The following is a 288,358-nucleotide window of genomic DNA, read 5'->3' as shown; positions in this document are numbered from 1 at the left end:
TCAGAGGATTCCTGGCTTGCAAAAACAAGGAGATCTCAAGATGATTAACTAACAGTTTCCCTGAAGAGTTCAGTGCTGAGGAGAGGGCTGAAAGAGGCAGCAGTCACAAGGCTCATGGCTCAGCCTCCCCCATTTGGAGCCCACTGGGCTGCCAGTGGGGAGCAAAGGCAGTTGTCAGAACACTTTCCAACTACTGCTTCTCATCTGGTGGAGTAAGCCAAAAATATTCAGTGCCACTAAGGTCTGCTAGTATTAAGGACAAACTAAGCATCTTAGCTTTCCAGATTTTAAAGACATGTGAATTCTTGTTTTTAAAAGCAAAGTACTAAGAAAAGTTTGGATGTTTCTTTATAGCTGAGGGGAAAATATGACCACCTGATTCCAATTTTTCCTGAGAGTGTTGGGTAATTTGGAAGCAGAAAATCTTCTTGCTGAATTCTAGCAGAAAAGTGACTTTGCATCAGATTTAACCCCAAGGCTCCCAGACTTCTCATAACCAAGAAGAATTACGATGCAACATTTCTTCTAATGAAATAAAGCATAAGTTTGCCTTGTTGTATAATCTCCATTGCATATATTGGCCTTTTGAATGTATGAAACAAAATTTAGATACGGTTCTGTATCACATTTTTTGCAGTCCTTGGTGGTTTTTGTGTCTCCATAATTACTGTGTTGTATATTGTATATTTTATTGTATATATTGTATAATTACTGATGTTGCAGGTCTGAGAGAGTTTATTTACCACTTATTTTGTTTACTGCTTTGCATGGAAAGACAATCAAGAACCAAACACAGAGACACATCATGAATGAAGGAATAGCAGAGAATAAGAGCAAGAAGAGCCACCATCTCCCTAGTCACAAGCATCTCTCTTGTCTTCTTGAGATCAGAGGCTTAAATGCTTTTTTCAGGTGGAGTTTAATGAGACTCTCCACCACACATTTAATTTCCTGGTTGCTAGTTCCTGACTGAGGGCATTACAGCTGAGTCTGTAGTAATTTGGCAAATTTCACCTTCTTACTGCTCAGAGCATCAATGAGACAATTGTTGACCCTGATTAGTTGTTTGCATTCTATTTCATGGGTCTTAGTGTAAAAGTTCTCCCTGACCTGCAGCTGGCTCAGCAGCACACCTGCAAGGTGCCGCAGTTTGTACCCCTGTTTTGAGGTCATAGGCTCCATTTGCTCATCAGCATCCCAGCCAAAGATCTGAAGGGAACCTTCAAGCGAAATCCTGCCAGCTGAAAAATCAGACTCCTGCCTGTGTTTCTTAAGCTGAGGCCCTAAGCCCTCACTTACAGGTATCCAGTAAAACTGAAATGCTATCATAACAATTACATCATCTGAATGTTTATGCATGGTAATTCACATAGATGTTTGGTTTTGAAGTTATTCAGAAAGAATCTACAGAAGAGCAAACAATACTGAAACAGAACTGCCACTCTGAAGCATGAAAATCACCATTTCAAAAGTTTTGCTTCTTTCTAAAACACTTTCATCCTAGTCAAAGAGCTGACTAGCCATACTAAATCCTCAAGTGCTTATCCCTGCTCTTCTTTCTGCCAGGATGGCTTTTGTAAACTATCTGCTAAGCTGGCTCAGGTAGCTGAAGCAGCTGAAAAATGAATGGGGTTCATTGACATGCTTTTATTTGGGTTTGGGAGAAGAATCATGTGACTAACAGGATTTCTGCTGCATAAGAAAGTCAATAGAAAAACCTTTTCTGGTAATCTATAGATAGGGACAGGAGCAGAGCTAATCCTTAGGCTGCTGCACAAGCTTTGGCCAGATTATTCAATTTTGTAACCCCAAAACAATATAACCCAGCAGCTTTTGGAGTACAGGAATTCTTCAGTTCTGCCTCTGCAGACTCTGCTGGCTTGACAGGTGATTTTCAAAAGGTTTTGACATCCTAGCAGTGGAAAGACTTAGAAAGCTTTGCCTAAAGTGTTGGCCCCACATGGCTTTTATGAGATCTCCTATGCAGCGTAAGTCTGACACAGCCAAGAGCCAAAACATTTCCTGTGGTCAAATCAACACATAATACCTGTGCCAAGAAAAAAACATGACTGCACAGGGCCAGCAACCAGGGCAGAAGGCAGTGTCTTTGGTGTAGAGACAGTAGGTACTCCTTTCAGTGATCTTTCTTAAACTGCTGTAACCATGCAGGGCTAAGCTTTCCCCCTGAAAAGGCTCTGGTGGTTGCTTGATGGTGTAAAGCTACATTTATTAGTGCCTCAGCTGAGCTATGGAACTGAAAATGAAATGTATCTATATTCCGTTAACACCATCACATTAACCGAGATAATTCATCCATGGCTGTTTGGCTATAGAGTGAAAAATATTAAAGAATTGCATGAAACCTAAGAATGAACTCTGCTGTGGTTGAGGTTTAAAGCGGAGTGATAAAAGTGTAAAATCAGTCTTTTAAATAAGCCCATTGTAAAATAAAGTAAATGAAATAGCCTTCTGTTCCAGGCATATTCTGTTTTCACAAAGGAAGAAAGAAAAAATTTTTTAACAAAAATCACAGGTTTAGAGACAGAAGGTTCCAGGTTAAGGTCCTCAGGTCCAAGCTGCTATTTGCATAGCTGTTTTCTGGTTAGAACACATCAAAATCATGCATGTGGCTGCACACTTGAGGGTCTCCTCTGTATCTTTAAAAGAATCAATTTCATTCATTGGATCCTAGAAGAAATAGCCCTATATAACTGCTATGGTTTTAATTTTCTGCCTTGGGAATGCTGACTTTAGCCTTTTGCAATTGCTTTCCCAAAACAAGAATTGCTTAGCTAAGGAAGAATACATGATGAAAATATTTCATTTTAAAAAAAATTTAAACCTCACATGATGATTAAATATCTTATTACAGGATCTGAATGCTTCTAGTTTCCCTAGGAACTACTCATGGAACATTTTATACAGGGTTGTATTCATTTTCATTCTGAATTGCTTGAATTTTTTTCTTTGCAAATTTTTGATTAATTGTTCCATCACTTTCAATCACCCTTAGGGGAACTTGGCCAGCAAACTCAGTAGAGAGCTCAAACTGGGACTTCAAGCTGACAGCTACTGAAATTGTAAGAGCAGTGAAGTAAAAGTAAACTGAGCTGGAGCCAGTAAGCTCTGAAGTTCTGGTGAAGGTTTTGGCTTCATATAGTTTAAAATATGCTTAAAAGAGCCATTTAATTGTATTAAAAATACTATTTTCTTGTGCTTCTAGAAAGTGTTACTTTACAAATTGTGTTAGGACAGACAAGGGTCTAGACAGGAGAGACAGACAATCTTGTAAGAGAGGTAGGAACCCAGAAGCCAGAACTTTAAAGGAATGTGCATTTAACATCAGCATTTTGGAAGAGACAGCATTTTTACAAGAGGCTAAAGAGATAGAGAAGTCATGGGGGAGAAGTGGAACTAAGGCATGTGTCAGGAAAATTACGCCAGCCCTGATTAGAATTTTATAAAAACAGAAAAAAAAAACAACAGCTAGAAACATGGATGTGTTTCTGACAGAAGGGCTAAAGCTAAACCACAGTGGTACTGACACAGAGGACAGCTTCAGAGTGGTAGCCCTTCAGTTAATTTTTGCTTGAATGCATAGAAATCCTTAACTGACTTGCCATTTGGATTTTTTAATCCTTAGTTCCCCTGCACCCCTTCATTGGAAAAGCTTAGGTGGGGTGCTGTGTTTCTTCAGCTCGGCTATTCCCTGAGAAGTGGCTGATGCCTAGAGCCAGACAGTGGGAATTCCTAACAGAAATATCAGCTGGAAAAAGCACAAGTGGAAATGTGAGTGTGAAAGTGATACACATTTGTTGCTACAGAGCCTGGTCTGTGTGATTTCATTTGAATTAACAGATACAAATAATGAGGCAGCCTAATGGTGAGAGGACAAGAGGATGAAGAAAAGGTAAGGCAAAAAGAATGAAGAAACACAAAAATTTTGCCCAAGGCTTAAAAGGTCTGAAGCAAAATAATGAACTGAAAGAAATCCAGACATCATCCACACCTATGGGGCATAAACATTCAAAATATTGTCCCAAAAGAAACAAGAGAGATGAGGATGCAATAGTCAGCACTCCTTGTCCAGGCCAAGCCCGTGGGTATGTCTTGGCAAAGCATGAAATCCAAGTGGAGTGAGACTGGTTTTGCTTAAAGTAGCTACCACACTCCCCTTCCATAGTGTCTCACACTAAATTATTTTGTGCTAACTCCCTACAATATTGATCACATCACTGTTATACACCGTGGGACCTGCAGAGCAGAGGTCTCACCACAAGTTGTAATGATGCCAAACTGCTTTTTGCTTTTATATATATTTACAGCCCTGTAGACTATTATTGTACAGTTACATAGTTCTTAGATAGTCCAGTACTGATAGACAAAAAGAACACATTCCAAGGATCCCAATCCTATCTTGCTGCTTTTTCTTCTGGGAATCCAGAATGAGCTACTCTCCCAAAACACGGTCTCATAAAAAAAGCACAGCTAGTAGCAAGAAAGGAGGGCTGCAGAAGAGGCAGAACCAAAGGGGAGAATTACCTCATTACTTGTGCTTCTAATTGGGAATTCTTGGTAATTATGCCAATTTGTTAAACTTACAAAACTGTATTCACCCTCTGTGGGCTGGGCATTTTTCCATACCTGTCTCTGGAGACATTTTCCATACCTTTCCAATTAAAGACCAGCTTTTGTATTACTTCCTGTATTAACACAGTCTCCAAAGTGTGTTGTTTTATGTCTAGATCTTGAAGGCATCAGTGTCTGCAGCTCCTTGATGTCTGATGGGGAACTTGGCACCAATTTAATGCAGAACTAGTTCCTGACAGCATCAGTAATTAGAGCAAAAGAATAGTTTTGCATCAGCTGCCAATGACATATTTTCATTGTTTTGTTCCTCTCACCACCAATCAATAGTGATTTTGTTAAGAGCAATGGGCTCAGACACTGCTATGCCTTTGAAACTATGAGAAGCCATAAGGAGCAGAGCTATAAAAGCAAAGGCTTCACATTGTTGGAAAAGAGCACAATTAATGTGAGCGTACAGTGTTTTATAGGACAGTAGAGCCCCCATCCTATGCCACTGCTGCAATTCCAGTTTTATCTACTTTCAGTGGTGATCCAAAGAAAAGTCTGTGCTATTTCTCAAGTAATAAAGGCAATTGGCAAAGAGTCACATATCTTAATTATCACCCAGGTGCTATTGTAAGGGGATTTTCAAATCTATGTAAATCCCATCACACCTAACAATACACTGAAGGGAATTTTACAGGCCAGCCTGAAGCTGTGATAGGGAAAGGAATTAAAAGTGGGAAATAAAACCCCTGTGTGCAGCAGAGTTATGGAACATTTTTATGCCAGCTGGTGTTCACAGAGAAATAATTGGCTGAAACTCTTGGCTGTAACAGGCCAAGCTCTTAAACTCTGCTTGCGTGAGAGGTATTGCTGGTTACTCTTTTTGGTTATTTAAAGCGAAACAATGACCCGTGTGCTCTAAGCATATGCAAGTATGTATTTCCAGTTTTTCAAAATATTTGAAAATAAAATCTAGATGTTATTTTATATGTTCCTAAGGGAGGTCAAAATCGAGCAAATGCTGCAGATACAGGTGCCATTTCACATCAAGCTGTTTGTTTTCTTTTATGCAGATTCATCAAACTTTGTTCCTTGAAATAAATCCTACTTAATTTTTTAAATGCTCTTGCTAGAGTTTTGGAATTAAAAAAGAAAAGGAATTGTTTTCTGTATTTGTCTCAGCTGAACTTGTGTTAATTTTAATGTGCATGCTCTGTTTTAAAGCCTTTCTGAGTACTGAGCAACAGGTCTTAACATAACTAATAACAGTACAACATAACAGTTTTAGTTACATTTGCTCCTTGATACAAGATTATTGCATGGCAAAATCTGTATTCCTTCACTCTAATGTGTCATAGTTGCAATGTGTGGCATCTCTCTAAGCTTGACATTAATGTCATTTAACAGTTTAACTTTTTGGTTTTTTGACCTAAATTGATAGCCCAATTTTGAGAGTCTTGGGTCCCTTAGGAGGAAAAACTGAACAAAGACTTTTTGATGCAATTCTGGTCATTTAAATTGCCAATTTTTTTCCTTACCATATCCAGGACAACAAAAAGCAACAGCAGTTTATTCACATTTCTAGGCTGGAGCTGCCATAGAGAGGCTTTGAACTTGTTTCTGAGTCCTCCTGAGCTCAATTACTGACCACCCTGAGCTCTCCCCTCCTGTCTGGATATCTCATTAACACTGGTCAGCTTTCAGTGGCCAGCAGTGGCTTCACCTTTAACTCACTGCACCATTGCTTTGATCAGTTACATGTGCTCTAGACCAGGTTTCAGAAGGGAGAAGGTGACCTTTAAAAATTTGACATTGTGTTCAAGCAAGAAAAATAAAGGAGAATGAGCTCTGGCAGGTTAAAAACACAAGGCAGGCCAAAGAGTTTAAAGAACAAAGTTACAAAAGCTGAAAAAAGTAATAATAAAACCTTTTACAGAGCCATCAAAAGCCCTCTAGAAAGGCTATACAACAGTAAATGGTAAAGGCAAAAAAGAGGCATTCAGAAGATAAGACCAGAGCAGATAAATTAAATGAATTTTTATACACAGTGAATGTAGAGGAGTTCAGAAAATTCTCTCATCAGAAATGTGCTTTCTCCCCACCGCACAAACACACACTTTTTAAAATAAATGGTGTCTCAATGGTCCTTCATTCAACTGAAGTTCAGAAACAGTTTACAAACAGGTTCATCATGACCAGAGGATTTATACAAGATTTAAGAAGGAATTGAAGCAGGAAATAACCTAAATAACAAGTGCAGTGTATGATTTTTTTTTTTGTTTGTTTAAAAATGCATAGGATGGAAAATGGGACAGAATTTAAAAAAAAAAAAACAAAACAAAACCAAAACAAACTCCCCTACATGGCCACTGGTTTTTGCACTGTGGTTTGAACTACAAGAACAGCATTTGTGGACATGTTTTTGTTTGTTTAAGAATTCATCCCTTTTGTGTTTTAAAATGTTTGCTATCTCACTACTACTACTTACCAACAAATAACCCAAAAGCTTTATGCCTGTACTAAAAAATTTGACATTTTTTCCAGCACATTGTCCCTATAAAGAGATCAACATATAGTGGCCATAAAATCTTCTAGAAGTTAGTGGGATTTTTTTGCAACCCTCAAAAAAATTTATTTTAATTCCACTCTCATTTCCCTTTTACCTCACTATGGTCAAATCTCCCTTGCCTGCAATTTGGCCTCAGATTTGCTTACCTCTGGTCTTTATTTTTCCATACTATTTGTGAAACTCTAAAAAATCCTGACAGGGCTGCCTCACAGGGGCTCCTAAGGAGGGACAGAATTTTACAGGAGCAGTAGAGGCAGATGCAGACACACCACAGATTAATGACTTGGTGGTACCAGCAAGGAAAGGAAAAGAATTTCTAGTTTGAATCCATTTAGGTGCCACAAGGACTTCAGCATGACTGTGAGCCTCTGCTTCTGGCAAGGTCAGTTTTTGCAGGAGTGATGTGCTCAGGGAATTTGGGCATTCCTGGAGTTTAACCGCTGATGTTAGAGGATGCCAAAGTCATCTGAAGGGCAGGGTTTTCACTAGGAGCACAAATAGTTTTGAAAATGTGGAACTCTTGGGCTTGGTTTCCTTTTTGGAGGAGCTTTTAGGTGAGATTCTAGCACTTAGAGCCCAAAGCATCCCAGCCTGTGCAGTGATTAGCTCTGTAACATGCCACCCTGCTTTGTGATGCAGCATGTATGCACTGTCAGAAAAGCAGCAATATTCCTCATAACAGAGACAGAAGACACTGCAAATCAGGGGTAGACCTTTATCTCAGAAGCTCAAATAAAGAAAGAGCACACAACCACAGGAAATTTCTTCACAGGTCCAAATGATTCATAACCCTACTGCCTTACTGTGGTGATGTTATCACAGCTGTGCTTTTCTCTATAAAGCAATAGAGAAGAACTATAATTTAAGCAGGAGACTATAAGATTTATGTTGTATGCACATCCAAGCAGGAGCACCTAAGAGCATGCCTTTGTGCCTGCTGCAGGAGCCTCCACCTCAGCTTGCCCTCAGCATCTCCCCTGGGATACTCTCAGCAAGGGCAGGAGCACATCTGGACAGACACTGGCAGGGCTGTGCATGAGGATGGGCAATGCCCCACCAAGGACTAAAATTACTGCTGCCATCTGGCTTAGGGAAAATATCTGAAGCTCATAAATCATTTCACTTCACATGAAGATTTACTTTCATTAGGCTGTAAGAATATTTCTAGAGAGGGGGGACACCTATAGGTTAACCAACCCAGTTGTATCCTTGTATTCCAGAGGCTAAGACTATTTTACATTAAATTTGACCGTATCCAAGTTTTTACTGGCCTAATAACAGACTAGAGAATACTAGAAAGCATTGACTTCTCTTTTGCCCTTGTGCAACCCAAATGCTTCTTCTGGTGAACAGATTTAAATCTTTTATAAAGAAAAGTTCTGTAGATCAGATTTTGGTTACTGACATTAAATTATTAAAGTGAACGGAATACTGACGTGCAACACAAACACGTACAGAGTAACACACAATAGAAATGAGCAGCAGCCTTAGAACTGGCAGTTTTAATGCTCAGCTTTAGAACACTATGGAAATCTTGCATAGTAAAAGGAAGACAACATCCCTAGGATAGTACATAGAAATACTGCATTGATAAAATATTTTTACAACATGAAAATAATTGCCTAGACTATAAAAATTACCAGTAGAAATAAATTCAGAAGCAGAGCAAGTACCTCTACTGTTGTGTTTTTTTTTTTAATACTCAGTTATATATTTGGGGAAATCAAATTAAGTACTTGAAGATAGTTTGACATCTGTTACATGATCACAAAAGTTGTAGAGTGGTTTAAATTATTTCAGTCTTGTCTATATATCATCAAATACAAATATGCAAGTTGACCCCTCAGCAGATCGAGTGAACAAATTTAGTGTTTTAAATAGCTAATTAAAAACATAGATATAAAACTCAAAATGGGGGACATAATACAAATCTGCTATGAATAGTAAATTATTTCCATCTTTAGATAAAAGAAATAGTGAAGATTATAGAAGGGAAAGGAGTATTCTCAAGATTGAAAAAAACCCATAACATTCATGAGGCTAAATGAAGACTGGCAAAAATGCACAAGACTTTTAGGGAATAATAAATTCAGATTCATAGAACAGGTCCTGGGAAGGTCATCGTGGTCACCAGACTCCTCTGCCTTCAAATACCCAAAAACCCACAAGACATTTTTATGCAACATAACAAGATATCTATGAGAATTACTATGTAATCAAAAGTCAATTATCCTGAGATAACTCATCTAAATAGGATCATAGGCTCTAGAAATAGTAAAGTCTGTAATAATTAATCATTGGGTTGCCTGGTGATTTCCATTATAAATTCCAAGGAAATAACTACTTAAAACATGCATGTATCTATTATATGCTAGCTTCTGACTTTATTAAGTAGTGACTACGGTAATTTTTGGTTGTATGTAGCAATCAAATAGTGCTGAAGAAATATTTAAGGGTTTTGCTATTTTTAAACTGTAACTTTCAAAAAAGGGAAGAGTGACATTGCAGAGGTGTTAAAAGCAGAGTGCCCCTGGAAGTATAGCCCCAGGCATTGGGAACAACTATAGTTCAAGGTTAAAGCATCTTAACAGAATGATAAAAGACCATCAGAACAAATCTTCTAAAAATAATTTGCATAATTTATCGCTGCATTAATTGTGAGACAGAAAATCTTTAACTCACAGTAACCAAATTTATCAATATAATATTTAGAACTTCAATATTTAAAATCTCTGTTTCAGTTTTATTTCTGTTTGCTCTAGCATACTACCTAATATTTACAAATTTAGAGAGTCATGGATGCAGGATAGAGCTAAGATATTTGTATTGGAGTACAACATCTGGAAAAAGTCATAGTATTGCCAACAGTTACAACAAACTTCTTAAAACTTCTCACAGATACAGCAATGTGCATGCACCTCCTGTTTTCAAGATGGATTTTTAAACCAGAATATTCTCCTTGGTGTAGCAGGGATGAGCATACATTCACCCCAGAGTAAGACAGACTCATTCTTTGATCAGAGCATGCCAATATGCTAGCACAGGCAGAATGAGCCCACAACGCCTTTCTCTGGAAAATGATTTATGCAAAAATGTGATAATGCCAGGAAGTAAACTAAAATGAGTAAACATCTACTCCCACTGAGTACAGCATAGGGAAAGAGTGAGGAGGCCTTAACAGCTCATGAACCCCATGGAAAAATATTTTAAAGCCCCAAATAAACTCTTTCACTTTGGCAAAACTAGAAGTCCCAAGTCACAGCATTTCAGGTTATAGTTGTTTTCAAATTAGTTTGAATCTCTCTACCTCAGTAATTTCCATAACATTATTCATAATTCTATTTTTGCTTCTATATCCTGTGCTACATTATTTATAACAGCACATTATGAATTGTGAACAGCTACATTTAACTTTTAACTGACTTGGTACTCGCAATCTACTTTGGATGCAGCAAAAATGATCATTTCCAGAGAAGCAAAACATATTCTGAGAGAAATTAAAACTATTCTTAGCCCTCATTCAGTGAGCAATCACTTTTCAGGGATAACTCTTGGAACCTCTGCCTGCTGGTGCCTGGATCTGTGCTGGTGCTGTGTTGCTGTACAGGATTACTCACTTTTTGCTGATGTCCAGTGGCTGATTTCAATAAGGTTTGGTCAGCATGCAGTAATCCACCATTTCCAAGCACAGGACACACAACTCACCCCCAACACAACTGCATTCCCAGCTTACTAGGTGGGTCCCTCCTATTTGTAATTTTATTCAATGGAGGAGCAAAACAGGTGAGAGTCTGATAATGAAAATTATGTCCTCCACCTGCTGTATTTGTGTTTTTCTCTAAAAAGAAGAGGAAAGTAATGGAAAAATAGAAATGTGAAACTAATGGAAAAGTAGAAATGCGTCAATAGAAATTTACACTATATACCATGTGTGATATATAGTGCCAATTTCACAGTAAGGATTTGAAGGTCTTGCATGTTTGTTTCCGGTAATTTTTAATATGACCCTTAAAATGATTGTGAGAGCAAAGCAGCACTGCAGGAATGTTCTTATAAATAGTTCTTATAAAATTTGGCATATTTTTTCTTATAAACTGCCTAAAAGTCTATACATCAAACCTTCATTCATCCCCTGCAAGACACAATCAATAGAGGGACCAGAAGAAATCCCAGGCTATCATTGAACCCCCCACCATCCTTAGGCTACAACAGAAACCCTGCTGCTCTTTGTCATTAAAGACAATGGCCAAACTCTCCCATTCCCCGGGCTTTTTGCCCTTCCCCTATCTCTCCACCAGCTGCCCTTCTGCATCCTACTGTAATAATTTTTCTCATACTTTGCAACACTGACTCATAAAAACACCTCCCTGCATCCTTCCAGGGGATTTCAGCACAGTTACTGTGCTGTTTATGCACTCACTGTGAGGGTCTCCCATAACATAGGAGTATGTGTTCATCATGACTAGCATTAACTACATGAAATAGTTAAAAGATGTATTTTCCCACCAGCACTGAGTGAATCCAATGTTTTACTGTGTCACAGCATTATAAGATTCCATGTCTATTCACTTTCCTTACTGCAGTGGGTAAGGTACAGCGTTCATCTCATACTGTGCAAACACTTCCTATTTTATAGCAGTCTGAGAAGGCAAGATTTATTCTTCTGTGTGTATGTCTTAAAAGCAAACTACAGAAAAGCTGGGAAATATGCACATAACTTAGAGACATTGAAATAGTGTTTGTTATACCAAGCTGAAGCTAAAATTTATGAATTGCCACATGGCAGAGCAGAGGCAGAACTGCAGTCAGTGATAGCTCTCCCCAGCCCACGCCATTCACATCATCTCACCCTTCCATGCAAAAGAAGCTTCCTTTATGCCATGGATCTTTGTTAAGATTTTAATTCTGAATATACTCTACAGCTGTACACACCAATAGCTGTGGAAGCGTCATAGAGACAGCAGCCTTTGGGACAAATACACTCTATTGAAAATTATGGTTTGTGGCTTAAACAAGCATCTCTTCACAAGACCTGTCAAACAATTGCAGATTATTTGGTTACAGATGAAAGCTTCAATCTTTGGAAACTCTTACATAAAACCAATATTGAGCATTTTGTTCTGTCAGATGTCTGAATTTATTCTTAGCATTTTTGACTTTTATCTAGCTATTGAAACAAGAAAACACATAGGCAGGACAGTTACTTTCTAGGAAGTAACAATATCCAAAATTAATGCAAAGGCAATGGTAAAAGGAAGCAAAAAACATTACTGAATCAAGCCAAGCTGGTTTTCATGGTGAAAGTAATCAACAGTTAATGTATCTTGGTTTTAATTCTCTGCTCTTTAATCTAATCCGTTTCTTGTCAACTGCAAAGTGACGCAAGTGCTCACAGTGCAGAACTGGAACTGTCAGCATCATTCAGACACAAAACCAAACCCCAGAGCTCGTGGGAGATTTTGTGGGAGATTTTTTGGGGGGATGGGGGATTGTTGATTGATTTTTGGGGGATTTCTTACTGTTCTATGACTGTAACTTGCCATTCAGTTTGTATGAAAGAGTTTAGAATATTTATGTTTCCCATTAGCAGTGGGAAACTGACCTTCAAATAATGTGAAACTTATTTTGTTAAAATTGTGTTCCACGGTTATTTTCTGTATATTCCCCTCTGTGGCAATAAAACTGTAAAACCAAATGTGTGACTTCTGGGCACTTCTTACTTGCCATAGGCACAACAAAATTTGCAAGACCCCAGACTTTTCTGAAGGCTTCCCAGAGAGGTCTCAGAGTAGCAGAGGATCTCCTCTGCCCACATCCCAAAGGAAAGACCCATTTTAGAGTGCCAGCAGGACACTCCAAGTTCCTTAGCCCTGTCACAGCTGGGTGACACTGGGCAACATCCACAGCCATTTATGGATTTTAAATTTCTGTCAGTAGCAGGCAGATGATCAGCTGGAAGAGATGTTCTGTCCATACTGGACCAGGCATCTTATTCTGCTTCTGTTATGTTAAGCAAAATATATCTTAAAATGAAAGTTTCCTAAATATTTTGTGCACCTCAGATTATTTCAACTGAAAGCTCAGAAGCATTTGTGCCAGACAAAGTGATTCAATCCCTTTAGTTTAAATACATTTATTCTGCATAAAGCAATAGAAAGACCATCAGGGTATAAAATTACATGCTGATAGTAATATTAGGCCTGAAAAAAGCCTATGATTTGAACAAGAACAAATCTAAGTTTATGTTTCAATTACATGAAATTGCTGCATGCTTCATTGTCTCTACAATCAAAATGATTAATTGTTACACACTTTGGAGATCTATTTGAATAAGGAACCCAATGGTGTTATAAATTTATCTTCATGGTCAGCAAATAATTTTATACTCACTGAAATTAAATCCTCTGTAAGATGTTAACTCCCAAGTGCAGGGGTGTTGCTGTTCCTCATATTCCATACTGACCAATTAACAGGATTGATAGCAGTTGTAAATTAATTTAACTGAAACTATAAACTGATTTTATAGTTCAGATGACAGATCATTGCATGCCTGAGTGCTCTAACAGTCATCAACTGCAATAGATATTCCCAGGCCATTGTACAATCCTTATTTTCTTGTTTATGTATTTCTGCTACAGGCTGTATTTTAGGGTTCTCAGTCACCTTTTAGCTCTGTTAGAAGCTATGATGCTGTTTATGTGGTGTGCTTTTCTCCCAAAGCACAAAAAATACAAGAAAGACTCCTCCACAGGACTTCAGTTGGCCTTGAATTTAATGAGGAGTGGTCAGGAGGGATTACTGTGATGAGAAAGTTTTGCTGAAATGGTTTAAATAAGCTTTTTTGGCCCATTAGTTGCAACATGACATTGAATTTGCAGTGTATCAATAGGGTATTAGCTGTTTGTATCTCCTGTGCCTTGATGGAGGATATATGGACTTTGACACTTCTGAAAAAATTGTTTAACATTTTTTTTCAACAAACCAACTCTACTTGTAACAGGAGAAGCTAAACCCAGAAATCTATATCAGATTACCAATCATAACACTCCATGATTTAAAATTCTAGTGGAGCCTAGATGATTGAGAAATTGCTGAATATGTTGCATTGTTGCTTTACGCATATTATAACAACAGTGTCAGCTTCACTCCAGGCTTAGACAGTTAGCAGAAACCTTTTTTTGAACTGAACAGTAAATACTCTTTATTGTGGTTGAGTTTCTTTTGTTGTGCAGTTTTCTAGTTTTCTTTTCATGGTATTATTTGCATTGAGAAGCCACAGAGTTTCTGTCAAGGAATAGTGATACACCAAATAATTTTTTTTTTTTTCCTTGCAATTCTTGGTAGCTGATACAGGCTCCTAGAATTAATTGCTTGCTCTGAAGGCCCAGTACAAAACCATCTCAACTGGCACAAGGTCTCAAACATTTGCTAACCTTGAAGCCCTTTTGCTTATGTATTGCTGTTTACATTCAAGATATTAAAATTAATTTACAAGAGTGCCATAAAGCATGGAAACACCCATCTGTTTTAATGGTATCTCTACTCAAAACTAAAACCAGACAAATTGCTTGATAATTCCAGCTTCTGTAAAAAAATAAGCCATAACGCAATTCCCTTGAGCCTTCTCTCTTTACTGCAACTATTAAAAAAACCCTTTTATTTGCTTTTCATTTTCACAGTAAAAACATCTTGGAAAAGCTCCCTGTCAGCAAGAAGTATTTTCAGCAGGATGCAAAACTGGTCCATATCCTTAAGAACCCCTATTTAGCCAACTTACTTCTGAGCCCAGTATTCAGCAATAATGATCACAGAAACACAGAGCCATAGCACTGTCAAGGTTGGAAAGGACATTTCATACCATCTCATCCAGCCAAGAAGTTAACTCTGCCATGTCCACTGCCAAGCTATGTCCCTAATTGCCACATATAAACATCTTTTAAATTACCTCCAGGGATGATGGCTCACCCATGTCCCTGGGCAGCCTGTTCCGTGCTTGACAACCCCTTTTGTGAAGAAGCTTTTCCTAAAATCTGATCTAAACTGGTCCTAGCACAACTTGAGGCCATTTCCTCTCATCATTTCCCTTGTTACTTTGGGGAAGAGACCAACCCTCTTCACAACAGCTACACACCCCTTTCAGGTGCTTGTAGAGAGAAATGAGCTCTGCTCTGAGCTGATCAGGCTGAACACCCCCAGCTCCTCAGCTGCTCCTCATGGGACTTGTGCTCCAGCCCCTCCACCAGCTCCATTGCCCTTCTCTGGGCTCACTCCAGCCCCTCAGGGTCTTTCTTGCAGCGAGGGGCCCAGAACTGAACACAGCACTCGAGGTGTGGCCTCAGTATTGTTGTGTACAGGGGGACAATCCCTGCCCTGCTCCTGCAGGCCGCACTATCGCTGGTACAGGCCAGGATGCCATTGGCCTTCTTGGCCACCTGGGCACACACTGGGTCATGTTCAGTCACTGTCACCAGCACTCCCAGATCCCATGTGCAGTTTCCAGCCACTCTTCCTCAAGACAGTAGTGCTGCCTGTGTTTGTGGTGACCCAAGGGCAGGACCTGATACCTGGCCTTATTGGGCCTCATACCACTGGCCTTGGCCCACCAATCTGACCTGTCCAGGTCCGTCTGTAGACTGTTCCTGCTCTCCGGCAGATTGACACTCCTGCCCAGCTTTGTGTCCTCTGCAAACAAACTGAAGGGCCCACTCAACCCCTGGGAGAGAGGGAAGTACGAAGAGGCATGATTTATCTTCACATCTGATTACCAATTTTGGTACTCAGAACCTGAGAGCCTTTAATCCTTACCTGTGGCATTCACATTCTCTGAACAGAGACAATTCTCCCTCCCAGGATTTTTCCTGGGGAAGGCAGTGAGAAGCACAGAGGGAGAAGAGCAATCAATTCTTATCCCTACTTGCTGCTCCTGTTGCTTGGCACATGTGGAATGTGTCATGGAGATTGTTTACCTATTGGAATCCAGGACATCCTTCTGGCTGTCCTGGATGGCTCAAGACCCTGCCAGGGGGCTCAGACACCTTGGCACAGAGCTCAATATGCCTGTAACTTTGATTTTGACCCATGGAGCAAATTACCATCTTTATATGAAGAATTACAAGTCAAGAGAGTTTAAGTAGAATAATAGTTAGTTTGTCATGGGGTGATAAATAGATTTTTGGGGTTTATAGAATGGGAGCTCAGGCTCCCAAAATGGAGGAATTTGGGCATATCCTGTCCTTTTTCCTTCTTCTTCCTAGCCTCCACCTTCTGGGTGATGGTGGCACTTTTGGGTTGGTTTAAGGTAGAAACTCACCGTCTAACATAGGTGACAGGTATTGGGACGTTATTGTAAATAATGTACACATAGTTTTTAGTATAAAAAGATAAATCACCCCAAGGCAGTCAGTGGGCCTCAACCTGACCTTCCAGACAGACCTGCAACAGGTCAGAGAAAGAATTTTATAGATAAGAAACAATAAACAACCTTGAGAATGAGAACAGAAGAATCCTGACTCCTTCTTCAACTGCCAGGCTGGGAAAAAGACATTTGTATGTATCTCAGAGTCACTCTGACCAGCAGAGACTCTGAGATTTACCAAGAGTGATTTTTTAATTGGACTCTGCTGATGGTTGTTTGGACTGACTGACCAACTGGGTCAAAGCTGTGTCGTGACTGTCTGGAAAGGGTCACGGGTTTTTCTTTACTATTAGTAGTAGTATCTCTTTAGTATAGTTACAATATATAGTATTAGTGTAATGTAATGTAATATATAGCAATGTAATGTAGTATTAAATTATTATTATTACAAAATTATAGTAGTGTAATGTAATATATAGTATTAGTGTAATGTAATTAGCTTAAGAAAGCAATTGTTCAGCCTTCTGAAACCATGGAGTCAGAGCACATTATTGTCACCATTAGGTCAGAGGTGACAAACACAGAGATCAGGGTCCAAGAAGAAAAAAGTTTTTTATTCTGCATGTTCTCCAGTTTCTATACTCTTAAAGCGTGATCTTAAGTCATTAACTACATCATAATAACTTATATTCATTGGTGCAAAGCAATTAGCGTCAATATAATTGGCAAAAGTTTTACAGAAATTTAAAAAGGCACATATATGCATCTACTTATGCACGTAGTCTAGCTTACAAAAATGTTCATGTATCTTTTTTAATCTGTTTCCATGCTGACAGCCTTGTCTTCTTCCTTGCCATGGATACACTCGAAAATCATCAATTGTTATTTCTTCTATTAACTCAGCTTTGCTTGCAGGCCAGCTGTCAAGCCCCTCCATACACTATTCCCTACACTGGGGTTGCCTTGCATCGACACTTACCTGCCTGAAGAAGAAACAGCATCTATTAGACACGCCATAAATTGTGTTATGTGTGCCGCAGATGGTGTGAACATCTCCGTTTATGAGGTGCTGAACTTAGAATTTTAGGATGAAAGATTTGATTAAGAGTTATTTGCCTATTTAAAATTGTCTTAAGTAGAAAAAAAAGTAATTTTCCAGGGACTTTATTTGTCATATTGTCATATTATTCTTTCATTTAATAATTTAAATGTTTAGTAAAATAATAGCCTGTGTCAAAAGTTTAAGCCTGACAACAATAGATGGTAACCTCAAGTCTGCCTTGGTAATGAATCAGAATGGCTTCTATGCATATAAATAAGAATAATGTCTGCATGTGTTGCAAACATTGATTAAAACCATAATTAAAGCTAGCTGGAAAAGCTGAGATGGACTAATTTTAATCTTGAGATAGCATGAACACATCATACTAATATAACAGGGGAAAAAGAGGATGAGGAGGAGAGCATACAAAGAAAATCACCTTATCCTTCCTCCTTTTGTTAACACAAAGGGAAAGAGAGGGTCTCTTAGTCTTTAAAGGCTGCCTCCAAACTTCATAAAGATATATTTAGGAAAAATTCTCACTGTGAGAATGAAGACAGAACAGATTGAAAATACAGATGACTTTTTCTTAGGTGAACACTGCTAGACTTGAGAGTTACCCCTAAGGTGTGCTCAGCCTGTTTGTCCTTCTGCAGGGCTTCACAGTCACCACAGTTGTAGGCAGCAAGGACAAGCTGAGGAGCTGATCTCTGCAGGTCCTCTCAGGAAACAGCAAGGGAGAGTTTTGGCCTCCCCTCTTATGTTAGAAGACATTTCGACAGTCTGACTTCTAACTCAACTGCAGATTCTGGCAGGCATCACTGCCTGTCATGGAGTAAAGGGAATTTTTTCATCTTACCTTCTGCTTTTTCATCTTGACTCCCCTAAGACCAGATGACCCATTTTTGATAAGTAAAAAGCTGAAAATCTGCAGTACAATGCAAAGGAAATAGAGGGAAAAGTACTAATGCAAAGAACTACAAGTTATTCAGTCAGAACATTCTCTGAATGTGAGCCAAGGCCTGTCTTTGCACCTAAAACCTGTGCCTCCCAACTTCAGCCCCACAAGATTCTAAGGCTGAGCAGAAGCCAGTGCCTACTCACAGCATTTCTTAGAAATCCAGTGACCTTCAAGGGAGTGGATTGAAAGAAACAACCCCACACTCAGCAACTGCTTCTATGAACTTTATATATGTGCTGAAAAAGAGAAAACTTGCAACTTTCCCAGTGAGCTGGGTGAGACAAAAGCCTCTGTGGAGGAGGCAAGTTCGGTGTTGCTCAGGGAGCACAGCAGCTCTGCTTTCAGTCTCTGGTTTCAATGAGCGTCTGAGGAGAAGTGTCTGACCTGAGCCCAGCAGTGCCTTTCAGGGAGAGAGGAAGTGTGGCTTCTGGCTCTTGCTTAGATTAGATTTCTGTTGTTACAAGGAGGAAATTTGCTGCTAATGATTTGAAAGTAATCCGTGCTGTAATTGAGTCTTTGTGAAAGTAAGGAGATAATGAGGTGCCCAGCTCAGGCAGAGTGTGGCACCACTCCTCACACATCTGTATGCCAACCTGCAAAGGGTGAGGGACAGCTTCATGCCAAGGACAGCCACTTCATCACTGCCACCCAGCCCCTGTGCCTGGCCAAACACATCTCATGGCAGAGCAGTTCCCACCAAAACTCACCCCACTGTATCCACCTGCCCAGGGAAAGCCAATAGCACTGTCTGTGCTGTGCCAAGGACATTCTCCTTCCAGAAGCTGGTAGAAGAAACTTCAGGGACTAGTTCTCATAGTTTAGATAGTCATTGGTAAAATATTTCCTGCAGATGACTAACATCAAGGGAAACAGAAGTAGGAAGAAGCTTAACTTCCTTGGGAACACATAAAAATGACTAGAAAAATACTCCAACATATTATCTCACTTTATGAGGCCACGAATCTCGGTAAACACAGAGACACTTGAGTGATACCATTAATTTCTAAGCATCTTGGCACACATGGATATCTTTTTTTTTCCCCAGAGATGAAAATTTTGCATCATGTGCCTTTGCACAGAACAAGATGAAGCCTGAAGTGACTTTCCACACTGTAGCATGCAGATATTTGTCATCTCATTTTTACCTCTTCAGAGACACATCCACTTTTATAACAAAAAATAATGCAATCTGAAATATGTGGGAGCTATAATGAGTAGAGTAATAGTAGTTCTTTTCCAACTATTTTATCGCAACTATTGTCTTGGAGAAAAAGGATGACGGAATAGGACTCTGAAGGAAAATGCACGGTTTAAGCTCAGATGTTTTCTAACCCTATATAAAGCCTCTCATAAAGAATCCTTCCTAGTATTTTTACTCCAACATTAAGCACATTAAAAATCAATTTTTCCTTAATAGTGTTCAACTGTAAAAGCACACAAGAATTTGGTCTAATGATGAGTATCTGTTGCTGTGTTCTTCTGAATTTGAACCTAGAGCTTGGAGCACACACCAAAGCTTTATACACTTATGCAAAAATCACAGAATATTCTTACATCCTTTAAAATTGTGAATATTTTGTTAATCCCACCTTTTCATATTTTAGACACCTAGGTAATTTTTTCATTATTATTCTAACCTGGATCTAGGTTATTTTATTCACATATCAGATGCTTTAATACATGATTTAGCTGAGAGTTTTAACCTAATAAGTAGATGGGTTACAAGGCTGGTAGTGGAAATCACTACTGTTGGCTAATCTCAAAAAAGGTGCCATGTTCAGTTGTGTATGTTTAGAGCATTTTATCTTAAAACATCCCTTATTTAAGAACTGCCATTTCTTGTATTCCTTAGTAACTGAATATGAAATAAATATGTTAATCCCATAAAATGTGGGCCATGCCCTGAGGCTGGCTCGTGGTCAGTGGAACTGCTGTAAAGTGATGTTGAAGCCAACACTATGCTGGCTGAAAGCAGCAGTCTTCACCAGGCTCCAGAGATCAGCTTTTATTACCCATGATTTAAGTAAGTGCTGGTTTTGTCCTCATTCACCCCTGAAAACCAAGAGACAATGAAGCGACTTCTGCAATAGATTGGATGTTAATGAAGAACAAAAATTGTAATAGAGTCTAATGACTGACAAAGACCCTTGTCCTAGAATGATTGCAGCACTACACTGGTCAATTCCCGTGCTGAGATCAAAATCAGAGCCAACATGAATGTGTTAAGCATGCTTCTAAAAGCTATTTTAGGAAGAAATACTGTGTATGCAGAACAGTTAGTAGTAACGTGGTACTTTTTTTTGCTTGTTTGCTACTATTCAGGTTTTTTTGGGAGTTGGGGGTTTGAAGTTTTTTTAGTAGTAGAAATTATCACACAGATTTATTCTTTTTGCCAAGGTTCATTTTTTAAAAACAAAATTTGTTTTAAAGACAAACTAATAAAGGCTTCCGTATGAAGTCATCCTGCTCTTTCCTGGGTCAAAAATGTCTGTCTGACATCTTCAGATTATGAGTGTCCAGAGATGTATGGTGCTACATAATGGTTTAACTATTTGACCTCAAGTTCATAAAAGATTTTCCAAACACATTTTAAACTCTCTTTATAAAGTGATCCTAGGATTAAATAATCCAATAACACTTTGCTAAGGTAGAGAAGAGAAATTACATGTCACATTACTGGTAGAACTTGAACTCCCCAAGGTTGCACAAATTTCTCTGAAATATGGCATAGCAAAATTCATGAGGACATGTCACTTTATCAACACCTACTTAGAATTATTTGCCCAACATAACAATGCCCTTGATACCTATGAATAATGTGAATATTCCTCACCCACAACAATAAGATCTTTGTCTAATAATGTGTAATGAGCTGTCATCAGCCTGTTAATATCGTAAATCTGTTATGTGAAGTGCAGACTTAAAGACACAAAGGTGATAGCAAAAAAATGTCCAATTACATTTTTTTGGGGCCAAACTCCAGGGAAACAGAACTTCAAAAAGACTAGTATAGCATTAATATTTCTGGGAGACATCTGCCAGCTTCAGCAAAACCCAAGATTTACAAATCTCACAGAGGTCTTATGAAGACATTCAATTCACTTATGAGGAGACAGACATCTCCTCATAAATGTGCAGATGCTGTCCTGGCAAAGCCACATCCATCTGCCTTTTCCAGCCCCCTGTACATCCAGCTCCCATATGCTCTGTCCTTTTTCCTATTTTCAGACTAGTTTCCTTGCTAGATTACTCTCTACAGATTTTGTTTCAATTGTCACCTAGCCCCTTTCCTTTCATTTTCCATGCATCTCTTTTCCTTTCCCTGAATTACTTCGTATTTTTCCATATGAATTTTATTGCTCAAGGCTCAGAGGAACTGTCTTCTGAAGTCCTTCGTGAGGTCTCCTGGATCTCAGCCCTCCTCTTCAAACTGTTCTCTCCTTTTCAATTTCTATCCTGTCCTTTCTCCTTGATTTTCTCCTCTCTTTTCCCTGTCATGCTCTGACCTTGGTTATCTTCACAGATTTCCTAATGGGAAAGAGTTTTAGTACATCACCACATTGGACATTTGTTGATTTTCCAGGAGACACATTTAACTACTATGCAGGAAAGCTTAGAAAAAGGAAATATTTTCGTTTCAGAAAGGCTGTTTCTCAAGCTTGTCCTACAGACCTGGGTACTTTTGAGAGGAGCACTGACTCATAAGAACAGTGGCAGAGGATCTGGTCAGCCTGATGGACAAACACACAAATTCCTGTACCATCGCAGCTGAAAGATCACAAATAATTCATTCGTAAGTTCCTTTTTATGTCTACCTGTCTCTATTCAGTTGAGCAGCTGGCATCTTTATCAGGAAGTACTCCCAAAATGCCATGGAAAGTAGGTGGTTCTCACCCTTACTTTCCCTTTTCCCTGTGGTGGGACCTGCCAGATTGGTGGGTAACCCCAATCTGACACACAGACACACATCCTTTCCCTCTCTGAACAAGTCTAAGATTTTATAATCTCACTCTCTGTGATAACTCTGTCTTGCAGCTCAGCAAGATCCATCCCAATTATTCACTGCTGGATTTCAATTTACCAGGAGAAAGGTATAAATTAAACTATAGGAGTATTATATATGGTTTCCTCCAAAAATAGAAAAATTTAAACAGCCTCTACAGCCTCTTTATGGAGGTGGAGGTTGTCAGCAATTTCAAAATGATATCTGGTATAGATGTAAAGAGACAATAAAAATGCAAACAGAAGAAAAATAATATTTTATCTAGACAGATATTACAATGACTTTGAATTATTAGATTCCTCTTGGAGGGTGGTTTTGGTATTCAATAAAATTTTCACTGAGTCTTGTTCCACCCACTCAAGTAGTAATCTGTCACCAGAGAAGTAACTTGTTTCATTTCTATGTAAAGAGGACTTTTAAAGATGTCCATCATGGACAATTGCCCCTTGTAGGAGGCCAAAAAATTTCTTCAAACTTTTTTTCTTGTAACTTCCAGTCTCTCATTTTGTCTCATGATTAGTCTATTCTTATAGTAGAACTTTTAGGTTATCCTGTGCTTTTCCATGGGATAGCCATGAAGGGAAGTAGCCCTTCCATGGAAGCACTTGGCATCAGTCACTGCTTTTGAGAACCAGATCTTTCTCCTGAGGAGACTTCCAAGTCTCCCTAAAAACTATAACAAAAATATCTGCTTATATGTAGAAAGATTTTAAAACAGATATTGCACTTAAAGCAGCACGTATTCCCTTCAGCAGTTTAGCAGTTTTCCTCATCTTATCTAAATAAAATACTTATCACTAAAGATTAAAGAATAAGAATCTGTTTTACAAAATTGCCATTGTTCATATTCACTGTCATAGAAGATGAAAATTCCTGCAGAAAACAAAGTTTTAAACACCTATAAATTTTAACCTCTTATTATATTCTTTACAGTGTTAACAGACTTTAGGAAATATTTGTACTTTCACTCTAGGCAAATAATAATTTAAAAACTATAAATTTCATGCTTTTATTCTACTAACATGGAATAGAATAAAAAACTATTAGCAGGAGAGTTTTAGAAACAAGTTATAGAATTCAAGTGGAAATTCAAACCCAGCAAGAGGTGTCTATGGGTAATTAAATATTAAAAAATATAACTCCATACTCTGCAGGAATAGGTCTATTTCAGCTTCAGGTCCTTGTGTAAGCTATTTACACTTCATGGTCACCCAAAAAATGTGTGCATTGGATAGTTTTCTGTTCTGGTTTCAATCACCAACTTTCCCTTGCAGCAAAACATTGTTGAAACACCGTCCCTGTCATGCATTGCACAGCACCATACCAAATGATTTATGAGTATCCAACAGTGATCTGATGCTTCTAATTTGTCAATCAAATATGCAAGCTGTGATAAAAATCAGACATCTCTTGGAAACTGGAAACACACCTGGAGAAGCTCAGTCATATTTAGTTACTTTGCATAACCATTGATGCACCTAAAAAATTGTAAGGAGAGTAGAAAGATCCTTTCCTGACAGCCTGTAAATTTATCTGAAGTCCTTCTACATGACTTCTGGAAGTCCCTGCTCCAGGGAAACTTCACAGAACTGGGGCTCCTCATTCCCAGCTCAGGCTGAGAAGTTTTACACTGGTACCTCTTTACCAAGCAGTCAGGAAATTTATGTGCTAGTTTTCTCTTACACATCTAGAAAATTCTTTTCCCTCTCCATCCTGTTTTCAGAAAGAGCAAGGAAGATGGTAAAACTGATTCTTTGCCTTCACCGTCTCTTTTTCAGCTCTTTTCCTGTCCTCCGTGTGACTTTGTGCCAGTATAGGAGCAATATGGCACATGGCTTAAGCCAGGCTTTATTGATTTTTGAATAATTTCTTTCCCTTAATGAGAGAAATTTAGCCTTTGTTGACCATAAGTCTAGCCTTATCATTATGTAGTAATGTTTGCTCAGTGTTCCCTAATAGCTACCAGCAGTAATAACACATATTCTTGGGGGAATCACGAGGCCTTGCTATTAAAGAAAATGCCATATTTCCAAAGTACTCTTATTTACAAGGTAATTTCCTCTCAACATGTTGTCTATACTACTGCAAAAGACCAAGGAAGGCTCAAAATCCACACAACTCTCCTTTCATTCACAACTCCAAAAATTAAGAGAAGAAAAACAGAAGAAAATCCACAAGGAAAGCAACGTCTTTAAAGATTCCCTGTGGAGCAGTCATAGTTTAAACTAGAAAATACTTTCTGAAGAAGGACCAGGAATAGGAAAAGAATGACTAGCATGATGGCCTTCCCCACTTTCTGAGAAGTGTGGCTCCTTGATAATTCTGACTAGGTCCTCTCCTCACAGCTATCTCTACACTGGGCATGGAACTCTATTTGTGCCAGTGCAAACTTATTCTGTGGAGGCCTCCATGTATTCAATATTCCTGTGTCTGAAGATTCCATCTCTATCATCAGAAGAGTTTATTTTCCAGAGGTGTTTCAATGGCAGAGGGTACTTTGTCTAAAAGTTAGAATCTTGAATTTCATAACCAAATTTGATTTTCTACTTCCAAATAAATGTGGAATTAAGACCTCTGCACTTGATGCCCAGTAGGAAATCAGGAAGAACCCATTAGAAAAATGGGTTTCTAATATGCAATCCTAATGACCATTCACGTTTTTCATGGGATTTTTATCTCACACAGGGAGGTAATTTCACAAAACACTTGGTGATACCTCACCACACTGCTGAGATAAACTGTTGCAAGTGGTACTAAAATTATAGTTCTATAATTTGTAGTTGGAAAGAATAAGAGATACCAAAGCTATTTTACAGTGTCTGAAAGCAAAATTATGGCTTATTTCTGGTATTCTGAGTAGCCAGACAGCATAATCACAGTCTTGTTTAAACCCCAAAACTAAGTGGATTTTTCCTTGGCACTTCCCAAGTTGTGGGCTCACTAATATGCAGAAATATACATAAAGCAGTACTCAATCCTTTCAGACCAGAATATTGTAGAGATGCAAATGCATACAAAGAATTTTCTCCATTTCAGAATCAAGTTGACTTTAAGACAGGTTGACTAAGGTTTTGCAAGGAAAAATACTTAGATTTCTGATTCTTTTATGTCATACACTTCAACTTTTGTAACCTAAGGCTTGCATTATTATCATGAGTCTTATGATAGTGCATTCTTTAAATACCTAATATATCTAAAATTATCAACTTTTATTTCAGAGAAACAGAAATCCTAGTGCTTATATAAATACTATAATGGCTAAGAAAAGAGCTTTTTAAAGAAAAATTATCCTTTTTTTTTTTTTTTTTTTTTTTTTTTTTTTTTTTTTAGTTTTATGATTTGGAAGGTGACAAGTCAGAATCATGATTTCTGAAGAGCAGCAACTCATCCATTGCAATGGGTTACAAGGAAGACCAGGAAGACCACTAAAACTTTCAGATAAGAAGTGTTCTTTCAGTACCAGGATTACAAGTCTAATAGCAGTAATTCCACATTTCTTTTGTTTCTTTTTAAAAAGCATGGTGTGTTTCTACCTAGAACTGGTTAGTGCAGGGATTTAAGTTTTTTGAGGAATGACTAGATCAGGAAAGACAAAGTTGCAAGGACACATTGGTTCAAACACTAAGCAGAAGGCAGGCTCCTTTTGAAAGGTAAGTAGCAGAAGGTTTCTTGACACCTTCTGTGGGCACACACACACATGCTGCTGATAATATCTCAGTAAATCTGTCATCAGATCTTGCACTTTCTGCTCCAAGATCTTGCCTTAAGTTAATGTATGTTCAGAAGACTGCCACCACCTCCACTATTCTTCCCACTGCTTGGGCCAGAATCTCTCCCCCTGACGGATCATCCTATACTTGCTTCTTCCCCATGCCAAGGAACCTCACACCTGCCCTCTTCTGTTCACTGGACCTTTTCTATGTTAGTTCAAGAGTCTTTACACATTCTCCTTTATAGCAGCACACCCACAGCAGCTTTCCATTTACTGCTTTTTTTCCCATTGCTTAGCCTCTTACCCTCACCCAGCTTCTTAGAGCTTTTCAACACTTTCTCCCCAAAAAATTTACTAGGGCATGTGTATACTCTTTTGGGACATATAAGCCTGATTTCAGCTTAAAATAACTGTACTATCACTAGCACCCTACTTGAAGCAATATAGAGTCCTCCACATAGAATAATTGCCTATATATTGACTGACTTCCCAGGCATCTGATCATCCTGGGCAGTGTTATCCCTGTGGTACAACATGTCCTGGAGGCAGCTCACTGTGAGCAGGGCTGCCAAATCCACACTGGGGCTGGGGTGAGTAAGGGTGGCATAGCAGCAACCACAGTGCAGGCAGACCTTCAGGACTTGATTATAATTTCACTGCCCAATAATCAGATAATTGTAAAACACTGCAGTCATCACATCCTACATTGGTTCTCATGGCTAATGAGCCAAGGAGTGCAGCTGAGGTCAGCCTGCAAGCCTGAGCCAAACCCAGCCATTGCTCAATCCTTGCCATATGGGAGCCAAAAACTGGAGTCTTTCACCAGTGCAAATTGCAGACACTCTTTTTACTTTCTCCATATTCCCCCTCTCTCCACACATAACTCCAGACAGCACTGCATGGATTCTGAGCTTCTTCTCCTATTTTTAACAGTGTGAAGCACTTGGCTGGGAATTCTCCATGCTCTAACATGTGTTTGATCAAAAATTTAACTACTTCCTATCATTTAATTGTAAAATGAACACTTTCTGTGCCCACAAATTATATTTCCATAGAAACTGCTCAGTACTGTTGCTACAAAATGAAAGGGGGCTTACTAATGGTATTTTTATTTTTTTCTGAATTAAAAAGAATATAACTCAGAAAAACACATTTGGAGAATGACGTGTACAAACCAATCCATAGGACTACAATTTAGTAGCTGAAATTCTTGGTTACACAGAGATTAATTAGAGATGAGGTAGCTGAGGTGGATTTTTTTTTAAATTGTTCATACAATCTGATAAAAGATATCTATTATGGGATGATATATTTGTAATTTCAGAAGATAATTGCAGGTTGTGCCAATTTGGAACATTTTGAATACAGCTGAAGGCTCCTGAAAAATTAAGTACTTCATTTCAGTATCATGAATGTAATCCTTATTGTAGGAAAAGCTACTCTGGACCCACCTCAGAGGCTCTGTCAGCAAGAGGGAAGCATCCAAGATAGCATCTTAGCCTTCTGATGTAGATAGATAGACAGTAAACTGGTGTGCTTGACACTGCCAGGAGCTGGTGGAAATTAGGCAGCAGATAGACCCTTCTCAGCTTTCCCTGAGGCAAGAGATATGGCATTTGTTCTCCAATTAGGAAAATTCTAAAGCAAAGTCTCTCTCTTCTATCTGGTAGCCTGTAAAGAATTGTTGTGGTGTTGCTCAGGGTTGTTCAGAGTCAAGAAGCCTGACATGTCTCCTCTGTCCACTGATTTCTAGTACGTAAGGGAGACTTTATTAACCACCTGAAAGCACCACTCTCTCTCTCAGATCCACACAAGGTGGTTTCAGTTGTGGTAATGCTTCACACCTGAAGGTCACCTGCAGTGGAAGGTGACAGGTAAGCATATGATTATCCTTAAACTAGTCTAAGGTTTATTTTCTTCAGCAAAAGACATGTTTTCTTTAGTTGGAATGCCATGAAAGGCAGAAGTTTTACAATGGCCATGATCACCTTGAAGTCTACATAGACATCTAGTCAGTAGGTCCTGGATGATGAGTAAAGAAAACCATGTGCAAAACCAGTTTTGTTGATAGAATTTCATCTCCAAAGGAGAGAGAGCAAGGCCTCACCCAGAAGTTAAACGAGGATTTAAACCAGAACTTTATCTATGTCACTGAATGCAGACATGACAAGTTTACTTACTTTTCTCTCACTGAATACAAGTCTCCCACTTCCTTTGCATTTTTGCTCCTAATTAGCAAGCTTAGAGAAGAGAGAGCATATTCAAAGGAGTCAAAAGTGGGCAACTTTCTGATGATATAAAAAGATGCCATGGCAGTTGTTAAAGAAATCCCAACACAACTCAGCTAATTATATCTGGAGGTCTCAATTTGTTAATTTTGATCTAGGATTATATAGCTTGTTTTCCTCTTGTTAGTTGACTAGTTCAGAATTTTCTGAACATTGTATCATTTTTGATGTTCCTGCCCTTGTTCCCTTTCATCTATTGGCAGAACTCCACTTAACAATACTAGCAATAGTTGATGACATAAGAAGTTCCAATATTTCTGAGTGAGTGTCAAAGTCTTCTTTGACAGTAGCTATCAGTCACAGCAGCTTCTGCTGAGACATAAGGCTTCCTCAGTTGGTCTTTATGTATTGCAAAAAATGCTGGAGATAAGATATGTCATGTTTTCTTGATCCTGATATCTAAATTTTACCAGGTAGCAAATGGCTCACAGTGAAAAAACTACCCATAGTGTGCTGTCAGGATGAGTCTAAGGTGGTCAGTACAAATTACTGGTGTCACCCAAATTGGATGACATGGAAAGAGCACCTTTAGATGCCTTTATTCTTCTCTTCCAGTATGTTGTCATGTTTTCCAAGGCCTTTCCTCTTAGTTTCTCTCCTGCATGATGACACGAGTATTTGCCACACAACCCAGTTTTGGGTTAATTTGTATTCTGAGAATCTTGAGTTTTATAACACCTGTATAGCTTGCTGCATATGAGAAAGTGTTGCTTGACTACTGGCAAACAGTGTCAAAAAGTATTGGAAAATTTCAGGCAAGAGTTCTTTTTACTTTCTTGCAATGATTTCAGTTTATGGGACAGTTATTTCAGCTTACCCTGCTGATTTAGAAATGAGGAGAGTTAGCAGCACTTTACCAATATCCCAGACTTTATTAATACACTTGCTAGATGAGGAGTTCAAATAGCTTTCCTTTGTGCTCTGACTTTTACAGCTTTCATGCCCAAAGAAAAACCCACACCTGTCTGAAAAAGCTATTTCTGTAACCCTGTTCAACCCACATAGAAGAACTAGGATTTATAGCCCAGCAAGGAGAGAATTAAAGCTGGCCTCCCCTGCTGCTCAGATATTCACTTCTACTTCAATAAAGCTCTACTCCTCTGGCCATACAATCCCTACCCTGGCAGGATGTAAAGACAGAACTTGTTTTCACCATCTCTAGGTATTGCCAGTCACTTGTTAAATTAAAAATTGTCAGGCAGTAAGTATGTCCTAAATGCACTCCCTTCGCATTGTCCATTCCCATGCTTCTCCCTCCGCGGTGGCAGTGAAGAAAGGATTAAACACTCAGGTAGGTCTGGTGCTGAAAATGAACCTTTATCTCCACCAGACATAGTTTGATAGGCCACCTGCCAGCTATGGCACCGCAGGGGTTCCTTTCTGTGACCACTTATTGCAAAACAAAAAACTAAGTCCACTACTACCAGTGCATAGAAAATAATATTCAGAGACAGATACAAGGATTTGATGGATGTCCTGTTAATTTAAGACCTCCAATTATTTTATATGGGAGTCTTTTAGGGAATCAGTCTGCAAGACCCATGCTTTTTTGCGTTGTTTCTCTTGTTATCTAAATGTAAAATGTAATAACTTAGAGACTGACTGAAAGGCATTTCATAATGAACAAAAGAAAGAAAGGTTTATAATTCTATTTTATCTTATCTGGACAACAAAACTCAATTAATTCTTAGTTTCAGAATTTGTATATACTATTATCACCATCATATTTTCAGAAAAATCCTCTTTGCCCAGGATTCTTCTCCTGGGAAGCTGAGACGCCTCAGAGAAAGAGGAAAACAATTGTTATCTCATTTGCTTCTCCTCTGTTTTGCTGTTTTGCAATGTGGTTTGGAGATTGTTTCTCCAAGAGGTGGTTCTTTGATTGGTTTCATGTGAATTGTTTTGACTTGATGACTAGTCACGGTCAGGCTGTGTTGGACTCTGGAGAGAGAGGCATGAGATTCATAATCATTCTTTGTAGCCTTCTGTAAGTATACTTTCTCTATTCTTTAGCAGAATAGAATAGAATAGAATAGAATAGAATAGAATAGAATAGAATAGAATAGAATAGAATAGAATAGAATAGAATAGAAATAGCCTTCTAAAAACATGGTGTTCGATTCATTCCTTCCTGCCACGGGGGACCCCAGAAAATTCCACATACTATCATTGACCCATAACATCTCAGCTTGGTTCTTTTCAGAAATGAAGGACATTAAAAACTGCCCTCCTCACACTCCCTGCATCGATTCCACTACAGACAATAGCAAATACAGACTACAGCAAATATAATATTAAAATAGGCAAAGAATTAATGCTTTCAGAGCATATTAGGGCCTGGATGCTCTGGCTCATTACACAGATTTCAGTGGCAGTCTGTCTCCAAGGCATTGGCTGTGCCAAAGAGGTAATTGTGAGAAGCCAGGGAACAAAGGGTCAACTCCTCCTGAGCGAGCAGAAGCAGCTCCTGTGCTTTTCCTTTAAGATCAGAGCAAAAGCAAACAATTTTTTGTTTGAATCTCTGACTCTGTTAATCCTGTTTGCTCCTGCAGAATGACTGTTTTGTTCAGTCTTTTATTGCACTTCCCTTTAGTAACTATCCTGTTACTTGCCTTGCTCTTTTAAACTTAACATCCTTACCTTCTTTGTTTTGGACTTGGATAAGGCATTAGGCAGATGTCATCCAAACCTGGAGATAAAAATATATTTAGGTATTACCCAGCGTTGCTTACACTTTGTTCACTGTTAGGAATTTCCTTTTTTCTTATGACACTCTAATCAGAGTTAGCAATTCCAGAAATGTTACCTACAGCATCTGACATCTCAAAAGATGGCAAGATTAAGAACAAGGCCTATCATACATGCACAAATACAGTTGTCACATGTAGAATAGAACCTGAAAATGAGGACGGAGACACTGCACACGCAGGCAGAGCCTCCTAATGGCTCTGGAGTCCATTAGGAGGAGTGCTTTTGGCAGCAGCAATTGCTATCAGCTGTCTTACCCCTAAGTATCATGTGATATACAGACCGTGTTTGGCTCTTAAAATGGCACCATGGAACTTCTTCAAAAAGCCAATCACTGATGACATTCCAGTGAGACCTTTTTTACTTAAAGTCTTGCTGTAATGAATTTTAAAGCATACAAATGAGGAGTTACCCTGTTTTGTTGAATGCCAGAATGATGTGAATCAGCTCTGCTGGCAGCTACTTCCTTCTGAAGATTGAGTCAATTTACAGCTTCAAAAAGAGCCACCAATAATGACCAATGTGTATAAATTGTTTCTTATATTTTATTGATCAGTATGTCTGAATAGTGATTTCTCACTGTTTCCCAGTTCCAACAACTAATAGCTTGAGAGTGTTTAAATATTAAACATAGCTGGAAAATCTGTTTTCCACAAGCAGGGGAATCCCATTGTTTTAGCCTTGCATGGTTATTGTATTATGAATTATTGAAGAAGCTGAATTGCAAGGTTAAGTCTCCAACTCTCACATAGATCTGAGAAGAGCTGGCTAAAAATTAACAGGAAAAAACCTCAACCAAAATTTGACTGTTTGTTTCATTAGCATTCAAAAATTGTTATTATTCTCATAACCAAATTACAGCATATAATAAACAAATCATGAAAGCAGACTCCCCATGTACTGATGCCATCAAGATTTCCAATAGTCTGTTTAGTTTTCTTGGCACAAAACCTAGGAACAAAAGCGGTTCTGAATATAAAGGGCAGAGGCATGGGCATGGGTGGATTGCTAAAGCAAGGTTTCATAAGGACACCTAAAGCACTTCAGAGAAAGTCAGCTTTTCTAACACAAACACTGAAATCAACTTAGTTAGAAATAGAGACTTCCAAACATTTCCTGATTAATTTATAGCTGTTGACTAGATGCTTGAGTGTGTTTTCCCCAGTCTCAAATACAAGTCTGTGCTCAGAATTGTTCCACTGTAAACAAGGATGTGTTTATAATACCTTTTAGGACATGGGTCCCATGTTTATCTGAAGATAAACATATTTATCTGAAGAAACTTACTTTTTCTTCAAGGAGATGTCTATCTATGAAATACCAAAACACAATGGTAAGGTGCCATCTCTGTTGCATCATGTGTAAATGTTAAGAAGAGGAGACCACTGGTGCTTTGAGCTTGGCAGTTGTTTATTTCCAGCACTAAAGTGGCCAAAAATCCTCTCTTTCCTACACCATAGACCAAGGAGTTTCAAACTTTGAATCAGTGCTGAGAAAGCAAACACTTTTTGTTTAACTATCATGAAGAAAAGCAGACCCGGCTTAATTTCACTGTAAACAAATTTTATTCACCAGAATTGTGTTTCCTTTCTTCCAGCCAAGCTTCATTACTCACTAGAACAAGAAAACAGCATTGGCATACCAGCCATTTCTTTAAAGTAGAGACACATTAATAACATATTAAAGAAACCTAACTCTCACGGGCAACTTATCTTCTTTAAGGAACAAAAAGTCAAGTATCTAAAGTATCTTGTTTGTCCTGTTGGAGCTGGATTTTAATAGTAAGACGAGTTCTAAACTACAAAGTACCGTACACACCAAACCAGGTTCCAGGTATAAGACCTCATAGCAATCACAAGGAAATTTTGGAGTTCAGAGCTTGAAAGGTACAGAAAGCTCCTTCCTGGAAGAAACCATGGGGGCTCAGATTACATAAGTGTGCTGTTTCTTTTTGAATTTTTTGTTTTTGTCTTTTGGTGCACAAATGAAGTGTTCACATAAATAATAGCTGCCATTGTCACCTAATGCTAGGTCCTAAAGTCTCAACTTCCTTTTGGATTCAGCATAAGAGTCTCCCAGTTCTCTGAAGAGTGTTGAGACCAAAGATTCAAAAAATTAACTTCTATTGCTCTGATCATTTACAAACCAACTTTGCTTCTTTCTACAAATATAAACTTCTATGTAAAAATGCAAAGACTCTTCCCATGATGTTCTCTGCATTGGAAAATTCTTGTATTACTCACTGTAGGATATGGAGATTTCAAATGAATACAACTCTTGCTAAAATTCAGCAACCTATGGAGGAATCAGACTAGACTATGGCACACAAACTGCATGGAAAATGTTAACAGGCAAATAACTAAACTTTTTTTTAAACTAAATAAAGAATGTTTTTGTAGAAACCCTTTCTGCCCATGGAGGGTTTAAAAGCAGCATTGTGATTGCTGATGACTAAACCAGCTTGCCCTTTCTGGTTTTGTGGAAATACATTGAGAAATTAATAAAATCTCAAACAGAATAATTCATCCACCAGTTCTGCCTTGTGGGCCAGTTTGTGCAGTTACTTTTCTGTTTTGGAACAGAGCCTGTTGGTTTGCACAATGACCCTGTATCTTATGGAACATCCCTGTTCTGCCTGGCTTTCCCCTCCCATGGAATGACAAGATGGGTCAGCCTGGAAGGGACTACAAGTGGGCCATCTGGTCCAACCTTCCTGCTCAAGCAGGGTCATCCCAGAGCCCATGGCACAGGATTGCTTCCAGATGGTGCTTGAGTATCTCCAGTGAGGGAGACTCCACCACCTCTCTAGACAACCTGCTCCAGTGTCTTGTCATCTGCACAGTAAAGAAGTTTTTCCTCATGCTCAGGTGGAATTTCCTGTGCATCAGTTTCAGCCTGTTGTCTCTTATCCTATTGCTTGTTACCACTCCCATCTGAAGCACCCCTTCTGGTGACAGACATTGATGAGGGTCCCTCTCAGTCACCTCTTCTCAAGGCTGAACAGGCCCAGCCCCCTCAGCCTTTCCTCCTAAGGGAGATGCTCCAGCTGGACCTGCTCCATGTCTCCCTGCGCTGAGGAGCCCAGAGCTGGACACAACTCCCCCATGTGCTCCCCAGGGCTGAGTTCCCTGAATTTGATTGCCCCTATCCATTTGGGGGTGAGGGAAGCAGATGGGCTGTGTGTGCAGAGCACCTCTGTATTAATCCCCAGACTACTACAGAGATTGAATGTCCAACATCAGAGGAACAACCTGGGGCCATGAGCATTGGGAATGAGCATTACTGAATGTGAGTCTATCCATTTCAGTTAATATACTGGACTCATACAAATAATTTGCTGTGATGCTGTGAGAAATAGCAAGGAACAGTTCTGTTTGAATAACAAGTGTGTTCTTTTCATCTTAATCTCTGAAAAAAAATTATGAAGTAGGCCCTGCAGGCAAACCATGGACGATAGGATGCCATTAAACTAATTCTTTGCATTAATGTTTAAAATGCCAATGAATCTGTTGTTTCGTTTAGCTCTATGAACTTTTTTGCACATCACAGCTGCTGGATACTGAGATTAATTGATATATTATTATGTGTCCTCACAGTTTCAAACTATTAAACTTCAGTAGCATTTTACAGTTAATCTCATCTGAAAAGGAATAATTCTGAGGACTTTTTTATCCTGTCTTCATTTATCAGACGCTGAATTAGAAAATATCTATGTTTAAAAGAAATTTTACTTTTCTTCATTTAAATGAAATGAAGAAAAGTAATGATGTGACAAACTTTTCTTCATTTAAATTCTTCATATGTTTATAGGTGACTGTGTTCTGGCTAGCTTAATTTTTGTCAAGAGAAATATTTTGGGAAATACAGCAACTGTAAAACATAGACTAAGCATCCAGATATACTGCCTAAATACTGGCACACCCTGATTTTTTGACACGTGTTGGCCCCCAGATTGAGAATACAGTAAGGTCATGGAGAGCCCCACATATAAACAGAACAGAAATTCAGCTTCTTTTGCTTTGTGGATCACCAGAGCAGAGAAGTAACCTAAGTAGTGTCCCCAGCCATCACAGGAAGAGGGAAGACCAAAGAAAATAATTTACCACTTTGTGACTTTACTGGTCTCCTCTTGTCCAATGTTTTTAGCCAAATAGGTGTTATGGGAAGGAAAGGCTTCAGGAACTCTAGCTTGGTGCAATTTACATTTGTTCTGATATATGGATTAAGCTATTTTAATATTTCTAGTGACCATTTTCCTATTGGTTCTGCTAACGGAGTCTTAGAGTCTATAAAAATACCCTGGGTGTTCTTGCTGTAGGTCTTGGGTGTTCTCCACCTGAGAGCCAGGAGCCAGAGTGCTGCTAGAAACAGGAGCAAATCCCACCAGATTCACCAGCACTGCACTGTGGGGGCCTCCCTTGTTATATTCTACTGCCAGGTTGGCGTTTTCTTCTGTGTCTTCTTTCTGTGTCCTGCTGTGGATTCACCTTTGTATCGGGCCCTGTAAAATTATCCTTGTCAGGAAAAGTCTTGATTCCTCCCTTTCTGTCACCATGATCATAACTATACCCATTACATTACATGTAATGTGATTTGGACAGCAGAGCTGAAGAATGTTCTTTTAAAGAGTTTGAGGCAGATATTCTGCTCAGAGCTTGCTCCTGGCTTAATTTCTCAAAGTTAAAAAGAACTGTTCCTTACTATAATCAGACAGAAATTTCCCTTGCATAGGAAAAAGGATTCTCTGAGACAGCCTGCCTTCCTTTTATAGCCTCCTTCCAGCTGTGCAGGGGATTCTTCACAACCCCTTCTTTTTCCCCATGTGCTCCCTACAAGCACAGCCCCTTCCTTCAGTCAGGTATTTCTTTTCTGTATATGATGGCTTCCTCTGAACTCCACGAAACTCAAATATTTGTGGTCACCTCATGCTTTATTGTGTCTTTCTCAAACCAGTAGAATTACAAGTTCTAAAAAACATTACAGGTATCTTCTCCTTTTGAAATGCTGCATTGAAAATGACAGCACATAATTTCTAAATGTGTGACTCCTGCAATAAATGTAGTGTGTTTTGTTTTCTTTTTGTTTGTTTTTGTAGAAAATACAAAACTTGCTTGACTTTCAGTGCCTTGGAAGGGCAACAGACATAACTATCAGGACACAGCTATCAAATATGAGCTGGTACAGATCCATTTGTGACTTTCTTGCTGTGACTTCAAGACTGTGCCCTTTTTTCTCTGGAATCTGTTTTCAGCTGAAAATGCCTTGTGCAGAACAAATAACAGTTGAGGCAAACATTTTTATTGCCTGATAACCTTCCCTAGCACCCTTCAAGAGCTAAAAGAGAAGATCTTCATAAAACCTGGATGTAAGTTATGTGACAAGCATGGAGGAGAGGGCATAAAGAGGTGATTTAGCTACAGCCTCTTCTCCCTTGGGATTGTCAGCCCTTGATGAAGAGACACAAGTACTATCTCTGAGCTGCAGAGCAAGAGAAGACAAAGTATGCTGTCCACAATCTCCTAAGTCAGTGATGGAAACATAAACAGAGATAAACATTTAGGAATGCTTTCCTTGAGAGAGAGCCAGAGGATTGCATGCTGTTGCCTCTAGGGGCTCTCCTGTGTTTACCTCCACACCTTAGAACTACATCTTTATCTTTTGCTTGAACCTCAGTGCTTCCTGCAAGTTTATTTTATTAAAATTATTTTCTATTGTTCAGTGTTCAGATGGGTGTGAGCGATCTTCAGTGTCTATCCTTCTTTACCTATGAATGCAATGGCAAATTTCTTGCATATGGACCACTTGGACAGTTTTGAAAAGTAGAAAAAAATCATATCTCCTTATTAGGAGCTATATTTTCTTTGCTCTGTTAGCAAAGAGAAAAATATATTTCTAAACTGATTGTGATAGAGAGACAGCTCCCACACTGTATCCAAACTGGCTTAGAAACTAATTTATAAAAAGCTGGTGACACTTCACCTGAGCACTGACTACCCCATGTGTTAAAAGTCCCACTACATAATGCAAGAGAAATGCATGTAGTGTCAGCACAATTCTGAGGACTCTGTTAAAGATTTAAGAGTTTGTCTCTGCAGGAGCTGAGAGAGCACAAAAGTTACTGACCAAGAAATTACATCAGAATGCACTTAAAGAAAAAGATAGATTGGTCTGCAGTCCCCTTTTTACTGACTTGAGAAAGCTGATGGCACCTTTAACTGCTGTAGTATGAATAATATAAATACAGTAGAGAAATATATTTACCTTGTTTAGTAAGATCCAGAGAGAATTCCAGGGCCTCTTTCTTCACATAGCCAGTTACCATCTCAAAGTTGTCATAACACTTTTAAATGGAATTCCTTTAATTTATGTGGATAAGGTGACAGAGCAGGATGGACTGAACTCAAGGATCTGGTAATTGGGCACAGCTTCTCTTTTGTGATCACTTGGGCCGTCAGTATGCTTTGTGCCCAGCCAGAATAGAGAGGAGGAAGCTGTCTGCTCACACAGGCTTGGGTACTTCCATCTGCCACTTAGAATCCCTGGAATAGTTCAGTTTTCACAGCACCATCTGCACTGAAACATTTCTAGGAATGGATGGCATTTTGGGACTACTTGGCATCCCTTTGTCCTCCCCCGTTCAAAAAGCGAGTGCTATTTTAGGAGGAGAAGCACAGTTACTGAAGGCTTTCCCATCCTACTAGACAAAAACATCTCTCTCTTCCTGCTTTTGAGCTGTAAATAAGCTAAATCAAGTATTCCTGGGTGCTGGTCAACTGCATGGCTTGAACTCGTAGAAGAGGAGATTTCAGAGACCATGACAGCTCTTTCAGTCTTCCTGGAATATGAAAGGCTGCTTGAATTCAGAAGGTCAGATGCAGAGGTTTCTGTCCTGCAGTTTTTATTGAGGTATTCTGCTTCTGTAAAGTGTGGAAAATACATCCTAAGGACACGGTCATCAGCAGTACATCAGCACTCTCTTTCTTTTCTGCCATAAAAGCATCCTCAGAAGGTGCATGGATCGTTTTCCACAGTTACCAGAGAGCTGGAAGTAACTTGGAGAACCAAATGGAACCAATATGTCCCCATGCCTCTCCTTATTGTATCAGGCAACACCCAGCTGGGGAATAACATCCTTGACTCCACGACTGCAGAAGGCTGAACAAATGCTTTATTAAGCTATACTATATTATATTATTCTCTACACTAATACTAAACTAAAGAAAAACCCATGACCCTTTCAGGCAGTCACAACACAGCTTTCACCCAATTGGTCAATCAATCCAAACACCATCACCACTGTCCAATTAAGAAATCCCCCTTTAGTAAACAATCCCCATTACACATTCCACATGTGCCAAACGACAGACACAAGAAGTAGAGATAAGAATTGTTCTTCTCTTTCTCTGACTTCTCTCACAGCCTTCCCCAGGAGTTTTCCTGGAAAAGTTGTGCCTGCTGCCCTCTGTGAAGAGAACTGCGGCCACAATTCCCAGGCTGGGAGCCCCCTGGGCACTGTCAGCATGTGGTGGGCAGCTCTTTGCCCTGGATGGAACCATCTTGGTGGTTTCCTAACCTGGTCTGAGGTGCTGCTGATCACAGCCTGGCCAGAATAACACATGAAATTTTGTTCCTTCTATTTGGCCAGGTGGTTAATTACATTTTTACTGTACCTGTTCATGTGCCATTTTTAAAATGCAAAATATCTATGTATAAGCTTTTCATATCAAGGCACCTGTGTGCTGTTGGTTTATAAACAATTTAAATCTGTTTAAAGAGAAAAGAAATAAAAGCCTTTCTGCACGACTGTTGATTGTAATGCCTTAAATTTTGCCTCAAATCAGGAAAACACGTGCTGAAGAAGCATGCATTAATTATAGGTGAAATCTACACACTTTGGCTTAATCAGCATCTCTTGTATTCCTCTGATAGATATCATAGTGTTGACACTTCTATCTGCATAATGTACAAAGGAGAATGTGAAATATTCCAACACAGGGAAATTAATAAGATTTCCAGTTGGGCGTATGAAGTCTATTGAACAGGCTGCTAATGTATTTGGATTTATTTCAGAGATATTCATTATCACTGGGCAGACAATACTAAACTACATTTAAACTGATTTTTATTTCACAAGCAGTAAAATATTATGAAAAAATAATAAAATGCCATCATTTAGACTAATACTTCAGATAAGTCCCACAAAGGCTATGAGTGTTTGCAAAATATTTTCTCTTGGAAAGATATTAATTTTAAGTTAAATTAATTTACTTGAGTGTCTGAAAGACAGACAAATGAGGCAGTCAGGAGATGATCCAAGATGATCAATTGCTATGCACACAAAGAGCCCACAAATCATGACTGCTAAGGTACAGGTTTGAGAGAAGTGGAAGAGGGAACACCTGTGAAGCACACAGGGGCTCACCGCTCTCTTAAAGGATTGGAGGAGATGAGTGGCAGGTTTTTCCTATCTTCTCATCCATTTTTTTACTATATTCCTGTCTGCCACACAATCACAGTTCAGCAGTAACAAAAGGTAGTAACCCATGAATTTGCCCAGCACCTGCACCCACTGAGGCCTCTGGTTTGAATTTCTTTTTTAAATTCTGCTCACCCTCCATCATTCTAAATACCCAATGTGTGTTTTGGTATCTCCTGACATAAATATAATTGAAAGTGAACAAGAAGCTACTGTGGCTTAGAGAATTTCTGTATTTGATCTGAAGCTGAACCAATAGTCTAACAGTTGGACCAAGGCTGTTTCTGATAGGAAAGAAGAAAACCAGCTGTCAAAGGCACAAGAAAATTTCTCAAAGCTTCAGAAAACAGTGACTGAAATCTATCCTGACTAGCACTAGAATACATTATTAAATGCAGCTTTGACTTTGATTGCACATCCCTTCTTAAAGATGTTTATTTCAGAATATCAGCTTCAGAATTTAAATAGATCCCATTTTATCACTTCTCCACAGAAGTGGAAAAAATTCCAAACATTTTTACAGTATCTGAAAAATCATTATGATCACTATTTGAACAAGCTGGTTGCTTCTGCTTTATCTGTCTGAAATCAGGGAATTTACTTACATTGTCTTAGTGGGTTGTTGATTTCTGTAATGAGCAAACCATCTGGGTTTTGCAATATCTTTCTGAAAGCTCTGCCTTTTGAAGACAACTTGTTTCAAAATTTAATTTCTCTTCTAGGAGATAATCCTGCATTCGCCTTTACATTAACTTCAAGGCAGTCTATTCAAAATGTTGAAACTGAGAGGACATAAATCTAACTTTACTTTTTCAAAATTTGTTGTGACTTTTCTAACAGGCAACAGAGCAATCAAGGGGAGGTTTCCTTAACAAACTTGGTAATAAAGGCTATGGCTGACTCGAGAGCCGCAGGAAATGCAACACAGCAGGACACAGATGTCCTCAGATTTACTAATTTGTTTATGTATTTGAAGTTCCAAGAAACAATTAGGTGGGCATTTTTTCATTCAGTGCTGACAAATAGGCAGGGAATGCCTGAGATCCTCAAGGCAGAATGCTTCACTTTGGATGAAACACTTTGTAAGCAACAGGACTCCATGCCAGGGCAGGCAATCTTGGTGGGTTTTGCAAGGAGAGCAGAAGCCATGGAATGCTGCAGGGAGAGGAATCCCTTCAGCAGCCTGAGGACCTGCCACCCTGAGGGAGCAGGCAGTGAGCACATTAAGGGATGGCAAAGACAAGGCTGAATTGTCCCCAGTTTTGTGCATGCTAATGCAAAAGGGCAGGCACTTAACACAATTAATATTAGCAGGTAGGTACAGAACAGGGCAGAACAGTTAAAGGGCACAGCAGAGAATGGATAATTTGACTCTGTTAAAGCCAATGGGGCATGCTCAAATGTACCCTAAAGCCAAAGAAATCTCTGAATCATTACCCTTGAGAAGTCACAGAGAGCTGGTGGAAGGCAAGCACTGTGCTTTGCTTAGCATAGAAAGAGCCCAGGGAATCATATATCAGCTTGCTTCACACCCTGGAAGATGCCAGAGCAAATGTTAAATGATCAATTTGTAAGTACATAAAGGGTGGAAAGGTGGTAAGCAGTCACAGCTGTTCTCATGTATCCCAAAATTGTTTAAAAGTGGTATAGAGGTTAACTATTCTCCAAGGTTGTAAAGAGTGAAACAAAGAATAATTGCCTTGTTTCACAGCAGGAAAAGGTTAGAGGCTAGACTGGAGTTTAAGGCAACTTCCAAATTAGTCACAAGGACAGCAAAGTTCTACAGGAATGCCTATGAAGGTTATGAAAATTAAACTTGAGGTTTTCGATAATATGTCCAGTAAATATTTGCTAAACAACACTTCAATGTGACCTCAGAGCAAGAAGGCAAAAGTGCAAAAAAATATATTCCAGCTCTCTGTTTGTCAAACTCCATGTCTCATGTTTTGAGGGCATTTTCCTCACAGTTTTCAATACATCCATATTTTTCTTATAGATTTTCACTTATTGTTTTCAAAGGTAGTCCCAGATATCGATCATAATTCCCACCAGCTCAGAACTCTATGAGGACCTTCAATGTAGTCCAAGACTTGAAGACCTAAGGTCATCATCCATAAAATTTTATGAGAATTCTACTTTTCACTTTAAATAAATAAATAAGGGTGGGAGGAGGGATACAGTTCCCCTTTATAACTTTATAGTCCTAAAATAGAGATAAACCTTTGCAATGGGACCAAAGTGAAATCTGACCCAGAAAAAAAGAGAGTGAGAATTGCTTTTTTGTAATTTTGTAATTTGATATTCAAAAGATTAATGAATTATCTTTAAATTCAGGACTGGTCATAAGACAAAGAATGATGGATATTTTCTTGTAATATCAAAAGCAACTTAAAAATGCTGTTGAAATTTACTTCTCTTTGTTGGGTTTTAGAACATCCTGTTCTTATTTTGCATTAAGGAATTTTGCATGATTTACATCAGAAAGAATACATGTAACAAAGTAACAGGAATTTCTCAATCATACAATTCAAGAGATATTTTTGCTTTACTGAAAGACAAGAATGAATGCAAAAACTTTTAATTGGGCCTCATCTTCCATGCCTTCCTGGACTACCCTTTGTCACTTTAGAGACCTACATAAGAGCATGAAGCTTAACTCCAGCCTGTTCCTAAACCAAGCAATTATTTCTGTAAAACCATTACACTCATTAATAAACCCAGAATAGCTGTAAATCATGCCAGAATGCATCGTGTTGATTTACAACAGCATGATTGGAAAAAGGCTGTGATCCATGATTATGACAGAGCTTGGGTAAGTTTTGGATGTTTCCTCACACCTTTGTGAGCAGGCTTTGTTTCATATCTCACACATGACAGGAGAATGCTGTCATCACACTGCTGCCACAGTTGTATTACTGCATGCTGGATTTTAGCAACATATATGTCTGATCTCCATTCAGTAAAGTGAAAATGCTTTCAAAATCTAAAGCCCTTACACTTTTTCTTTCTTTCTCTTATACTAATTTTTAATTATTTTTTCACAGTGATAAGTGCTCATGATTTTTTTCCCTTTTGTCCCGTTTAAATTGTGAACACTTGAGTTTCAGTTTGTCAGTACCTAAACCCAGATTTACAAAACAACCTCAGTCTCTCACTCCACTGACCTTGTTTTGCATCTACACCTACACATTAAATTTTACTCATCTAAATCAAGATTCTCCTAAACATAATTTGGCCAATCTCTTATCTAGGCATGTATTCTTACCACAAATACAAATTATGAAGACTCTGACTTTGTAAATAACTGATGTAACAAAACATCTGGATTCACAACCTACCTCTGCACTGCACACCTAACATCCAGTGTTTTGCAGGACTATGACCCAGTGACTTACACAAACCATAAGATTTGTATCTGCAATTAACTGTTGCCACAGAGAAATAACCCATGCATGTATTAACAACATCAAAAGTAGATGGGTAGAAACATTTTGAAAGAATAAGGCTCATTTCTGCTTATATTTGTGAAGTGTACCCTGTCAGAACCCATGGGACTTATGTGTAAAACTGTTTTAGTCCTAAATCAACTCTTACTCTGCAGAACATGAACTATGGAGCAGGTTCCAACTTAAAATCCATCTCTCAGTGTGTTTTAGCTTCACAGAAGCACAGTAAATACAATTCTTTATATGCATAGAATCTGCAATTCATGTGGTGCTTTTTACACAGCTTGATTATCACTTGCTGAGGTACTGCTATAAAAATGTTAATCTGAAAATAAACTTAACTGTGCACAGCAGAATGAGAATGGTCATGAACTGTATTTTTTTCCCTTTTAATCTCAACAGACTATATGACAATGTTGTTTTAAGCCAGGTATTGTAGGAGAGATTGCTCTTATTCTACATGTGGATGAATTAAAGGGCTGTTCTCTTATAGTTATGCAACATGGGAAAAGATTAATTAAGACCTTTTATTTTGAACCATAACACTACTTCGGAAATTATAACATTGTATTAATTGTGTGAATATAGTTAAATTCTATTAATTCTTTTTAATTTCAAACATTAGGTTTTCCCTTCAGACAAGGAATACAGACAAGGTATCTTGGCTGCTTGTTCTGCACTCAATTCACTCCATGCTCTCTGCCTCCTAATCCTCTTTTTGAGAGTATTATCTTCGTCAGTTCTTCATCAAATGAAATAGAAAGAGTGTTTGACTTCAGTAAAGGAAGTGATGAAAACAGATCCTTTTAGCTCTTAAAATCAGTATTTTTAGGTGTTCTAACCATTTTGGAAAAGCAGGGCTCCTACAGCAAAATACTAGTACCTGAGAAGTGTCATGCAGAATGAGGGGAAGTGTGCTGCTGAAATCTCATTTAATTCTCCAGCTTTCATAACGCCACAGTGCCGTAGCAGGACCGCTGAACTAATCAATTACTGCATGTAACTGTCTCACAGGAACAGCTGCACAAATAGATTGAACACTGCAGAGATCACAGGTGCTGGGGTTTAAAGTCAATCATCTGTGCTAGCACAAATATTTGAGGCCAGCCTCTCACATAACACCCTCTCAGACAGCATGGAAACAGGCTTAGCACAGCCACCTTAGACTTTTCTTACGCTCACAACCTACGCTTTCCAAAAGTCTTATCTGCAGAGCCAAAGTGTAATGCTAACAAATCTCTCTAAAAATCAATTAAGGCTAGAGCCCAATACTGTAAGAATTATTTGTGTAGGAAAGCAACAACTGAAAAAACAGGAAGCAACCTCCTATTGAATACCTTCTCCTTGCTCTCCATTTTTTTAACCATCCAAGTACCCTGTATTTCTGTAATGAAACTGTAAAAAGCCAACATGGCTGGTAAATACTCCATAATATGATATTTCTACTTCTAATGATATAATGATAAATAATAGTAAATAAGTAATAATAAATAATAATATAATGATAAATCTACTATTTCTACTAAAATGCAAACAAACTCTCTTACATTTATAATCAATGAACATCTTGTGTTAAATGATGGAACTAATTAAGGAATTATTACTTCTTTTTTACTCTAAGTGGAAAAGCAGAAAAACCCCATCTCTCAGAAGAAGGAAGAGCTGCAAACTGTCAGAAGCTGTTTGCTCCTCAAACCCTCAGTTCAGAGGAAGAAGTCAGCCTGGGTCTCAAACCATGCATATTTTATGCTATATTCCACAAAATTTGTAGTCTTTTGCATTGAAAAGCATCATGATGGGATGTATAAAACAAGAGAGAACAATATTTGAGCAAGCCAGTGCTGATCCTGACAGGACACATCAATACTTGCAAAGCAATTGGTACCCACCAAGGATCAGACATCATCCACCATCTGCCATAACAGAGAGGAGAGGGGAAATTTCTCTGCAAGAAAAGAATAAAATAAAGAAAAGAGCAGCAAATGCCAGCATGCCTGCCTGACCTCACAGCAGACATACAGAGAGGGTGAAGGAACACAGACTAAGCCCTAAGCAACTCACACTAATATCTAGTGAAATTGATGTTTTTATTCCCTGTGTCTACAGAAGCAGGCAGTGAAATCTTGAGTGCCAATCCTTCTGAACACACCCCAGTGTATTCCCTGAGAACTTCACAAGTAAATCGAGTTCTACTAATGTTTTGGAATTTGATGAACTCTTCCCAAAGACCTGAACTGTATTTACTCACAATTTACAAAACACATTTGGGATACAGGAGATGTGTCATATAATTTCACAAGACTGCCTAATCTGGGACTAATCTGGAGCCAGGTTTTGACACTGCTGAAGTCCAAGACTGCAATCTTATACCCTTCAGAATAAGCTTCATTTTGTCTGGCTGAGCACCACAGGAGGTTGCTAGAAAAGCCACAGCATGTCCTGAGAGGAGGAAACTAAACTGGGATCATTCATGGTTCTGCTTCAAGGCCAAAGTGCAGCCAAACTCTCCAGAGGTGCGACAGGTATCTGAGGAAAATGTGCTGCAAGACAGTCACCAGGGTTTCTCTGATTGAATCTGAGTCCACATGGGACTGACCTTACGTGTAGCTTTCTTATTATTAATTAGCTAATAGGTACCATAAATGAAGGCAGAAGGGCAAAGGTTGTAAAAGACAAGTCCTAAAAGCATTGCACTGAGAGAAAATGGAGATTTTTAGAAAGAAAGTCAAATATTGTGTTTTCATGAAGTCTGTTTTCATTAAACCTGTTGTAATTTGTCAGCATCACGATCCTGAATTTAAACTTCATTTTTATTAGGAATAAGGATGACTTGTTCTCTCCCCCACAACCACCAGTGTTTGTTGACTGTTAGAGGAGAAAACAAAACAATTTTGCCATTTTTGTCCTGAGGCTGCACCCAAATGTTCAGCAGCTGTGTCCTCCTCCTCCCTCTTATCTGCTGAGCTGGAGCAAGTGCTTCAGCAGCTACACTGCAAGAGAGACACGTGCAGAAAAAAGGATTCCTTGAGCACATCATGGGGTTTTTAATTACTCCATCTCTTGCCAGCACAAGGTAGGATCTATGACTGGACTGGAAAGCCTAACAGGGGACAGGAACAAAGTGGCAGCTGCCTTAACCCACTTTGCAGCAAAAGTTATTTGTAATGCTGATGTGAATCACCAGAAGGCAATGAGGCAGAGACTGAGCTAGATTAGGTAAATGGAATGACATTACTGAAGGCAGATTTAGCTGGTCCATCTGAGAGCACACAGCTCATCACATATAACCCTGCAGGTTGCCCTAGATTTTATTATCAATACGTTTGGACACCTTTTGAAATACCCATGAAATAGAACTCAGGGAAGCTCTTTCTTCCAAAGTTCCCCAGCAACTCCCAACGCCCAAAGCAGAGGAGATGAGGTGTTGGTGAAAGGGTTCCTCATATCCTATAGGAAACATTCTTGGGCAAAAATGATTGGGATAGGACAATAAAGCCAAATCTCTTGCCATTTTTCAATTTTACTGAAAGAACAAAATTGCCAAACCACATGAGAGGATGAAGGCTTACATGCTTTCAGGAAGACTGAAGTAAAACCACAGTAAATGCTTCTCTGACAGTAAATTGTTGAAAATATTGAGTCATCATACCGGATGAGGAGCTGTACTTTTCCTTTAGTGCTGCTTGAGTTCACATTCCCCCTGAATTACTGGGGCAGTCCATTTGTACTGCAAAATGAAAAAACATCCAGTATATACAGGATTAGAAGTAATGAGATTAGAAGGGAGGAATTGCTATGCACCTAAAAGCAAAGAGCTCTAGTGAATATGGCAGGTAAGCTTTGGCCAGTTTCTCTGTGACCTGCCTGTATAGTTAGAGATTTTAGGAAATTAGAAACCCCACCCCCCCTTAAGCCTGAAAATATCTAGATTAAGATTTTTCTTACTGATATTCACTAAAATCTGAATTTATTTTTGCTATGAGGAGTGAAAGGTTACACCAGATGAGTTGGTGTATCTTCCTGCTCAAATTGATGATCCCCCATCAACTGAGAAGTGGTAGCTCTCCAAACATTAGTGTCACTTAACCTCAGAGAGTAACACCTGAGTTCATCATGAAGATGCTGTTTAGTCTCAGTGCAGCAGCACTCACACAGAGTTTGGAACAGGTACCCCAAGAGAAGACCAAGGGCACTGCAGATGCACCTGCTCCTTTCCACTGACTTTAATGTGAATTTAGACAATCAGCTCAGACACAGCTCTCTGACAGAGAGATCTAAATTTAGAGCAGTGAAACCCTCCTGATGCACACTCCTAACCCACTGCACGCAGGGAGTAATTTGATGTAATGAGTTAAATAACATTACTTGGTATTTTACCTGTCAAGCACACAAATGAACAATTGTCACAGCTCAGCTGACACATATTTGAGTATTTTACTTGCTGAGTTAACTTAACTATGAGACTGAGATGTTAATTAAACAATATCCTCCAGCCACTCTAGCCCCACAGGAAGACTAAGGGAGACAAAATCCTTGGACCTCAGTTTGTGTTTGTGGGGTTTTTTAGCACCCTAATATTGTCATAGATTTGGCAGGGAGAAAATATAATACATTGGTCCTAAAGTAAGCAATATTTCACAACATCATGTTGTCTCTTCTGGTATTTCCCCCCAAACACATCTGAGCAGCTCAAGCTGTCCAGAATCTCAGCACTTCTTAATTTCTGTCCTATGGGTGCATGGGAAGTCATGACCAGATCACACTGATGTTGATTATGGCTGAGCAGACAAGGTTTGGATTCCCAGCCAAGAGCAAGGTATCATATGTCCTGTCTGTTCCATCTCTCTGTTTCTCCGTGGATTTTTCATATGGCATTTTGCAGCTGTCTTCTTGTATCAGCTTTTAAAGTATTCTGTTATTTGTATTGCACCCTTGTACGTACTGTTGTCAAAGTATTTTCTTGACATCAATTTTTTCTGAGCTATACAATGACAAATGGTATCCAGAGCCTTGCTTTACCTGGCATTCTAACCGCTGGACTCACTCAGTGCTGTCTACAACCATCCTTCAGGGCTCAGCAGAGAATTTTGAACTTAAGAGTAAAACTACCATGCAAAAAGCATGCACTTCCCAGTCTTAATACCCATTCCAAAATAATTCAATTGATTTTCCTTATGAATCCTCACTTCTCCTTTCAATCACTTTTTTCCCTTTTGTACTCATCTATTTGATCCAATCCAAAACTTGTGTAACTAAGCAATAAAGCTATAGCATCTTCACACATAGACACATATATATGTACATACACATATTGGTCCTCCGTGTGCCCAAGGTGATTTTTAATATGTCCTCACATAAAAGCACATAAATGGCAGTTTGGGTTTGTACACCAGTTGTTATAAATGAACAAGGGTACTGATAGAATATTCTTTATTAGTTTTTGCTGGATCAGATCTACAGGTGGTGAAGACTGAAGCAGGCCTGGCATAAAATGATAAAATTGCTTTTATGTCATAGGAGCCATGTGAGTTTTAAGTCTGAAGTCTCCATAACACTTTTTTTCATCAGTACACGAAGAGCCTTCAAGGGTTATTCATGCTGAGAGAAAGAGACAGTCATAACTTCTCAGGAGTTATAAACCCAAAATGGGCTTGATCATTCAATATTCACAGCAAGGTACTATTCCTAGAAACATTTAACCCTTCTGGAGCTTACCTGCTCCTTGCAGGATTTGCATGGAGATGATGAGTTCACAGACTGCCTAAATGGGCAGAGCCCTGCTGGGATCATTGGAACTGGGTCTGGAATCACTGCTACTGGGGAATACTGGCCATATAAAGCACCTTAACGAGCTGTCAGGAAATGTTTGCAGTGAACAAAGCCATGAGGTCTTTACAAGAACTCACTTTGCCTGTGCAGTCTGGTGGGAACTCTCCTTGGAAGGAGGGCACATGCCAGGTATGAATGGGGGTTGGGATAATGAACCAACACCCCTCAGCTGTGGCACTGTGCTCCTCAGCAGGGCCAAGGCAGCTGCTGTTCCCTGCAAGAAACCTGCAAGCCACTGCAAGGACACTGTGAGTGCCCCTAGCAGGATTGTGAGGGAGGTCATGACCCATTCCTCCTCAGGAAATCCATCCAAGAGATGAGCACAGCATGTCAGGCATCTTCAGAAAAGCCTGATTTAGGGAAAACTTGCCTCACATGGCAAGGGGAAAAAAAAATCCCTCTCCATTTGCTAGAGTCAGCAGCTGTCTAAAGAGCCCCAGGGTGAATTTCCCAGAGTAGCCATTATGCAAAGTGCTCACTTCTGAGCATCAGAGGAAAAGTTCAGCAACTTTCATCCAAAAATCTGCTTCCCTAGGGCACATCCCACCTCTTCTGACAAGCAAGCAAAATGGGCTTCTTTTACCAGCTCTCTGTGTGTGTTCATCACTTTGTGCAGCTCTGCTGTCCTCCCACCACCCCTCATGCTCCCTCTCAGGGAAAGCTGTCTGTCACAGTGAAAGCACAAAAGGGATGTGGCAAAACCACAATTTCCCAGGTTCATGAACATCGTCTGCTGCAGGACACATAAAAAGGAACAAAGTAATAGGACTGCCAAAGCTTTAGGTACTGTAAATGAACAAGAACATGGATATATTTACTTTGTCATTTTAACCAAGATGCCATCAAGATGTCATCTTGATTCAGACTGAAGTAGGAAATTTTAAGGACTGAAACTCCAAGAACAAATAAACCCCATCATTTTGAGATATCAGATCCCAACTTAACTAGTTTTTCTCAAAGCACATTTCTTTTATAACATCCTGGCAGTGAAACATTTAAAGAAATGTACTTTAAAGTTACTCAAGGGCACTACTAGATCATCCTTGCCTTGCTGAAACAGCCAGAAATAAATTTTCAAATGTCATGTATCAGAAAAAGCATAGTTAATAGGGCAAAAGACATAACTTGTTTTGAAGATGCTGCTGCTGAATTCAAAAATCCTCTGACCTGTGCTCAAAACTGTGTATGACATTTCAGCTTAGTACTGAGAGGCCCAATAAAAGAGGTAGTGTTTGCAATAATAGGAAGTTTTGAAAATGCTTCTCCAGGGGCTTCAAGGAAATGAGCATTTTTGTCCTGTATTTAGCTGTCAAGACAAATTACAGTGGAACAATCTCAGTACTAATGGTACTCCTACTGCACAAATCTTGCTTAAGAAGTCAGTGACCTGCAATTTTGGGCTATCAGGGACTGCATTTAAATGTTATTTTATTAAACTATTTTAAAGTTCTGTAAGAATGCAGAAATTTTTGTAGTCATGCATCACATGATTTGAAGCAGTGGGCAGATAATGATTCCTGAATGATAATCTTAGCACTTGAGTTTTCCTGAAGCTGGATGGTTAAATATTTTAGTGTTATAACTGAGTAATGCCAGGTAGGGCTTATGTCTCTATTTGAGTCACAAGCAAAACTATGAAGGCATATAGATATATATGTAATACCTTAATATATTGATTAGTGCTACTCACTTTTTGATGTTCTTGGTCCACACATGAACAGTGTTGTGCTGAAACCTTAGGTGAAATTTCTTTTCTCAGCCTTGATGCAGTTGCAGCAGAAGTGTGGCAAAAAAGGTGCATTTGAGCACGATTAAAATCATAATAATTGGTGACACTTGGTGGAAGATGAGAGATCTTTGCAAGTATAATGGAAGCATTTAAATTCAAATATCAGGTAAATACTCACTGAGAACAAAACATAGCAATCAGCATGGATAATGTCCCACTTAATAGTTTCTAAGAGTTTGGGCAATAAAATTGCTTTCTAAATTGAAAACCCACTACCTGTATGCTGGAGCCAAAAAAGAGCATCTGAGGGCAAGGACCTCATTATTGATGTCCCGAGACAAGAGAAATCAATAAATAGTGCTATCATATTAAAAATAAGGTAATTCAATATCCAGAAAAAATTGCAAGGAGTGAATATGCTGCTTGCAGAAAAGGTAAAGCAACTTAACAGCCATACCTCTACAATAATCAGCATGGAGAGCACCCCACATTTGGAGGTAGCAAGTAAGGGCAGTCGTAAATGTAGCTGGGGCAAACTTTTTTTGAAATGACAAATAGTTTTAACACCAGAGAGCCATGCTGAAGCCATTTGAGGCTTTCAAGGTTTATGTTAAGAGAGACATTTTTTTTAAAAAAACCCATGGTTTTATGGCATTTTCAGCTTCGTAAAAGGCTTACAGAGATTTCCAATCAGTTTCTGTAATTTACAAAACACTCCACAATAACACAGTCTTCCTGTCCAGACTGTGCTGCAACTGTGGAAAGGCAATTCTTCATGCACAATTTCTGTTTGATAGTGCTTGTAGAATCATAGGAATCATTCAGGTCAGAAAAGGGATTTAACATCAAGTCCAAGCGTTAACCCAGCACCACCAAGTTCACCACTAAACCATGTCTCTAAGTGTCACACTTACATATCTTTTAAATACCCACATGGATGGTGAATTTGTCATATACTTGAAAACATTATTCTTGCATAATTTTTTCATATACAGTAATTGTCTTTTTCAGCAGGTTTGCAGAAGTTATATGGGTAAAGCTGCAAATATGCATTTCTACAGCATGAAAATTTACCATCTATTGACTGACCTCTAGTGGAAATAAGGCAAATTTTGGAAATTTTTTTTAATTGTTGTTAGATAGTATGATGATTATGGGATTTTGGGGTGCTAAAATTTTATTTTATTTGTATTATATGCTTGCCTGTACAAAATAATAAGTCTGGATGCATGTAACTTTTCCTCTCAATGTATACCCAAATACATTACTAGAATAACAGGAGGAAAGCTGCTGCAGATTCAGAAACCAGGTTTTATTTTGATTTAAACCAGGTAATTCTAAAGTGGCAATGTATGAAATTCACCAACAACCCAGACCCTGGCAAACAATGCTCTGCAACAGGAGACAGACCCTGCTACTTTCTCTGCATTGATCAAAACCACATGACCATTATAAACAATCACAAATTCTTACAACAGTCTCATACGTTTTCACCTTTATGCATCAGTTTTTTCCATCCACAGATATCACCTGGTCCACTGCAATTCCACTCTTGGACAGATGATGGTTCCTCCCAAAATCAATGTTGAGGCATCACCCAACTGTAGTGATATGTGTTTTTTCATATTTTATTTTTTTCCCTAATTTCACCTCTCCTGTAAGAATTCCTGGCTGGTATTTAAAGACATAAGGGCTGAATGCATACGTGTACATTAGACACCAATTTCATTCCCCTATTTGTAGGACCTGGAAGTATTGAAAACCTGATCAATAGAGAGAATGCTGAGCATATTTCTTCATTATTTATTCATCATGCCTGTGTTTCTTTGCCTGATTACTAATGAAATTCCCTTTCCTCTCCCCTGACTCAGTTGAATTCCAGCTTTGCAATTAAGCCTTTGGTTCTGTAGCATATGGTTGTTGATATTTTTGAATGAGAAGAACACAGTAGCATCTGGAGGGCTCTGATTAAAAAATATATTAAATATAAAGTAAGCCAAAACTCAGTCTTGTAAAGACACCTCGATCAATCAAAAATCCCTCTTGGAGAAGACATTAATGCATTATGTGTGGGGTAGCAGCACCTGAAAACTTTGGGCTTGCTCTCTGCTCAGCTCAGTCAGATTTGTTCCTTTATTTGCCATCTTTTGGAAACTTGGAGAAGCAGCCTTGCATTGCTGTGTGATGGGATTAGAGGAAATGTGAGCAGGCTGTGTACTGGAGTCCTCTAGGAATAACGGGACAAGTCTGCAGCATGTAAGCATTTGACTTACAAATGAGGAGATATTTTGACTTCATACACATGGATTCCACCAGTACCATTAAAAATACATAACAGCTTTCAGTTCAGCTGTATTTCTTGGTCTGGGCTTACCTTTCTAGGGAGTACTCTGAACTATTCCCCATCCTTACACTCCCCATATGCCTCTCAAACATCCTCTGTCCTAAACTGAGCCAGAGTCTCTCCTCCTCCTATGGCTTTTGTTTACTGGGGAGGCTCTCTCTGATTCCCATTAGTCCAAGTCAGCCTCACCATCCTGACAGCATGACTTGTATTTCCACTTCTGTCCCCCAGCTCCCACTAATACATTTACACAAAAATTTCCTTGACTGATTGATTTTACCAGGCTTTAGAAATACTTACATGAAGGGTGGAAAACAAAGATAGCTTCTACATTGAAGCTGGATGGGATACACTCTATTACCTAATCTTCTTCACATATTTCTTTCTAACCTTTTTGATTACATTTATTTTATAAGTGGAGTCTGCAAAGTTGTTTTGGTTGATATGTGATAATATAAGGAGAATGAAATGGCTTTGTTTTGTTGAGTTTATTAAGGAGCTTTCATACCATTCCTAGAGATATGATCATATTTCTGATAATTTCTTCTTTTTTCTTTTTTTAATGTTGGCCACTCTTCCTATTAGCAATAGGGTGAAACTGTAAAAACTAGAACACCTCAATCTTCAGTAAAGCTTTTAACAATTCAGAGAGAGGCAGGAAAGTACTGCTTTAATCCTGACTGGAGTACTGTTTTATACAATGAAATTCCACACCAATTGTTATTCACAAAATAGAGGAAAAATATGGGAATGAATGTTCATTTAATCACTTTACCTTTTTAGCTCTCATTTAGAACTTTACCAAAATTAGACTTGCCACAGGATTTTATCTCAATTTTTTTGGTCTTTTTGCCCTGTTCTCATGATAGTTGTTCCACTCTCTATAAGAGGTTAGATTTCAAGCTGCCCGACCTAAGTGAGATATCCTCAGAATTTTCCACTGGATCATTAATGTCCTAATCTGGGTTTGCTCAAGATTTAAAAGTACATTTTTATTCTCTTTCACTCCTGGATAACAAAGAGGAGAGGAGAGGAGAGGAGAGGAGAGGAGAGGAGAGGAGAGGAGAGGAGAGGAGAGGAGAGGAGAGGAGAGGAGAGGAGAGGAGAGGAGAGGAGAGGAGAGGAGAGGAGAGGAGAGGAGAGGAGAGGAGAGGAGAGGAGAGGAGAGGAGAGGAGAGGAGAGGAGAGGAGAGGAGAGGAGAGGAGAGGAGAGGAGAGGAGAGGAGAGGAGAGGAGAGGAGAGGAGAGGAGAGGAGAGGAGAGGAGAGGAGAGGAGAGGAGAGGAGAGGAGAGGAGAGGAGAGGAGAGGAGAGGAGAGGAGAGGAGAGGAGAGGAGAGGAGAGGAGAGGAGAGGAGAGGAGAGGAGAGGAGAGGAGAGGATTCTTCCATTGAAATGAGTAGCACTGTTTTTAATGAAAGAGATTTGTGAGATTTTAGTTTTTCACTAAAGCCTTTTCACATACAACTTTTTTTTAGTTCCTAATCTGAGCTTTATATAGACAGTTTAATCACTCTTGATAGAAAACCTGGTCTCCAATCCTATTTGGCTGAAAACCCAAAGCTTTACTTGCGGCAAGATTAGCTCTCCAGAGACCATCCTTTCTTATGCTTATATATCAGTCTTGAAAGCTGTTCAACAGATTGTAGGCAATTTTAAGCTTTAGATTAACTACATTTTTTTAAAAAAATGAAAATGTGTCATGGTCTTTATAGAACCATTCAGGTTTAGAAATGTGAACTCTTATTTTCTACAGACAGAAAATATTAGACTACTCTGGACCTAAATATAAAGAAGGTTTTGGGAGAAAAAAATAGGGATTTTTTTTCTTTTAACCTTTCAAATGTAGTTTCCAAAATGTCTTTGATAAATAAACACCTCAGGAATGTTTTAAATGGTGATGTCACAAATAGAGTGTGTTCCTTCATTTGTTTACTCTGCATTTGCTCTTTGCATTTGTAGCCATTAGATGGAGATTAAAGCAGGGATAACACCAGGCACACTTTCAGATCTAATGGAAATTCTAAATTCTATAAAGAATGAGAATTTCTAAGTTTAAAAACCAGTAAAAGGAGTACTTCCCATCCTTCCCCAATAAAGCATGCACAGAGTTACATTATAAACCTCATTGTGTCAGAATTTCTAAGTTTAAAGAGAATTGAACATTAAACTGATAAGAAAAGTACCAAATGTTATAATGATAAAATGACATTATGAATTATATTAAATATCATGCATATTTCATATAATATGAAGAGTATAATAAATGATAATGAAGGACCGAATAGAGGCTGTCGGCTATGATGGGATCCACTACAACCACACGGATTGCTGGATTCATTGCCCTGCCCTCCTTCAATTTTCTGCAGTACATATTTCACCTTCCTCCCGTGCTCAGAGCTAGCTCTGATGACAAGTGAGGTTTCAAACCAGACAAATTCCTGGCCTGAGCCAATCTGAGCATCCTCTCACAGGTTTCTCCCTGGGAACCATCACACTGCCTCCAACAGCTCAACTACTTTATCATCCAAGTGGGAGATATTTCATGACCTGAGGTGTTCTCAGAGGACAGGTGTTGGAGAATTCTGCTCAGAAATGGCCTTAAAGGCAGCTGTGAGGAGCAAATTCTCACAGCCTGTTTCTGTAAACAGCTAAGTTCTCAAGCCTGTCTTCAATAACATGGAGGCCTTGAGAACTTTCATAACAGGGTGAGAAAATAAATCTTGGTTTCAATAACAAACCACAGGTATTGAAAACAAAAGGAGGGGTTAATGTGTAATCTGTGACCTATGGTGAGCTCAGGTTTGCAATATGCATGAGCCTAATTAACACGGTTATAAAAACCTGCATTTTGGATCAATAAAATGGAGTTCAATGCTGATCAAAAAGGATGGGTCGTCTCCCTTCGCTTTCAACAGACAGGGAGTTAAAAGAAGACAGAAAGAGGGTCCATGGAGTCTCTTGGGTGGGATATAGCCCTGCTCAACCAAACCAGACGTTAAAATTGAGTTTACCTCCTTGACTGCTCATTGCAAAACTTCTTTTGAACATCTTTTTTTCACCCACTCTTTTTTGCTCCTGTCCTGTCTGTACATCATCGTCACCACTCAGTCTCTGCTTGGAAGGTGGTGCCTCATCTTCCCTCTCATCTTACCCACAAGCTCATGAGGAACATGGGAGCCACCCATGTGTCCCAGACAAGCTGGATAGAACTTTCTGCTGGTCACCATCTGCTGGGCTGGGTCATATTAAAAGTCCATTACACCTCTGGATTTACATACATGCTGCTGCATTCACATGCATAAAAAAAAATTGTTTTTTTTAGCAGCCTATTAAATAGAGGAGGAGTTTCTTAAAAAAAGACCCCAACCTTTTCTGAAGGTGCTTAAAAGATTCTGAACAGAAGTATGACAGAATAAAAATATATATAAACATATATAGATATAGCTCATTGTATTTTACCTTTTAGAACGAATATTTTTACCCTTTATGGCAAAAGAGAAATTTTTGGCACCTGGCTTTTCCCATGTCACATGTATATGTCTGGAATTGTTTCACTGTACCTGAGGGGCTCATTAATTTCAAGGGCTGTGATTGCACTTTGTGTCTGTCACGGGCTGAGCTGCACAGGAATCCAATGGATTCAGACAGGCTCTTCCTCAAGAAGAATCAGACACTCCCAGAGAGTGGAAAAACATTGTCACCTGGCTCCTGCTCACACTGCTCATCCTCTGCCTGTGTCCCTGCCATGGATATAGTGCAGGTTGTGTGATAGCAAGGTCTAGAAAAGAAAAGGAAGAACAGAATTGGCTTTCTTTTCTCTCCAAGTACAAACATGAGAATGTGCATCAGCCAGCTGCTGCAGGATCTGTCTCAGATCTCAGGAGACACACCACCAGCACAGTTATCAACACAGCAACTGGGTAGCTAAAGAGCAGCTCAAAACTGATTTATCAGCCACAAGGTCTCAACATTCCAAATCTGCCTTGAATAATACAAGATTTCTTTTTAGTGTGTGACAATCAAAATCTATATTTTCAAACAAAACAGATTTCCAGGCTCTGTTAAAAGCAAGAAGTGAAAAACACAGACCAGCTGAAAAACAGTTTGACTCAAAGCCTTATCCTGTGTCTGCTACATGCCAGGAGTATTTACAAGAGCAGTGTTAATTCATAAGTAAGGCCAGAAAAAAAATGAACATGGTCCCTTTCAATTAAATCTATTTATATTAGCCTATAACAGGAGGGGAAATTTTGATACTAATCTATAAACTCCCAGTAATCTGCCATTACATTAAGTATGATTAATTCAGTTATCTCTTCTTTAATAATTCATCCAAGTACATTAATCAACTTTTCATTAATAGAAAAGGTAATCAAGACTTTTTTATCAAGAAAAAAAGTCATCTAGACTAGAAGCATAATTATCTTTACTAAGAAATTCTTTTGTTTGACAAAATATTTGGCTAGTTCAATCAAAATGCAAATTATACCCCATGGAGAAAAAAAAAGACAGTACTTAACAGCTAAATGTTCCAGGATTGCACAGACCTTACTGGTAACAATTTATTTTGGAAGATCTCACTCTCAAAGTTCAATCTCATGCGTCATAGATTAAATTGCTGTGTATTTTTCACAACAGCATCTTAAGTCTGGGAGGAAATCTTCCCAAAGATTCAGTGCCTGGCTTGCTGAAAGCACAGTCCTCATATTTTTTGCTGTACCCACTATCCATTCCTATGTCTCTTATACCTACCAAACACTAATTCTCTTGGAATTTCTGTGTCTGGTCATGGCTACAGCACAAAACCACAGTATAAATATTTAAATATTAGCAGCCTCCTCAGCCAGAAGCTGCCAGCTTTTTTTCCACAAGGGGGTGAAGGCAGTGTGTACCCCTCACATTTCCTGGTGGTGCTAGAATACCACCTTACAGCTGCACCTCACCTCTCTGCTTGTGTTATTCACTGCATGAGGCCTTGATTTTGTCTTCTTCCAGCCGGTGTTTTATGTGCCCAGTGTAATGGGGCAGCTCAATCTGTACATCTCACAGCCCATGTCATTTCTTGTCAGGCACATCACAGCAGTAGGACCTGGACTTTTCTTGAGTTTCCCCAGCTATCTCATGGCCTCTCCTGCAGAAATCAGTTCCACATGATTAATTTCAACATAGTTGTCCTTTTTTTCTGTATACTTCTTACCAAAATAAATAAAGAGATCAGGGAAAAAAATACCTATTACCATGCAAGTTAGATACCCTCCTTCATTTTCTCTCCAAGCCCTTCAGGCTTTCAAATGCTTAGGAGGTGATGTTATACTTGACAGCACAGCAAGGTCTTTCTGCATTCTGGGCTTTTTAATTTAAAAACTGAACTTTGGCATCTTAGAGCTGTACAGACTTTTTTTTTCACAATCTATATGGGTAGTTCAAAAGAGAGGGAACATATTAGAAAGAAAATTTGCCTGCCACATTTACAATAATAATTAGGCTAACTGCTGAGCCAAGAATCAAAGAGTAAAATTTCATTCCTCAAGCCCCATGTTCCCCTTCCTGTGGCACTTGAAGAGCAAAGCTCTGGAGAGGAAAGGAAGGGAAAGGAAAGGATTTGCTTCTGGGTATCCACAGGCTGACAAGCCAGAGCAGCACAGCTTCCAGCTTGATCTCAAACCCTGCTGGGAACTATGAACTTGTTACTGAGAGCTCTGGCTCTTCTGTGAAGCCTGATCTGATAGGAATTCTCAAAGCACATCTGCTGGCTTGGGCCCTGCAAGGAAGAAGAGCAGAGTACTCTGTTTTTATGGGCTGGCTTCATTGCCAGCCTCTGCATCAGCTTGCCTCTCCATTTGTGTTCCTTCATCCTTGCCATCTCCCTTTTCTCCCTCCTGATTTACCACCTCAAGTATCAGCCCCAGCATGCCTGTGCTGAGCCACACCTGTAACAGCTTATTACATTTATTAGTGTCTTTGGAAACAGTTCAACTTCAACAGACTATATAAATATGCCTTTGACAGAGCATGATCTTGGGCACCATTAAAAAGTGAGAGAATTTTCCTTCAGCAGGAACCTGTCTCCCTGCACCTGTTTAGGTGTTTTGTTAAGCATTCATTGGAAAAGGAGCTGAACTCCAGTCCTTCCTCCACAGGCCACAAGTTACCAGTCTGCAATGACCCCTTCTAAGTCAGCCCATGCTACAGGAACTATGTAAGTGAAGTTTATGGAGCTCCATCTCAAAAATACAAACAATCTAGTCGCTATTTCAGTCTGGACTATGGGATATGAATCTACTCAGGCAGAATTCCAGTTAGAAAGTCAGTGGTGACCAATTTCTGTACAACGCAGTTGGGAAATGCTTTGCAATTAATTCAGCCTCCATTATGACCCTTTGAAATCAATAAATCTTAGACAGAGGGAGACAGAGATGCTCTTTTATGGAAAATTTTAGTTTGTATAGGGACTCTAGATGATATAGGAACATTGGCTTTCTTGTTCATCATGTGCCTGGGGACATACATTTTCACTGATCACACACCAAATGTCACCATAATAATAAAAAAAAAATCTCACCTAAAGCAGCAGTGTGGAAGACAACATCACTGACACAAGGTGAGACTCAGCAACTACAGCCATCAAAACCAATATCTGGATGTGAGCTGACACGCTGGATGGTGGGAGGGGACATGTGGACTAAGCCCAATGCAGTCTGCAAATATTTAAGTATACCTAGGGAATGAAAATGCAACCTATATTTAGATGCTCATGTAAAAAATATTTTACAAATTTACAGTTTGATGATGTATAACATTCACTTTGGCAATTTAGCAAAACTGTTGGGGTTTTATTGGAAAAAAAAAAGGCTCCCAATATTACCAGTTGGATTGTGCCTGGGCCAGTCTGACCCTCGCTGCTGGGCCAGTCTGACCCTCGCTGCTGGGCCAAAGGCAGCAACTGCGGTGTATTACCCCAGAGATACCTTGGCTTGCTGGTGGTTGCAGCTGGGCACTGAACAAGTCCAGGCTTGTTGGAACCCCGTTACCTCAAGAGGAATAGCTTCAGGCGATGGTGAAGAGAAAAAGGAGAGGATTCTGCTGGAAGGTTTAATGTCCAGAGGTTTATTCCATGGTTACAGAGGTCTGAACGTGAAGACCTGCTCCAACAGAACACGGCCGCATGGTCTGATCACCTTTTTAAGCTCAGGGACAGGGGGAGGGGAGGTACAGGTGAGCCACCAACCAGGTGAGAGGGGCAGGGTCTCAGGGGAAGATGACACCCAGACAGGCCAATGACCCCCAGGCCTGAGTGGCATCCTTTGAACTTGACCAACCACACGACGCCTTGCTGGAATGTTAAGTCTGAGTGACAGGACTCACTCAGCATGGGGGTAAGGGGGAAGGGAGAGAGGTATAGGCACACTTGGGAAAGTGACCTGGAAGGCCAAAATGGGACAATACAGCACACCACAACAGGGTTTTAGGGATTAAGACAGATCTTTGCAGTCAATACAGAATGCATTATCCAACCACACACCATTTTCTACTCCTGATTTGCGGCTCTTTCATTAAAGCAAACCACCCATCGCTGCATTAGCTATTGTTTATGGACCTGTAAGGGACAGGAAATGACCTCTTCTATAAATACCCTATTACTAATAATTCTGGATTTAGTTTTAAGATTTGCTTCCCTGGCAGATACAGCTCAATTCAGTTTAAAAAAGAGGGAAATTGAAAATCAGTCCTAAATAAGAAGTGACAGAGCAGAGCTGTAGGAAATATGGACTGAACATGATCCTGGAAAAGACATTGGCAAATGAAACAGGTTTGCCAGGTCTCCTCATTGAAATATCACCTTTATTAAGGACTATTTATGACAAAATTGTGTTTGCTGAAAATCTCCTTTGCAACATAAATCCAGGAAGGACAAGTTAGTCAGACAGCAATTTGTAGTACATTCAATTCTGGAATATTTTCTGTATTCTGAATTTACTTTATTCTGCTGTATGTAAGTCTTGGCTCATGCAAATTAACAAATAGAAGATTTTTCATTTGATTTATCTAATAAACAGGTGATTTCTTATGTTAAGAAATATTAATATTCTTATGTTAAGAATATCCCCCCCCTTTTTTTGCCTTTTTTTAAGAAACAAACTCTACTTTAGTTTTAAGTCTTTCCACAACAGAAAGGAGATTTTTGAGAAACTTTGCTTGGAGATTATAAGAATCTAGGAACTATTTCTATCTGGGTGGAAAGAAGAGCTACATGTATCAGTGCTTCTTCCTTCTGGGGTTGGATATAGGATAAAGTAATATTTATCTAGCCTTTTGGACACGACTTTTTATAACTTATTCCTGATGCTTGACATCACCACACCTTCTTCAGTGCTGCTCCATCTCACTGGCCCAAGAAGGGGATTAAGCAGACTCCAGCAGGGATGAGTAGCGAAAGGAAAAAATCTGTCCCAGATGATGTTAATGGCAAAATTCCTGCTCTCTTCCAGAGGGAGCCAAGATCTCACTGGCATTATTTTGCCAAGCTCCCCTGAGTCGTCCAGTGGAATTCATCTGGTTTGAGTTGGTCCAAACCAACACACAGGTTGGTCTGAAGTCTCACAGTCCTGAGGAAAACAAAGAGCTACCACCTCAAGGCATAATATGTAACCATAAATCAGGCCCCAGTTTTGCCTGATTTTTGTAAATTTAATTCAAGTTTAAAACCACAAGAGTGCTGCTTGATATTAACTGTGCTGAGAAAGCCAGCAACACAGGTCTGCTCTGCATTTGAGCTGATTGAACTAATATTGCATTTTGCTACCTAGAAAAGCAGAAGGACTCCAAAGAAAAGCATATTGGCAATTCAAAGCAAACATTTAAAAGGCACACCAGGATTTCCAGAGAGACACATTAATAATTCTTTTTCCACCATAAGAGGATAGTTATTGGTAGAACTTTTAAGTTAAGCAAAGATCTTTTAAAAGGGACACTTCTCCCATTTTGTTTAGAGTTTGGTAGCAGGAGAAGTGCTGTTATACCTCAGAGTTATGAACTATATAAAATGGTTAGCATGAAACATGCTCTGCCTACCTTTGAAAAATTGCTGGTGATATTGTGGTCTTTCCTGATTGCAAGCCACAGGACATTCAGAGTTATTTTTTATTTTAAGCTGACGTTGTTACCTAAAATGTGCCACCAGGTACCTCATACTGATGGCAGAAACAGGACAGATTATTTTTTGGCAGTAATGGTCATTGAGTTCTATCTCCCAGTAATCCAGGCTTTCAACAGCTTTGACTTGTGCATGTCTGATTGTTTAATGTAACATTTGGCAAACCTAATTTAAAACCACAGACTTCTCATAAACTCAGTATTGTTCAGATGTTACTGAATAAGCAGATGATCAAATCTTGTATTTAACACTGTGTTCTATATGAAAGAATGTTATTGTAAAAATCAGAAGGAAAAAATCTGTAATTTCATTTGCATTAAACATTAAAACATTAATGCTGCAATGCTGCCACCATTTCTCATAGTAGTTTAATTTATGAATTGCATTTGTGTTTTCTTCTATGTGGCTCCCTTGGACAAATCACACCACAGATTCTTGCTTATCCTATTTAAACATTGGTTTTACTCTTGTAGATGCACTTTAGTCTTTTTAACTTCTGGGCCAAGTGAATGCTTGGAGATAGTAATGCCCATGTTCAGCTGTCAGGCTCATCATATTTTGTGCAAAACCATTTGAGTAATCCTCCTTTAGCCCATCTGTGATGGAAAAAGAAAAACAAAGAAGAGATCCTTCCAGTAATCCAAGTTCAGAGGGTAAAAAATGACTCCAAATTCCTAAATCAAAGTTGTTTGCAGTGCTGCATTTCCTGTGCACTCTGTAGCATCCCGAGCTTCAGAATGGATGCACGTCAGGCCTCCCGAGGGCAGCCAAAGGGCCACTGCCTGGGAAGTTTGAAATCAAGGTCGGGCTTTCATTCCAACTTCCTTTAGCAGGCTTTTGGTCACTCTGATTACTTTTTCCTCCTCATTTTTACTAAGAAATTTATACTACTTATATGTAACTGTACATTCTATATTTTCATGTTAATTGTGAAATAGATGCAGAAAATACAAAAACTTCATTCATGGCACTTTTCTGAGGACAAAGGTAGGCACTCTACAGTCTTAGAACATCTATGTTTATGTAGATTATAATGTAGTCCTTTTTTCCTTCAAATTTTGTGAAGATGTAGCCTCTTAAAAGCAATTTTCTATTGCTAGACTGTTCTGAATTAAAGTTCCCCCCAAAACTTAACAACTTATTTTCATACTGCTTTCACACTTTCTGATTCATTAAAATACAAATTCAATCCTCAAAATAGAAACGTGAGCTTTCCAAAGAAAATGTGCGAAGAGCCTTAAATTATGAATGTAAAAAACATACATTCATAGTGCCACTGACATGATTCATTTTCTGTTTCCAAATGCTTTCTTTAATCCAGAACTTTTGAGTTGAGAAAGTTCTGTTGGTATGAAACAAAATCTCTCCAAAACAGTGTATTCCATGACTAAAACTATGAAACAACAGATTTATGGAGAACATGGGTCAAAATACCCACCTTTGTTAATTCAGTGTAACTCCTTCAGTATTTATATGGACATGGGAAACAGGAATGGACATGACCCATTCCTGTGGTGTGACCTGCTGGGAGGTTTCAGACCATGACAGTGTCAGTGCCTCAGGCTCACCCACAGCTTCCTGAGAGGGTTCCTGCAGGCTGGTTTGTGGCACAGACATCCCTCCTCCCCACAGCACAGCTGCAAACTGCTCCAGGTCGTGGTCTGCTCCAGGCAAAGCCTAAGGCTTGTGTCCTTGCCCTTGTTTGCTTTCCTAAAAGCAAGAAACATAATAATAATAAAGCACCATTTATCCTGAACATTCCAAAACCATGGAGTCATCAGTTATGAAGAATGAAATATTTTTTTTAAAATAAAGGTATCTCTTTTTGTTTTAGGCAGCCTTGCAGAACCCAGCACAAAAAGAAAACACACAGAGAATGCATCTACTCTCTGAGGACACAGTTAAGTGCAAATAAATTATCTTTGTGTTTGTGTGTGTGTATTTACAAACACTGAGAGTCAACTTTTCAGCATGAACTTTCAGTCCTGTCTGTTGTAAATTAAAAGATCAACAAAACCTTGCAGCCATATTTTATAATCTGTATTACTAATGTCAATAACAAATAGTTAAGAATGAGCTCAACTAACTGACTCCATCTCAACATGAAACTCAGTTTTACAATTCAATGAAAAAGAAAAGAACCAGACTACCACAATAATAAATTCTTCTTATAACCCCTACCATCTTCCTGTGGATCCATAACATTTTCCTACAGATACTTTATGGCAGTAGCTAGTAGTTTCTTTTACCATGTAAATCTAGACTCATAGCAGGCATTAAGGTTTCTTTCCAGGGAGCTGATGCATTGTTTCCTTCCAGGGCCAACAGTGCCTCAGAGCTGTTGCTGAATTAGCTTGTCCCCAGGAGATGTGTTGAAGGTTGCAATGCAAGATGTTTTCCATTACCATCTGTATGGCAGATTACCTCTGTCAAGTGGGCAGTTTGCTTTATCTCTCTCTGAGTGACCACAATCACTCCTCCCTTGGGAGGGGACATCTGCTGATAACAGGCTATTGAATGTCACTGCATGACTGATAAGACCTGTAACATCCCATTGTGAGATGCTCCACCCAGAGGGAAGAGCCAAGCATTCCTACCCAGATATAATCCAGAGGTTCTGGAACACCAGCAAGGCTTCTCCACGGGATTTCCCAGAGGAACAGCAGCTGCCTCTTCTTCCACTGGACCTTCAGAGGAAGAATACATCCTTCTCTACAGATTCCCCTTGCTCCAACAGAACCACCCCTGACACTCCAGGAGGGCTGCAGCCACAATTCCAATTGGACTGCTACCAACACCCTGACCCACAGGCTGTCAGGTTGAGTTCTGACTCTGCCAGTGTTGTTCTAGTGCACCGCATTGTTTATTTTACTTTTTTCATTTCCCTATTAAAGAACTGTTATTTCCTGCTCCCATATTTTTGCCTGAGAGCCCCTTAATTTAAAATTTATAGCAATTCAGAGGGGTGGGGAGGGTTTACATTCTCCATTTCAGGGGAGGTTCCTGCCTTCCTTAGCAGACTCCTGTCTTTCCAAACCAAGACAAGATGCTGCTTCGTGCTCTGAACTGTACCATAGCTCCTTGAGTGCTGGTGTTACCAAATCTGAAACAAGAATTCTGTGGAAGAGAGAGAAAGGCATCATGCATTAGCAAAGAGCTTTGCAGACAGATTCTGAGCCCAGCCACACAACTGACAACAGGTGTGCTGCACGTCATAATCAGAGCAAACTGTGGAGCAGTTTCCTACAGCATCACTGCTGCTGGAGGCAGCAGCTCCCAGACAGTGCCTGGGAAGGGGCACTGAGGTGGGAGAGGGGCATGACCACCCCACACCACTCTTGCCCTGGCACATCCACCACAGGCTAGGGAGGGAGGGACCTCAGGGAGTTCAATGCAAGGTTGAAGGCAGCTCCCACAGGCTGACATGATGATTAATGCCTGTGCTGGCCACAATGGATTCACACTTAATTTACACCTGTGTAAACAACTGGAGATGCAGCCTGAAGGATCTGATCCTGCTGGAGAGGAACTTTGGCAGGTTTGCACTGGTGCCAGTAGGAGCGTGCAGCAGTCAGGTCCTGCCTGTTCTAAGTGTCTCTAAGCCCCTGGAAAGCTTGCTTTAAAAATAATAATAAAAAAAAGCAAGCTGTCTATCATTTATTGACATGTGAGATTCTTTTAGCCACTCGCACAGAGGCTAAAGCTATATTTCAGCTTGGAGAGAGAGAGAGTTTTTCCAAAATCCTTGCCATTTTATTCAGCATGATATAAATAGATAATCTACAGGAGTCTGTTCTAATCTCATTGCTTTTAAAACAAATCCAAGGACCCAAACTTCAACAGCCTGTGTTGTGATTTACACCCCGTCCAAGGTATAACCTGTGCTTCAGACCCCTCTCCTTGGTCTCTCTGGGCAATAGGAGCTGAGGTCTCAGCCCTGCCCCATGTCCCTGGCTGAATTCTCACCTATCACCCACCTTCAGCTTTCTACCACTGGCAATGGCAAAGCAACTGGAAAACTTTGCACCTCTGACTTTCAAATATTCACCTCTGTGTTTTCCCTTGAAGCTGTGGTACTGCTTTTGTGCTGCTTCTTCCTTGGCCCTGGTCTGTCAGATCAATGCATTCATTAAGAAAAGCCTCACTGCCCAGATGATGAACAGACATCATAAAATCGTTATATTTGACAATTCTTATTACAGGTTTTATATGGTGGCTACATTTCTGCCACAAAAAAGACTCAGAAGACTTTCCCTGATGTATTACCTTTCCAACAAGAGGAGGAATGTAATTAAAGTCTATTTTCTAGGAGTCTGCTTTGTTCAAAGACGAATCCAGACCTCATTCCTTACATTCCCTTAGTTTTATGGTAATTGTGAATAAAATGAAGGGAGCTGCAAATATCTTTACAATTGTTTTATATTACTTGGATAGATAATTATTTGGTTGTGCCAACAAATGCATACTCAGCCTTCAAACAGTGAAAGAAATTATATGCATTTTTCTTGACATAATTGTGTGCAGATGAAAGAGCAATAATAAATTCTGAGAGCCAAACTGAGATCCCTTTGAAAAACCAAGAATTTAACTCTTCTGACACCCCAAAAATTAAGATTTAATTTTAGGATAAAAAAGTTTTAGATTTTCATTTTCAATGTGATTAAAGGAAATTTTGAGGCTGAGAGTTGATGGGGAAGGAAAAATTTCCCCTTTCTAATGAACAACACTTAGGATGTATCTTAGCGCCTTGGAAACATCATGTTTTGCCCTTGGCATAGTACAAAGAATATTTTTCTTCTCCCCAAGAGCAGGTGGAATACTTTCTGTCTATCATCTCCCAGTAATCATTGAGGTATTTTGGAATGGGAACTCAGCACGCAGTTAAACACAAGTATTCTCATCTTAGTTTTCTGTACTTTCCAATGCTCATCTCTCAGGAATTCAGGGAAGGATGAAAGAGGTAAAAAATTCACAGTCTCTGATGCATGAAATGCCACTACATAGTTAAAGTATTTCCCCAGGTTCTCCTAGTTTACAGATTTGGAAATATCCCCTACAGACACCACAGTGGCACCACAACAGGACAATCCTCAGGGCTGTTCATCCCTGAGCCAGGGTGTCACTGAGTGACATCTCCCTGCTTTAGCTGGGAAAAACTGCTCCTACAAGTATAAGGGACTTAAAACAATTCAGTCACAAAAAGATATGTGACCCAGATGTCTCTATCACTGCAGCAAAATGCACCAAATGTCTTGAAATGTCAATGGAAAAAGGTACATGCTCCTTTTTCTGTTTGAATGATCATCATCATATCCACATGCTCATCTATGGTATTAACCATCAATAAAAGGCAGCTTTTAGGGAGTTCCTTACAAATTTTTTTTCATATCATATTTCCAATGAGAGAGAAAATCACCTCCTGCATTGTCTTGATGCATCCTTGTTCTGGAAAGACAACTAAATGAAGCAATAGAAAATAAAACTTGGCTTAAAATATTTTCAGTGACCAAATCAAACCTTAGGCGAAAAACTCTTCTGTGTAATGACATATGGATTTTCCCTCAAGTGACAGTGATATTTCAATGTGCTAGGTGCTGGATGAACAGACAAATTCATACTAAAATCCCATTTCTTGACCTGTTACCCTAAGAAAAAACGTGTAATGCAAAACTTCCATTATACTCCAAATGCAGTCTCCTAGGTGGAGAGAAGGATGAAAAACCTCCAGCCCATGGTTTGTTTGTGACAGTCCCTGAGCAGTGCTGGGTAATGAGTTATTCTGTGTGACTCAGCAGGGTGGCAAAAGCCAGGGCTCGCTGCAAGGCAGGGCTGCTGAATTATCTCCTCTCACCTGTCACAGTCACCACCTGGAGATTTGACATCCCCAAACCCATTAGCGCACAATCCTCCCCCATGGTCCTTCCAGCAGCCATGGAGCACCTGTTTCCCTGCCAGCTCAGGTAAAGTGCAGATTTTCTGTGTCATTTAGTCATTTCTTGTTCCCCAAGGCCAGTGGTACATGTGTTCTGGAGAGGAGCATTCCTGCTAGATACAGGGAGGATTTATGACAAAAATTGGGCGGCTGTGCTCTCAAGTGGGGAAAACAAGCCTAAGCTTGTTTTCTAGCTCACCTAAGCTACAGACTAGCAAAGACAGCTTCTAGGCAGCAGGAGAGAGATAAGAATTACATGTAGGAGCACCTTTTCCAATTTATTAAGGTTTTGCAGGATGTCTTCCCATCTTTATGTTTATCTCATAAGTTACCATATACCTGTTGCTAATCTGAAATAAAATTACTTAACACAAAATTTAATAATAACTAATTCAACCTAATATTTGTGGGGTGGAGTTTTTTGCAATGAACATCCAAAAAGCATGATCATCCAAACAGGAGGTTTCTTGCCCATCACTGTCTGCCTTCAGTTTAAACAGGATGAGATTGCAGAAAACCACCAGAGATTGGTCAGTCCAGACAGTTCTGCTCCCTACCAAGAGTTTCACTCCAGACTGGCACATGTGTGCATCCCTCACTCTGCTCCAGTTACTCCACTGAATTTATGGCAAGGATGAATTTAGGCTGATGTGTCTAATGCAAGAGAAAGCCCAAAGCAGTGGAAAAAATGAAGAATGTCCATTTAGGGACAGTATTGTTTTACTTATTAAATTATCTCTGTTAAAGCAATATCATTGACATAGTAAAATGTTGGAGTTCAGGAGTCTTTCAAGATCTTCTAATTCCTAATCATTACCTTCAGTAACTGTGTATAATATATCAATTTTAGCCCATGTGGAGAATCATTACCCTTTGACTCTGAATTTGCAGAAGAGAATTTAAGAACTGCATTCTGTTTCCCACATGATAGAAGACTAAATATTTCCATTAAGATTGCCTAGTCTGAGTGATATTTTTTGTCACTGCATTATATAAATACTAAAATATTGGGAACTTTAAATGTTCCACAGTGCTGAAACCATTCCTTCTGGATTTACTGAGGCATCCCAGAACCTTTCATAGCCTTCCAGTCACACAACACAGGATAGCTGGTCTTCCTGTGCATATCTTAAAACATTATTCACAGCTGTGTTTGGACACACATTTTGAGACTGCTATAGACAGGGCTGGCTGTAGCTGCCTGTGGCTGCAATGTGGGTGGGAGGCTGTGCAGAGACATTTATCTCAAGAGGAAATTCTCCCCCTTTTTTTTTCATTCCACTATTTTTCCTTAAATCTATATAGGATGCATGAAAGGTACTGCAGTCGAAGCACCTTTATTGCTCAAAATCCCAGCAGCACCAAGCACACACCCATCTGAGAGGCTCAGACACAGACCCAGATCCTCTGTTCAGGCTGTATTGTGAAGCACAACCAATATCAGTTTTTCCTTGTTTCCATGTCTTTGGGTTATGGGGCCTAGAGATCCTCTTAAATACTTGGGACAAATAAAAATAGCAAGAGTAACAAACTGTAAAAGGTCTAACAGTAAACTAGTTTACTGCTAGACCTCTGTATTGCTAATTTTTGAAGACTTCATGTGGTCAGTACCAAAGCTTTGGAAGGTGGTCTATACACCCTCTGGGAGACCCCTGTGACAAGATCTGTGTAGCATCCTGTACCTCTTTATAAATCAAGTAATCCATAACCTAAGATAGAATCCACCTCAAGAGGACAATTTCAAGATATCAGTCATGGCACCTTATCAAGTCCTATCCAGTTCTACTGAGTTTCACACAATAGTGAATTAACACAAGGACTATTTAGCATTTGTTCACACTGGGCATAGTTTCCTGGTAGTTGTAACTTAGTTGCTGGAAGCAAACAGCTGTGGTTTTCTGTGGTTTTTGGACATCTTTTACAAGCACACTAAAATCACCCTTCCTCAAGAGAGATCCAGGCCATAGATACACTCTTGATGGCCAAATGGGAAATTCCGTCTCTAACATCCCAAGATGTGACTATCACACCACTTGTAACAATGGCTGAAAAAACCTCCATAAATTAAGCACCTGCAAAGAGCAGCTTTTTGTCATATACACATCATTAGGAAATAAAATATGGAGGCTGTTTGGTATCAGTTATGGCTGGCCAACCAGCTGGATTTCTACCACATCAAATTTCTTGCCTGTTTTGCTTCTATGGAGACAACTGGGAAAAAACACACTGAGGTCCTGGGGAACAGCTGGGTACTCTCCAGACAGGTCTGTTTATACATTTCAACCTTGATCTACAGAGAAAAAGAGCACCTGAAAATTGAAATGTTAACCAGACATTCACTGTTAGGACCTTTTCTCTACTTTTTTGTTAAACAGCTCTGCAAATCTCAAACAAAGGCAGAGGAAGCAGCCCTTTCTCTCTCACTGCCTGCCCAGCAGCAAGTCCTTGGGGACAAAGGTGTCCCCAGATGCAGCTTGGTTGCTCCTGGGTCCTCCTGAAACCCTCCATCTCCCACAGCCTCTTTGCTCTTACATACCAAGTGAGGTGTTTCATATGAGTGGTAAACCTCCCTGTTCCATTAGGAAAAGCTGTGAGAGGTAAAATGACCTGGAAAACAAAACAAAACAAAACAAAACAAAACAAACAAAAAACCAAAAAAACCCATCAATGGCTAATTCTGTTTGCACTGTAAAGGAAGCAATTAATCAATCCCAGCATGAACATTTATTTACAGTAGTACATTATGAAGGTAAAGCAATCTGTCAGGCTGTGCCTTCTTACTGTCTGTGGGTATTTGCATTCAGACTTACCTGTGTGTATTCCAAAACCTTGAAGCTGGGATAATGAAAATAACGAGTAAGCAATGAGAGAAAATGGTGCCACAGGAGCATTCCTTATGAAGGAAGCACATGGATGAAGTTATAGCTTACCCTGCACCTAGCATGTGAGCTTTTTGTGCAAGAATTCTTCCTCTCACATTACTTTCAGCCTCCCTTGAGCTCAGCACATGCTGAGCAGCAGGACCTGAGCCAAAGCAGAGGCTCAGCTCCCTGCAGACACCTGGGGTCCCCTCACCCATCAGGGTGCATGAGATAATCACCATGAAGGGCTTTAAAGCCCAGGGCAGATGTGATTTTCCACTGTAAGGCATAACTGTGTTCAGAAAGTATTTTAGGTTTTGCATAAATGTGGGCTGGTGACAAGGTTCCAAAGAAATGAAAGGTTATGAAATTCACATCGTTTTTGTGAGTGACTTTTGTGAGTCATTACTACTAAGTAAGCAAAAAGTATTCAGTGTGTGTCCAACTGACTTTCAATAGCTATGGAAAATTGTTTATCACAATTAAGGTTATCTGTGAACTTCTTCCTTCTGACAGAAGTAAACCATGCAGAATTGAGACTTCCCAGAATTCAGATCAGCACAGAAGCTCCTTGTGCCAAATCCACATCTGAGACAATGAAAGCTGATCTGTTCCAAAGCATCCAGCTGTGTGAAAATGAAAGGTAAAATACAATATGAAGGCAGTTTTTGATTTAAAGACAAAAAATGTGGGCTATGTACAATTCTAACTGCCCTTTACATTGATTTTATGCTCTTGTAATCTCTCTCTTTCAAAAGGTAAATGTCTTTAAAACACAAAAAATGCACTTGTAAGAGCAATGATTTTTTAAAGGGTAACATGACATTAACCTAATCTTTCCTGTTTAATCAGCAGACAGCAAATGGGATATAGCATGACTGTCCACATCCTCTGTGGCTTGAGCTCAGAGAGAAAGCTGATATGGAACACATTGATGGAGGGGGAAAAAGGGAAACAGGACTTTCTATGCACAAAGCACAGCTCTGTTATCAGGGTGATTAAAGCCATTTACTGTAAAACAACAGCCTTCCAGATCCTCCCAACATCCTGAACTCATTCTCCTGTTCTGGGGTAATTAGATGGGTTTCAAATGTTGTAAAATATAAGCCTGTCTGTGGAAAAATGTTCTGCTAATCAAGATGTCTCACTATATCTGGTACAAGTTTTCATTTCTGATCTCTCTAACATCTGTAACATAAGGGAGCCAATGGAGTTTTGCAAAAACATAACTAAAAACCTCTGCAACTCCAACATGCCACAGGTTAAACCAAAACATCTGAGAAGAGAAAATTCTGTAAGAAACAAAAAATAGGATGGCTGTCAGGGATGTGAGGAAAATAAGAGATTTTTTGTTTGAATTCTCACTTTAGGGAGTGGGAACACACCTCTGTGTGTGTGTGCATGTGTGCACACATATCTGGGGTCAAGTCTTCTAGAACAGGTTTGAGGAGGGAGTACAAATAACCTGTAGGCCTGAAAAGAAATCTGACATTAAAAAAAAAAACAACTTTGGAAAAGAGGAGATAGCTTCCAGAGTTCCCAGCAGCGCTGTTTTAGATCTCTCTATTTATTTTATTTTTTTTACAAGTTTAAGTTTCCAAGTAAAATTTTCTGGTGGCCAACCAATCTCTCTTACCAATTTTCCTTTTCCAGGTTTTCCTTGTCCTTTGAGGCACCAAATTGCTGGCCAGTGGCTATTGATTGCAGTCTCATTTTGCCTATTCCATCCCTCATTCCACTGTCCCAGACCTCTTTGCAAACACAGTCTGTGTCTCCCTGTGGCACAGGGAGGAGAGGAGACCTCCCCAGCTCTCCCTGGTGAGCAGGGCCGTACATCATGGACACTGCTCACAGGGGAGAAGATTTAGGAACTAGAATGCATCTTTTGAAGTAAGCAAGACTTGATTAGCAGGCCTTACAGGCAGAAACTTTGCCAGAGGGATTTTAATAACACAGTACAGATGAACCTACATCTGTGTACACAAGTTTCAAGGAAGCGTGGATTTCTCTAAACCCAGCTGAAGGATCAATCTTTTCCCTGGTAATTACAGAGGATTTTCTCCAAGCCAGTAGCATGATATAACCTGCCAGGATTAAGTGGCAGCCACCTGCTCCCCAACCCAGCCTGGGTGTAGTGAGCTCCCAGGCAAGATTGAATTACCTGAACCACTGGAGCCCAAAGGAACTCCAGCTCAGTGCAGCAGCTCAGGCCAGACCAGCTCATCAGCTCTCTCCCCACAGCCAGCCACTGACTGATAAGGGAAACTTCCCATCACAGCAGTCCAGGTGCCCCTGGAAGCTCTGAGCCCAGTTAAAATGGATATTTTACAAGTGGACATGACAGTTCAAATAGCCACACTTTGTCCCAGAGCCTGAAAAAGAGAATCATCCACTGTGACCATTTCTCTCCAGATTGAGCAAATATCAGGTGTGGTAACTCCTTCCTCTTCAGAATGCTTCTAATAAATAAAATTACACAGAGATTAAATTAAAATTAAGAGAAAAAGTGGATGCAGAGACAGCAAGAGACTAATCAAACATTTTTCACACTCTAAATCATACATACCAATAGAAGAGATTTAGTAAATTTGGATCACAGTCTCAGGTTTCTGATTTACATACAATGTGGTTTCAAGGTAGTTTCAGTCCATATTAATAATAATTGAAAATAATCTTATAGGGGCTCCAGTGCCTTTTCCTACCATTATAAAGGCAAATCCTGACTGCATCTGAATATCAGAATTGCTTGGAATAGATATACCACACCTTTGCTGTTTTCTTTTGGTAATACTGAAAATGCTGTTTCTCATTTTAAAAAAACTGAGCCAAATTCTGCAAACTTTCAGTTTTGGTACATCTACTGGGCACTAACATGAAATCCTTGTTTGCTATAATTTCAGGAAGTTACCAGCCAGATTTTCAAGGCTGGAGGCTTGGTATGCTTATCGCTCTGTTCCTCCCTTGTCCTTATACTTTTCCTGAAGTATTACTTGCCATTTGCATCAAAGACTGCTGCATTAGATGGACCTTTGCAGGACACATCTACTTCAGGGTTTGAGTAACTGAAGGAAACCTGGAACAGATTCATTATTCATTCAGAAGCACAGAATTTTAAATGTAAATTCTGCTCAAGTGGAAAACTCATATTTTTCCCCTTGTCTTTCATTCAGAAGATTATTTACATTGAGGCTTTCACTTGAACAAGTGTTTTGAAAATTTCTGCATTGATTCTTGTAAATCTTTGACTTGAGACTACTTACTTTAGACTAAGTTTGAATATATTTATCAGTATATTAAAAGCAGCTATCTTAGTCATATATCTGAGATGCAATGAAGTGACACAAATGACCTTGTCCTGTTTATGCAAGAAAACCCTGCCAGTTAAAAAAATCTATTTATATTTGAATGAAATTACTTCTTCCTTATCTACAATGTTCACAAGAGATGAGCAGTGATCAGAACACTTTCTGTCTGCACGAGATTCATGAAATTTCTCCACTGTTTTGTAGATGCTCTTGTAACTTCAAATGGCTAATGGGAAAGACATTATGTTACTTTGACCTTTTGTCAGACTGATTTGGAACATCCATAAGTCTTTTTATTTGATTAAAAAGATGCCTTCTTTTTTTTTTTTTTTTCTCTTTTACCTGGCACATTGGGGTTCTGGAACGAGGAGCATAACAGCCTTTTATTTGTTCTATCACATATCTCAGCTCTCTGTTCTTATATTACTTTAATTCACGCATCAGCACAAAATGTTTGATTAAAATAGACATGGGTGGGTGTGTGGTATAAATTGCACTTGAAACAGCAATCTGAAATGGGGTTAAGGAAAATTATGTCCTTATGATTAATTGCAGTACTTTTTTATTTGATGTGAGGTACATGCTAATGACTGCTTTTGAAATATTCCTGTTGCTGCTTCTTTATTTATCTGTCCACAAAGGCATTTGATTAACTGCTGTGAGTGGGGTTTTATATAAGCATGCTTTACAAAATAGAGGAATAGGATTACAATAAATTTCTTAAAGTGGCAGATTCTGGCATTGTCAATCCAGAAAAAGAATGAAATGGAGTATATCAACCTTAATTTTTCTGCCCTTTCATTCAGAAGCTCCATTCTGTAGATATAGGAGTTTAAATTATGGGAGGAGAGAGTTCAGTCCATATTGTGCATAAAAATGCTCAAGCAAGCCATTAGCAAGATCTTCCAACACTTCTTTCCATCCCTTGACACTTTAAACTATTCTGACTGATTTGGTCACTCCCATCAATTCTAAGGCTGCCACCACCTACCAGGGATGGCAGGAGTGTCTGCCCCTGGAAGCAAACATCACCTACCCTCCATCGCTGCCTCATGCACAAAGAAGACAAAACACAATAAACACAATATATTTTGACCCTTAAGAAGAACAAAAGTCATATGAATAATATGTAGACAAATGAAGTTGACCCAAGTGGTTCATACAAGTCTGAAGCCTGTTTGAGCTCAGTTCAATATCACATGGCTGTATTATAAATTTTCTGTCATCATCTGCCCTTCTGAGTAACACCACTGTCTTTCAGGGAGTCTTTTGTTCAGCATCTCCTGATACACAGAAATCACACACTTCACAAACCCTCTTGTAAACATCTCATGGAGAGAAGTACAAGGACCTATATCCACAGTTCTAAAATAAATTCAAGCACTTGACCATAATCAAACACATCGTGGTGTGTATCTCCTCTTCTTCACTGATTGTTTACATTTGGAGCCAGAAATACATTTACCACTCATTAGTTCTCAGTAAAATTTCTTTAGTAAAAATTTGCCATTACTATCCTCAGCTCTTGTGATCTCCATGTTGCAGCCATTTGCTAAAATCTGCCCTCTGCCAGCATTTTAAGCCACAACCTTCTGTTCATTATTAAATCACTCTAAAAAAATATTACCAGCAAAAATCTTTAGGAACCAGGAGAAATAGCTGCAAGACTCCATATGTTATCAGTCTTACTTTTATTCCCTCCAAGTCTCATAATCCTCCTTCCATTTGTTCCAATAGTTCACTTACCACCTCCCTGAGGGTACCTCAGACAAGTCACTCCTTATCTCTTGACCACAAATGTGACATTACTTAAAGCACAGGTTGAACAATGGTATCAGCCTCTGTGTTTTCCTCTCCCTTACTCTGTTGGAGCCTGGGACTAATGCCACCCACTCTCTTGCACTTGATATTCAGAGAATTAAACACTTAACAAATACAAGCTGTTTTTTGGTTTTTTAAATAACCATAAGTGTGTCTCAATAGATAACAATGAATTTGAAGTCATTTGACTGTGTAAGATAAGTTAATTTAAATATTTTTAAGCATGTTTCATGGTGAAACAGCATTTTACCAACAAGCTTGAGAGTAAAGGATGACAGCTGGGCTGATGGCAGAGTAACCTGTTGTCCTATGGGATTATTGCCAGGGCTGTTGACAAAAAAGTTAGAAAACATTCCCACAGTGAATATTTACCCAGGATTCTAAATCAGAATACTTACTCCAGAAAATAATGCTTTCTGCTCAGATTAGACAAGATTAATTCAACTTGCAGGTTCAACTTTGTAAGGCATAATCAGCAAAGGGCTTCAGCAGCATGACTTCAAGGACCAGATGGCAAACTAGAGAAAAAATATGGAATACCAGGATTATTCAACAGCAAAGTGATGCATAAGCATTTATATAATACATGCCTTTTGAGTAAAAAAACATTTATTCTACAGCTGGCAAGTACAAGGAGAGGGTGGTTCACTAAGAGCAGCTGTGTATGAAGAGCAAGTTGAGCCAGAGCCACACACCAGAGAAGGCACAAGAGAAGGTGAGCTTGCCCGAGAGAGGAGAAGATCTAGCAGCACCAGTGTATGATGGCTGAAAGAAAAAGTGGTGAGGAACAGGAGGGAAGTTAGGAAAACTTGGATCTTTGTGGAGGCAGGAGAAGAGGAACAGGAAAATACTGTATGGTCATGCTGCAGGGTTGGAAATGGGTTTTACCAGCAGAGCAAACTTCAGTTACCAATGTAATGCACTCAAATAGAACAGCACAGTGGGGTGGTTTGTTGGTGGTTTTCCCCTCTGCCCCCCATAAAATGTCTTTCAGAAAATCCACAATAATAAAAATTTAAACTTCTTTCTCATCCTTTGCCAGCAGCTGTCTTTACAAGTCTCATGTGATTTGGTGGCCAGGCACTAGCAAAATTAATTTCTATTTGCTACCAGTTTGACACTCAGCTGCTTTATCTGCAGATCCCTAGAAAGTTTGGTTTGCCCAGCCAAAGTACTTTGAGTCATGTGCTGAGAAGGCTAGTAGAAACAGCTAATTCTTCATAAATTAAGTCTTTGTGACTTCACAAGGTGTTTGCAGAGCACCTGCAGAAAAATAATTACATTCCTTCAGAGCTCCTGGTGAAACAAGTCCCGTATCTCTGGGAGCCAGGCCTTGGTTTAAGTGCATCCTGGAGCAAAAATGGGAAAACGCATGGAAATCAAGATTTTGCAGTTCTGTTTGCACAAGAGCACATCGCAGTGTTTATTGAGAATAGCAAATTTTATGTTGACACTTTGGATCCTCAGCTCCACACATCAGGGACAGCACCTCCTCTCTCTGTGGGTGTAGCAATCAACAAACAAGGTAGCTGCCATCCAAATTGGCTTTGAGAGCACTAACGTAAGTAAATATTCCCTTTTATTGAGAAGCCAGCCACAAAATAATAAAATGCAATTACTGGGAGAACAAGGGGAAATTGCCTGCCTGCAATCACTTATAATACACTTCAGAAATAGTCTAATTTTTATTCCATTTCTGAGTGCCACTTGAAAACAGGAGTTTTCAGCTCAGACAAAGGGTTCAGCATGTCCTAGCGGTCCTTGTCCAAGGCTGGTGGCCCCAGGGGTGCTGGCTGCACCCTGTTCTTACAAAACACAGAGACAAATGGGCCCAGTGGTGAAAATGAAGGCCAATGACAAACATGGGGAGGTTCTAAAATTTAGAACTCCGTGAGCTGCCTAAATTGGTCTAGGAACTCTTCCAGCTTTGAATACAACCAGAAATCAGGATGTAAAACACGTGGGCTGTGTTTTGCTGCATAGACCTGCAGGAGGCTGAGCGTAGCATTTGACCCTGGATGTAATATCTGAATCTCCTTTTCCACATTTTCCTGAGTGCCACCAGAGATTTGTGTTCCCTGTCAGGGCCACACACCTCCTTACAGCACACACGGTTTCTGACAGCTTGCTTCATGACCTGCAATGGTTTCATTCCCACTGTGGAAAGCAAGAGAAGGTCTTCTCTGGCTCAGCGTGTCCTGCGTGCCCCTCTCTCAAACCATGATTGGCTGTTTCAGCTCTTAGTGAGACACTTTCTGCCAAACCTGTACTTTAGATAGCCTTAGTTTATGCCACAAAATCTCTCCAGCCAAATGAATTCTGTATTTCAGTCTAACACTTAGGGTGTACTATGTAGGCTATTAAAAAAAAAATTAGGTCTGTTTTGTGAATGTATAGAGTAGTATCTTTTGTTTTCTTTTAATACCAATGCTAATATTTTTTAAATACCACTTTAATGTAGAGTTTAATTTTAAAGCTATACACAAAATATAAAATTGAAATATTTCAAAGTATTATTTTTAAGTCCAAGGGAGTTTAGAATGATGCGAATTACTGGCAGCTTACTGATACAGAACGAGTGACTACCAAAGTTTGCTGTTTAAATTTAGTCACCAGGATTATAACTGGCTAGGCTAAGCCCCAGCTGAAATTCTCATGTGATCAGTGAGACATGCGTGTCACTGCAGCTCAGTGGGCTGCCTGCACTTAAACCTGATTGAAGCTTAAGTAGATCAGAAAGATGGTCAGCCTGTGACGTGTTCTCTAAGACCAGATCTCCACAGGAGAAAGAGAATCCCCCACATTTTAATAATTTATTTTCAAATTACTTGGTTAGTCAGTCAAAACCAAAGAATATGTTCTAATTAAACAATCAAAAAATGCTCTCAGGTCTATCATTTGCTAGCTTGGATAAAATTACATCCTTATGTTTCTTTAGGATGGTTTAATGCCTTTAATCCTTGATTATATAACAGTGCTTTAATCTAAGATAAATTGCAAAAGAGCAACAAGGGCCTCAAGAGTTTCGATTTTCAGATTCAGTTTGGCCTAAAGGCACCTTATGCTCTTAGAATGCCCCAGCAGAAAGCTTTAGATCCCAGCAGAAGCCATGGCTGTTTTGGGATTGTGTCAGGTCCAGAAGAGATGCTGGTGTTTAACTTTTATTCTCTGCACAGTTCTGAAGTTTAATCAGGATTCGGTGTGCATCCTGAGCACCACTCAGTATCTTTGTGCTCATCCGTGGGACAATTTTTAGTCCTTTGTCTGTGGTGTCTGCTGCTCCTTCAAAATAGAGTCCTTCTACTTTTTTACACAGCCAAACAGAGCAGCTTTTGTCAGTCAATTGTTAATTTTTCATACTTCAAATATCCCAGCTGTAGTTACTCTAACTCCTACAGCTGACATAAATAATACTTAAAAACCCAAAATCGGTACCGCTAGAGAATGAGAGAAAATATAGCTGCAGAATAGACTCAGTTCTTCCTTCAGAAAGTTAGATAAGGATATTGCTGTCATGCTACAGGTATGAATACAATGATACACTTCAGATACATTTTATTTCCTTGATAAATTTTATGGCAGAGGGGAGCAATGACTTATTCAAATTCACAAAAATATGAATATTTTGTAAGGTTAGTGCTCTGTCTAGCAGTGAGGTTTAGGCCCAAGAAAATAAAAGATTTAAAAGCCAAAGAGCACAGGTACCTAGCAGACACCAGAAATGCACGTTTTGGTTGGGGGTGTCCCGGATTTGATGCACTTCCCTCAAACTGGGCAAGACAACTGCAAAAGACAACCTCAGGAACTGAGAAAACTACTCCTTGCAATTCAGTTTCCTTCAGCTGAGAGAGCAGAAAAAAAATGACAAGAAAGTGTCACACACAGCAGTGTTTTTTGTTATTGTTCGTGTTCAAAATAAAATGGGGACCATCACACCACTGCTTTGTAATGAGACCTCCAATCAATCATTATTATGAGGACAAATGCAAGGTGCTATTCACCTGAGCTGAACATAAATTAGAGACTTCCCTATAATAAATCCTGGCTAAAATATTAAACTCAATGAAATTACATTCATTAATTCAAAAAATAAATTATCCCCTGACATGTGAAAAGCTCTATACTGTTATGTGAGAGCAACGTCTTTGGGGATGTTTAATGGAGAAGAATAAAATTTCTTTGTGGAAAGAAGTGAGGAAAGTCTGCCAAATATTTTAGAGAACATTTTTCTCTTGAAACACTTAAAAGTATTAATAAAAACTTTAATATTCATAATTTTACTGGAAGGTCTTAAATAAAAATAGATTTTGTGAAGTTCTATCTCCTCATAAAGAGGGGAGAGGCATTTATTGAAAAAGTTGAAATGTTCACTCCCAGGGATATTAATGCTGTTCCCAATAAAGACCACAGCCCGTTGGGAGGTCACCTTTAGCATGGGTTCTTCTACATAATCTCCTCCCATCTGAGGAGGGCAAAAGAGATTTCCTCCTGCTTCCCATCAACTTCTGGCCTTGCAACCACTCAAGAAACACCACACTCAATGTAAAGCTGGTAAACCATTTCCCTCTCCTTCACTTAGTCTCCAGTTCCTCCCTGCAGCCCCAGGATTTGTGTCAGGTGGGAGTGCCAGAGATTATTTCAATAAACTTCTGGAGGCTGTGGCCCTGCTTGCAGAACAGCACCTGCCTGCCAGTTGCTGAGGTTACACATTGCAGCATGTCCAGCCTTGATTTCCACTCCTGAAACTCACCTGTGTTTCCATAAGGAGGCACAGACACAGGGTTACACGGAGGGGAATCCATGGTTTGCTGCTCTGTCAGGCCCAAGCTTACTGGTACACTTGAATTCTTCACCAGCCACTGCTGAGCTTGAGAAGGAGACAGAGGATGTGTCTGCCACCTACCTTGCTCTGGCCATTTTCTACAACCTAAAGAAAAAAATGGAAAAAAATAGGTGTGTGGATTCATTCCAGCCTTAACACTTAGTGTCTGAGTGTGCCCACATGGCTGTTACTTGCCAAATTTCTTTGGGCAGGTTTTTCCTACTGACCTGATCACCTGACCTGAGTGCAGAGAGCAAGGAAGAATTGTGGTAAAATATGAGAAATGAGAAGAGCAGCATGACCAGCTGATAGAAGTCAAGGTGGAGGTAATAATGACATTTGTCATTAGTTGCCATTTAGAAGGTTTTTATTAAAAGAGGTGTAAGTGCCTTGCTCTCTGTAAGAACAAAAACTAGTCAGAGAGGTAGCAAATTGAATATTAGGAGATAATTCTAATAATACAGGTGGAGAAAGACAGGCACAGGTTACCAAAAGGGCATTTACACTGGGACATGAAGCACAGCACAGCTGAGAACAGAGCAGAAAAAGAGAGTGGCTGTTACAATCACATGCTACCACTTCTTGTTTTTTCATAAAAAGGCACAGTCAAGCAGCTGAATGTAACACATGTATTAAAAACACTCAAAGTTAAGGTCACTGCACCCAGTTTGGCAGTTTTAAGTACTGCATGCCCAATATTTGTGATGGTGTTCACAGGGGTCTTAGGATGAGGGAAGAGACGAGAATATTGACTCCATGTTTCAGAAGGCTTGATTTATTATTTTATGATATATATTATATTAAAACTGTACTAAAAGAATAGAAGAAAGGATTTCATCAGAAGGCTAGCTAAGAATAGAAAAGGAATGATAAAAAAATCTTGTGACTGACTGAGACTGTCTGGACAGCTGGACTGTGATTGGCCATTAATTAGAAAAAAAACACATGAGACCAATCACAGATGCACCTGCTGCATTCCACAGCAGCATATAATCATTGTTTACATTTTGTTCCTGAGGCCTCTCAGTTTCTCAGGAGAAAAAATCCTAAGGAAAGGATTTTTCAGAAAACATGTCTGTGACAAATATTTACTGCAGAGAGTGGAGCCTCTAAACAGCATCGTGCTGGTCCCTTAAACTCCACCACAAAACCTTCTCTTCCCTGTGGCCCTGCGCATCTCCAGGGCTCAGGAAGGTCTGTCCACCAGCAGCTCCCAGGTGCCCCACCACAGCCATCCCATGGAACAGATGATTTACCAGAAACCCAGAGCTGTGGGTTTCTGTGGGTTGTCATTTCCTATTTCATAACACTGCTAGCTATCCACACTGGAATGCATGATGAATACATCTATACAAGCCTAGTGGAAAAAACATACTGGGCATTATCCATTTTGTATTTTTCAAAGGCTCAGAAAGTTGGCCAAATCAGAACCAATTTCCACTGAAACTCTCTAAAGTCCTTCCCAATTAAAGCTGTAATCATGGCCAAATGTCAGTTCTCAAATGAGCTATTCAAATATTAATTTTCAAATGTTTTCTCAAAGAGAAAAAATATTGTTTTTTTTTTTTTTTTCTTATTTTTACATTTCCAAACAGAACACAGGCATCTCATAGACATTTATTAAACTATGAAAAAGGGCTGCCTTTCTCAAGCAACATTTTGGCCTCAGAAGAGGAAGGTTGTGCCAGATTGAAAAGAGGTAGTTTTGACATCTACCTCCATCATGCAGTGTCTGTTTTTTGCAAGATCATTGCAGTAAGATCACAATCAATTATATTAATATGGATTCCTTGCCAAAATGAGGACACTGCCTCATCACACCCTGACCAGGGCACCTCCCTGGATGGGGGAAGCAGCAGCACTGACATCCCACGTGCGCAGCCCATCCTGCCCTCACACCTACTCAGCTCAAAGGGTTTTATCTCTCAAAGCAATAAACTGCCAAGTCACATAAAAAATCAGTGTTAAATCATTCAGAAAAGAAAGTAAGCCAGCAAGTACATCATGACTCATTCTCATCTATATGTTTGTTTTTGCAGACTCCTAAAAGCCTACCAATGCTTTGCTGCTTATAGAGTATAATAAACTACCCTCAAAAGGTATGCTTACACCAAAATATAAATAATATTTTTCACTGGTATGCTGAGCAAAACTTTTATTAAGGCAGAAATTTTAAAAATTTCATTTTTAAACAATTACAAGTATTTGGTATGCTTATGTGGACTTTGTTGCAGTGAGGTACTAGTGTCATGTTATGCATTTTAACTAAGCTCAGGCCTTAGATCAAAAGAGGAAACACAGCTGACTCAATTTTACTTAGTAAAAGTTGATGATGTTATGAGTTATGACTATCTCAGAGTACATTTTCTTTAATATTCTGGTTCACCTCTAGCTTTCACCTGTTACTTGCAGCATCTGGTATCATTAGCCTGTGGGAGGAACAAGATTAATATCTGATATTCCGGGGGAGGAAAGGGAAAATGATCATACTTTTGTACCTTCTTTAAAAATGTCCTATTATTTGCTATTTTTACATCCTTCATTAGAACATACAATGAGGGAAATTCCAATCCACCTTGTTTCATGGCTTAGTGTTTTGTGCCCAAGAGCAAATCCAACAGAGGGAGGGATTCAGGAGAGCCAGCAGAGGACTTGGGAGCCACAGGCACACCATGAACCTGGCTTTGCCAGCCCTCCTCTCAGACTGGAATACCATGGCCTGGAGGGTCAATCTCCAGCCTCAGAAAGAACACCATGCCAGCAAATACAGCTAATTCTATTCTCAGCCCCTTCAGCCTCTCCTAATGTTTCTCACATTATAAGTAGACAATATAATTGTGGTCAGACTCCATTGTCATCTTGTGACTGAGTTTGAAATGTCCCTGACAAAAGCCCTTATATTTGTATTTTACTTGGTTTCCACCCTGATGTGACATTTCCAACTCTGTCAATCCTAAAAACCAGGGAAAGCTTATGTTCTACCTCAAATACAGCTATAGTCAGGAAAGTCCAACACATCTAGCTATTTAATTATGGGATTATGGCCAATCCCTAAACCATATTTGTGTAGCTTGGGTTGGAAAGGACTGGAGCTGGCATCTGGCATAGCTCACAAGAGATACTCTCCAAACCTGCCACTGCAAACCTGCAAACTTCCAAACCTGCACTGGCATCTCAGCTGGTCCATGGTCTCTGAAAGAGCTGACAAACTTGCTGTGGATGGAAGCAGCAGCTGCTGAAAGGCACCTTATAGAAGAGAGATTTTTTTTTTTTTTAATTAATTCACTCCTTGCAACAAAGGAAAGCAAAAGGTAGGGAAGCTAGGAAATAATGTCTGCACCTAACTAAACTTCCTACCAGGGAAAGTGCCCCTTAAAGAAAGCACATCTTCCTCAAAAGCTTTAATTCCATCCCCTTTCCTCATTCTGCTCAGCCATCTGACACCCTGGATATGAAATCCTATAAGCTTGGACAGACAATTCTCCTTACCTGAGCCTCCAACACCTGCAATACATATTTCCAGCATGTTAGAAATACCTCTAGCCTAGGAATTGCTGGACTAACTAGTGCTCAGTGCAGAAATTTAAAGTAGTCTGTAAAACAACATTTGATCTGCATTGCTCCTCTCCCAAAACCTCAGTAGATTTAGCTATCTGATCCTGTTTCAAGGTATTGCTCTCCTCCAACATTTTCACAGCAGACCAAAGTCCAGGGTTCACACTGGTCACAAAAAGCAGAGCTCTAGGACTGAATTACCATTTCCTAATAAAGATTCCTCTTTTCAACAGAAGTCTCTGCTGTTTACAGGTAAACAGGCATCTGACAAAATTCAGTCCTGCATAAAGATTATTTTTGGATGCTGCAGAAAGTGTCAAAATAAATCCAGAATCCATTTTAATGCTAATTTATTTAAATTAATTGGATAGACATGCATATTAATTGTATTTTCAAATTCCTTTCAGATATTTCTGGGGAACAGTTAAAGCAAGAGGGAAAACATCTGTTCCAGGTGAATGGCATACATAAAAGCCATCAACTGGAATATAATACCAAGGGTGGATGGGTCACTAACATTTCTCCACAATCAGTGCCTTAAGCATCTTACCAGCCTAAAAATCATAAGAGAGCCTTTGTTTCTGAGCAGTTATGCTAATCAGGTGTAAATATACATAATTAGATATGGAAGATACACTGAACTAACTGAAAACCAAATGGATTAAAGATCTGAAATTCTAATATTGTACTTAAAAAAACAAAGGCTGAGTTCAACTTCCAGCTCTGCTGGTGCACTTTTTCCAGTGGTATTACTCCAGATTTACATAGCAAAGACCTGAATCTCAGTATAGGTTGAGAATTAAATGAAATCCCAGCAAAGAATGCATGTTGTATCTATATTTTTATAAATGCTACTATTTTTTCCTCACCAGGTATAGAATTATTACAGTCCTGTCAAAAACTTGATGTAATTTGTAAGATAAATACAGAGTCAATTAATATTTTTCAGAAGCATATATGATAGAAAACAAAAGGAAGAAAGACAAGTATACTACTTTAAAAGCAGCTAATTTTGAAAACTGTGCTAGTTAGCCAGGATGACAAGATAGTTAAATGACTTATTAAATTAAAAAATTATGTTACCCCCATAAAGATTAATTCAACCCACTCACAGGTGACGTGTTCACATCATGCTTAAAAAATTAAAGGATGTCTGAGCATCTCTTGCACACTGAAAGTCACATCATCCTTTCAAAGGGCTGCTTTGTATTTCAGTGCTTTCCTAGGAGTGAAATCTTGTTGAAAGGAGAGCATGCACAGTAAACACTTAAATTCTTATCAGCAAGCAAGGCACCTTCTTTGATTTTTTCCATAAAGCTTTGCTTTATACTCCAGCTTTCACTGTTTCTATTAGGTCAGACCTAAAGCCCCATGATAGATAGAGGAATATATGTGGAGTTAATTACAGGCCCTGGAGAGAAGCCAAGGGGATACACAGCTATGAAACATTTACTCACATTCTGTAGGTCATATGAACAATGCTAATGGGATTCCCAGTTTCAACACTGCATGGAAATGAAAGTGGGGAGCCTCTTCCCGCAGGAATAGAAAAAATGTAAGCTGAAAATGGAAATTCAGACAATAGGGAAGGCAGTTTTAGGACTTACTAACACAGGGAACCATGCTGTGATGAAGTGAACACACAGTTTTTTTAATGATATGAAAAAGGCAGATTTTTTAGATCCTGCATGGGAGTTTTCAGCATTAAAATATAGGGAGTAACATGCTGCCAGCAGGTGAGCCTTCCCTCTCCTGCCTCCAGGCTTTGAGAGGAATGCTTGAGCAGTAGCAAACATCGAGCAGATTTGATCTGATCTTCCTTTCTGATTCCCTTTGTGCTGATTTAATACTTAAAACTGAGCAGCCAGGACCCAGAAGGTGCTGCTTTGGATTGCCTGGGGTGGAATCCTACTTGGAGAAATCCCTCATTCTGCACAATCGAGCTGCAGACAGCAGAGGTGTTTGGCCATGCTTCCCAAAGCCTCCTGCAGGACAGACGGACACATGAGCAGACATGAGGGGGCACAGTTCTCCCAAAAGAGGGAGAGAGGATAAATTGTGTGATCTGCAGTGACCCTGTGCTCACTGGAGAAATTTCTGGGATGCAAACCAAAAAATGAAGTGAGTGGGATCAACCAAGAGATTTTAGTCAGGATTGTGCTCCTGACCCCGAGGGCACAATTAATTCCTAATGAGTTAAATTCAGCAGGGTGATGTGCTCCAGGAGTGCACACACTGTGCTAGTGGGCAGCAAGTCAACAGGATCAGATTAGAGCTATTCAAAAATAAATTTCCCCTCGGCATTTGCTGCAGACATCAGACTCCCCAGCACTGTTTTGCCACACAGATCTCTCTGTGCAGAGCATTTTTTGTTAACAGCAGCGTCAGAGGAATAATTAGCTCATCCAAATCAATCTGAAAAGGAATCAGGTGAAAGGTGAAAAGATGTATTCTACTTATTGTTGTCTGCTCACAGACATCTTGTTATTCCTAATTCACCTTCTTTTGACTTTTTCATGTGCAATCTCCCAGCTACAAATACACCTCTCTCAAAGTAAACCTCCTTTCCATATCTGCTGCTGTGCCAGCCAGCCCCACCATTGCTGCTGGGAGATGTGGGGCTGTCAGCCTCTCTAGGGGTACAACTTCATCCCAGGAAATCCTTTCTAACTCATCAAGGTGCTGTCAAAGGCATGGGTGTGCTGCAGAATTCCCTGCCAAGGCTCCTCAGGATGAAATCACCTACCCACAAGTTCACCTCCTTATGCTCAACCATTGTTTTGCCAAAAAGCAATCAGCCTATAACCAACACAGACAACTCAAAGGCTTGTCAGCAGTCTGAAAACACTCAGGTTTGCTGAGACAACCACAACTCACATTCCTCACAGCAACTGATAGAATGTATATCAAAAAGAGAAGTCCAATCCACAGCACCGACCAGCATATGATTCCTTAATTCTTTATGAAGGTGTTGGAAATATATTTAAGTGCCACAAAATATTAAGTTGCTATAAATTTCCCATTTGCAGAGTATGATTGGGTCCACATCACCTAACTCAAGCAGACTGATGCTTTCTCTAATCCTTCAGAGAAAAAGAGGTATCATGAAGTGATGCACTACTTACCCACCAGGTAGAACATGTTTTCCTCTGCTCAGCAAAATTCTGATGCACAGGATCACAGTTTACACATTCCCCTTTCCAGATGTTTTTGCTCTCTCACTGTTTTCCAGAAAATTGTTTTTTCTGCTCAAATTGACATAATTGACTCTCTGCTCATTTTGCTCATGCTTTAGCTTCTACACAATAATTTTCTTAAAATATAAAAATAAGGAGAGCCTTTATCTCTTCCTGAAGTCCTATCAATAGCCTCTGAATATTGGTGTTGTCTTTGTTGGTACTTTCCTCAAGCCTCTTTAGGAATCAGCAGCTTTTGGAAATAAGCTCTCTTTCAACTCTAAGTTACATTTTTCTTGTCTTTTAAAAATTTTGAGTCCTAGAAGCCATTATTGTGCAATCCAAGAGCATAATTTCATTTTGTAAGTCAGAAAAAATTTAAAGAATAAGAAAAAGCCAAAGTATTTAATATAAAAATAAATCCTTCTCACTGTAGTTTAACTGGGGAAGGGAGGCAGGGAGAGAAGAGAATAATGTTTAAGCTGTGAATATTTGTGGCTGACAACCCTTTCATCCATCCCACATGCCAGCACAGCCCCATTACAGTATTTGCAAACATCTGAGGCTTTGTACATGCAAACTCCAGAGCTCTTTCTAACTGCAAATAACTCTGAAGGTGACCAGGTATCTTTCCAACCCCCCAAAAGCCTGACTGGAGGTGTCTGGAAGCCTCTCCCTTTTCCAGCACCACAGGCTGCAGAGCAGCAGTGCATTTGTCATCAGCTGCTGCAAGAACTCTGGATAAGATGAATTCTCCTGCATAAAAACTAACAGCAGCTGGCAAGTGCCTCCTGAGGAGGTTCACAGCTCCATGTACCAACTATCAAAGTGACATAAAAGCACGGATGTGCTTTGGTTCAGATAATGAATAATGCACAATCTCTTCACATGCATTAGAGAACAGCAACACCCCTGCCTTCAGCAAAGTCACTGCTGCTTTCATATATGAAAAACATGGATCTGGCCTCTGATCTTGAAAGGTCTGCATAATTCTTCTGTCATTCCTCCAGCAGTACTTTAAATCTGTCTTGCTGACATCCCCCAGCCACAACGCACATCCATGCCATATCCCACTTTCCAACCAGACTTGTGCACGCGTGGGAGGCAACTACACCCCCAGTGCAGGCCTCCAGGAGAAATGCAGACTGTTAAAAGCATTCCTTCCAGTGTTGAACAGGATTCTGCCGAAACCCTTGAGCATGGCTGGTCAGCAGCCTGCACAGGGGTTTCTGAGATGGAGCGAGGCACCGGCTCCAGCCCTGCCTGCACCAGCAGGGAGCCAGGCTGGCAGCTGCCCAGGGGACAGCCTGTAGGGCTCATCTCTTGGTACACAATAAGCCCAGTCAGATCTGCTGCCACCAACAGACTATCCAAATGTGTCTGTGGCTCTGGGAAGGCACTCAGTGGGTGTGCACCACTCAGATTCAGAAGTGAAGGAGAAGAAATTGTCTAGGCTGGTTTCTCCTCTCAATTAAGGCCAAAGTTTTAAAGGTGAAAAAATGCAAAGCTGCATCCCAGCACAACTTTGCAAACTGAGACAAGGTGAGTTTTCCTTCAAAGAGCTGGATGGATTACTTTCCTATCCCTGGTTACTACCCTCCTCTCCTTTTCCTCACAAAGCTGACACAAAAATATCACTAAAACAACACAAGGGCCAAAGAATAATTAAAACTTTCCATCACATTGCACTGACATTATCAAGCCGTGGGTGGATTCACTGACACAGTAGTGGAAGTAAGAATTCAGCATTGGTTCCATTCTTTAGAGATGCAGTGCTGCTGGCACCCATACAGAAACGCCTACAAGTCTTGAGAGAATATGATAGTTGACCTAAAATATTTGTATACACTAGGTTATTCAAACAGTTTTCAAAATATTTCTCAGAGTGAGCCTTATTTCAGTTTGATCTCTGGCTCCGTGCTCAAGAAACATCTTGCACTTAATTGAGAATTTGCTGGGAATCTCGATTTTATCCCAGCACTGAATGCTTGGCCAAGGAGATCTAGGGTCTCTGCCAGCAGAAATATGCACTGGAAGACAGGCTGTGTGTTTTAGCAGTGCTCCACCACATGTTGGACTGATTTGAAACCACCAACTGCAGTTGTATTCCTCCACAAAAACAGTTCAACAGGGCACATTTCATCATGAAGGACCTCAGAAAGATTGAAATTTATATGGAAAATTCTGTCATGTAATCTTTACTGGGAGGGAAGCAATAGCTCCCAAAAAGACTAGAGAAAAGCCCTCAGCCTGTACACAAGAGTGTATGGATAGCCATTTTCTCTCATTTGGCTTTATCTTGCTTTGCACACATGCCTCCAGACAGAAACACAGAAGTCTTGATCTTTCTTATCCCTTAGAAAAGAAAAAAATTGCAAATTTTTTCCCTTTTTGCCATTTAAACAACCAAAGATGTGCTGTGGAACAAAAACATAAGCTAATTATTTGCAAATATTTGAAGGGGAACAAATAATAAAGGCATTCCAAAATATCAGAGCTGCCTTACAGGACAAGACAAGGGCTGGGCTAAAATGCAGAGGAAAAGAAAACACTCCAGTGAATTGACAGTTTACTGGATTGTTTTTCTTCGATAGAAGAAAATTGTTAAACAGATGATATGCCCAGATAGCCAAGGAAAATGGCACCAGTCACTTGGGGTGATAACAACTGGTCTACTCAGAGAACAAGAGAAGGTATTTCAGGAGGGAGCCTTTAATACTGGGGACAGAACCCAAACCATGAAGGTCACAGAGTAGCATTAAAAAGTCAGTGTTTGCCAGCAAGAAACACACAGACACACACAGAGAGGCATTTCACATGAAACACATCTGGTGTTTTGACAAAGCCTGGCATTTGGAGGCACCTGAAGCCCACTCCTCTCTCCCAAATAAATGCCCAAACCACAGAGCTGGGCCAGGCTGTCTCCCTTTTCCTGCTGTCCTGAGCTCCTGCAGCAGGTGGAAGCCCGGCAGGTGCCCTGGAGCTCTCTCCTGGCAAGCAGCAAAATCCCACATGCCAAGGAAGAAGGACAGCCCAGGGTCCCCAGGACACCAGGTAAAACTGTCTAATACCTAAATTAGATCAGAAAAACCTGTGCCCTTCTCCTCCCCTGCCAGCCTCATTTTCTAGGATAGCAGTGAGTTCAGGTCAGCTTTCCCAGCAAATGCCTTCAGCTGCCTCCCTGCCGGCACACCTCAGCCTCTGGCTCCCAAGGGACAGGGCCTGCAGCAGCCTCAGAACGCTTCGAGCTCTGCTGAGCACACAGAATCCGCCCACACCTCAGCTTGACCAACAGCTCCCTCTCCTTGGCCAGCAGCAGAGGCTGAATTCTCCTCCTGCACCAGCTGCACGGGCTCTGCCAGCTGGAGGGAGAAGGAGGCTGCAGCAGATGAGCCTTTGACTGAATCCATCCTTTGCATTCACGGTCCCATAGGAAGTCTGGGTTGCCAGACTTCCATTGCCAGAGCAGCAATCCCAGGGCTGGGTTTGTGTCCCAAGCCACGGGTCACCCTTCCTCAGAGAGACCAGAAACAGCGCTCACAGATCAGGGGCTGACAGTCATTTTCCAAGTCACAGATTTTTCTCAACAGCATTGACAACCCGAGTTTTTCTAGGACTATCAATTTCTTGTGGATGAGGAGAAATCATCATATAAATATTCATATGTATACAAATTCATGCCATATACAAATTCAATGCTCACACATACAAATATGCATATTCATCCAGAATACAGCCTGGATGAACTGCAGTGCAACTCCAAGGTTTCTGGGTTATTCTTTACTGCTAGAAACTGGGTTCCTGCCCTACACTCCAGCCCTACACCCCTCAATTCCATTTCCTCCCCTAGGGATTCACTCTGCAAACATGCCCCCATCATTACCCACCTCCAGAAGTCTATCCTCCCCTTGGATAAAGAGCTGGTCCTACACCCACTCAGGCAATATTTGACCTGTCTATTAAATCTTCACACACCCCATGAATTCAGTCCATTAAAATAAATTTAAAATACCTTACCAGTGCAAACCAATGAAGAGTGCAGCTTTCACTCTCCTGCCCTCCATGATACAAAATGCACCAAGAACAAGTGGGGCAGAAGAGCTGCACCTTTGGGAGGTGTTCCACAATCCCCACTCCATTCTCTACTGACAATGCTGTGAATTATGCACCTGCATTCCATTTCCTCAGAGGGCACCATATTATTAACCCCACCAAACACCACACTGGTTTCTCAATAGCAAGGGCAGTGATTGGCACTGTTAGGAGAAGGGCATGGATCTCATTTCCACCCTGCCCTCTCATCCAGTGGACATTAGAGAGGCTTTACAATCTAGTTAAAATTCCCCTCCTTTCACAACATGGGTGCCTATCCCGGCAACTTGCTGGTGAATTTAATCTCTTTTTGTTGTTGTGATTGCTGAAATGTTTACCAAACTCCAAAACTAAAGCAAACTAATTTAGATTATAGCAGAGTGCCACCTAGTGCTAAGCAGGTTTGATTTCAAAAGGCCTGCTCTTATCTATAAGAAAATATTGACTGGAAATTAATTCTTCAGTTGTACTGGCAGTGTAAGAAACCCTCTATTAGATCATAATGAATAATAAAAGAGTCTGTACTAATTATGTTCTTTGCAAAGTTGACAAGGCTCTGCCACTAGCACTCTCTGCTGTTGTAGGTGAGTGCATTTTCTCAGTCATATGTGCCCTCCATGGCTTGACTTTTTGTCCCACCAAGAGACAATCTAAACCCCTGGCTGAAGTGAGCACATCACACCAGCCAGGAATATTTTCTGTATTACAGATGAAAGGCATTTACTGGCCACAGCAAGCACCAACCAAAGTATTTCTATGTCCCACAACTCCCTGAGGAGACATGAGGTGAAAACTCTGCCTGTGGGCTCTCAGAATGGTAAAGGACACAAGCAGAGATGAGAGGGACGAAGGTTTTCACTCCTTAAATGCATTTACTGGTGTTCCAAAGGGATGTATTAGGCTGGCAGAGTGTGGGAGCAGGAAGAAATTCCCTGATAGTTCCAACAGAGATTAGGCATTTCCTACTGTTAAGCTAGAGAAAGCATTTCCCTGGCTAGGATGATGTTCCCATGCTGTAGATTTTATTCTCTGAGACCAACAAAGGAAAAATTACGTGGGCTGCTTTTTTTTTTTTTAATTTCCTAACACACCCAACAACAGGTGTTTTGTAAAATGAGATTTCCCAGAAAACGATAGCCAGAGTACAGAAATTTCAGTCGCTTCTCTGGTGAGTGCTATATGTGGTAATGAACAACTGGCTCAGACAGACTTGGGGTGGAGCACAGATATTCCCAGGAAAACACAGTCTGAGGTAAAGTCTATTTGCTGCTCACTTCTGCCTTCTTCCTTGGGTGTGTTTGAGAAAAAGTTGAGATTAACTGACAATTATTGCCAAATCCACAGCCTATATTTAGGCTAATAGAAATGGGCAGAATGGAGCAAGAAATAATGAATTATTCTGAATTACCATTCCAGTTCTTCTCTCATCCTGTTCAGTGCTTTCTGACTCCAGCAAAGTCACAAAACTCATTGTCACCGTTGGCCTTTGGAGCCCATCGTAATTTACAAGTAAATATAAAAGTTATCAAATCTTTCTGGTTTACAGGACAAACAAGACTTCATGGCTGCTTAGTAACTATTTCTAAATATGAAAAATACACCCTTGCAGAACACAATTTCATGAGGGGTTTGGTTGGTATTTTTGTTAAAAGCAGTTGAGTTTGAGAGGAATGAAACACAACAGTGTTAGAAATTTGAACCCTTTTGTGCTGTGCAACTGCTGTAGGAGCAAAGGGAACTACTTTCCTCGTGTGACAACCAGAAGCCATCTGCTCTCATCCAAAAGCCTCAAAAGATGACAGAAGTGCCACTGCACTGAGGCAATGCCCATTTTTAACCTGTGCAAGAACTTGGTGCAAGCCCAGCAGAACATCGGCAGGATGTGGGGATGCCCTGAGGCCAGTGGCCTTGGCAAGACTTGCTCATAATCACACTTTTGATGCTTGAAGCAGGTCCTACTGCAGCCTTTCCCACCACATAAAGCTCAGGACAGGAGGTTCCAGCCAGCAAAACTGTTGTGCACTCTCACACCCTTTCATACTGCAGTCTGTGTGACAGAGCTCCTACCCCATGAACAATGGGAGTTCCCTACCTTTTACATCTTAAAAATCAGAAGTCCTTGCCACTGTCATGTTTTCTGAAAAATCCCTTCACCAGGATTTCTTCTCCTGGGAAGCTGAGAAGCCTCAGAAGAGAATGAAAACAACAATTTTCTGATTGCTTCTCCTGTGTTTTGCTGCTCTGGAATGTGGTCTGGAGATTGTTTACCAACAGGTGCATGTTTGATTGGTTTCCTGTGAATTGTTTTTACTTAATGACCAATCACCATCAGCTGTGTCCGACTCTGAGGAGTCAGTCACGAGTTTTTCATTATCATTCTTGTTAAGCCTTCTGTCCACATCCTTTCCCTTTCTTTAGTATAGTTTTAGTATAGCATTCTTTTAATAGAATATAATATCATAAAATAATAAATAAGTCTTCTGAGAACATTCCTCATCTCTCACCTTATCCTGGGGACCCTCACAAACACCTCAAGTCCCCTCACTCCAAACCTATAACAATAATTAAGACAAAAAATGAACTGTGGCTGATTCTAATTCACATATATATATATATATATATATATATATATACAAAAGGCAAGGATGCACTCCCCCAGCATTTCAGGATTATCCCAGCCTGTATCTGTCACTAACCTCAGCAGTCCATAATCTCCAGCACGCTGCAAGAAATGAAACCTCCACAGCTGGTTCAGCTCTCTGGTCCTGCAAACCTCGCTTGAGGCAGAGAGAGGATTAACTCCATCCTTGTTAGAGCAATACTCAAAAAGCTCCCTTTCCTCTTACAGGGTGCCCAGACAGAGGCAAAGTGAAGTGCTGCTCTTCCCACATTCCCTGTTTTTTTCTGGGACTGAGCACACATCAGCCCAAGTGCAACAGGTGCCACGAGCTCTTTCACCATGTGAAATTCTGTCCCATGTGCTGGTGTGCCACAGAGAAACATGTGCATCTCTCCAAGTGTGCAAAGATCACCACAAAACCTATTTTTATATGTTTCAAAACACATCAGATAACATTTACCTACATATACAGTCTGGCAAGGCAGCACACCTATAGAACTTTTCTTCTTTCTTGGGGTCACCAAATGTGGTGGTGTTCGCAGGGGTCTTAGGAGGAGGGAAGAGACGAGAATCTTGACTCTGTGTTTCAGAAGATTTATTATTTTATGATATATATTATATTAGAAGAAAATTATGTACTAAAACTATACTAAAAATAGAAGAAAAAAATTCATCAGAAAGCAAGCAAAGAATAGAAAAGAATGATAACAAAACCTTGTGACTCTCAGAGAGTCCAAGCCAGCTAGCTGTGATTAGCCATTAATTAAAAGCAACCAACATAAACCAATCAAAAATGCACTTGTTGCATTCCACAGCAACTGATAACTATTGTTTTTCTTTTCCTCTGAAGCTTCTCAAGAGAAAAATCCTAGCAAAGGGGTTTTTCAGAGAATGTCATGGTGACACACACCTGTTGCATAGAAGTGAGGTGCCCCCATGGTGCACACAGGGAAACACACACGGGTGAAGCCTGTTTTCCCCACTGAGGGAAGCTGCCTATGGGGAGCAGCACTCTGGCATCTCCAGCCTCCATCCAAGCTGTCTCCCCCAGCACAGCACTGCCATGGGCTCTCCTGAGGTGCCATTTCACACGGACAGACTCCTTGTTTGAGCTGTGACTCGGGTTTAACACAAGCTCAGCTGCCTGCCCAGGGCTCTGGTTTAAGAAACCACTCTCCATTAGGAAGCTTCTGTTCTAACCAAGGACCTTTAAAACCAATCCAGCAAACATCAAGGAGTCCCATATTACAAAACTGCCCAGACAAAACAAAGGGACTGGGCCCAAATTCCCTGCCTGCCAATGGAACCCTCCTCCTTGGGATATTGCATTTGAGCTGCTCCCAGTGAAACGCAGCGCTCAGCTGTAAAATATTTTCTTTTTGGCAGCTCCCAATCTTGTTCCAAAGGCACATGTGAAATGCATTCCTGGGTAATCTTGGAGTGAAGTGGGCCAGATGGTAGCAGTCAGATGTGACCCAATTCTTCTTAAGCTCTCATATTTTCATAAATGTGTGCTTAAACCCCTCTCCCACAACATCTATGTATTTCAGACCTTTTTTTGAGGCAGCTGCAGGCACACACAGAGCTGTCACCTTCTGGCAGCCTTGGGGGTGAAGGAGCTGTGCACATCTGTAATGGAACAAACCATCCCATTTCAGTTTTTATCCCACTTCCCATAGATCAAGGGGATATCAGGCAGCCTCCTGCTTGAAGGAGGGTGAGGGAGCGGAAATACTTTCTTCAGACTTTACTGAAAGGAAACAGATAAAAGAGGGATGGGGGAGGAAACTGGTTCCATTTGTTATATCAGCTGGAGGGGAGGGAATGGCTATCCAAATGGCTGAGGGAATGGCTGTAGAGCATTTTAGCTGAAGGCTTAGGCTTGTTTTTCCCAGCAAGACTTTAAAATGCCTGATTTTTGTCCAATTAAACTTGCGTGCAGGCCCTCCCCTCCTTCCGGAGGGTTTCCTTTTGCTTCTTATTTTATTTTTGCTTATCTAGCACAGGCATCTGAGTCATATCCCTGGTGTCTAAGTGTTTCAACACTGACTGCAGTGTGGCAGAGCTCAGGGTGAGCCACGTGGCTCCCAGTAAAACCCATTGTCACAGGAGGATCACCTCCGAGGGCAGGGCAAGGAAAAGCCTCGCCAGCCCAGATGGCAGCTGCCAAACAGGGCTAGGCTGGTCCTGGCTCTGCTCCCTGCAGGACTCCTCACTCATCCTAACAGCAGTTTTAGGATGGCAGGCCTGATTTCACATGTCCATGCAGATAGACCCTTTCATAAACCTTTTACAGTTTTTCAGGGCTGTTCTCTCTGAGAAGAAACTTATTAGTACTCAGTCATTACTACCTCACATAGCCACGGTTCCTACAGAAAATAAACCAGTTAATTCTGTAACAAGTCTGTTGTTCCCAGCTGAGGAGAAGCAGAGTGAGAGCTGTCTGTTAAAATGGCTTTTCTGCCCATCAGAAAAGCACAGCAAATGAATGGATTCAAGGCTCCCTCCTTTAGCCTTAGCTAGAAATTTTATAGGTGCAGTGCATTAAGAAGAAAAATCTATGTTCAGCAGGTATCTACAGCTTACCCTGGCAATGAGGCCCGTGGAAGGTCTGTGTCTGGATTTTGCATTTGATAGGAGAGGGGATGTCAGCCAAGAGAGCCCATGCACACCTCTCCTGCGCCCTAGAGCCTGGCACCAGCATGGTCCTCCCTGCTGGGACACCCCTGCACAGCCAGCAGCACCTGCCTGGTTGGACAGCCACAGGCACATCTCACTCAATTTATAAGGTGCAGCCTTCCTCCTTCAGTGGAAAAGCTGAATGGAGGCAACTTGTTGAGCAGAAGCATATTGCATAAAGGAAGATGCAAAGCGACACAAACATCTCGTCCCGCATGGTGGAGGATCAGTCTGAGCAGCTGGATTTGGGTTCCAAGGCAGAGCTCAGGCTCCCTGGAGGTGGCTGGGAGCAGCTGCTCACCATGGCAGGGCTCACAATGCACACACAGAAACCAACTCTGGCAGTGAGAGGCACAACCTGGGGATCCCACACCTGCATCTCACCAGTGCAGTGGGTTTGCATGGCCTGCAAGGAACTGCAACTGCAGCTGTTTGGTCTGGAGAAAAGAAAGCTCAGTGAGGACCTTATCACTCTCTATAATCATTCTCTATAATCTCTCTCTATTTCCCTAAAGGAGGTTGTAGTGAGGTGAGGTCTGGACTCTTCTCCCAGGAAACCAGTGGCAGGACAAGAGGAGAAGGCCTTGAGTTGTGCCAGGGAAGGTTTAGATTGGAAATGAGGAAAAATTCATTCACTGAAAGAACTGCCAGGCATTGGAACAGGCTGCCCAGAGAGGTGGTGGAGTCACCATTCCTAGAGGTACTTACAAGATGTCTAGATGAGGCACTCAGAGACATGGTTTAGTGGTGGACTTGCAGCTAATGGTTGGACTCAATAATCTTAGAGGTCTTCTCCAAACTCAGTGATTCCATAGGTCTAGGATTTAATACATTGCTGAAGGTATTTTTTTGAAATTTCTCTTGTCCTTTGCAGTTTCTTGGCAAAGCTTGTTGCAATGCAGAGATTGAGCTGGAGAGAAGTGCTTGCTCAGAAGCCAATGTGGCAACAAGACACTGCCAGTGCTAACAGGGTACCCATGGCATTCCTTCCCAGAAAGTGAGCAGCTCACCTGAGAGACCAGCTACATCAAAATACAACTTGCTAATTTAGAAAAAATCCAATTAAAAAAAAATACTCAAGCCACCACCACCACCAAAGAACAGCATTGCCAAAACCCCATTTCTAAATGTTCTTGAAAGGCAAAATCCTATTTTCGCACAGTCACTGTTTACTCTGGTGAAAAAGAGAAAGAAATGCCTTTTTGGCCACTGCCCAAAAGATAGAGAGATCCCGATAACTGATACCATTCACCACTGAGTCAAAGTTTGGGCAGAGATAATATAATCAGTTTCTACCTGCAGCAAGTTAAAATACCAGATGTTCTGCAAGTGAATGAGAAATAAAAAATACAAAACTACATGCAGAACACGATATATTTTTGGAAAATGTTTTCCAAGTTAAAACGTAACTGTGCAGCACTGCTTAGTTTCAGTGTTAGTACAAGCCTACAGAGCCAACTTAGGTAATCACAGTTGTGACAAAGGCAATGTAAATGAATCCAAGTATTTCACCAAGAATGGGGAAACTCTGATTTAAAACATTTCTGAAATGTCTTTGTATAAATTTCTGCAAAGCTGCAACATTTTCCAAGCTATCCATTATCTCCAACAAGAGGTACAAAATTGTCTTATTGCATTTCCTCCTGTTATCAGTGGGTATAGGTAATTCCCAGGTCTAAGCTGGGAGGTGTGAGCATCTTTCCACCCAGGGAGATTTTCACCTTCTGGTAAGAGAGCAGCACAGGCAGCCATCAGCCCAGCTCCAGTTTGTACCAAGCTGGTGCTTAGAGATGAGTGAGGGACACTGGAATACAGCTGGAAAACCAGGATGGTCACACACAGAATGCCCAGGATCTCATGGGTGAAGGCAACCTGCATAGCCTGTGTCACAGATGGGGTGTTCAGGGGAACACTGGATGCACAAATTGAAAAACAGGAATATGTGTTTCCTTTAAGGGCAGTGGTCAAATTTACCACTCTTAGTTTCTGTATATTAAGGAAAGTGCTATTGCAGAGCCACAGAATATGTGAGGGAGGGGAGATATTTGAAACCTTGGATAGAAAAGGCAATGAAATCCAAGCCTCCCACAGGGTGCAGGGAAGGTGAGGGTATACTCTCTGAGGAACAGAGGGCTTGTATCCACAGACTGACCCCACAAGCTTTTTTTTTTTAATATAATAGATATAAGGATAGATATAAGGAAAATCCTTTAGGAAAGTCTGCCTTGTAACAGGTTTTGACAAAATATTGCCTTGCATTTGTCCTATTGCCTCTTCTCTTCTAGAAGAAAACCTTTTGAAAGGTCAGATTCTTGTAGTTTAGAGAATGAGAATCACAAATCCACCATCTAGCCTGAAATGCACTGTAGTGCTGAGCACACTTCTTTGCCAAGAGGAGTAGGATGACCCATCCAGGCAAATCCTTCCCCTTTTACAGCTTTCTCCCTCCTTTCAGTTTTCAAATTATTATGTTTTTTAAGAAACACAAAATTATCTCCTAGGACATATTCCCTTGAACCAACCCCACTCTCTATGCCAGTGTTTGGAAACCACTGGTCTGTTAGGATTAAGAAAACCAGTGGTGCATTCTCCTCCTCCTTTGTATCATCCTATTTCCTTCTCATAATCAACTCTTGGAGTCACCTTTCCACTTCAAACTTAGGTTTGTGCCTGTCACTATTTTTAATGGTAGATTAGAATTTGCCTAGTGTGAAACTTCCATATTCGTGATAAGAAGGGGAGGTTCTTTTTCCAAATGAATGTCAACAAAAAGCTGCAAGTTCCCATGCAGGACTACAGGTCAGGGGCCAAGAACTGAAATGTCATTAATTTTTTTATATATATATGTATATATATATATATATATATATATATATATATATACACACACATGGGCAGTGGTTGCTGCACGTGAATCAAAGAGAAGCAAGCATCAGCATTACTCAGCCAAAGGAAGTACTTAAGGGGAACAAGTTTAATCATCACACCTAAATACCTGCAGCAGAAAGGGTGTGCCTGTACTGCACTGGGCTTTTAGTTGGTACCACTGTTTTGATGAGCTTTTTCGCACAACCACAGCCAGTAACTGTGGAGCCTCACTCCTGCAATGTTTCATCTCCTGCTCCATCACCTGTAGCTGACTGATTCTGGATCACAGGACAGAACAATGGTGCACTTTACTGCTGTTTAAATGGGGCTCTGCCCTGAAAATCACTCTGACAGAAACTCCTCGAGAACTACTGGGAAGAAACCTCCTGAAGGGCCTTTGAAAATGTGGAGGAAGAATGCAAAACAAACAAATCAGGATAAGGGTGACAAAAGGGTCGCATGTTGGGCTGATCAAAACCTTGCTTATTACTCTGCACACATGATACTCATTCCCTCTGTTCCACGGACATTCCATTCAATTTTCCATATTTTACAGCAACGTGGCACATCAGATGTGCAGCAGGACCATGTGCACAGAGCACAGCACCCCCAGGCCAAGCTCTTTGCACACACAGCCCCATGCAGATGCATCCAGCCTGAAACTCATAAGCCGATTCCCATGATTTCCAGTGAGACAAGTTTTCAATTCAGCAAAAAGCTGGACTGTCAGCTAAGCCATTTATGGCAGCTCTCCCCATCTGCAGCCCTTCCCCCTGTGCACAAACCCTCCTTCTGCTCGTTGCTGCAGAGCTCTGATCAGTTCCCACAGGCTGATTCTGGGGAGACAGTGCTTGCAGCGGGAGATATTATAATTGGCAAAATAATTCAGGACCCAAAAATGGGACACAGGCCATAGTTCCCCTTGATCTTTCCTTACAGCACAGCTAAGCCAGAATTTCTATCACGCTATCTGTGACATTAAAATCTCTGATGTTGGTCAGGCTCCAAAGTGATGGGGGGAACTTAAGAATAAACTTTCCAGTCAAACCTGCGTCAGTCTTTGTGTCAAAGTGTTCCTTCACTCATTTCCAGTCAAACAGATTTAAATCCGTGGAGGAATGAAGGAAAAAAAAATAAAATCAAAGCAGTAAATGAGAAGGCTGCATACCAAATCCTCTCCTTTCCCTTTCTGAGAAATTTATGGATTGCAATAGCCTGCATGCTGTGGCTAAACTGCAAATACTCCAGGAGAAAGCCATCCAAGGAAGTGAAACTGCTGCAGGAACACCACCTGGGTTGGCAATGAAGATGGCAAGGCTCACCAAGACACATGATCTTGTCAGCATTCCATGGAATGGGGGGTGGAAGAGTCTGCACAGCCACCTCCTGCCACTCCCAAAGGGGTACAGAGGAGCCCATGGACACAGCCTTGGATCTTCCATCAGGATACACAGCAGCCCATGGACACAGCCAGCCCTTGGAGCCTCCATAAGGATACAGAACAGCCCATGGACACAGCCAGCCCTTGGAGACTCCAAGTGCAGCATCAGCACAGGGAAACATCACCTGGGCAGCTGAAGCCTTAGTCAAAAGCTTCTGAAGACACGAGTCCTAGGCATGCTGAAGCTGTTCCCCTCTTTGCTGATAGGGAGAATGACTCTGATTTAATTGCTGGAAATAACCTTACGGTTGTCCTATTCTTAAGAGAGAAAAAAACATTCTGAAATGTTATGTATAATTGAAGGAAAATCTATCAGAGCAAGAGGTCTACTCGGAGAAATGTGTTTCAGAGGTACAACCTTAGGAAGGCCACTGAGAGAGCAATTTGGAAGATAGCTATTCAAGCAGTTTGTGTTTTTGGTTTTGTCTTTTTCCCTAGAGAATTATTGAGTCTAATACAAAATACTCCAACATAAGCAGAATTTCTACGAACACCCCCACAAAATATAATGTAAGCATATCCATATGGTCCTGGCAAAGGGTGGAATGGACATCTGTCTTGAAAAATCCCTCATAGGTATGCTTTTTTGAAAGTTTAAAATGCTCCACATCTGTTTCCTTCCCAGCTGGCAGAAAACCCATGGAACTGCAGATCTCCTGATTTGTGAATCAATCTAAAAATGCATTACAACTTTTGACATAAGAAACACGGCTTTGCACGCTCAATTGACATTTCATTTTCCCTTTGCCAGACTTGGGGTAAATGGGATCCTTTCAGAAGCCCTGTCTATACAACAGCCATTTCACATTAAACAGGCATGAAAAATCTCTGTTTAGCATTAGCACTGGAGGACACCTGTGTCTGGACAAGATGTTGCCTCTCCCTCTGCTCTCCATTCTGTGTTGTCTGGCTCTTAGAGTAAAAATTCCAATCAACACAATGCTGAAAACAAGGTCTTCCACAGAAATTCTGCCCAGGGTAGGGTCTGTAGCAGCAGAGAAAAGAGAGTGCCCACCGATAGAGGGGTACTGCTCATACCCACTCTGGAGCAGAGGAAAGGCAGCAAGAGCAGCTTTGGCATACAGGGAGTGGGCAGCTCTGTGCACACACATCACAGCTCTGTTTGCTGTCAGATGGAAAACTTTTTGCCTGCTCTGCTAAAGCCAAAATCTTTGGTTATAATTTTGTCTGTTTCTGGGGGTTTTTGCCTTGTTTTCCTGAGCTATGAGGTGAGCCCCCAGGCCTCTCTGATGTAGCAACAACACCAAGGTTAGCTCCAAGTTCCTTTTACTTAGGAAATACATAGTTTTGTAAGTTCTCAGCTCCATTGTCAGTGTCCCCCCAACAACAGAGACACTCATTGTCAGAGTACAGAATTCCAGGAATTTTTATATGTACATCCAAATAGCATTTGAAGCTGTATCCATTGTCTGATGCACACAGCCTATGACTTTCCTCTTCTGTGATTTTCCTGCATGCAGCTGTAGGTGCACAGCAGGGTGTGAACAGACTTAAAAAGGAAGAATACTATTGCCAGTGCAAGGACTGAACTGTGAGGGGGGAGAGCTGTGGAGGGGGTTAAAAAGGGGACACACACACAGATACAGATGCTAAGTGGATTGACAAGAGAGCATTTAAAGGAAGCTGAGAGAACTCTGAAGCAGCCCTAAAAGCAAATGTCTCCTCTTGCTTGCAGCCTGGGAGGACAGCGATGTAGGCAGGGTGAGGAGCCTTGTGCTGTGTGACAGAGGATTCAGAGCAAGGTCAGCTGGCAACACAAGCAATGCCCAACAGAAACATGGCACTGCTGGAACATCCACAGAGGGAACAGAGCAGACCAGGAGCTCTCTGGAGCACTGGGCTCACCAGACAAAAGCATGTTCTAGAGTTAGGAACCTAAAGACATTTCTCAAAAGATAAAGCTGGGACAAGGTAACTGACCATAATTCCGACAGCCTACAGGAACTTACAGAAAGTTGTTTGTTTTTTTTTTACAAGGAACCAACAAGTGTGGTGGTTACCTGAGAGCAAAAATAGTGTGACCCACACAGAGCTACACAGCAGAGGCTGCTGACAAGGGACAGCCCTGCTAGAGAATTAGTGAGAGCTGGGAAGTGTCCAGAGGCCCCCTACTGAAAAGGATACTGGGCTGTAAAAATCACAAGGACATACATATCCCTTAAAGATGTAGGCTGCTAGTAGATTTTGGTTCCCTGGAAGAACTTTTTGAAAGAAAGCTGTTTTCTAGAATAATTTGTTAAAAGTAAAACTCAGCAAAAATCTTCATAAACTTCCTTCCTCAAACCCACCTTTTAATCAGGCAGTACATCCAACAGAAGTGAAAAGTTTTTATAGACTTTAGCACACAGACAAAAATTAGAAGAAGGAAATTTGGGGTGTGTGGTGGGGAACCAGCATAGGAAACAGCTCTGGTAAAACCAGTTCCACCACTGCCCCTCCTCTCCCAATCCTCTTGCCTTACCATTCTGTTGAGAAGTGCTCCTAAACCTTCTTAATTAACTGTGAAGTCACCCGCATCTGCATTTCAAGCCAGAAAAAAAAAAAAAAGGCCTAGAGCACCCATATCCATTATCCATTTGATGACTGCATACATGTATCTGCACACAAAGCCACCCCATGCGTGTTAAATACATTAAAATGTGTACACTGGCCAGGGTTCTACAGGGTATAATCCTACTGTAAGCAGTTTTTAATTCTCAGTTGATTAAAGTATTAGTACATAAAACATCTGTCAGAAATAAAGATTAGGCAATGGGCTTGGACTTGTTCAGGAGGAAAGCAAACATGCAGCACAAATATCACTCAAGTAAAATCCACCTCATGTAACAGTAACCCTTCCACTGCCAGGAGCCCACATTTTATTAGCATGAGGCTGTGGAAATGAGAATTTTTTGGTTGTCTGGTTTGGCCAAGACTAAATCTCACAAGGACATTCTACTTACTTCATCCTGACTCAACTGAAATACTCCACTGAAGGAAACACCTTATGCAGTGAAGTACAAAGTAGAAAACACAGCATGTTGTTCAGTGTAGACTAATCAATATAACAATCCAAATAAAATTTTTGTTCATTTTCATAGACAAAATCAGAACTATTGCTTTCTAGGGATGACTAAAAAAGTAAGCAGCTAGACCGTGAGATGCATCATATACAAAAACAAGTACTTGTTATTTATATAACAAATAATATATAGATGAGAATTCCAGCCAGATGAAACCAAAGAAAATCATCACTCACCACTACCCAGCCTGTTCCTCACCTATCCTGAAGATTCCATGGAGAAAATAAAACCCCATATGGATATGTGGTTATATTCACAAAACCCAGTATCACTTTATCTGATTCACCCATATGGATGCAGAAATCCATAAGCATGGCACTCTTTAACTTTCCAGTGTTTTACTATGAAACCATACAAACATTTTATTATGGACATTAAGTTTTCCATCCTGCAGTTATAGTTTTATGCTTCAGGAGTGCTTCCACCCCGAACTTCATCTCCACAGCACAAACACCATCACTGCAGCTCTGAAGTGACAGCAGCTGCTGCTGTCCCAGGTGAGCAGAGTGGGCACCTGGAAGCCATGTCCCAGCTGCATCACTAAGGAGGACTCAAACACCAGCTCACCTGCTCTTCAGGAAGACTCCTTACTGAGAATCCCAAGAGAGGAGGCAGCAAAAGCCTTGAGCTGGAGAAAAAGGGAGCAGAGCATAGAAAAGCTCAGCACTCCACAGCTGCAGGTGTGCTGGGGACAGCACAGCATGACCTCGGGACATCTGCTTGTTGTTCGTGGCAGAACATTCTCCTGGTGTCAGCATTCTCCAGACAATTTGGTGGAAAAGAAGAGTCAAGGTTTCCAGCACCACTCAGGGTGGTAATGGTGTTTGTTTGCTTTTCCTTTAAGTGAGGATAAACATGAGGTATTTGTCTTCCTTGCAGCTTTCTTCCTTCTGGTACTCACCCTCCCCTTTTGCAAAGGGCAGAAACCAGATGCAAGAAATGGAATGATTCAAAGCCTTTGAAAAGACGGAATCTCACGCACAAGAATATTGCGATGTTCTGCACCTGCAGCTGGACAGAGACTATGAGGAATGGGGAAACATTGGGGTATTTAATACATTATAGCCAAAGTAAGTTTGTACTTCTCTCCTGACTTCCAGAAGAAAGCTTCTGGGCAGAAGCCTGGAAGGAAGACTGCACTTTGCAGCAGGACAAAAATCTGTCTGTAACACTGCCACTCATCAATTACCAACAGAAGGATAATGCCAGCTGTTCATGAAAAAGGGAAATGTCATAGAACTCATGAGACATAAACAAGAGCAATATTCAGATCTTACAATAGTATACATGATGCTGAGTTAATTTATTTTTAGACAGTCTGGGAGGTTATCAAAAAAGCACACATTGAGAAAGTTCTTTCAAAATCACAAACCCAGACACTGCAACTGTGATGGCAGCATCCACTTTATGTACAGAAGGAAGCAGAACAGATATGGAGAAAGACACTGCAATATTTTATTTTGATTATTTTATTTTTTAATCTTCAAAGTTTTCTGCCTCAAGACAGGAATGCATGATAGATAGAAATGGCTCAAACATCTTCACATGAAACACTCTTAATCATAATTCATTCACAATTATTTTTCTAAAACATCTACAGTTACATAATCCCATTTCCATCCATTATCACAGATTTAATTATTTGTTAAACAGTAGTTGCCAGCAATTGAAAGCTGTAAGGCTTTTTGCATATTAGTAGAGTCTTCTGAACTATACAAGAATATCACAACTCTAACTCTCACTTACATGGCAACCCCAGGTGACAGATGTTCCAAAGAGAAATGTGTTGCTTATGTGGAGTTAATAAAAATGACAGAGAGCTCTCTGTGCCTCGTTAGCTCTACTATCCCTTCTCCATTACTAAAGATTATTTTCTAAACCTACAGCATATTCCTCATTTGTAACCAAGAACTTTGATGAGCTGATGAACTTTACCTTCCACTGCTGCTATTTGGCAGATTTGCAAGTCAGGCATACTAGAGCTCTCCAGTAAAACTCTATGTACAGAGCACAGTTTAAACAGATGGGTTGCTTGGAATCCATATCTCCCTCCATCTGAAGGGAACTACTTTGAGGTTCTCTGGAACTGTTGTAAACAAGAGGATATTTTTTTTCCTATATATATATATGTGTGTATACATATATTTATATATTTTATATATAAATGTTCTAAATGTCCTTTGGGAGTCCATTTGTTTTTATCTTTCCAAATGATGACTAAATACCTGATCTGTAGCATTTCTCCTGAGAAGATACTAGAAAGGGAATGACAGTTTTGATGCACTTTGGAATGGCACAATCACGTAAACGTTTGCACAATTAAGACTTATGAACTCATCCAAAGTTTCTAAACATGATATTCTAACTAAGAACTAAAATACCAGCACAACGCAGCAAGTTAAAAAAAAGAAAATTCTATGTAATCAAAATATAAACAAGTACATAGGAAATGGATATCTGCCAGTAAATCTATATCTTTTTTAAAGTAGGAAATGTATGCACTTAAGAAAAAAATGTAGCTATCTGACAAACTTTGTAAAAAAAAGTACTTTCCAAATGCATAACAAATGCCAAGATATCCCGTAACTGGCCAGGTATAGCCACATGAGAGCTCCATGGCTTACAGCAACCTGGGGAGGGGTGGGGTGGAAATAAAATCACAAAAACAATAGATAAGCAAGTCTAGGGAAAACAAAAAAAATCACATCATCATCATCATCATCTAAATTACTGTATGCTTATATCACAACTGCTAAAGGAGCCAGGGGAAAAAAAGAAAGTAGAGATTGCAGTTTAATGATTTTTAAGAATTACCTCTAAAAATTCAGAAGAAAAATCTATCAACTCACTAATTCTAAGCACCAATTTAATAATTTAAGTTCACTGTATTTATATTTTTCATACTAGGGATGGAGCAAGTTCTGATTGAAGGCTTAAAGTTTAACTCTGGAGCCCATCTGACTTCTGTGTTCTTGTCATGCTTCTTCTGCTGTTCACATCAAAGTCACTGTAAAAGATTCTCTCAAGTTTCTGACTCTCAACGCAAGCAATTCTTTGAAGAGACAATTATGTCCTATAGTTTAAGTCAACTTTCAGGTCATGAAAAGTGAAACATGCCAGTATTTGGTTAGTCTGCTAGTTAAGAGTCTGTGAAAATGGAACAGTCGACACCGTTCCTCGACAGGATTTACCTTAGAACTAGCAGCACCCAGGGCAGACCAACTTTGAACACATCCAGACTCCACGAGGAATTAGTAGTGTTAGAAAATTGCATATGTTTTAGATCAAGAAGGCATTGCCATACATGTGGCATTGTTACATTATTTTTCCTCTATTTTTCTCAAGGAAAAACAAAGGAAAACAGCCCTACAAAGAGCTTTTTGGTTGTTTTTTTCATTCTGTTTGTCTTTGCACCTGGAAAAAGCAGCACAGTGCTTCCCAGCTGGAACAGCTCAGCGCTTCCCATCAGCTCAGTTCTTCTGGAAAGCACTTCCACGTAGTTAAGGTGGTCTACTTCAGCTAATTCTCAGAGCTAACCTTTTTTCCAGTATGTATTTCATGCCACTTCCTGACAGCAATTTCAGAACTGAAATGGATCTATAGTAATGTCCACTACTAACCGCGACCAGATCTTGCTACAGACCATCAAGCCAGGCCCTTGGGATGGTTCCACACATTGAACTGAAGCTCAGACTAAAAATCTCACTGAAACTCAAAATCTGGAGTGGTCATGAATCTCGGCTACTCTTCCCTATTTGAACCCTCACCCTTGCAATGAAAGCACGCACACCACGGGGAAACAAGAACCACCTGAGCTGGGAGCACTAGGACAGCGGCGAGTTATCTTGCTGCTCCTCCGTGACCGTGGACTCGCTGTGCTCCTCGCTCAGCTCGTTGGAGGGCTCCTCGTAGCTGGGCTCAGCAGGGTCCAGGCTGCTGCCCTCGCTGTGCTCCTCGCTGTGCTCCTCGCTCTGCTCCGCACACTGCTCCAAGTTGCTCTCCAAGGAAGCCGGAGAGCTGCCAGTTACGCTTTCATTCTGGTTCATTTCGTTAAAAGGCTGGGGCAGATGCGCAGGAGGCTGCACGGCGTTCTCACTGGCAGGGATGGGCACTTTGGTGGCACCGATATCCAGAACAATGTCATTTGGTGGCAGAGTCACCTTCTCCACCAGTTTCCACTGAATAATGCTCATGTCTTTCCCTCCAGTTGAAATCAAGTGACCGTCGCTATGGGTGAAGCTGACGTTTGTCACATGACTGCTGTGAGCGCTGTATTTGTGACTTGGGGCCTGTTGAAAACAAGCAGAAAGATAAATCACATGTTGGCTGGAAGAGCACATGATACGGAAATTTAAAACCACTAATATTTTTGCTTAGCCCTTCAAGAGAGATCTTAGTTCACAAAAGAGTAAGGAATTATATTTATATTAGATTTCCCACAATACTTCCTCTCTTCTTTGCAACTTGGAACAGATTTAGATCTTTATAGAAAAAGTAATGGACCTCACACTAAGGCCAGGAAACACAAAGCATCATGCCTTGTCTCCAGAATTCAAGGATAACAATTGACACTTCTCTTTTAGGTATATATTTTTATATCTATACTGTTTTACACTTTCTATTTTATATGTAAAATTAATGGGGGTACTACTATAAAAGTCATATTTGCCTGCCAGGCTTCAAAACAACCATGCTGGAAGCAAGGAAAGCTTCAGGCAAGGTAAACAAGCACATGGACTAGACTGGTCTAGACCTACCTTTGGCTTGGAACAGGGATACTGAAAGAGATGGACCTTACAAAAATCATCAGCCACTGCTATCACTTTTCGGTTATGGGATCTGACAAGGGCATTTATGTCTGTCCCATCTGATCCTTCGGGCCAAACTCCTAGGAAAGAGCACAGCAGATATTCAGCAATGGTGGTTTTGGAAACAAATCAACAGACAATTCAGGAACAAAAATAAAATCTATAAAGCTATGAGAAAAGGCAAGATGAACAAAAGGTAAGAAAGAAATTCAGATGGAAAATGGAATGTGTATTGCATTAAATGTCATTAATATTTTGCTAGTCTAATGCTGCTCCCCCAACCCTGTTCTCCCAAACCCTCAGTTTCAGCCAGGATAACATTGTGGGGCTTAACATTTGTTTCCTGTTCAAAATCTCAGTCTTGTTTAAACCTTATCTTTAAATTAAGTTTGCTGCTAAACTGGCAACTCTTAATACTGTATTCATGCACAGACATTTTAAATGCAACAGTGATACTGAAGCACAAGGCAAATCCAGGTACTGCACACTGTGGTCCTACTGGTTTCTTTTGTGGTTTCATTTGTTTGACTTCCTGTACTTTAAATCTTGGTATTTGTGTAATTCAAAGAAGATAACTGATTATTGAAACTCTGCACAGAAACCCAGCCTGGGCAAGTTTCATAGATGTAAGTGCTGTCAAGTGCTTAAGTACAATTCAATATGGTTTTAAGTCAAAAGAATGACACAGATATGTCTAGACAAAAGAATAACAACATTTCCTAGATGAAAAACACTGATCAAATTTGGGATGGGCGAGACTCTAAACAAAATTATTTTAACAAAAGACATTACAGATTTCCATAATAAACCAGACAATTCACATCAGCATGAAAAGCTGAACAAAAGGTAAGCAAGGAATTATAAAATATGCCAAAGGTACCATGTTTTTAAAATCAGATTTGAGTTTCTGATAAGGTCTAGGAGTTAGTTGTAATTTTCCCCCCTCAAATTTCACCCCCACCTCTAAAAACTCTGTGCCAAATTGACCAAGAGGGCTGTTGATTATCAGATATGAAATATCTTCTTCCCTTACAGTTTCTGACTTCAATTAAAAAAATTACGTGCTGTCTACTGTTTTATACAGCACAAGAAGCCAACTCAGAATTGCCTTATCTTCTTGTTTTCAAGCAAAATGGCAAAGAGAGTTCAACTTTAAAGCTGTTTTTTCCAATTTTTCAGTGGGTGGAGTAAGACCTTTATTTTCTCTGAAGGATAACAAAGGAAGCTTGTTAAACTTGTTACAATGCCAATAAGCTACATTGTAGGTAATTTACTAAATAATGACATGAAGTGCTAAGGAAAGTATGCAGAAACATTTTAATTTTCCCACATCAATGAAATAAAAGTGAAAAAATCTATACTATTTAAGAATTTTTAAGTAGTTCAACATGAATGAATTTTACCTTTCCTCATTCGTTCTATATATGAAATACTGTTATCATGTGGGAGTAATAAATGCCTGAAGTTTCAGCTACCACCTTAGGCAGGCTTTGACAAAGAACTATGCAATTTCCTCTTCTTTTTAATTTCCTCTTCTTTTTCATTTAAGATTAAAAGGACTAATATTCAAGATTGAAGCTTTTATTAAACATCTTTTATGTTTGCCAAGCCCTTTAGCAGCTCCAAAGGTAAGGCTGCTTTGTCATAAGACAGCATGATTTGCTTTCAATGCATCAGGCAAGCACGGAAAAAATCCAAGACATTAATATGACTGAGTCCTGAATTCTTAGATAACTGCAAAAAGTCTTAATAACTGTAAAAATAACAAAACCCCAAAAGTAATAGGACTTTATATAAGGCACAACAGCAGTATTTCATTTTTAACAAATTCTGCTTGACAGCAGTAAGCCTCTCAAAAGAATCTGTTCAGGCAAAACTGTGGGAAATGTGCAGCAAAGCCCAGAGTGACTTCAAGAGTTCGGGGTGCAGAGCGATGACACTGCTGAGCCAACAGTAACATCACTGCCAAAAGGAGTGATGCTGCTCTCATCCACACCACACATTTCCATCCTCCTCCTCCTCCTGCTGACAACACTGTGATGCTTGACCCTATGGCACACTACCCACAGAGCTGAACTGTAAAACACATACCCACAAAATCCAAATCCCACAAACTCAACCCTCTCTCCTGAGCATCAGCAAGCAGCCCCTGGCTTGCTTGGATCCCTGAGCCAGCTGACCCTTGGGTCAAAGCCAGATTAGCAAATGTCTGATAGGTTGGCTAACTGCACTGTCTGATTTAATGGGAAAATACTCCCTTTGTTTCAGATCAAACCACAACTTTAAGATTCTGCAAAGGGTGTCAAACTAGCAGACAATATAAAATTAGGGCATGACGAGTCTTGGCTAGGAAGTTTAAATGTATTCTGTTGTGCTCTGGAATACCATCACATTATCTCTGTATCTATTTCATGCCCAGGTCCTCTGGCATACTGAAGATTTTGAGAGTAGTTGAAGCTAATTAAACTTAATTCAGAGTGGTTGAAATTTGTATTAATCCAAAAGAAAATGCAGACAGGATCAGGAGACCTATCCACTTCCAAAAGCAATAAGTAAAATGGTTTCTCAAAGCAGTGTTTATGGGAGCTGCTCCTGCCCAGCCTGGCCCCAGCCACTAATAACAGCTTCTATCTAACAGCTGTCAAAAAGACAAAGCCAGTGGTCTAGATGTGAGATCAAACTCTCTCTGCACTCCCACATCCCACCTCCTTAGGTCAGGAGTAAAGGATGCTTCTGGGAAAGCCCTGGGAATCAGAGAGCTGCTTATTCTGTCTGCTCTACTACCAAATGTAGTGGTAAAAACTCAGTAGTAACAGTCTGCTACCTCCATGTTTCTGGTAGAATTAAGTACTCTGCAAAAAAATGTAAAATGTTTCAGCTCCAAGCCTATTCCATAAGGAAAACGCAGTCCTTGCAAGGTGTTTTCCTTGTTCCTGGTGAAAGGCATCATATTAGCATCAGAGTTTTGCTTTTCACTTTCTGTGGCCTCTCCTGAATCTTCTGATACTGTTTTAAAAAAGGCTTTTGTGCTGTACTGTTATTGCACTCACAGTAGCAATCAGGAGATGCTTCTGCTTCACAGATCAGCATCAGAGCATCAGGAGATGCTTCTACTTCACTGAGACAGACTGAATAAAAACACCTACAAATACACAGTCTGGTTTACAGTTCTCAGCTTAATGGAAGGCAATATTTTCATCCAACTAGCAATAAGCAACAATATTTAGCTCCAGAAAGAGCACGCTCCTTTTTATTTCTGCTATACACCAAGCTCCAAAGAAATCAGAAATATTTATGCAGTCTATCAATTAGCTTCCTCCTCTGACCCCTTTATTTTTCCTATTCTGTCTCAGATCTTTGGTATCCAAAAAGGAAATCATGCCAGGCTATTAAGCACCAAATGCCCCCCACCCAACCAATATGCCACACAAGTGTGTCAGTGTTAGCCCTCACACCAACCTCAATCCTTTGAGGCTACCTGCTTGTTAAGCACATGACAGCCCTTAAATACACACAAGACATGTCAGAAGCTAGAGAAAGGACTCACACTTCACTGATTTTCTTCTATCCTGCATGTAAACTGGTATTCAAAGTTGACTTCCTAGCTGTGAAGAGAAGATTTGTAGATCTAATCCTCACCTCTAAAGAATTTGCTGATTTATTTGCTTTTTTTATTTCAACCAGAACAGGAGGAGGTGCCTGATCTCAGTGGTGGAATAGAGGCGTTCCCAATCCTGGTCCCAGAACGTCTCTGGGAGGCTGAACCTTACTTTTACACCCCTCACAGAGGAGTTCCTCATTTATGGCCAACAGACCTACCTACAGAAAAAGCAACTTGAACTGTTTTGCCACAGTCTGAAATTAAAAGCAGATCTGTCAGCTTTTTAAAATTGTTTTTGTATATTTTAAAAACAAACTAGTAGGTAGAAATCTGTTCATGCTTTAAAGCATTTTTATTCTTTACAAACAGAGTATATTACTCACCTTTGACTACAGGTATCAAAGCACTATCATAATTGTAATTTATGAACTATAACCTGCACTTGTAACACTCTTGTTCCTGTCCCAAAACAAGGTAAACAAAGGAGAATGCACATGTGCCATATCAGCACTTTAAAATATAAGCCTGTTGCTTCAGTGCCTCCATAACTGGTAGCCTAAAATGACAGTGGGAGAGTCAACCCCCTAACTTCAAGAACTAAACAGAAATCAATTGTACATTGTCTAGAGAACACTTGGTGCACTTTAGCCCAGACAAATACTGTGGTCAGTCACTTTGGGGTGTGATCTCAGCACCATCCCTTAATAATCATTAACAGTGTACTTTCAATGAGAAATTGAAGCAAGCAAAACCACAAAAGTACAGTGTTAGTAGCTTAAAAGCAAGTTAAAGAGTGCTTACCAAACACTTGGAAGCCCAGCACACAAGTGTACGTTGTCCAATCTATATCCTTACAGTCAGAACGATTCCTGATTAGCTTACAGCCACTTGGAATGTCCCCTGTAAAAAAAAAAGTGAATGACGAGTTAGGCAATGCAAAATTTATTTCCCTAAGTGCTCTTTGAAGAGATGCTAATGCAGTAAAAAAATGGAATGAGATTGTAGAGGCAAAGACAGACCAGCACCTTTATAAAATTCCAGATACTTGAAGCTTTACTTGGTTTTTATGAGTCACATCTACTTCTCATTTCCCTCTTCTGATAGCATAATCTCAAAACCACTTCCCTGCAACTTGAGTACCCTGCTACTAACTCTACAAAATGCTTTAATGTAGTCTGTAATATAATAATTTCTTCTTCCTACTAGCTCCACTGATGTGCTAGAATTCAGTAAATCATTCAGGAAGCTGTGTTCTTAGAACAGTGAGCAACTACTGCCAGAGAAGCCTCAGACTGCATGACAACTTTTAACTAGAAAAGGAAAGATTGCATTGCAATACACCGAGCCAGTAATAATGGGTCACGGTTCTTTTCTTCCCTGTACATGAAATTGTAAGCACCAACACTTCCTTTTGACAGGCTGCACTATCTAGATTTGAAACCTAACTTGTGACAGGCAGAAAAAATATGTTAAGGTGACAGACATTTAAACTGTTGGTAATTCTTGCCTGTAAAGGGAAAAAAACCAACAATCCTCTTGGACCAAGTTAAAGCCATAAGAAGACAGGAATAAAAGCCCCAATTAAAAAAAAACAATTAATATGCACTACAGAAGCTGAACTTCTGCCATAACCACTATGTGTTACATTCATGTTTTCACATATTAAAAAAAGACAAACACAAAAACATTATCACCACTAACTCATTAAAGTAGCATTACTGCTTTTCTTAGTTTTCACCACCAGCAGCCAAGATAATGTTTCAAACAAGAAACCCCAGCAGAGAACTGTGGCACCAGCCCACTGATTTTATTCCCCCAAAATAACTGGTATTGTTGACACTAATTAGACAACTGTATATATTATTTTCAATCTACAGCCCTTTTGGCCAACATCAAGTTGTAGAGCCACTTGTTCTGTAAATTCTACACTGTTAAACTGATTTATGACCTTGTAAAGAAGTAAGCTATATTTGGCATTGCCATTAGGTAACACACAGCTCTGAATAACATCAAGATATCAGGTTACACAAGTTCAAATCAGTCCCTTTGTCAGTAAGCATTTTGTACAGTCCTGATCAAACACACTTTTCTAAATACTCTGAGAGCTAATACATATTTCTGTTTCCAGTGTATTTAATTTCATACTTACAGTATAGTATTTCATAGTCTCCTGAGTTTGACATTATATACTTGTTGTCCGGGGACCAGTCAAGGTGTGTAATATAGCTGGAATGTCCCTGAAGAAGAATGCAGTAACACCAGTGTGAAACACTTGATTTTAATTGAAAGTGAAGCAGAAGTTGCAACCACAGATGGAAGAGCTAACAGCAAAAGAAAAAATAAAATCACCTTCCCACATGCCCCAGGTCAGCTGCAATTCACTTGTGTGCCTTTAAAGGCTCCTTAGTCCCATTGCCACACTCCCTAACAGCTAAACAAACACAGGCTGGGCATCGTGCCTTTCCAGCTCTCCCTTGTAAAGCCTGGCGCTCTTGGTCTCCAGAATGATTTACTCCTAGAAGGCACGATGCTGAAATATGGATGAGCCCCAAATTATACTGGAATTAGGAACATACACATTGCTCCTAATTGCAAAAGGCAAGTAAAGTGCACAGGATCACTTTCAGATCCCAACAAAAAAGTGACAGATAGGATTTCTTTATTTCTCTATCTATTTAAAATAACTTCCATTAAATGCACACTCATGCAAATAACCCTTGCTCATCCTAAAAACTTAGGATACCTTGGTTAACAACCACCATGCAGAAGTATAAGATCATGGACTGGAGTTACAAGAATACATTTCTAAGCTTCTTGAAAGGCTCTGCACCATGTTAGCACCAGCTTTGAAAGGTGTCTGCCCTACAGGCACTGCTCATGTTTATTAGAAATCAAAACCCTTTGGTCTACATGCTTAGTTATCACTGAGCACACTGAGGGTTCAGCACCTGGCTTTGGTTTGGGGGAAGAAGACAGATGCAGGTGGACAGAGTAGTTTTTCTGCGCACAAACTTCTTTTGAAGTAACTAAGAGTAATCATAACAGTAATAATAAAGCTATGAAAGGCTCCAGAGAAGCCACAGATTTATATAAGGTAGGAATCATGGGCAGGAAATTAATAAAAGTGACATCCATGTCACTCTTCCTCTGGCACCCTTTCATTTCTTCTTAGTGCTCCTTTTCCCCTTGTAAGACCATCTGTTTTCTCTCTCTCATAGTCATTCTGCCAGGAAACAAACTGCCACATTCTTGACTGACAGACATCAATCCATGTCCCTCCCTCAGTGGGCATTATGAACAGGATATTCCTAAGGCCCCCAGAGGGTCTCTTGGCACAGCCTGCAGCAGCCACACCAGGGCCATGCAGAAGCTCTGCACTGGCTGCTGAACCACCCACCACGCCAGCTTCTGCCACAGAGAACTCTAAGAGATCCTGATTACTTCCAGAATTACATGTAGAAATACACCCGTGTCCCATCTCCCTGTTCCCAGGTCCTCTGTGAGAGACTGCAAAAACATTTAGGAGAAAAGTTGGCCTTTATGATTTGTTTACTTATGCAGGAGTCTCTGCCTCAAGCAGAGGAACTGTGTATTGACATAACTGCTTTGCAGTCATGGGTGAGACACATGATACTGACATGCAAACCTGGTACTAAAAAAAAAAGTGCACAATTGGCTGGGATTTTTTTCTCCCTCCCTTCTTTTCCAAGTCTTCCAATTTGCAATCGAACTCCAACGTGGAAAAAAATCGGTCAGTCATTTATTAAATCCTGATAGACATTTGGCAGCTGTTAAAATTCCTGGGGCTGGTGGGGGGAGGGAACAAAGCAATTGGCCAGGGGGCTCCAGGCTGCAAAATCCCTTCAGGCAAGTGATCACCAAATGACGACCTGGAGCACAACATTGTTATCATATTTGCAATAGGAGGATCCCGTTTTCTATTAAAATCCTTCTTTTGTAGCTGGCCACCAATAAGGCAATATTTTACTCTCTCCTTCTCTGTACCTTTATATACAATGAATGATTCATATTACTACCAGCTATGAAAACTATCTGACTAAATGGAAACTCCTTCCTCCATTGGCAGTATTTATCTGTTTCAGACTTCAGTGGTGCAAGGTTCAAAATGCCCACAGCCTCTAGGACAGGCACACTAATCACTTCAGGTTAAGCCTAGTGTACCAAATACTTCAGAGCGGCTATCTGTGTGGCTTTCACCCCACAGCCCTGCGAGTAAATGCCCAGTACTGACTCCTGTTGTGCTGAGGTGTCTCTGATGTAAGGCAAACAGAGACAGCAGCGCTACCCGGGCACTGCTGGAAGTTCTGCCCCAGCCCACACCTTCACACTGCTGACTGCATAGCTGGAGCCCTCAAAAAGCAGCTGCACTAGTCAAAATGGTTGTTTTGGCTCATCTGAAGTTCTGATCACAGCCAACACTATCCCTTGCTGTGGAAACAGGCCCACAGGTCTAGAGACTTGCCTCTCTAGCAGCAGCAGAATGCCTGGCTGTGACTGAGAGGGGATTTAAACCTAACAGCAGGCATACAGCCCTTATGAACCAGCTAATTCTGGTTCAGTAGATAAAATCCTTCTGAAAGAATTCAAATAATGCATTCAAGCTGGAAGAAACAAGCAGAAGTTAACTACCAGGAAGACTGAGTCACACTACTTGGAGGTCACCCGTGAGGCTACCGAATGACAGAACGCCAGAAGGACGCAGTGCCAGGAGAGTGCTCTGGCTCCTGAGCATGCCTGGGTGTCTCCCTGCTTAGCATCAAGCTGGTATGGGCCTGGCAGGGAGCACAGGGGAGGCGCAGGGCAAGTGAAATTGGATCTGCAGCCTCGCAGCGAGCTCTGGCCAGCAGCTCCACATCGCTGCCTTCTGCACCGGCCGGGAGGGGCTGGGAGCTCAGCCCTGACTCAAACCGTGCTGCTGACTTTGTATTCTACATGCAGTCACTCACACTGAAACGAAAAGCAGAACAGAAATCTGCTTTGAAGCTTTGACACTTCTGCCTGGGTGTAACAATGCTCAATTCCCCCACACCAATTTTTATGAATCTCTTTCCTGCCAAGGCAGCTGGGACATCCAGATGTTGGATTAAATTGCAATATGCTCTCTCCACATACATAACGCATAGAAATAAATGATCTTAAATATCTTTAAAGGCCTTGAAATACATAGAAAGCTCAATATTATGGATGTTAGGATTAGCCATCTCTGAGTGATTTTATACTCTATAGTTAAAAAAATAAGTGTTGAGATGAGATGCTGTTCTAAGGTGCAGACATCCCACTGCCACCCCCACCAGCCCCACTGGGACCCTGCTCTGAGCTCCCTGTGGGCTCTGCAGGGATGGGGCAAACCCAGTGCTGCTGGCTGCCCTGTGCCCCCACAGCAGCTGCACACAGGCTGCTCTGACCCCCAGTGCTCTGGTGTGTGTCACATTTCAAAGGTGAAACTATTCCTATGACATAATTTGCATATCTCAATAAGTTTCACTTGTTCTTAATGCAAATATTTTCACTAACCTTGAAAGATAGCTGAACTTAAGGCCAGAATATTATATAACTAAACACTTACAGAAAAATAGTCTGTCTTTTTAGCACTGGGACAACCTCATCCAATGTAACAAAACCAACAGACTCCACTACCCATGCTACATTTAGATCTATTTACCCTGGGCCAGATCCCTCAAGTTCAAATTTTGTAGTAACAATTGCAACTGAAAACAGTGTATATTTTCAGCCCCCGAGACTACACATTCTAATGGAATTACACCACCCTAATACTATGTTAGTTCAAGAAGTACTTTACCAATGGGAGGAAAAAATCCCCGAACAAATGTAATATTTTCCTTGAACCAGTTTCAGCATATAGGTACAAGGCATTTCTCCATTTTACTGCTAATTTCCCATTTCAGAAAAAGAAGGCAATAATCTGATTAATTAGTCATATCTGATGCAAAAGTGATCACTGCACACGATGAGATGCAGTAGCCATGAGAGACTGAAGTTTAAAATCAACCAAATACTGAAAAAACCCTATAAAATATATAACTGAAAGGGAAAAACATGAATCTGGAAAGAGTTTCACTGCTTAACATCTAAATGCATGTATAACATCAAAATGCATGTACAAGATGTAATAATCATGTAATTGATTATTCATGCTCCAAAACTTACAGTGCATTTTCCATATCTGCTATACTTTCTTCCATTTTCTGTTACTACATAGAGGTAAATAAAGTTGTCGTGGGATCCAACTGCAAGTAAGGTGCCATCTGCAACATAGAATATTTGAGGTAAATAAATAGAATGTTTGTTTTGTGAATTTTAATTATTTCAGGTTTATTGCTAAGACAGTAGTCTCAGTTAAACTACTCCTTACGAATTGTAATGAAGGACTTATAACAGTTTACACTATGTTTCTTTTCAGCTGTATCTGTTTACTTTGTGGTTATGTTTTTGGACAAGTTCTTTCACTTCTGCTTTTTTTTAGAATCAGTGTTCAATGGACAGGATATAAACCCTCAGACTGCACCGGATTTGTGAAAGCTGTTGACAGCAGGCAGACTTGAGTTTTATGCACCATAAAAATGCAGAAGAGTATTTAGTCTACAGATAGCTTAACTTTGGAGGTGAGGACTGCAAATAAATCAACACTAAACATACAAAGATCTGGAATTTTCAAACATTATAAGCATTTTTATATTCTGTCTTGTCTCCCTTTAAAAAATATATGTGGACAAGAGCTGCCTAAATCACAATCAAACACCTCTAAGTGTCAGTGAATATCAGTGATGTAAAATAAATTGCTGTGCTTGGCACACATGGCAGCATCAAAAGAACATTTTGTTCTGACATTGCATGTGAGCCAAAAGCAAACAAAAAAAAGATTTACAAATCTGTTCTTCCATCCTGTTTTAACAGAGAGGAGTCAGCCTCTGACTATTTGTCATATCATGTCTGAAGAGGAGACTCAACACTGGTTTGGACTCCTTGCAATCCCAGAGCAAACACTTCACAAACAGCTCTGACTTCCAGACAGACACAAACTTAGTTTTATGGGTTTGCATTAATGAACTTGAAAACTAACTAAAAGGGATATTAAAATATCACTAAAATATTAAGCTTTTTACAGACTTTTCTGTTAACCTGTCAACTATTTGAGAACTTTTTTGGGGGGACCAAAGCTAGCATTTATTATGACAGCAGAGTTCAACATGAAAAAAAAGCTGAGAAAGGTGATGGTGATGTTTGCGGTTACAAAATTCCAGGATTTAGTACACACAAACAAATCCATAAGCAAATCCTCAGTTACACATTAAGCATTTGAAACAATTTTTTCAAAGCTGTGCCTGGGGACTAGTTTAACACCATTCAACAGAACATCCATCTGGTTTATCAGAATTATTCTGACTATCCAAGTCTGCCTACCTACTGAGTAGCGCATCACTGAAAGCTGCTCGTTGCCATCAGTGTGTATTGAGACCAGATCCCTCGTTTCTGCATCCAGAACAAACCACCTAGAGAGAGGAGAATGCCAGTAAGTATCACTTCCACTAAACAAAAAGAAAAGTAAAAGAGCCATAACTGCTGCCTGCCTTCATCATCTATTGCTAGCCCCTCTAGGGCAGCATAGAGAACATCTGTTTTTAATGGAACACTTTTCTGGTTCACAAAGCAAGATAAGTTTCAGTGAACAATATATGAAAGATTCTAAATACCATTCAATTTTTCCCCCCTTTCCTGAACACTGTAATAATCACCAAAATGTCTACTGGACATTAAACATGCTACTAAACAGAAAATAAGACTGCATCTTATCATCATTAAGCCTTAATCTGAGTTTCATTCTGCTTCCTTATTTTGAAGATAAGTGTTGAGATAAAACTTGGTGTTTCAATTTTTATAAAGCAAAGTTAATAAAAAAAATAGAAGTAGTAGATGTAAGTGGAAAACATTTCTGTACTCATTGTAAACACAAGTTCTATTCTATCTTGGTATTTTTCTCTCAATCATTTTCATTTCTATGAATAATTTTATTAAAGAAAGGAATAACCAACCATTCACTAGAATTTGATGGTTCGTAAACTAGCACTTTATTTTATATTTCTTGTTTGGATGATTTATAGCTAAGGTAATTAATTGCATTTTTTATTATTTAACAATAACTTTTAACCTTCAGTTTATTATTTATGAGACACATGTGAGATGCTTACAAAAACTCACTGGCACACAGACCAAAATGGCCACTGACAGCAAGATGCAAGATGGGCAGAAACTGAGCATTTTGCAATGGCTCTGATGCCCACCCAACTCCTAAATACACTGAACAATGCAACACAGAGACAATGACCATTTAAAAAAATATGTATTCACACCCACAGATCATGAAACAGAAGGTGCCAATATGGCTTAACACATTGGAGCTGTACTCAGAATTTAATTTCTTTGCTCCAAACTTCTGCTGTCACAGCCATGAACATATGCCACAGGCAGGTTTCTATCCCTAATGGCAAGTTCAAACACTGGAAATGAGCAAGGGAAGGCCACCCTCTGTCTCAGTGGAACATTGCTAAACCTGGCACCATTTATTCCACAGCAAAGCTGCAAAATGAACCCCAGGAACATCATCACACATTGCTTTCTATGGGTGGGGATGAGATTCCAGTTCATGCTCATCCAGGGTCCAACAGCTAGGCATCTGGAAAGCCTGGTCCCAATGGCTCAAGCCAGCTTGTAGTTAGAGAGCCACACTGAAGATATTAAACAAAACACACATAGAAAACCCCCCACCCCACAGGGCATGGACTGCTAAATAACCAGGACAGACAGAACCAGTGGAAAATAGATAATATTTACCTGATTTGCCTCTATTGCCTGATTAATTTCTTTATGGCTCTGCCTTACACCAACCTTGCCCTTCTGCCTTCAGTTTTCTTACCAATATTAACATTTTTGTTAGAATCTTTTTAGTCTTTTTTTCCACAGTGCCTTTGATTACACATATGCTTAGTACTTAGTACAAGATATTCTACATGATTAGTCACAGAGAGATCTAGTTCCCAGCAAATAGTACCACTGGAAGCATGGCAAAAGGATCTGAAAAGTGCCTCAAAAAAACTTTCTTAGTTTTCCAGCTATGCCTTTTCAGCAAGCAGCAGGATCCACAGAAAGAATTAGTACTGCCAAACAGCTGATGATCAGGTCCACAGCAGGTATGTAAGGAAGTGGCAACAAAACCTGCAGTAGACCCTTTGCAGACAGCCCAAAAGGGGAAATGATACTGGGATATTTATCATGGAAAGTGATATGTGAAAAAGCCAGCAAAAGCATGATGTTTGACCTGATAAAAAACACACCACTGTAAAACAACAGACAAGAATAGAGAAAAAGGGACAAAAGTCAGTTTTCTTTTGATATCTCAACTTTAACCAACAAACCCAACTTTCTTAGTGCTCCATTCCTTGTCCCTGTCTTACTCACTTCTGTGCTGAAAGCTGAGCAGCACTAGAACAGACACATGCAAGGTTTTGGTTTACTGAGTTCTAAACAGATTAGGCTCATTTAATATTTGCTTTAAGATTTTTAGGCTATTAATCAAATTATTAAAATATTTGTTATGGGTTTGAGATTATTTTTTCTTATGTTAATCGAGATATATGATACAGCCTTCATTCCTTGGGAAATAATTCCCTTGGACCAGATTTTCTGGCACAGAAAGCACTGCATGATGCTGCTGCATAGGCAGTAATTTTAAAACTGTTTTGTTTATCTTGACTCAACTCCATTTATTTCTCATCCACTTATACACTTACCAGGTCTCATTTCAACTCAGTTTCATTTGTATATCTCTAACCCATCACTGAACTATACAATTTCAGAACACACTAAAATATAATGGTGAAAATATAACTGCTTAAAAACTCTTTTTACTGAAGGTAAAAAAAAAAACAAACAAAAAACTCCAAGGCCATCATCATAAATTTCTTGAACGCAGTATAAACTCATTGCCTCAAGTAAATTAAAAATAAGAATTTAAACTGAATGTGCCAAACTTAAAACATAACACTAAAAGCTCCAGGAGAAGGGGAAAAAAAGTCAACCAAAAGCAAGTAACAGACTGGATGCTTTGGCCATGCAACGTGCCTTGACTGTGCTTTAATTTAAGTTCAAAAACATCTAAAAACTCTGAAGAAACATAGCCTCACACTGTTTCCCTTTTACCTGTTTAAAGTACTCTTAGGCCTGTATATTTTGCTGTGCTTAATGAAGACAAAAGTATTAGTTCAATTTAATGTTTATAGTTTTAAGATGGAAAGGTTCAACGTGGTAATCAAGTATACAAGAGCTCAGCAAGGTTTTTACTAGAAGGTAAACTAGCTTGTGTAGGCTGATAGTATACCTCATGAATTTAGTGCAGACTGCATCTTCATCTTGAAGGAAACTCCCTAAAAATATTTAGCATTTCATTTTTCCAGGAAATTTTAAGGGTGTTGCACATACTCAGCAGTTTCTAAAAACGAAACTTCAGATGTTTTTAGGCATAAGGTTAAGGTGAAAAAAAAAATTCTAGCTAGTAAATGAAATATTTGCAATTTTCTTACATGCACCAGGCATGATTTTATTATCAAGTTATCAACCATGAGGTATAACTGAAACACAGAACAAAAATGCTAGTAGATTTAATATGTGCTCCTCTCACCTTTCTAATGCCATGAACAACCAGCTTTTTCTTTTAATTGGTACATTGGTACTCCCTTCCTAGGAGATGATGCCAAGCCAGAGTCTGACTATGAAATAATGTAACTTTTTTCTCCCACTGTAAGAAGCCCAAGTCAAAAAGACTCAGTTTGTGCTTTGACAGCTTGCAAAGGAAGAAGAGGAACAATTCAGTATCACTTTAGTGCAGCAGTGTGCCATGCTGAACTCTGTCTTACACAAAAATCAAAATTCCAGTCTGTTCACTTGCCTATCCATCTCAGTTTAAAAGATTGCAAGTATGTTTGATTTGGGAAGGACAAAGATCTATACTGTACCTGTCTTAAAAAGAAATGTAATGTGCGCATAACATTGAAATATATGATACTTGGAACAGACAATAAGGAGTGCTCACAGAAATCTGTGCAAATAATTAGTTAAAAAAAAAAATAAATCAAGATTTGGACTTTCATTTAACATTTCATGATAAAAAGACAAAACCAGCCTAACAACAACCAAACAATTCTTCTGTCTTTGTCTAAGATGCTCTGCCCCCTTTTGCCATGCTTTGTAGGCTCCATAACCTCAAGCAAAAAGAATAAAAAGCAAATGAACTTCAATTATAAGGTGCACTGTATAGAGTGTCTCCTTTGCACTTTCTGTCACCACAGCTCGGCTGGAAGGCGTTTACCTGCCCGAGTGGGTTCCTATGGCAACCACTGCTCCGCTGGGATGGAAATCCGCACAGTGCCCGGGTTCCTGCACGGAAGCACAGACAGACACGTTACTCCCTGCTGCATCCCCAGGGCCAACACCTCGCCTTGGACCAAAGCTGTCCTAAAGGTCTGAGCTGATACAGGGAAAACCAACCACTTAGCAGCATGCTAACCCTGAGACAGCTCTTCTCTCAGAGTATCAGTGACATGCACTGCAAGAACACCTTGTGACTAAAAGGCTGACATTTCTGTGTAAAAACTAATTTTGCTCGGATAACAGCAGAGAACTAGCCAAACTACAAAATGAATGACAGTAAGGAAATGACATCTAAAGCCAAACCTTCACAACTGTATAATACCCTCTTCAGATTGTTTGAATAACAGGGAAAAAAAATAAACTGTAACAAGAATAAAAGACTAAGACTTATTCAAGTTGGCTTGTCAAAATGACATCAAGCAATGATAACCGGATTACATCTTACACAAGGTCTGATGAACCTTGCCAAGTTTATCAAAGCTTCAGATAGCTGTTTTTTAAAGCATAACTGCAGGATTTTTGCTTGCAATTAGGTGGGACAAGAGTGTTTCAGAGATTGAATGTTTTTTTCTACTTCTAGCTTTATATTTAAATTAAAGGGTTGACATACATCTAGCAGCCTGGTCCATTCCAGTGTGTGGTCCACAGAGTTCCACATACAAACTTGCCTATCTTGGGCACATGTTAAAAATAAGTCTTTGAAAGGATGAGATGCCAGTCCCCAGAGTTCATCTGTATGTCCCTAGAAAGAAACCACAAGTGATTTAACAATTAATAAAATTAAGATTCTTAAAATAACACACCAGCAGAGAAAACCTTTACATTTTTTGATTATACTTCAAAAATAACAAGTTATGCTCACCTGTACTTCTACTACGAAACCATCATTAAATGTTCCCCTCAAAACAAAGTTTCGCGAAGTACCCACTAAAAACTGATCAGCTTTTCCTTCTGCTACTGCTCTGATTGTTCCATACTGGTCAGGAACCTGGGAAAAGAAACATCTGTCAAACCACATCAGGCATCCTGACAGGTCACAAATAGAGCACAGTGACAGTATCAGTTCTCCCAGAAAAAAGGAACAATCCAATTATTATAACCTCGACCAGGGCTTGACCTGAAACCTCTCTCATCTATTTGTTCAGTACAGGCATACAAGATCTTAGTCCAAGACAATCACAGTTATATAATTTTAATAACTTCAGTAGAAAAAAATTACAAATTAAATTAAATAGCTTTCAAGTGTCAAATTCACTAAACAAATGCACGCCACAGCCTTACAACTCATCTTATAAGGGAAGGAATAATACAGTTACTATTTACTTTCCAAAACAGGTTTTGAAAACCAAGAAAAATCTTGTAGCACACAGTAAATGCTTCCTGATTTTCTTAATGTTTCCTGATGAGCCTAAAGTAAATGTTCATATGCCTTATGTTAGCAATGATTCTGAATTTTAATGACTGTTTATTGCAGGCTTGAATTCTAAGACACTGCTTTTTTTTTTTACAATGTGTAATTGTTTGTTTTCTAAATTATTTGAGAAAATACACTAATTTTAAGTGATAACATAACATAAGATAGAAAAATCAATCTGTCAGGACTCTGGTAATGTAAAAATTAGCTTTAACATAATATTATTAACAAAAGGAAAACAGACACTGTTGAGTAGGAATAGAATAGATTGAATAGGATAGGAATAGGAATAGGAAGTGTGTTACTTAAGGCTAAGAATTGTATAAGATAGTCAGGATTACCTTCACTGCCATGTTTTCTAAATGTCAGTATTAGATTCAAGGCAGTAACTAATCCTAGACTGAACTCACATAAATATTAAGGAAAAAATGCTACTACAAATGGACAATAGGTAAGTGGAGTAAACCAGGGTTTAAAGAACTGTTTAAGGAGAACACATTATTTCAAGGTAAGGGAAACCCCAAGTTTTTAAAATCCAAAATACATGACCTTTTCCAATTAATTCCTTTTCCAATTCAACTGACCTAGCACTGCCATATTGCCAAATCACAAAGAACAGACATATTCACTGAACACCTGGTTTAGGATAAATTTAAAAGAAGTTCCTCATCATAGCTTATTAATCATCAATTATTACAGAATTCCAATATGTATTCTACCCCTTGTTTACCTTATGTCAAACATTCTACTAAAACCCTCAAATGCTGGTAACATTGTCTTTCTCCAGAGGCAAACTTTTAAAAACACAGGCAATACTAAAGAATATCCTCAAACGTCCTCTCAAACAGGATGAATTAAAAAAAACTCCAAACAACTAGCAGAAAGAAAACCCTTAACATTTCTGTTCAATTTAAACACAGGAGAACTGAGTCCCATATAGGCTCATTTATAGGCTAAAATTTAAACACTTTCATAATAAAACATTGTAATCCACTTAATAAACAGCAACCAGAAGGTATTCTTTCATCCTAGCTTCCCCTACTAAGAGTGAGGAAGGCTCTGTCTTGCTAGCCAATACCTTCTTCAAGGCAATTTCCCTGTCACTCTTGCCTTCTTACCTCAATTTCCCTTTCAGGATTCAAATCATGATCCCACAGGATGATCTTTCGGTCTTTCCCACCTCCAGTTAGCAGCATTCCATTCCTCATCTGACAGAGTGTGAACACACTGCCATCATGAGCTTTGATTTGTTTGCTTATCTGATATACTCCTATAAGCAGAAAAAAGAAAATAGGAAAGAACGCTTCTCATTTTTTTACCTGTGGTTTACAAGAAGCTCTGCCTTTAGGCAGAAGAATAAAGGAAGTGTAAAATAATAATTACACTTGGACTGTCAGGCTCTTAGTATTGCAAACACAAGGTGGTAGTGTTTTCTTACAGGATAAAAAGGTAAAACAAAGGGCCCTCCTTTCTCAAGAAAAACTTTTTTAGATTGACTGTCCTACAAAATGAGAAGGCAAAACCAAAACCAACAACTGGTAGAATGCTTTCATTTCTCTGCTTTCCAAAGGAACACAGTTTTTCCAGATGCAAGAGAAATTGTCTTTTAGAGTCAAAAAATATTTAGCAAGTCATTATTAGAAAATAAGTAAAGCTACTTTATTAAAAGAAACTAGAAGACTTGTCTATAGTCTTTTGGGAATAAAAGGCCAATTATTTATAGCAAAGTTTCCAGGATGCATGAACCTAATATCTAAAGCTGGATATGTGCTGCCACACATAAAAATAGTACAACCAGCATTTGGCATCTATCAAGACAGCAGTCTACCCAAAGGAAAATACTTGGAAGCATGAAAGAGATGAGAAAATTAAACAACAAGGGTAGCAAAAGAAGCCTTTTCCACCCTCATTGGGTCTTCACATCAAAAGAACTACTGTTGGAAAATTTAAAAAAAAAGCTAAACAAAAGATTCTGGTGCTGCATATTTTCAAATAGCAATCACAGAAAAAGTGGAGCAGCACCCAGCTATGAGCTGAACTTTGCTGACTCTGCCTCAAGTCAGTTCAAATGAGTGTGCTCTCACACTGTGAGAGAGTATGAGATCAGGTCCTGTGACCAATCTAATGTGATAAACCAACTAAAAACCCCACTGTTAGTTAAGCCAATGTAAATAAATATTCTATCTGATAACACTTAGGGTTATACTGAAAAAAGGTTATTTTTGAACAAGAAATTGAAAATTAAATATCAGATAATATGTTGAATTACTTTTCCATTGCAGTTAACTTCAAAGATGAAAAAAAGATTTACCTACAAAATCAGACTTACTGTTAAAAATGTACTTTTTACATGAATGTTTTCCTGGCACACCAATTTAAACCAGAGCGTTTGAAATAGCTGCCAAGTAAAATGAATTATCATTGAATTTATGAGGGCTCAACTGTGCCAGGTCTGCATATGTTGGGTAACAAATAATTTTCCTTTCTTTTTCACAAAAGCTTTTCTCTAAAGAGTTAGTTCAATTTCAAATTTCAAAGTTATTTCTTTTTAAGTATATCAAGACTTGAGGGTCTGCTAAACCAGAAACTGTTTTTCATGTAACTGCTACAACTAAGCATTGTAATTGTACTTCACATACTAGTCCTGTTAATGTCAGCTCCACCACTTAATGGAATTCCTCTGAGACTAAGCATGGTGCAACAAAAGCCTTAAGAGGCAAAGGCAGCCTGCAGAATCCCTAAACTGATCCTACAGCCTTTTGCAAATCACCAGATCAAAGGAGAGCTGATTAATCACATTTTTTAAAAATGCAAAACATTTAGATAAAGTAGTTTTCATTCATTTCATGCACAGGCTCTTTAATTAGAGAGAAATTCCAGACTGCTCTTAAGTCAGCAAATTCACAGGACTTGCAGACTTTGTTACTGACAGGGAGTGTATGCTCTGAGTCAGGCCTATTTCTCTATTCCTTCCCTAATGCCAACCTTTATGTTTGTCTTCTACAGACTATGCAAAATCTGCAATTAACCCCAAACATGTCCTACCTTTAGCTCCTTTTCCTGGAGTAGCTTCTACAGTAGTTTTGCCCCATATAAGTATTATCCCACCTGAGTCTCCAGTGAGCACATCTCCATTTCCCAAGAAAGCCAAACACTGAACAAATTTGGGTTTCTCATATTTCTGAAACAAAATAAGCAAGAGAATGGGATAATTGCTCCTACTTGTTACATAATTAGAATAATGCACCCACATTCTTACACCCTGCATACACAAGCAGAATTTAGCCTTTTTTTGTATATTTACCTCTCTGATCAGACAGTACACAGTAACAACAAAGCAAATGCACAGAAAATGTGATTTCCATTGATTTAAAACTGTCCTGGTATCAAGATATTATTACCCCAAATATCCCTTGCTTCCTTGATAATGAATTGCCACTCCAGGTCCAGAAAAATATATGAGATTTGCCACATGTTATTATGGTATTTGCATCAGTGGGATGGAATTCCACAGCAAGAACAACTTCATTTGTAGTCTGAAATAATAACAGAAATAATATTTATTCAGATAGGACATTAACTACTAGAAACACATGTAAACCCCCAGTTTCAGAACAGAGATATGTAAAACTAGATAGCTCATCGTATGCTTTAAAGTTTTTTAAAGTTTTCTGTGCTAAGTCAGCTGTCTGAATGACTGCACATATAATTTTATATATATTGATTTTTCACATACATAACAGATCTTTATTAAACTTAGGTACACAAGTTAGGGTTTTACATTCCCTTTTAAAACACAAAAAGCTTCTGCTCTCTCAAATAGCTAAGACTTCTGCCAAGGAAAGTTAATAATGTATAAAAGACACTTTTTTGGATTGAAAACCCTGCTTAGTTTTTACACAGACTGCTTGCTATTCTGGATAAAAAAGCTGTGACAGAGGCAAGTAAGACAACGATAATATTGTAGGATTATATTCATCATTCTCTTTCTGAAATTCTGTAAAGATTCTTTTGGATTCTTTGCTTTCCTTTCCTCCTCACAAAGAAGAAAAAGTCTGCATAACTCAAAACTTTTAAATATAGAGTCCCACCTTTGTATTTTTACTGGCTTCATCTACTTTTACTGAATTACCAACATCTTGAAGTATTTCATATTTTACCAACAGATTTTATAAACATAACAAAGTGACTGGTCATTTACTTAACTTCTAATATATACTCAACCAAACTGTCTTTGAAGACAGTTCCAATCCCCTGCAGGCAGTGGCTACAAAACAAGAAAGTAAATGCATTTATTTCTACAGGATTTCAAAAGAGGCTGCCCAGAGAGGTTGTGGAGTCTCCTTCTCTGGAGGTACTGAACACCTGCCTGGGCAGGATCCTGTGCAACCTGCTCTAGGGGAACCTGCTGTAGCTTGGAGCTTGGGCACATCATCTCCACCAGTGCCCTCCAACCCCAGCTGTTCTGTCATCTGTACAGAAGAGTGCTGTTAAACCACATCTTTGAGAACAACTTCACAACTTCTGGCTGATTTTAAAAAAAGAATACTTTTGTTGTTGTTGTTGTTGTTTATAGCCATATTTATTGAATTATGTTTCTCACAGAGTTTTCACAGGAGCAAATCTGCTATGTCAAAAAAATCATTTGGAATTTAAGGACTGAAAACCTTAATGGAGTTCAGATAAGAAACAGCTTTTGTTTTGCATCCCAGCTCAAGAGATGCAACTCTGCTCACACCATCTTCTGTAGAAGGTGCTTAAGACACTGTAAGACCAAGTCCTAGATTTGAATAAGTTCTGAAGGGCGAGCTGTCCCTGCCAAATAATTTTTAGCCAATTCTGAAACACCAAGGAACTCCCCTGAGTGAAAAACAGTCAAAACATAACGTCAGTGAACGGGAAATACAAGGCATATGCCAAATAGTTTCACATAAATATCAAAAAGGAAATGAAAATACTGTTATAGAATTAAATTAAACTTGTAGAAAAAAGCTTGTATTAGTCAACATAATCTAGAGAAAACAGGTCAAACCAACATGATTTATCTGAAATGGCAAGTTTGGAATGATACAGACATATATGCTTGTGGAGCATGACTTCTAAAAATAGACAAATACTCAGTTCCACATGCATGAAATATTTGCTTGCTTGATACTGGAAGCACAAAGGATTGGGTATTCCCAGTGAAATCAACTTTAAGTGAGCAGTGAGTGCAGCATCTCTGAAAACATCTCAGTGCTCTGAAATTTGGAAAGTTTCAAAAAGAAAGAGAAAAGCAGACATGACTGAAATCCACAAAAGTACTCAGGACTTCAAATGAGAAGAGACACATACTGAGAATCAATAATTGGAATTTGATTCAGACAAAATTGAACTGTGGAATGTTGAGAAGTAGTTTTTTTTTTTTTTTAAGAACTACAGACTGAATCATCAGTTTAGTTTCTTTAAGTTCCCAGGATTTATTTTTCTTTTAAATTAAGAAACTATTAGACAATTGCTTTATTTGCATTGGCTTTTAAGGATGGGTAAAATGCAATTCCAAACCCTTTAATATTCCAACCGCTTCCAATAAACAAGTAAAGAACACATTTCTGTGGAACCCTTAAACAACCCATCAGAATTACACAGCTGCAGTTTCCAAGTAAGATCAAAAGCATGTCTTACAAACTTGTATTTATGGGAATAAAACCAGTTGTATTTCAGAATGTTCATGTGCAAAAATTACCTTTATCTCTGCTATTTTTGATTTCCTCTGCCAATCCCACACAGTAAGCATATGCTCGTTAGAGTCATCAATTACACACAAATGAGTACCAGAATCCTAAGGGAAAAAGAAAAATAAAAAAGAAGTACTGACAAACAGGGCAGGGAAGAGGTATTTTAAAAAATCCACAAAGGTAGAAATATAAATTAACAAAGTCCTTTTAAAGTATATACAACCTCAATAAATATAGGGAATTTTCCTTTTTTTCTTTCTTAGAAACATAAATTTTTGTCTTTCTTAAAAGACATAAATTTTTGTGTAATCTCACAAAAAACGATCATGCTGCAAATAACACTCTAGGAAAGCTTTAAAAGTATTTTACCAAGCCTTTACTCTGGTTTTGTTTGTTTTTATGCTGAGTTTTTCCTTTGTGGTTTTTTTTTTTTTTCCTTGTTTGCAATTTCACACTGACAGCAAAGAGATTTCTTTTGCTATTCTTATAAATATTTTGTTTTTCCTCAGGTCTCAGAGGACAGACACACAGCTCCACTTGTGGTTTTTTTTTCCTAACTGCCACCATCACATACACACAACTACATTATCAGATTCTGTTAAGCATAGTTTTGTCCTTATGGGTCATAAAGCACCAGCAGTTTCATCATGTAGTTGGTAAAACTGCAGCTGAAGTAACACCTTCTGAACAAAACAGTGCTTGCAGAGGAGGCAGAGCAGCATCTTCAGTACTAAATAACTGAAACCACTTATTTTGAACAACTTCACAACAAAATGGTAAATATATGGCCACAGGCAATTAAAGGAACAGAAAAAAAAAAATCTTAAAACCATACTTATTCCCAGCAATGCACACTTGCACAAAGCAGCTGTTTCAAGGACATTTGTAGGAAGATTTGGAGGAGACTTAAATTATCATAAAGTTGATTCTTGCACTTCATTCTCTAACAAATTATGAAAATAGAAGTGGCTAAAGCCATTATTCCCAAGCACTATTCTGAGCAGTAATATGGAAATATACATGTGAATTATTGGGTGGGAAGGAACACTGAAGACAGCATTGGCACTGTACGCAGCTCTTGGGGGGGTTAATAAATCCTGTGGTAAAAACACAGCTCTAGATATTGCACACTGTTTCAACTGTTTCAGTCTAGTAAGCAATCATGTGAGACTGTAGTAAGAAATCTAATTCAGTTTCAGCTGCAAAACAGAATCAATAAAAGCTAAAATCCAGTCCCCCAAAAAATTCCCTGCTTTTAAAATGATGGAATGCACTCTTATTCACACTGAAAAAGACCTCTATCCAAGTATGTAAATTTTATTTGTTTGTTAGAGTGACAAGAATGCCAGCACTCCTTTCACATTATTTACTGAAACACAAAATGTACTATATCTAACACAGCAACATTTCAATGCTATGAAATTTCTTTCAATTGCTTTCTTTATTCCAATTGCTAAGTGAAACTGCAGCAAGAGAGTGCAGGAATTTCTTTTCACCAGGTCACCCAGAGACACTGCTGAGTTTCCATTCTGGGAGGTTCCCAGAAGCCAGCTGGAGCACAGCCTGAGCAGCCTGCTCTGACAGAACCTGCTGCAAGCAGGACAGTGCATGAGGTGATCTCCAGACATCCCTTCCCACCTCAGCTGTCCTATAAATCTCTTCCTCTATTAGCAAAATACTGCAGACATTGTTTTTCTGCATTTTCCGTTTTTTACTGATATTAATTCCTCTTGATGAAATGCAAGAATCCAGCCTGGGTTTCCAGGAGGTCTGAAATGTCTGTCTTTTGGTAAAATGCAGGGGCAGCTTAAAGATTAAAATATGCCCATATTTTACAAAAAAACCCCAAAAACAAACCCAACTAATTTCCAAATTTGAAATGAGAACTTTCTGAATGATAAACAGTGCATCTCCATATGATACCAATTTTTCCTGATAAATTCTATGGGTCCAGCAACAAAGACCTCTATTTATTTTCTGTGCAAAAGAAGTAGCAAAAAAGTGAACAAGCTATTCCTCGGGAAAAAATAGTACAAGACAATGTGAAGTTTTGGTTTTTTTTTTTTAAATTTCCTGTTGGTGGACAAAAACCTACTCCAGCTGTGAAAGCAAAAAAGTTAACCCTCCTATCAGAACTCACCAAATTTTGTCATCACAAACCTCACAAACAAATTTGTTTTTAACATCAAAATAAAAAGAACCAACCTCCTCACAAACAAAACCAAACCACCAAACCCAGCGTGGACTTCGATTTCTACTTAAGGGCTTGTTTTGCCTGCTATTTATTTTTCGTGCTGTTTGGTTTTACATGTGCCATTTCCTGTTTTCCCAGCTGTCAGCTGCTTTTATAAAGCATACAGAAACTTCAGTGACACGCTTCTAATACTGAAAGACATATAGATAACCACATGGAGACTCTTCAGAGGTTTTCTCCCCATTTCCACAGGACGTGCTGTGGAACGGCATGGCGCCCATCTTACCGCTTTGGAGAAATCCAAGCAGCCCACTCCGCGCTCAAAGGTGCCGAGGCCGATCACCTGCAGCGTGGCCAGGCTCACCGAGTCCCACACTCTGACATGGGGCTGCAGGGGCTGCGTGGGGAGCAACAGCACAGACAGGTCACAGCAGGGAAACACAGGCTGCTGCCTGCACTACAAACTGCAGGGTAAAGGCAGGGTGGCCTGTGCTGGTCGTGCTGCTGGGCACTACCCTCAAACTCTAAAGGGGACAGTCAGGAAATGCTGTTCCTTATGTCTGGGCCACCAGCGTGGCAGCAGTGCCATTGAGGCAGCAGAGTGGCATTTGGTAGTTGTGGAAATGCTTTAACCAATTTAAGTGAACAAATAATGGAAGAGTCATCTTGCATTTGAGAACCCAGATTAGTGATATTATGCAACAACTGAAAATAATAATCAAATCTGGGCTTATATATATATAAATTAGGAAATAAATAAACAAAACCTGGTGCACTGAGCCTTTTAACCACCACCAACCAAGTCAATGAAAATGTCCATGGTTATATTTCATACAACCAGTATCCCACATTAGCTTAGAAACAATAACTAAGTAGCAGCATTCACCACTGAAAGTGACAAATCTTTGTACTGATGGAAAAACAAACCAAACAGTTCTAACAAGATTGGGAAAATGCTCAGTGGAAATCATGTATACAAAACGCCCCACATAAACTTCTTACAAAATATAAAAAATTAGGTTGAACATCTGAAAAATAGTTATATTTAACAGGCTTCTACACTTTATAGCATCTGCCTTTTCTTCCCCCCTCTTTCTATAACTTCATGAAAATAATCCAATTATTCAACTTCTGACAGAATTATGCTAGGAGGTGGAGAGCAGCATTTAAATATACTTGCTCTTAAATGAGCAAGTTTATAGGAAAGTTTGGCATACTTTCCAAGAATTCTCAAAGTTGGTTTCCTCTTCCATGAAGCCTTAAGACTATACTGACCCACAGAACTGGGGATTTGCTCTCCCTTGGGAGAACACATATTGAAAGTAACACAACAGAAATAATGTGGCCTTATAAATCAATTACAAGCTTCATGTTTGCTTGCAGATATGGGACTTTATGAGCTTCTGCTCTTTTTAATGTATGGTTGAGTGTTTCTGTCACTGTCTTTTGCTAGAGATACAGGCTGTTACCTGAGAAACTCAAAATACCTCAGTAAATGCAGTGCAGACAGAAGGTGATGATTAAAAAACCCCAAACCACTTTTTCCTGATTTTCAAAACAAGATACTACTGCTCAACAGCTCTATTACTTACCCTTCCATCTTTATCCACTCCAGCTAACTGTCCTGTTGCAATTCTAATTTTGTCTGGATGAACTGCAAGACTAAGACAGACAGAAATATGACTTGCTTTTGCTGTCATACGTCTCCAAAACTGAGAGGTGTTTTGTAAATTTTTTATTTGTTTCTCAACAAAAGCCCATGAAGACACTTATGATCCTAAATCCCACTTCTAAGGAGACAACTTGAATGTTTCTCATCAGATATTTCATTCCACACTGAACTGACTGCTTGCTGACACACAGCCAGGAGTGCCAGAAGAGCCACCTCCACATGTGCCCTGACACATCTCAGGTTTGCACTACACTAGGAGATCACAACCTACATAGTCTGTAGTGAACCTCCTACACATGGTTATGTGCCATAGTTATAAACACTACGGTGTATTCTATGCCTGAACCTAGAGATGTCATGAACCTGGGGGGAAAAAATGCAGAAAAGTTGTCTGAGGGCTTGCCTGTGCACCCAGGAGTCAAGGATTACCACCACTTGAAATGAGTTACTGATGTAATTGTACTAATGCAGTGTGGTGCACCACTAGTGGAGTAAAAATGTGTCCTTGCTTATCACATTTTGCTTTGAAGCTCATGTGGCAAAACAGATTTTAGAAAATACATCCTCTCAGTCCTTGGGATTTTTTGATCTATATTCTTAATTGCTTTCTCTGTAAAACTGCAATGGTGAAGAAAGCCATTGAAAGATTAAAGGGGCCCCGGGCAAACCTGAAGATGTCTTAATGACAGACACCAAAAATTTACAATTCAGTTCAATTTTCTGAATGAAAGTGAAGAACACAAACTGGCAGCATTCCTCCCTCAGGAATCAATTACACAGACAAGAGAAGAGAGCTTTAGATGTCAAATTTTCTCCAGTCAGGTATGCACAGTAGAGAGTTTATGTTCATCATTACATTATGTGCACCACTCTTCAGACTGACCTAGCAAATTCTGTAACTGCCTGACACAATGACAATGGCTTCAATTTTCATTCTCTAGGGGGTTTTTTGCAAACTTCTTTCTGATTTTCCTGACTCTCTTTATACTTGGGTCATGTATCTTTTACAAAATGAGAGTATGACTGCTCATTTTTCAACACGGTTTTCTAGTTCTCCTTTAAGATTGCACTTTTGCCATACTGTCTGTAAACAACTGATTTAGACTCAGGCTAACATCAATTTTTAATTTCTGGGACAACTATTTGGAATAATTTATGCAAAGATCCTTTTTTCAAACAGGCACTCTTAGATTGTATACATATCCCCTGCTTTACATGTAAACCAGACATCCTAAGCTAGCATGGACTGCTCTAACACCATTTGTTTGTGCTGTGTTTACTACAGTGAAATCTACTGGGACTGATTAAACAGGAAATAACTACAACTACAGTGACATTAATTAGCTTGTACATATAGCAGGAGAGGAAAAGAAATATTTCTGCATTACTACCCACACACTTAGATGCAAATGTTGTGTACTAACCATTTAACACAGTCTGTGTGACCCAAGTAGTGCCGCTGGGTTCTCTCCTCGTAGTTGAACAGTACCACCACTGAGGCTATGAAATACACAATTTCTCCGGTAGGAAGGAGGTAAACATTGGCTCGACAGTCTCTTCCACGATACCCATATCTATATGTTTTTTAGTTAAGGATTTCATAATCACTGAATACCAGAAAAAACCCAACCAATTAAAAATTATTTTAATTGTTTTTTCCCCTTAAAGGATTCTTGGGGAGCTCTCACATCAGCAAACGCTCTTTAAGGTTTTCCCTCTGGAACTACAGCACAATTTCACTAATACGGTTTAAAAAGAAAACAAAAAACTCCCATACAACTGTACTTCAAGAACCCAAATCCCTCAAGAAATTATGATCACTGATATTAAAAATAAAATATGGTAGTAGTAAAGCAAAAGCAGTATTGTAAAAATTTTCATGTGAAATTTCATTAGGTAGCAGCAGGACTTGCTATTCTAATTTAACCTTTTTTTACAGCAGCAGAGCTGTGTATCAGCAGGCTGGGCAGCAGATTGTTGCTTTCATTTGGCCTGTTAAAACAATTCCTGATGCCCTAACAGAAAAAGGCAAGCTTCTGCACAGCAGCTGCCAAGTTCAGAAAAGATTTCTTTACACTGTTTTAAGAGTATTTTTTAAACAAATCAAACTTAAAAGGAATTTACACAGTAAAAAATATTTTATCCAAATCTACCAAAAATATATAAAATGTATGTTTTCTGTAGGAACATGCACAGGTCCTAATGACATTCAGAAGTTTTACACACTGTGAATGAGCCTTGGTTGGCACTGATCAAACGTTATTACAACTCATTATTTCTTTGGAACAGGTGCAGTTCTCCTCCTCTAGACTATTAATGTGGCTGCCTGCCTATATTTCAGTACCCTGGGTCACCAGGAACAATTAACATCATAACTCAGACTTTAACATCTAACTGTGTAGCCCCAAAAATATTATTTTCCTGTTATGTCGCGCACTTTAGAGAGCTTTCCACTTCAGTGCCAATTAATACACCTGCAACAGCAAGAAAAAGATGGGAAACACATTATGCAGCTTTAGCTAAAGGATTCCAGCTTCAGGTCCTGGTTAGTAAGGTAAATAAAAGGAAGTGAAAGGCTCACGTGGAGAAAGCTGGAGAGATGAAGATAGCCCTTCCTCATAAATGAAGGCTGGAGCAATAGTTCAGATTTGGAAATATCCAAACTGGTATCTCCTAATCTCTATTCTCCATAAAAAGGGCCACCTTTCTATCAAAAATAGCACTGCACCCCCAAAAATGCTCCATTCACCAACCCAGCACCCTTCCTCTTCTGCAGTGCCACCAGACCGGAGGAACACTTGCAAAACAAAACCCATGCTGTAGCTAAACAATAGTTCAAAGAGGGACACTGCATTCAGTTGTCAATTAAACCCTTTGGAGTGTGGAAAACAAACCAGATCCATATCTTGCTGCCTTCCCTTAGTAGGGAAGAAAAACAAAGGCTCCTCTGAAGCAGAGATTATTCACTGGCTTGCTAAGCAAACAATATCCAGAGCAATGCTGGTACAACACAATGCTGAGGGCAGAAAGAAAGGATGCCTCTGCTTCTCCTCCATTACTATTTACTTCTCCACTCAATTGCTCTTTCTTCTTTAAAATGCTGATGGAACTAAAAGAGACCTCCAGAATGCCCTTTTACAAAAAAAATAACAAACTAAACTGAACTTTCAAAAGCAATGGGCTACAAACCAATGAAAATATTTTTTCTATCCTGAAGCATTAAGAATGCTATTTTAAGTACCTTCTCAGAGGAGAAAGGCAGATTTTGCTCATCTGCTGTACACAATGGGGAATGTATTGATAAGGATTTAATAAGATTGACGTCTCTGAACATTCATCCTAGAAAAGTACTAATGATTTACACAAACACGTCTTTCCAAAGCATAAGTCTTCCCTGCTTAGCCAAGCTAGAGCTAAATACTTTGGCACCCACCACTGAGTTCTGACATTCATGAAGCTGTCAGAAGAAAAATTACATTTTCTCAGTACCTTCCTTTCTTTTACCCCTCCTACCAAATTAAGTACCAAAGAGTGGCTGCATTTTCTAGAAGCACATTTTTTTACAAACACCTAAAGAAACCACCTGTTTTGTAGGACAATTTTTTTTGCTTTCTTCATTCTCCATTCCAGACTATCCTGAGTGAAAAAAGAGGGGTTGTTGCTCCACAGCATTTCTTTCCTGCTCCACACATGCAGAACAAAGCAGCATATACAGCGCAACACAACTAATGCAACAAAATTAATGCAATAATTGACTGTATCTCTTCAGAAAAAAGGGTGACACAACTTTGATGCTTGATTTCCACTGAGTTTCAATGTTAATATTTCAGTGAAACTGATGATTAGATCATGGAAATTACGAGATAGTTGCCTTGATATTGTGATTATTTCTCACCAATTACAAGAACTGTTTTTGTCACAACATTTGATAGGTTTAAAAACTTTAAGTTTTGGGGCTTTTTTGTTTGTTTGAAATGGCTAAAAATAGCTACTGCCCTCAAGAAAAGTGATCTACCGTACACCAGATTTCAGCAGTATATTTACAACTGTCTTCAATTATTCTTAGAAAGAAGTGCACTACTGCTAAAAATAATCTCATAAAACAGAGTCTGAAATACCCTCCTGAAATTGAGCTCCTATACACTGGGAGAAAGGATCTACAAAGTCACTGTCAAAAGCTGCACTGACTGTGACCTCTGAAGCTACTAAATAAGCCAATTTTGCTATTCCTAGGAATGTCAGATATGCTTTAACCAGTTCTGAAGTGCATGAGCAAAGATTGCAGTACAAAGCAGGGATACTCAAACTAAATTATTCAACTTAAATGATATCACTCAGGAACCAGACACAGTCAAAAGCTCAGACTCCCCCATGAGCTACTTTACCTTGCCAAGCAGCTTAGGCATTTCTTCAAATGACAATAATCTGCAAGGCAGACAAAAGCTAAGTTTCCCTAGTTGAATCTACAGTACAGGGTAGCAGGAGTTGAATAAACTTAATGGAAACATCTAAAAAGTAGACCCCCTCCACCTCCCAAACCAACCAATAAACTAAAATAAACCCACCCCAATAATCTGCCTGTTGTTTCCTTGCAGTTGGTCACAGTTGACCAGCATTTTTCAGAAGAGTAATAACAAAGGAAAACCTAATTATAAAAATCATCCAGAAAGCAGGAGAATTATAAGAATTCAAAACAAATCCTATTATTCAACACTCAGTTGAGCTTTCAGGTGACATCAGTAAAATACTGACATTAGTAAAATACTCAGTAAATCACTGTCCCCATGCCTTTTTAATAAGGTGTACAGGCTTTAGTTTGCCATCATATCTGCAAGATACAGCTACCTTGCAGATTTGTTTCCCTTGCTAAACCTAAGCATAAATGAGAAGGTGTGCTGCTGCTGCATTTTTCAACTGAAGATCAATTTTTCAAGTTCAAATTCATAGAGATCAGTATTTAATCCTCATAAATTTTACTGCCTTTTCCTCATTTTCTTTACCTTTCCATCTAAAAGATACCCTGCACTCACAAATATACTGATATGATTTGGGATGACATTTCCCTTAACAGATTCCAAAACATATGGACAGTCTCTTTCAACTAGATTTATTTCACTTTCATTAGACCTCAGCAGCCAGCTGGTTTAACCTGAACTTAAGGTTCTTGGACATTAAATGTGTCCACACTGGGATTTGCACCTACTTAACTGAGGGTGTGATTTCATGATCAGTTTTCATCAGTACAAGCTGCTCACTGATGCTGGAAAAGTCGAGCTGATATTCCTCCAGCATACCAGTTCCAGTCCTTGCATATTTGTGAGGCAAATCAAACTAATGTATTGGTCCTGCTTGAAAATTAGCTTCACAGAAAGAGACATTTCAGCCAGATCACTGACTGACCCAATTCACTCCACATGTGTACCAGCATCAGCAACCAAGAGCTGTGATGGTTGGAAAATTGGGTACCACAGTGTTACAAAGCTCTGTAACTACAGTGTTACAAAATAAATAAAAGCTCTGTTTTCCTTCCAGTCAGACTTTAATCCAAAACTTTCTTCCTGACATGTGACAATGTATCATCAACATCTCCAAAAAAATCTCCCTGCTTTCAGTAACCTCAGAGCATCAAACTTCAGATTATTACAACAACTCAAGTGCTGCCTAGACATGTTATTTTACTAAAGTACTAAGAAACTTACTTACACAATAACAGCTTACTGGAAAAATCTGCAGAGATGGGGGAGAGACAGGAAGACCCAAACATGTGCAAAAGCACATCTCTTAAAATGAACTTAATGTCTGATCTAGTAAACTTGGAGAATTTTCATCAGCCACACACCTACTCAGTTCCTCAAATGACAAATTTAGTGCAATTAATACAAAAATAGGTTCCAAGAAATTAAACGTTTCACCTTGGAGCTGAAATACAGAAGCAGTGCAAATTTCTCCAATTCTCCAATCCTCACTCCATATGAAAGGACACAAAGTCAACATCTTCCATAGTTGAAAACAAACTATTCCTGAAGCAAAGCCTACATTAACATAGCGGGAGGTAGAGGAGGACATTTTTCAAATTGTGTAACTTTCCAAAGATGCTTTCTTTTGCACTAAATATAAGTCAGTTAATAAATTAGAATTAGTGTCAACAGCAAAACAAACAAAGAAAAAGTACAGTATTTCCATACCTATGTAGCCTGTCATTTAAAGCTGTACTATACAGGAGTTACAAACCATTTACATTGTTATGTTAATTTGAACATTTTCCATCACCTTTTAGTTTTTACCTCTTAACAGAGAAGAGACAAGACTGGATTGTGAAAGGGACAAATGCAAGACAAGACAAAAAGGGAACAGTGAGGAGTTATTAAGGATACACCCACTCCAGTTTTAACTTTTCAGGAGGCAGCTCTGTCCTAATATCATCATAGTTTTCTACATCAGAAGGAATGAACATTGTGATTGGTCGGCCTCGCATGAACATCTTGATATATTCTCCCTCTGTTGAAACAAAAAGGCACATTAATCATGTGGCAAGTTTACACAAAAGAATAAGCAGTAATAATCACAGTAATAAGCACAGAGATGCAAATCACACTGGTTATTTAACAATTATTTTTGAAATGTGAGCTTGGTAAAGGCCCAGATTTTGTTTTTGTTTTTTTTTTTAATAGAACATTAAATGCACACAGAACAAGCGTTAGTTGAATTTTTGATAGAAAAGACTGAGCATGTAGCATTTTAGACATGCAAGTTAAGTTATAAAGGCAAAATTTAAAATTCAAATTTGAAATAATAACTGAATAAATAACTAGTCACAGCACTACAGGATGAGGTATTTCAGGTTGAAAAGGACCTGAGGAGCTGTCTAAGTCCAACCTCTGCCTGGACATGAGGCCAAACTAGGTTCCTCAGGCTTTTGCCTAATGCAGTTTTAAAAACTCCTAGGATGGAGATGGCACAGCCTCTCCTGGCACCTGACAGCACCTCAGGGGCCTTTCCCATAGAGCAGGACTTGGAATTTATCTTTGCTTCATTAATGAGGTTCCCACAAGCCCATCTCCCCAGCACAGCCACTGGGCCCCCGTCTGCTGTCACTGCAAACCTGAGAGTGCCCTGTGTCACCCACCCACTCAGGCCATTGCTAGGGACAATGAGCAGGGCAGGGCCAGACCAGAATCCTGCAGACTCCCTGTGTCACCTACTGGCCACCAGGTACAGCATGACCCAGTAACCACAACCCTCCCAGGCCAACTCTCCAACTGGTTCTTTGCCCCACACACTTTTCCAAATCCTAACGGCCAAGCTAAGGCACGAGGACACTACAGGAAAAAGTGTCAAGAGCTTTGCAGATGAATACAATCAAGAATTATATACCATCATCAAAACTAATACAGCAACCTGTGTTATTAAGCTTTGCGTCCTGAAGAATAAAAGGAAAAAAGTAACAGCTCAGAATGACTCCAGCTAATACTGCTCACAGCTGTGACAAGACACATGTATTTCATCTCTGTGGGAATCTGAGCACTTTGGAAGCCTTCAGGAGTTCCTTTTCAAGGAATGTGAGCTTCCCTACCACCAGGGAAAATTACAGTTCCATTTCAAAAAGCACTGATGACAAAGAGCCAAATATTCCACTAACTTTGCATCAATGAAGTAGTAACTTCAACTTCATTAGTAATTAATATCCATTTATGGCATAAATATTAACCAAAGTAATATAATATTCTGCTGTGAATTTGGAACACTGACACTTTTTTACGAGTGAGGGTTTGAAAATCATAGCAGACACAGGGAACTCAGAGTTCAAACCAAAATTTGAATTGTTGAGTAGAAGTGGACTAGAAGAGGAGTTGAGTAGAAGAATAACTGTAAATTAGCAATATGGTATTAAGAAAACTCTAATCACCTTTGATGCAACAAATGTTAAGATCTAAAATTAAGATTTTTTTTTAACAATTACTTTAGTACTTCTTTAAGAAACAAACATGAAACAGACTTCCCTTCAATCCTCGAGGAATGCTTGGAAATATTTCCCAAATTAAGCATAAGATTAATAGTCAGACTGCATAATTGTGCAATCTATGTCTGGCATTCCCTAAAACATCTGCAATTGAAATTATGAGAAACTCAGACTTATTTCCACAGAATCATAGCTTAAGAGATCAAGTCAAACTCGGAGATCTAAAAGGGCAAAAGAAACCAGGTCAATAATTATAACAATTGAAAAATTTAAAACTAACACATACATAAAGGTTTTTTTCTTATTTAGCATATTAATACAATGAAAGTTGAGCCACAGAAATCCAGTACAAAAGGAGCAAATATGAAAAAGATGAAAAGCAGTTGTCTCACTTCTTTCCGAGAAAAAACATAGGTGCTTTGAACAAGAACCCCATGAGTGTCTCCACTGAGAACAGTAGAAAACCTGTCTCAGATAAAGGAAAAAGGAACAAAGAAACTCACTCTCTGGTTGCTAAATTAGACACAACAGTTATTTTACCACATGTGCATTGCTTAATTGCATCGCTAAGAAAAGCTAAAGATTGGAGCTGTCACTAGTTTGACATAAATGTTTACATAATTACTCCAAACTAGAACCAGGTCTCATTTTTTATAGTATGTATATTCAGAGATAAAATAACACTGGCCAAACCCAAGAGTAATGTATTAACAATGACCTTTCTATTAAAATCTGGCACCAACAGTCTTAGAAATTAAAGCTTGAGGGTATTTACAAAAGACCGCTCATTGTTAATCCCTAAATTCTTGATTTAACACTGAGCTTGACACTTCTTGTTCCACAAGATCAGTGCAAAATGACACCACAAATTTAGGATCAAATTTTTCATTGTTGCTTAGAACAGTGGAGACAACCTGCAATTGAAATTCTTATGGATGGAGGCAGTTGCACCTGTTGGACTCTGCAGATGAGAGGCATGAAGAACCCAAGAGGAATTCAGTCAAGCCCCTGGCAGAAGAGGCTGTCCTGGAGATTAGGGAAAAGAATATCCACAGGGCATTCAGATACAAATTAGCTCTCTGAAGTTTCCCATTAAAGAAAGAACATTTTTTTACCTTTTTAACTAGCTGTGTTTACTCAAGATTACCTTTGAAGATACATATTTAAAATGCTTGTTAGAAGGACACAGGCTAGGTAAAACTTGACTAAGCCTCTCCCTAAAGAAGCAGAAGGATTAGAAAAAGAGACAGCCCATTGAAAGATCTTTTTTGTCTAAGACTGTAAATTTCCTTTTGCTAGAATAACCTGTAGGGTAGATATAATATTAATGTAAAAATCTTTTGAAATACTAGAGAGGATGACAGCTACCAACACCATTCTCAAACAGCAGTGAATTGCCTGAGGCCAAATTCTTGTATTTGCAAGTTAAGAAAATCAGTGATTTAACTCTTTCATACTATACTTGCTCAAGTGAATGATCAAGACCATTAGACTACAATCCTTTCCTGCAGCCTCACTATTTTCCAATACAAAACAGCAGGTCTAGACTTTTATTTCCTTCTTTTGGGAAAAAAGAGCCTGTCATGTTATGATAGATATGTACGTAAGGGATGACAAGGGAGAAAAAATCAAAACTTCTGAAGAGAGTGGGTAAAAAACTCACTAAACCCCAACCAACAAAAAATCCTTGACAATTCTTGTATCTACCAGCCTGAAAACACTAGGTATGAAAGTAAAAATATTTTGTTCCATATAAAGAGATGTTCAGATCCCACTATTCACTGAGCAGAAGCATCTGGGGAAGGGGGTGCTGGGGATGTGTGTGGAAAGGGCAGGAGGGCACATCATGAAGAACCCTTGGCACCTGCCAAGTTAATTATTCTGCAACTGCAGACATCCTATAAATGCTTTCAAATGTGGATCAAACCCACTGAAAAGCAGAGCTGAGGCTCTGCAGGTAGCACACCCAGGTGCCATGGATTACCCACAGCACACAGAAGGACAGCTCAAGCCCAGAGTTGCTACAAAAGGTAGCACCAAGCGGCTGCAGCACCCTGGCTCCAGGGGCCAGCTCTTCCCTGGGAACAGCTGTAGCTGCTTTCTGTGCAGCTTTGAGCTCAAATTCACAGCCCTTGCCAGACTCTGTTTGGCTCCACGGTATTTCACCTCTGGAGCCTCAACAATCTCTTTACTCAAGTGCCAGGGAACACAGGATCAGCACTCCCAATTTATGCTCCCAGGATTGGCTCAGGCATAGCAGCCCTCTGGGTGAGCTGGACCTAAGCAGACTCCAAGCAGGACTTGGCTCTCCATGGGTTCCCCAGAGGTTTGGGGAAATCATTAACACAGTCCCAAAGATGCAGAAACACTTAATTTGACTAAAAGGTAGCCCCAGTCAGGTGAAGTGACACAAAACACTGCTCAGAAGGAGAGACACCAAAAGAGAAGCCAGGACATGGTGAGAGCACATCTAAAGGTAGTCTTGAACACTGCTCAAACATGTGTCTTTGAAAATCAATGCAAATTATTGTAATGAGTCAGCCTAGTCCAGCCTGACAGATACCCAACATGCCCCCAGTTCCCTGTCTCTGCTTGCATTGATGTTTTTTACTCTGCAGAGTACTGCAGCACCTGCTTTGGGAGCAGAGCTTTGGCTGTCACTGAGACACACAAACACACTGCTGATTTCAGAACAGCATCCAAAAACCTCCTCCTACTAGCTGGGAACTTCTCAATTTCCAGGCCAGGTTGTTTTCTTTCTCTGTGTGTGTGACAGCATGACTGCTCATTTCAGCCCATCTGCTGTCAGAAAATGAATTGGGTGAGCATGAAAACAGCAATCCTCCAAGCATTCATGTTCTGAAAAAATAAAAACAGCCAGCTATTTAACTCTCTTTTTGTATAATAAGGGTTTAGTCTGTCTCCACAGCACAACAACTTTGTGGTTATGGGTGCATGCAGTACTACAGAGAACCTACCAGGGTTTTGATGCATTAACACTTTCCACAAGGCCTCTGTCTCCATTAGAATTACTTTTGATAAAACCTGGGACTGTATTTGTGTTATCAAAATAAGTGTGTGGTTCAACCTTTGTACAATTAAGTGGCATGTTACAGCCCTTTCTCCTACCATTTAATTCTTGCAAGCAGCTGTTTATAGCTAGAACATTGCTAGCAACTTCTGCATGAATAATTTAGTTTTTTTTTAATACTACTTCAGCCTCAGGAACATCTAGGTCTTACTGTATTAAAATCTCACCTTCCAACTCTATCAGTCTGGCCTCCCAGCTTTGAGGCATCACTGAAATGTCAGTGCTTCTTTCCTGTGTTAAGTTCATTGGTGTAAACTCTAAACCAAATAGGTCCCAGCAGGCTGGAGGTAGATGTTAGCAACCAAAGTATCTACAGCAAGTTCTTTGGAAGTTTACAGCCTGACAGAGAAGAAAGGAATAAATATGTTGGTGAAACAAGGTGCTGCTAGAGAGAGGAAGCTCCAGAAGTCTGGCTGACCTGCAAGGAAATGAGTGCATCTTTCTCTGACTGTAAGCCAGCACAGATACCTTGCATGCAAGGAACCTGTTGACAAGGCATGGCAATCCAGAACTGACTAAAACTATGGGCAAATAAAGCTTGTAGAATAATAGTGAACTGACTGAAAGTTTTCTGCAAAGCCTCCTTGTACCAAGGGCAGATTTCCATTAGCATGAATAAGCTTTTAATCAGGCCTTATTAAAAAAAAAAAAAAAAAAAAAGTTGAAGAAATAAGAAAAAGCAGCTCAGTAACATTAAAACTCAACTCCCAACAATTTCTATTCATTCACCTTTGGAAGAAAGTTAAAAACCCAGCAAATCAGGGAAAGCAAGCTGGAAGGTAAGGCCAATGAAAAACCCTGCAAGTGATAACAGAGAGCAAAAATATTGTAATTCAAACCATCTGAAAGGCTGAAATTACTGCTTCCATGAAGCCAGCACAGAAAGACTCGTGCAATGGCACTTAAATTTATTACTTTCCCTCAATCCTATTCTTAGGGGAATATGAAAGGCTTGCAAAGGAAAATAATAAAAATAATAGGAAAAGAGGAGAAAAAAAGATCAAAGAAGTCTTTGTAGATTAACTCAGAAGTATCTAGGGCAAAAAGCAATTCAGAAGACATGAAAGCTACTACTCAGATACTTCAGAAATTTGAAGACAGTGAGACCACAAAATCCTCCCATGTTTTCCAAAAAACATACCACAAAAAAAAAATCATCAAGTAGTTTTGTACAGGCATGTGAGCAACCTTCACCCTCAATTAATGATTTCTTCAACAAGACTGGACATAATATTAGGGAATGTATTTTATACTATTTTACACTATTCCTCATTAGACAAGACACTGAGGTTGCCCCACAAGTCTGTGCTGTAATTAACTGCTCTTCAGCTAGTAAGAGTGTACATAATGGCATGTCTAATGAGCATATGGTAGATTATATAAATACACAGAGAAGTTTAGTTCTAAAGGAATTTTTACAGTAATTTTGTAAATTATTACTGACTATTTTTCAGTAGGTCCCACCCCCTCGAGTTTGAAAGTTCAACATAGGCTGGTGCATTAAAACCCCAGCTCAGTTCTATTTATGTGTAGCAGCACCCAAAAGTGATTTACAGGCAAATGAAAAACCCCAAAAGACTCCAGCTAGCTTAGCCATGCAGAACACTCTAATAATATACAATAAACTACCACATCCAGGGTACATTTATTAATCTGTCTTCACCTTCTAGTTGCTTGACCAGTGAAGCTATGCTTTTTAAACTACAAATAGCTTCTTTCCCACAAGCCTTCTGCTTTCAGGCCTGCGTCCAAGAACTCTGCAGGACCACTAACCTGAGGGACAAGAGCTCAGAAGCCTGTTTCTAATTTAAACCAGTGCTAACAGCACAGAGATGAATACCCAAATTCAGCCACCAAGCCCAGACTGTTACACTCAGCCTCACAGTGGAATTCCCATGTGCCTGCAGCTCTGCCATCTCTCCCCCCAAGCTATCATGTGCCAATGCCTGCTGAACCTGACAGACAGACATGCACTGTTGTTACAGAGCCCTGGTGCACTGCCAGCCAAACAGCCAAATACAACAGATGAGACAAGAGAGTTGCCCTGATTTGGAATGATTTTACAGCTTTGCCTTGAAATTTCTTAACAGATCTTTGGTTATTAATTTTACATAATCTGATTAAGTGAACTTTGCTTTTTCATTTGTTGGGTGACATTATGAATCTAGGTATTATCAACAGCTACCATTAGCACTGAAACAATTGAAGTTTAATATTAAACTCTAGCTTTTTATAAAGGAAAAACAAAGACTAAACAAGGAATACTGGACCCAAACAAGCTCAATAAGAATCTATCTAAATGCTTCCTGCTTAAATCATAGAATCCTGACTTCACCAAAAATCAGTGATAAAAATTCCCAAGTACACAATTTGGTTTTGTGATAGTACTGATTGTTTTTAATAATATGCACTGTGCCTGAACAAGAGCAAGAAGCCCAGTAATGATAGATGGGGTCTCCACTTGCTCTCAGGTACAACAGCACCTTCAACAGCCTGATACAAAATCACTGTCTGATGAAAAAGCAGTCTGAGGTACCCACTGAATTCCGCACTCTCTGCAGACAGCACGCATTGTCAGCAGAGCACATTTTTTCCATTGTGTGCTCCACACTTGCTCTGTCCATGAAGCTAAAACTATAACACAGTTAAACTAACAGAAGAAAAAGCACTGGAAACTAAAAAAGTACAATTAAAAAAAATAAAAGAAAAGGCAACCAAAAAACTTAGGAATGAAGTACATGTTTTTCATTAATTCTTTCACATATGGCTTTTATTGCCATCCAAAAAGTTTAAGTGTCTCTTATTACTTTATAATAAGTGAACAAGTGATTCATATATGGAGCTGCTATCACTGAAAACCAATCTCAAACACACAATCTCAGGGAAATAAATTACCTTTTATCTCAAAATAAGCCAGGTCTTTAACTTCTGGGTATAAAAACATGAATGCCTTATGATTAATACTTTAAAAAATGTTTCTGCTGAAGTGAGAAGCAAGATGGCTTTAATAGGGAATTATAAACACCTGCTGGTAAAGAATTTAAAAGAGTAACTTTAGTTAGGGTCTTTTGAGGGCTGTAGTAAGCACCTGTTCATTTCACCCATAGCTTTATTGGATTTTTACAGAATTTTAGAACTGGATTTTACTGTAAAAAAGTTGGTGGTTTACAAGGACAAACAAACAAACTGACCCTATGACCTCTGCTGCAGCACATAACCAGAAGCATAAAGCTCAGGACTAACGTTACTTGAAGCATATGCAATTCAACCTGAGTGGGAGACATAGAGTCATGATGGAACAAACTGGTTCTGAGAAGGTACGAGATGACACTGCAACACTTGTGGCTTTGGCATGGAGATAAAAAAAACCCAAGTGGCTGCCCACAAGGCAGCTGCAGGCTGTGGCTGCCCATGCTGCTGCTGCCCCCGGCAGGAGAAGAGAATTGCCTAGAATTGTCCTGCTGACATTTACAGGCAGCACTCTCTGGGGCACTCCACACCAAACCACAGCCAATTCTGACACCACAGCTAATGCCTTTCACTGCTCAAGCTCAGCTATGACTCTCACTTGCTCCCCAAGTCTATCACTTTAATGGCTAATACCAACACCAACAGAAACCACAATGCATCTACAGAGTATCAGAAGACAGATATAATTGCAGTATCTTCTGCTGCTAGAAAAATTATATTCTGAGACCTAAGCATGCAAAAATGTGCTCAGCTGTATTTTGTGGTACTATACCATACCAACATTTTTAAAGCTGGTTTTTATTAGCTGAATCAAAAAAGGAAACAAAGTGATTCCAGGATGTTCCAAGCAGCACAAAATTGTCATCTTCCATCCCATTATCTTACGCAAACACCTTCTGCTATGAAAATCTGCAATTTCACAGTGATTCCAAACTCATTTTATGTGTGTATAAAGACACTGATGTATTTTTACTGTAGATTTGCTTTGAAGCTTGGCAGTTTGCACACCAGCAGTTTTCCCAAGAGCCTCCTTCACAGAATTTCTAGGTCTAGGAAGAACATGGACGCAATCCTTAAGGGAGATGAGTGCTGGGAGCATACACAGTGTTTTACACACTGCTCAGTGAAATGAGCAGCTCAGGGGAGCTGCTGTAACTTAATTAACACCATGCTAGAGACTGCTCACCCCTAGAGGCAAAGGCTGGCAAGCCACAAAGGAGCATTACAGCAGCTGTAAATATTTCTGTTCTTGCGTTCCAGATCAGGAAGTTTCTGTACAAACACCCTGAGCAAGGGCAACTCTTCATCCCACTCATCCCACTTGGACAACACTGTCCAAGTCCACAGGATTACCTGAGAAACATGATGCTAACTGTCTGTGCAACTCTTCAGCTTCCTGACCAGTTGGGTCAAGGTGCCAACTGGACATTGTTTTACTCATGTGGCAATTCCCAAATACAAACCAGGCTAAAGCCATCTGCCCTGATGGAGAAGTGACCAAGTACTGTTAAGCAGATACTGGGAAGGATGGGTGAACCTGCTGCAACAGCAACCTACACAGGCTTTTTTCTGTGGCAGCAAACACAACATAAAAGCTAACAGTCTCACACACACTCTAAAACATGTCAAAAATACATTCAATTGTCCATATAAAAAAAAAAAAAAAAACAACAAAACCCAACAAAAAAAAACAACAAAAAAACCCAAAACAACTTTGAATCCTCTAACTGTATCTGCAACTGTATCTGCATCCATGATAGAGACAGAACTATGTTTTGCCACTCCAGGTATTTAAAATGGAGCAAATGCATTTTCTATGACAAGACTTTCCTTCCACCTCCCATAAATGTGGGGCCCTGCTATTTGCATCGTGTTTTTCTTTGATTCCAGTAAGGCTCAGGACAGACTATGGCAGGACACACTTGGAAGGGGCCCATGCATCACATCCTCTGCTCAGTGACACAGAAGATAGGGAGCACATTGAGGCCACTGAAGTTACAGCTACTAGAATGAGAGAACTTTAGGATGGTCCATTTTGGGCAGAACAAGCAGAGTTGTAGAAGCATGTTGTAAGAAAATACTTAGTACTGAAGGTATTTTAGCTATATATAACTTCTTTTTGTGAAAAGCCCTTTTTTTGCTAGGAAAGGCATTTTTAATATAATAATTTTAGTCAAAAACTTGCAAAGCTAAATTGCAGCTGGTCTGGCCACCACTGATTAGCTTTCCTTGTACAGTAGCCAGTGCTGCACATATGTACTGTTCTACAGCTGGTGTTAAGCACCATGGCATAATGAAACATTTCTTCTTTGTTCTTGATAGTTATTCATTCTCTTTCATGCATCCTGTCTCTGAAGATGCTTTTGGTAAGAATCAGTTCTGAATATTTTTAAACCTGTAATTTCTCTGTGAACTAGAACAAGGTAAAGCAATTGCATCCAAGTTGCTTTTTGCTTTTATTCCAGCAATTTGTATATTAACTTTCAAAAAATCAGAGGGCTTTTTTTTCTTTTTTGAAGGAGACCAAAAGCAATCAAAATGTGACTAATGTAAACTTGCTGACAGCACAGAATCTGAAGACTACAGATTTTTTAATTAGCAGCAAAAACGCACAAGACAAAACCCCTGTACACAGATCTGTTGTGTGCATGCACTCAGTTACATGCTTTAGTTTTGAAACTGCATGCTTCAGTACAGTTTGCAGGACATTCAAAGCAGAGCAGTTTTGCAACACCAGAAGTGGACTTCTTTTGTTGTCACATCCCACAATGTTCCTTTTCCTGACTGAACAAGCCAGCAGCAGCAGGTAGCCACAGAATGCAAGATTCATTGGTGCAAAGACATACACTTCAGAAGAGACCCATTTTTCATTTCAGGAGACTATTAAAACTTTCAGTCTCTGTTCTTGTCTAATCAGCATTTATATGTTGTAATTTTGGCAAGACAGAAAGCTGAGATAAAACAAATCTTTTAGTTGGCAGTTCTTAATACTCTGATATCTTAGGCAACAATGCAAGACTTCTATTTGAACACATATTCCTCTCCAATGAAATTATGTGTGTCATAATTTATTTTAACTATTCCCAAATAGTCCCCATACAGATTGTAATGTGCATATGCATATAAATTTCTATGAGAAGAGAGTTGAAATATTAAGAGAATGATTAAGAGACTGATGCTCTTTGATGGTGAAAAGCCAAATAAAAGATTTGTGAGAGTGCTAAATTAGAAGAAAGCGACCAAAGGGCATAGCTTAATTCTTACCTTGGCTGTTTTTTTCACGAGTTGACATTTTTGCTAGTTATGGGACAGAAATAAAATATCTTAAAACTATTTCTAAAGTCTCACTCACATCTGCTTGGATGAAGACTGGCACATAGGTCAAGTTTTAGATTTTTATTTTTATAATCTCTCTCTATGCACATATACATAGAGAAAATAATTTTTAGAAAATGGTGTGTTTCACAAAAATAAATCAAATCCTCCCACCACCCACCTACCAAAAACATCTGTAGCTACTAAAGATCCAATCTGATGAGGTATTTCTCCATAATTTTAAAGATTCATATATGTGTCTGGAGTAACTTTTTTGCCAAATGAATTCTTGGAGTTGATTAATGCCATTTTACCTCTAAACCCCTGCTTCAAAAGCATATGTCCCAATGCATTCATTTACAGGAAATACTATTCAGTCAAAAGCAAATATTTTCAGCTTCATCCAGTATTTAAAAATAAATGTTTTTATTTACCTTGGCTGACAACAACATCTTTGTGCCTGTGGAAAAATTCAAAATATTATCATTAATAATATGCAAAATGCTTATCAAGGCAATACCATCCATTTTTACCCATTACTGCATTTGGCAATCTCATCAAATTCTGTGTACACTGTAACTGTAGCATATGATGCTCACCAGCTAATCTTGATCACTGTAGTGCATTTTTATTCATAGATTATTCTATGCAGCTCATTGTACCTTTCAAGTAATTTAGTCTTTGGCCCTGTGGGAAGGGCTTCTAAGAATTACTCTGAAAATTACAAAATTAAAAAAGCTTTTAAAAATAAATTATAGAAGGCATGTTCCTTTTGCACAGAAAATTCAATTTTGAGAATGAGAACTTGTAATAACCAAATGTTTTAAGCTGCCAAATATCCTCAGACCTGCATGCAAAGCATTTAACACCTGTCAAAATAAGCTGTCAGCACACAACAGCACAATTTTTTCTAGGAATTAACTCTGTTGGACACATGGATTAAACGTAAGCAAGTTGCACAAGTTGCAGTTTCACTTAAACCAGATCTCTGCAGCATTACTGGATGTACAACATTAAGTCTTCAACAGAGCGTAGTTGATACATCTCTCCTTACCAGCACCAGAAATGAGTTACTCATAAAAAATTCAGTAATTTTTTATATTGTGAAGAGAGAAGAAATACTAATTTCCAGCATCAGAGCTACTTTTTAACAGAATAACACTCCTTGATAGGAGAAGGCGCAGCATAAAACACCCTCTTGAATTCATTTGAAATTCAGCAGAGAGGTATGAGTGGCATCCAGTATTTTTAGCTGGATGGAGGTCAAATTTTTGTAACAGCGACAAAGGGTCAAGCACATGCATGAGGAAAGTAATCTCTGGCTGTTGGTGGAATCACCCTTTGCCACACTGCCAAGTGAAAAATTTAAAGTGGATTTCCAGTCTTGCCTGAAAACTACTGAATGATGGCTGCATGGGAACCCTCTTCCTTCTTAGGGCCTTATCAGACTGATTTACAGCCCTGTGCTGCCTTACAGACCTTGCTGCATAAACAAAGTTCACATCCTGGGCTGACAGTGCAAAGCACATGTAAAACATTTCTGTCCTGGGGCCACATGAGGGGCTGAGCTCTGTTCCCTTGCACAAGACCTCCGCAGCTTCAAGCAGATGAGGCCAACGTTTATAATTGGGAACAATAAATTAAATACAACAATACATCTTTGCTCAATACCAACTAGTTCTTATGGAGATGTGGCACACAATGTGAATAAAAAATTATTATTAACGTATGCCTTTGTATGCAAACAGTGCCTCTGTTACAAATCTCAGCTTAAGAACAAGGGACACAACAATACAACACCCACACTTCAAGCATCACTTCAAGGTGATGGTCTACAATTCATGTTTGAGGTTTTGTTTTTGCCAAATATAGTTAAGATACAACAGCCTCAAGTTATGAACAGACAGCTTTCTCTTTCAATAATTAAAACTAATCTTTTCTTCTCCATGCTTTTGTTTGATAACTGACTTTTATTCTCCATTAGAGACTGTAGAAAGGCAACATTTGAGATCTCTCAGAAATAAGCAGAATCACAGAAAAATGAAATAAAATACCTCTATTTTGACCATGTCTGGACCAATATATAAAGTATCAACAAAAGTAAAATTTATTTTTTACTTTTAGCAAATTTGAAATATGTATTATTATGAAATATGCAAAAGGTAATTTTAGCAGCATAGCAAAAAGCCCAGCAAAAAAAACAAGGCAGAGGGTTTTGTCATTCCAAAATATTATCCAGCAGTGCCATGCTATAATCTAAATTGCCAAAGGGCTTTTAAATTCCAGCAGTGAAAACCAATTATAAAAGGAAAGGAAATACTTGCAAAATATGTAACACATAATCCCCTCACACACAGCACTCCACTGCTCTGCAAAACTCTTCAGGCTAAGCATAAAGCTTTTAATAAATGTGCCGCCATCCACACCCAAGATTACTTTGTTTTGTTCTTCCCATTCCCAGGGAAGAAGGAATGCACTTGCACCACTCTTGACTAGGTATTTGACAGTCTTAGATCCAAGTTAAGGAGAGCACTACAGACATAACCATAAAAACCTGGCAATAAAGCACTTCAGACCTCTGAAAGGTCTGAAGTGCTTTATTTCAGAATGGGACGGGTTTTCAGGTAGTTCTGCCTTGGACCAGCTAAGGGCTATTAGCATGAAGATTAATGAGCAGATCTAGGAATCTGCAGACAACACCCAGGTGGTAGAATCTGCCAGCACACTGGGGGGATATTGCCAAACATGAGAAGAATCAGTCAAAAAATCAACACAATGATTTCAGCAAAATTTCAACAAAGTCAAGAAGAGAAATTGTGTGAATACAAAGTGGGAAACCCAAATGGCAGAGAGTACTGAGGACAAGAGTGGGTCACAACAGGAGGCAACAGTGTGGGGCTACAGTAAAAAGCAAAATGTCACCCCTGTGCTGACAGGAGTAGAAGTAACTACTCTGTGCTATTCATCCCCAGAGGCACGGACTGGAGACCCCAAACCAAGAAAACCTGCTGCTGAGGAAGGTGTGAGAGGAATAGCTGGCTACAGCACATCACCTGCTGAAGGTGACACTGAAAAAAGATCCCTGCCTGTCATCAGAATGTGCAACCAGGAACCTGCTAAACAGTGAAATTGAGAAACCTATTGAAATCATAAAAGTACATTCCTACAACGACAGTCTACTGTGGAAACATATCCTATGTGAAATCCAGAAACTGACTCCAAGGAAATGCACTTGCATTTTCAAATCAGCTTTAATTAGGAAAAGAAGAAAAAGCCAGCTGGAAGTTTCACATCACTGGCATTAAGCCATAAAATGCCATAATTCTGCTAATCCAAATAGGCAATATTAAAACATATTTACACAAGAATTACTTTATAATAATCTTAAAATTCCATGAGCACCCAGAGCAACAAACTGTTATGTAAGTACTCATAGTAAAAACTTGTAGGCATGTTATGTAAGTACTCATAGTAAAAACAAAGATGCAAAAGGTCCTATAATATACACCAGTAAGTTCACTAGAATTGTGTGATTTCATAATATTTTGACTCTCAAGTTCTCTTGCTTTTATGTACCAAACCAATACATACTTGTCTGCATTCTTTGCCACTTTTGATATTAACTTAGATGTTGATGCTACTCTCATCAGCTTGTTACGACTGTCATCTGAACTCTCCCAAGCACCGTGAGCTTTTTCAACAGTCAAGGATTTCTTTATGCTAGAAGAAAAAAAACAAGTTTTACAATTACAAGACAATAGTGTAACAATAACTGGAACTCATATGCAAATGGACAGATCAAGCAGCAGGAGACAAAAGCAGAGCTAGATCTTCCTTCAAGCTGCAGCATGAAACAGGGAAAAAAGATTAGTCAAAAAGTTCTAACTGGATGAATGAACATAATTGAGCAAGACAATTGCCACATGTTTTATCTATTCTTTTCCATTTCCAAATGCTCTTACATAAAGACTTGAACAAAATAATTCTATACTTCATTATTACATCACTAACAAATTACAGTAGTGGAAAAAATGAGGCTAAGTATATAAGCCTTAAAGAATAAACTATATTTAAAAATCAATTAAGCAGATAACGATGTATTTTTTCCCTGATTAACTGTTCACCAGCTTAAGCACATTGATTTTGAGGCAGAACAGTTCTATCAGATTAGAGTTTCATATAGAAGTTTTGCAGTTAGCACATACTAAATCACATTAATGGCTTTAATCTTTTTGAAACAAATGTCTACAAACCTCTTGCATGAGTAAGACAAGCTAGGTTTGGCCTGAGACTACAGACAATTAAATCCATGAATGCGGAGGTAATTTTTCAGCAATCTCATTGCAGCCAATTTACACTAATGGGAACTTGCAAATTTTGCAGTCACTAGTTCAATAACTTCACATGTGACTTAATCAGAGAATACATGCTCAAAAAGTTACCTAGCCCAGCTGATTGAGAGTTTGCGCATGTCTTGCTGATAGTATCACACTTCATCCTGTCAGAAATGCTTTTTGCAGGAGTTAAGTCCTGAAATGCAACCCTAGAAATGACAAGCTCCTTCTACAGCACCTCAAGAGGCTCAAAGGTCCTGTGACAAACAAGTTAATCAAATCAAGTTAAACCCTTAGGAGACTGAAAAAGGCATTTATTTTTCCCCACACTGCAAAAGATTAGTAAGCAAGACTTCAGACATCTTTACAGGGAGATACCAGGCAAGAGAACAGGCTGCAAGTTCAGCTTCAGACAACTCACAGGTTTGTGCAAGACATGGAGACAGAGCCTTTATGGAGTGTTATAACATGCACCAGTCAAGTGGAAGTTTAAATATTTATAAGAGCTGTGAATTCAAGCGATGCAAGACAACAATCTTGTGAACCAAACGGGTAAATTTCATAGTAATAAATTTAATTTACATTTTGTTTCAGTCTCTAAGTGCCAGAGAGTAAAAAAAAAAAATAAATGCACACCTTCCAAAACAGTAAGGTGACAATGAATAAAAAAACCAAACCAAAACAAAAATAAACTATGCCAGGTGATCTGCATAGCTTTAAAACTCAGAAGCTATGATCCAAAACTTAAAAGCCATTTCTTGACTTCAAAATGCAATCTAGTACCTCTAAAATGTACCTTTTTTTTTCCTTGTGCCTAATTCCCACAAAAATTAGTGGGAACTTAAGAGGCAATCCTAAATAAAATTCAGCATTTACTCAAATCAAGTAGTTCTGTAATCTGGGTATAAAACCAGAACTTCAGTCATGTAAAGAATGAAAGTAAAGCCATCCTGCAACCTACCAGGAGTTAAAAAGGGAAGGGCCATGCATTAAAAAAATACACCAACAAAAAGAGAACTGCAGTCACTTTATGGAGTAATTTGAGAGTAAAAATTTCTGAACCAAGGGTTGCAATGATACTAGTATTTAAAAAATACTGCTATGAGACATAAGAATGGCCGTGTGGAAAATATACTCCATAATTCAGCTATGTCAGACAAAATATATGAAGTGTATTTGAGAAGAATCAAGTCAGAGTGATCATTATATACTTTACAATCATGGCTGATTAGAGGTAATCTACTGTTAAAATTAGGATTTTAATCTGAGAATAAAAAAACTTTGTAATCTCAAAAATAGATTCAAAAAAACCCATGCATTTTTACGTATTTGTTCTGCTGCATATTGAATGCATCTTCTCTAGCAGAAAAAAGTATCAAACCTCAGCTTGATCATGAGATTAGAACTATTTCACATGACTTGTTGTCAAATATGAACTCAGTATCATTACAGTAATTTCTAGTTCTGTACTGTGGTACTGTGAAAACCTTTTAGCTGGAGCAGAACTCTTGCTTTCTGGAGTTTGCCTGTGTGTTTGGAGAGTCTGTGAGGAGGGCTGGGGAGAAGGTGATGCTTGAGTTTGTGCACTTTGATCATTAGAATGAGAGTCCTCTTTTTTTTCTTTTTGTCCTGGAGGTTTTTCCTTCTTTTTTTCTGTACCGCTGTAAAAGAAAGTGTAACATAGAGAGGGAAAAAAGAGAACAAGCAAATAAATTAGCAAGGTGGGAGAAAATGTCCTCTGTGAAAAGATGGGAGAGGCATTTAACAACTTCCTATAAACAACCACCAAAAGAACACCTTGATTATTTACTCTATCTTTTCATGTTAGCATTTTGCTGAAATAAGGTTTATCCACTAGTTCCAACAATAAAAAACAGGGAGACATGGAAGATAATTTACGTATTTCTGCTGTACTATGTTAGCTATGATTTTAAAATTAATACAACTTTGATTTGAGTGTGTCCTTCATTCACAGGTTCCCCTACAGCATTTAAAGCTGACACAAACTGATGCTCCACAAATCTGCTGTCCCTCAGGACAAAACCATCCTCTGCTTCAGAGCTCGCTGACCACACCGTTGTGCTGCCAGCCAAGGTTCAGTGCAAGTCAAGGCAGGACTGCGACTTGTGCTGTCTCTCATCAGTGTAAGCCCACCATGAAACTGTATTTGTGGGCATCCATGCTGCTATCTTTGAGCTACCACCAAAGCCCTGGAATGCTGCTGCTGGTCCCTGGGCTCTCCTTGGCTGCACCAGAGTTCAAAGGAAACCATCCCTGAAAACTCCTGGCTGATTTGATCTGTAGTTCACCAATATCAGATTGTCTTGCCACTTCTTTAATGCCTTCAGCCACAACAGCCAAGAACACATCTTTATTTACATAGTGCTGTATTTATTAGTTTAATACTTGAAACAGATTTAAATACATATCATTAGCAAACTTAAATCTATTAAGACCCAAACCAAATGTTTGCTGCGTAAACAGAAAGATTAATTAAAAGGCTCTTCTCTGAAGTCACATAATTTGTAATATACTGTATTGCACAAACAATATCGAGACCTGGAAGAGAAGAGTACTCTCAAGTGCATGGCCTATTTCTTTTTTAAGGTAAATAAAATTATATCTTCCAAGATAGATTTTTCAATGAATAAATAAAGCAAGATACAAACAACAGCTAAAAAGGTAATAGAAAGACTTTTATCTTGCGGTCAAAGTAACCTGCAAAGTAAAAAAGAAAGAGTATCTTTCTGAATATGAGAATCCAATTTTTTTTTCCGTCACAACAATTTCCCCCCCATCTTGAATTCTTGCATTACCATAATTATTTGTATTTCTCTTTACCCTTTCCCAAAACAAAGAAAACAGTAAAGCATCATTCAAAATCAAAAAAATATAGGCACCCAATTGTAACATATCTTTCTTAGGAACTTTTTTTTTTGTTTGCTTCTTTTGTTACTTCAGTTAAATTGTATCATCTACCATTGAGACAAAGCCCCCAAGGCTTACAGGAGTTCAACTTTTCCAACTGCTTTCAGAGAAGAGATGCATTGAAAAACAGGTCAAAACATGAATATGAAACCCAGACAAATCTGTAAGGATCACTCAGGATTTCTACTGTAAAACATACTATCTAGTTCAAAATGTCAATATAATCCATCACAGTGACATTTTCTTTCAAAAAAAAAAAAAACCAGATGAAAATAAAACAAAGAGCTTTCACATTCCTTGAGGGCGTACATGTGATCACAGAGAACAAAGCCTGGAGAACTGTGGCGTTTTGATCAATAATTTATAGCCAAAGGTCCTTAATTAACTGGTAGCATAGAAATTTATTATTATTTTTTAATCAGAATACTTAGCTTGTATTGCTGGATGCAAAGCACACAACATTTAATCTTTCTGCATTCTGTTGCTAGAAATGCAGTATAGTGAATAAATTCTCGGAATCTCTTTTCACTGAAGCAAACAGAAGTCCTCTCTATTCCTACTATGACAGGTACACACCACTTTTTGTAATGTCCTATTGAACAGTGACACCTTAGCAACTCTGCAATTCACCTCTGCACTCCCCCAGCAGGCTCAGGTGAATGCCACCTGCTGACAGCAGCATATAATCTAATTTGTCAGCTCAGTCTCATATTTTCCGTGTTCCTATCCAAACTCATCGGATCTGTCTCCTAGAAAACACAGATTTTGCATGGGAATATCGTCACTGAGCTTGTCACTGCATTATCCATTTCTTTGCCATGAGGTTCACTCCTTAACTTTTTTGTTGGGCCATGAGAATCACTGGACCACTCTAGTTTCACTCTAGACTGTAGCACAAGGTACATCTGGATTCCAACTAAGTGCTTTCATCTACCACCAGGCTGCAAGAAGGCTTCTTTTGTGACTGGCATTTTCATTTGGAAGGAAATAATGCAGAAATGTGGCAGTCTGAGTACTGAATATCTTTGCTCTGAATTTATTTGGTTTGCTCACTTCTGCTAAAATCTTCAGCTTAATTGTATTATGACTGGCTAGTACAGAGTGGCTCTCCCACTAATACCTCTTCTAGTAGGTCTTGTGTAACTGCTGAAATCAAATCAAAACCAGTGTCCTTTCCTGTGGGTTTCTAAAGACTAGTTGTTCTGGGAAGCAGTCATTTAATGCATCCAAAAATTCTTTCCAAAACCAAATTTGATGAGGCATTTCTTCATTCTACAAGTGAGTAGTTGACAGCTATTACTATCTGTCCTGATTTTCAGCTTCTCTAATTTCGCTTAGTACAGTGTTTCACCCTCTGGACCACAACACACTGGCATCTGCTGTGGATGGTGGTCACTCTGAAACATCAAGACTATTGTTATCAGATGCTGTTTAGTCTTAAGGAAAATGATCAAACAGGTCTCTGACAGTCCTTGGTTGATTTTTGCTTCCAGTCCAAACTACAGAGTTGAAATTTTCTCAACACATCCATGACTTCATCTCTGTTAATGGGTCATCATGTACCTGCTGTTCAGGGAACATTCCTGGGCTCTGATTTTTGCGATTGCGGGTATTTTAGCATGCCATTGCTGAAATGAGACATCCTGCTGCTGTGGAGCTACTGAGGCAGGTGATTATATCCATGGTCTCAATGTTCAGGTTCATAGGACAAGATTAAACAGTCTAGGAAATGAAACTGCTCGTTCATAGAAGAAATTCACACACTGAACTTCAACACCAGTTACAGTTTGGACACAAGTAGGCCTTTGGGTATTTAGGCTAGATGTAAGGCTGCATACACTTAGAACATGAAAAGTCCTAGGCAGGCTATGGGGTCTGTATAGAACCTAAAGATTAATTCTCTATCAACAGATGACCTTGTCCACCTGCTGCACCAGTTCAAGCTTCAGCCTGAAGAAAGGCCTGGATAAAGTGGGGTGAAACATTCCAGTCTCCTTTGGCCTCCCTCCTTTTCAACACAACAAATGTTAGAAATAAACGTGGTTACTCTGCCTTTGCAAGCAGATGGGACTACTACTGACATTTACTTGCCTTTCCTTTCCCCTTTTTTGAGCTGGTAATTTTACAAAAGGGCAAATTTGTTTCTTGCAAACAGCAAACAAACAAGTAAAAAAGACATGACAAAGGAACTCCTGTAAACAGAAACTTCCTAAGCCTTTCTAAAACATGTCTTGATGAAGGGAGTTGTGTGTCTTCAGCTGCACTGGAACCACCAACACCTCTGCAAATGAAGGTTTTCTCTTTTGGCCTACCCGGGTCTCCTTTTAAAGACCTTAACTCAGATGAAAGGGATGCCGGCCACTCCACTCTGCTCCTCCTATGTAGTCAAGGGTTGAGCAGCCAATGAATCAAGCAGGTGATTCAGCACAAATGCGAGCTGAACACCACGGGAACTGGACTGGCTCTCATCAAAGTGCCAAGAGCCACAGGGCTAAGATTAATGGAAAAGTGCTAACTAAGAAATACCTTCCTGCAGGAATGTCTCTTGTCCCTGTGCCTGTTGCACCAGCAGATAGAGACATACACTGATCCTTGTCTGATTTATTGTTGAAAAGTAAATGTAAGAATTTGATATAAATAAAGTTATGCAATGCTACACAGTGGAGAAGAGCAAAGAGCGGGGCACTCCCCTCGCTTTCCAAATTCCTAAGGGCACTAGAGCTTCTTCTGGTTTGTTCTCATACAGTTTATATTTGCTTGCAGCATTTTTATTCTCTGAAGTATATCATTTCCCTGTCTTGCTGCACAGCACAATATTTACATCCACACTAGAAGATAAACCAGCTACTGGAGCTACCAGAGTACTCTACAGAGGCCAAGAATTTGTTCACATAACTTACCACAGTTACACATTAGAGCATTCTCTGCCCTGTGGCTATATCTGGCAGCTTGTTCTTCACAACAAACAAGAATAGGTACAAAACCTACTGCTGAAAAAGCCATGCAATCACTGTCTAACAGACTCACAGAAAAAAGCAGCTAAGCAAACATTTCATTTACTGTGTGAAGCTGAAAGTATTACATGGAGGAAAACCACTACTATTTAGTTCCTAGCTCATTTAACTTAAATTGCTCAAGCAATGTAATTTCTTCACATTTGACATCTGATACAGATATTCTTCATAAGGACTAAGTAGCTGTATTTTGGGTTAGATTTTCTACCCAAAAATGTAAACCCTTATCTTACACAATTTACTATTGTCTCATAGTTATTTCGCTATTGCCTACTATTTACACTCCAGACAATGAAGTCAGTTTTGCCCTTTAATTTCCTTGAGGGAAGGAAGAACAGGGGACAAAAAAACAACAAAAAAGCACATATGAATACCAGAAGGAAAAATTTTCCATTTGTACTGGAAATACATTTTCCTATTCCCTTAGTGAGAATTCATTTTGGACACTGCACACCACAGAAATACTCTCCACTTCTGAATTCTTTTTAGAACTCTTCTGTACACAGCCCAACAACATGTTAAACCTCCAAAGTTTATTTGTGCCTTACTGGACTTCAGGCAGCTCTGCTGAGTGTTGTGCAGATACAAAAATCAAACTCTTGACCTGTTTGGTTTTGGGGTTTTTTTAATATATAAAAATCTGAATTTTAATAACAATTTGGATACCTTTTAGCAGCAGATGAAAGTGTTTCTTTTCTGGCAACAGAAACAGATGAACTGTGGCTTGTTTTCCTGTTTCCTGTACTCCCGTTTGTTATACATGACATCGAGATAGCTTCTCGGAGGCTTGGCTGACCTAGAAAAAAGCAATATTAAAGAATGTAAGGTTTTTATAGCTACATCCAAAGGTCCACATGATCAACACAAAGCTCTCAGTTGTGGACCTGGTATCCCACAGCAGCAGCCTGAGCATTGAGGACAAACATCCGGTGACATATATCCCCAAAACCTTAACCTAAGCAGCTGGAACCGGGAAACCTGGGACACTAAGGCAGGCAAGAATATGCTGTGATAGAGGTCAGTTCCTCTACTGCTATGATGTCATGAAAGAATTATTAAGTTACTTAAGGACTGTGATTCTAAAGATTTGCAGTTTCATTTCAGCTGCCCCTTCCATCTTAAAATACCTTTCAGTATATGCCCTATGGTATAGCTATTAAGTTTCTGATACTGCTCACTCTGCAGAACATCTGCCACATCCAGTGAGCATTACAGACTCTCTCCAGGGACAAATCAAGAGTGTATATGAGAAGAACGCTGTTGTCTGTCAGATGCCCACTTCACTCATTGCAGAAGTTTAAAACTATGCAGTGAATGTGGGAGGGGATTGCAAGGAAGACAAGGGGGATCAAAGGCTCTTCTATTTTCAGAGCTGAACACTAGCCTGGCAATTAGCTCCCAGACCTGACTCTTCCACAGAATGCCAGTGAAATACAAGGCATTTTACTTAAACCTGATGTTTCATCCTTTCCCACTGTCTCTCTCTTTTTCTGAACCTGTTTTACTTCCAAGGTATTACTTGGAGCAGAATTTTGCTCTTTCTCCTTTAAAGTGCTACACTTGTACTTTTCCCTTCTGAAGGGAGAAAGATTCCCAGGGTAATTTCACATTAAGCATCCAAAAATCAGTGGTCACTTTTGAGCCCCTCTGTGCCACATGCCCATTTCACAGACAGCAAATTTCTATTGCATCTCATAAGGTTGTCACTCTGACTTCAGCAACAAACACGGAGGACACAACTGACAGAAAAATAACAGGTCTGTGTTCATGGCAGGCTCACAATAGTGCGAGACAGATAAGGCATGAGGCCACACATTGAAGGTAAAAGCAAGGAGTAAAACAGCAGCTGGGGAGAATGGACAGCTCTGTGCACAGAGGACAAACTCACACAGATGCCTCATTTGAACACTACCAGCCATGTGTCACAGCACAGCTCTTTGAAGCAAGTTGAGAGGCAAACTGATTCTTATTTTAAGCTACCACATTATATACAAGAGATACCCATCAAGGGAATATTAGATTTCAGAACTATTTGGATGAATGCAGAAATGGGCTGGCCTACACAAACCAAACAGCGCTTCAAATGCACCAAGCAGCATGTGATCACATCTGAAATTCAGATCAGGAAAGCCAAAAGGAGCATGTGGAATATCTCAGGCAGAAATGAGAATAAAAGAAGGCTGAAGAAAGTAAAGACACACTTAAAATCCAAAAACAGATCAAAGATCATTGTTCTTCCTAAATTCTGTATAAGTCAATTTGGTATGATTCTTTCCAAGTGTTACTTTTTACAGACTGTTTTATTTGCAAGATAAACATTTGGAATACAAAATTTGTTTTAGAATTTGTTTTAATATACTGCATAAAGCCTCTGAAGCTCAAGAGATTTTTTTACCCGATGCAATTCAGACTCAAGAACAAAAGCGCATGAGCTTAGAAAGCACATTCACTGTAGAAGCCTATAAATTAGCTTCTTTTATTTTCAGTGACAAAGTAAGTCATCTTCTTTGTGGAGATGCATAATATAAAGGCCTGTGATTCACACTTGAACTTTATATGACCTTAACATCTCTGTCTGCCCACTGTAATAGATTAATGTCTCTCCAACCAGCTCTAGCATGGCTTTCCAGAAACGTGAATCAGGAGAATCAGCAGTAATTCCCAGCATGGTGGGTAAGGCACTCAGTGGGATGTGTAAAGCACAACAGAGCTACAGAGAGCATACAGGAACTTGCTAAGATGGGGAACACACTCTCAGAGAGCAAAGAGCATGCTATTTTTTTTTTAACTGGCTACATCTAGAATAATTCCCCCTACTAGGTATGGAAAGCATTAGCTCCTGCTTATGTCCAGGGACAAAACTGATTACAAATAAAACACTACATCAGTATGCACTCATGACAGGAATATGCCCTGCTCCATGCAATGATGAACACAATAACAATAAAAAAAGGGATCCAGACTGCAGCTTTGGGATTGTTTTCCAGTAAGGTGGGTATTGATGGTACATCAGCAAAGTACTTCTAAATGTCAACACGTGACATGCAAAATCACATCTGAGATTAAGATTTTTGAATTGAAGTAAAAACCATTTTTGCAAAATGACTAACAATTAAACATAACCCAGATTAAAAAATGCAATGACAATTTTTTTTCAAGTGTCAAAAATATATCAGGCTTTCTTATACTCCAGAACAAAAATCTTGGTCAGTGTGCCCCACTCAATGTGCAATAAAATGTAAAAAAGCAAAAAAAGCAGCAAAAATCCCCCCCAACAAACAAAAATCCCCAAACCCCATTTTCAACACCCCTAAGAAACAAGACCCCTTCCAAATTCTCTATGTACTGCATGTTAATTAGATCATCAAAAACTTTAGAGTGCCTACTTTTAAAGGGAAGAAAAAAATTCAATTAATCATCAGCATTTATAAGTAAAGAAAATGCATTTATATTTTAAGTCATGAAAAGGAAAAGTGAATTTTAAGTCCCGTGCACATCCCAGGCAGTGAAACCTGGCTACTGACAGAGACACACAAGGGGGATCTTCCCAGATAGGTCAGAAGTCCAAGGAAGCTGACCCACCAGTCCAAACCACACATCTCCTTTAATGACTTTTAACCAGGGCATCTCTGCAGTCAAAAGATGTCAAAAATTAACGACACTTTAACTTTTTCCACGGCAGAGATAATCCTTCATAGAACCAAGTGCTTTTGCTTCAGAGACCTGGAAATAATGAAGTGGCCCAGGAGAACAGAAATTCCAGATCAATACACAAACAACTGAGCTCTCCCAGCACGGGGCTGCACACCTCTGCCAATATCATGTCATTCACCACCTGCTAGCATAGGCAGTCTGAAATATTTCAGACTGAATAGCACTTAGCTTTATCTGCTAGTTTGGAACAAAAGCCAGATGTAAACTGAAAGCAGAATGAAAGGCAGTGTATGGTGACCAGGATTAAAGACAAATTGTCAGAGATCAAAGCGGTAAAAATGTCTTTTATGGGACAGATTCATCTCTGTTCTGATAATTTTCATAGAATAGTATCTGTAGAGTTCAAAAGAAACATTTTATTAACATCTGTCAAGTATACAAATGTGTGAATGAAAGATAAGTAAGATTAGAAAAAACAGACTACAATAAACCAAAAATCTATTTCCAATTCTTTATCAGCCTTGATTAGCTAACTGGGGAAAAAATGAAGCCAAGCTGAAAGTGGTAAGTTTGAAAATGTGTTTCCTGTGATAACATGATAGCTTTTTCTTCCAAACATACTTACAAGGCGCTGGAGCTGAGAATCAATTAGTAATTCACTTTTCTTCCCAAACCCAAAACTCAGAATATTTTACATTAAAACGTAGTTGATTCTGTTATCAAATATATTTCCTGAAACAATTTTCTCAATATCTTCGTATCTGCTAATATTCTGACAGGGAAATTGCCTTTCTTACATGGAAAAACCAAACACTTGTTTCTCTTCTCCAGGTAATTTCAATTTAAAATAAGTAGCTGCAGCTACATTTAAGTTACTTCTCTGGACACTTAATTCAAGTGGATTTAGAAGAAAAAGCTCAAGAAATGACATCTTAGCAATGTTTTGAAGGAAGATTTTTCTTTTTTTTTCTCCATTAAGGCATAGACTATCAAATCCTTCAACAATCTTAAACTATTTGACTTCCAGCAAAACGTGACAAAGATTTCTAGATTATAAATATATTACATGCCATGGGGTTTTCTACCTGGAACAACAGAAAACCAATTTAGTACTCTCACTAAACAAGAGTACAGTGTGTGTAAATCTCCAGAGAGCCCACAGAGTGAGCTGTGGAAAACCAGACAGAAATAATTATAAGTATAGCAGAACGTAAGATTTTATCTGCACTTCCTTCCTAATAGAACAACATCAAAATCAATAGAAATTATGACAAATCCTAGACTTGGTTCAAGGAGTTACAATGAATTGTATAAAAGCAGCTAATTCTAGTCATGGCTCTGCTTTCAAAGGATGTCAAGCCCCCCAGCCCATGGAAGATGCTGGCAAAGAAACAGCCTGGGAGCCCTAAAACTCTTTTCAAACAGAGTTACTGCATTCTGAAGGGGAGGGAAATATTTTCTTCAGCATTCTGTTCGCTTACATACAAAGAGTCAAATTTTGATTAAAACTTCTTAGGTTGAAAGAGTGTCCTCCTCTTCTCTCACATGAAAAGAAGTCAGAGCGAGACGTTAGGTCTCAAATAATGAACAGAACAAGTAAGAATAAATAGCGCCATTCTCTAACTATGGGTTTGCTTCATCTTGCTTAATAATCAAATTTTAAGATAGTTAAGTTTCAAGAAACTTTATTACAGTAATTACAACTAGCTAAAAAAAACCAACCCACTCTTTTTATATTTTTTAATGGAAGCCCAATTTCACAGATTTCAACAGACAGCTATTAAACATACATTATTTGTCATCTCCTGTTAAAAGGAAAAGAACTATTCAAATAGAGGCATGTTAATAAGCAACAGTTTGAGACTGCATAGCTAATGCATAAACAACTTGAGGTCCAAGAGCAGCTATCTCTCCTAGTAGGTAGATAAACTAACTTAGATGTTAAGGGTAATTAAATATTTATTTTTAGATTTTTATAGGTAGTGACTTAACCCATATATTTCCAACTTTAAATGATCCTCATAGGGATATAAAACTAATTTTTCAGGTGTTAGGGGAGGCACCTCTCTGTTCTTTGGGCAGGCATTTTAAAACACGCTACAGGAAACTGAAAGACTCGTTTGGCCAATTGCTTATTCAAATCACACAGCCCTTTTCCTTCTCCCTTCTATCTTATTTTGCTATACTTGCCCAGAGGCACCATCTACATGCTCAACCAATTGCCAAATGGGCTAATTCTAAGCTGAGGAAATAAAATTTTAACTATGGTAATTTGAAACAATTTGATAGACTCTGGAAAACAAGAGATGAAAAAGCCACTCAAGTGTTATAAATAGGGAGTTTTCATTTGGAAAAGTTAGTGACAACACTGAACTCTTCCAACATTACAATTCTTAGTTTGAGAAGCATCATGGAGAACAGTAGAGTACCACTCAAGGAAATTTGCTCAAAAGTTGCTGTTCTAAAAGAAGTACACAGATGCAGAAAACATACCCAAAACTCTAAGAAGCATATGGAAAAAGAATAAGGATACTTATCACCACAACTGAAAATATTCCTCTACAATGAACAAGATTATTAGGTTACAGAACTTTAAAAAACCCTCCGAACTTCATTCTTCACTCCTCCATCCTAACCTTGGTTTAGCTGGTTAGTCACCCTTAGTTCATTACAGCCCTCTAGATCCAAATTTTTTAAATAAAGAAAAATATATGAAGAACATCAGAAAGGTAAGTGTAACAAAAGAAAATAAAATATTCAGTAAGTCAGAGCAGAAGATAGGAAAAAATTGTAAGAAATGCAGAAAGAACAGATGGCACTAAAACCAATCCCTGGGAAATGCATTAAGACCTCAAGAGTATCATTATTTGTTATGTGAGCATGCAGCCTGCAGACTTCAATAGACTATCCCCATGAGTAAAATGACCCACATACAAGCTTGCCAGGCTAGTTTTAATATTCTGGATAAGAACATATATCCCACCACTACCATAAAGCATTTTCCTATGTATACTTTATTTTCTGTTTCTTTAACATTTACTGATTAGACAACATAAATATGTAATGAGTTATTAGAACAACTCTGCTTATTGAATAGTGTAAGGACTAAAAAATCTCAAATCTGTCCTATGCTTTCATTAATGAAGCTTGCTCAACACCTGAAAAGCCAATTTTAGTTAACATAAAACCAAATAACTTAATGTTAGTGAAATTAAGCCATTATTGAGATAAGGTGAAAATTACATCTGAAGTACTCTGCTTACATGAGTGCAATGAGATACATATACTATTTCATACAAGAGAAGGGAGCAGGAAAAGAAGGAAAACTCAATAGGCTCCTCTTAAAAAAGCCCACTGCACAAAGCAAAGCAAAAAAAAAGTAAAAATACCCCTATCAAATACCTGCATTTCCAGTACATACCTGATTTTCCAGGTCCCCAAGACCACTGCTTTAAGTAAAATAAAATGCTTCTCAGTTTGCCACTCTTCACTGTCATGGGAAACCCTCTCTGCAAACTGCCATTCACTATTCCAATTTCACTTTGTGAGCTGAATTTGCATATGAGTTATTTAATATCAATTCCTGCCCAAGCAATAGGAAATATTCCTCCAAAGCTTTAAACCTTTGTCAAGTCTCCTTATTACTTCTGAGTCCAGAAAAAGGACATGAACTCCTTGTTTCTCTACAGGCAGACATCAGATGTACTTTTTCAGACTCATATTCCAGTGAAATGATTAGTCTGAGATATTTCACTAGTGCCATAGTGTGCCACAAACTTGTCTGCACACCCAGAGCCTGAGGGATGAATTCTCCTGTTACACACATTTTGACACCCTGGAAGATTTTAATACTTTTACCAGGCACCTGCTGGGAGCCAATCTATCTTGCTGGCAGCCACAAGTACCAGACTGCTTTCTGCTTTCCTTTTCTTCAGTGTCCAGGTAATCTTTGTTTTTGGAACTTTTTGTGAATGCTAACAGCATCAATCATGCATCAACAGCAGAGGCATGTGGCAACAGAGTGCAGAGCTGCCAAATGCAAATAATTTCCCACCAAAGAAATTCTTCTTACCAAGCCATCTATTTAAAAAGAAAAGAAAGAGAGAAAGAAAATAAATTAAACCCATAAACTCACCCCCACACTATGATCCTAAGAAGCCCCAAGGCTGGTGGGGACAGGATCCCTTACCAAGCCTTTTCTCATTTCTAAGCCTCAACACTATCTTTGGACCTGGTAATTTCTCCTTTGTGTAGTTATTCTTAGCTCCATGCAGAGATGGAGAAGCACTATCACAATCTTTTTATATTGAAAAGATTTGCTCAATTTATAATAACTTTGCATTAGGAAGTTACATGCAAACACTCCTAGGCTGCTTTTCACTGTGAAATACAGAAAAGTGCTAATCCTGCTGCAATCCCTACCAGAGGAATTTTCCTTACACAGTCTCTCCACTGCATGCTTTACTAGGAGACACTAAGGTGCCTAAAAAATTTTGCCCTTTATCTTATCTTCTACAGTTCATAAATCCCTGAATGAAGAGCCTTTTATTTCTGAGACAGAGCTTTACACACAAGATCCTAGGTAGCAGCCTCCTGACTGAGAGCCCATGAGTTAGAAATAAAAATCTATGAAAAAATCACACAAATTTTTTCACTGGAGACTGGACTAAGCTCAAAATATGCATGTGACAAAAATGTAGGGGAAAAAAAGAAAAACAAAGATTTAAAGGATAATGCAAAAAACTTTATCTTCAGCTACTGTTTCAATCTGTCACTCTAAAATAAAGGAAATTAGGAACAGAATTAGATCGCCAGATGTGCCATGCGGACAAATTAGACAAAGGATGGAGAGACCACTTTTTTCACCAAGTCGAGCATCAACTTCAGAATAAGAAAAATCAACTTTTCATCATCTTCAGAATAAGAAAAATCAGTGAAAAATTATCAGGATGGATTTGTCCCTTTCAGTGTGATTCACTGTCTGCTCACAACACTTATTTTTAGCCTATGAAAAATGTATTTTCAAAGACATTGCCGAGGTGGCAACAAGTAAAAAGATGGAGAGGTTTTAAAAAACTCATTTCAGCAATAAGTAGAAGAGTCACTCTTCAAACTGGGTTAGTAATCACCTTGTATTGAAACTCCTTTGTTTGATGGAAAGACTCAGGATGGTGTTTTCTGGTACTATTATTCTTGTTGAGTTCAGTTTGTTTTAAAAATATTTACCTCACTGTGTTGCCATACTTCAGATTAAACACATCTCTCCCCATGTATTCAGAAGGACATACAGATATCTATTCTCTTTACTCACTATTTATGTCAGTATGTATTTAAGGGTTGCTGCAGAAAAAAATATTTCTGTGATTGAAAGCCTCAGCATTTATTTTGAAAGACAATTTACCTATAAAATTTTACAAGGAAGTGCAATTATTGTAATGCAGAAATCCAGATTCTTGACAGGATCACAAACACCAAAATGAGTTTTGGAGGAATACAGTTACCTTTGCAGCAATCATGACTTGACTAGTAAGAGTCTGTTACATGCATGCATAAAACTTTAAAGAAAACCTAACAGTAAGTTCTTTGACTGTTATTTTTTAATGGCAATTCAGATCATCTTCTAATCCTACTTATTCAAAGAAATTACACATTTATCTCTGTTAAAACATTTCAAGAGTTTTTTGGCCATTGAAAAAATTGAAAAATACAGACATCAAAAGTAAACCTAGGGTGTTGCAAAAAGCAATGCATGAACTTGTTTTAATCCCAAGGTTATGCTTCAAGTCTAATTTTAGTCTCTTAAAATTCCAGTTTCTGTATGTAAGCATTTTCTTCTGTGAATTCTATATACAGCTGATTTCATGATTAACAGTGAAGTTAATGTGTTGTCTGGTGATATTGTGTAATTGAACACAATGGGGACACATCCATCACCAATTAAATACAGTGACAATTAGTCATAATTCATTTAAGTCCAGTGAATTAGATCATACATGGACGTATCTGTCCCTGTTTCCATCTCTTTCTTCACAGTTCCATGCTGCTGCCATTCATTTGTAGAGATATAATATGACCAAACTGAAGACATTCCATCCTTCCTCTGCTCTGCCTCCCCCAAAGAATTAGTTCATTTCTCACCAAACAAATGGACCTAGAGAATTGAGTATGGTCCCAAGACCCGCAGAAAGGAGATAGCCCCAAGGCGCTTTGCAGAACACAGGAAGATTGCCCTGCCTGTACACAAAGTTTGCTGGGTGTTAGACAGCTCCAAGCCAAAGGTTTTTAGCCATGTTTGTGCACATCCCAGCTCCTCTGCATTTAAACAGGAAGAATAAAGCACTATGGTGCACGCAGTTTTACACTTGGACATTTTCTCTTTCTCATAATGGACAACAGACAGCAGTGATTAAGTAAAAATATCTACTGAAGCTATATTTAAAAAGAGTTGTAAAAAGAAGCTTCAATCTTGATGAGACCAGACATGTACATTGGGTAGATAAAAGCTGCATTTATAAGCAGAGATGACAGCAGTCCACCATTTAGCAGGCAAGAAAGAATGGCAGGATTCAGAGCCCAAGCCAATTAGGCATCATGACTTCCTTCCATCTGGCAGAGAGACTGCAGAAACACTTAATTAAGGAATTTGATCCTTCTGTCACATCTCAAATAATTCAAACTTTCAGCATTTTCAGCCTATTTGAAGCGGTCACCCAAACAAGCACAGGCCTCATCGTATCATTTCAGTGTTATACTGGCACTGCTGTAATTAGTGCACTGCAAGACTCACACAGGGATTGATCCCAGAGATCTCTATGCTGCATGGTATGACGTGGTTACATGCAATTATGGTGAATTAAAACTGTGATTTATTCAAAATATGATCTAATCTTTTATATAATCTGATATATGCCAGAAACATACACAGACATAATTCTCTTCAAATACACAACTTTAAGTTGGAGTAAGTTCAAAACTCAATTCAAATACTTCTCCAGAACACAAAATGAAATGTCCATGGGGGATGGGGGTGAAGCTTATAAAAATCAGTGCAAAAATATCTAGTTTCTATACTTTTAAACAATCCTACATATATCAGTGTTACAATATAAAAGTTACTAGTGAGTAACCAAAAGAGATATTGCTGCTACATGGTCATTTCTTACATGAGATCTACCGGTGGTAAGTTATCTCTGTACTGGAACAAAAAATAACTACATTCAGAAAGCCTTCTTATTTGGTGGCAGTGTATTTTGGCTTTTGTTGTGGTAATCATTTAGGAGCAAGAGAAAACGTCATCTCTAATATGCCCTTTCAGGTGAGTAATTTCCAGGCAAAGTCAAAGCTGAGACTCAAAACTGTCCATAAATAAGCCCCAGAACCTCCAGTGGCAGGTTAATGTTCCATAATTGAAATTAAAACAGGAACCTTTTACAAAAAGTAAGGAAAATTTTCAGGGGTATCAAGAACATAAAAATGTTACCAAGCATATTTCAGATATCTCTTGGCTGTATATATTTAAGCCACTATTCTAAACCTAACCCCTCCAGCTCAAAATAGATCGGCCTTCCCAAATGAGACAGTAAAGGGAAAAACAAGCGACCAATGGAGAGCATCCCGACTTGATAACGCAGCCTGACTCTAGGAAGAGTTTACCAAATTTGGGCTTACCTTTGCTTGGTGCTGATTTTCTCACAGAAGCTACATGGTCTTCAGAGATAGCAAGACGCCTCAGCACATCAGCCAAGGCTGCTTTCAGCACGGTGATTTCATCCTCTTGTTGCTGCACTCTCAGCTCCAGGGCTGAGAGACGGTCCTGGACATCGGAGGTGCTGGCAGCCGAGATGCTGTCATCTGTGCAGGGCAAAAGCAGAGCAGAAAGAGGCACTGAAATGCTTTGTTCTGATCTAAAAGCCACAGAAAGAGACATGTACTGAACCAGTATGTCTGTCCCATCCTTCTGAAATACTGAAGACATTCTACCAAACAAGTTCAGGCAAATAAGGAACGGATATTACGGCAAACATCGAATTAGTGCTTCAAGACAGAAATCATTACTAATCATTAGCTAAGACAGAAGGCTTAAAGAGTGTGGACCTATTAAAACCACAAGACAGAATGTGCTTCCTATGAAAAACATCCTTACAAGCAGATGGAAGGCTGAAATTGACCTTATTTAAACAACCAACTAAATTAACCAAAAATGTATAAAATTCTGCAACATATTCTTGTGGAACTGTTGAAGAATTTTAACTATGACTCTTAATATTAAAGCAAGTTTCAAAGTTTAAAAAAAAAAATCCACAGTTGAACATACAAGTACTGTTAACAATGACCTAATTGCATCAAGTGGCAATCTCAATTTAAACAGTCTAGGATTGGACTTCTTAATTTTGATTCCTTCTCTTTATTTTTTTTCACATCACCACCATCGATGTGCCAAAAAACATACAACCTTGTAACACTTGGCCTGAAATGAAGAGAAAATAAATGCACTACAAAAAGGTTCCAAAAATCTGTTTGGCCACACAGAGATATATTAGCATTGAAGGCCTAACCCAGCCAAATCTATTCTTCAGTGGTAAAAAGGAAATTACAGCTTCTGCTTACTCTTTGCCTTTGACAGTTCTTTGCATTATTTCACCCAAGCCAAAATAACACATAACAGATTTCTGTATTTGGCTGTTCTAATAAATCATAGGCCAATTACTTAAAAAAAATCTGTAAAAGAATATGCTGCTCAGTCATAAGGTACTGAATTCCTTACCCATTCTGTTTAAGGCTTCCTAAAAACTCAGTAAGGAACCTCTAATATAGCTTAACAAAAATTCACTTATACAGCTCACTTGAGTTCATAGTCTACAAAATAAATACAGCAAATTTAAATGTAAAGGTAAATAGCTGGTATTATTACTTTGATTCTATTAAATCTAAACTTTATTTTTCATTAATCTTAGGAAGACATATGTAGGAGAAAAAATTTAATATAAGCCACAATCCTAATAGTTTGATTTCCCCTAAAAAAGTCTTGATCTTTGAAATACTTGAGGAGGGGCACTTTCAGAATACATGTAAACAAAAGAAGTACTGAGCCAAATTCCTCCAATTCACTATGGAAAAGATTAAGGAGTTTAATGCCAACTTCCACTCCATTAAAACACGATTCTCACTACTGAACGACCAAGAATTGAGCCAACCAAAATAAAGCACCATAATTAATACTTTCACAATACAAACAGAATTCCTACAATTAATTAGTAAAAAAACCCTAAAAACCCTTTACTAATTAAATGTATCCAAAATTATTATTGAACTGAAAGGAACACTTCAGGTTACAATAATAATCCAACACCTAAATCATAGTTTTGCATATATTTTTAGTTCACTATTTGGTTAATGCAAAAGCAGAAGCGTACACTTCATGGTTAGTACTATATTCATTCTGGCTGATGAAAAGAACTGCAGGGGAATTAATTAATTAATAAGGTATATAATCAAATCAAGACCCAGAGACAACAGATTAGGACTCAACAAATAGACCTTTAATCCCACCATCCATAACTGTACCTCCCTATACACAGAAAATTGATTTTAATAACCCCACAGCCCAGCACATACAATGCTTTCTCAGCAGGACTTTACAAACCCAGACCTGTGACACCTACCCCAGGTTGGGAAGGGCTGTGTAAGATTCTTTTAATAAAACCCTCATGTTCAAAACAAACTCCCATCAGTTTTAAGGAGCTGGGAAAAGTTCCTACGTGCATCCACACCTATGTGGCATACAAAAAGGAACCAAGGTAAATGTACATTAATCCATGAAGAAAAGCTTTTAATTCAGGAAAGCAAATGGACTTAAAATACCATATAATTCATATTTCTACTGTCCTGCAAGTATTAGCTGCAGTGGACCAGACAGAATGAACACTCCAGAGAACAATTATTTTCAAAATATTATAAACATTTTAACTTCTCTTACACTGAGTAGCAGTCCAAACAGAAAAAAGCAGTTTGACATTTCCTTAAAAAAAGAGGAGGGAAAAAAAAAGGGGGGGAAACTCCTCCCAGTTTGATTTTTTTTTTGCTTCTTTTGTTGGCCAATGTCTTCAATTAATAGATATTATCCATTATAATGGATAAATTATGGATATGTTCCCAGGCTGCATAAATATACAGCAGATCACTATAAAACACTTGTAAAAGGAATAAGTAGCTATGTCAAATTATCATTTTAGAAGCCAAATATTACTCTGCTCCCTGTGTAGAGTCCAAACAAGCGTAATTACCAAACCAGGAAAGGCTCCACTGCTGATCAGTCTCTCTGCGTACAGAAGTACTCTCAGTACTCTCTGAGTACAGAAGCAAATGCTCTGCACATCCCTGGACATCTTTATTTCCCATAAACTACTAACATTGAGCAGACTCTTGCTGTTGAACCCCAGCACCCCAAAATTGGGATGCTGCAGCCACATCAGCTGGCTGCTGCAGCTCCCAAAGGCACAGTCATGTCACTAACTAGAACTCTGAAGAACAAGTGCCCTGTGAGGGTGAGCTGCAATGCTCTGACCTCCTCAGCTCCTCCGGTGGGACAGCAGAGGAGCTGACCAATGTTCTCCTCGGGGAGCCCAAGCCTTGGCACAGCACACACAGGCAGAAGGACCCTCAAACTCAACTTCAACCCAACAGCTTGTCAGAAATGGAAATGGGACATGAGGAGAAAGCCAAGAAGGTTAAGCCACCCAGCTGATTCCAAACCAGGCAAAGCAATGTGTCCTCTTGTACAACGGGAGGCTCCAAACCACCAGTGGCTGCTCTGCATTGCAGAGAGGGCACAGGTGACACTGAAAGAAGCTGGAGGGCAGGGATATCACTGGGAAATCAAGACTAATTTGGTTGATCAAAGAATACAGTGGCACACTTGGAAGACATTTCATTGCTCTTTATCATTCTACAGAAGTAGCGTCTGTTTCAAGTGATGACAAGCATGTATTACCCTGGCAACCATTAGAGAATTAAAACTAATAATTCCCAATCCAAATATCTCACCCATTACAGCAAACATTCAACTGAATTCCAACATGCCCTTCTTGGCAGTGTCTTGAAAAGTAAGTCAACAGGGATTATCTTAAAAGAAGATGCCCTACAAGTAAACAAAGCTGGAATCCATGAGATCATTCCGACAAATTTGCACAATTACACCTTTCCTTCACAGACGTTTTCAAAGTATCTTCCAGATTACTCCTTCATTTAAAACATATTTTATAATCTACAGAATTACTTCAAAAGAAGTTCAAGCAAGAAAAAAAAAACCTTCCTTCAAGGACATGCCCTCCTCCTTCAGAGAGGAAACAGCTCTTATGCAAGAACAAAGTCAGTCAATGGGAAGCAAAATTCCATCTCCTCCCTTCCTCTTCTCCCACTACTGAACATCTGTCCTTTCCCTTGTGCTGACATAGACACGCATCTATCCAAGCCTTCCATAAGCTGCTCTTCTTTTATTAAACCAGAGAGAAATTTATTTTAAAAGGGAAAACAGTTAGGCAAACACAGCAAATAATTTGTAAGTGCAGTCAAGTACTGATTAATTAATTTGATTCATTTTAAAAATACCTTTTTAGTTATCTGGTTATTCTGATTATAACCAAGCATCACAATTTCTGATGTGCTGGTCGTGTTTTCTAAGCTGTTGATGATTTATGCCTTCAAGGGACATGCTGGGAACAAGATCCAGTGGGGACAAAAAGCAACATCTACAGTGCTCACTGATAGTAGTGAGGAGACACCCACATAGATGTGAATCCAGAGTTTTTCAGCCTTAAAAACTGGTTTAAGGTAAGAGTACTGGCACTCAATGACAGTAAAAACATGTTAGGTCTAACCATACAGTACAACAACTTTTAAAACAAGATGTTCTTTGTCACAGTTCAACAGTTTGATTTTTTATTTTTAGCTATTTATCAATTCTTCCCTTGCTTTTGGAGTAAGAAGGGATATCCATGGGATGCTTGTATTTGGTACTCATGAGACTCAGGGATGACTCTAGAAATGAGGGTTCATTTCTCACAGCACTGAACAGCAGGTGACTCTGTGCGGGACTGCTCACAGCCACAGGCACCAAACCCCTCCTAGCAGATCCATCAAGGCAGCAATTCAAACTGCCCCTCAGCCTGGGCCAGGAGCTCCAAAAGGAGTATCCAGGACACAATCATGGTACTTAACAAACCTTCCAAACCACATATCACTCATCACACTTCATCTAGCAGACATGTGAGGGTACCAGCATTCGAACAGCATCACCCTTCATCATTTGCTGCCTAGGAGAATGTTGAACTGGCTACATTTGAAAAAAAAAAATCCTACTTCTGAACCATCTATTCTGGGCACCCTCAACAAATCCAGAGCATCCATTATCACCTCTCTGAGTCAATTCCTCCAAGCTTTGACTAAATCTAAGTAAGGAATTCATTTTAGACGTAAGCAGCATTTCAGAAAAACAAATTCTACAAACTCCACCCCATGGAAATTTAAATCACAGGGTGGAAAATCCTGTGTTTTATCCAATAAAGCCACATAAGCCACAGGTAATTTTAAACCCCTGGCTGTTAAGGCACCCACAGCATTTTCTGTATTTTGCTCAGAGTGGTAAGAGTCATTTATTAGGGAAAAGGAACAGAAATTACTGGGACTGGTATAAAGATCTGGCTGACAATTTCAGGAGATAACTGTCCGCAAAGAACCTTTTCTCATGAGTACCATGATCCACTCACGTGTGAGGGAAAGTATGTATTTGTATAACTTCCAATTTTTGTTCTAAAGAGCACGGAAAAATTTGACTCTGGATGAGGCTTACATTTCCAGAGAGATACCAGACAAATTTATTTTTCCTACACATTATGAGAAAGAAAACTCTCTGCAGTTTTCTGCAGATCATCTGTCTTAAGAGTACCTTATACAAGGTGCAAAGATCAAGAATCGTGTTCCATACCTGTAATTCAGAATTTTTAGCAACAACAAAAAAAGCAGAATTAAGGCTCCATACTTTTGCTCACATTATCTCCTCCAAATGCCAGCACATGCACAAATTATCTCAGTTTTGTAAAGGATGTGAGTCATGGGAAGAATCCAAGAATAGTAATTAAAGCACACAACATGAACACAGAGGATCCAAAGAGCTCCCCCACAACCCAAAAGTACTGCATTATCCTAGAACCTAGTGCTTATGGCATGGAAGTGGAGTGGGAAGTTCTCCCCAGCTCTCCCCTCCTGCAAGTGCAAGACTCTGGCCTTTAATTCTCTCAATCACCTCACACCTTTGGCTTCCTTTGCTAGTTTTTCATTCTTTCCCCTAACCTTCCAGTTTTCCTACACCAAATTAAAACCAATGCACTGATTGATCTCACACTTGTTACTGGTGACAAAAGCATAAATTCTTTATTTTCTTTTTAGAATAACAATGCAGACATTCTGAGATAGGTACAGGTAAGTCATTGTAGACAGCGCAGTATATTAACATTTCCAACACTAGCTAAACCTTAAATTTGTCTTCTTCAAAGACATTTCTTCAGGTTTTCAGGAAGAACACATTGTCTTGAATGAACACATGTGTCAAGAACACACTCCACTCATTTGCTCAGGATCGATGTTGCACGAGGACCATCACGTCAAGACTGTCTTCCTTGCACAGCTCATGAGAATTTTTTTAATGTCTCATACACCCAGCTAATTTATCCCCAACAAGTAATTAATAATAATAGAAAAATTACTCTGCACTAGCCATTCCACAAAGCATTTTGATCACAAGTCCACAGCAAGCAGTATTTTACTTGTCTGTAGATGATCCATGAGATTATTTTGCTGAAGCCCATGAATATTCTGCAGTGCAACAGTTGCTACTGGACTTTGGTATTGTGGACTGCTTTATGGTCAGTCCGAAGCACGCTCATGTCTGTGAGTCTGCATCATTACATTATAAAGAACACAATCCATGTTTTCAAGTAACTTTATTTGAAAGAGTTATTCTGACATGTAAGATGATTTACCACTTCACATCTAACAATTAGTAGCTCTCCTTGTATAAGCTACACAGATTTGTGCACATAGGCTTTCGTATATTTTTATTTTTCTGACATGAAAAAGCAAAGGAAGGAAAAAGATAAAAAGATGACACAAAAACATCCTGACAAAAAATAACTCAATAATAACCACAAATTACAGAAAATACAAATATTTTTGTAATAAGCTTGTGTATCTCTTGTGTATCTACTGCTGCAAACATTCAGTTTTAATACCGATAATCTAGAAATACATCAGCATGAGATTCACAGGGCATAGCCCCACCCATACCATATTTGATCAGCATGAGTGTCTGCTTGCCCAAGTTTCCAGTAACTGTGTAATTTACTGGGCACAAAAATTTTATATTTCATCCTTGCTGATACTAGCTTTGATAGGCAGACTGCAAAACCAGAACAAACACTTACAGACATTTATCATATTTGACACAGGTATCCATTTGATTACTTGAAGAGGCAGATAATTATGCAGGCACTGCCTCATATCTTTCCCCAACTTCCTATCAGCTCCACCTCCATTGAGATGCATCTCAAGAGTAAGACCATTCATGGGGTTTTCCCCACCGACTGCTTAAAAAACCTTGTGGTTTTTAAGTACTTTTCTTCCCCTAACATTGCTTGCCTCCTCATGCTCCTGATATTGCTCTCCAATGCTTGGCCCTGAACCTGCAAGACAAGCCCTTCCCCTTCCAAAATACTGCTTCTGCTACAAGCCAGTGGCCTCTACACCCCATAGACAGAATCCACTGTGGATTCTGCTGGGCTATTTATATGGGCACCCACTTGGGATCCCCCATATAAATAGCCCAGCAGCTATCCCAGCCACCCCAAGCTCCTATCAATATTTGGTGTTGCCCCATTTCCATGTCAAAGTAAGAAGAGGGGCAGGGGGCATCTTTTCTAACACAGAGGCTTGGAAATTCACACAGAAACCAGAGACAGCTGCAATAAACTGCTCTACTGCAAGTTACACATGCATTAACACCTTAGCACACACAGATTAGTATTCCTACACTGGAAATATTTCATATTGTCCAAGAAGTGTTAGAACACTTCCATTCTAAAATGCTAATTTAAAAGTGACAAATTAAGCGAGCAAGAAATTATGTAAATTAATCCCCATCCTCCCTAATGCCCAAGCCGATCTAGCTAAAATTTTCTAAGAAAACAACTTTTCCTGTGCTTAAGAGGTTCCACATCTTTTAAAAGTCTACCTCTTCACCAAGGGCTCGGCCACCACTGAGCTCTCTGCACCAAAAGCAGATGGCACCCAAGCCACCCTATGGAGAAACTCAACAGGCTTTAGCTCTGCAGGACAGAGACAAAGCCAGCCACTGCCTGGGGCTCCAGGGTGGCCACAGCAGGACAGACACCAAGAACAGGAAAGCATCTCTCCTGCACTCCCAAAGCCTCATTGCAGAGGAGCCTCCAGGCTGTGCCTAACCCAAAACACTAGACCTCAGTGTGGAAAAGTGCTCGGCTCTCACAGGTAAACCCACCAGGAGCAACCAGGCTTTGACATGTACAGGGCAGTCCTTCCTATGCACTTTGACAAACAAGCTTTTCTAATTTCAAATTAGGCGACTACTTAATTATAAAATGAGGTAATTAGCAGACGCTTTTGACCTTAATCTCTTTTTAACGATGCTCTTCATCTGTTAAATGAAATGAAATTCATCATCCTACACTGCCTAAAGGTTAATTAACACTAGTGGGCTGTACCCTAAGTGCTGTAGCAAGGTCAGCACTTAAATGCATGCAATTTCTCAAGGAGCAAGATTAAGAGCCTTCCCATAAAAATAAGAGAAAGACGCACAAAGAAAAGAAAGTTAACTCAAAATACCAACCAACTGCTTTTACAGGAAGAATCACCTTTTCAGAGTTCTAACTTGGAAGAGACTATGACTTCCTCCATGCATCTTACTACCTATATGGTTTCAATATAGTTTTGAAGGACAACGCTAATTCTGACTAGTAAGTTCAACCTGACTTCCCACTTGGAACACTCTTCTTTAACTTTATGTCTTTCATGCCCAAATCTACAAAAAGATGGCAGCATTAACTGTCACTGATCTGCCCTACACAATGAATGATGATAACCACAGTCAGGCTCAGACCAAAGCACTGCTATCCAAAACATCACAAAGCCCAGTGAATGCACAGAGAAACATGGGACCATCCGAAACATTGGTTTTCCTGGAGTACTGTGCAAACTCATTTGCACAGACGGGTACCAGCAGTTATGTGGCAGGCATGCAAGCTGGTGTGGAGGCTTGTAAATGGAAAGGGGGAGAGAGGAAGGAGGGAAAAAGAGAGAAAAAAGAGCACTCAAAGTAATCTCAGATTCTCCATCGGTCTCTGCACCCCTCTTTCCATGCAGTATCACTTATTTTTTAACTGCTCTTGCCAGAGTGATGGTGCTAATTCATGCTCAAAGAAATGTCTATGTATTTAGAAATATTTTTTTCAGAATTTAGGCCCCAATTCATACAGCTTACCTCTGATTATCCAAGTTCTATTTCCAAAATATAAACTTTTCTAGTAACACGTGAATAAATCCAAGTTTGCGAAACATTCAATCTTTAGATTGCAACAACACAGGCGAAGTCCAACATTCCCCATTACTGGCAGCACATCTCCTCTGCTGCAAAGAATCTGAATTCAGTAGTACCAACATACTTTCAATCTGACACTTATGGCAATCTTCCAATATCTTAAATATTTATTGTTTATTTGGCCAACTAACTTAGCCGGGTCTTTGTTTGTAGTATGCTTTTAACAAGTACATTTTTGCCCTAGAGGAAAGAAGTTTCTACTCTAAGATTGCTATAATCTCATCAATTCTAGAGTACCATTTCAGCAGCAAAACAGAAAAGCACTGAAATCATTAAGTGAGATAAAATCAGGCAAAGCAAAATAGCCTCTTCTTTAATGGATACATTTTATCTTGTACCATGCAATGTTTACTTACAAAATTCTACTAATCTCAAATCCTGGCACACAAATTAATAATCTCTAGTTTCTGTTATCTAGAAATCAAGTTAGACATTATCCCTGTAAATAAGTGTTGGAACATTTCTTAAATTTTGTACTGGCTGCTTCACTGGGCATTTCCTTCCCCCAGGACTCATAAATATCTAATTTGTAACATCAAAAATACCACTCTACAAACCGTTTCTTTGATCTCATTCTGTGCTATTCTAAGCCAATCTATCCTAAGTGCCATTATGCAAAACTCCATCAAGAAAAACAGAAACCTGGCCTGTAGTATTAATTTCCTTTCCCAAAGAAATACAGACCTCCTTCTCCCAAAACACTCATCTACCCTGCAGGGAAAGCCTTCCCTTTCAGCGCTGCTGGAAAAAGCAGGATCTGAGCATTTCTGTGCTCAGCAGAAACGTGCTTACCCCTGAGCAGGGGGAGGCACCAGCGCTGGCTGGCGCACACAGCGCTATTTCACAGCTCTTATCGCGCCAAGTCACAGGACTCAGATAAAGGGAAAACCTGTTCTGAAACAGACTCACCAACTGCTGCCTTATCTTAGTTCTCTGGTATTTCAGGTACAGGAATTCCTTCCACTTACTCACAGCCCTATGTGGCCGCTGCTTTATTACCTCCCCATACCAGAGCCCATTCAGTAAAACACCAACTGTGAACTTCACTCCAAGCTGAAGTGACCTTGAAGAGCTACTGTCCCTCTTTGTATCTTCTTATCCAAAACCTAAGGATGACAATCTGCTCCCTCCCTTGACAAAAAAAAAATAGCCTCTAAGAGACAAGCCTTCTAGTGGGGGTGTTCATTCCAGTACTCCAGGTGGGAGCGTTCATTCCAGTACTTCAGATGGGAGTGTTCATTCCAGTACTCCAGGTGGGAGTGTTCATTCTGCTGCAGCAGGGCAGGAGCAGCTGGTTGTGCTTGCAAAGCCATCATGCTCCATCCATCTCCCTGGGCAGCATCTCCTGCAGAAGGCACCCTTATCCCAGCTCTGCAACACAAATGTTACCCTCCCCTGATGCAGGAGATACCATCTCACAGCCATTCTACCTCCCCTCTGTCACGTAAGCAAGAACAGGCTTGGTTTCGATATTTTTAAAAATCCACTCTCTCTTAGGTATGTGAGACTAAAGCTCTCTAATCACAAACTTGATCCAACACAGCACTTGCAACAGCAGCAATCAAAATCCTGCTTTTGTTTACCTCCACCAAGAAGCTTCCACAGCTTCTGCAGCTGCTTGCAGCTTTGGTATTAGAGGAACATTTCTACAACAGCTCATATTTACTCCAGGTGGAACCAAATCCACAGCAGTTTGGTTTGGTTGGGGTTTTTTTTGCATAGAAAAGAACTAACCCACCTCCATAAAGACCATCCATACTACAGACACAGTTAAGCTATCTGCTTGATTTCAAGGATAGAGCACATGGCTCCAACACAGCCAACCTGGAAGGTGGTACCTACAACTACTCATCACACATTAGTCACAGTCTCCAATAGGGTTACTACACAGGAGGAACTAGTGAGAAATAAATGGAATATCTGCACATTATATGCAGAAAACAGAAGCCAGAGAACAATAAGAAGTATCTATGCAGGTGAAATTCAACAGCCATCCTCAAAAATGGGGACTGAGCATAAATACAATTAAACTGACTGGTTCTTTAGCTAAGGTCTTTTGTTTTGTTGTGTTGGCAGTGAAACAGCCCTGGTGAAGTAACAGCTGTAAACAAGGTGTGGGTGGAAAGCATTGCTCACACCTTTCCTGCTGCTGTGGCTGCTGCTGCCTGACAGGAGACTGTCCTGCAACACACTGCTTCTCAAGAGCTGTAGAAACATCAATATTAACATTTGTTATTTTACAAAGATACTCTTTTAGACAATTCAGACTGCAGACCTGTCACCAAGTGTTGCTGCACTCCCCTTAGCAAGGACACTATCAACAAGTCCCCACAAATGCCCCATAAACAAATGAGGTAATTGTGAAATGAAAGAGATTTAATTCATGACAGGGAAGAACTCTTGAACAGCATGGCAGACATCTCTGTCAGACATCACTGCACACATATTTTATAAAGCTGCAGTTAGGCCACTTCTGCAGAAATGAATACATAAAACTGAAGCCAGTTTCAAACATAATTTCAGTTGCTAATCCTGGCACTATCACACCTAAAATGGAAAACTCCCCAGAAAAGGGAGGAATTAGGTCTCACCTTTATTTAGGCCAAACCACAAAGCAGATTTCAGAACTGAAGCAAAGCAAGCACAAACACTGGCTAACAGTGTTACATGATGCTACAACCTCCCAGAGAAAAATCAATCACTGAGCAGAACACTTTGGTTGGCATAGGCAGGCTAAGACCTTCTAAAATTTCACCTTGAAGATATTTTATGTAGAAGTCCTACACAAAATTGAACTATCACAGTCACTGTTGATAAATCACATGCGTGTGTGCATGGTATTTGCTTAGGAGGAAAAATGCCTCTCCATAAGGATGCTTTTTCCTTTCCTCTCAAAGGACCCTGTAGGAAAGCACACTTCTGTGTGGAATGTTTGCCAAATTTGGAACACTGAAAAGGGATATATCTATCAAAGTTGCTTAAATACATCACATTTTGCATCATAAACAGATTACTTATCTGATCTTCCTACAGTGATGGGGTCTCTGAAGCATAAAAAAACCTTCAGGTTTCTTTTCCTACTATTTGGTACAAAGTAACAGTTTTTAGGTAAAGAAACATAGCCCTGTGAATAGCAATAGTGAGTGATCATGGATATGCCCAGTACTACAAATATTGCAAGTGCTACAAATACTTGAGGGGAAAACAAGACTTGAATATGGTTGGGACTAAGTAACAGTAGTGTCACAAATTGCAAGTTGCACTTTTCCCCACTTACTTTCTTCTTCCTCAAAATAAAGGCATTAATCAATCAAGAACTGATAACAATCAAAGCCACCTCAGAAAGAGGAATTTTTATTTGCTAAAAGACATAATTTAAGGGAAAAAAACCCAGGTTTTTCTGCAAAAGTACACGAGCACTAACACGACCAGAGAGCCTCTGCCACATCAGCTGTCAGCGCCTTGCAGATCCATGCCAAAGCTCTTCTCTGGTTATCACTGGGTAACACTTCCAGCTTTTTGTAACACATCAGGAACAGCTATGCTAGGTTAGGCCTGCCTGAACCCACAGAAATACAGTTTACAGATTTTTTACTAATACGCTCTCACTCATCGTGAAAAGTACTCTGGAAAAAGCTACATATTGTAGGTCTCCAGCGTTTGCAATTCAGTTTCATTCTCCTTTTTAAACCCTGGAGATTTGTATTTGTTTGATAACTGTGCGGGGAACAATCTAAAGCCAAAAAGATAATAGTTACTCTGAAAGCAGCTATTATCTTAAACCACTGAATTATCTAGTTCATTCCACTAACGCTTATGTTTTAGGACTGATTAATTCCGTGTACACTTACTAAGCATTAGCTATGCTAATTCAGCTATTTATACATAAAAAAGAGCCATCCAGGAGGATACTATTTCCACATAATACTGCCAACCAAAATAACAGGATCCTTCATGCATGAAAAATATTCCTCCCACCACAACAGAATACACAAACAGAAACAAAATTATTTTATTTCTTTTCAGCATCTCGTAATTTTTGCCATAATCTTATTTGACAACTTTTATTTTAGTTTTAACAAAATATGTTCTTTTGGGTTGCAACATGGGGTATGGCCAAATAAATCAGCAGGGAGTGAGCCCAACAGAGAGTTAACAGCATCTCAGCTTCCATGCTGTAACTACTCAAGCACACTGCTCTTACTCAAGACTAAATGCCAGCTTGTTTAACCTACTAATCCACATTTACTAACCCACTGTGTCAACATGCTCCAAGTCTCTGCCTTCACTGAGCCCTCTGCAGCTCCTGTGCAAGCCCACACTAAGCAGGTGTGACCATTCTTGCAGCCTGCAAGTTGCACAGGACAAGGTTCTCATGCCAGAGCTCCCCGACATGCAACATGTACCTCTGGGGGAGCTGGGGAACACTCCCAGAAAGGTGGAGAGGACAAGTGACCCTGCCACAGCAGGACCAGGAGCACAGCTCTGCCCCCACTGAACAAAATTCTAACAAAACAGTTAGAATTATTTATAGTACAGAGTGATGTTTTTTAAAGTTTGAACTGCATCCTTTAAAGAAAAAAGTTTGTCAAATTTCTTTTTCTTCTCAGCAGTTTTTCATGTCATTACAGGCCTAAAGGTTTCCTTGATTGCAAAAATGCATAGAATATTGTAAAGATGGGCAAACAGATATCTTCAGTGAAAGCCAATAGGTATTTTCTTCAGTTCAATGTTGTTCATAAATAATCATTCAAGACTCTGAAGCTGAAAGCAAGCAGAAACACTGGAAGACACCAAGTTTGTTTCCATACATTAAGATCAAATCAAAAGTCATAACAACAAATTGTCCTAATTTTAATATTGATTCAGTCTGTAGTATACTACTGTCTTGGGCATGGTTTCACTTGCTCTTAAGCCAGTCAAACTGTGGGCTGCTGTTAAAAGGGGTGATCTTCCTTGAAGGATCAGGCTGTTTTTTCTGCCCCAGTATCTGCTTCAGGACATAATTTTTGGTGGCTACCTGATAGAAAACTTTTTGCACCCACAGTTAGTTTCCAGCTGGATCAGCTCACTGGCCAGCTCCCACCAAACCCCTGCCATGACACACACAACATAATCCCAGCACAGAAACTGCACACCATCAGTGCAAACCACTCAGGGTGACACCTGCAGCTCTGATTTTTTCACTTCTATCATCTAAGAAAAACAATCTCAAAAAATACCTTAATGATCAAGACATCGTGGCATTTATCTACCAAATAAGCCAAATCATGCAAAAAGCTGAAGAGTCAAACCAGGTTCTCATGGAAGTGAACACTCCCTTTGATGCACTTCACAGGTATCAGAAATTAGACTGTGGATATTCCCATGGTTTTAAATGCTTCTGAAGAGCTTCACAGGCAAACTAGGGAAAACCCCAACAAATTCATGCATTTTTACAACATACAAAGAACAAAAAAGGTGCTGGAAGGGTAGAGCAAAGCGGGAAGACATGTCTAAATCCTGTTTTTAGATGCACAAGGGTATCTTCTCACCATGCAATGAAGAGCTGTGACTAATGGCTGTCATGTCTGGTTATTCCTTCTTCCCTGCTCACAGGGCAGGAGCTGCATGTCCAGCACTTTTCCCCTATTTCTTTGCAAGTTCTGCTCTCAAAGCTGCTCTGGCTCTGTGCAGAAGGAGCAGGTTGAAGAAGGAGCAGGTTGAAGAAGCCTGCTGCAAGAGGGAAGTTTCCAATGCCACCTCTATCCTGCTGAACTCACTTCTCTGTGCCAAGCAAGGGTGTGATGTAGCGTTCATAAAGATACTTCTTTGATCGGGGCATTACTCAAAACTTGAGAGCAAAGACTTGCTGCTGAGAAAGTGCTTGCAGTCAGAACCTTTCTAGCTGACCTTTAATGACAAGTTTGCTGCGTCAACTCCACCTCTGACATTTCACCAATTCCGATACTTCAGCAACTTCCAAGTGTGGCTTGCAGTTACTTCAACTTGCAATTACTTTCTGCAACTGCTAAAAACCACTTACCACTACCCTGAACAAGTCACTATTATCCCCTCAACCCCCTTCTGATGACTAATACATGTTCCTAGAACTGCTGGGAGCCAGCTAGAAATCTTAACTGGCAAAACAGAAAAAAACTTACCCAAAAATGACACTCCAGTTTTAAAAGGTAACTATGACGTTAAAGAAACAAGACCTTTATTGAGGCAAGGTACTGGGCTTCTAAATAGTGTGAGATGAAAACCCCTCCTGACCTCTACAGTATTTGAAATTTTATGTTGTGTACACATAGCCCTGCATGCACCAGAAAGAAAAAGGCTCTTGCAACACCCCAATGCTTACAGCACGGTCCCTTATGTCAGACACTAATTCAAATGAAATACTTTTGCACCAGCACCTGTGCAGGGAAGCAAGGCAGCAGAACAGCAGTATGTGCCAGCCGCTGTCACTGCCTGCCAGCGAGGCAGGTGGCAAAGCCACTGCCAGCCGAGGTGCCCTCCACAGCACAGTGACAGCCAAAGCCCAAGGCAGACTCAGTGTCACCCTGGAGAAACCCTGCAGAGCCACAGACAGAACCCCACCTTTGCCATCAATGCCTCCAGCAACTGGCCAACCCCACTCTGAAAAAACCCTAAGCACACTCTCCACTAGTCTTAACATTAAAGACAAATGCATACAAATCAAGAGTCTGAAAGCAATCAAGCTTAAAAATACTAGGATGTTGGAGTTTGTTTATTTTCCGCCCCCTATATAAATACCAATTTCAATGTCAAGTGCCATTGGAGGGAAATATTTAATCTAGAAGCATGCCAACTGGACATTTGTTTGCAGGTAAATATTCCCCTTGGTCAAACTATTAGATAGAAAATTTCTATCCTGATCTGTATATTGTCTGAGATAAATTCCAGCCCATATCCAATCTGATAGCTATCCTCTTCCTAAAGGACATATCTTTACCTTAGCTTTAATTATAAAAGGCTAATTAGAAAAAAAAAAATCTTTCCTACTGACACTAGACAAGCTTTTAAAAACATTTGATTAAGCTACCTATCAGCACTTGTACCCTATATATTAAAAGGAAATGCTGAATTAGGAATTAATTTATAGCTTTGGCAAGAAATGAGCAATGAGAGGTACGTACAATGACACCAGTGCACAAAAAAAAAAATAAATCACAATTTAAGTTAGCAAAGCTCCTATGGAAAAGCATGTCACTATAGGATACTTATTTTAAAAAATTATATGCAAAACCCTGACCTTACTCTCCTGTCAGCATAAAACCTTAAGCTCCATTAAACAAAGCAAGAACGAGCATGTCCAGCCCAACAAAAAGAAGAAAAAAAAGATACTTTCTATAACTTAATCTCAGGCATTTCCATACTTGTTACCAGTGCAAATTTGCTAAAAGCCCTCAAGGCTGAAGTTAGAAATTTCACAGGAACAAAGCACTTGTTGATTCTCCAACATACCAGTTTCTTAGCACTCTACACACAACCCAAAATACAGTCATTGGAAAACCTGGTATACAGGTCATTGGATACAAAGGCATAATAAGTTTAAGTGTACAAGTAGGAATCAAGTTTTAAATCAACAAAACACACTAGCCTGATTAGAATATCCAAAGCCACATTTTCTTTTAATTACAAATGCCAGCTGTTATCCAGCAAAATGCTCAGTCTTTTATCAAGATTTTAGAAAAAATAATTTCTTAAGGCACAGAAAAAAATTAAAATAGAACATGTGCATTCAGAAAAGAATGCATTTCTTGCATCTTATTTTGTTGAATTTCTTACCCATAATGTCCCACTCACTTTGGAACTTCAAGATACGCCTCAAGCTGAAGTTTGAGACACTGTTACATCTTGTACAGACAATCACAGAAACCCCAGTTAAAAGCCATTAAAGTCAGTGGAAATGTTGGTCACATAAACCTCTACATATTGGTAACAAAGCCCCAAGCTATAGCCATAAAATATGCTGTTCTTTTGAATTTTGTTCTGAAGACAAACAGCTAAACATTAGCTTTTCTTCTCTACAGTAAAAATCCCTGCAAGACTGCAAAAAAAAAAAAATCACACGAAGCACTTAAAATGTTAACATTTCCAATTTACCCTCCCCTCTTTCTTGAGGGTTGCAACATTTTGAATTCTAAACCAAATGCTTTGAATTCTGAAGCAGATGAAGTACAGTGCACATCACTCACTTTAACAAAGTACACGCAAGGTCATTCCTTTCCTACACTAAATGCCCATAGAAATCTATGCATTAAGCACTCGTTTGTTTTTATTTTTAAGAAAACTTTTCTGTGGACCACCGTGTTTTCGGCCGCAAGTTTCACAGGCAAGATGCTGCGGTTGTATCCGGATCGCACGGCATGAATCAGCAAACAAAGAACGGGCGCTCGCTGATGTCTGCCTCACTCGCAGGGAAACAGACAAGAGGTGTACAAGAGGAACACGCTTTATCTCTGATAGGATTTCTTCGTCAGGGTTATTTGGTTGGTTGGTCTTTTCAAAACCATAGTTTTGGTAGCTACAGTCAGAGTGCTACAATTAGTTACCTGATTCGCACTCAAGAGAGTTGAGTTGTTGAGAGCAGCTGTCTAAAGAAAGGAGATACGCACCGAAATATTTCATTTTTACTATGACACCGGTAAAAACAAAGGGAGACGAGGAAGCAGCCCTTAGTTCTGAAGGGCAAGCACAGGTTGCCCAGGCAGAGGAAGCCGCAGCAGGCTGAGCGAGCCTGCACTGCCGCCTGCTTGCCCGAGGCCGGGCCAGTCCCGCTCCGGCTCTTCCCTCGGAGAGGGCAAAGCGAGCGCTCCAAAGGGAAGGCAGGACTCGCCAGAGCCGCCCGCCCTTCCACGGGGGCTGCCGAGGGTCCCTCGATCCACACTCTTCCCTGTCCCATCCCGGCCCGAAGGGACCCGCGCTGCTCCGCGCCTCCTGTCCAGCCAGCACTAGCTTCATTATCGCCTCCTCCGCGACCCGCACACTTCCCGATTTTATTTACTCGTCATTCTTTTGTCGATTTTCTGGCGGTGCGGATGCCGCACGGCAGCGCGCCCCTCAGCGCCGGGGCAGGCACACCTTGCGGGCCGCCGAGGGGCGCGGAGCCGCTCTCGCACTTCGCAGGGCAGAGCCTGCCCGGGGCTGCCAGGCTTCCCTTCCTCCCCTGCAAGGATGGGGACCGCGGAGCGGAGAGCGCCGGGGTTCCCCCCGAGCGAGCCCTCCGGCGCAGCGCGGTACTTTACCCGTGCAGAAGGCGGCGAGCGCCGAGGGGTCGCAGGCTGCGGCCAGGCAGGACAAGCCTTCCTCCATCCCCCCGGCCGCCAGCGCCGCCGAGCCGGCCCCGCCGCGCCTCAGCGAGAGCTCCCGCGCCCCGGCCCGGCCGGCGGGCTCCCAGCACACGGTCCCGGGCCACCGAGCCCTGCCGGTCCCGCCGCCCGTGCCCCTGGCCCGGAGCGAGCGCGGGAGGCGGGGGCGGGCCGGCCGGGCCCGGGGAGGGGCCGCCCGCAGGCGCGCTCGCTGCCGCACCGGCTGGGGGCCGCGGCCCCCCGGGGCCTGCTCGGCCGGGAAGCGGAGCCCGCCGGGCCGCTCCCGAACGGGAAAGCGGCAGCTGCCCGCACACGGGCACGGTCCTGCGCCCTCCCCACCGGGAACCGCAGCAGTCGGAACCCACAGCCCGGCCCGGTGCCACCGCGCCGCACGGGGCTCACGGCCGGGGCACAGCGGCGCACGGACCATCAGCAGCCCACAGCATCCGTCTGTCCGTCCGTTCGCGCTCGGGCATAAAGAACCAGCAGCCCTGACTAACGACAGTACCCTCCCTCGGCAGATGCAGATAAACCATTATTGTCTCAAAGCGTGTCTCTCTGTCTGTCAGAAACGGCACGCATCCATCTCTCGTCAGCCACGGCGCGACGCGAGGAGTGACAGGAGCAGTGACACGCGGAGTTCACACGGGGGGGAACAAGGGGGCAGCAGTTCGCTCAGTATTGGAATATTTTTCACATGACATCGTTTCGAGACGAAAAAGCAATGACATCACTGGCAATACACTCATATCCATTATATGAAAACTAAGCAAAATATCATGGCTTAAAAGCAGCAGCTTTGCAAAGCTATCATTCTGTTCGGCAGAAGGGAACTCGTATTACAAATGCATTACAATCTATTTAATGTGATCATGATTTTGTCTGTCTTGCAAGACGAAGCACAGCCAGATGAGAACTAATGAATGCAACATGTGTTCATTCTTTTGGTAGCTGTGCCTGAAGCCAATTGGCAGAACGACTACAGCAAGATAAATGTCAAAACAAAACTATTTGTGAATATTGTACTGCATGTATTTTGACTCTTCTATCATACTTGAAATAGTTTATTATTTTCGAGATTTGCAAGCATATTAAATTACTGGATTAAAGTTTAGATTTCCAGACAACAGTGGGATAGTTAAAAAAAAAGGGGGTAGGGGGAGGGGAGGTCTGTGTCTCCATTCAAAAAACAAGGAGGAGCAGCACTTTTTTTCCACCATCAGAAACGGTTGATGATAAGGTTAATAGGTTCATAAGAACACATATCATTAGGACAGCACACAAATGGTTTTCTGTGTTTTCCCCAGGATTAACAATCTACATAACTACAGTAGTGCATTTCTTTTCCAGCAGCTCCCGATCGACTGGAGGAATCGACCTCTGCAGTGATCTAAAAAAAGAGATGGCAGTCAGCTGAACACAGCTCTGCAGCATGAAGTCAGCCAGGCAACTACTGTGATTAATACAAGGGGAAAGGACTAGGAAACTGCCTGGTGGAAGATGATGAAGCCTAAAAGGCAAGGGCACACAACTAAGGACCCTAATGAAGCCATGGGATTCAACACACAGCTGTGGCACTGGGATTGACCAAGAACCCATGTTCCCCACTTGTCTCAACTCCTGTGTTGCATCAAGTCATTAAACAATCTTAATTGCAAGACGAAACACTGAGTCTTATCTTGGGTGGGTTGGGCAGATGGAATAATTTAACACACACACTTTGGTACCCTTTCAAACTCAACATGCTTCCCAATACAACTATGAAGCCTTGGAAGAAATGACAGGCAGAGTGCCCCATGAGGCCAAACAGACACTGTAGTACTGGTTAGATCAGTGCCAAGAGCAGAAAGAGGCTTGATTGCAATCTTAAGTGGCCATTAGTGCCCTGAACAGTGACAGGTTACATGCCACTCGCAAAAAGCATCCACTGTAGCTCACACCAACACATTTCTTTTAGACTATATCAATTTTGAAGTAAGTAAAGCACACAAAATTAAAAGAGTTAGGCTCTCTTTCTGTAAAGTGAGTACAAGACACTGCTATTTCTGAGTATCTTAAATAGAGCTTAGTGTCTGCTCCATCAAAAGGATAAGGCAGAAGGAACCAAACCAAATGTCAGAATGCTGTTGGAATGATCCTTGGAACTCTAACTTTTGAAACAAGATTGCAGAAGGCCCAGTGCATACAGCTCCCCCTGAAAATAGCAGAAGGACTCTCAACCCACCCATCTTCTGTTCCCTGCTCAGCTGAAGACTTGATCAAAACTCCTCAAGTTGCCTTTAAATCTGTCATGATAACCTTACCTCCTTGTTAGGTTTTTCCACTCTTCTATCTCTGGCCCTTCTATCATACCTGTCCTTCTAAGCCACCTATCTTCAACACCTATCTATCTCCACAAGCCTAAGCACCATCTCAGGTTCCTCTTCCCTGCTGTTACTTAACATGAATAGTGGGTGATGAGGAAGTGCTCTTTGAAGTATTTTAGATAGGCATAAATAATGAAAAAAACTGCCTTATAATATGGCACATACCAAAATAAAACTCATACACAATGTAAGTCTTTGCTTAGGAAAAAACTCTCAGATTATTAGCAGTGCGGAGTGCATTGCTACACCATGAAAAAAACTAACAAACACTCTTCACTCTGACAAAAATAAAAAAGCTTGTTAAAGACCACAAATGGAGCTCTGCACACTGTACAAGTACAGATTAGTTCATTGCTTGTTTATCCCCAACATACACATATTTAGGAACACTACACATCTGGTGTTGTTCAGAACAGTGAATGTCTCAAAGACTGCAGCAGCACCAGTTTATGACTGTACAAATTTTTTTAGACATACTTCAGATTTTCAGGAATGAAAAAACACTCGAATGTGCCTTCTCTTCAAAGGAGGGAGGAAATGGCTTCTCCAGCTTTTGAAGACAGCCATAGGAAGGCATGAAATCTTCGGAATAACCACTTCCACGTGAAGACGAGGACAAAGCAGGTCCCTGTGGGTCCATACCCAAAAAATTACCTTCCAGTCACCCAGAGCTAACTGAGGAAACCAGAGGTGCCCCCACCAAAGTCACCATGTCCTCAGGTGCAGAACAGACACTTGTACCCAGGACATTTTTAGTACTTAAAGAAAAAAGAGAGGAAGATTACCTATTGAGCTTCCTCGGCAAGTCATACTGCTCCTAAGAAAGTACCTGCCATATGAATTTTGGAAATTGGCTTTCAGAGATTAAGGGTTTCTTAATTTCCCTTAGATTTAGGAGACTTCAGATCCAAGAGCTACTGCATGAAGAAATCACAGTGTTGCATTCCATCCAGAAGATTACTGGAAACTCTCCCTACCTACCTTTTATTCACAAAACCTGCAATTGCACATAAACATCACAAAGTTGAACTGCAGTGACACTAGTTTAACGCCTGTCTTGCTGTTGAACTGCAAGAGGGCAGCACTAGTTAATTTTGTTTCCTCAAATATATTAAATCAATCATGTTTCCACTAGCAAATGATCCTTCAATTATTTTGCTTTCTTCTTTCTGAAAAGAAACTGCAGCAATGTTTCAGCTGGCAATTAACCTCAGTGCCAAACTGTATCACCCTTCAGCAGCTGCCTTCATTAGCTTTACTCCACAGAAAAGAGAATAAAAGTAATTTCTTTAATAACTACCCAATTTCCAATTTGATTGCTTTATCTTTAGGAGGAAAAATTTTCTTTCAGTTTGTTTTTAAACCCATGTTATATCTGCTATCACTCAGCAAGCACAACAGACCAAAACCATCTCATCAGGTGAGACAAAGTAATTAAACGGTTTTATAAGACACACTTTGGTTAAGGATGCTCATTGCATCAAGCCTGTTTCCAGCTGTACTTGTGAGGTGTTCAGAGGCTGGTTAGTGAGCTAAGAATGACAAGGATGATCCAGCAGGATCCAGTGCTCCCACTAACACCTGTGGGACTTGGCGGCCGCTGCTCGCTCCTCTTCACTCCAGGCACTGTAATAAACCCTAATAAGGTTCCATTCTCTGAAGCATTAATTCCCAGAGTGATGAAAAGCAGGACCTTTGACTAGGATTAAGGTCACTTAGAGCTGGCATCCAGCAGCATTACTGCTAAAATAAGCATCCCTGCCCTTCTCCTGCATCCTTCCCCTTCTCATCCTGTTCCTGCCAACACGGCTCATGGGGCTGCACAAGGAAGCACACCAGCAGACTGAGCAGCATGAAACTGAACTCATCAACATCAAAACAGGGAAACTCACCAGGCCAGTCACATGGTGTATGGCACAATGAGCCGTGCTGCAGCAGCAGGGAGGTGGCAGCACCCTCTGGAAAGAGTGGTGGGAATAGTGTCTGTCAACAGCAGCTCTGCCCGTGGATGACTTAAGGAGATTGTGAAACAGCTACATTTGTAAATCACATTTCATTGCCAGAAACCCCAACAAAATAAGAACTGATAGAGAAGAGAGTGAAGTCCCCAGGCAAGCAGTGCGAGGGCAGGATGCAGCAGAGAACACACAGCAGTGCCTGAGCCCTTCCCTCATCACCCCCTCCTAGACTAAACTGAGCTCCATCATCCTATGGCATTTTTCTCAAATGAGCAGGCAGAAAACACAAGAACAAGAGGTGTACATTTGATCTGAAAAGTTGTCTTGAGGTGTCCTCCACAACTAAACCATACCCAGCTTTAAACTAAACCATACTAAACCTAGATCAACTAGCCTAGAAAAGTGATCTAAATGAGAAAATTTTATATTTGTTGCCCAAAACCACATTGCCTAATTTGAAAAAGAAAAACTTGCAAACAACACAGAGCCCTCCAAATGCAAATGCGTATTTTAAGAACAACCACAGGAATGCCTATTTTTGTCAGGGGGTTGGCTGCTGCAGCAGCTGTACCAACAGCACGGAGGTGGCAGCAGGCTGATGCGGAGGGTGGGAAGGGTGGCAATGTGCAAGGCTGGTATTTTCCTGAGCACACAACACCAAACCACAGCTGCAGCATGCCTTCCGCTGCCTGCCTGGGGCACTTGCACAGCAGACTGCGTGCAGCTGCCTTCCTGCCCATCCAGTAGACAAGGTGAAAAAGTGTTATATCTAAAACACAGGCACAAAAGCGTTTTTCTCCTGAAAATTCGTGCTAGGCATAAGTTCCAGACCACAGTTCAGACCACGTAACCTAGGTAGTGGCCCATGAAAATGTGCAACCTTGTCCATGAGGAAACAGAGACTGAAGAGTGACATCCTTGTTAGATACAGTCTGTACCTTTGTGGAGATAATCAGAGTTCAAGAGCGGAGCTTCAAACGCACAAGATTTGCATAAGTGGTATTTTTAAAAGTACAGGTAAATTGTACAAGGTTGTTCAGTATGACTCATTTCCATTCTCTGAAAGTGATCAGCAAAAGTTTGATTAATAATGACAACTTACTGGTGGCCTTAGTTATATCAAAGCTATGGTTATGGATGAGCTATAGTGAAATGACTGTTGTTTAATTATTTAGCTTATGCCAACAGAAAGATAAATATTACTTCCGCCATGCAGAACTAGGGAAACAGCAGTGCATAAACCATCTACAAAGTGTTTTCCAATAAAGCACTTACAAAATAAAATATCTACTTCTAGAAATATGACACTGCTTAAGAGTTGTGTATCCTTTCATAAAATGATTAAATGTCATTCTTGCATGTCAAAACACCTCCAGATGCTGGCTGTTTCCATTAACATGTTGCTGCAATGGTGACTACTTTTACTGCTTTTAAAAGTCATAAAAAATAAACTAGGAGTTAAAAAAACAGGAGAATTTGAAAGAGCACACTATTTACGACAGAGACCAACAAGTTTTTTGCTTACTATCCACTCTGAAGTGCTGAGGAGGTAGAAAAGCCTTTATGAAAAACCTCCCACCAAAAAGCACAGTCCTTCCCACAAAACTAGTTCTGATTGAGGATGTCCAGCACAGGAGCTGTGGATGCACAGAGGGCTTGCACCGTGGGTGACCAGCTCAGCTGTGCACTGGGGTGACGTGTGACTGCACTGCCATCACCCCAGCCCATCCCAAAGGGTGGCTCAGACACAGGGCAAGCCATGGAGATGAGGGACAAACCTCACAGGTGCCGGTCTGGCTTCATCCACACTGACAGGAACAGCTTTTGGCTCCAGACTTCTGCACAGCCAGCATAACCCAAATCTTCCACCCCAGGGGTGGGGTGATGGTCCCCATTTGTGATCACGCAGCAGAAACACAGCATCTCTCATTAAATGTTACCTAGTACATGCAATTGTGATGTAGGTGTCAGACCTTAAGCTATTACTCCACTTCAGAGTCTGACCTTATCAAAAGATCATTTACAGCCACACAGTTTTGACATGGTATATATAGCAGCTGTACAGTCCATAAATTAATTACCCTTCTGATGGCACAGACTACCAAACAAAGTGGTTTAAAGGGAATCTGTAGAAACAGCTTTATATCCATGTCATTCCTTTAAATTTAGTTGACAACAAGATTTTTGTACTCTTAAGGAAAATGGGTCACACTAATACACACCATGTTTTATTTATAAATGTAGGATTGAACTATTGTAAACCCCAGGCAGGGTTTACAACCTATGCTGTTGGAAAAACACACAAGATGCACATTTGTGTTTTTTTTCAAAAAGGCAAGTGTGGAAATTCCTGTTTACTTCTCTTGCTTTTCAGTAGTGTTCTCAGTATCCTAAAACTTGGTGAACAAAAAATGTGAAGAACAAGCCATACTAATTCCACAAATTGCTTAATAAAAAATTGTCTGTAGAAGGAGTCACATTGATCCACACACAGAAGGCAAAAGAGATCTTTCAACTAAGTTAAAAATAAAATCTGCCGGACTAGAAGTCATGCTTACTTGAAAGTCTGAGTAACACCACGGATATTAACATATGGACATTGTTCCTTCCTGTAGCAATAGCAGTATTACAAAAAACCTGGCACAACTGACACCTCTGCCAGCCCCTCTCTCTGGAGAGTAACCAAAGGACAGTAAGAGACCAGAGTAATGGCACCCCACCATTTTAACTGGTAGCTCTTTCACAGGAGTTGAGACCAAGGTCAACTCTTGACTACAGAAGTGTGTTGGTATTGCCAGAAAATAAACATTCAGTAGGTCAGAAATAATAATTTCTTCCTCTGGATCACCAATCTTGTTATGACAGCTAAAGGTCAAAGCAAGGAGCAAACAGGCTAATTTCAAAGAGGGAGAAAGAGGAGGAGGGAGCTGTGATGTGCAGTAGAGGTCTAAGGGAAGTGACGGACTAAACAGCTGCGTCAAGACAAGGACACACCATTCTACAGGGGAAAAACATCACACAACAAAAAATGGAGAAGGTCCTTGATGGCTTTAAGAAACACAGTTGTATTTTTCAAGAATCCAGCTTACCAAAGATTCAGAGACTGACTAAAGGTCAGAAGCAGCAGGAGTTTGACAGTATCCTATTACCAAAGAGGCATTTCCACACACTGTGGAACCACCAGCCCCAAGAGCTGGGGATGGTATGGCAACATATGATCAAGATCACCATGCACTTACTTCACCACAAGAAACTCTGTACTCCAGATCTGCCTAGCTACCATCAAGGAATAAGAGCTGGAAAACAAGAGAACACTCTAGAAGACACTGAAATCACAAGTTTAAAAGGCATTTAATTGAGCCTGAAATGCAGAGTTTACCCATCTGTTCCTTGAGAAGGATAAAGTTCATGAGCTAAGGGAATAAAATACATGGGGTGATAGGGCTACTAAAAGCAACTCCTTTGCTAACAAAAGACACAATGGTATTGAGTGCTCTAAGCTCCCAGCATCCTAGGATAAGTAATAAACTCTATTTACTTGCATACAAAGTAAACTAAAATAATTTTTAAAATCTTTCATTTCCTAACTTTTTTTTTTTTTTTTAATACAGACTACAGAAGCATCTGTATTTTTTTAATATGGAACAGCATGAAGGTCACAGTATTCATCTAACTAGCTCTAGCATGCAGAGCTAGCAATCACAGAGTGGTCTGGGTTGGAAGGGACTTCAAAGTTGATTTAGTTCCAACCCCCTGCCATGAGCAGGGACAGCTTCCACTAGACCAGGTTCCTCAGAGCTCCATCCAACCCGGCCTAGGACACTTCCAAGGATGGGACATCCACAACTTCTCTGGGCAGCCTGTGCAAGTGCCTCACCACCCTCACAGTAATAAATTTCTTCCTAATACTGAATCTATCTCTACTCTCAATTTGAATCCATTTCCCCTTGTTCTGTCACTACAGGCTCTTATAAAAAGTCCCTCCCCATTGTTCCTGTAGGCTCCCTTTGGTTACTGGAAGATTACAATCATGTCACCCTAAAAATTTCTCATTTCCATGCTGAACAATCCCAAATCACCAAGCCTTTCCTCATAGGGGAGTAATGAGCACAAGAGTTTCAGGCAGAAACCTGATAAACACCTTTACACATAGCTTCTTTTAATCCAAGTGGGGATTGTGTGTGTTGCTTTTTTAACACTAAGTTCTGAACATACAACTTCCATTTGAAATATAAGCAATGAAATGGACTTACAAATACTTTCTCTCATATCAGCTTGCACCATGTTTAAAGGACTCCACAAAACCAAATGGAGAATTACAGAACTCTTAAATGCACATGGTTACACAGATTTTAAATTACAGAAATAATAAAGTATCATTACATTGATGTAATCAGTGTAATGATGTAATCAATGTAATGATGCATCTATGCATCTATGTAATGAGCATCTATGATGCTCTCTAGTATTCCAAAATTTTTAAAGTAAGTGACACCTGACCTCAAGACAGTCTTGAGATAAAAGATGCCCAAACCTTAGTAAAATGATCCAAATTAGTTAACAGAAATATTTTTTTTTCAAATCATACACACCAGAGGTTACATTTGACCATTGAATTATTCAGTCCAATATACAAATTCCCAAAAAACCACACATTCCTCTTTTTTCCTATCCTCAGGCCAAAAGAATTTATAGAATGTTCAAGAAGTTTAAGTCAAAACAAGATAAGAAGATAAACAGTAACGGTGATTTATTTATCTATAAGTCTGTAATCACCACAGAAGCTTATAGGACACTGAGCACCAGACAATGTTACCATTTCTGTGTTTTATTTATTAGCAATGTTTTTGCCTGCTACCTCTATAAACAGGAAGACCCAGCTATTTCCTTCAACTGCTAGTGACTTAGTATCTTAACACAGCCCACAGGAAAATCTGCTTGAAAGTAACAAACCTGCAATGACATTTTATTCTATTTCTCCATGGCCTCTATCTGCAGCATCAACATGTGTTGGTTTGTTGAGTTGTTTGGTTTTGAGGGTTTTTTCCACACAAATGAAGGCTTTTACAGTAAAGCATGCACTACCAAATGATATTGGAGGACATCAGAACAGAAGGATGGCATTAGATAGCAAGGAGAAGATTGGCTTAAATACCAAGACAACTCCAGTCCCCGTTTCTGAAGTCTTCACTAAATGTTGCATGTTTCTCCAGGCATCATTTGAGGATGCATCCCATTGGCAATGTAACAGATTTCAAGCACATTCTTCCCCATCAAATACGGTTTTTCACTATTCTGTCAAATGGCTGAATATTCTGCCACCTTCATGAAAATAAAGTGTAAAATTTTACTACAGCAACCAGGAATTAATGAATTGTAGCAAGTCATTTGTGCAGCTTTCCTACACTTGCATAGCCCAGACATGTAACAAATTTACATAAACACATTTGTATTGCAGAACTAACCCTCAAAACCACCTTGTATGAATGTCTGTCACCCTGCAAGGTGGCTCACAAGGAGGAAGCTCCTCCCAGCTCCTCTAAAACAAAGTCAAGAGAGAGCAGTGGAGGATTGCAAATGACTATACTTCATATCTTTCAAGATTTTTCTTCACAGAAGATTTATACCTCAGTGCTTTTCTTTGCTAAGCTCTTGACAGAATTCAAATCACTCATTTTGTCTCACCACAGGATAATTACTTGATTTAATGAGTAACTCATTTGATGGGTAATCAGGCAGATGATTTTATCTGCTTCATTGCTATCAAGAGGTCAGCACTACCTTCCATTAAGGCAAATTACAGGTTTTCAAGCATACCTGCAATCAGATGAAATCAAGTTTGTTCTTGCAGCATCCTAAAAGCCCATAGAGGATATGTGCATTGGAGGGATATGGGGAGAAGTGGAAAGAGGAGAATTAAATTAACCAATAATTTGGAGGAAGCATCTTACTGTTTTCACTGATGAAATCAGATCTATGGCATTAAAAAGGACATGAGAGAACATGGCTTATTCGCATTGTCTCCTTCCTGTTCTCATTTATAAACCAATTGTTATTCTTAGGCAGGACAGAAAGGAACATTGGAAGGATGTATCAGCAAACAGTAAGCTGAGTTTGTAATCCAACCTTAATCACCCACCTGAAGAGCCACACAAAGTGATCTGCAATCATGCTACATCTGAGACCACCGAGCAAGGCCATCACATGTAAACATCAACATATGATGAGCATTTAGTCTACTTAAAGAAATTACTTTTTCAGAAATAAAAATAGCATTAATCTATAGCCACAATAATGTTTAAATGTTAAACAGCTGTTTATTTCCATGAAGCCCTCCAGCCCACAAGAACACAACTCAAAGCAATGCCTCGTGCTCTCTGTACCCCTGCACACCTATGTGGTGTGGAGCACCTTGATGCAGGTGGGGACAGCAGGGTGGCTTTCCAGCACAGGTCCACTCTCCTGCAGACAGGATGGAGTCAGGCAGTGGCTGTGGGAATGGAGCCAGCCATTCCTGAAAGCAGGCCAGAGAACACTTGCAGATAACTGCTTGCAAGGTACCACTCTCCACTGAAAGGATTAAGCGTGGAAATAGCACGTACTTGGCACAAACCTCTGAGTCAGGAGTTTGGTCTGGATCATTAGCAAATTAGCAGTTTAAACTGGATTCACTGTTGGAAGATTTGATTTGGTAAGAAAGTTGTAGATCCTACTGCACAATTTAGCAGGGAGGAGCCTGGCTGGTGGCTGTGCTCTGAATACAAACCACCTCATAAGCAAGGTGAGGGACAAGCTAAAAACCTGGGAGAGGCTCCAGCTGGCTGAAAAGGGAACCAGGACTCACCCCCAAACTATTACACTCCATGTATTATGCTCTAATACCATCTAATATGACATGGCAAATTCCAACAAGTTATTACAGTAGGTATCCTCATAGAGACAAAAGTCTTCAGAAAAAGAACATTTTATCAAAAACATACCCTAATAGCATTGGACAACTTGGGCTATATTAAGTGATGCTTTCAGTGGTTCATATAAGGCATCATGTTCCCAGTGACTGAGTATCAGAGTCACTTTTGTAAAAAGAATGGCTATTAATATTGTTACTCCATCAGCTAAAAACATTGCTTTTGCAAATTCAAGTACTTTGATTTCCCATACTGTTTTTCTAGGGGAAAAAAAGCTTAATAAATTCATTGAGATGACAAAACCAGTAGTATGCTGACTTAATTGAATTCCAGACAAAAAATCTGCATTAGAGTGCAGTACAGGATTTGCTTTTGAAATGATCTGTTGTTAAAAGAGAAGGAGTAGGGAATGAATCTCAGCCTCCTATTGAGAGGTGGTGGTGGGAGTTTATTCTAGAACTGCAAAAGTGTATTTCAATATTTGGTGTAGCTGGAGGAGGTTGTTTGCTGGGCAGAGCCACTGGGTAGCAGGATCTGCTCACAGAGATGCAGCTTGGACAGGACAGCCAGGCAGTGTCAGGTTAAATTAACTATCTTTGTTTAAACTGTGTGCTGAAGCCAACATCAGGACCCAGCTTACTGGGAAAAGGGCAATGTTTCTGACCTTGTGTCAGTTAATTCAGGATCACTTCCCCTACACGTCTGATTTTCATGCTTTTTCCTTTTGCAACTTTGAGGGCTGCTGAATTTCCAGTTTTGCTAAACAAACACACAAATTCTCTGCCTTGTACTTCACAGCTTCATCAAACGTGGCCTTAAAGAAAACCAAACTGTTAAAACGTTCCCATGAAATCTTATCCAGTGGCAGTAGAGCCGATGATGTTAAAAAAAAAAAAAAAAAACAAAAAAAAACCAAACCAAAACACCCCAAAGCAAAAAAAAAAAAAAAAACACTAACACATCTGGAGCTGTACAAAGCCTCTTCTACCAGAAGGTTAAACTCCTGGGTATGCATCTCTTGGTAATGTTCACTTCACTTATGGCTTACTTGAGAATTCATGACAAAAATGAACAAAAGCCTCTTATTTTTATGGGCCATAACAATTGTTCCAATGCATGCTGATCCTATCTTCTACAAACAAAGCCAGGATTTAATTGCACTAGAGCATTAAGCAGAAAGCCTTTAAAACTCTTTTCTGTTTAACCTGTCTGAATTGCAAGTGGCTGTATCAGAAAGGACTGAAGCATGAGCCATTCTGAAAAATAATCTGCAGTGATACACACGGGCTTGTGGGGTACCAAAGTCACTTCAAAACATATAAGTGATAAAAAAGAATTATGAGTTTGCCTTTCTAACCTTCACAAAGATTAACACAATTTTAGGTTCATAAAAAAATAACCACACAACTTGCTCTAGGCATTGCTGACATTGCTGGATTATTCCCAGCACATTTAGGAGGGGCTGCACAATGGCAGCAAATCCACACATCTGAATTATCAATGCAAAATTCCTAAAGTTCCAGTTTAAGCCAGACAAGACTGTGTATTTTTTGCTTCTATTCATTCTTCTAGATGTAAGCTGAAATTTTGTGCCCATTACACTTTTGTAACTCCTTTGTAGATTATGAAAACAAAGTAGTAAAGCATATCAATGAAAACAAACTCAGGAGGGGGTTTTTTCCCAAAGTAAGAGTCCATTTTCCAATCCACTGGAAAATCCAGCAAGGCAGCAATTTATTAGCCATGCTGAACAAATGAGAGATCCACAACAGGATTCCAGACACACAAAGTGAAAACCAACACACAAGCCACAAGAACACAGACCGCTCTGCCAACCCTCGTAGAGATGGGATGGATTTCCTTACCTCAGCCAGTGTTTCATCTCCCAAAGCCCACACTGACCAAGGCCCCTCCAGGGCACCCCTGGCTGCACAGAGTTTCCTGCCAAGACAAGACAGGAGCTGCTTCCAGCTCTGTGCCAGACAGGAATGACACACCAGCCCCACGGCGTCCCCAAAGCAAGGACAACCTCCTGGGGAACCATGGAAGGAAAAGCCACAAGTTCCTTGCACAGAGGGTCTATTTCCAAATTCCTCCAGGGACTGCCTTTAAATAATGACATTGAAACTGTTTACTCCCCTTTGGCAACATGCACAAAGGTGCCAATTCCACAGGTTTGGAAAGAGAGGAGGCGTCATATTGGCATGTTTAACACTAAGGATCAGGCAGGAAATAAAATTTAGGGGATGTTTGCAAACAGGGGAGAACAGATGGCAAAAAAATACCTTTATTTCCTTTAAATATTTCCTTTTATCTTGTTTTTGCTTTTCTTGCCTATTTAAACCATGAATTGTTGATGACAGGAACTGTTTTGAGGCTCTTACAGTGCTAAAAGAGGTGCTTACATGAAAGAACATTTTTTATCTTTTTAATCTAGTAAATTTCTCCTAGTATTTCTGCCTAGAAACAAATAATCTTAGTCCAGGATTTTTCACAACACAGACAGTTCCAGTCCCACCTGCACATCAAAAAGACTGAAACAAACAGATTTAAAATTTATACTTCATTTGACTCTCAAAAAAAACCTTGACAAAAGTGAAACCTAGCTCTGGAACAACAAAGATTAAAAACATTTATTTCAAATCCTTATTTCTTGTTTTTCTCCCTCTTCCTTAGTCTAAAAACAGAGTTGAAAGATCTGGCAAGTAATCCTTCTTTTGTCAAATGCTAAGTAATAGAACTCAACAAGATCTGCACTTCTCCAAATACAGGCTAAAGGCTCCCTTTCTCGACAAAACCTGATTACAAAACTCCCTAGATCTCAGCATGTATTCATCTCAAAAACCACCTGCTTGTGGGGTTAAGCAGGCTCCTTAGTGATAAACAAGATGCCACCTGCAGAGAGGACCAAGAAGTGGCCTTGAAGGTTGGTTTGTCTGTATGCGTCCATGACCCACAGAGCCAGGCACTGACCCGGCCCTCAGAGCACCTCACTGAGGGTCATGAAAGACAAAGCAGCACCAAGATAGGAGCTGATTTCTGCAAAATTAACTGAGTTACAACATGAGTCACACCTATTCAGCGGCCATAAAGGAAAGGAATTACTCTGTCAAGTGAGACGACAAAATTATTTATATTTGAGTTGGTTTGCGGTTCAAAACCTTTGAGATTCTTTCTCTGGCATGGAGAGATTACATTAACATTAAAAACATGCCCACCTGTTAAGGAAGCAGCAGTAACAATATACCTGGGGCTACTTGAATACCAAAGTCTACAGCCAACATTAGGCAGAAGTCTCAACAGTTAACAGTACTGAACATTTTTCACATAGAAAAGAATCTGAACAGTCTTACTGCACATGCTGCAAAGATAAATTGTGGAGCATTAAAAGAAGTTGTTAGACAGGATGTGTCCCACTTCCTCTACCTTCTCACTGAAAACTAAACAACATAAATCACAACTAGTTATTTCAAATGTAATCAACCCCTGCCAGGCATCACTACTCGCTAATGCTTTCCCTCTGCCCATTTCTCCTCACCATTAATTAATCAGAATAAAACAAACAAACAAACAAACAACAAAACAAAAGAAAACAAGCAACCAACAAAACCAAAAACCCCCCATCCTCTGCACACCCTTGCCTACAGCCCCATAACTAGACCTGATGACATCTTCCCCTTCTGGAGCTTAAGTAAAGCTAAACAAAGAAACAAACAAAACCCAACCAAAGAAACAAAAATTAGAGTGGGTAAGAAAAAAGGAAAAAAAGAGGGGGGAAAAGCAAGAGAAAAGGGGTAAAAGAAAGCAAACACAGAGAACAAAGCCACAACACCCAGCAAACACAGAAGAGGGTCTGGGCAATGAAATGAAAGGAGCAAGCTCAACAGTACAACAATATACACAGCAGATCCAGGCATACAATTAACATTTAACCATTCAAAGCCTGCAAAGTTTCACATCACCATTAACATCTCCATCCCACTTCCACAGGGAGGAACCAGGAACACTTGCCTACACAGCACAAGCACCTTCAAGCAGACGCATTACTGTGCACGTGGAATCAGAAAACAACCTGAGCCAACAATTGGTGTCATCAGACACTTTATATCAGTCTTTCCATTCCTAAACCTTCTCATACGCTAAAATTGCAATTAAAGGTAAAGGGATCACATCTGGAAAAAGAATCACACAACTTCTTGTTTTTAGACAGCCACATGCCTCGTATGGCAGTTAAAAACCTGCCAGAATTTCCCTTATAAACGTTTCCAGCAATTTCAGCTCTCCCACGCAGCCTTCAGTCCTGAAGTAACAATCTCCTGCAGAAAAGGTTGTTTTTCATAAACACACATACAAATAATTTGGCCACACATTTCTCTTGCATGATGCATTGTTTCCCACATGCTAGCAACAGTGTCCTACCACAGCTGACAATTCAGAGATTCATAAGGAAAAGCATCAGCCTCACAAGAAAACAAGTCTTTGCCACATTATGAAACACAAGAAGTAAGGTAAGAGAAGCATAACCTTTGAGAGGTGGCCAATACTCACACACAAAGGCCAGAACGTAGAGTAGTGGATGAGGGAAAAGAAAGAAAGGAAGAGAAATACTGAAACATAGACTTCTGGCAATTATCACTTTGGAGAGCAGCTGGGATCCTACAGAGATTTACATCTGTGGTCCACAGATTTCTCTCTCATAAAATGTAAAGGGAAGGGTGAACTCCTGAGAAAATAACATATTTTATTTTCTGAAAAGCCCAAAGAAACATGAATGAGAGCAGTGGCATGGACATAAGAGCTGAAGGACACCTTGGGTCAGAGGCCATGATCAGCCCCAGGTCAGTAGGGATGCTGTCCCAGGCATCTCCTGCTGTTGGACAGGAGAGATGACCAGCAGCTCAAGCAATCACAACCCAACCCTGACCATTCCTGACCACTTCCCAGAGACACAGTGAACAGCCTGGCAGAGAGCATTCTGTTTCTTTTCCAAGCTAAGGAACAAATCTGTTGAGGAACCCAGACTACCTGGATGAAGAAAAACCTGACCCATGATCTAAAAATAAGCAGAAAACCTTTTTCTTTCCATAACTAAACAAAAGCTTGAGAAAGAAAAGCATGTTTTAAAGGTTACAGGGTGCCAACAGAAGATTAAACCAACTGGGAGCCTGCTTCAGCTGAACTATGCAGAAGAAATCCTGGGGCATTGCTGCTCCCATGCACTGCAGCTTCAAAGGAGGAGAGAAAGACACCTACTACACACTGAGGGGTAAGAGATCATTTAGGGAAAAAACAACCTGGAACAAACACCAAAGAAAATGTTTTGCCTTCCATTTCTATAAAGACAACAAAATGACACACTGAAAATGAGGAGAGGGTAATGGTTATTGCCACATACAGTGTGGAGACAAAAAATAAAGAAAGAAGGGGATCTGGATAATCTCTGTTCCACAATACTGAAATAACTGGCACTCACAACAGCGACAGATATACCAAAAACCACCACAAGAGGGAGGGGGAAAGGAAATCGTTTGGGAGAGCAGGAAGATCAACCTTGGTGCTACACGTGCAAAAGCATGACCTTGATAAGACAAGACCTGAACAAAAGAAATGAGAGAAATGTAATTGAGCGGTGAAATGAAGACAAGGCAAATTTCATTTTACCTGAGTAATTTATTCCTCAAAAAAGGAACCAAAGAGCTTACAGCAGTGAACATAATCCAGAATTAAAGCAAGAACTGATGTGATAAACAGTAGTATTTAAGGTATAGACATATAACATTTTAAAGATGAATGAAGCACCGGTTTAAAGACAGGCAACAGAGACATAAGATACCCAAACAAAGAGAAGATCTGTGTTCCTTAGGTTTTGTGACATCAGGGCTATGTGTAAATTACATAAATAACATGGTTATTTATGTAATTTACACATAGCCCTGATGTCACAAAACAGCAGGTATACAATAATGACTTCTGAGAGACCAAAGTTTGGAGAATTAGCTGTTCCCAAAGGCATCTCTCAGGAACTGGACAGTCCTTTGAGCTAGCTGGAGCAACACTAGTGCAAGGAAATTTAAACATACGAAGTGAAAGGCAACTCTGAATAATAACTTCTGCTATGATCAGGTAACAGGAGATGAGGGGGAGAAGGAGCCATCAGAGCATCAACTGCTGCTTGAGACTGATGCTTTGCAGTGCCTCTATACACACACAATAAATGCCTATTTTCAACAGAAAACCAGAATGATCAATTTAAGGCGTTGGCAAACCACTACTTGTAGTTTTATACATATAGTTGTAGCTACCAAATCAAAAGCAAAACAAAACCAAACCACCTGCCTTTCCCAAAACCAATTTACCCGAAACAGGAGCAGACAAGACAACTCAGAAAACAGAGCACAGAAAAAAGCCCTCTGTTTTACAAGGGAAGCCAAAGCACTTGGGATTCTGTAGCTTTGCAATAAAGAGCTGAAAGCAACAGAGCTCTGTAGGGTGTTTATGTAAGGCAGGATGGACCTCAGGAAAAGGAAGGGGGTGAGGGAGAAGCACAGGCTGGTGCAAGGACTCCCACTGCCCCTGAGCTTGAGGGATTAGTCCATCTGGACTGGCAAGCTGAACTGCAACAAACTCGACAACAAACTTTGGCACTCTCTGCACAGCACCTCATTTATGTATTCACCACTGCCTGAGTGAATTTTTCCTGGGTGGGACCTGTGCAGCTCAGGTATGGTGTGTTCCTCCACTCGGCCAGGCATTTACATTTAGTACATTTCCTGCTATAACAGAGGGGTAGAAAGAATGTCTCTGAACTTTTCTGCTGCCTCCCTAGGGCACACTATGCTTTATTCACACTTTGTCATTTTAAATAGGCTTTAGATGTGTTAGAACACATGGGGAATGGGAGCAGCAGGCCCATCTAGATTTAAACTTTTCTTTTTTACATGACTTTGTTGGGGAAATTGTCCCCTTCAGCCCTCCATTCCCAAGTCAGCTGTACTTTAATAGTCCATTACAAGAGAAGAAACAAATCTCAATATTTACTTTGTGTTGAACTATCAGATAAACGCTGGGTCTATTTCTGTTCTATTCACATTCTCCCACAATTTCCATTACAAGGTATGCACTAAGCATTTTGACAAGAAGTTCACCACTGCTAAAAATCTCAGTGCTAAAAGAAAAAAACTGAAATGTTTATTTAGGTTTGCCTTTCAAACTCAAATAAATTTTCAAAATTAAACCAAAATTCTCTCCAGCTTACTCCACTGAAAAACAGGCTCACACAAACTAAGAGCTCACAGACACAAACTCTAATGTTGGAAAGTAACTTCAATTCCATTTTACAGACAACATTCTTTGGTTTGTATAACTCTCCTGGATTACCAACAAAATGTACACATATTTTGTATTTCTTTGATTAGAAATGCCTCATGATGCCTTTTGTTCTCTTCCCAAGTTTGCAAGGCATCCAGCACACAGGACTACCTGCACTGGGTCTAATACAGAATGCAGTACCATTTAAAATTTATTTTTAATCATTAAATTGGTAGAATATGAATATAGGCTGTTACTTGCTTTAATATTCTGGGTAAAGCAGGCATTAAAACCTAAATAGGATATTTCTATGATGCTTCAACAGCAATCATATGCACGCCCAAAATAACTTGTTTTCAGCAAATTTACACGACTTTGCATGTGTCATGTCCTCAAGTCTCCCCTTTTACTTGAAAGCAGGACACTATTCTGGCAAACCTGTCATCTTTGCCAAACAACCCCCCTTCCTGCAGCCTTTCTTACCTTTTTTTTAAACACAAGTTTAGATTGCCATATCCTATAACATTTTGGAGTAATTACCTTTGAAAAATATCGCCTTCTCCACCTGGCAAACGCACCCCATTGAAAAAGCAGCAGCCTACTCCTGAATCTACAGCAACAAGATGAGCTGTGAAAGGAGGAAAGGGCTCTTGATTTGAACAACTGATTATGACTTTTATCCCTGCTACATGGCAAGTCCACAGCCAAAAAAAAAAAAAAAACAAAAAAAAAAAAACAAAACACAAACAAAACCACACCACCAAAAAAAAAACAAAAAAAAACCCAAAAAAAAAAAGAAAACAAAAAAAAAAACACCTGAAAGGGCAAAAGTTATATTGAGCCCTCTTCAGCTTTCTTTTTTTCTTTTTTTTTTTTTAAATGTTCTTATTCTTTCCTATGTATGAATAATGTGGTCTAAACCTCACAGAAAAGTTCTGGCAAGACTGGTATATAAGATAGCATGTGCATATAAGAAGCTGAAAGAACACTGCTAGAGTTAATATCCTCTTCTATTTCACTTTATGCTCTAGTGTTACAGGTCATTTGCCTCTATGTCACATTTCTACTCTTCAAAACCTCATAAAGTAAGCAATCACACAAAGAAAAGTAGCTGTGTAGGACACACAGCTTAAAAAAACCTCAAGACTTTCTGACTGCAGGAATTAGTTTTTCTTTTTTACTTGCCTTTTAATAGAAGTACTAGAAATTTTCCATAGAACTTTACTTGCAGAGCAGTGGTGCTACTTTGCTGGTTTTTTTAATTAGGAAAGGCATAAATAAGGACAATAAACAACCTAATCAAAACTCTTCAGAGTAATATTTTTCTCTAACCAGCTTTCTCTGCCTTATAAGAAAGCAGTTAGATCTGCTAACAAGAACTTTGTCCTTCCCTTTCTTTTCTTTCTTCAAAAGAACATGTGGTTATTTTGGACAGCATGTCAGTATGTTTTATCTGCTATAAACTAGCTTTGAAAATAGACTACAATAAGTTAATTTGGCATGTAGTTGGAAAAGCAAATGTGATAATTACACAAACCCCACCCCCCCCCCAAGAAAAACCTGTCCTGAACAAAGCTGTTAGTTTCACATAGTAGGAAGAGAAATTCACTTGATACTCTCCGAAAGCTTTCACAGAAAACCAATACATAAATTGTTTTCTTTAGATGCAAGGGGCTAAATATGGGGTTTATCACCACCACTGTTTAAGTAAGGTGACATCTAAAACTAAATCTAAACCAGCATTCCCACCAACAGAAAGGAGCATCCTTCGACTGGCGGATTCGGCAGACAGAACTAAGGAAACTGAGTTTCAAAAGGCACCACCTCAAATCCAGAAACCTCAGTGAGGACCCCGTGCCTCCCAGCCTGAACCCTGGGGGATGCACAGGTCCTGGCTCCTGGCAAACACAGCCAGCCCAGACAAGAAGAGGGCTCAGGCAGAGCTCCCATGTGCCGCCAAGGAAAGCCCGGGAACACCAGGAATCCCCCACTCTGTGGAGCTGGGACAGACAGTACTGACAGGAGTCAACACCCTGCTAGTGAGGCTGCTGAGCATCTCCCTCTCTGCCTCATTTGTGTCATCCTTTTAACTAAATTATTCTCTCCAAGGTTTCCTGGAGCCAGGCCCATAAACCAAAGACCCAAGAGCCCATTAGGATTATTTCCTTTTCACAAATTACTTATTAAACAGATATTCGATCAGTCAGGACTGGGGGAAAAAAAACAAAGATTTTTTTTTTTCTTTCCTTTTATTCACCTTCCCCTTTCTTAAATACACAAGCTCTCAATAACTGAGAGCAGTTTTCTTGCTTTTCTGTATTTAGCACATACTAATCTTTGCCTGTGTTAAACAGAGTGCTTCCTCATGCACAAAGCCATCAATTGTCTCCTCCTCAAGCTTGTGCAAGTGCTAGCCACACAACCTGAAGAGACAGGATAAATTCAAAAATCGTTCCCTGGAAGGCACAGAAAAAGGAGCTTTTTCAGGAGCACCATCAGTGTCTGAACAGCAACCCAAAGCATTATGCTAGCTTTGCCTATCTTCCATGACCCTGTGTAGCATTTCAGTTTAACACTCATTCTAAGTAACTTCCATTTAGGGCTGTGGTGATAATACAGCAATTCCTCAGAAAAATCCTTCCAGAAAATACTTCTGACAGCTATAATATATTAAGACATTACAATTATTCTAGGAGTTCCCCCATTCTCCTCCCTAGAAATCAAGGGTAGAACTCCAAAAGGAGCAGGACCTCTCATTTTTTTAGCCTCAATTCAAACACTATTACTAAAATTGAAGCAGATTTGACTGCTGGCACTACAACAACCTGCTGAAACAAATGGCACCTTGTGTTTGATGGTGGTGTTTCCTTGTTCCCTGTGCACTGCTCAGACACAGCACCTCTGCTCCCTACCATGGCTTCCTCCAAGCTAGAGGCAACCCTAATGCTGCTTCTCTTCAAATTTTACAGAAATGGTTAACACCAACACAAAAGCATTCTTAACTGTTACTGATGTAAGCTGGCAAAAAAGTAATGCATATAAATATTTATCCTTTTAAATAAATACATTTATATGTATCTATATATATATATATATAATAAATGTGCACATTTTATATGTGTCTTATATATATTTTATAAGTACTATTATAAAGAACAAAATAAGGTCCCTCTTTAAAATACTCTCTTCCTATTCCTGCCTCCAACCTCTTGTGGATTTTTGGATGTGGAAGATTTTCAAGTGAAAAGTTACATCACAGGATGCAACAGTCAGGAGCATAAAAGCATTTGTAAAAGGGAGGCATATTGTTCTTATTAAATCACAGAACCTATAGCTAAGTAATAATTATTTTTTCTTAATTTGGGAAGAGTTATTATGCAAGTAAAGGAGAAATCACATTTTCCAGAAACCCTACAGCAAAGAGATAGGCATCTACTACATTCATAAATGCATAAAAACTGGGCATTAGTTTCCTTAAGCCTTCAAAAGCCTGAGATCACAGATATATTAAATAAAAGATTTTAAAAAGTGGGGACAAAGTGGTGCTTGCTACTCCTTGACTCATCAGACAGGTCAGCTGAGCATGGCCAAGGCTATCCTCCCTCTGTCCCATCTCACTTTCCAGCTGAAAAATATGGTAAAAAGATGCTGTTCCCACAAATACTGAATTCAACCCACAGTCTGGTTTTTTTTTAATTTTACTAAAGAACATTTTGCATTTTGACACATGGAATGCCTTCAGACAAAGATCCCTGGACACATACATTGATCAGAAGAGATCCTCCTGTTGAGCACTTGTGGATGTGACAAACTCCAGCCACTTCAGAACTGTCCACCAAGTTTTTAATAAAAGCCCAGGTTTGTACTGACACAGCCACAAACTGTGAGCATCTCTAAAGTGATTTTCAAGCCCCATAAGCACACACTTACATGCTATTAACAAAAATTTCAAGAATTCCCAATATAGGCTATAGACAAAGCATTTCCTTAGCATTGTCCTTTGTGTGCCTGAGCACCAAGCCCCAATACATCACAACAAGTAGCAGAAAAATGTGTCACACTCTCAATGCCACAGAGTACATTGTTTTCCTTGTACAAACATTGTAAAATGACCCACTTCTTTTGACCACGGTGAAAAGGTGACTACTTAAATTATTAGATGGCTAGCATTGCCCTAACAGCCCAAATACACACCAGCATCATTTTAATCTAGACACTGGTAACAATTTATGGAAATGCTCACTTTGTAGAAGGAGCTGACATATGTTCACACAGATTCTCCAAATGTACACAAACACACACACACATGCTCTCAAGAAACCTGCCCTCCCCACCAGAGGAGCTGACAAGATGCTCCTAGAAACTTCGTCTCTTTGTCATTTTACACATCCAACGTACGTGCTGAAGTACACGCTTCCTTCTCTGGGAAAACAGAGAAGAGTTGTTCTAATTAACTCAGTACCTTAGAAATCCACTCACTACCAGCAAAACAGAATAAAATTAGCTCTTCACCCACGATCAGGCAGTGAAAAAAAAGCTTTATTTAAGAGCCAGGTATATTGTTCCAGCTAAGTGCAAGCCAATGACTTCGAGTGACATTTACTTTGGCAACGTCACACATATCACCCATTTTGCCTTCAAAAAGGGATTTTGGATCGACCACATTAATGGGACATTGTTCATTCCAAGTATGCCAATTCACACAAATCTGGGTTTCAATAGAAAAAGTCACAGACTAGAACTATTTCAATGCTCCTTGGAAGAAAATAAGCTTTCTGTGAGAGTTGGCAGCATCCCTTGCCTTTTCTTCAGTGAAGAGAACAAAGTCGATGTAGGAGAGGTGGAACTCACCATGCAAGGAATACCCTGAGAGCACAGAACAAGCTGTGTTTTGCAGGGATCTGTAACTGCATGGACACAAGCACCTTTTTTAACCAAGGCACAATGAAGCGGGCAAATTGCAAACAAAAGGCAAGGGCGTCTGAGGGCGTCTGAGAAGACACAATAAAACAGAACTAAGAAGCTCACAATCGCCTCAGCCCAGAGATGAAACAGAGGAAGGCTGTACACAGAATTTACAGAAAATTGCTGCTGAAGAGGAAAAACAACAAATAGCACAATTGCCCAGGAGAGCAGAGCAACCTGGGCGAGCGAGGCAGCATCCTGCCTTTCCATTACCCCTGAACCAGAGCCCGACCAGCTCCAGCCACACCACACTGGCTCTCAAACCCTCCTGCCTTCCAGCCCAACGTGCTTTGGGCTGCATTTCTCCATGTCTGAGGAGCTGTTCCACAGCCCATCACAACTCTGAACCTCAGGATTAGAAACATTTCAAAGGCAGTTTGGGTTAAATCTTCCTATCCTCCCCTATTTAAAAATCAGCCCTAATCATCGCTTACACACACTAAGCTTGGGTAATCTTCATGCAAACGTATTTGAATGTTAATTCCTGGAGCAGGTAATAGGGATGGATGTTCTTTCTGTAACTAGAGAATTTTCCTTGAGCTAATTGAAAACAGGCATATTTTGAGAAATGCCTTCTACTGCCAATAGTCTAGCAGGGAGGCAATGCAAGAATGATTTATGAGCTGTGAATATCACGTAAATCTGTCTTCAAGTAAAAGGTTCATCTCTGCATAGAATAACTTTAAGTACTCAGTCATCAACACTTTTAATTTTACATATTTCCTAACAAAGCACAAAAATCTCACTGCACATCCCAGTCCTTTCTCAGAGGTTATCACATACCAAATGAATGGGTATCATTTATATCTAAATGCAGCCAGAAGACCAAGCCTCAATTAAAACATTCTTAAATTAGATTATTTCATGTTTTTTCCAAGTCTTTTACCATCCCATTTTCACATTACTTTAGCATTCACCACTTGCTTTGTAGCCCAAGGGGAAGGCAATAGTTAGTCAATCCTGGAAGCTGAAAGACTTTTTTCATCTATAGCAGCTGTTGTATACCTCTTAACTTCACCAGAAAGCTTTTTAAAATTCATTTCAATTTGAAGCCTGCATAATACAGCAACAAGACGAAAATTTGTTCTAGGAAATTTTCAATACATGTCAAACACTTGAACAACTATCCCAATTCTACATGGAATTACATTCCCCAACTTCTTCCGAGGCATGCACAGTTTTATCTATCATTGTAGTGGTTTTGGTTTGTTAGATTTTCTTAATTTTGTGATCTTTTTAACTAACGTGGTAATGAGTAGAGTGGGTTTTAGTGTGGGTAATTACTAACTTTTTTTTTTTATATCACTTCCCTAAATTTCCTCCCATTCCAAACCAAAACAATCATTAAGAAGAAACCGCTCTTGAGCATCTGGATTTCTCAGGTATCTTGTGTCTATCATAACTTTACTTCAAGCACGCTGAAGCTGTTCTCTCTGCAGATACTTAGTCTGCTAGTCCGATCACACAGAACACAAATGATATTTATTTGTACTGCAGCAGGCAAGTCTGCCTATATCAATGGCTGAAAATACATTCAATGAGGAAATGTATTTTTCTCCCCAATTAAAAGCCACAGTGGATACAGCTTAGTCTCTTGAGGTACAGAATACGCCTGATTCCTTCACCAGCGCCTCCAAGAGACTTAGGAAAGGAGTGGTGCTGATTAGCTCTGGAAGTCCTGTCAGAAAGCAGGCACAGAAGAGCAAGAAACACAACAGTATTAATTAACAAGTTAGAAGGGAGGAAAATAAGTCTATTTTTGTAAATGACAAGTTTTGCATGCCCATTTTAACTCATGAACAGTGGGTTGTGATGATGAATGTGGTATTGCACATGGTAGAAGATCACAAACTGCTTTCAGTGAGGGTCTTTGGGAGGTGTCCCATAATTTGGCAGTAAATCGGGCAGGACAAAGCTGAGGCACAGCTAAATGCAGCAACAAACGGACTGGAGAGGCTCCACAAGCCACCACTATCATTTCTTCACAAGTCATTTGTAAAATGACTGCTTCATTTACTTCTGCTGTAAACAAAGATTTGACCCCTGGCATTGCATCTGACTGGAAAGCAGAATTAACAAAGCTCTGAACGCTCTCCAAGACCATGACTCTTGATTTCAGCCCTCCACACTCAGAGAACATTCAAACATGATGCTTAAAGCACTTTGGAGCTTGACAAAAATTAGAATTTCCATCCAAGGGTCAAATTTCAGAAAATTTCAGAAATCTCAACACGAAACTTTGGCGTTTGATAATTAAAAGCCACATGTGTAGCACACGCATAAATATGGACGGCTGCAGGCAGGAATAGACGGATCTGCTTCTGAAATACTGATCCTTCAGGATTTAATTTCAAAACACTGTGGGGTTTTGTTTCCCCCAAAGCAGTTAAAACAGCTAATTTGTAATTAAATGCTTGCTTGCAGTTTGATAATGGTGAGAAGTTGCACTCGCCAGAGACTCAGTCCGGAGCAGAGGTCAGGACACGCAGCAGGTACAGCACAGGGACCAGCTCGGCACTTTAACAGCAATACACACTTCAAAACTCTAATTGCTGTCCAAAACCTATTAATTTTGGAGCGGTTCTTACAAATCCATAATTACACAAAGGCAAATCCTCATCATAAAGCACTGAAAACTACATTCACACAGTCCTAGAGGGAGCACTTCCAGCAGCTTGGCTCATTAGAAATGCAATCTTACATTAAACACCAATATCAAAGACAAATGTTCATGCAATACCTCAGAGCCATGCTGAAAACTGCATTACAGCAGTGAAGAAGTACCTATTTAACTGGATCCACTATCCCTTCTCAATGGAGGGCAACTGGCGCTCAGTGATGGCGTTCTATATTGCTTTTCAGATATCAAGCATATCTAGCTCGTTAAAAAATCCTATTCTCCAAACCCCACATAATCTACACCATCCAACGCTCGAGAATATTGTGCATCAACCTTACCACAGTGATCAGCAAGAGAATCCATTTATTCTGCTACCATCCAGTTGCCTTAGCACAGAAGGGCTGGAAGCCTCAACAGTACTTGCTGCTGCTTTTCCTTCTAACTTGGCATTTCTTTAGCACAGCTCCAGTGCAAAAGCAAGAAAGCAAACCACCTCACATGTTTTGCTGGAAAAGGAAGATGGCTATGAACAAAGGTTAAAACTAAAAACTTGAAACTGCTCAGCAGAGGTGTGGCTGCTGAAGCCTCACACAGTTGCGTCACCAAGATTTTACTTTGGCAAACACAGCTTCCTGAATTCAAACAAATCAAAGACAGAACTATCTTTTGTTCCAGCAATAAGCGATTATTGCACAGACATGCTTTCAAGGTCGCTAGCGGGAAGAGCAAACTACACCAGGATGTGTCAGTCATAAGTAATGCTTTAAAAAAGTTAGCACCAAGCACTGTATATTTAAAGCCTTCCACACTTAGCAGGAAACAAAGTGCTTACTTCCTTCCAACTGAGCACAAATAAACATGAACAAAAATACCCTTTAAAAAAGCAATTATTATTTCATAGGTTCATATTCTTCTCTATTACACCTAATTTTTAACATTCATTACAACCAAAATTAGTTTTTATTACTTTGGCAAAATAAAATTAAATGTCTTGTTTTAACAATTTCAGTAGAAGAAAATTTTGCCTTCAAAACCATTTTAAGAAGAGAAAAATATTAAACAGGGACTTAGTTTTCTTCAGAACTCTACTGCAAAAGAAGCATTTTTGTATTTGTTAACATATAAGCTATATAGACTACATCAATATTCTTAAAAACACAACAGCATTTTAATTACAAGTGCTGTCATATTTATGTTAATAAAAACATTTATTTTTAAAAAACGTAATGCCAAAGGTTTCAACCATTCCTAAAAATGTTCCTTATTCTTTTCAGGAGGGTGATAAATGCATTTAGATGACCACTGACAAAAATAGACATAATGAAAAAGAAAACCCACAAAGAAAAGTTGGTTTTAAAACCAGACATAGCGCGTAAAGTATAAAGAAAATAAATACAAGCTTTATAAGAGATACAAAACACCCTTCTTTAGGATGATAACTTTGTTGAGAATGAGGCGGAAGATGATCCCGCATTTGTCTGGCAGAGAGGTTTTACACTCTTTTTGAAAGAGGCTGCTGATGCCTGAAGTTAGATAAAAGACACTGCACTGGACAGACAACAGCGCGTTCTCACACTGAAGGTCACCAGGTGTGTGGAAATCATTACTATGGGCTTTACCACATCATGGTCAAAATCAGCACCTCCTTTTAACTCACCTGTCTTTGCATCCCTCACTTACAACAAACTGAACACTGTCAACCAAAGACTAAGTGAAAATGAAGAAAATTATGTGACTTTTGGGGGTATTTTGCCTTTGACCAATGTAGGAGTTGTTATATCTAATGCTTTCATAGATATAATTGTATTTCAGAATGAACAATCATACATCAGCTTTATTGTGCTGATGTATGGTTGTACATTCTGAAATACAATTACATCTGTATTAACTAGAACATCTATATTAACTATATTGCATCTATATTAACTATATTATAACTAACTATAAACCAATTACCCAAACATTGCAAGAGCATGTTTTGTAAAACACTGCTCACCTGTGATTATTGTATTTTAAAATGCTTTCAAAGCACATACCATGGGAAAATCATTATTGAATACTGCACTGAGTGCACCAAGCAGAAGAAAACTTGAACTGTTGGATTTACTGCCTTTGGTGAACACATTCTCTCTCAGTGCAAACACACATGAACAATGATTAACTCCCATAACTCAGCACAAACAGTAATAAAAGACAGCTTTCTTCCCCCAAGCAGGAAAGTCCAAGCTAAAGCACCTTCCTTTTGCAAGCCTAGAACCATCTACTGAGATAACACTTTGACACGGGGCCTCCTCTTGCCCCAGGTACTTTACATCCATAACATTCAGACTTTGAAGTGTGGGACTTCTACTTGAACACATCTGCAGAAGCAATTCACACATCAAGGATTTACACATACCCTTCTAGGTAAAAAAACATCACTAATCCACTATAAATGCAATAGGCAAGTAAAGTGCTTTGCAGATGTGCTTGGTAACACACACTGAAGGAGAGAATACTTGTTAAGTGCATTATAAAGTTTAAAGCCCCTCTGAAAAAGCATTCCATTGCATTTGATGCTTACCAATAGGATTTAACCTGACCATCAAAAACTTTAAAGAAAGGTTTCTTTCATAAGCATGAGTTATGGAGCTCCCCGTGCCACAGGAGGGAGACATGACCAGCAGCCACCATCCACACTGGATCAGATGGAAATCTCAAGGAGTGACAAGCAGATCCAACATGCCAACCTGATTTCAACTGACTTGCATTTCTCTTTAACAAAAAGAGAAGGAAATCAACAGTTGTATTTGACAGCTTCAGGGCTGACTCTCGTACACCAGACTGTGCTCAGCCCTCAGATTTTTATTTGCATATTTGAGATGGAAATTCTTGTGCTACAGGGCAGATCTCAGCTCCTCAAAAGCCTCCTTGCTGAAGACAGCAGTGGGTGCAAAGCAGGTGGAACTGAGCAGATGAAGGCATTGTGGCTCCAACAGCCACCAGTGCATGGAAGCACTCGAACTGCTAAGGGAGTTCAGTTTCCAGCCAGAGCAATTCCTTTTTAATTCTGTTTATATTCACAGAGATAACAGCCCACATCATCTCCATTGATGCTGCAGCCTCATAGCAGCTTCTTAAACACTGGAGAGAAATACTCATATGTTCATAAGACAAACAGTTCCTAAAGGCTTTCCCAAGCACAAGTCAAACAAGATAAAACACATTTGATTTGGGGGTTTTGTGTGTTTGTTGCAGAGGGGAAGGTTGGTTGTTTTTGTTTCTTTCTTTAAAAAGAAGTAAATGAATGTTCATTCCATCACTTGTAACAGACACTGAAGTCAGAAGCTGTCCATGTGGTAGGGCTGTACTTCAGAAAAAAATTCAATCTGGCAAGAGTACTGGTGAGTCTATCCTACAGCTAGTAGCAGAAAAAGGGAAAGCATTTGCTTCTCCATTTATGCTGATAACACATTCAGATATACTTTATACATGGAGGGGGTGAGGGGGAAGAACCACAAAAACTAAAAATCACACCTCTGAAACTGGCCAATGTCCAAAACCATGATAATTCTACACTTTTGCTAAAAACAAAATGTTATTTACTGTAACATCCCACACTTGCTACTCATACAAATGTCAAAATCATATGAATTCTCAGAAGAGTTCCCAGCTTCAGTGGCCTCTGGAAGAGATGTGTTATTCAATGTAAACACTGATTCTGTGAGAACAAGGATAAGGAAAAAAGAGTGGGTGGGAGTATTTCCTTTTCCTTGGATTTAGCTTTGCTAAGTGTTCATTGTTCACAGGAGATGTTCTACCTTTCCATTGTCTCATATGTTTCCCCCACCCCTTTTTTTTTTTTTTTATACCTTGGAGACAAGCACTAATATAAAGCATTCTAATTTCTTCCATGCACTTAAAGTTTGGCTGCTCAATTCTAGATTTAGAATCTACATGGAGGTCCTCTTCTCTGTAAACTCGTGTTTATCCTGCCCCCTTGCTAAATAAGCTAAGACAGTAATTAGGCCTCTAGTAAAGTAAATCCTGCTAGCCCAACTAGCTGTCCTCTTTGTCTCCTCCTTGCTCAGTCATACTGCCTCATTAGGTTAGTCTGTATTGTCTCAAACTTGTCCCGTTTCAGCCAATTTAATAACTTTTCTTATCCTTTTTGTCCTTTCACCATGCTCACACTGACAGCAAAATGCACGTGTGGAACAGAACAACCCCATCATCCCTGACTTCTCCGGAATTCTTTGGCATATCCAACTGGTCACAACAGTTTGCTGTGTTTCAATGCACCAGCTGGAATATCACTTTGTTCAACATTCTAAAGTGTGACAGTGATTCCCTCTCACTGACAGAAAAACCACCACACCACCAAACAAACAAAACAAGACACCCCCACAGAATTAGAGCACTTATCTCCACAGCCTCACATATTTTTTTCCTTTAACTATCTATTAGAGAAGGAACTATTTCACTTCCTCTTTTTGTAAAGTGACATTACAAAGCAGACATCTGCTTCATAGACTTCTCACCCTTCTGATTTCCTTCCCATACATTTGCCTGATGTATTTTATGGCTTTCTGTATTGGTTTCCTTTGGGTTGAATTCCCCTTTTCTGAAGGGCCTCTGTTGACTCAACCTTGGTGTACTTCTCTCTCTTCCTGCTTCCCTTTTGTCTTTTTTTTTTTTTTTTGTACCCCCTCCAGACATATGTATCCTTTCTGAGACCGGATGTTACTTAAACTTTTATGACCCAAATTTAATTATTCAAGGTTCTTTGCTTCTCAAAGCAGTCAAACTGCTGATGGCACACTCCTGTCTGAAGGGGCAGGCAGGTGGGAATTAGGCTCCTTCCTCCACAAACTCACTGGGCTTGTTTGGGCAGGGCAGTTATCAGCCCAGGATGATCACTTCAGCAGTGCTCTTTCAGCTTATATTTGGGAAAATATCTCAAAAAACCTCTCACATGTAAAAAACACAAACATCATGGCTTAGTTTCCTCTCACAAAGACTTTAAAAACATTTTCGACTCGGAGGTAATCTGCTTTTACTTTAAATAAAAGACAGAAGATAGAGGAGGAAGACCTACTTAATTTTTTTTTCACATCCCAGCTGGCATGTCTAAGTTTGGGTAATTACAATTGATGTAGCAGAACCTGGCCAACCCCAATCAGCTGCCTCTGTATTACTGCATATGAAAGGCAGGCATCCACAACTGCAGGAACCTGTTAAAGCAGGTTGTGTAGTTTAGCTCATCTTTCCAGGTAAGTACACACTGCTGAAATTCCCTGATCACCTTTTAATGCAGGATTGTGTAAAACAGTTCTTATACTGGCAAAAAATACTGCTCCTTCACACTCGGTGTAGTTAGAAACAGAGTAGCAGAACACAAAAAAGGGAAAATTTCATACCAAATTAAGACCCTGAAATTCTATGGCTAGCCAGAATTAAGTATGAGAAAATGGCATATCCATAAACAAAACCAAGCAAAACAAACAGACTCCAACAAAACCAGAAAGAACCCCAAAGATTCACAGCTCTAACTCTATCTCTCTGATAGCTAGTTACTGAAACATGGACTAAGTCTGGGAACATTTATTTTGTAGATTAAGGTCATTTATTTATGTTTAAAAGACCCGGCACTATACAGCAAAAAATTGAGGTAAAGAGCAAAAGGCTTGTGATTAAGCCCCTTGTAATATAATTTGATATAAAAAAACCCACAAAAAATTAAACAAACATGAATCAACATTTGATTAACTATAGACTAGTAAAATTCATGAGAATATCAAAAGCCAATGAGATGCAGTGTCATTTCTACTCTAAACATTCATGTATGGATTTGGTCTTAATACAGTTTAACAGAGTAGTAATGGCAATCTCAGGCTCCTGTTCACATGGACACCTTTAATTATTTAGAGATAAAAACCTATTTTGCAATTTTGAATCCATTCTGTGGACTACACTCAAGTTGAAATTTTGATTCAAGTAAGGAAAACAATTGCCATCAAATACCCTCAATTCATTGTCTCAATTCACTCTGGTAGATGTGCCAGATTTTTACAAATGCTCAGACAGAAATATCAGCTCTCTATGCAAGTTTTCAAAGTGTACACACATCAAACAAAAACCCCAAAAACAAACAAATGGAAAAACACCACACACCAAAAAAAAAAATCAACTTTATTCAGAACTAGTTTCTTTTTAACATTTTAGAGGGTGAAGACTACATGTTTCATGGCTACCTATTCCCTGATTCCAAGGCAGAATAAATCACCTGGGTAAAACTGCAACTGTTCCTCTTCTGTAGTATTAGAATCATAATCTAAACATTTCATTCTGCTGCTTCCTTTATTTTTCCAAGTTCAATGTAATCCTGTTTATTCAAGCACACATATTCCACAGTCCACTACCTACCACTGCTATCAACTGATGCTTTTAGAAGTAATCCTACTCTGCAACTCTGCAGCGTATTTCCAACAGCTGGGTCACTCAAGTCAGAGTTCAGATATTTGTACACACTTCTAAATCCACTTCTGTCATCCCAAGAAACGCCAGATGAAGATCACAGCAGTAAGTACTGGACAGACAAAAGAACACTGGGACTGCACAGATATGGTTTAGAGCCATATCTGTTTTAGAAGAAATGAGAGAAGCACTGGAACGAGCAGTGATGCTCCACACCAACCTTGGGGATGAATGCCTCAAAGCAAACACATGCACAGAAACAGCCCAAGCAAACTTGTGACTACCTCAACAGATATGAATGACATTTTCATTGCTTTCTTAATGATGCCATTTCTTTTAATTTACACCTTAAAAAAAAAACAACCCCAGAGTGAGAAACAGAGCAGAAAATAAACAAAAGTCTCAAACACCAAAGCTGACAGTTCATTTATGCCTCCAAAACAAGTTTTAAACATTTAGGTCAATAGCTACTTAGCCTACTGGAACCACCATTCATGCCCTCTCTTCAAGTATTAACTACAAGGAGGCAACACTATGCTTACTATGTGGAGCAACACACAAAACTCACCAAAGCAGAGAACAAAAATATCATTCTACAGCAAAAGGGAAAAGAACGCATAATTATTTCTAAGCACCTCTGTGCCAGAAATACACCTCTGTTGCACAAGATATTACAAACATTACTACAGTTGTTTAGTCAACTTATGAGCAAGTAAAGCAGTAATGCATAACTGGTATTTGGGATGCATTTATTGCTGATTCTCCAAGAGTTGCAATGAAGAGATTGTCTCTGGTATATAGAATTAAAGAGACTTATGATTTCAGATTGGTCCTGTTACAGTAAGTTAAAATGAAAAATATCTCAGTGAGTCTTTCCATGAAATGGGCTCATTCTGCTCCACTGCCAATATAAAAAATATTAGAAGTTGTAGGTCAGCATTGATTCAAACATCAGCAAGGGAAATCACCCACCCATTCAATTTGGGAAAGTTATGATTTACAAAGTCTCTCTTCCCTAAACAGCAAATTGCAGTGTCACAGCGATCTCTTCCCCACTGTGCACCATTTCCTTTTTTTTTGTCCTTCCCTGGAAACAGGTAATAAGACTGCATAATTTCCAAAGTAACCAATAAAACAAGCTTTCACTTTCCAAAACACCTATATATGACTTCACTTGTAAAAAAAAAAAAAAAAAAACAAAAACAAACAAACAAACAAAAACAAATAAAAGGCATAAACACACATCCATTAAAAAAAAAATAAAATTGTTTCACACGACATATTCATTCTCCAATTCCCTTCCCTGGGAAACAAAAAAACCCAAGAATATACATGGACACATAAACAACCTTTCCAGAAAGCACTTCCTTAGACCAGCACTCATGCCAAATCAATCAAATGCAGAGTACTATATTTTAGCTAAAGCTAATGCTACCTCTTCTCTTCCACACAAACAATCCAAATTCCACCTGCATTTAGACCAATGCATAAAAATTGATGAGTTATTTTATAAGCTGAATGATGTTATTTCTGGGTCCACACACGGCAGGAGGTGTGTGTGGCTCACAGAAGTTAAACTTTCAATAGTCTTTAGGGAATCAGCTGATGGATGTGTTCTTGCCCGATGCATTATTTTAAGCTTGCTGAAAGCTGATGCAATACATAAAATGCACATCTTCCTTTCTTATTTTTAGCATGGGGATCCAACTGCTGCCCCATGCTACACCAAGGGAATAATAAAACAATCTTCCAGCAAGGAAGAATTCTGCATGCTTGCTAGACAGGATAATTACACTGCCTGTACAGTACATGCTAATTGTACTTGGCTACAGACAATTAAACAAATACACTCAGAGGCTCACATCTGACTTTCGAGCCACATACAGTGAAATTCACATTTTATAAACATTTAACTGGAAGTAAAAATGGTGAGGCTTATCACAGCTGTCACAGCTTCACGAAACTGAACCAATTAACAACAGATACCCTTAAGAAAATTGAGATAAGGGAAGCCTGCAATTACTCACAAAAACCTGACTGGAACAGACTGCAACGCAATTTCCCAGCTCCTGGAGCAAGTGCTCGCATGACCTCACCAAATCCCGCCAACACAGAGGAAAAGCTGCTGGTCCCTGCCAGCTGCTTGTTTAAAGTACCTGCCTGTACCTGAGAAAATAAAAAAAATGCAGCAGCCAAGCCAGAGAAGCAGAGGGATGGAGTAGAGCAAGAGATGATGGTGGAGAAAATGCCAGTGAATCACAGAGCAAGATTTCCAGCTCTTCATTTCTGATGCTGCAAAATATTACTTGCAGTCTGAACTTCATTTACAGGTAGTCACACTTAGAGCTGCTCAAACTTCAGTCAGCACTTTACATCTTCAAGGGGAAAAAACACTGAAGAAAGGAGTGGGAACTTGTGTATTTCTCTTTTGCTTTGTGGTGAAAGTGACTGCAATGCCACTTGGATGAATCTTTGAGACTGAAACTGAAATGCTTTGTCTCTACTCAACTCCACTAACTTCACCTAACAAACTCACAGACCAGGACCAGATTTTTATCACAAGCTTTTTGTGCTTATTTCTAACAGCACAAAAGGCAAATTAACCAAAAGCTCAATAAAATTGTTCCTCAAAGTGATGCAGCTGCACAGTAATGACATCACTAGGAATTATTAGAAAAGAAATTATATTCTCCAAAATTAATTTGATTGCTGAATTTCAATCAGACGCTGACAGACCAAGAAACACTCTTATAACTGCAAATTTAAGATTGCACCCAGGGGCAGAGATGAACATCAAATTGCCTAAAAGTTAGTGTTTTTCTCCGAACTGAAGTTACTGACTAGTATCAGAAATTCTAAGATTGCACATGATCTTGATTAGGTCACCACAAAGACCAAGATCTCCAGTGACTGTACACAGTGAAAACAGAACACATGATTCTTCCCTGCAGCACCAGAAGGGGAAATTCCCAGCTGCACATGAGCTTTTCCCTCTCAAAACCCTGCCCCAATTTTCCCCAACACAAAGTCTCTCTCACTGAAGCAGCAGTTTAAGGTGAATTTACAGCCCCTTCCAGCAGATACAGCTTGCTGCTCAATTCCATATTCAACCACTGCAAGCTGAGTTTCTGGCAACATGTAGAGAGAGGGGAAAAAAAAGCCCTCCCAAAAAGCACCAAAAGCCAAAAATAAACAAAACAAAGAATAGGAAAAAAAAAAAAAAAAAGCAAAGCAAACACCCCAAAAAACCCCCACCCACTCATCACTGTCAACAATGAAAAAAAATTAAAGATGATAAGCATCTTCCTTTAGGTTAAACTAAATTGCAAGTTTTTCTCTGTATTTGACAGCAGATTATTTTCAGAAGAGTGGCTACCCCTCAAGGTATGGTGAACATAGGTACGAATTCTACTCAAAACTGAAGGTATTCTCTTTTTTGCAGGCACTCCTGCTGGCATCAATCTATACATCCAGCACCTTGAGCAACTGATCATTATTTTCTGTGCTTCCAGCAAACTCAAGGATAAAAGGGCAATGTTTAAGGATAAAAGGGCAATGCACCTCCGTTTGTATTTACTCCTTTATGTATTCTTTTACATTTGGCAAGTCAATGTCTCTAGTACCATGCACAGCTGTATAAATTTTTCCACATTCATTCCAATAATTCTTAGGTTTTTATTTTGCACAATTTTTTAAAAAGGCTATTTTTATATAACTTTCAAAAACATTGTATAAACACTTGGGACAAAAACAAGCATATGCAAATTTTTAAGAACAATTTTTTGCTCATTTCCAGCATACACAGTTCTGATCTCGGCCACCAACCACATTCTTTTGCAGGTGATGTTCTGACCACTGCATGAGCTAATGCAATACTTATGGCATACTGAAAATTTATGTTCATTCATTAAAGTGCCTTTCAGAAGATAAATTCCACAAAATATATGGAAAGGAAAGTAAGTCATCTACCAAACACTTGTCCACTAGCAAAGTCAACATACTTGTGTATTTTTTGACAATCCAAGCTGCTTGGCTTAATTAAAAGGCAAGCAAATGCATCTTGGGTTGTGCAAACCTTCTCAAATTCAAAACCAACAAGAAATGGAAAGAACATGTAAATAATAATGGAGTGAGATGAGCAAAATTAATGCATTAATGCAGAGCTGTGGACATATATTTTAAATACAATATACCTGTTAGAATAGGTCTGTCAATGCATCACACTGCGGTGGGTGCTGGGTGAGCTTGACAAGGGAAAGGGGACAGAGAGGGAGGTGTCAGGGAGGAAGAGCAGCAAAAGTGGTATAACATCTGTGCAATCACCATGACATAGGACTATCATACCAATTCCCCCTTATGACAGGAGTGTTGGACTGAATTATTCCTGCCTTAATTTGCTGTGCAAAGCTGGAAGCCCTGCCTCTGCCCACACAGCCATCTCCCCTATTTGCAACTCCGTTCCTCACAATGACACAGTGGGAAAATTCTCCACAAAGCTCACAGGCATCCCTGGTTCCCATTCCCATTTTCTTCCTAGCAAGTTCACAGCTCCATGGTGTTCAGCTGTGACTTCCTAACACTCACTCAAGTTGCCTCACTGCCCTCTGAAACAGGACCCCTGGCCCTGTCTCCACCACACCCTGCCCAGAGCTGCACCTCAAGGCTCAGATGAGCCCAAGTCTTTCAGGATGGTTGTGCTTATAGATATTGGGCTGATCCAAGCCAAACACAAGGTCCTTTTCAAAAGAGGAACAGTTTGCAAAATGAATTCTAAATAACAAACCATTCTTTGTCGTCATGTCCAGAAAAGAGTCTCACAAAGTGTAAAGAAAAAATTAAACTGTACATTTAACAGTTTTAAATTTCAGTGACCTTAAAGCATAAATGATCTAAAAATAGTTCCAATATGCTGAACCCTCATGATGCTTTGCATTTTTACTGCTATACATTCTCCTTAAATCCTCTCTAACTCAACTGCTTTTCCTACAAACAGCCTCCACACACAGCCAGTGCAATAAAGCTCAAACAACGTAAAATAGTGCCAAAAAAATTAACTCAAACCAATTGCAATTTTCCCTTTAGTTTCTTTTCAGCTCAAATCACTTTGAATGTCACACTTTCACAAATCTATACTGGTTAAAAAACTAGATAACAAGATCCCTCTGCTTGACTGTTGTCTTTCCACAAACAATGCCCAATTCCTTCTTAAATGCAATGATGCACTTTAGAAGTCTACAGTATTAACAATTTCCATTCCATTAACCTGTTTATTAAATTTGCATTGCTCAAATAGAAGGATTGGATGAGAGAAGAAGATATCCCATGCCTAAAAGTAATCTTATGAAAAACTGGCTGGGTTATCAGGCTTCAGATGCAGGGGTTGTGGTCTAATGCTCCTGCTGGTGGCTGATCTCAATTTTGCCCCCTCATGGGTCAGTGCCCAGGCCAACACTGCTTCATCTGGCCAGTGGGATGGAAACACCCTCATCCTATCTAAGAGTAATCAATACCTCACTCCTAATGCAGTTTAAGGGAAAAATTCAGATCACATTATATAAATTACTTCTGGGTTGAGTCACCACCCCTGGGGATATTTAAACGCCACGCAGATGTGGCACTAAGGGACATGGTCTAGGGGTGGATCTGGTGGTGCTGGATCAATGACTGGACTTGACCTTGGAGGTCTTTCCCAACCTGAACAACTCTGTGAATCCATGACATCAACCCTGGGGAGGACTGAAGTGGTGGGGTGTAGGGCTGCTGCTCCCCAGCTTCAGGACAAACTAGAAAACCGGTCTGACAGAAGTCTCACAACATTCAGCAAAAACAAACACCGTCTTGCAGCAGTGCAGGAAACCCCACACAGCCATTCAGGCTGGCATGACCAGCACAAAGAAGCTGAAGATCCAGGTGAAGGAACTGGGAGGGCTCAGCAAGGGACCCTTGCAGCAGCCAAGGCTGCCCACACACTGGGCCGTCTGAGCAGAACTGCAAGCACCACGCTGGCAGAAATTATTATTATTCCCATCTGCGGGGCAGCTGGACACACGTCCAGTTTGGTATCTTCCAGTAGAGAGGAGATGGGCCAGCTGGAGAGTCAGTGGTAAGGATGCACATCATGCATGACCAGAGGCTGTGGGAAAAGTCAAAGCAGGAGCCAACTCAATTCTTCACTACCTTGAGAAGTGCCAACTACAGGAAAAAAGTGAATCAAACTCTCTTCAGAGGTGCAAAAGGAAGGGGCAATAACGGAAACTCTAACTCAGACACTTGTTTTAGCTTTTAAACACCCTCAACCCATTTTTTTTTCTTTGTACCCAGAGTTGTAACTTTTTCTTTTTCTTATAGATATTCAAAACTCAACTGGAGCAAGACCCTGAGTAACACTATCTGGTTTTGAAGCCATCACTGCTGGGGCTGGAGGGTAGTGGACCAGATGGCCTCCAGTGGTTCCAACCTACATTTTTCAGTGATTCTATGATCTATTCTAGGACAGCACGCGTGGTATAGGATTACAAATGTAATACACCAGCAAGCCAAAACACACTGCCAGCCAAAATGCAAGAATAGAAGATACTACTCTATGCTCTTCTGACATACTCTTGTCAGCAGACGCTCCAAAATGCTGTGTCAAAACTCATGGGAAAAGGGGAAAAAAAGGGGGAAAAAATACAGAAATGCAAACACTCAGTTGCTTTGACATATCTGTACATAAGGACTTTGACCTTAAATATGGCAGATCACATCTTTCTGTGGCTCACCTGTGAGCAACAATACAGGTAGTACACATGCAGTGGCACTCATCTGGCATGAAGGGGAAAAACATCTGGGACAAAAGTTAAGGGTCTTGGAAATTTTTAGAGATTCTAGTTGCTGTTTTACTGCCACTAGGGCCTATTCTGGAGTCACAATTCAATGACTGCTTTATTGACGTGTTTGAACAAATCCTGATGTCACTTTTTGCATATATGTATCACTCATTTTGTCTCAGTCAGAGGTACTTCACTGCAGGACATCTTGAGGAAAACTAGGAGAAGAAATTTGTTTGTTTAAATAGAAGCATCTGATAGCCAGCCAAAGTCACAATGAACAATCTGTAACAAACAGCCTGGGGAAAACAGATTTTCTGTAACACAGCTGATACAACAAACCTCCCTCCAATATAAATGTGGCACTGGCGTCTGGCAGAGCCAGGAGGGCTGTGTTTGGGAATGGAGACCACTGCACATGTTGGGTCAGAAATTCAGCTGATGTTGATCAACAGAACCCCATCAAGGAGAGGGGACCTGGCCTGCTGTGCTTTCAATGCACATGTTGAAAAAACTTCAGTAGAGTCTGATGTGATAACTCTGATTTATGTTGGTGGACAGTCCTCCCAGCAGAGAGTCTGCCAAGAACATGGCAAGGGATTACTTGTTTTAATATCTGATCATTTAAACCAGAAGTTGACAGAATTTGCCCCCTCTCTGACGAATGTGAAACCAGTCTACTCTACACACATAGCACACAGAAGAAAAAATTACTTTTTTGCTAAAGAATATAATGAAGATACTGTGTGTCTAAAGTTCAAGTTAGCTTTAGAAGTCTAACTGAAATTTACTGTGAAGGCTGGAACCTGGCCATAATTTAGGTGGAACTGATGAAAAATGTAGCTGCCAGTAGAACCCAACAATAAGACAAAAGCCAGCAATAAGCTGTCTCTTACACAAACACAGATCTTCCTTCTTCCTGTAGTCACAAAAACATTTCTAATCTACTCACTGAAAAGTCTATTTTCATTTGGAAAAGTAATATCTTGAAGAATTTAATTTTCACTAATGGCCTGTGGGGAAGAACAAAGGGAGACAAAAAGAAAACAGGCCTATCCATCCAGCACTACACCTTCAAATAAAATTCACTCACTCCATGTTGGTTAAGGCTGTGAGCATTTTCAAACAAGCCCACAAGCAAATCATGAAGACTGAGGTGAATGGACTTGGGTGAAAATAACTTCAGAATTAAAATACTGGAGAATTCATGCACTAATTAATTCATGCACATGTATAATAAAAATAGAGGTTGAGACATCCTGCAGATACTCCACCATTACCAAGAATGCATCTCTGACATTTGGAAAACAGCCTGTATTGTAGGAATTTCTGCATGTGCTGTGCAAGCAGCTATGGAACTGAGTGCCATTTTTACAATCACATACGTGAAAAGAAGGAAAAGAAAAAAAATCCTAAACATGCTTGAATTTACTAAAAACATGGCAAAGATGCTAAATGCTGAACTCCTCACCATTCTTGCCAGATTGCAAATGAACATTTTGAGCATGCATTACGTTGCTGCAAAGCAAAGCAACCTACATGCATAGCTTAAGCTATGTGCAAATACACATTCACTGCAACAGTTTTTGTAGGCTCCCTGATTGAAAAGAAATACAACACAAAAATAACTCAACTAACACGTGTCTGCAAATCTTCCAACAAGCAAAGAATAAGCCCTGCAGGAACAGATGCAAGGGGAGGAACCAAAAACCTAAAAACCCATTGTGAGGGCATGTGTGGCAAAATGTGATCAGTAACTAAAGACGCCAACACTTATCAGTTTCTAAATTCCTGTCTGCTGGCTTGTCAAGTGTCACTTACAAAAATGCAGCCCAAGCAAATGAGACTCCATGAATCAAGATAGTGTAGCATCAGAAATATAGGATTTAAATAGATATATCTGAGTAATTCATTTATAAAATAGAGAAAAACTGAATAACCAGACATTTGAACAATGTATGCAGTTGCATCTAATATCAGTAGAGTTCATTAATTTAATTAGGAAGGTTATACAAATAAGTTTAGGCATGTCTACTAAAAATAACAAGAAAACAATTGTACAGTTGCACTCTCAACCCACAGTCATCTCCATGTCACTTGAGATTTGCTTATTTAGACAATTAAAGCAGATTAGACCACCAAAAAGATCTGGAGAAACCATTATCTATCCAGACACAGAAACATAAATCTGAAACATTTATATTTAAGCATTTTCACCAGAGAACACCTGTACAGGGAATTTTTAAACAATTACAACCCTTAGTTAGTAGTTTTATTAGGGAGCATCAATGTTTTTCAGAACCAAGAACATACCTACCATTTTCTTCTTCACTCACACTAAAAACTTCAAACATACCCATACAGAAAGGGCAAAGTGATCACAAGGTGACTTTCAGACCAAAAAGTATCCATTTATCAAGATACACATACCAAAAGCCATAACATGCTTTTTTGAGTAATGCTGAGGAATTTCTCTCTCTATGAAGAAATCAACTGTATCACTGAGCTTTAACACTCAACAATCCTCTAGATTTCTGTGCAATGCATCGCCTTCTCTTTCAACACATTTTGGTTATTTGTGCAATCACCTGTCCTCCTAAGGCATCCTCTCCCCCACACATCTGCTTTTAATTAAATATTTCAGTGTTTCTTTCAAGATCTAATGGTGTCTGCTGTCTTGTGCCAGCCCACATTTCACCTGAGGAAACACCATTAGCTTGTGTGAAAGGACAGGCTGGGGGAGGCAGGCATGCCTCACATTTACAGCATCCCTCTCATTTTTTCACATCTTACATCTTCATACCTGCAGCAAATCACTTCCATGTGGGCCTGTGCCACTCATTCCTGATTTCTACTCAAAGGCAACTCCTGCTGGAAGACTGAATAACCAACTCAGCCATGTTTTAAACTGATTATGCACCCACCCCACACCATCTCCCTCATGCTCCACACAGAAAATTGGTGCTGATGTAACTGACTGAGCTACACATTTCTACTCCAAAATACAGTTTCTGTCATAACTAACTCCCAGATATCACACACACACATCCCAGCCCAGCCTTCCATCCCTTACAAAGGCACCGGTGGGCAGGTTTTGCCAAATTCCGTCAAATTCCAAAAGGATGAATCTCACAGGCACCATAGGAAATACCAGGAAAAAGAGTCCCCAGAGAAGAGGGAGCTGCTGGAGGGTGTGGTGACAGTGTCTTCCTGAAACCCTAACGCAGAGGAATCACCACAAATTTTAAGAAATGCCAGATTGTTCCTTACTGCTGCTACATCAACTCTTTAAAAAAATAAAAAAACGCACGCGAAGAACACCACACCATGCAAGCTAATTGGGCTCACATGTCAAGGCAAGTCTTCCAGGTTAAATGCTCACCAAACTGAATTAATTTTAGAATTAAAAATAATTAACAGTAGGTAGGGCCTCATTTACAAAGCAGCAATTCTGAGGGGATTGGTATAACAGCAACTGAGCAAACAAGGCTGATATTGCAAAAGCTCCTTCACTCCCGTTTTCTCAAAGCAACTGCAAGGAGACAACCTCCTCTTTATACACTAGGGCTTGTGAATACATTTAAACTTACTCTGTGTGAGAAACAAGAAATTCCCAGTTAATGGGAATTTCTAGCTGCAAAGGACAGCTTTCATCTAAAATGCTAAAGGACCAGGGCAAAGGTTTCATAGAAAAGTGATAAAATCCTTTACAAGTATAGAATTTGAACCTAAACCACAGATAAAGATGATAAAGATGACCACAGAAGTTCTTGAGCCTAGGAAAAGTATCACAATATCCCTCTCTAAAAGACCATAAAAATGGTATAGTCAGAAGCATGAGAAAAAGCTTACCATTAGCAATCTCAGTCCTCCATACTGCTAAATTTTGCTCCCCTTCTAATCCTGGCCTCTTTCCTAGCAGCATTTCAGAAATAGCACTGCACAGGAGGTTCTGTACTCCAGAAACTATTTTACTCAAACTGCACTTTGCAACAAAGATGATGCTTTTTGAGAAATCAAGATGATTTCTCTTAAGCTGCAGATATTTGTTACATCATTGAAATTGATCTGAATTTTTTTTTAAATACACATATTTGCACTTATTGTGAAAAGCACATACCACAGAACTCACTTGGCCTGCACGACAAAAAGAAAATCCCCATTTTGCAGACACAAGCAGTTAATACCCCAGCAAAGCACATGAAGAACATCTCTTTAATTATATGGCCCAGCCCAAGGCATTGGGGCAAGCTTCTAAAGGCTTAAAACCACAAGGCTCTGAAGCATTTTGTATTTCACATGACTCCTGAATAATCAGTAATTTAATCAATATTTAGCCCCAAGAAGTAATAAAAGAAGGATAAAGTTTCCAGACATGGAAATAAGTTTTCCAAATATTCTGATTGTTCTGATTATTCAGATGTTCCAGATATTCATTGTGATTGCCATGGCCAAAACTAAACCCCATACTTTCCTCTGCCATCAAGTAAATACAGTACATAGGGTTTCTTAAGCCCTGAAATTTGATTTTGGGGAAATAAACAAATAAAAACAAGGAGGATATAGATGAAAAAGCAACTTGGAACGGGCATTTTTTATGCCAAGCTCATCATCTGTGTTATTAATACATTGCATATGGACTCCATGTGATGTTCTGAGTGAAATTAAACATAAAGAATCTATTGACATGGGTATCCCTCTTCTTTCCTACAATAGAGACTTATGAAATACTGTTAAAATACTGTGTGAGAAATTAGTAAACAAAAAGATGCAAGGAAAATGCTATAGGATAGACACAAATAGTAAGAATTGAAATGATCATCCTGAATGAACTTGATGGTGCTCTACCATAAAGAGTACCTACCATAAAGAGTACCTACCATAAAGAGTACCTACCATAAAGAGTACGCAAGCAAGGACTAATGAGGACCAGAGCTGCAGTTCAGGCATCCCACGTGGGGATCAGGACTGACCAAGGTGCCCAGGGCAGGAGGGTAAGAGGATTATTACAACCCACCCCCAAAGGGAGCCCCAGGTGACCTCCCACACAGCAACAATTACAGCTTCATTAATTAAAACCTAAAATTACATTTTTCTCACCTTGCCATGAAAGTGCAGCTGCAATTACTGAGACAAAATATTCAACCACTGCCTTTGACAAAATGAACCAAGCTTGTGCCTATTTCCAAGGTTCCTTTTGTAACACAAGGCTGTTAAGAAGTCTCATGGAACAGAGTAAGCTGACAAGCTCCAAGAGTATGTTTCTTTCAAAAGGAATTCCATGCTGCAGTACTGTCAGCAAACAGAGCCAAGGTTGCAAAACCACTTTTGTTATAATATTTTTTGCACGTTTTCAGAAGTTTGTAACTTTCTCAAGTTCTTCCCTTTTTATTTGAAAGATTTCACATTCACTTTGGGAACTCTCTCAATAAGCATCTGAATATGCTTCTTAAAATACATATTAAAAAAGAATTGTACTCTAAAATGGGATCACTCAGGACTAAAATAATAATGTATGAAAAAGTCTGGATGACCAATCTAAACCTGACACCCCTGCTAGTTCAAGTATGCAACCAAGACTTTGGGAATGGGATTTACAAGTGAAACAGAATCCTTAGGGTTGGAAATGACCTCTAAGCTCAAGTCTGACCATCAACCCATGCTCACCACCAAACCAAGTCCTCCAGTGCCATACTGTTTTTTGAACACTTCCAGGGAAGGTGACTCCACCGCTTCCCTGGGCAGCCCATTCCAATGCTTTACAACCCCTCCTGTGAAGAAATTTTTCATAATGTCCAACCTAAAAGTCTGCTGGCATAAACTATTATTTTGCACTCTTTACTTTTTTCTGCTTGTAATATATCTCTGGATTTGCAACAATAATGAAAGAAAAAAAAAGAAGCAAAGAATTCTGAAGAAATGTAATATAAAGCAAATTATAAACCAACAGCCTTCCATCTGGAATTATTCAGAGGCACATATGGTCATATTTTTAATGTAGAAAAGTTTTGTAATCTGATACTTATTTGCCTTTCCTATGATTACCTGCTCTACAACACACTAGCTTTAGAATATGAAACTCAAAATCAAGTCTTATAAATGAAGTATTAGGTTTAAATTATTGACTCCTTAATTTCAGATATTTCCATAAATCTACATTCTAAGGGAATATATGTTTTCCATAAAATATATATTCTAAGGGAATTAGGTTGGCTTATTTTTTCATTTAGAATACAGCAACAGTAAAATGAAATTAAAACACATTTTCTCATCTGGAAGATATGCATAACTGCCTTTATAAGGACAGCAAGACAAACAATGATAATTAAATGGGATAATTAGATCAAGTTTGGGGTTGGTTTGGTTAAGAAAACAATACAATGTTCATTTATATTTGATTTTTGAGAAGACACAATGACAGAGGTGGATGTGTAAGATCAGGCTTTCCCAGAAGGTTTTGAGAAAGGATTTTCTTTCTGTCTTTTCACAAACCCTTTTTGAGAATGGCAGCAGAAGGACAGGGAGAAGTGAAGGGAAAGCAGCAGAGGGAGAAGAAAGTGGCTGGGATTTGGGGCATACTGGGATGTTCAACAGCATCCGACTGTCTCCCCCAGTGCTCCACCAGCACACCAAGCTGCTCTTCCTCCCCCACAGCATCTGTCCTGCAGCCTCCACACCTCAAGGAGATATCTTCACCTCTGGGCTGTGCCTCCACCCACCATGCTGGCACCGGGAGCTCGGCAACGGGGACAGCCGGGTCTGTGCAAGGGGAACCAGACCACAGGCTGGCCATACTGGGCAGCACACAGCCCCAGGCGCCTTCGGTAATTTCTTTACACAGTGTTATCTTTACAGTTTCCAAACCAAGTTTTCAGACCGCTATCTGCCCACTCACTTGCCCACATCCTCCAGAGACTCAGTGACAAATGGGTCCTGCCAGTAACCTCCCACACAGCCACCAAGGGTGACCACCAAAGGCAGTCACAGGCAGTGGCACTGCTGCAGCCCCTGCCCCTCGGCTCCTTGGGGACAGCAAAGCCCAGCATCCCAAAGCTCCTCTGCTTTGGGATGCTGTTCCCAACACTCAGCATCCCAAAGCTCCTCAGCAAGACTCAAGGGTTTCTCCAACATGACTACAAGAACAGAGTTCCGGCTGTCACCCTGGATGTGAGAAAGCCATCACCATGAGATAAACCACCTAGCCTGGAAACTCAGACCAGGAATTAGCTGATTTTCTTGCAGAAACACACGCATTATCATGTTGATGGGCACACAGCTAATCAATCCTAAGTATTTTATACAAGGAATCATTTGGCCTTCAAGTGCTCACCTTCTGTTTTCCTCACCCTACTGCCCTCAAATACAGCCAGTACTCAGTATTCACCTGAAGGGGTGTTATAAAAGCAGGCTGAAAAAAACCAGAAACAGCAAGACTCTCCTGTCTTGCTTCCCAAGACAGAAGTCACACACAGGACTCTGCTGTTCTCCACTGCCACAGCAGTCTCTCAGCAGCCCCCTGCAGTCCCCCAACACAGCTCCATCACCACCCACGGTTTGAGCCATGGGATGGGTCCAGCTCTCGCCCCAGCACAGCAAGGTACCATGGTGATGATCTCACACACACAGAGCAAAGCACACTCCCATATCAGCGGCGCACTGTCCACCCTCCAAGCAGGGAATGCACTGAGAACACCACCAGAACTTGACTCCATCTGGTTTGCTCTTGCTGACACCTTCAGAAATGTTTTTGTATGTACAAATAGGAACCTACTAAAGAACTACAAATTACTGCCTCAAAACTAAAACTGAGGGGGTTTTATGGTAGGTAGAAAGTAGATGAACTGCTCAACATGCAGCTTACTCAAAAGGGAGTAGAAAAGTAAAATGCAAAATGAGAGCAGAACACCACACATGGCAAAAAAAAAAAAATCACAATATGTAACAGAAGAGCTGCAGTACCTCTTGGTAGTTATAACAACTCTCCATGACTGCTACGAGCCACTTGCTAGAGCAATAAAAGAGGCAGCACTAGAAAGCACCTAAATACAACTTTGTATGTTCAATTACAAAACTTACCTTACAAAAGATAAGTTTCCTATGAATTACATTGACACATGTGAGTTCAAAAAAACACTCTCAGTAATAAAGCAGATACAACATACACTATGCCTGTGAAACAGTGTGCTCAGCAAGAAATCATTAACTTTAACACCACAAAACACAAAAATTAGCTGTAAAAGCAGCAGAGAATCTCCAGTGATCTGATGCGGCACTTCCTTCTAAGTTTCACCTTGTACATGTGTAATTGCTGCAATAAACGTCCTAGGAAAAATGGGTTACGTCAAACAAAACAATCAAACCAATAATGATTAACAAATGAGTGGAATGCACCTCAGAGTATAAAAAACTAATATAAATGCCTTTATGGTTATCTGCTATATGTTGAAAAAGTGTAGATCTAACAAGTTTCTAAATGCAGAAACTTACCTACTTTCAGTGTTCTACTAGCATGGAAGATGGTCCCCCGAAACTTTTAGAACATAAGCACACATGAAAAATTAGAAGAGAAGAGGGTAATGAAGAAAACCATATGGCAGCCATTATACTGTCTTACTGAATAACAGGGATGGTTCTTCTTAGAAGAGAACCAAGGAGCAGAATCTTGTTGGACTGAACAGACAGCATAGTACAACAAGCAGCAGCACCCTCCTGCTCCAGGATCCCTGGAAGTGGCCCAGAAAGACATCAGTTATCAGACATCAAGGTGATTGAGTTTTCCATTTCGAGAATACAAATGGATCACATAGCACAGAGCTAAGTGACCAAAACCTACTCTAACACGTGTTTCCAAGAGACAGATGATTGTTTCTATAACACTGAAACCACTAGAATCGGCATCTGAGGGAAGCACAGGTTAGAAAAAGGGTGATGTGACATAAAAGTAGCCCATGGCAAGCATGTCATACACAACCTCAAGAGCTTTCCAGCAAAAACTTGAAGTTAAATGGCATTCAGTAAAAAACAAAACAATATTCCACATGGAATAAAAGATTAAAAAATCCCCAAACAATCACAACAAGGCATCCACAGAGGCACTGGAGAAGGGATGGTTCTACAAAGTTACAGAGTGTTGGACAATCTGGGTGCCCACAGTGAGGAGCACATGTCACAGCAGTCTAACACAACAGGCAGAAACACAAATTGCTCTGCAGAGCACCCCTGCAGCTCGTCAGCATCCCCACGAAACCCCCATGAAGGGAGTTCACCAGGGTGGCTCCTGCAGTCTCCCACTAGAGGCCTTCCTTGCAGGGGCAGACATTTTCCTTTCCTTCCCTGCTACCAAACTGCTTGTTCACAAAGTCAAAACCACATGTGAGATCTAATTATTAGCATTACCCCTATTTTGCTGAACCCCATGGAAGTCTGTGCTGTCACACCACCCCTCAGGACCACATCTACAGGGGAACCAGCAGAGAGAAGCAGAGATGGTTTCCATCTCAAGGGTCCTGCCCCGAATCCCAGTGGGATCTGGCTCTGCTCCCCAGTGTGACAATGCCCATGGGCAGCACAGGGCTGGCTCAAGGCCACCAAGGAGCCTGGAGGAGAATGTAGGACACAACAGGAACTGCTCGTGACAGAGAAGGGGGTGTTAGCACACACATGAAAGCTGATGAGGCTGATGGAAATCACTATGAAATGGCTCTTTCTGCACCACTATTTCTCAACAAAGAAAGATGCAGATCAAAGGCAGGAACCAGTACCCAAGGCTGTTAAGCCAGTACTGCAACACAAGGGTTGGTAACATCCCAGAGTAGTTACGGTGATGAAGAAAACTGGGGTTCAGAGCCAACAGCGAAGTCTTAGACGACATCAAGCCTACCCATTTTTCTCCTAAAAATACATACCCAAAGATGGTATGATAGTACAGAAGAGCTGTTTGCCAAAATGTAGCTTCTTAGCTGCATTCATCTGAGGCAAATCACTTTTCACTAGAAATTCCCTGGCTAATGAGTTTAACTTTGAAGGTATTTTGAGTTTTAACCCATATGCTGCATGTAAAAGACTCCATAAAAAGCAACATGGCAAAGAGCGAAAAAATACATTCTGCAATGCTTAAGATAATCAAGATCCAGTAATACTGACAGGAAACCAAAAGGTGCATTAATCACACATACAAAAAGTAAGTCCAGATAGGGCTACATTGCATAAGAGATAAGTTATATATAAGGTGGGGGTCAGGCTGCCAGGAAACAAGTGATAGGACACACAAAACTGCATCAGGACAGGTTTGGATTTGATACTGGGAAAAGCTCCATTACTAGAAGGGTGGCCAGACTCTGAATTCTGTAAATAAAACTGGGGGAGAGGGTAGGGGGATGTCAGTGAGTGTGTTATTATGTATACACATAGGCAGCCACCACAGTCTGGAAATTCCCCAATTAGTTCTGGAAACTAAAATAAGGACTATTAAAATTTTATCTGTTTAAATTAACTTCAATTAAAGGCTGAAAGGCAGACATAAGTGATCTTATCAAACACAAATCTGCATGAATTGACAAATACAATTTAGGCTGCAAACACTCTACGCAAGCTTTCTTGTCAATTCTCTTTCACTTTCCTACAATTCCCTGTCATTTCATCTACAGCTTTGGAAAAAAACACCCCTTTGTGATCTACGGGAAACAAACAGTAACACTGCCTTTCTTTCACAAAAACCAGCAGCCAAGTTAGAGCCCTTCTGCAGGTAAAGCTGCTGTACCTATAGGAGCAGGAAATTGAAATTTCTACTGCAAATAATAATCAAGTAAATGCTGATAATTAAAAGCATGTTAGCAAGAATCTCTACACAAAAACCTGAATTATTTAGCTAGGCAATAACTGAACTGATAGGCAGAGAGGGAAAAAAGATAAAATCTCCACTCTAACAATGCTTCAAATATCTTAATCCAGTACTAAACAGCTTACACTCTTTGTTTCTGAGGTGGAGGATGACTTCAACATTTGACTACTAAAAGTCAAATAAAATGCCCTCCCAAACTCATATTTCTCTACAAGCAGAATACTGTACACACATCCAAACATTCCTGTAGCAGAGCCACAAGCCTGGCAGACACGCACAAAATCAATGATCAAATAGATGTTCAAAACTCATATGACTTGATATAAAGAAAAACCGGTCTCCTATCTCCAGTTCAGTAAGTAGGATGCCAGATTAGAGTCCCACACAACACCACACCAGCTCACTGACAAAATACCCCAATGAAAAAGCAATATAAGATTCCTCCAAACAAATATTTACTAATGCACACCATGACATTTAACCCATAATAAACCATTCTGCAGTACACTAAGATCAAAGATTGGTAACATCCACCAACCTGATGCCCACAGCTTGAATCCCTCCAGAGTTTAATTAACTAACAACTATTAACACCCAAAGGTTTGGCATCTGAAAATGAAAAATGGAAGTCTACTTCAGAATTAAATTTGTCTTTAGATGAGACTTGGAGCAACCTGGTTGAATGGAAGGTGTCCCTGCCCACGGGATACCTGGAATTAGATGATCTTCAGGGTCCCTTCCAAGCCAAACCATTCTGTGATTAAACAATAACTTTGAGTCCATATCTGTCCACATCATGAATAAAGTGGGATTGTTTTTCAGTTCTTGGCTGGGTTGGTTCTAATCTTCAGAGTTTACAAATTTGAAGACTGCTGGCTTCTATCTGTTTTCTTTGCACCTAAACCAGCTGGCAGGCAAAAGCCTGAGGCACGATGTTAACCTCACACAGAAATTATCTCCACACTGCAGCAATTGTCCAAATGAATCCTAGAAACGTGTATCAGTTTGTAACACCATTACTGCCTAATATGCTGGATAGACTTTGGAAATGCACCACCAAAAACTCTACAGCACTTGGGGGCCAGCATTTGTTTATTCCTGTTTAGAGTTTGTACCAACAATTCCAATTAGTTTTTCTAGCAAACAGTACAGGAATGCTACCATGCTGGAATACTATTTCTAATGAGCCACTGATAAGCCAAATAAAGTGTTCAGGGGGAAAAAAAAACTGTTTTATAAGAATCTGAACTGTTTTCTACAACCATACCTAAGACCCACTTTTCTCTATGCTTAAGAGGAAGAGAGGCTATTTCTATTTTTATAGCTCCTTTGAAAGTATCTCAAATCACCCAACTCTTTGTTTAGAACCAACAATTAATCCCTCCAAGCATCTCTCAGAAAATACTACAGTCACAGATTATAGAAAACACAGAAAAAAGTCCAGATTTGGAGAACAGCGCTGCCAACACGTCATCTTTCTTCAATCTGTCATATAATTTTCATGGGAAAATGCCATCATTAAATGCTTAGAAAATAGACATGCAGATGGATTCAGTGCTGCTTCCTGCTTAACCTGTGAAAGAATATTAAAAAAAAATCAAATTATAAAATAAAAAACAAAACCAGAGTTTGTACTGCCTGTTATTGTCCCTCTTGCCTCATGGTTTAATGGACATGGTTAGAATTCAGAAGGCAAGCACCACAGCCACACAAACCACTGATTGCCTGCCAGGTCTCTCTGATGGCATTTGCACAACACACTCTGGGAGAGGAGGGGAGAGCAGCTCAATGCAGAATTTCATAGTCAAACAAAGTTGTAATTACCTCCTTGTTAGAGCTCTTGTTTAAAGAAGCTAAGTGATACTACACAGGCATGAGTATTGCAGCTGAAAGAGTTTAATTTATGGTTCTGACCTCTGGAGGTCCCTCCTTTCCACACCTCTCTTTGGAAATACTGAAAAGCACATTTTTAGAAATGCTCTTCTGAAATTCTATTCAATCAAATTGTATCCAAACAACTCCCAAACTGTACCAGGGGCAATGCAAATCTTGGGTTCTAACGAAGGAAATATCCATTTAATGCACACAGAGCAGGAAATGGCATGGTCTGCTTGTGACCAGGAAAAGGGGGATGGAAACAAGCCCATCCTACTGCTGTTCTTTCCTACAGAGATGTGCACAAAGCTTGTCAGAACATTGATGAAAAAGCAACATTTTTCTTCTCTTCTCAATAGAGAAGAAAATTAACACATAGTAAACTGTAAGGAAACTAATAGTCCTACCATTAATCTTATGTATATTTGGCATTGTTTAATTAGTTATGAATGTGCAGGCTTGCTTACCTCAGCCAATGAGTAATTTAAGCATTTTAAAACAATTTCTAGTACCCTTACGTCATGATCTCATTAAAAACCATAAAAAGTGGTGAAATCATTACCTCTTTGTTTGGACAGCAAATATAAATTTCTTGTCAACAGCCATTTTCTCGCTTTTGTGTCTCAACTCGGAATAAAGAAACCCAACTCTTTTGTCTTTAAAATTACAAGGTTCTCACGAAAACACTTTTTCATTTACTTTAACTAAACCACATTTTTAGGTCTAACTAATTTACAACATCCCTTTAGGGAGCCAAATCTGGGGCTTAGGATAATTTTTTTCATTTATCCACTGGGTTTCAGACTCCCAGTTTTCCCAGAGGATTATGGAAGCTTGCCAGTTTAGTTTGATGCCTTAAGACTGTTTACACAAATCCAAAATACAATCAAACATAAGCCAGTCTGGTTTCAGCCTCCCCCTGCCACACTTTTTAAGCTCAAAACTGGCCTGAGAAATGGGAACCAACTCCAGGCTGGAACACTGCCTTTAGAGCTATGAGTGGAGCTTCAGCAAAACAAGAGAACCAGGTGACAGACAACGTTGAGTATTTTTCTCCAATTTAATTCATAGAAAATCCCATGTAATTGTACAAAATATATCACATCCATTTGCAGTGCACAGCTGTTGTTCCTGCTCTTGCCCCTCACACTGCATTTCTATATGCATAAGAGTCACTCACAAGCACAAGCAGCTCCAGAAAAAAAGAGATATTAAATACAAAAAGTAAGCCTGCTTCTACAATAAGACAGATTTGCACTCAAAAATATCCTGCTAAAGAAGCTACAGGAGCATGCATTCCACATCACTAGATGGGGCAGGAAGGCAGTGAACACCACCGACCAAAGAAAGAAGGTGGATTCTGCAAACACTTGGTGAAAGGTGCCTGTCCTTCCCTGTGGACAGCACTGTCATGCAAAGCAGAGCAGTGCAGCCAATAAAGTCAGGAAAGGGATCAAGAAACCAGCAGTTAAAGAACAACAAGACACAGCTATATTTAGTAAACAAGTTAAGCTGAAACTATCGAGGATAAGCAAAAGAGGCAAACCACAGAGAGGCAAAACAATCAAAAAAACTGATTAAAAACCCCTAGCTCATTCAACCCAGTAAGGAGACTCAGGGCAGAAAGCTTAATATTGTAGCACTCACTGATGGTTTGTAACATGAATACTTGCACCAGGGAGCAAAAAAAGCCACACAAAAATAACAAAGGAAGCAGGAAGGAGGAAGAAAAGTAAAAGGCAAAATGAGAAAAAACTTTCTGTATGTTCCAAGATTAAGCAATAAACTCAGGTTTTTAATGGTGATGGTGTAGCTCTCCACATCCCATCCTTTCATCAGCACCACCCATCCACTTGCACTGACTGAATGATCTGTTCAGACTCCAAACTGCTCCATGGACACAAGCTTTTGCAAGCTGAATGCCCATGTGTGCACTTTCTAAAGAGCACTCAGGCTTTCAGAAAAAACTGCACATCACCATGTGGTGTCCAGTTATCCATCCTTCAGCATTCAATTAAAGAAAAGCCCAGGAAACTAGAATTCTGCATGAATTTAAGCAAGCAGATGAAGAAAAAGAGGCAAGCAATTCCTCTTTTAACTCCTGGTGCTCACTGGAGGAAGAAAAGTGAGGTGAGCAGTGGTTCCATCTGAGCTCCTAAGTTACTGCAGAAAGGTTTCTTAAAAAGGAACTTAATGAAGCTTATGAAATAAGTTCTTTATCAGGTGATTTTCACTTCCTAAACAGAAGAATGTCTCTACTAGAAATGCTCAACACCAGCAAGAGCAATGAGACTTGCACTGTCATCATACATGCCACGTGCTATAAAATTAATTATCCTTTACCAGCCTTCCCATTACATTATGTGTGGGTAAAACAGGAACAACATTCTTGGCCTTATGATCGCATTCATTAAGGATTAGGTTTAGCAAGGACCTAAAGAGAGACAGGAAAAATAAACCGCAGTAATTGATACAAACCACACCAAGAAGGGAAGCAGCTCAGAAGAGCAAGGAGCGACATGCAGATCACCCTGTACTTACTAACAACACAATCCATCATAATAATAATAATGTTTACAAAACAAAATGCTGCTTCAAAGAACTTCTAAGAACACTTCTTGCCCAATTTTCCCCTCTTACGTACTTCAGGATATAAAGCATAAAAAATCCTCAGAGTAGGTTCTTTAGGCAAGAGACAACCCTGTCAGATAACTCTACTGCCATATCAAAAGTATTCAGTTACAGAATATGAAAAACACACTGTAAGGACAGAAATTATTCTAAGCATCCCAAGCATTAAAAGCCCTTCTAAAGGAGAAAGAAATTCTAAGAGAAGGAGCTCTAACAGGCTCCTGTGTTTGAGATACTACTCACAACGAGAGCAAATATTGCCAATTACTCTGTGCAAAACAGAATTGTTTTTTAAACACACAATCCTTTGAGTTTCAGCTGGCTAGAGAGCAAAGGGTTCCTCCTCACTGCACATGGACTAAGGAACTCTAGCAAAAGGTGAGCTGCAGCCACCAAGTTTCTAAAGCAAACAGCCTGTTCCCTCCTTGCTGCTGGAGTTTAATCTCCCCTGGCACCAGCCAAGGCCATCCCTCTCACGCAGGGGAGAATGATGTCCTGCCAAAGTTTTTATTTTTCTGAAGAGCAGCACAGTGACAATAGCACAGAGCAGTCCCACGAGCAGAGCCCTGTGAATTAGGCTGAGCTCACTGTTGCTGTGAGCAATCGCATTGCAGCACCACAGCCACTTCTGCAGTCTAGACGGGCAACGATAAAACCTAATATTCTAGCCCAAATAAATGACAAATACCCCACACACTAATTTTTCTCGGTAGTGAGCCCAGCCAGGGATGAATCATCATGCACACAGGCTTTCCAGGCTCACGGCACCAGCGACCACAAGATCCTCTCTGCCTGAGCCCTGCAGCCGCTCTGCCCCCACAGACTGGGGGCTTTGGAGAAGCCTTACTGGGTTTTAGCAAAGCCACAGGTTCAACAGGCACTGCTGGCTCCTGCAGGGCTGGGGAGCAGAACACACACCTAACACTGCCTCAGAACCTGCCCGACACAGACAGCTTCTGCACGATGCCCAGGAAAAGAAATGGGGCAAAATGATATGAACTTACCTCCATGTCACCCCCCAGTAAGTGGTTAGCATATAAACTGCAGTTAGTAGCACTACATACACAGTGACAGATTCTTTTTTTATCATTTTGTGCAATATCTACATTTTGTTCTCTTTTATTATGCCTCCAGTTCTTCCTCCAGTAACAACAACAGCAGAGCAAAGCACTGGTCTCCGCTTCATAATTTCAGCTCTCCTTTACTTTCTAGTTCTCTGAAAACAAAATGCACAGGCTCAAAGGATCTTTAAAAAAATTCCTAAATTATTCCGCTTGCCTGAGACTTCAAGATAAGAGTGATTTTAATTTCTCTGTGAAAATATTTTCAACCATAGAGAATCCTTCAGAAGGACTCCTTCTAACCTTCAGGGCACCCTGCACAGCTGCACAAAAGCCATGGCTTGAAATCAGAACTTGAAACTTCTCCATTTTTTTATGGGTTACTATACTGCCACAGACGTCAATAATGGAGAGAGTCCTTTTGAAATGCTCTCTTCCACATTGTCATCACACACTGGTGACAAACTTGGAAAAGGGTGTCGTGATTTATTTACTACAATCTGGTTAATGTTTCCATATCTTTGTTTACCACGAGTTATTGTCACAGAGTTCCACGAGCAGAAGCGTTCTCAGAAGGGAGAACAATGCAGCTGCTAAAAGCAATGGAAAACTGTCCAGCAAGAGCACTCTGTGCTCAGCAGCCCCAGGCAGCCTGTCACGGCTGGCTCTTCCCGAGCCTAAATCGAGCAGATCCCACACCTTAGGCACCTCAGAGTGACCCAGCAAAGTCACTCTCGGAGCTGACAGCGCCACCTGGTCCCACCTGCCCCCAGCTGAAGGCTCCCTCTGCTCCCCTCCCACACCTGCCACGCTTCTCCCACTCCCCAACACGCCAACTCAGGCAGAAACACACCGAAACAGCGGGGGCAAGCAAGGCAGTAAAGTAATATAATCCCCGATGATACCTAGAAATCAAAATTACTCTTGGCAAAACTGTCATTCTTGTGCAGCCTGCAGCCCTCTGATGGGCAGGTGTGAACCAGCTCACCCGGGGGCTCGCAGGCACCAGTGGGAGAGTGGAAGAGACTCAGGGCAGCAGGGCAGAACGAACGGGAGCCAGGGATGAAGCAGGACAACACTCATTGACAGCCTTAGCTGCACTATTTCCCACAGGGGCTTTTCTATTTGCCTTTTTTTTCCCTTGTGCTAGAACTCTCTGCTTGACTCCTCTGGCAGAATGAGCAGTGCTTCCTGTGCCCTGATGCAGATCTGTTTCGATGAGGACCCTGAGAGGCAGGGGAACTCGCAGCACCAGAGCCAGACGCCCATGCTGTGCTCCTGCCTCAGCCAGGGCACCAGGCAGAGCCCAGGCGCCCAGCCCAGGCTCACAGACTCCTTGTTCCCATTCAGGAGCACATTCTCTGACTTGGAGGGATGCATCTGAAAAGCAGATGGCCAGAATCCATTGAGACCTCTGACAACCATCACACTGGTAATGCCAAATGTGAGATACAACTGTCCTACTTGAGATAATGCATGGGATTCAATAAGCACTGTGATATTCTAAATGTACTGAAGTCACAGCAAACGGGAAATAACTCAGTGCTTTATCAAAATAATCAATACTTATTTCAACTGTGCAAGTTAACTCATAGCATATAGATTTATTTTTTTACTGTATACAGTAATTGTATACTCGTAAGTAGAGTGCTACATAAGCACTTACTAAGCCAATAACCAAAACAATTTTCTAAATTACATATGAAATGGTTTCTTTCATCTGTTTATTCTCATAAAAATTTCAATGTGGAAGCCAAAAGAAAACAGCTGCGTAAAGTATTTTCAACTGCAGGAGACATGCAAGAAGGTATTTCTGCCTCTGCTAGAGGGCACAATCTGTAATAACATTTTGCCTTCCAGATAATGACAAGAGGCATTAAAAGGACAACTCGCTCTCTAATAAGCTTGCTTGACTGGTTGAGCATGCACATACATAGACAGCACAGTTTTGCCAACAATAATTTTAATTAATTTTTACATTTCGTTCTAAATTATTTAATTTATGGCCTTCCTAAAAGACATTTAGCGGACAGCTAATTAAATCCAAGCCATTAGATTTTAATTAGAGACGTTTAAAAAAAAAAAGGTCTCAGAACAATTCACACATCTTTGTGAACTCTATGTGCTCATTAGCAGCTAGAACAGCCAACAAGTGATTATAAATACAGAAGAGGACTTAGCAGCATGATTCAAACCTGGAAACAAAAAAGTCACGAAAAGTTTCATACTTCAAAGCAAAAGATTCTGGGAATGCCCTCCCCTTAGCCCAAGTCCAGAAAACCTCTGCGCATCAGTGCTTGCCACAAAAGCAAAATCAAAGGCCAACTAGCAGTGAATATCATAATACCCATTTTAAAAGGCTGAGCTGAGCTTAATCCTCATTAAATTCACATAAAATCACAGCGCCTTCCTGAACAAACAGTGAAACAAATTAAAGGTCCAGATGGAGCCCCTCCTTAATAAGGCACATGGGATGCCCCAAGGAGCGCATCACGGCTCCAGCACAAGGTGCTGGGCCACCCGACGGTCCCACGGCGCTGCTCACTGAGAACCTCCCTGCGCAAGAAAGCAACGCTTTATTATTTCACAGTAATTGAGCTTTTCCTACTTCCAACAAAAGCCAGTTATTTCTAAATATCGACCTCTCTCGGGACCAATAGTGCACGAGTTAAAAGCAATATCGGTGCGCTTTGATATGGTGATCAGTTCTGCTGGGTTAAGAGGTTCATAAATATTAACCACGGCACATTTGCATATGTCACCCACAGGCACAATCTTCCCTCGGAAAACTGGGAACAGAACCCGCACAATTCCTCCATGTGTCGCTTCCTGATCCCCAGATCTGAAATGGCCATGGCAGTCACTTGAGCAAGGACAGTATACCTGGCCAAGAGCCAAGCTACCAAAGCATACTGTTAATTATGGTGCACCAGTTTGGGTTGGAGAGATGCCCAAAATGCTGGAGTTGACATTTCAAAAACCTGAAAGGTTGGGATCACACTCAGAAGTATTTAAATGAGTCAATTTTTCCAGAAAATTGAGAACTATTCACTGTTACTGCAGATTTTACGGGAGTGACGTAAAAATAAATTAATCTTATTTTTAAGAGGCACAGATTTATTATTCTACAAGAGATGGAGTGAGTTTGATTACGAAACGCCTGCAATAGATGCAGCGGCAGTGAATACGGTGAGAGCAGCAGGTAGGCAGCACCGCAAAGCCGATGGTCTTATAATTTGCAGAAATGGAAACTTACATGGTTTACAACTCTAACATTTGAATGTATATTCAGTTCACACGTGTAATCAGCAACACCTGGTAGCACACGCAATCTGTCCCCCGAAAAAGTAAAAGACTAGGCTGATTTTTGCTTCAATAAGCTGGTGGGAATTTGCCGCAGCCTTCATAATACTGAAAGCAGTGCAGCCTATCAGTTTTCTGGCAGCACTTACACGAGCAAGCAGTAAATGTTTTCGCTCACGCCACGGCTCCGGCAGAGGAACCTGCCGCCCTGGCAGCCAGGAGCTCGGCTCCCTCGGGCGCACGGACGATGCTCGCACACCGGGAACTGCCCCGCTACCATTCCCGCGGATGCCGCCAGCGCCCCCAAGTTTCCAGGGGTGCTGCGCTCCCTCGGAGCCGCTCCGAGCCGGGACAGGGCAGAGCTGCCCGCGGCTCCCGGCGCGACACCGGGCCCGCCGCGCCCGGACCGACGGCGTCCCTCCCACTCCGCAGCAAAAGGGAGAGCCAGAACTCAAAACAACATTTTTAAAAACCCCAAACAACCTAAGCCAAACCATCAGCCCAAAGGCAAGCAACTAGTTCTGGGGGAGCGCAGACCCACGGCGAGGGAAGAACAAAGAAGGCAAGTGCAGCCGGAGCTCTCGCAACAGATGGTTTGAAGCTGACCAGATTTCGCGCTGGCATCCCCTCCCCTCCCGCCGCGGGCGGTGTTCGCAAGCACCGGCCCGGCCGGCCCCGGGCAGTGGCAGCCCGCGGCTCCGGCATCCCCGGCGGCCGCAGGTGCGCGCCCCGGGCCCCGCCGCGCTCGGGCTGCCCGCGCCTCGTCCCGTCCCGTCCCGCCGCCACTCACCCAAACTCCCGGCGAAACCGTCCATCTTGCGCGGAGGGAGGCTGCTGCCGGACCCCGAGGCGAAGCCGCCGTCGTGCTCGGCCGGGACAGGTTCATTCACCCGCGGAGCGGCGGCAGGCAGCGGCGGCGCCGCAGCCCGGCGCTCGCAAGCCGCCCGGGGCAGCGGCTCCGGCGGCTGCCCGCGCTCGGCGGCGGGAGGCGGCTCCGGCGGCTCCTCCTCCTCCTGCCGCTGCTGCTCCTGCTGCTGCTGCGGGGCCGGCGCTGCCCGGCTCCGTGTCTGCGCCGCGACCCCAGCACGGCGGCGAGTGCCGAGCTGCTCCCGCCCCCGCCAGCAGCGCCGCCCCAGCGCCCCGTGCTGTCGTTCTTCCGACTCCGCCCGCCCTGGCAGCCGCCGCTTCCCCTGCGGGCGGGCCGGCCCCGCAGCCGCCGGCGGGCAGCGCTCCGCGCCTCAGGCCGGCTCCCGCGAGAGCTGCGGGCGCGGGGCTGCGCGGGGCGGACCGGACCGGACGGGACGGGACGGGACGGGCTGGGATGATACGGGCTGGGACCGGACGGGACGGGCTGAGCTGTGGCCGGGGAGCGGCAGCGCCGGGGCCAGCGCAGCTTCCCCGGCGTGGGTCAGCCGGGAGCAGCACTCGCTTTACTTTCAGAAGCTTGTGCTGTCGGAAGGACTGTGGGTGGGTTAATTGGGCTACTTAATGTAACCACGCCAGCAGTCACAACAGATCTTGTTAGGTGAATCTCAAAACCTTCGTTTAGCTAGCTGAGGGAAGTTTTTGCTCACTGATGTTAAGCCAGAGTAACTGTCATTTCTTTACCCTTGAATTTCTTATAGCTCGGGCTGCATAAGCAGTCACTCCCGCTGCTCCCGGTCAGCCGGGGTTCCTGACCGTCCCCTGCAGCTTCCAGCCATGTGCTTGATGTCGGGGGAAAAGAGAAAGTAGGACCAGAAATTCGAGTCAACCATGCTACGTACTATCTAATCGCACAACCAGGGCGATTTCGTGTGTTAAGCAACATCATCGAGTTACATGACGCACTTTCTCCTTGGCCAGGAAAAGCTCCTTGCCCCTCGCAACATCCTGTTTTGCCATAAGTATTTCGCTGTAACGCACTCCGGGCGAGTGCCGCCGTTCCACAGAGGCGTGGGTAATTGCCTCCCGAGCACGGCCCTGGCATCTGCAGCTGGGCCCGCTAATGACAGCCTGTGGATGCTGTTCAACAGGACTGGGGAGCACTCGGAGCTGGAGAGCAGCGCAGACCGGCTGGAGCAGCCCACATTTCCCAACACTTTCCATCCACTTAGGCAAAAGCATCGCTATCTTGCTGATCTGCAATATTCAATAAACCCGGGAGCTCTGTGCTTGCTCACATTAGGGAAAAGCGCCTTGAAATTTTTCATCAAAACCTAATCTCCACTGGATTTTCGAGCAAATTTTACTGAGCAGCTGCCACAGCAATGAATTTGAGTGCAGCTGCCAGCCAACTACATTAATAATCCATCATCACACATCCTGTAGTCTTGTCAGAAAAGATGCCCTGTGTTCGATCTGCTATAAATGAGCCACCATTAGCTGCCAAGGTCTGGTCTTAATTACTACCAGGTATTAGAGTTCCTTACCTGCACTTGGAGTGTGTTGTAGGATGGCTCTATACAGGCTATTTTCATGGGCTTCTAGCTATGAGAAATGGGCCCTGCAGTCAGTATAGTCCAGTCAAAATTCCCTTTACAATGCTTCATTTTACAAACAAAGGCAAGAAGAGCCAGGCACTACAGCTCCAGTCCTATCTCCCCACCCCCCATTTATTGCTTGCCTCAGGGCAGGTTTCCAAGATGCTCAGAGCATTGGGAGAACACAGAGAGAAATCTCCTCAAGCTAGGAAAGGAAAAGTGCCCTGGGAATTCAGAACCTGTGCACAATTTTCTTCAGGAAAAAAGTCCCTTTCCCAGAGACAGAGCCTTATGCAAATTCTTCAGGTGGGACTTGTGTGCATCAGATGTGCTGCTTTGTTAAACTAAAAACCCCAACCAAACAAAAAGCAAGCCCAGCTGCCTTCTTCAGCTCTTCAAAACCATCCTTCAGATACATCCATGAGTGAGGTATTGCAAATATCCTTACATTTGTGAGCATTGTCTCTATTTTGTAGACTGGAAACTGAGGTTCAGAAGTGAAGATGGCGTCACAGATCCTTGTCTAGATGTTTAATCCCTACTGAAATTGGTTAGGAGCATGAAGGAATAGCTTTGATTAGCTGGCTTGTGCAGAGCTTGCATGAAAGTATACAAAAAGCTTAAGGAGCTGCAAAGGAAACCAGTTCTCCATAATCTTATATTGAACATGAGTATGGTACTGGAGTACTGTTGAAAGCCCAAGATTTGGCTCCAGTATTTTAAAGGTAAAGCTGCAGAGTTAAGGAACTGAACAAAACTGAGACTTTTGGAAAGGAAATTTACTTCTATGTGATTTGATATAGGAATTTCTGAAGAGCAAACACTATGCAGAACTTAACAAAATATGGCAAACTTCAGCTTTTAAATTCCTCTGTTAAATTCTTCAGTCCAAGCCAAGTTCTATATGTAAATTTAAGTGGGGTTTTGACTGAAGCATTTATTTATTGATTGTCTTTGTGGTGTACACAACAGATGGAATTGCAGTATAAATAATACACAGGCAGAACTTCAGAAAAATAATCTGTAGTAAATACATATATGGCCCATGTGTATGTAATCTTTAACAATTGTAATTGGCTGATGGGTGCAAGAACTTACAGAAAAAAAAATTATCTTATTTGTGTCTATTTCAGACAGGTACTGGAAATTATTTAACATAGCTGTAAACTGATTAACACTATGACTGTTCCAGGTGCAAACCCTAAGGAAAAGGTGATTTCTTACCTCTAGTTTATACTAGAGGTAAGAATACTATTAATGTTTGACTTGGAGGAGGGAAGAATTGTGTAGTGCTTTAAGGGGTTTAACTTCTGTTTCTTTGTTGATAGTGATTCAAAAACATGACCCAGAGAGTTGTTACAAAATTTTAACAAGCTTAGTTATTGTCTCCCTCTGGTTTATGTTTTGATGCAAAGAAAGATAATGCTATTCAAGATTGGAGTAAACTTGGAATATCTCAACTTTCAAATGAGCTAAACATCCAGCACTTTATTGCACATATAGATAGCTGCAGCGATGACTGGCCGGAGACCCTGTGACCTGGCTAGCTGAGAAGGTGGCCAACAGTCCCACTGCAGCAGGGGGTGTCAGCCCCGGTGGCAAGGCCCCAGGGCTGGCAGCTTCAAGCACTCCTCGGCAGTAATAGCCTTGGGCTGTGCCTGCAGGACGAGGTCTCGGGGTAGAGCTGCTGAATAGGGCGGAGCAGAAAAGAGCCGGACACTCTCTGGGGTCAAACGAGTTTAATGTCCCGGGGGGCGACCAGCAGGGAGTGACCGCGCCAGAGAAAAAAAGTTGGGCATGGGATTATAAAGGGAGGTGGTAACTGGAGGTGGGATTTACAAAAAACCAATCAGGGGAAGTCAGGGGACGTGCTTAACATAATAGACTGTAAGGGAGAACTAATCGATACATTATAAAGGAGGGGCCCCGGGACCTCAGCCAATCACTACTCCCACTGAGAGGAACATTCTGGAAGACTGGGAGTGGTGGGGAGTGATTGACTGGGCCCAGGGAGGAGGGAAAATAATACATATTAGGAGATACAGGGTGGGGAAATTACATGACATGGGGGCAACCATAGCAACTAAGTAATAGACAGAAACTAGGGTGGGGAAAACTGGGAGGACAGAACCATCGTAACAAAGGGGGGGAAGAAACAGAACATACCAACACACCACAACATCTCCCCGTTTTTTGTTAAATAAAATTGAAAAGAACGGAAAAATCTGTACTAAAAGGTTCAAAAGGCTGGATTCCGGGGCTGATCAGTCCAGGCGTCTTCTTCTTCGAAACACAGCTCCTGGTGGTATAAGGGAGGCGCAGCGAGCTCTTCTTCATCTGCGGTTTCCTCTGCCTCCGAAGGATAGGTGTCTCCCTCTGCAGATTCTCCCGCTACCACCTGGTTGACACTTGGAGCTGTGATCTTATTAACGAGTCTTTGGACCAGCCCACGGACCAGCGAAAAGCAAATCAAAAGTAAAAATAAAACTAAAACAACTTTCATAACCGATTCTAGAACAGAACTGGCCCAACTGCCCAAGCCCCAGCCCTTAAAAATGTCCCTCAGCCAATCTGATGTTTCTTGCTCCATCTGATGGACTTGGTCTTTCATCTTCAGGATGGTGTGTCTGATGTTCTCAGCTCTTGATGACAAATTCATGCAGCAGAGGCCCTCAAACTCCTCACATTGATGATGATGGAGCAGCAATAGGAAATCTATTGCTGCCCTGTTCTGGAGTGTCGCCTTCCTTGTTATTTCCTCGTCTGTGAGGAGGTCGTATATAGCAGCCGAAGTCAAATTGGCTTGCTTAACCACCCAACACTCTAGGCGGCCCAATTCACCTAGAGACTTCGCCACTGATACCCACGGCAACAGAATGGTAAAAGCGACGGTTTTGGAATGGGACCAATGTGTAATTTCATCATCACAGTCTTCTGGGAGATCTTTAAGATCTCTTTTGGACCTGGCCAATTCTGCTGTGATGTTAGTCTTCTTCCAATTCACAATTTGAGTCATGTTGGGGGTAAACAGCGTCAGCTTGCCTAATGTGCACGGCCCTCCGATCAGACCAGAGGGGATGCCTGCCCACGCTCGGTCGCCACAAATTAAGAATGCTCCCCTGGGAAGGGCGTATGGGGTGCGGCCCGTGGTGGTGGGGCCGCTGATCTTTAAAATGGCCTTGCACCACTGGTAGGCTTGATATTCAGCTTTATTCTGTTGCACCACCTCACTGCCCTTCTCAATAGAGGAAAAAGTATACTCAAATTGAAAACAAATAGAGGAATTGGCGGAACCGAGCAGGTGGAGTTCAGTGGGCTCGGAGGGCAAAGGATCCAGCTTTACCACTCCGTCTCTCCAAGCGTTGCTGGAATCAAAACTAGGAAGGATAGTAAGACTCCGTGCCAAAATCGGGGAAAGGGCTGACTGAAAAGCGGAGGGGAATTCACCTGGAGAGAAAGGGATCCCCACAAGGCACGACGACATCGGGTCCTCTGCTGATGCTGCGTCGAGGCAGATATGATCTTGCCCTAACGCCTGAGCCAAGGTACGCCAGACATTCACCTTTGGCTGAGGGACGATCCACGCTGCCCAGGGTGGAAGGAGGAGGCAGAAAATCAGGAGATGTAAAGGAGCGCTTGGGCGCTGCCACAGTTGAGGGCTGAGCTGGGCCATTCTGGCGTGGTGTGGGCCAGGCAAAGGGAGACAAACTGAAAAAACAAAACAAGCATGGTTATAACTTAAATATTTTCTTAAAGAGATGGTTCTGTCTCAAAAAGTAAATTAAGTTCGGGGGAAGAATCTGAGACAGGGGAGGAAGGTCGGGAATCAAGAACGACTCGAAAAGGGGCGCGAATCAATGGTGGAGAGGAAGGGGACCCGGTCGGAGGGAACCTGTGGAGAAAATAAAGGTGAGAGAAAGTGAGAGGTTTCCTCCTCCGCCGCCAACATGCCTCCTGCACCTGTGGCACAGTCTCGGATGTTTTTGCCTGCTTGGGGAGGAAGGGCTTGACCCATTTTGATGGTATCCATTTCGGCCCTGAGGGAGTGGACACGCAAGCGTATCCCCTCCCCCAGGTAACCAGGTCATATGGCCCTTCCATCCGCCAGGTCTCTGGATCCCTTATCAGAACCGGAGGCCTGGCCTTCGGCTGCAGCTGTTGGTGACTGCCGAAGTGCCGGACAACTGGAGGATTCAGGTTGTCAAAAGAACAGTTTAGGAAGTTTAAGGTGTACAAAGCTCTCGACAACCGGACGTGGGGGGTCTCCACCTTCACTGCCGCACGTTGTTTCTCCAAGATCCTTTTCAGGCTCTGGTGGGCCCTCTCCACCATGGCTTGGCCTGTCGGGGAATAGGGGATGCCGGTCTTATGCTCTATTCCCCATTGTTGCAGGAAGCTCCGCAGCTCCTTGGAGGTATACGCTGGGCCGTTGTCAGTTTTTAAAGCCCTAGGGATGCCCAGGACAGCGAATGCCAGAAGCAAGTGCTTCTGGACATCCGCCGCCCTCTCACCTGTGTGGGCAGAGGCAAAGATAGCTCCTGAGAAGGTATCGATGGAGACATGGACGTAACACAACCTCCCAAAGGATGGGATGTGTGTCACGTCCATCTGCCACACTTCACAGCTCGCCAAGCCCCTGGGGTTTGCCCCAGCTGCGATGGTAGGCATTTGATGGGCTTGGCATTGGGGACATGTGGCCACAATCGCCTTGGCCTGATCCTGCGTGAGATGGAATTGCCTGACCAGGCCTGGTGCATTTTGGTGAAAGAGCTGATGGCTGATCTTAGCCTGGCCAAACACATCTGGGAGCGGGCCCACCGTGACAGCAGCCGCAGCCAAAGAATCAGCCCGACGGTTGCCCTCAGCGATGAACCCTGGCAGATCAGTGTGTGATCTTACATGCATTATAAAATACGGATGCTCTCGGTGGGAGACTAATTCTACGAGTTTTGAGAGCAAATTAAACAATTTTTGGTTAGAGACCTCCTGCAGAACTGCTGATTCCGCTCTAGATACTACACCAGCCACATATGCGGAATCTGTGACCAAATTGAAGGGACCAGGAAACCTCTCAAATGCTCGGACGACTGCGTCTAATTCAGCTACTTGTGGAGAGGCCTCCACAATGGCAACATCAGCCTTCCACCGCTGAGTCTGAGGATCCCTCCAAGTCATTACAGACTTGTGGGATGCCCCGGACGCGTCGGTAAATATTGTCAGAGCATCTAGAGGCTTCTTACTCTGAATTCCCTTGATTGATAATTTAAACTCCGAATTAAAAAGTTTATGGGCCGGCCGATCGACCGCAACGCGGCCAGTGTAGCTGTCTAATGCGAATTGAAGCATTTCATTGGTTTCCAGCAGTTCATTAAAGGTCTTTAATTTGAGTTGGCCCGAAACCAATTGAATTGGAAGGTGAATGCATGCAAAATCACAGCCTGCCAGCTCCCTGATCCGAGATCTTGCCTTTCGGATCAGTTCGGCCATCAGCTCTTGTGGCCTTGTCATCCTTTTGGACCTGTGGTGGCTGAGGAACACCCACTCTATGATTAAGAGGGGGTCGCCCAGACCCTGGTCCTTTAAACTCTTGTCCCACTGATGGATCAAGCCGTGAAGATGTGGCAGCTTCCCCAGAATAATGAATTTAAATGGCAGGCCCGGATGGTAGCGGTGGGCCTGCCTGGCCGAAATGATTTTCTGAACCTTCTCCAGGGCTACCTGAGCCTCTGGGGTGAGTTCCCTAGGAGAACTCAGCTCCTCTCCCCCTTTCAATAAATTGAAAAGGGGGGCTAGGTCTTCTGTTGGTATACCTAACCAGGGTCTCACCCAATTTAAAGACCCACACAGTTGGTGAACATCCGCTAGGGTCTGGACTTTCGTCCGGATGGCCAATTTCTGCGGAACAATGGTCCGCTTGGTGATTTCAAGGCCCAGGTACCTCCAAGGTGGCATCCTTTGAATTTTTTCTGCTTGGAGCTCGAACCCTGCAGCAACCAACGCACTGGTTGTCAGGTCAAGCGCATGGGCAAGTAGATCATCTGTTGGGGCACAGATGAGGATGTCATCCATATAGTGATGTAACAGGACGACATCCCCGAGGGCTGTACGGACAGGAGACAGCAGCGAAGCAACATACCACTGGCAGATCACAGGACTATTCTTTAATCCTTGCGGAAGAACTCTCCAGTGATAGCGCTTGGCCGGGGACTCACGGTTGATGGAGGGAACCGTGAACGCAAAACGCGGGGCATCATCAGGATGCAGAGGAATTTGGAAAAAACAATCTTTTATGTCGATTATAGCCAAATTCCAATTTTGGGGGAGCATTGTAGGGGATGGCATCCCTGGTTGGAGGGGACCCATGTCAATTATTTGTTCATTAATTTGGCGGAGATCAGTCAGGAGCCGCCACTTGTCTTTATTAGGTTTTTTGATAACAAACACTGGGGAGTTCCAAGGTGACATGGTCTCCACCAGGTTGCCTTTGAGCAGCTGCTCCTGAACGAGCTCATTGAGCGCCTTCAATTTTTGTTTATTAAGTGGCCACTGCACTACCTGTACTGGCTCATCTGATCGCCAGTCCAGCTTCCAGGTAGGGCGCTCCTCAGTGGCCACTGCCCGAAAAACCTGGGGAGCCTTTGGGAGGTCAATTCTGGCTCCCCATTGGGCTAGCAGGTCCCTTCCCCACAGGGGCTCGGTGTAATCTAAAACAAATGGGCGTACAGAAGCCAATTGCCCATCTGGCCCCGTAATTTGTACAATGCTCTTTGACTGCTTCGCCAATTTTAGACCCCCTACACCTTGTATGTGTCCGGCTGCGTTTTGCAAATCCCAATGTGACGGCCAATCCCTAGAGGGAATGATCGTCACATCTGCCCCTGTGTCCAGTAACCCCCGCACGATTTTACGGTCTGAACCCAGGGACAGTTGACATGTCAGCCTGGGCTTTTCTCTTCCCACAACTTGGGCCCAAGCAACCGTTGGAGGTGAGGACCCCTTAGATGACTGGGAATCCTGTACCTCCTCCGGCACTGGAATGGCTTGGGCGATGATTTGGCCCTTGGGGAGAGAAAGCGGGGGCTGGACGCAGTACAGCCCTAATGCAAATCTGTCCCGGTCAGTTGTTACTAACCCCGGGACTATGTGAAGATTGAATGGTGTGTGTTTGGTGTCCCCAACAATGATCCACCTGCTACGTCCAAGTCTCCTCCAGCTGCCGGGATGTTGAATGTCGGCAGTCACCAGGTGGAAATCAGTGTCCGGGAGATGTATTTCGCGGGTCAGCTGCAGCCTAAAGGGAGAAAACGAAGAGGTGGTGGTTAAAGCAGGTTGAGGCTGAAGCCAACAGGTACAGTAAGTCAAGTCCGGTAAGGAAAAGTCAAGTCCAGTAGAGGCATGTGGCGGGCTTCTCCCTGTTCCCTCCTCCCTGCCTGGTGCAACCTTGCCCGCCTTATTTGTATCATGGCGCAGGGAGGGGCTGCGCTCGCTTTCTAGTTTTTTTGTTGTTTTACTTCCTGCTTCCCAGCAGGACACTCCTTCCTTTTAAATGTTAAAAATTCTTGCCGCAGTGGGCAGTCAGGCATCCAGTGCCCCGTTTTTCCACATAGATGACACGGGTGGGTCTCTGGATGTCTCCTTGCAGCTCCTGGGGTAGACGTTCCAGCTGCTGCCGCGCTGTAATCCTCCTCATCGGCGCTGGAGGTCGACGCGAACGCCACTGAGTTCCTCTTGTTCTTCAGCTTGGAGTCAGGCGCTCCTGGCAGTGGGACTTCTCGTGCCACGACCTCCATCATTTGCTCGATGGTAGGTCGTGGACTACGGGGGAGGATTCGGATGGCTCTCCGGCATTCAGAGTTTGCGTTCTTGAACGCCATCCGCCGCAACAGGTTTTCTCTTTCTCCCTCCTCGGAAGCTTGAGTCTCCACGTATCTGTAAAGCCTTTCTAAAAAACGTAAATAGGACTCGTGTGGCCCCTGCTGGGGCTCTTCCTCGTCTTGCTGAGAGAAGACCGCTGGGAGCTTGAAAAAGGCCCTCTCTGCAGCCCGACAGGACTCGGTGATCTGCGTCGGGAAGAGCACCCGCGCCTGAATCGCCCCACTGGCCCATGCCCCTGTACCCACCAGATGATTCGTGGATATCAGTTGGCCATCTGCGTCATGTGCAGTCGCTTGGTTCTCCCAGAGAGCTGGGAGAACTTCCGCGACTTCCCTCCCCCACTCTACCGCCCAGGCCCTAAACTCCATAGGTCCTAAAAGGCTGGAAAAGAGAGCTCTCAGGTCAGCAGGGATCAGATCTCCCGGTGCAAGGGCCGAACAGAGAAGTCCCCGGAAATACTCCGATTCCCGGGAGTACTCTCTCTGGGCCTTGCACAGATCTTTGATCCGATCTTGTGCAATTGGCACCCACTGAGCCTGGGAGCTCCCCTCCCCGCTCAGGCGGTAGGTAACCGGGGCAGCTTCAAAAACAGGGGCTCGCCCTGGCTTCCAGTTACCCACACCCCCCCCCCCGGAACACAAAGCGTGGGAACCGGAAGGGAAGGCGTGGGAACCGGAAAGGAGGGAGGCAGAGGCGGGGCCTGGCATCTGGGAGGGGCCAGCTGATGGGCATGGTGGAACTGGAGGTGGCAGCTGGGTTTTCTCCGCCTCCAAAGTGGAGTCCGGAGGCGGGGCGGAGACAGGAGGCAGGGTGAAGGAGGAGCTATTGAGGGGTGGAGCGCAGGGAGGAACAGAGGGTGGAGGCAGGGGAGGAAAGGGTGGATCTTGGGATAGGAAAGGATTTGACTGAGGGGTGAAGGGATTATGGGAAGGAGAAGAAAAATCGGCGGGAAAATGCACGTGGCCGCCCCCATCTTGGGCTCCATAGGAGCCATCTTGTGGAGGCGGTGGGACATTAACCGGGGGGACATTAAACAGAACACTCTTGGGAATGTCAACCGGGTACTGGGGAGGTTGGGAAAAGGGGTAGGAAAACCTGCTCCGAGGAGTCTGGCCAGGATCTCCTCGGAGTCCTCCTTTTGGAGGGCCAGGTCGGACCGATCGAGAGGGGGCAGAGGGAAGATGGAGCCTCTGCTGTGGGTTGGCCTTGAGGACCCCCCTCAAGGGCTCCGACCGAGGGACACGGGGTGAGGTAGACGGGGTAGGGACAACAGAACCGGGGGAACTGGGATTCAACCGCGACACTGATGAATTTTTTCGCAGTTCCCTCTGCTGAGACAACAATTGCAAAACTTTACCCGCCCAGTAAGCGGCCGGGTAAAGCTTTGCCTCCCCAGAGCTGACCTCTTGATCTAATTTTGCTAAAACAGCTTTCCAATAGAGAGGGTCTCTAATTTGCTCTGGGGTAGTGTTGGGGAACTGAGAAAAAATCCACTTTACTAAACTCTTTAAAGCAACCTTCGGGGGATCTAAACCTCCCCCAAGCAACAAACTTCTAACCTGGTGAAAGGCTCTTTTTAGAGGGGAGCTCTGACGCGCACCCATCGCGTAAATTAAAAGAAAACGACAGAGAAAGTAAAGAAAAGAGCACTCCTCTGATGACACTGACTGCCTAAACCGAAGTAAAAAAAACAACTAAAACAAGAACTGCCCGTCCGCCCGCTCCCACGCTGCCGCTTGCCTAGAAGACCGGTCCCAGAGCAGGCATGAGCCCCCAACAGCAAGACAGCAGGAAAGTGAAGGAAAAGAGGGGTTGGGAGCTGTCCCCAAAGCAGGGCTCAGGTCCCGGGAAGATTAAAAAGGTGGGAGGGAAGACCCCCAAGGCAGGGGCTTACCAATCAGACGAACGGCGAAAAGAAGATCCGGTAGAGGCAGAACTCCGCCCTCGGAGCTCTCCTTGGGTGAGAGGAGTTGTAGCTCCGGGTCCACCGGGAGCGCTGCTCCTATAATGGAGCCTGCTGCGACCGGTGGTAGATTAGTGTCCAGAGGTCCGATGACCTCGTCCACGGGGTCCGAGCAAGGGCCCCACGTTGGGCGCCAATCTGCAGCGATGACTGGCCGGAGACCCTGTGACCTGGCTAGCTGAGAAGGTGGCCAACAGTCCCACTGCAGCAGGGGGTGTCAGCCCCGGTGGCAAGGCCCCAGGGCTGGCAGCTTCAAGCACTCCTCGGCAGTAATAGCCTTGGGCTGTGCCTGCAGGACGAGGTCTCGGGGTAGAGCTGCTGAATAGGGCGGAGCAGAAAAGAGCCGGACACTCTCTGGGGTCAAACGAGTTTAATGTCCCGGGGGGCGACCAGCAGGGAGTGACCGCGCCAGAGAAAAAAAGTTGGGCATGGGATTATAAAGGGAGGTGGTAACTGGAGGTGGGATTTACAAAAAACCAATCAGGGGAAGTCAGGGGACGTGCTTAACATAATAGACTGTAAGGGAGAACTAATCGATACATTATAAAGGAGGGGCCCCGGGACCTCAGCCAATCACTACTCCCACTGAGAGGAACATTCTGGAAGACTGGGAGTGGTGGGGAGTGATTGACTGGGCCCAGGGAGGAGGGAAAATAATACATATTAGGAGATACAGGGTGGGGAAATTACATGACATGGGGGCAACCATAGCAACTAAGTAATAGACAGAAACTAGGGTGGGGAAAACTGGGAGGACAGAACCATCGTAACAAAGGGGGGGAAGAAACAGAACATACCAACACACCACAACAGATAGCAAATTGAGAAAGATGAGTGTGATACCACAGAGCAGGACTTTTCCATCAGTTTGACAGGTTCACAGTTTGGGAGATCTAAATTCTTTTCTGCGCTCTGCCTCCCCCTGCATTGCAGCCCAACCCCTCTGACTCCTGCTGGTTCAGGAGGCAGCTGGACCAGTGCTGGGACAGGCAGGGCCTGAGCTCTGCTTCTCAGAATAGCTGGTGAGCAATGAGGCCGTGCCCCAGCTGCGCTAAATCAGCTGGGTGTTGCTGGCTGCAGCAGGCAGGGCTGACAGACCCTGGCTGGGGACCTGGACGTGCACAGCGAGTCTCCCTCTTACCACAGGGAAGTTATGGAAAATTCAAACCCCAGAAGGAGGTCACCCTGAAATACACACATTCCAGAGATATTTACACAGCCCTTGAAGGAAATAGGCTGCTTTTTCCCCATTGTTTCATTTCTGTGGCACGTTTTCCTTGGACTGCAGGTTTGTGAACGGCACTTCTTGCAAGAATACCTATGTCTGTCTTGCTGGTTTTTTGAATTGACATAGTTTGGCAGCCTTCAGCCTGGGAATTGTTTATAACCTTCTGGTGGCATGAATGTAAATTACATTTAAGCATTTTTCCACTGAGGAAACATAAAAATTATTAACAACTGAAAATTAAATTACTGAGATTCTTGTACATGAAGTTGGGAGTCTGAACCTGAGCCATTTCATCTTAGTGTTTAGAAAGAGAAATGTACTTCCCACAGGACTCATCTTCTCCTCCTGCAGTTTTTCTGGTGCACCTCTTCAGGGTGAGTAGCAAAAGCCCAGATGGAAGTCAGAAAGCCTGGTCTGATCCAGCTCCCAGAGTCTGATCCTGCCTCTCTCCTGTTCTACCTGCAGACCTAGGAAAAGAAGAAAAGGTGATGCTGTTTGTAACCAGCTGTGCCCTACAGCTGGTGCTGTAATCAGTGTAGAGTTTCTCCCCATGCTCTTTTGAGATGGTGTCCTTTGCAGATAGGTGGGTTCTTTAGGATGCCTTGTTTTGAAGATCAATTTTGTTGGCTTGCCGTAAGGCATGGGATACTGTTAATTCTCCCAAGTGAGTCTCAGGTACCCAGGGGTCACTGATGTAAGGGAAAAGACTTGATGCCTGACCTAGAAGAAAATTAAATTAGTTCTTCCTGATTTATAGAGGTTACTTTTCTAACCTTCATCACAGAATCTCTGGAGGTTTTCTTTCTGGGCTGGGATTTTGCCTCCCCCAAGAAGCAGCCCAAGGTTCAGTGCCTCTAAATTACCCGGGGGCATGAATCAGCATCTGTAACGCTGAATGGGCTGGAAGAGCCTTGTCAGGAACTTGAGGAGAACTGAGAGAACTGCCAGTAAGGCTTCTAATTATGTGTTTTACAAAAATATGAACTAGGATTTTTAAAATGAGGATGAATTAACTGCTGTGTCTATCCTCATTCATTTTGTTAAAGACACCAAGCTGCTCCTGTGGAATGCATTCAAGAAACCAAGTCTTTCCAATATTGCTGGGTACATGCTTCCTGCAATTTTTATAAAGTAGTCCTACAGGTCTGATGTTAACATATGCCTAAGCATCTCCTGGTCTTCCCCCATTGCCCTTAAAAAGGACAAAAATTGTCCTCCAAAACAAAACTATTAGAGTTTGTCAAAGGCTTTCCAGTGGCTAAGTTCTGTTTAGGTAGATTTTGGTTTTGTAGTAGTAGAATGGATCATAGTCTTATTTCTATAGTGCTACTGCTTCTTTGCTGATAACATAAAATCTCATAGAGGTTGACTTTTGCAGCTATGTAGAGCTGATCTTTGTTTCACTTCTGCACATTTAGTTTTTCTTTTTATTGCAAATAGATTTTCATCACAATTGTGCAAAGTTGTTTCCAAATGTTCGGAGATGTCTTCATTTAATAGGACAAATACAATTTACTGTCAGTCAAAAAAGCCAAACATTTTTAAAAGATAGTAATGATTTGTGAGAGTGTCCATAATGGAGACTCTCACAATAGAAATGGCTTTATTTTGAGGATATGCTAAGCATCCATATCCTGAAAAATCCGTCTTACAAGTTGCTTCTTTGTGTTATTATCCCAACATTTCAGTTCCAAGCCATTAATTACACTTTCACGAGGACAGCATCATTTCCTGGGGTGCTCATTAAAAGTGCATTTTGGTTCAGGTGTAGAACCTACAAATCTCTGTTAGCTTATGCTAAATTTCCCATCATTACATTAATGTGTTTCAAAAAATAATAGTCTCCTACAAATGTGACTACTGAGTACGAGAAAAATAGCAGAGCTCTAGCGCTAATTCATTTACCAGCCCTGGTGGGGAATGAGCAGATTCAGTGTGATTCCTAAGCATTTAAAAATTGGCAGAATTTGAGCAGAGATAGTTAAAACCCTGCATGCACAATACTTTTTTTTACTCATGAGGGGAAAGGCTTAGCATTTTAACTAGAGAGAAGCTTAAAAATGTTATTCTGCAGCTTTATATCAAGCTTGTATTAAATGAGGAACTCTGAAAAACATTTCAGAAAGCTGGCAAAATAGAATTTATCTTCCTTCATCTCTCCCTAATTGGATAAGTGGTCTGGTTTGTCGTACAGAATAGCACACTCAAGTTGTTTTCTCAAATTAGTGAGCTCCTCATGAATTCCTACCTTGGTCCAAGTGCTATAAAAGTCTAATGTCTTACATAAGTGCTAAGTTAAGGATTTAGCTGAGGCATAAATTGGTGTATTGGCTTTGTATCAGCCATTTACATTAGGGTGCAGTTTATTCTCTGTCTCAGGAAAAAATGTGCTTCAGCTTGCACTCAGGAGCCCTATGATGATCTCTCAAACAATCCCTTTTCTGTTCTCCTTGCTTAGAAAAATTAGGAAAATGTAAGGCTAGTAGGTTAGTGATGTTAACAAAGAGTGCTAACTAGTAAGTCTTAAAACTGCTGGAAGAGGAGCTGATTTTTGTGACTGAGAAGTTTATGGAGATCCCCCTTGGGGACAGAATAAATTAGTGTAACATGTGGAATTTATTTTTTTCCCCTGAGTGTTAAAACATCTTCTGTAGCTTTGCATTTTATGCAGCTCATTTTCCACAATAAGAAGCTGCTCTGCACAATAAGCTGTGTGCCTGGGTATGTGTCTGTAAATAAATACAGATTTATTTCCTACAGATCCTCCTCCCTCGGTGCAGTTCTGGTTAAGCTATTACTGTGCCTGAACCATTTGTCAGGGGAAGGAAGTGCCTGCAGAGAAGTGATACATTGCTCTGTAGTTTCTTGCTGTGAAGTGTTGATTTTAAAACAGGCTGGCAGGCTGCAGCCCACCCCATAATAAAAAATGAACAGACATGGTTTAGGAGGTTTTGTTTGTCTTTTGTCCTGTTGTTCTGCCCAGTTTAAGGAATCTTGTATTGTCTTTCTGCTATGCCATACTCAGCAGTAGGTTTAGCTCTTAAGTTTGGCCTTGTCCCCTCAGGATTCTTTCCCATTTCCATTTCTACCTTTTTAAGGTGTATCCACCATCCTCTCTTCTGGTTATTAGCCAGCAGGACAGGTGTGTGATGCTTTCCTTTAGGAAGGATGATGGTAGCACCCTAGTTCCGTGAGCAGCACAGTGATCATCCTCTGTTCTACAGGCTGAGAGCCCCAACAAGGGTGTCAGTGTAAGACATAGGCTGGAGAGTGAAGACCAAAAACATTTAGCATGGGCTAAACTGAAATAAAGTGCAAAGAAACTCTACTACATCCAAAAAATATTAATTTTGCAGTAATGGCTACCTATAGATAACTTGGTTTGAGGGCAAGGCTGTTCTCTGCATACCAACAATGTACAACTGAGCTTTTGGTTGTTGTTATTTTCCTATCTGCAGTATCAAACATTTACTTTTCTGCCCCAGGAGAAGATGTAGCTGAAGGAAGAAACTTCTGCCAGGCTCAGGGACACACAGCATTCAGACGGGTCATACAGAAATCATGTATCATTTGCAAAGTCTAATGAGGCAACTGATTGTGTCTTTGTGAATTGATAATATTATTATCAGCACAATTAATCAAGAAAATATAATTCTAATCTTGGCTTCTTAATGGTCATCAAAACCATTCATCTTAATATCTCCTGCTTTGAGAAGACCTCCAAGGTCATTCGGGCTCATAGTGGAATAGGGACAGTGATAATTGATCTTTCTATGGGTCACAATTGTAAAGGCACAATTGTAAAGGCTCAAACCACTGCCTTGCACTGTGGTTCCTGGTCATGGATCCCTAACAAATGTAAGCAGGGAGTGAGCTATTCTGTAGTCAAAGGTTATTACTTTATTCCCAATAAGGCTGTCTCAGGCATGCCGTGCACAGTTGCAGTGAATGAGCTCATATTTACCTGTGCCTGAAGAACAGTTAATGAAGCACATTTGTTTTCATTTCCTTTACCTATCCCACATTTACTAATTATAGTTCCTAATTAATGAAATCAGCGGTTGAACTTTGGCTTTTAAAGCACCAAATCCATGCTGTGCTGTAGACAAATTTACATTCCATTTATGCAAGTCATCCAATTAAAATTTAGTCATAGAAAGTATATAATACACCCAAATGAATACATAATTTCCCTATTAATCTGCTTTCTTTGGTTTTCTGTAGAAGTGAAGAAGCTTTTCCTTTATCCCAAATGGGAATTCATGTTAAAAAAAAAAGGACAAAAACCCCCAAACCCAGCCCCCAAATAGGCAGCAAAACTAAAAGAAAAATTTATCTGGTCAATAAGTAAATGAGAATTTTTAAATCAAGACTTGTTAAAAAGAAAGCTCTCCCTCTAATCTTCCTTTTATGACTGCATTTAAAAATTGAAAAAATGTGGTAGGGGAAAAAGTAAATTGAAATTTTCCATTCCACATGAAAACAGCAGATGGCAGCAACACTGACTGTGCGTCCAAATCTGAGGTTTACCATCTTCACTTGGGTGGGTAGGCTTTGAATCATTTCTTGGCTAAGAGCTCATCAAATTGGTTCTGAAAACATAAGAAAGCAAAAAAATCTACCTTCTTTCAGGCATGTGATCTCAATGTCTGTGATCTTCCTCCTGGAAAGGCATTTCTTGGCTCAGGTCTCTCTGGACTGGCACTGAAGTATCCTTTGTCCTTTTATGTGGTTTGTAATGCTTGGGAAATGGTGCTGGAGGCAAAGGTGAGTTCCCAGAAAAACTTGGGGTTTTGTTTTGTTTAAAATATAATATTGGTGAAGTAGGACATTTGTCCTTCAAAAACATGGTGCTTTGACAAAATCCTTAATAGGCCACAGCTCCCAGGGTTTACTCTGTGTACAGAGAATGTTTTAGGCTGGAGACAAGATATGAGAGAATTGCTTCCTGAGCATCATGTGATGCATAAATGGTGTCACAGGCAAAGGCAATGCTTCTTGTAAGAGGAAGAAAAATGCCATTCAAAAACGAATATTGTTGAAGTTGTGAGACAGGCATTGAAGACAAAAGTTCCATTCATTCATTAATTCATCCTTTGAACAGCAACCAGTGGAGGTAGGATTTCCACAGGTAGCTCAACATGGGCATTGGGTTGTGCTCCATATTTTCGGAGGTATAACATGTTTTAAGGAAATAAACCTTAAACTATGAAGGGCAAGTTTCCTTTAGGACTTTGTAGGTGAGGGAAACAGGGACAGTACAGGGTCAAATTTGGCAAAAATTGTCTCAACCATTCCTGCAACATTATGAGTGGTGTTTCAGGCTCTGTATACTTCTTTACCACACTTCAGAACAACCAACTCGGTCCTCTTCATCAGACATTTCTAAATGTTTTTAAATGGTTTTTTTTTCCTCTATACTCTGCCAATCCTTCCACAATCTTCCCTTCTACCATGAGATAGAAGAGGTTGTTTGGCTCAGACTGCCCTGCCAGGTTGACTGCCTGTTCCAGTCCCACTTCACATCTGTGATACTCTGAAGGTTCTTTGTTTCAAATTAAAACACTAAAAATTCTAATGGCTTCACAGTGACCTCAAAGTTCCAGTGCTCTCTGTTTCTGTGTAAGCCTTTTAAAGGTTTCCTCTCTCATTCTGTATTTCTGCATGCTTGTGTTGAAGTATGCGTGACACGGAATGACATTTTCGTTTTGAATAAAAGATGCAACAAACAGATTATATTGGCTATACATACTATTTTCCTCTGCCAAATTTAAGGATTCAGAGATGTCACCAGCATTTTCTTCATGTGGAAAGCCATTGTGAGCAGCTCCAGCTGTTAGTTTTTAAAGATCAAAATCTACTGTTTTTGAAGATCAAAATCTACTCTTTCTACAAAGTCTATCAAACCAGAATCTTGCTGGAAGTGGACAGGTGGCAGCATAGGAATGGTGGAATTTACAAATCTCTCATATTTTTCTAATTTCAGTTTGATTGCTGGTGTATTTTGTACTTCACGTTATGTTCTGAAGCCCAGGAGATCAGCACTGAATGTTCTTTTTGTCACGTCCCCCCCTACCTATGTCAGCCTTCAGAGCAGGGAGTGCCAGTTACCTGCACTGACCATAGAACTGGGAAAAACCATTTCCATGGCACACCACACCAGGGGAGTGGGTGAAACGATGGAGTCTGCCCAAATCTTTCACCAGCATGGAAGAGGGGAATGAGCATCCAGTTCTCTGCTTTAAGAGGAGACTGTAAAGGTACCAGATGAGTGGGAAAGGCAAAAAGCATCAGGCAGTAGTACACCTTAGTTACTAGTTCAAATAGAAATAGCACTACATGGACTATAAGGGTTTCAGGTAAATGAAGCAGCAGGAGTTTGATTGTGATGGCAGGTGTTTGGAAGAGCTATTAAATTACTCTAGCTGGTTCCACATCAGTAAAAAAAGTGATTGATTTTGAGGACTGCAAAAACTGTATTGTCAAGCTAATAAGGTGTCAAGAAAAATACAGGACTGCAGGAACAGGGAGGAAAAAAATGTGGAGGAAAACTTATTAATTACACTTCACAACTAGAGGGATAGACCAGCCTGTCCTTAGCAGACATGGAATCAAGTTAGTAATCTTTTTCTTGACTTGTGTGCCTTACGGGTTTATGTACATAGGAGGAATTCTGCTGAAAATATGCTGTTTTCAGCAGAAAGTGAAGAGCTGCATTTGAATCATCTTTGTAGGTAGCCAAAAGAAATTACTTGAGAGCATTTTGAGTGTTACTGTCTTTCCTCAAGGTCCAGAGAGGAGTTGGAGGGCAGACACCAGTTTCATACTCTCTTCATCCGTCCCTTGCTTGCACAATTGCACCAAGGAAAACCAAAATACTGCCAGCAGCAGTGCTTTATGCTCTTTCCTACTCCACCATGTCTCTCTTATTTAAATGTGGGGAGTGAAAATCCTGCTCAATAACATGTGTCTCACAAATGGAGGAAAACTACGTGATGCATTAGGGACTTTGACAAAAAGAATCTAATTTCTCCTGCAAATTCATTGTCTTTTAATAAAACAACCCTGGGCTTTTTAAACACAAATTGTTATCTGTAAATGTCACTGGAACCACATTATAGCTGGAGTGTGAGAGTATGGAATAAACACATGAATGTGCTTATTGAATGTAACGTGAATATGCAATATGAATAAAATTCTTTCAGTGTAATTGGAATTGGCTGCGTTTTATTTTTTCTCAGCATTCTTCCTGCATTTAGTTTCTGTATTGTCTTTACTGGTTGTTTAAACAAATTGGTCTGGATTTCATCTGAAATAAGCCAAGGAGGGCCATATATATATTTTAAAAGAAAATTACCTTTTTAAGATTCCTACTGCTTGCTATATGATTGCAAGTACAGTTTATTCTCTCATTTCAGCAGAAAAATTTGAATCACAACTGGAATACATGTCTCAAGGAGAGAAACTCCACCAGCAGTGAAGCCCCTCATCAAAAATTGTTCCTAGTAGTTTTAAGAGTGTATTAAGGCTTGGATTGATTTTGTAGTGACTTTGGTTTGGTTTCTTGCCATTATTCCAGAAAACATGAAGATCAAAGAAAGAAAGACTTATTGATTGGCTCGGATCTGGTCAAAAACTAGATTTGTGTCTTCTAATGTAACTAACATTTTACAGATGGCTTGGTTCATGTTAAAGCTAGGGATGCATGTAGATTGAATTATCAGAGGATTAGAACCAGCTGCATTTAGTTTGAAAATATTTTTGTGCCTATTCTGTCCAGCAAAGCACACAGAGCAGACTCTTCTTGTAAGAATTACAGCAAATGCCTAAAAACCCCCCCATGGAGAATAACTGAGAGTCTGCCCCTGTTTACCACTGGTTACATTTTGTTCAAAGAAACCATGCTGTACGTGGCTGAACTCCTGAGTTCATGTCCATATATCTCATCCTTGACTGTGAATTAACAATAAAAAGGATCAGTTCTGAAGAATTTAGTTGAATAAAATTAGAATCTAGCCCAGTAGCCAAAGGAGATCCACAAGACACTGGAAGTGACTTTCCAGTTTCCTGCCTTACATTTTGAGCACCTTCATAAAGGGATTTGGAAAAATGTGATTCTAATTTTGTAATGTTTTGCACTGACTATGCACATCTCTAAATGACTACACCAGATGCAAAACAATGAAGTATCATCACCAGTGAACAGTGAATTCATATGCTAGAAAAATTATACTTAATGATTTACTTCTTCGTATTCTGAATATTAAAATCTTTTCATAATATCTCAGGATACACAGAAATGTCAAACAGAACAGCACTAAAACTCAAGATTTTCAGATGAACTAGATTTACCCCATTTTATTCAAATTATTTAAAGCTCTTTGAAAATACTGTTAAAATAAATCTTATAATATAAAATTTATAATGTAAATATATTTTATTGATATATATCAAAGATATGTATCATTAAAATACTGGCATCCACATTTAAAGCAATGTTACTACCATTAACTAAACAAAACAAAACTAGATTTTCTAGTGTTAGTACTAGGTAATTTATCCTATTCCAGGTTCTTAAGATCATTACTTTTGAAATAATATGAAAAACAAGGATAAATTCTTGCTTTGTACGCTTGAAGTCTTTTTTATGGATGCCCATTTACACTGAAATTATTCTGGATGCTCATCTGCAAGGAAAATAATTTGCTGCAAAATTCAGAATTTGTTTGATAAGTTCTCTTTGCATATAAGTGTCTGATTTTAAAATGAATCATTAGTGATGCTTAGTAAGACCAGTTAGTTTTTAAGGGTGATTCTTTCCATAATTATTGCATGGGGTAATCCCAACTAAAAAAGTTCAGGCTTACTAGGAAGAAATGCTTCATATTTTTATTGAATTGAGGGGATATTTCTTTGCAGAACTTTCTTCCTGTAGCAGATCACTTATGGTAAAATCGGTATCCTTCTTCAATGCATGTTTTTCCCATAAACTGCAAGTTCCTTTACAGCTTATGCTGATGCTTCTGAGAAATCAGGCTTTGTCTTCAATAGAGAGCCAAATCAATTACTAACTGCTCATCCATAAAGTTTATGATGTGGGCCAGGCTCCTAAAGTCGAGTGCAATTTTGCATCATGTACTATAACTATAGGGCTTTATTAAAAATCTAGCTTTAATCTTGTGTGCCTTTATTTGTACATCCAAGGAAAATACAAATCAAAGTCTTAAGTCTCTCTTCATCTTGTCTTGGCAGTCTTTTTGCATCTCACATGAGTGTACAGATGAAATCCAGTTTATCCAGTTAAGCATCTCTGCCTGGTTTTTGTTAATTACCTTTTTAATTCTCAGCAGTAGCAAGTACAGTCTGACTTGCTGCAGCAAACTCCAATGAAAAGCATTATTCAGCTTCCAGGAGATTCCATTCTCAAGTCCTATTGTACTTTTATTTTTGAGTATTAGTTTAAAAGGAAAATATGGCTCTTAACATTTCTCAGCTATACCAGAAATGTTAAAAGGCATTTGAGCCCAAGGTTCAGTAAAAGCTTCCATACACATGCAAAGATTTGTTTCAGTTTTTGCTAGTAGTTATTAGTTTTAATCATGTGTCTCATCGACTATTACCAGGCTTGTACTCGCAGAAAGAAATCAGCTTGCAGAAGTCTTTCACAAATATGTGTGATTTTATTCCCTTTTGGTCTGTTCAGTTTGCATTCAGCTTAGGTTTTTGAGCTTTCTTTACACCTGGCGATATGGAAATTGTTTTAACTGTTACATGAGATTCTCTTGTAATTAGATATCTTATTTTCAGGACTTTGGAAAATACTTATAACTTAGTAAACAATTTTACAGAATTAATAGTTTATATTAATAGCAGGAATAATTATATTATGCATGTACAATGCATTGAGCCTTGTGTTTAATATTTAATATTCTATTACATACATGGTCTTTTAATAAATTATACTCCAATAAAAATCTCTAACTAGGGTATACAGTGTTTTCTAAAATGCTGATGTCTCAAAAATAAATGAGTAAATAAATAGACATCCGCAGAACTGCAGCAACTTTCAGAAGCTAAAACTGCTGCACAGTGTTTCTATGCTGAAATTACCACACTTTCTAATTTAAAAAAAATACCTTTGTCAAGAGAATAGATCTGATCTAAGATTTGGTGGCAGAGCACTTAGAAAGTGAGAGCAGGGATCATTTAAGTGAACATCAGCCTGGACGAAGAGCTGATCTCTCCTCAGCCTCTCCTGGGGCACCCTTAGCAAGCAGCCCTACTCCACATCCAGATCCAGTGGGGGGGATTCCATCTCTTCTTCTTCAAACAGTCATGACTGTGTGCATGAAAAGTGGTCAGCAGCAAGGAAATACATCTTGGCTCACCAGTGTATTTTTAAGAGCAGATATTTCAAATTTTGTGTTCCAGCCTTTAAAAAGCAAATCAATTAGTGGAAATAATCTTCCTGATTGGTCTGGAGGTTTGGTTTGGTTTGTTTTTTTCATTCTCAAACCATTGACTGACTGATGGGTCACATAAATAGGTCTAAATAACAGCTGATGTAAATTGAAATATTGAAGAAAGGAAAATGATGCATGATATTTTAGCTTAGTCTGCTAATGTAAGTATAAAGTAGTAATGAAGAAATTTAAGTAACAACTAAAGATGTATTAAAGAACAAACTCTAGGCCAGCTCTTCCTCTATTAACTTGCCAAGACTGGAAGACTGATTTTGTTTTGTTTTGTGTGCACTAAGCTCTTGGGACACCGTCACTTAATCATGTCCATGAACCTCCCAAAACCTGGCTGACAAACATCTCCATCCCAAGTGACTCACAGCAGAACCTAATTGTGCAGAGAGGTGTCAGGGAACATGCAAACCACATTTCTACTGCCTCAGTTTCAGGGCTAGCCAACATCTTCAGTGTAATAAACAGTCATAAAAATAGATTTGCCTGATGTTGATTAACTAGAGGTTTTATTATAAAGTAAAGCATAATGATTCAGAATATCCATGCTCAAGAAATTGCTTCACTGATTATTTCACTAAGAAGGAAAATGGAGAATAAAGAAGGCCAGGTTGCACAATATAAAGACTTACATAATTACATGTACTGTTAAATAATAGTGTATTATGTGATGAAATTCTAGATTTATAAAATGGACCCCAAAACTAACTGGAAACTGGTAATGCTTGATAGCTTGTACATCTGATTATCTACAGAGATGATCAGTTTTGCCTACGGAATTCTCTAGGTACTCCTTTGCTGTTGCTGTTTTCTGATTTGGGGTTGGTTTTGTTTGTTAAATTATGATGCAACATTTTCTGGAGTATTCACAGATTACAGGTATTTTCCTGGTAAGGTTATATTTCTGAGTTGTGAAATATAAACCTGTGGATTTCCTGATGAAATTTGCCTGCAGGATACCCTATGGCCTTCCCTGGGAACCAAGGCAATAGAGACAAAATTCTCAGACACAAACTGGTAAGATCATAGTGAAAGAGAACAGGTAGGAAGCATCAGGAGTGTTACTGGGGAGCAGAAAGGTGATCTGGAGAAGGAAGTGTGCTCACTTCTGTGGCAGCAGCACTTCATCTTCTTTATGGGCAATGTTGTGCTGCAGCTGAATCAGCTCTGGAGAGAGCCTAAAAGTTGGCCTGGGGAGGTCTGGAGGCTGGATTGAGCTGGGAGCCATCCGCAGAGCCACATCCATCTCTGCTCACTGGTGCCACTGAACCCTCCACTGACTTTGTGCTCCTGCAGCAATATCTGTTGGAATAATTCAACAGGAGCACAGGTTTGTTTTCAAAAACTACCTGGAAATAAGAACAGCACAGAATTTTTAAGTCTTTTGCAGAAAGACCGAATGTAAGGTCAAAAATGAGAATCTGTGATATAAATATGGTGGTGAAAATGTTCCACATGGCTTAGTCCCTGCTCCCCGAGATCACTGACAACTTCTTTTATGCTAACTGAAATGGACTTTGGATGGGACCTGGTAATAATTACAGTTCAAAATGTCTGGCACTCTTAGGAAAACAGGTGGATGAATCCATAACTAAGCAAAAAATGAACTTATGCATATTTACTGTGGACAGCTGCAGGCAAAATCCCAATGTTTTAACCCTCTACAGCCTTTGTTATGTGCCTACATTCCTTTGCTCTGACCACCTGTTATTTATCAGTTGCACCCCACCAACATTGCCTTATGAGGAAGAATTGTCTGTGATTGATATGGACACCATCCATGGCCTTGCCTGAGGGACTCCCAGGGAAGTCAGGGACATCTGGTGTGAGAAAGGACTACTGCTGCCTGCAGGAGTGCAGCCCTTGAGTCTGGATAAATACATGTGGAATAAATACATGTGGCTCCTCATCACCTTTTGAAAAGGACAAATTTGCATAGTAAGAGGAAGAAGAGCAAAGACACCAAATCTGGTACCACACCCTCCACCCATGAATGTGTTTTTCCAGCCTTTCTTGAACCAGTTAAAACCACCAGGTGAGCATTTAATGAAATGTGGCTTAATATTGTTAATCAGCAATTGTTTGAGGTAAGCATATTCTGCAATAAACTGAAAAAAAAAGAAGCAAGGACTGTGTCTAGCACACATGAGCAATTTTCATGAAAAATCTTGTCTTAGCATTACAGTTTAACCAAGTACTTCATTATTTTCTCTGCTTTGCTGATTTATAAAGGACTGATTGCAATAAAAGTGGGAGGCAAAACTTCACTTACTCCAGAAGCAGAAGGCTCAAACTTTAAAATATTCCTTTCACTCACAATTACTGATATATGTCTCATAACCAATATACCATACAGAATTTGAAATAGACATTCTAGAAGATTTGGAAAATATCCTTGTATATTTTCCATAGCTCCTTTATGCATTATTAAATTACCACCTACTCCCACTAAATCCACTGACATCAATCACAGTCTTTTGTTGTTACCCTCAGAAGGTTCTGCATTAGGCCCTAAAATTGCCCTTGAAAAATATAATTAAGGATGAAATCCTTATTTCTTTGATGTAAATAACAAAACTTCAGTTTTATGTAAGTGTTAATGCCAATGATTGCAAAGAAATGAAATTTAATTAAATTGATATAATTATATCATTTTGTATGAAATGACTAATATTTCCCTATTATTTTCTAAAAGAGATTTTTTGTTTGTTTGTTTTGCTCAGTCTGCCAAGACAATGCTGGGATGGCCATCAATTGTCAAGATAATCTGAATCTCAGTAAATACAGTTGGAGTTTCGCATTTCAGGCAGAGTGCTGTGAATATGAGAAGAAAATAACAGAGGAAGATTTTAACACACACCTCCTAATCTGTGTCAGTTGAATTTATTTTTCTAGGTGTTTACCTCCACTGAAAACCCACTGTGACTCAGCCTATGCCCTTTCATTGTTTGAATAAATGTCTTGGTAGAACACATTCACTCTCTTCAAACTTCCAAGCTTCTATTTATCATTACAGTTCCACCTGTAGTTGATAGGCTAAGTAGTATAGAATTAAAATCATACCATGGAAGTTTAAAGTTTCTTATCCTTTCTTCCTCCCTCCTTTCCTTCCTTCTTTCCTGAACTCACAAATAGATACCAGCTATAAATTTACAGTATCTGTTTGTTTATATTAATATTCACAGAAATCCCTGCAGTCCTTTGGGTGTTATTATCTTGGGAGGAAGAATGCTCTTCTTTCTGTGTTGGCTGTCAAGTCAGGTTTTTAATCTTCCTTCAAAAGAGGAATTTATTCCTCACCAAGAACTACGTAATGTATTTCTAAACCACATAGAGTCTGGTTTTAGTGGGACAATTTTTTATTTGGAATAGGGTTGAATTAGAGCAGGATTTGCATGAAGAAGACACATATGATTGCTGAAAACTATTGTTGGGTGAATTCTGCATTGAATTAAGGAATTTTGCAGTTTTACTGCTCTCTGGAAAAATGACTCCCTAGAGCTCTGTGTTCCGACCAGTTCACATTACCTACATTCACACTCACCTTAGTCCTTTCTCTTCACTGCATCATGCTGAACCCTCCTCAGGACCTGCACGGCCCACATGCTTTCATCTGGGACAAGGGTGTCATAGCAGTTTAGAAACAGGTGTTTCTCTGCAAATTGCCTCTTCCCTCCCTCCATCACTCTGTTATGGAGGGCGAAGTCTTGGATTTATGTATTTATGGGAAAGCTACCACTTTTACTTTAAAAAGTGAAATAAGGTATGTCATATCCATTATGCATTAGGGGTGTCTGGGCAGAGAGTTAGTGCTGGATAATTGGTGCTCTATAAAATCACATTCTCCATTACTGTTCATATCCTCCCTTTGTAGCCAGACTACAAGTATGAAATCTCCATAATCATTTTTCACAGTCTTCTGCCTAGATGTAATAACAACAATTTGCTTGGCCATATCTTAACTATTTGACATTTTCCTAAAGCTCCCATTCCCGAAGTTTTTTTTTTAAATATAATGACTTCTAAATCCTCCTAAATATAGATGTTATCCTTATTTTCACATTAAGACAGGTCTATCTGTGATTAAGAAGTTAACAGACAATGTTATCTGGCATACACAAAATGTTAGCTGGCAGAAGAAAATGTTACCTGGCAGAAAAAGCTGGGGAGATAATGGATAGATAAAAATCTCTTTTCCTCTTTTGCCATTGTAATGCCCTAATCATGTCAATGGATTCCCTGCAACAACAACCTGAGTTTATTCCTAAACCACTGCAGGAAGTGTGGCTGAACAATAGATCCCCTGTGCTTACTCCAAACTGGCAAATAGATGGCAACAACACCATCAGATCTGCCTTGCCAGCTAGCTTCAAGTAGCATTAAAAATTACCAGAATCTGGATCCACCTCTGGTGCACACAAACCTGAGTGTATTTCAGCAGCACATAGTGCCAAACCAAAGCTATGTGTTTATTTGCACTTCCAAAGTAATTCTCATTTCCCTTATAGACTGTGAATGTATGGATTGTTCTATTTATCTATGAAGAAAATACTTTGCAAGAACTATTTCTATGCAAGCAGAGTAACCACAGTTATTATTTAAACAATGGGATCTGGAGTTTAGATCTGGATGAACCAGTCACACCATTAATTTCTGTTTTCAGATTAAATGGATAAAATTCTTGGAATTATTTCTTTCTTCTAGTGGTCTTTTAATTGTCCCTTCATTATTTTGTAAAATCTTATGTTTGAATTTGAGAAACTTCCTAAAAAATAAACTTCAGCCCTGCTCACTTCATGCTGGCATCCTTTGGAGTTTTCAGTGCTCTCTCCTGTGATCCCTTGGAGAGCTGTGTAATGTGTTTAGCACAACAGAGTGTTTTCTTTTTCCTGTGCTTTGCTTGTCAACTGCACATTACCTTTGGCTTTCCATGTCTCCAAGCAGATTGCAGACGCAATTTAGTGCTCTCTCCTTCTTATAGCTTTCCATTTGTTACACAGAGGAGGCAACAAATCGTTCCTTCACCATGAGATTCTTCCCTTGTCAGTCGTGTTCTTTAACAGAGTTATTTGCAGCCTAAAAGGGCTCCTGGTCTCCCTGAGAGGCAGCAGAGTTTATTTCTGGCTCAGCCACTCTTCCACACAGTCATGCTGTCAGTTCACTGCAGGTGCAGGAGGTGGATTTCTGCACAGGCAGACCCCAAGTGGGAAAGAGACACCTGAACACCAGCTCTTGGTGTCACTTCAGCAATGCCAGCCTGGCACCTGGCTCCTGGCCCAGCAATCCCTGCCTGGGACACTTTTGTCTCAGCCTACCCCTTACTCTCTGCAATTCTTCACTTACAAACCCCCACATTGTCCCTTTTATGAATTTCTACAACATTCTTCTTTCAAGACGAGCAGTTTCAAAAAGAATTTTTTTAGATGGATTTTTTCAGAAAGAAGATCCAAAAAGCATATGAATATAAACGAGGCAAATTTGATTACTGTTTGGAAAGTACATCTTGGTACAGTGTGTGGCTGTTCTTATCCAGCAGTGTCATGCACAGACAGAGGGAAATCATATGTATTTACAGAGGGAGAAAAGTATTTGGCTGCCTCCTATGCTTTCAGCAGACTTTTAGGTACATTAGCTAAAGAGTGTGCTATATTCCTTTCCAATTTTCTGTGGGCCATAACAGCCACTTCCTTGTTGTTTCATGGGTGAGCTGTACTGCAGGCAGGACGTCCACATTCCTGTAGCTGCCTGTGGAAGTGCTGCTGCATCAGGGGTGCCCGGGGGAGTTGGGAGGTTGGAGAGGAGCCCATAGTGCCATGACTCCCCTCTGCCCACGTCCCTGCAGAGGTTGGTGAGGAGCCCAGTGCCATGACTCCCCTCTGCCCACGTCCCTGCAGAGGTTGGTGAGGAGCCCAGTGCCATGACTCCCCTCTGCCCACGTCCCTGCAGAGGTTGGTGAGGAGCCCAGTGCCATGACTCCCCTCTGCCCACGTCCCTGCAGAGGTTGGTGAGGACCCCAGTGCCATGACTCCCCTCTGCCCACGTCCCTGCAGAGGTTGGTGAGGAGCCCAGTGCCATGACTCCCCTCTGCCCACGTCCCTGCAGAGGTTGGTGAGGAGCCCAGTGCCATGACTCCCCTCTGCCCACGTCCCTGCAGAGGTTGGTGAGGAGCCCAGTGCCATGACTCCCCTCTGCCCGAGTCCCTGCAGAGGTTGGTGAGGAGCCCATAGTGCCATGACTCCCCTCTGCCCGAGTCCCTGCAGAGGTTGGTGAGGAGCCCATAGTGCCATGACTCCCCTCTGCCCGAGTCCCTGCAGTGCCAGGGCTCTCCTGAACGTCTCTGGCAGCCCACTCACCGCTCAGCTGTGTGGAGGCTGCCCCAGCTCTCTGCCAGCACTGCCTCCATCATGCCCACTGCCTCTGCAGCACTTGGCTCTGGTGCCAAAATGTGCTCCTGAGGATCATGACACACATATATGATGTGAGATGAGAGAGACACTTCCTACTTCTCCAACCCAGAGCTTTTAGGATCTGATTTTGCTCATCCAAAAGTGGGTGTTTTTTCCCTGTTTTTTTCTTCCCCTCATCCCTGCTGTCCATCAGAACTGAAGCATGAGCAGAGACCCTGCACAGTGCCAGGCTTGCAGGGCTGAATCTCAGGACAAGGACCCTGCAGCCTCCCAACCCCACCATTTTGCAGAGACATCATTTCATTCACAAGAGACACATAAACAGAGGAAATGGACCTTATTGCTCCTTTCTGCAGTGCACACGCGCTCCAGAGCAGCCAGACTATGGCCTTCTGGTTTTCATTAGGACTAAATGTTGGAAGTGTGGTGTGCACTTTCCAAAAGGGGCATATTGTGTATTTAATTTATGAAAGTAAAGAAGAGAGAAAGAAAGACTCTTTTTGGTTCTAAATACAAGAACTGGGGTAGTGTTGTGCCATGTCTTCCAATGATTATTAGCAAATGTCTGTGTAAATGCTGTTAAAAATATATTATAAAAAGAAGTGTGATACTGTGTAGTTTGTAATGTGGGTGTGTACAGAGTCTTATTAACATTTCTTGATAAGAAGGATATATACCTCATGGGAAAAAAAGCTGTAGTATGTGGTTGCTATTTCAGTTCTGAAGTCTTGATATTTTTAGCACCTTCATTTTTGGAATAACTTCTACCAGAGCTGCATGAAACAGAGATACGTGCAGAGAATGCATGAAAAGACTTATTTTATTTCCACTGTGCACATGTACTGGACTGCACGGTACAGTGTGTGTATTGGGAACTGGCTTAGAGCTGAGACTTGGCAGTGCAGGAGTGTCCACAGGACAGATAAACCAGCAGTTTGTGCTGACAGACCCTGGGCTCTGCCTACAGAGCTGTAATCACACCTTACATGTCAAAAATAAAAAAAAATCAGTAGAAACATAGGCTGACATAAACCCAATTCGTTCCTACTTTGTAAGGATTTAAATAAAGAGTAAGTTCTTTTTTGATCCAGTGAGGTTAAAATCCAAATTGCAGAAACGGACTATTCCTATGTAATAATGCCTGCTCTGTGTAAGCCTCTTGCAGTGCAAAGGCAGGGAGGTAATGATTAAGAGAGCAAAAAACCACAGGTAGAAAATTGATGAACAAAATCCAACTACAATTACTGGGGGAAAAGAGAACACCTCTGTTTTTTCAGCTGGATCTTCTGTTGCCCAGCATTTGTTCCTTTCTTTACATGGGCAGCATCCTGAACTACAGGCAGAGCTACCTCTGGAGAAAAGGTTTCTTCCCTAGGAAGTGCCAGAATTTCAGCATGTGAACAACATGTCCCCTCAGCTCAACGGGGACTGAAGCTCAGGCACCAGCCCTATGCATTCAAAGGTCCAAAAATCATTAGGCAGGTCTAAAAATCACAAGATAGAAAAATACCAGCTGTGCAATTCTTTCCATTTGCTTTGGATTGTTGGAAGTTTTCAGTTTTGCTTCCACTTTTCTCTGTAAACCCGAGGGCAAGTTAATTTTCAAGTGAAACCTACAGGACTCTAGAAACCAGAATTAAAAAAACAAAAACAAAAACCCACCAAAACCAAAAACAAACAAACAAAAAAAAAAACCAAAAAAAAAAACCAAAAAAACCCTCCAAAACACAAACCAACAAAACACAAAACTTTCAAATTGTAAGAGTTAGAAATAATACACCCAAAACATTACAAAAATAGCTGAGAAGGATTGGTTTATTACAAGAAGAATGGAGAAGGAGGACATCAAATTAATTCCAGAAGTTGATATTGCTGATGTGATGAGGGAAGGTAAAGGACAATATAAGTTCCTAATATGACATGTATGTGTGCAGTCAATGTATTGTAGGGATGGGAGGTTGCCAAAGACCTAAAAAAGCATACACAAAGACACAAAAACATTTCTGTGAGAGCAGAGCTAAGCATCTCTCTGCAAATTCTGGAACTAATCATGCAGATTGTATTTCTTTCTTCCTTAATCTCGTGGTAAAGCAGATTGGGTGTTAGCTTGGGAAAGAAAGCCTTGCTGCCACCATGAAATAGTTTTAGGCTTCCTTTAATACTTTACCTCCCTCTTCCCCTTTCATTGCAGGAGCTATAGATACAGGCAATATTTTTTCTTTCTCATTCTTTTGTTCTTAAGATTTTATGTGCACATTCAGGGACGTTGGAGGTTTGTTTTGTAACTAGGGGTGAAAGTTCTTGGATGTTGAGAAGATGATGTGAGTCTGTAATCTCTGTTCTGTTTTGGAGGGAGGATCAGTTGTTGTGCCCAGGTGGGCTTACCTCTAGTCTGTGCTCCCACGAATTTTATCTGCTTGTCATTTTAGTGACAAAAGCAATTAAATAAATTCAAGTCAGGGCGCTGAGGCCCTTTGAAATGAAGGGACCATGCACATGCAGAACCAGGGGGTTCCTCTGTGCCAGCTGCCACCTGAGCACAGCACAGACAGAGCTGCCCCAGTGATGCCAAAGCCTGAGCCATGGCACAGTGAGCTTCACAAGGATACCCTGGAGCAGGAAGCGCTGGCTTTGAGGAGTAGAAGCCATATATCCACTCCTGCAGGAATAACCAGCCATGCTTCTCAGCTGGCAGGGCTTTGATGGGGTAACTCAGGAGGGAACTGCCCCAGGCAGGCAGCAGAACCTGCAGGTGCTGCTTTCCCCTTTATGAGCAGCCTGTGGATGGTTCTGCAGGACCCCAGATCTTCTCAGGCAAGAGCAGCTTTAGAGAGAGCAGAAAAGAAACATACTTTCACAGCAGGGAGGAAAGAAGAAAGATGAGCAGTGTGGTACTAAACAAGGAAGAAAATCTGTTGGGGAAAAAGAAAAGTTGGCAGTGGGGAAAGCCAAGTCCAAGTACTAGCCTGTGGGTTGCACAAATTATCTGTGCAATTAGGATAATAACTTCCATGGCAGTTACTGTGGAAGAAATACGATAAGACTCCAAGAGACCCAGCAAAGACTCAGCCACAGAAAAGAAAAAACAAAATTATACACAGATGAGAGATCTCATCCTCTATTCTTCAACAGACCATATACCAGATTGCATGGTGATTTCTTATGTATCCCTTATTTTTCTTTGCCTTTCTAATCAAGAGTTTTGTCTCAACTTTTTCTTTTCTCTTTTTGTTCTGTGTGCATAAATCATTACAGCTGGCACTGCTTTGTTGACTTCATCTGCACTCAGAAATCTTGTGCAAAGTAGTACATGATATAGTGGCAACATCTGAACTACATTTCACATGAATGCTCATATATCACTGTTTGTAGCACTGCAAGTGCACGATTGCTGAGGACAATTACAAATTACCCTGCTGGAAGGATAGTGAGACTTATATTGTGTTGCTGCCTGTTGTTCTAACTGGAAGTTTTCTTCACTGGTGCAACTATGACTCCTTCCCTGAGCACTATACTGCATGGCCAGACATATGGATTCTATCCTTTCTGCCTTTATGGTGCAATACCAAAATATGCTACAATACCTGACATAACTCCAACTGAACCAGCTCCAGAACTGGGAACAGTTCAGCTGCATCAGCACAGTGGTATGCCCAGGCTAATTAAAGTAGGGCAGAGGCTGCACTGATACAGCTACATTGTTCCTGAAACTAAGATATTATCTCAGCCAAGAGCTGCACTGTGCAATACAGATACACTCTCTTAAGCCTGGTGAGAGATATATGGATATGTTCTCTTTAAGATTCAGAGACAAGCGCCCATGTAATAACTTTCACCTTACCTACCTGTTTTAAATATTGGCACAATCCCAAAAGATTTTTATCTTTCTTCCCAGGTTTTCCCCTACATTTCAACAGCTGCTGAAGAAAAACAAAAACCCAGAACCAAAAGTGACTCAAGGAGGGAGTTCAGAAAAATTCTCAGCCAGTTCTTGTAAAATTCTTGAACAGAAATTGCCCAAACTTTCCCACTAATATGAGACATGCTCCCTTGTTCATTACTGTCAAAAACTTGGCCATCTTCTCAAAGCTGACCCATTTGTTTCAACATATGCACTGATGTGACCATTTGTTCCAACACATGCAACTTAGTCCTTTTACTCTTAGTCTCTTAAAGACCTCACCGTTCTTATGTCTGCTGGCCCTAATTTTTTTTTTTGCTCCTCTTTTCAAGGTTTTACAATGTGTTGTGAGATGAATTTCTCATGCATTTCCTTTTTCCTTGCACTTGTTTTTAGAATCTCAAGGCTTCTTTCTACATAGTCTGTGCTGCTGATGCTACTGGAGGCTTCTTTTCCCTTTCATGATCATGGCTTGATGGCTGTTTTCTGCCTTCCACCCTATGAAAAATTGGCTTATCCTCTTCCATGTACTTGGATGCAAATTGTTGAGACTCCCAGCTCTTTTCACATTGAACTGAAGCAAGTGATGCTCTCTAAATGTGTTTGTTCAAGACCCCTTCAGACCCCTTTCTCTGTTAGTCTCAGATCACTGGAGCTTTCAGCGGACCCAGAAGTGGCTCAGCCGACTCAGAAGAACCAAGAGAACTGGAGGCAGGAAAGAAAAGTCCAAAAGCACTGTTACTGGCCACTGTGTGACTGCCTCTAGAAGCAACGTGGGAAATTTAAAGCGAATTAAAATACCTGCAGAAACTCTTCAATTGGTGAATGGTTTGGTTCAACCATTAGAGACACCAGAGTGCCTATCCAAAAAGCTGGTATTTCTAACAAACCCAATTAGGATCAATAGCTTTAGTCTCACAGGAGACTTTTCAATAAGGACTGCCAGGAGATGGTACACAGGAAAAATCAAAGTAAACACAACCATTTCCTGTCCATTCCAAATTTGTTTCTCTGTACCAAAAATCCTTTCCTTTTGTTTGCACTCAGAAAAGAAAAATCCTAAGAAATTCTCTTTTTAGGTTTGCCCTTTGCAACACACTAACAGCGAAGATGTGCACTTTTCAAAGGACTAAGCTTGTTCCTAGAACCTGACCTGATAATGCACATCTTCTTTAGAAGCTTAATCATCTCCTAGAGCCAGCAAACAGCAACTCTGCACTGCCCCACACAACTCCATCTGGGCAGCTCCACAGGCACAGCACCAAGCATGAAATAAGAGATGTTCTGATCCAATTTATCAATAAAACACAGTTGGAAAAACTGGCATCTGGAAATGGATAGTAAACAAGCAAAACAAACAGGAAGTGTATTCAATAAGGTAGGGTTTAATTTATTCATCTTCATCTGCAATACTTTCATAGGCAAAAATTTTGCAAATATGGTCTATCAACACAACAACATGGAGAGAAGGAAGGGAAATACATTTCTGACCCTGGTGGAGAATGTATCTTATAATCATTAGGCTCTTTCAGGGGAGCATTTATGTAATTGACTAATCAAGGAACACCCCCAAATATGCAGCGTTACCCTGGCAGCAACCAAGGTCTCCTGGGCCATGCCTTACTTGCATGCTTCCATATTTAAAAGTAGAACAGGGAATTATATCTGCCTGTACTTTAACTTTCCTGAGAAAGGTTAGATAGTCACCCCATGTGCATGAGAAGGTAGGGGCAGAAAGAAATCCTTTTCCATGTCAGTCACAATATCAGATTCTCCTGGCACATGCTGGATGTGGGGCAGGAAGAGCCAGAGCAGGGCTGGAGGTTTGCTCTCACTGCTTGCCAGCTGAGATGCCATGCAGCACCTCCCCTCAGATGATCCCACCAGTACAACTCTCTGGGGGTAAGCCCTCAGGAAGCAACATGAACCAGTATTCCCAGGGGAAAATATGCATATGTGTAGCTTCATAAGAAGGAATTTCCTGCTGCTTGACTAGCCTCAATCCAACCAACCCAGGCAGAAAACCATCTTTCTACCTGCATTATAGCTGAAACAGTAATTGTTGCCTTGCTTCTTCCTGAACGGTGCTTTACAGAAATTACTTGTGTTCTCATTTACTTCATTGCAAATTCAATAAAGTCAGGCATTTTCATTTCTTCTTGTAAGGAAGGCCCACAGATCTGTAAAAAATTTCATTGTCCTAGTGAGAACATTCCCTTTTGTGTTCTTTGATTCCATTAAATATACTTCATTAACAACAATAACATACCATGGCACAAGAGAGATATCTCCCATCATGCGTAATAAATCTTGTGCTCATTTCCAAG

At 40.4% G+C, this 288,358-nt stretch overlaps 1 protein-coding gene across 5 annotated transcripts; it reads right to left on the bottom strand.

The window, feature by feature from the left end:
• Nucleotides 1–105,933: 105,933 nt before the first annotated feature.
• Nucleotides 105,934–252,725, bottom strand: EML4 (EMAP like 4). 5 transcript variants are annotated; one of them, XM_058800737.1, is made up of 24 exons: nt 252,514–252,725; nt 174,291–174,473; nt 163,635–163,764; nt 158,514–158,687; nt 156,284–156,412; nt 153,127–153,152; nt 152,642–152,674; nt 141,731–141,854; nt 136,781–136,930; nt 135,277–135,346; nt 133,971–134,081; nt 131,499–131,594; nt 129,175–129,309; nt 128,819–128,954; nt 126,892–127,043; nt 125,222–125,347; nt 124,970–125,101; nt 124,298–124,365; nt 120,340–120,428; nt 119,086–119,183; nt 115,046–115,133; nt 113,698–113,796; nt 109,245–109,375; nt 105,934–108,776 (listed from the first exon to the last, which is right to left on the bottom strand). In XM_058800737.1, the coding sequence occupies exons 1-24, from the start codon at nt 252,536–252,538 to the stop codon at nt 108,312–108,314; spliced, it is 2,970 nt and encodes a 989-aa protein (XP_058656720.1). In that variant the 5' UTR covers nt 252,539–252,725; the 3' UTR covers nt 105,934–108,311. The 5 variants fall into 5 exon arrangements, with proteins under 5 accessions (XP_058656720.1, XP_058656721.1, XP_058656722.1 ...); XM_058800738.1 differs by lacking the exon at nt 152,642–152,674; XM_058800739.1 differs by lacking the exon at nt 158,514–158,687.
• Between the last annotated feature and the right edge of the window lie 35,633 nt (nt 252,726–288,358).

This window comes from Ammospiza caudacuta, chromosome 3 (genome assembly GCF_027887145.1).
Source record: "Ammospiza caudacuta isolate bAmmCau1 chromosome 3, bAmmCau1.pri, whole genome shotgun sequence".
Classification (NCBI taxonomy): domain Eukaryota; kingdom Metazoa; phylum Chordata; class Aves; order Passeriformes; family Passerellidae; genus Ammospiza; species Ammospiza caudacuta.
This window is presented reverse-complemented; position numbering and strand designations above follow the sequence as displayed.

Excerpts from the sequence above, each read along its gene's own strand:
- EML4 (XM_058800736.1), bottom strand. The coding sequence starts at position 174,597 with ATGTCTTCAGTATTTCAGAAGGATGGGACAGACATACTGGTTCAGTAC. Across the intron at positions 135,347-136,780 it reads CACACAGACTGTGTTAAATG|TCTTGCAGTTCATCCAGACA; the intron begins GTTAGTACACAA and ends TGTCTGTCTTAG. Across the intron at positions 129,310-131,498 it reads CAAAAATAGCAGAGATAAAG|ACTACAAATGAAGTTGTTCT; the intron begins GTAATTTTTGCA and ends TTATTATTTCAG.